General features: G+C 38.9%; 4 protein-coding genes across 8 annotated transcripts in view; 2 read left to right on the top strand and 2 right to left on the bottom strand.

Moving 5' to 3' along the window:
- Positions 1 to 13,399, top strand: part of LOC113983542 (serine-protein kinase ATM) — a gene marked incomplete at its 5' end in the record, with an annotated part of 59,516 nt that extends 46,117 nt beyond the window's left edge. The window contains 12 exons of the mRNA XM_039387217.1: positions 358 to 516; positions 1,657 to 1,795; positions 2,152 to 2,231; positions 3,393 to 3,533; positions 4,478 to 4,594; positions 5,987 to 6,136; positions 6,877 to 7,042; positions 8,272 to 8,358; positions 8,437 to 8,551; positions 10,142 to 10,205; positions 10,873 to 11,009; positions 11,140 to 13,399. Coding sequence (XP_039243151.1) covers positions 358 to 516; positions 1,657 to 1,795; positions 2,152 to 2,231; positions 3,393 to 3,533; positions 4,478 to 4,594; positions 5,987 to 6,136; positions 6,877 to 7,042; positions 8,272 to 8,358; positions 8,437 to 8,551; positions 10,142 to 10,205; positions 10,873 to 11,009; positions 11,140 to 11,323 — 1,539 coding nt within the window. The remainder of the gene's footprint in view (positions 1 to 357; positions 517 to 1,656; positions 1,796 to 2,151; positions 2,232 to 3,392; positions 3,534 to 4,477; positions 4,595 to 5,986; positions 6,137 to 6,876; positions 7,043 to 8,271; positions 8,359 to 8,436; positions 8,552 to 10,141; positions 10,206 to 10,872; positions 11,010 to 11,139) is intronic.
- Positions 13,400 to 25,855: 12,456 nt separating this feature from the next.
- POGLUT3 (protein O-glucosyltransferase 3) lies at positions 25,856 to 44,229 on the bottom strand. The gene is made up of 8 exons (XM_027712727.2): positions 44,022 to 44,229; positions 39,329 to 39,526; positions 38,639 to 38,925; positions 37,611 to 37,827; positions 36,050 to 36,246; positions 34,884 to 35,078; positions 33,946 to 34,050; positions 25,856 to 33,099 (listed from the first exon to the last, which is right to left on the bottom strand). The coding sequence occupies exons 1-8, from the start codon at positions 44,227 to 44,229 to the stop codon at positions 32,974 to 32,976; spliced, it is 1,533 nt and encodes a 510-aa protein (XP_027568528.2). The 3' UTR covers positions 25,856 to 32,973.
- A 5,158-nt stretch (positions 44,230 to 49,387) lies between these two features.
- Positions 49,388 to 90,369, bottom strand: EXPH5 (exophilin 5). Of its 5 annotated transcripts, none has more exons than XM_027712721.2 (6): positions 89,901 to 90,369; positions 72,941 to 73,098; positions 64,868 to 65,012; positions 60,273 to 60,348; positions 58,581 to 58,707; positions 49,388 to 56,752 (listed from the first exon to the last, which is right to left on the bottom strand). In XM_027712721.2, the coding sequence occupies exons 1-6, from the start codon at positions 90,017 to 90,019 to the stop codon at positions 51,486 to 51,488; spliced, it is 5,892 nt and encodes a 1,963-aa protein (XP_027568522.2). In that variant the 5' UTR covers positions 90,020 to 90,369; the 3' UTR covers positions 49,388 to 51,485. The 5 variants fall into 5 exon arrangements, with proteins under 5 accessions (XP_027568522.2, XP_027568523.2, XP_039243152.1 ...); XM_027712722.2 differs by having other exon boundaries at positions 60,273 to 60,321; positions 89,901 to 90,255; XM_039387218.1 differs by lacking the exons at positions 72,941 to 73,098; positions 89,901 to 90,369 and adding an exon at positions 65,113 to 65,184 and having other exon boundaries at positions 60,273 to 60,321.
- A 27,876-nt stretch (positions 90,370 to 118,245) lies between these two features.
- On the top strand, positions 118,246 to 288,005 carry DDX10 (DEAD-box helicase 10). Its single transcript, XM_027712757.2, has 18 exons — positions 118,246 to 118,437; positions 125,986 to 126,046; positions 126,297 to 126,427; positions 128,079 to 128,237; positions 128,683 to 128,803; positions 129,939 to 130,128; positions 132,241 to 132,367; positions 133,583 to 133,745; positions 135,205 to 135,289; positions 155,304 to 155,405; positions 159,682 to 159,769; positions 165,351 to 165,439; positions 173,395 to 173,860; positions 222,730 to 222,843; positions 225,076 to 225,237; positions 241,308 to 241,364; positions 275,200 to 275,333; positions 287,337 to 288,005. The coding sequence occupies exons 1-18, from the start codon at positions 118,255 to 118,257 to the stop codon at positions 287,521 to 287,523; spliced, it is 2,619 nt and encodes an 872-aa protein (XP_027568558.1). The 5' UTR covers positions 118,246 to 118,254; the 3' UTR covers positions 287,524 to 288,005.
- The last annotated feature ends 353 nt before the right edge of the window (positions 288,006 to 288,358 follow it).

Raw genomic sequence — 288,358 nt, 5'->3', positions numbered from 1 at the left:
CAATATCCATCTTCCTCTGTGCAGTTGTAGCTGAACAAGTTACATAGGTGATCAGGGTGTATTAAAAATAAGTGATGCAAAATTAGTATGGTGGGGAAAGAGGATTGGGGACTTTTTCCTTTCTACGTAATTGATTTTTCTTGTTGTATAAGAGTAGACTTACGCAGCTGTAGGAATGCACTTTGAATGTTTTTTTCAGTTGTGGAAATACCATCTAAGTATTACCATTTTATTTCTTCTTAGGAACCTTAGAAGTTCAAAAGAATTAATAATGTTAATTAATAATGTTAATTATTAATTTTTTTTTTTTCTTCTGTACAGTTTTCAATAATAGGATCTTTTTGTTTTTGTTGACAGCTAATGTCTAGAATTTCACTGGATCATCCTCATCATACTTTGTTTATAATATTAGCTTTGGCTAATGCTAACAAAGATGAACTCCTCACAAAACCAGATGCAATAAGAAGAAATAAGTTAATTAAAAATGCACCGAAAGAAATCTCCCAGCTTGATGTGGTGACTACAAAAATATTCTATTCTATTAATCACATTCAGTCCTTTAATTTTGTTAAAAAATGAAAAAAAAACCGTGTCATTTTAGTTCAGAGCTCATCAGCTGGCTTTTGTTAAGAAACAGTAGGAGGGAAAAAGTACTTTTAATAATAACCCCCCCCCTTTGTGCGTACATTAGTAATTATTATTAAAAGAAATAATTATGGGATTGAACAAAATATAGTTAACATTTCCTGCCACAAATAGCCCCGATTATTGCAAAGACTTTTGTGATAAAAATCCTTGATGTGTCATTCTGTAAAAAGCATTTTAGATGCAAGAAAGGCTTGAGTGGGTTTATTGTTAAAAGTACATCCTGAATTGAGTATTTTTTCTGCTTTGAGTGGTAACATCTGTTGCACCTAAGTATTTGGCCTTGTGCAGTATATCCTTTGTTCCTTTATATGTTAAAAGCCATGATGATAGGTAATACTGAACTGTAGTTTCATGTAATGTTGTTATTGCTTAATTTTTGTTGGAACCTGTCTTTGGAATCATCTCTCACCTAGATTAATGCCCATTCTTTCCCCCATTGTTGTAGGCCTGGCATGGTTGTCATTGCCTTCTTAGCCCCCATACTGATACATTTTTTCAGCACACTTTTATGTGGCTTTTTTCTACCTTTCTCTCAAATTTATAGGGGTTTTTGTGGTCCCACCCTTTGGAGTGGGATTATGTAAACTCAGGTGTCTCAGAGTCAGGCACAGAAGGAATGCATAGTCAGGTTTTTGCCTTTTGCATACAGGACTTTTCTTCAGTTGGGAGGACGTAACAGAAGCAGGCAGATGGTGGGAGAACATCCAAACCTACCTCTCCTCTTTTCTGAAGAATTTTTGCAGGTTTTTTGCACTTTGCCCAGACATTTGCTCCCTCTCCATTCCCAATAATATTTTACATTATTCATCATCTCAGATTAGACAGCACAGAATTTTTCTTCTGATTATTTTAGTTCATGTCACAAAGAGCTGTCCATTACTGCAGTTTGCTCTGTTTTCATAGGACATATCTCATTTGTACTTTATTGCCTGCATGTTATAATATATCTTTAATATTACAAGGTGTAATTTGCAAGATCTGATATTTGTATTCCTTTGGGTTTTTTAGGACAGAATGGAGGCTGCTAGCACTATAATCAATATCGTAAGAAAAAAGAGAGCTCATATGGTTAGAGACATCGGAGCACTTTGTGATGCTTACATCACATTAGCAAATGTAGATGCTACTCCATGGAAATCTCAAAGAAGTAAGTCTTGGAAAAATGTTTGTTTTAATAGTGAAGATAGTTTTTGTTTTCTCAGATTAAAAAGTGTATTTCTAAATATTGATATTTAGTTAAAAGAGATACGGCATTAGCACTGTGTCCTATTTTTGGTAGAACTTAGTCTGGATTAGAAGTCACAGTAATTATGTGCACTGTAAGGCTCAGACTCTGAATATCAAAGTCCAGAAATCACCATTTGCCCTGCGATCATCTTCATCAGCTTGACAAAAGTATACAATGAGGTTTTGGGTCCCAAAGACAATGTAAGCTGGTTTTTGTCAATTTTGATGTATGTTACTAGTTCTGAACTTAAAACTATTAATTCCTTTTAATTACAGAACAAATAAGTATTCCAGCTGACCAGCCAATTATTAAACTGAAGGACTTGGATGTTGTTGTTCCTACCATGGAAATTAAGGTGACTGAAGTTGCAATAAATACAGACTATAATATCAAATCATAGAATCAGCTTCAAGCTTTTGTAGTGGCAGTCAGGGCATATATCTCTTCATCTAATTCCCAGGTTCTTTATAGGTCAGCCTATGGGAGATACAGGCTGTTACCAATGACTAGTCTTTTATTATCAGAAGGGGTGATGAACTACTTAAATCACAGAGAGGGTTAGGGAGTCTGAATCTCCTGTTTTGTAAGTGCTAGCTCAGAGGCACTTAATGTCCTGAAGGTATGAGAATTAATAGATATGCCTTCTCCTGTTCCTAAATGGCCAGCTTGTATGTTTTTACCATTCAGTAATGGGGTGTGATCCATTCCTGTTAGCCTAAGTGGTTGATTGGATGGGTGCATAGGCACTCACTCTTCAATGCCACATGCTCTACCGAGGGAACTTACCAGTTTCAGGAGCGTAGAGTTGCTTTTTGGGCCAACACCTAAATTTAAATGTTACTAAGCTAGACTTCCTTGTGTTAAAGTCCCTCAGGCTGCGTCTATAAAGCTGAATAAGTCAAGGGACTGCTTTATGCAGTTTGACTTCAGAGGCCAGAAATTGCCACCCATGCTAAATAACATTTGTTTGTAGGGCTCCTATTGGCCCCAGGTGTTGCTCTTTTGTACAACTCGATTGTTCTTTTCTTTACCTTTCTTCTTCTCCAGTATAAACTGACTGAAATGGTTGCAGGTCTGGGATGTAAATTGCTGGAGCAGTATTTCATTACAGCTAACTGAGTAGGGTTGCTTTACGACACAAGGATGTGAAGAATGGCTGAAGATACAGATCCTACAAATTGCAGCAGGTTTAGGATTGTAGATTGGGCCCATTTGCAGCCTACTGTAAGCCTAATGCCCCCAGCTGTGTGTGAACGTTTTCTTGGGACAGTACTAGCTGGGACAGGCTAACATTGTCACAGCCTGTTTGTGAGGTGAACGAGGAGGAATCAGAAAAACTCCTTTGCTCAGCATATTTTTGTAGCTTTTGTGAGTATTATCCTTGTAAATGATGGAACACTTGTATTAATATTTAGCATATAGTCTGCTAATGAGGTTTGCAAACAACTCATTACCACTTGCTCTGAGTGAAATGGAGGTAATATTTATATTAATTTCAACTTATTTATAATTTCAGGTGGATCCCACAGGACAATATGAAAATTTGGTCACAATAAGATCTTTTAAGCGAGAATTTCTTTTAGCAGGAGGCATGAACCTGCCTAAAATAATAGACTGTGTAGGATCAGATGGTAAAGAAAGGAGGCAGCTGGTTAAGGTATGTTCTGTCAGTTGTAATTACATGTCAGAGACTTGGCATGCTAGAATTTTTTTTAAGTTCTGTCAGTTTTCTCATGTATCACTTCTGTACCATGAGCAGACTTTTCACATTTCAGTGTCAGTTGAAGAATACTTTAATAAAGGATATTGCAAAGGATATTATAAGTAATATAATAATAGTATAATATAAACAATAAGTATTAAATTTTTTGTAATTATTTTTCAGCAGTGCATGTTATATCCAGCAGCTTACCTGACAACTACCAGACCTGTGACTTGCCTGGTCATGTCTTAACTGGTGACCTGGATTATGCAGTAAATAAAAACCATCAAATTTTCTGTTAAATACCTCCTTTTTTCTTCCCCATAAAAAAAAAATTTACAATTGAGAGACAATCAAAAGCATACACATAGAAATACAAATCTCTAAAAAAATTCTCTTTAGACTCAACTGACTTCATTCTCTCTTTGAATGTAAACATGGAGCAGCTGCTGGGAAAATTCTGTTTTGCTGTTAAGTATGGGGTAGTTCCAAAAGTTTTAAAGAGAAGCATAAATCTGCATCCCATAATCAGAACTGCAGTGCCAACTGATGCTGCTTCAGCTGTGTGCTGGGTTGCTAAATAGGTTGAATGAAACATCTATGTTTAAAAACGGTGCTGTAAGGCATGTAGGTTGATTGAAACCTTAAATAATATTTGCCAGAAAAAAAAGAAAAAGGTAATGATTTAAGTTAATGATAGTTCTGTTTAAGCAGCTGAGCACTATTAGAAAACCAAATACAGAGAAAAAAATCAATTGTTAATTACATTTTATTGCATGTGATTATTGTGGAAAAGTAACTTGGGGGTTGTGCAATTTTTTTAAATAATTTTTTTAGTTGCTGAACAAGAAGTTGGATGCTGAAAAGTTTTTTAAATGCTTTTTCTGTTTTTGCTGAAGGGGCGTGATGACCTCAGGCAAGATGCTGTCATGCAACAAGTTTTCCAGATGTGCAATACATTGCTTCAGCAAAACACTGAAACACGAAAGAGAAAATTAAATATCCGAAGATACAAGGTAACCCTGACAAGCTGTGGCAGCAGAGAAATAAAGTGTGTTTCTCCATTGTCCACTTTTTTAACCCAAAGACAATATAAAAGGATATTTATTTATGTGTTATTAAGGTAATCACTGCTCCTTAAGGTATGGAATAAACAATACATTTTAATTATTACGATTTAATTTTTTCTAAATCCTTAAAATAAATTTCTGATGCCCAATATATATTTAAATACTCTTCAAAGCTTTCTTTATATGAACCTGTAATTGAAAAGAAATCAACTCGTGCACTGGCCTTGAATTGTAAGTTTCTAGTCCTTAGACTTGAGCATACAAGTTTGTTTATGAATTCTCATTAATTTGTCTTGTGATATTCCTTAATAATTAATTTTAGTCTTGCAATATCCCTTACAATTGAATCCAAAAGTCCCATCTAGGGTCTATTCATGCAGAATTTGAATTGCAGAACTTTTTTGTTGGAATTGGGAATACAGCAATACATTCTTATTGTGAATGCAGGAAATGTATTTGAAGAGGAACTTTCCCTTCCTCTGTCCTTTTATGTGCTTGGGATTATAATAATAGCTGTGAAGGTGACCTCTGAATAAGTATTCTTGAAGGATAAGCTCTTGTCTTTGACAAATGAGAAATATGCACTCTGGAATCTCTAAAGGTGCTTCTCTGAATTGCTGGTGTGGTTTTAAGAATTCTCAGGTGGAGTTAAAGTCACATTTTTGGATAATCTTCAATTAAAAATCAGGTTTTTATGTGTGCAAAAATGAATGACATCTGGGAAAAAGAGAATGGATGTCGCATTATGAGATCAAGACACTTTCATAAGAAAATGAAATCGAAGGAAAAAGGCAGTAACTGTTTTACTGAGGGCAAGCAAATGGTTCATTCTGGCCAGTGCTACAGGAATTGAGGTAACCATTACAACCAGTTATGCAGTGAGCAACTGTTCCCTGGGGTGGGAAGCAGACTGAGACAAGCCTAATATGTTCACACAGCTACCATGTGTTTGTGTGAGATTTTACTTCTTGTATGCAATTTGCACAATGCCTGTGTTATCTCATTCCAACAGTGACCTGCTGGCTGTCATAGGTCATCCAGAATGCCAAAATAAACATTCACATTGAGGAGAATTGTTAAGTTATACTGAAGTATGGTAGTGGAAGGGTCTCTGGGCTAGGAAAAAAATTGCAAATATTTGGTAGAAAAAATTTGAGTGGATTTGTATATATATATATATATATTTGTATTTAAAACATGTATTGTGATCAGTTGTATGGTTTGTCCTTTTTTGTCTTTATAAACAAACACAGATATGCACCCATGCTCTGCAGGATGCCTGTTCATAGTTTTGTGTGTATAACCCTTCCCCGTGCAGCCATGGTTTTACTTTTACAGGTGGTTCCCCTTTCACAGAGAAGTGGTGTTCTTGAGTGGTGTTCAGGAACAACTCCCATTGGGGAGTTTCTTGTGAATGTCGAAGAAGGAGCTCACAAGAGATACAGACCAGGAGATTACTCTGGTTATCAATGTCAAAAAATAATGATGGTGAGTCAAAATAACTTAAAAAAACACCAAAAAAAATAACTGGCTTATAATATTTAAAGGGAGTTGGGAGGTAGAGGGGAAATTTATGGAGAATTATATACTATACTATTAGTATATATAATAATGAATATGATCAGTGGCATGGAACGAATAGATATTCAGACTTTTAGTTTAGTTCCACAGACCACCTCACCGTAAGTTTAGAAAATTGCAGACAGGTTTACCTGTTACTTTATGTACCCATGACAGTGCAAGAAATTACTTCCTTTTAAATGTCTATAGCATTAACAGGATTAAAGTATATTTAATTTTGGCTCTGTGCACCTTTTGCATGGGAATGAGTGAGAGTAACTTTCTCACAGTGACATGAAGCCACCAGATAACCAGAGGTACCAGAAGAGAGTGCCAAGAATGGAAGTGTCTCCCAGCAAGATGCATTTACCTGTACATGCCTATAAAATACATACACCTGCTGAACCAAAGAAATAGGAGTGTGGTTTTTTCCACATTTTTTAGCCCATGAGTGTTGTATGAAAATGTAATTGTTTAGTAAAACAGGTAGATAGGTGCATTAGTAATTGCTTTAAAAGAGACAGTAATTCATAGCTCAGAGAAAGGAGTGAGAACAGCATTTGATGGAGGGGAGAGGGTAGAAAGTAGGAGTCTGTTCTTTCAAAGGAAGACATAATTTCCTTCCAAAGCAGTTAGTCATGGGTAAAACATTTCTTATGTGTTTAAAGGATGCACAAAAGAAACAACCTGAAGAGAAATACAGAATCTTCATGAAAGTCTGTGAGAATTTTCAACCTGTGTTTCGGTATTTCTGCATGGAAAAATTCCTGGATCCAGCTGTGTGGTTTGAAAAACGATTGGCATACACTCGTAGTGTGGCTACATCTTCTATAGGTATTACATTGTCTTAGTTATCTTGGCATTTTAGATTATGTAACCAAAAAGTTTATACCATTTCAGAAGCAGTGGCTGTTCTGCTTTTATCACATGCCACAAAAGGCATAGTAGAGGGCAAAAAATTCCAGCAAGAACACCAGCATTATTTTTGTAATTAAGATTTCTGATTTGTTCCTCCCCACCCCAATATCTGCTGCAGTAGAAAGACAGAATGAAATTCTGTATTTGTTTTATATAGTGGTTTGTATTTTTAGGTTCTGGTATTGTTTTTAAAGTTTCTACCTGGCTGTTTATTTCTTTTGTTTCCATTTAACATATATTCATTTCATGTGTAGCCTCAGATGTTTTAACTGAGTTGAAAAGCTCAATCTTTTACTTTCTTTGTACTGGCATCATCAGCCATGGCTGAAATTGTTATTTAGACTCTGGCATTTTTCCTTTGTCTTAATAAAGAAATATATGTATTTGGATTGTGGATCTTCTTTGGATGGCTCAGTTCTGTAATGAGTCTCTCAAAGACATTTGTTAGTAAATTGTATACATTGCAGTAGATCCCATTTTAGATGCTAACATGTTTATACACTCCCTTTTTTGCTGGAAAAAAAAGGAAGTAAATCTACGGTTTAGCAGAATTCACATGAAAGATTTTTGTAGGAAATACTGCTGCTGATCATCAGCTGATGAAAACAGTAATGGGTGTAAATTGCACCAAAGGCAATGTTGTTTGTAGGTTTTCTAATTTAAGGACAGTAAAGCACTGAAATAGGCTTTACATGAAAGATCTTATAATTTGGATCACTGGAGATTTTTAAAACTGACTTAGACAAAAGTCAGTTGTTGGTTTGTTGTTTTGTTTTGGATTTTTTTAAATAAAACAGTAACAGTAACAAAACCTAATTTTATTGTGCACTTCATTTTAATATTTTTTTTTAACGCTGCAATATTTGATAAACCTATCTACGAAGAGAAATGGCCAAGAAGTCTGTGGAGCAGATAAAACAATACACATCCGTATGAGAACAACCTTTTTGCATTTGCATTCAGTTAAACTTTTTTGGATTTGTGAAATGGCGTTTGCTCTTTCATGGGTAATATCTATATATAGGAGAAGAAATACTCTCACTAGTAATTTGTTTGTACCTGTTACAATGATTTTAATAATCTTAAGCTTTCTCTGGTTTTTATTACATGTAAATATGGTTTCAGCACTTACCTTTTTGTTTCAGTTGGCTACATTCTTGGACTTGGAGACAGACATGTTCAGAATATCTTGATAGATGAACAAACAGCAGAACTAGTGCATATAGATCTGGGTAAGTGGGACAGGCAAGAAAACATTAATTTTTCTTTACTTTAAGTTTTTATTAAACATTTATTATCCTTTCGTTTAGGGGTTGCTTTTGAGCAAGGTAAAATCCTTCCCACACCAGAGACTGTTCCATTTAGATTAACCAGGGACATTGTGGATGGAATGGGTATTACTGGCGTGGAAGGAGTCTTCAGAAGGTAAGTGCTCCCGTACTGCATAGGGATAAGGAGGCAGCAGAATACTTCCAGCATTATGGTTGTTGTTACATGTTAAATAGTTCTAATGCTAGAGGGGAGACTCAGATTTCTGCTGATAATATGAATAATGAAATACCTAAATGCTGACCTTTAACTTATGTGCTCATGTTTATATAACCCATTGCAAGTTCGTTAGTGTTGCTCAGTGTTTCATACTCTTCACTAGCTAATGGGTTATTGTCACCCACTTGTGGCATTTCAGAGAGGGCTCAGCATTTCCAAAGGCTCCACAGCTAACCACTGATTTAGAATGATGAATTTTTTTTTCCTTCAGAACTAAGCTGTTCTTTCAGACCTCTACTATATATTCAGAACTATTCAATGTCTTTGAACAAATTTTGTTTTAACTCTAATTTCTGTTTAGTTTTATGTAAGTAAATTGGAGTCTTTTCCCCTTTTGGATCATATATTTGATACCACTTTGCAAGTACAAAATATAAATCCTACAATAGATTTGAACTGTGAAACAGAAAAATCCCTAAAGAGTTGAGTTTCTGCCAACCTCCATCCTATATCCTGTGAATGACCCATGAGAGCCCTAAGAAGCAGGACATTTCTCTCATTCCAGTCTTTGATGATGTTCATGAACGTAATGCTTGCAAACCCCAAATTTAATGTCTTTAAAAAAGTATATAGTGCAAGCGTTGTCTTTCTAAGGCAGTAATTAATGTTAATAAGTAGTTCCTAGTACACCATTGTCCCGTGAAGAAACAGTCACTGCCACTTCTATTCTAAATTCACAGTTTTGTGTTACTTCTGAAACTTTTGCCCCATTATACAGAAAAACATGAATTGCTTGGCTCCAGCTGAAGTAAACTCAGCATAAAAGGCACTGGTGCAGGCACTGTTTCTGCCTCAGCCAGACTGACTTGTAATGAACAGTACTGGGGTAAATGCCATAAACAAGTCATTTCAGGATTGAATGTGAACATGATCAGTTAACTTTGGGGGGGGAGAGGTGTTCTCATCCTGAAGTAGACAGGAAGCCTAATCCCTTTCAGTGGAGTACCTGTCCCATAGGAAAGCTCTGCATTCCTTACACAAACTTAGTTTGCTTGGGAGTGAATGTAGGAGTGAATAACAACTTCTATATCTAAACTTACAGCAGAGATTTCAGAGATTGCTTAATGCCTGGTTATTGGATCTGTTCATATAAAGGAACCCTACCAAGGTGCTCCAACATGTTGCAGAGCACCGCTGGCACACGAGTTTTCTTTCACCCGAGCAATTCTGCCATCATGGCACACCTCAACAGGCAGTGTTAACTCAGTGGTTAATTCTGTGTATAGAAACATCTCAGACAGTGAAACAGGTCATCCCTTTGTCTTAGAGAATATAATCAGTGAACTACCCAGTCTCCTTCTGGTCTTACGTGTCTAAATTTCTTTTTTTTTTTTTTCCAAATGGCAGTACAAGAGGTTACTCTTATGTTAGAAATTCTAAGTAGAGTACAAATATCCAGTATTTAAATCATGAAAATGCCATTACATTTTACCAAAAAGAACCTAAAATACAGTAAAATGTTTTTAGATGCTGTGAGAAAACAATGGCTGTTATGAGAAATTCTCAAGAAGCTTTGCTGACTATTGTAGAGGTAAGCATTTTTCATTCTTTTGAACAGTAACCTGCCAGAATGTCTTCAGGTTTTTGTCTTTGTCTTCATATGTATTACTACACCAAATATTCATTTAAGGTGAAGATTTTGTACTGAATTTGAATGTGGTAGTGTTGGCCAGATTTGTTAATTCATGTATTCTTCAGTAAAATTATAAACAGTTAGCATTTTCTATGGAAACTGTTTCCTTCAGGCATTTTACTCTCTTCAATATCTAAATGTTTCTAGCCATAGTGCAAAATTTCCAGCAGGAGTAGTGCCATTTGAATTAAATCCTCTTTGCATAAGTCACAAAGAAGAGAATAAAACTCGTTCTTAAGAGCAGCTTATACTTTACATTAAACACTAGTGATTCTTTTTAGTGCCTAGCAGTGTATTAAAAAATTACCTATTCACTGCTGAGATGGGACTGAGTGGCAAAACTCAGTTGAAGTATAAACAACACAAATACCTGCAAATGATCAGATGCAGTTTTATTGTTGGGTTGTCTACTAAGCAATTTAGCCCAATTCTATTGGTTAAAAAAAACAAAACCAAACCAGAACACCTAAGCTCCTAATATTGTGGTTAGTGTGAGCTAGGGCTAGGGCACTGAAATAGCTGTAATTAACAGTTTAAATTAAAAAGAGGTTTATTTTCTGTGTAGGTGCTGCTCTATGATCCTCTTTTCGACTGGACCATGAACCCCCTGAAAGCTTTGTATCTGCAGCAGAGACCAGAGGATGAGGCTGACATGAGCTCTTCACTCAGTACTGATCCACAGGAACGTAAAAGAAAAGCCAGGTGCAAGATTTTTTTCTTACTGTCTTCTTGCTGCACTCTTGCCTTGCTTTATGGTTTTCTCCTTGAATGTTGCTCATGTTGTTCAGGATCCGTATCTAGAGCACCTGTTTTTCTTTTTTTATTCTGCCAGCAGTGACGACCAGAGCTTTAACAAAGTGGCTGAGCGTGTTCTGATGAGACTGCAGGAGAAGCTGAAAGGTGTTGAGGAGGGAACAGTGCTCAGTGTAGGAGGGCAAGTGAACCTCCTCATACAGCAGGCCATGGACCCTAAAAATCTGAGCCAGCTCTTTCCTGGATGGAAACCCTGGGTGTGACTTCAGAGGATCCAGCATGCTTAAAAAACTATTTCTATGCAGCAAGTGTCTTAACATTTCAAATTGGTATTTCATGATTAAAATTTATATCAGGAGCAACCATGAAGCCTTATGCATATTAGCATTCAGTAGATGGTTTGGATTTTTTTCAATAACCTGTTACTGAGAAAACATTTCTTGTCCACTTAGGTTCACCATACAGTATAAAACACCAAGCACTGCTTTGATGTTCCTTGTGACTCTCAAGGACTTTGCTTGGGCATACTGGTTGCATTGTATTCTTAAAGCCTGAGATTCATCACTTTGTGTGTATGTTAAATAGCTGGAGTCTTGTGTCTAGTAATTCTATGTGATAATGTGTAGAATGGGTGATCTAAAAGCCAGGAGTCATAAAATAACTAGCTAAAGTACATTTCTAAAGGGGAGTTATACTTTAAAATAATGCCTCATGTTTAATAAGCCAAGGGTTCTTGGGGTTGGGGTTTTTTAAGCTTAGTTAAATGGACACGTCTGTATATAGATGTAGACTTTAAGCCAAGTATAGTATAGCTGCTTTTTTTCCTGTTGTAAATTGAATTATATTGGTACTTTATTTTTATAGTAGTCTTAATAGTATAAAACAAAAAGATTTCGCTTCTGTAGCTCAGGCTTCCTTGATAAAATAGGTTGACTATACAATGAAACTTAGCACATCAGAAATGCCTCTAAAGTGAACAGTCATTCTGCATCTGGAATAAACACCTGTCAGAAACTTTGAAGTTGTATTTTGAGTACAAAAATCTGATTCTGATTGCATGTGCTTTTACAGAGGACATTGCTCTTTCTTAAAAAGAAAAAATCGGATAGTCTGTGAATATGGTTAATCAGAAAAACCATTCATATAACAGTCTTACTGGTATATTTACTAAATCTTCCCAAATCATCTTTATATTTAAAAATAGGAATGAAATTTGGTGTACCCTCACATTATCTTAGTTTAAAGTTTACAGCATTTTTACAGCAATGTTAATGAAGAATTCCCATTCTAATCAGCATTTCATGGATTTTTATTTGTACAGTGTTTCCACAATTTTTAGGCTTTATCTTTATTTCATAAGATAAGGTCAACATGGCAAAATTAGTCTTTTGTACTATGTTTTCATGAAGCTGACATAATTGTCTGTTGATCCTTGGAAGTGCATCTTGACTTATTTTGTGGGCAAGAACTGTGATCCAGGGGTACAGTGATTTATTGGTTCTCTCAAAATGAAACATAACTGAAAGAGCATACACTCTTTATGTGAATTTTAAATGACACTTAGGAAAGGGAGGAAAGTTCTACCAAGCAGTGGGGAGTAGGAAAGAACTAAACAAAACATCCTGAAAGTGTTTTTCTTTTTAAACACAGACTTAAAAAAAAATCCAGTAGTATTTCTGGAAATTTTTCTCATGCTTCTTGTAGAGGAAGTTCTTGTTTAGGCATTTTGGGGGTTATTTTGTACCAGAACTCCTAGCTATCATATAAAAGAATATTGCATAAAAACACCTGGCAGAGCCTTCCTTCATGACTTTTCAATATACCAGTTGAAAGGGAATATTTTGAAACAATACTAATATAGTTGTCCCAGGAAAGCCTAACTTCAAAGAAAATAATTATTTCTCTGCAATGCTGTTAACTTGGTGCTTAGTGCCTAGATTTTGAATGCCTGTACTTTTTCATTGTTCAAGCTGAATGAAACACAAACAAAAATGCATATACATATTGTAAATTTAATTGAAACCTGCTTACATTACTTACTGGAATACAGGTTAGCTGGCAAACATATGAAAAAGTTCAAACTATTAACAAACTAATGTCAAAATCAGTGTGACACAGTCCTGTTACTATTGGGTCCTAGTTTAACTAATCTGACATTCTTGAGATAATTGTCATCCCTGTAAAGTTTGAGGTAACCAAATCGGAGGCTGTGCTTTTTGGTCGAGTAATGCTTTAATTTTTAAAGTCAAAATTAAAAAGTGAATGTTTTGCAAAAATGTATCATCACAGATACTTGTATAAGAGTAGACAAATAAAACATGGATGGAAATGCTGTTTAACTCTGAATAGTGGTTTTGTCACAAACGCTACTACTGATGGTATGGTGGGTTAGTATTTGGAATATAAATATTTCAAATAATTCTATATTTACTCATATATTTTGTGTATTAATAAGACAGATGTGAGACAAGTCAAGTTGCCTCTTTATTAACTTTTTCTTGGAATACATCTTAGTAATTTTAAACATTTATGTTCAGAAAAGATAATTTCTAGGAAAAATGGGCCTGTGATTAGCATGATGGGCAAGAGCTTCTAAACAGCAGCATATTTATTTGAAATTAGCTTTTTTCAGGTGAAACGTCTGTTGGAGAAACATCTTCGGGAGTATGAACTGGAAAAAATTGAAGTGTTAGCAGGTAAACCAATTGGAATTGTATACCTTGACGGAACTTTTCCATTATCAGGAATTCTTTTCTGTGACTAGAAATGAGATTAGTTTGGCCAGCTCGTGAGGTACATCCAGTTTAAATAAAATAAGGATGTCAGTCTTCATGAGTGCTGTCTTCTGGAACCTGTGGATGGCCTGAAACAGCTCTCAGGGAGAGATTGCCTAATGCTAGCACTTACTGATGACACTTAAAAATTGCAGTTCAATAAAAGTGTTCATTTCTGCAGGTAGATTGAAGAGTGAATCCACAGGGAAGGCTGCAAAGTGTGCAAAGGAAGGTTTAGATTCTCTTCCCACCACATTTGAAAGTCTTCCCTGTATCTTGATTATGTGAGAAGACTGATGTGGTGTTCACATAACACATCACCGGTCCTGCATGTGAGCACACCTAAACTTAGAGCTTTCAGGGATGCACAGTGCATAATGTCAGGGTGCACACAGCTTCTCTCCCTGTTTCCCCATTCTTTCCTCACTTCTGTACATGTGTCCACAAAAAATATGGTGCAAAGGGACTACACCTTTGCCTGCCCCAGAGTTCCCACTGCAGCATCAGTTGCTCTTCCTCCCTCTCTGCATACCCGTTTTGCCAAACACATACCCTGCAGCAGATTGAAGCTTATTAGGTTGCCTCAGTTGCTGTATGCCCATATGGTGGATGCAAAGCAGAAAGGATTATAAGAAAATTCATCTGCCTATAGAAAATCCTCCTTTTGAAGGAACTTCTTGAAATGCGTTGTGAAGGAGTCCTCCACTTTTTAAAAAATTCCTCAGCCATGTTGCACTGAGTCCTCCCCACAGCTTCTAGGATGAAGCAGTGTGACAATGTATACTGTGCTGACTGACTCATTTCAAAGTTTGTGTTAACGAGCAAAATTCACCAAGTCACTGTTTTTCTTCACAAACAAGTTTTTTTTTCCCGATGCTGATTAAAATGCAACTGGAGCGGTGCTGGGTATGTTCCTCATGTGCTCTCACGTATCAAGAATGTTAGAATAAGAGAAGGAAGGGGTGGGGGTAAAGAGGGAGAAACTCTGCATGGTTTTCTAACTACTCCAAAATAAAGTTTTCAGTTCTCCAGTCACAAGGTGTAGGCTGTTTGACTGTGTCTCTGGATTATAACTATCACCCTTAATGCCAATTACTGCTAAGTCACCTCACTGCTCCCTGAGTACTGCTCTGCAAGTGCAGAAAAATCTCACCATAGACAACATGCATTTGACTTGCAGGAATTTTTTAGTATCTTGATCTCTTCACCCAGGACCCCTGTTTTGTTCCCACATACACCATGTAAAGCAGAGAAAATTGAGCTTATGGATCAGCAATTTTGTGTTGTTGAAAGTAAATAAGTGGTGTGGTAGAAGTGAAGCAATATCCTAAGGTGTAGTTCTGCTTCTACATCACAACGAGCACTGTTTTTATAGAAAGCTGGACAACCGTCACATAAAAAGTTCCTTAGTCTGTGGTGCTTTGTCAGCATCATGGAATAGTGTAATAATTTCTGCTGGGCAAAATTAATTTCTTAGTATCTGGGAAAATTCCTTTATGCTATGTGAGGTGTCAGCATCTAAAGTGGCAAAATGGCAGTTCCTTAAGCTGAGCGAAGTCCATACAGTTGTGATTTTGTGCATTATTTAACAATGGATGATTAAGTAGTGTTTCCACGTCCATTATATAAGCATATATATTACTGAAGTACCTACTTACAAAACTTCCATCTGAAAAAATTATGTAATTTCACAAAGTCTTTTCAGATTTCACCAGTGCCTCATATGAACACATAGCATTATGCTTCCCACTTATAAATGATTATGTATTTTTGTACAGTGTATCCTCAGTAAAGGGAGTGCAGATTCCTTCTTTTATGTGATTTTTTTTCAACCTAGATACAGATCTGTTAGATTCTCACCAAAGGGGTTAACACTTCCATGCAAAAACCAGCTTCGCCTCCACATGTACTTTCCCCAAACTACCCACATCTGTGGTAGAGAGTTCTTTAGATTTCCCATGGAGATAGATTTTTATTTCAAGAAGACCAAACATTTAGTTGTAGGTGTTTCTCAAGCCACTGCAGAGAGAATGATGGCTTTGGAAACTCTATCCAGAAGTGCTCCCTCCATACAGAGTTAAAACTAGATAAAGTAAACAACTAATAAGGTAGTTGTACTTGGTCTCTCATGACTCACCTCGAATCTCCAGACATCTTCTAGTCATTGTACCCCTGAGCTTACCTTTAACTAAACACTACTTTTGAATTTGGGCCCATCAAGCCAGAAGAAAATGTGAAATTATAAAACTGTATAATAGCTAAAGCTTGTGGTATACATGTTCCACAACATACCTTCCATCCCAACTGTCCTGTTCTTGAAGGGAATTTAACTTCAAAATCATTGTTCAATACAGAGTTCCAGTTTGTCCTCAAGTCTCCAGCACTGCTTCCAGCCTGCCTTCCTTGTGTGGAAGTCATGGATAACATTTGTCGACAGGAGAGGCTGTAGGAAATGCTAAAATGAGTACTTCCTACAGGTAGCTCCCAAACCAAATGTTTTCATGGAGGAGAGCCTCTTGGAGTGCACCTGACCCGTGTTCAAGTAGTTGGCAGGACTAGACCAGTACTCCTCAGTTAAGATTTGCATTCCATGAAGTTTGCCAAGATATCTGAAATAACTCTTACATTATGTAAATCTTTGAGAGTAACACCACCTTATTGAATTAAAATTTAAATCAGACATAAAAAAGTGAAGCAACGTCTAACCAACCTTGTTAGTATCTCTCACTCTGCCTGTCTTCATGTTGGTTTGCGTTTCCTTCTTCTACCAGACTGCCTGACTGTATCCACAGACCAAGTCCAAGGATGCATCCTTGTCTGGGCTCTTTGAGGTACCATGTACACTTACTGCCACAGGAGGAGATTTTTGGTCAGTTTCTGAAATACCTCTGTTGCAGACCAGTCTGAAGTTGTTGCTGTTTTAGAGTGATGCTGAATTCTGGATTACATGAATAGGGTGTAATATGAGGTTATCTTAGAGCAATCAGGATATAAACCCTGTTGAGCCAAGCAGTGCTATCCACTGTCCTTCTGGACCTTGTTCCTGGAATGAACTGTCTGACAAACTAAACCTGAGTATTGCTCAGAAAAAACCAACTGGTGCTGCCCAAAGCAGAGCCAATAAATTAGATGATTATTAAGCAGCATGGAGAATCAGAGATCCAGTTTGTTTGACCCATGGCCCTCAAGCATACTTTCCTAGCCCCTTTATTATTTAGCAGTGTAGGCAAAGACTTTAGTTAAGCAAAATCCAAGGCAAATTACATGGTTTCTTAGGCCTTAGAGCTAATGCTTCAGATAGGCAAAAGGTATTTAAGTAAATGTTAAAGGTGCAAAGGTTAAAGATTAAAATTCCTGATGATAAGCGCTAAAAATAAGGTATCAGTTTGTAACAACTTTTGGGACTTTTTAGTTTGTTTGTTTGTTTTTAACTTAGTAATTTCTGGTTAATATTGTTCTATTGTTTAAAAAAAATTATTTCTCATAAAATCAATTTGTTGGCCAATTTTTTTCCACGCAGCAGTGTAACTCCTAAATTACATCAAATAATTTAAATTATGTGAGTGTAAATGAGAGGACAGTCTGGTTCTTTATATGATTTTGTTTCAGTTTTTAGACTTGCCTCACTACCTTAATCAGTTGATAATGTATGTTAACACACCTATATGTTGCATAATATGCAAGTAGGTCATAGACACTAAAAGCCCTTGGCTATGTCAAAACAGAGAAACTGATGCCCTATCAGCACACAGTTGTCCTACTGGTATAATTAATACCAGTTTCAAATCAATTTAAGTCTGTAAAAATGACTGTGGGTGCAAACCTCCATGTGACACACACATCTCAGTATAATTACCTCTTATCTGTTCCCCTTAGTTCTGTCATTTACACACAAGGTCTTGTAAAGCAATGACAATAAATGAGGTATTGTGTATTAAGGTAGACATTATATACAGAAAGATAAACACAGACCTTTGAGCCTCTGGTTCTCCTGAGCATACACAATGATTACTTAAAGCTAAAGTGTTCTGTCATCATTCAGTTCCAAATTACCAGTTTTACTTTATGTAAAACATGGAAGTCAGCTTGTGGGCTCCCTGTTTGCACTGTTCCCACTGACCTTGTCAACCACTTTCCTTCTCACTCCCACACTATTTTTTGAGTCTTGGTTCTAATGGTTGTGAAGATTATATAGTAGCCCTTTTTTTGATTTCAAAAGCCCTTACTGAAATGCATCTTTCAGCCTATCCCTCCCACACTTCACTCACTGTTTCCTGACTTCATTACAGCATCTGCAATACAGATGTAGCTCAGGGGTCTTTTCATAGTTTGTTGCTGTGAAAGAACTACTCATTACTTAATTATAGGCATGCTTGAAGCTTTTAAAGTTAAATAATGCAATAAGAAATTGCACGTCTATAAAATCATTTTAGAAATTAATAAGATGGCATTAAAATTTTTTTTTACATTTCTATCCTATTGCATTTTTCAATTACTCTTTATTAGAAATATGAATGTTTTGGTAAGAAAGTGATCCAATTGACAGCAAGGACTTCAGTGGATTTCTTAGCTGACAGAGGAGGCTGTTACAACATGTTCTGTATATAAAATAAGTAATTTACTTTTATTGCTGGCTGTTACAATGCATTTAACATATTGAATTAATGAATAACTCATTATTTTGATATTGGTCTTCCAGGTCTCTCTATGAACTAATTAGAATTTATCGAAAATGCTTTGTCATTCACTAAGAAGAACATTAGGGCTTCCTTGTTGTAGAGAGCTCAATTTTTTATGATCCGAAAGGGATTTATCCCTGTGGATGAATACAAACCAACTGTTTTTCCTGAAAGATTCAGGAGATCACTCCCACATATTCACATGTGGCCTTTGTTGTGTACAAGAAGACACACATTTCCTAATACTGGAAGTGTTAAATAGAAAGAAAGTGCTGCAAAGAACTGCATTTGCATTAATGAGATTATCTGTTCATTTTCAAAAAGTACAGTCAGAACCAAAATAAACTTACTTCTAAAATACATTAAGTGCACATGCAGTTGTGTTACGATTTTGATTAACAAACCCATATGCCAAAATAAAAGACAATACAACCAGCTAATCCATAGAGTAATTCAAAAGTGTAGATGAAGTATGGAGAAATCTTGACTGCAACAGTTGTACATTTCAAACCAGGCTTTAAGGGACTGTTGAGGCTTTGGGATTCAGCTGATTAATTGCCTTGCTGCTATTGCTGTAGAGGAGGGTTCATGGCAATAATTGCCTATGACATTTCACTGTGGAAAGAGTGAAGCTTTCTTAGACAGTGTCAACCTATATGATAAGAGTGACTAATATTTACTTGCTTTCTTAAAGATGAACACCCCCTGTGTCTGGAGCAAAAACCACAAAACTTTATAAATAAATACTGAATCATGATTGGCAATGATGAGTCTGGCACAAAATATTTGCATTTCATAGTACTTTCATCTGGGGTTCTAACTTACTACACAGATTGTATGTGTATTTTTTTCTCTAGAAAGTTATGGAAGGGTTCTGTAATGCCTACCTACATACTCCTTCCTTACTTCATGCTAACTCTTACTGAAAGGATCATCTTGTGAAAAATAAATAACTTTTCCACCCTGGCCTCTACACTACAGCTTGAACAGAAGTCTAAGCAGTGCCTAATGTTTGGATATCCATATACATAATTTAATTGAGGCATACTAATGGTATTTTTTCATAGGGTAAAGTTGAATAAGGAGGAGGAGGAGTTTTGGAACAGACACCAAGTAATTATGGAAGAAAAGCAGAGATTTAGTAAAAATGCCAGACAGCTGGGCAACAATTTTGGCAATTTTAGCTTCCTTCCAGCAATTTCAGGTGTGGTAGCCATAATTTTTATTTAAATGCCTCAAAAGCATGAGACATTTATGTAGGACTATGATATTGCAAGTTATTTAAATATCAAAAAACAAGAGGCAAGCAATTTATGCCTAAATCGAAGCAGATGCATGTACGAAGACATTTCAAATAAAAGAATGTGTAATCATTTCATACCATTTTTCAAATTTCCCCATAGTATCTAATTCAGAAGTCTACGTGCCATAGGCTCACTGTGTAGCTACCAGAGCTAGAAAGGTACTTCCCAAGAGCAATTTTACAACAACTAAGATATCAATTGCCCTGCAAGGGTAACAATTTCTTCCTGTTGACTACATAGAGACCTTAAACAACTATGCTCCTTGCTGATGGAATAAACCCGGTCGCTGAAAGTCTGCCGTGAGAAACAGGTTTCGCTGAAAACAGAAAAACCAAGACTGAGTTTGAAAAAAAGCTGTGTCTTGATAGGAGCAGACCACTCCCAGATTTGTGAGTCAATAACACTGACTAGTGGTTAGCACTGTAGAGATTGTGAATTTAGGAATCTATTTTTATCCCCCTCGACTTGCTTTGCTGAATACATTTAAAGTATGAAAATACTCTTAATGCTTTCATACAGTGGTAATTTTGTGCATCTAGAATGAATACCACAGAGAATATCATGTACCATAAAATGATACTTGCAGTACCTAGCCTTTGATTAAAGCATCTGCTGCAACACCTAGCAACTCTGTCTGCAAGTAGAAAGGTAATAATCTGTAATGCTTGCATCCTACTGAGAAATTAAGTCAGAAAGTATATTATTGTGAATACTGTTTCAATTACTTGGCAGTACTTGCAGAAACAGGCTCTTGATCAGGTTTAGGTCCTTTATCAGAGAAATTAGAAAACACACAAAATATAATGAGGTTTCTAGCAGACAGACAAAGCTGCTTAAAGAACATATCATCTACAGTCTTCCAGGCATAAGCAAAAGAAGTCAACTTGACCCATAAATATTTCCATAATTATCAAACAGCTTTCAAGTGGCTTTTGAGAAATGAGTTCCAGTCCATTATAATTAATCCTAAAAGACAGTTGCCTTCTGTGTGCCTTGTTTCTTTTGTTCTTCCTTCCCTTTAGTTTTGTCTTTACTTTGATGTTCAGTTTTGTTTTCCCTTGGATCATAGTTTCCATTGTTTTCAGCCTCACAGTGCACCCGTAAATGTGGGACCCAGAAAACACTGGGGGCAATCAGAAGTAACTATTTGATTTACATTGCCATAATAAGCCTCATTTTACAACACCATCCCACAACTACAAAACAATGAGACAAGCCAGTAGTAGAACACAAGCCACTAGTAGAATGTAAGTATCTCGCTTTGCAATGTACTGTGTAACTTGTACAGCCCTCATCTCCTGAAGGTAAATACCCTTCACCAAGAAGAGGAAGATCTGTTCCTCTAAAACTTGTAAGTTCTTTATTGTAGCGAAATATATGTGCATCCTGTAGAGAAGTGCAAATACACACACACACAAAAAGGCATAGTTTTTGTAATTTACAGTTGTGGAAAAAAGCTGTGAATAGATTTTCCCATGCCCAACCTTAGAGAATTTAAGAATCACAGTCCTTGGAATGGTCCAATAAATCATATTCACATGGAAGAAATGCAACACATTGTTAGAAGAAATAGTTTATTTTTATATTAGAACAAGCTAATGGTGAAAGAGCTTTCAGAGAGAAATATATATTGGTATAAAGCACAGTGCTACATTCATTACTTAGAAAATATTTTGCAATACTGCATGTATATCCCTCAATTTATTTGTCCTGGAAATAATTACTGAGTAAAACTCAGCTCCTCTTCTCCAGCTTAGATTTAACAGAGCTACTTTGAAAAATAATGTTTTAATACTACCTAATTTTATTTTTTTTTTTAATAAAACCAGGTCATCATATCCTTCCTTGAATTTTTTTCTGGCCATTAGTAACTGCTTGTGGCTCTTAAAGAATACTATTCCTCCTTCTTTTAAGTAATAACAGATAATAAATGTATAATTGATGAATTACGGTCATCTGTTGGACAAGCAAACATGTAGGACAGGTCCTTACTTATGGAAGAATGACTTCTGTAGGTACATGGCCCTGAAGAAAAAAGAGGATTTACACAGAAGGGCACAGAAGGGAAAGAGCAGATATATCGAAAGGCAAAGAAAGAGGGAGCAGGTTTGTGAGTGGCCTCTCTCAAGAGCTGGTCCGAAAAACAGACGGGTATCATTAGGGAGCAGAAAGGAGATGAGAGATGGACCTGAGGCTGAACAGGATACCAGTGGGAGTTGAGAATAATTCTGGGATCATCCTTAGGGATGCCACACACCTAATTTCTTATCCAATGTTAATTCAAACTGTTTTATCTGGTATATAATGACATGGTCTTTAATTTCATATTACAGACCGTTTTTTTTTTAATTTCCACACAAACTCCTTGTGTCACACAAACTAATCAGAGGAGTGCATCTTTTCTGAAAAGCAGAAGAAAGGATTCAAACTGACACAAATACTTGCAAAATAAAAGCTTGATTTCCTGAAAAGATAAATGGGATACACATTTCTAAGTACAAGGAAGAAAAGAACTACTTAAGATAAACAAAAATTATTCCTGAAACTAGCAATAAACTAAGAAGTAAGAAAAAGGCTGCTTAAACTGAAAATCAAGAATAGTTCCTGGAAGATGTAAGCACTAGACTGGGAAAAGTATCTAGCAATGAACAAATCTGCATTATCAGTGGCAGAAAAGGCATGAGCTAAAGGGACTTAGAGATGTCTAAATACTATGATTCTCATCTTCATAAATCAGAACATAATTTCTATTATCTCTAGAGAAATACAAAAGATACAGCCTCTGACTAAAGGAACCGCTATCAATGTTTCTCCTTCAGCAGAATTAATCACAGGCAGTGGTTATTAAAGATCTTTCTCTTTTTGATACATAAACACAATTTCTATTACTACCAATGAGATTCTACATTTTCAGCCAGCGAAGAGCAGCCCTATCAGTGATGACACCTATACAAACCTCATTATTAGAGGGAGAAAAAGAGAACAAGGGTTTATGTGAAAAAAGATGCAAGATTTTCTACTATGTGTAAACATATCTGCAACAAAACATGAGAAAATTAAATGTAGAAAATGATCCAAAATACTAATGAGATGAGGTACATACTGAGGTAGTATTTCTTATTGCTAATTACTTAATCACAGACCTCCTGTCACTTTCCATCCGAGTGAGTACCAAGTGAGCCTCAGGAAATATTCCTAGCCAAAAAGAAATTGGTTTTTCATACAAATTTTTCTTCTTTCTTGATTGAAATGTGATTAGAACTCTACCACACACAAAAATAAAACCAGCTTATATATAAAACATCTTACTCTCCAAAAGATACTGGTTTAAGAAAGCTCCAAGGGGAAAACTGATGATTGAAGATCCATGGCTCCCAAAAACTCTTGTTTTGGTATGTAATTTTGAGCATACAAAAAGTCATGCTTCAAAAAATATTTGTACTGTATTAAAAGCTCAAAATTTATGGAAAAATCCCAGGGTTGTCCCCCCAACTCACCTTTGTTTATCAAACATAGTACTTCAACCCGGAGAAGAGGAGACTAAGGGGAGACCTCATTGCAGTCTACAGCTTCCTCAGAAGGGGAAGAGGAGGGGCCAGCACTGACCTCTTTCCTCTGGTGGTCAGTGACAGGACCGGAGGGAATGGTGTGAAGTTGTCTCAGGGGAGGTTTAGGTTGGCTATTAGGAAAAGGTTCTCCACCCTGAGGGTGGTTGGGGACTGGATTATGCTCCCCAGGGCAGTGGTCACAGCACCGAGCCTGACAGAGTTCAAGAAATGATTGGACACTGCTCTCAGGCACGTGGTGTGATTCTTGGGGCTGTCCTGTGTAGGGCCAGGCATTGGACTTTGATGATCCTTGCAGGTCCTTTCCAACTAACAGCTTTCATGAAGATCACAGAACGCAATCCCAGTGCCTGAATGATGAAACTACCCCCCATTTTACATTTCTGGGTCCATTTATCTTTCCACAGTGCTTGTTTCCCCCTCATCCTGAATGGCAGGTGCCTCCACAAGTTGAAACTCATGTCATGACATGAGAAATGTGCTTCCCACCAGCTGGGAATGAGCACAGAAACCCACCTTTTTCCTTGAGGAGAAAGCCAGGAGGAGGGGGTGACTCAGGGAGCTGGTGCCCCCCAGCAAGTCCAGCCTGCTGCAGGCCAGGGGTGTCAAATGGCTACTGGGGGGTGACTCGGCCATTTTTTTTAATTTTATATTTTTTTAGTATGATACTTCTATTACTGAATAGTTTAAGAGTTTAAATTAGAGTCAAATTCATGAGCATTCGGGAAGGAGAACATCGGTGATATCCTCCCTGTCAGAATATCTAATTTCTTAAAGAATAATATAAGAAGGAGGAAATAATACCCACTGATGACAAAGTTGATTTCAATGACAGTTGAAGAAACACAATTTAATCTCCCTATAAATCCATTTAAAATGGATATATATGTCCCTTTGTATTTTTATGTAATGTACTTCACTTTAGTAAGTAGGTAGAATCTGTTTCTTAAATCAGACATTATTAGATAACCTAATAAATCCCTTCATTTCTGGATAGCCTAACTGTGGCCAGTTAGATATTGTAGCAGCATGTGTATTACTTTGAGTTTCTTTGTCCATAATGTGAAGACTTGATAGATGACTTTCATATTCACACTATAGATCCAGACTGAGGGAGTGGGAAATTTTAAATACATCAAAGAAAGAAGAAACTTCAGTTTGATTTATTAACCCTTATTATCCTGTAATATTTACTTTATCATATGCATAAAAACAACCCAAAACAACAACTAAAGTATTTTTATTATTATTTTTTTATTTTAAAATAAACCTCTTAAATATGGCTAATGTTGTTAGATCAGATAGCTAGATAAAATCAGACAGATAAAACAGAAGAATTCCTCTACTGATTAAGCCAGGAGATACTGTTTCATAAAAGCTTTTGCCTTTTATGTAAGAAAGAGCTTCAAAATCCTTGAACCAAGAAGAGGATGTAAAGCACAACAAAAAACACACCCTAGATTTGATGATGATATTGCAACTTGATTTCAAAGACTTTGAAACAGTGATCAAAAAGCTGTGCAAGTAATATAAATTCTGTTTGAAAGCAGGCCCAGGTATGCTAACACACAAGACAGCTTTTGAAAGGTACTCAGGCCAGTTTTAAGAGCCAGCTCTTGCCAGAGGCCTTCGTCTTCATCAGTACTCCAAATTAAGATTTACTACAGAAAGCAATTACATGTAATTTAATATTAAATTAAAATGCAAAGCTAAATCCAGACAAGTATTAGTCTGACAATATGGGAAGAATACAAATGTATGTACACTATTATACAAATAGGTAGCTATAAATATAAATACACAACATTGTTCAATAGAAGAATGGAGAAGACTCTGTAATAAGTTCTAGTCTAACTGAAAATACAGGGGATAGTTTCCCTACTGTAAGTGAATTCTGCCTGATAACAGGGAAATGCCAGGAGAGGTGTCATGGCTCTCAGAACTTGAGATGCCAACCAAGGGAGTACCTGCCAGCTCCATGCCTGCAGCAAGTGTTCCTATGAAGTCAAAACACTAATTTTGTCACTCAGGATTTGTATTCTTTGATTGTGTTCTTTCCCAAGGGAAAATCTGTCTCAGCAATCAATGAACAACTGATTCTTCATGATCCGATGGTTCTTCAAGAAGTAAAAGAGGAGAAATTTTATAGGTTTTGATTCAATTCAAAACCTATAATTTTATAGGTTTTGATTCAATTCAAAACCTTTTTCACACAATATTTCTTGTGTGAAAAAGAGCCTTAGCTTAGTTTTATTCTTTATTCTTTTCAGGCAACAACTCTAAGTCTTTGGGAACTACCAGAATATATTTATTTAATCAGAAAAAAATTTATTTCCCATGCAATTGCTGAGTATGGAAAAGAGACTTTAACCATTTATTAACTTAGGACAATGTAGCATAGTGATCCACTTCAGGAAGTTCAAAATTAATAAGATGATTAATTAACACAGTTTTACCGTAAAAGCCAAACCATTTCAAGCAAGAAGACACAGAAAATGTCTGGATTTATTCTTACTTATTGCACTGGGTTACATAAGTGACCAGTATCATTAACAGTATCATTATTAGTATCATTATCAGTTTTCTCTTTTTCAATAGAACTGAGAATTCCTTTGGAACAAACCAGAAGCAATTAGGAGACTACAATTTGATATGATGTAATTTTCAAGGGCCAATTTTATGAGTTCAGTGGGAGTTGATGTTGCTTCTGTTGCCCTGAAAATCACAGTTTGTCAGCCACATTTATTAGACTCTTCATATCTGGGCATAAGTTGTTAAAATTGTGCTTGATAGTGTAACCACAAGAAATAGAGCGAACTGGTAAGAAATAAACATTTCTTCTCCATAACTCTTCCAGTTTTGCATAATTTCTTACTTGCTTTAGGTTTTTAGCTAGTCTTGACCAATGATGAAGGCATTCAAGAGAATTGATTTGGGGGACAAATTGTTAAGATATCAGGTTCCTAGAAATAGGAAACTGCTTAGCTAGCCTTAAATGTACTGTGCCTTAAACCCAAAGATATTCAAGCCAATTTTTCATTTGCCTATGAATAGTAGGTGCTTTTCCCTTATTTTTTTTCATTGGACCAGGTAATCTTCAAGACCTTATTTTTTGCTACAAATTTGAATGAACTCAGCAAAAAATCCAATGCCATTTACTCTAATGGGACCAGAGTTTGGCCTTTCTATGTAAATATAATTTGTATTCCCCATCAAAAGTGATTTTTAATGGCCTCCTTAACAAGATAATCCACCAAGGAACTGATGACAACTGCATCTAGTAACCTACTTAACAGATCCAGTTAGACAACTATTACACATTACTGCATGCCATCAAAGCAGGGTGTAACTTAATATTAAATTAATATAACAAACACATTTGATAGTGGACCATAGGTGCTTGAGAAGGTTGAAGGTGATAATTTATAAGCAGAAGAACTGTTTGTCTTTGGAGTAATACTGACTTGGGACTGGAATGGAGGAAACACCTACTGCATATGGAGGTAGTTCAATCATCAGATTCAAGTAAATACTTGAATTTCCTAGTGAATGGGATTCAGAGCTGTGTGTTCATGAAGGACTTCCTGAAGATTTCATTTGGTTCATAAACAACCATATGATGGTACCTGTCCCTAGAGGAGACCTCATTCCAACTGGCATCTTACAGTGCACAGATCGCCTGGTTTTGAGTTGATTGGCTCACGTTTTACAGGGAAAAGCCAATTTTCCTGTGTCTCTCAACTTGAAATAAAAGATCCCATTGCTAGTGTGTGTTTCTGTGACTGGAATGGAACTGTAATGAGGGAAATATATCATATTATCTTGCAAAAGAGTAAATAGCAATAGCCATAGTATTCATTCACTATACATATAGCATTATTAATAGTCAGGAAAAAGTCACAGTTTTTCTAGATCCTTGGGAATATTTTGATTTGAGACAACATTTTGTCACAGAAAACTTGCTTTCCTGCAGCTAATCAAAATTTGGAAACCATTCCACAAGAAATACTCAGAATTATTCTGCACCTTAAGTATGTAGTACTTGCATTTAAGTTTTGCCAAATATTTATGATTATTATGAAGTCATAATCTAAGTGATCTGTACCACCTTTAAATGTTTGGGGTTTTTAAAGAGTCAAAAGTTAATTTAGTACAAATCAGGTATTTAAAATTTACATCTACTTTTCACTTTCAGTTGCAGGAAGTTTGGGATCAGTGAGATGGTTGACTACCTTACAAACACAAGTGAATCTTTCAGGAAATAGAGGAAATACCAAAGTCTAAATACTATGGAATGGTTGTAGAGTGAAAAGACAGAGTTTGTCAGCAGGGGTTAGTCCACATTAAAGTACCTTTGTTCATAAGGCAGTAGAAAGCACAATTTATTGGCAGAAGTGCAGCTTCTATCAGCAACATACATTCCTGACATTTTTAAAATAACTCATCTTGCCAAACAGCGTAAGTAAACTATCTTAAGGACACTTGCCAGAATGAATTAAATCTCCTCTCTGTAGGATTTTGCTTGAGTGGTTATGTCAGAGGTATGATTTTTTTTGATTCTTCTGTATCTTATATTTTAGCAAATAAAACCTTACTCTACAGATCCTGACTGATTTTTTTTAGAGTTGGGAGTGGGATAGGAATATGTCATGATCACTCACCAGTGGCCTACAGAGCATGCTGATATTTATGTATAACTTATAAAGTACATTAATATTCCTACTGACTGCTTTAAATTAATAACTTTGATGGTTCGTAACTGTACTCAAAACATTTTGTAATTGTCTCATTCCTGTAAAGTGTATATTCAACTTCTTGAACAAGCAGATCTTGCACTTTCAATCCAGGCATATAATGCCAAATTAATGCATTCTATTTCTGTCAGATCTTCTGTGTATTGCACGACTATGATATATTGTGGTAATATATAATAATAATGTATAATATTAATATATAATTTCACAGCTTTATAATCCAACATTCAAATATTTGCAAAACTTTCTCAATATTATCAGAGGAGACATAAACATCAACAGAGTCAAAAGTGTCAGCACAGAAAGGCTACACTGCCTCTTGGAGACACTGAAGAGCTGCATGTTTTCATCCTTTTGCTATGTGACTACATAAATGCTTGTTGTATGACTGAAATGTAGTTCATAGAATAATGAGAATCTGGAGGTCATGTAGCCAAGCTTCATCTCCTTGGGGATATCAGTGTAAGATTTTTTTTCTCTTATCTTACTGGAATTTGCCACGTTGCAGCTTGTGCCTGTGGTTTGTAGGCTTTCTGCTGTGTACCTCTGAGAAGTCTGGCTTCATCTTTTCTACACCCTCCCTCTGGAGTTCAGCAGGGTAATCTTTCCTTTACCTTCTCTTTTTAAGGTTGACCTAACGCTGCTCACTGAGCTTCTCCTCATACACCATGTGTCCCAACCCCTTTATCACCTCGGTGGTCCATGGTCAACATGGACCATCAACGTATTTCTTGTACAGAGGAGTCCAAAATTGAATACAGTACTCCAGTTGCAGTCTCACAACTACCAAACAGAAGTGAAGAAACATCTGCCCTGATCTGCTGGCCACATTCCTGCTAATACACTTGTGGTTTATCACTGCTCACATGACGGGACTCGATAAAGGTAATTCCTACAGATGTCTAAAATTACTTCAAACAGACATGCACGTAGCCATTTTCCCCTTAATCTTACAGCAAAACACAAAATTAGGGCCACAGCTCTCTGCAGTAGAGATTTTCTTATTAACAACTCAAAACATAAGCACTGTACTCGAAACTCAAGCATCAGTACTCCTATAGCCTCTTTAAAATGCTGTAAAAATTTTCAGAGGCAAGAAGATTCTGGTGGTTAAATCCTGTGAACCTAAACAATAGTATATTCATAAAAAATCTTGCCCTTACAGACAAAACTTTTGAAAAGTAGTAAAGGAGTTACTGCAGTAGTAAAGGAGTTGATATCATAAGTTTATATAATGATTCTTTTCCTTATTACAGTTTCTTTGCAAGCTTCTCAAACGTGCTCAAACAGGTGATGTATGTTTTCCCCGTCAGCTCTCCTCCCTAACTAAATAATTTACTTTATAATGTAATAAATGTCGGGCGTATGCTTCCCAGGATGGACGCTTGAATCTAACATTCCATCAGACAAGCTTTGATTATAGGGTTTTTTTAATTATGAATCTACAAGGCGGGCCTGGCATAATACTGTTATGAAACTAGTATACTGGTTATCTTGAGGTAAATCTCAAGAAATACAGTCTAAAAATATATGAATTTTTATCTCCTTTATGTTCAACAGATCATGATTTACTAGTTCTCATTTCAAGATGAAACTGAGGTTGGATATTTCCAAATGCGGGTGCCTAAATATATTAGGACATATATGATGTAACATAAAAGCAGTGTTCACAGTAGGAAACTACTGTTTAGGTTAAAAGAATCTAAAAATAAAGAACTCTAAGCAAAGAGTTCTGCATGACCAACTGTCCAACCCCTTCTATGTAGATTCCAACGTTTGAAAACATTGGCCCTGGGCTTTAGGGAATACTATTTCAAACAAATAAACCTGTCTCTGTCATTACTGATAAACTCTTGATGAAAACAGGACAGATTTACTCCCTGTATTTAAAAGCTGAAATTACTATAGGAAAATTCAGTACTGTGGCCCGGTAACTGTTTTTTAAAATTACCACCAACAAGAGATTTTTATACCTTTGAACAGCTGCTGTTCTAGAACTACTTTAGTAGACTCTACTCTAAAAATACTATTTAATGTATGTATTACACTTTACTTGCACAAACAGGTTTTACTGAGTATTTAACAATTCCTGTAACACTCTAGGCCAATGGTTATCATCCTGTCATCAAACTCAGATAGGTCTGACATCCTTTCTGGCCCTGTGGGGCAATTGTTATGATTGCTCTTCATTTAAATTGCATGTAGTACCACCAATGGAAAGAAGAAAGGCTTTTATCTTTGGAAGATCTATAGTTATAAATTGAACCAAATTTTCTCAAAGTACTATGGACTTTTAGTAAAAGTTCCACTATGTCTACACTGTTTTTTTAATTTTGTCAGATGAACGTATTCATATTTTTCAGGATATTTCTTGCCTGTAAGCTATAAAAGCAACTGTAAGGCATTCTGTGACAAAACAGCTTTTGCTTTGAGGGGATGCTTATTATAAAAGCAAAGAGCTTTTTGGTAGAGAAGAATTTAGAATAGTTTCTTTCCTCTTTTTTATGAGGGAAGAAAGGAGGGATGAAATTTCACATTTATTTATATTCATAATTTACATTTAATCTGATTCTTCTTTTGGTTTGAAAGACTTCAAGCCAGGGAAGTTTTCCTACACAGATACTTCCAAAGAACTAGAAAGTATGCATCATGACTCCCCCTGTTCGCTCCCATTTTTAAAAATAAAAATGGATAATTTTTGGACTTTTGGTTTGAAATATGCAGAAAACTTTGTTGCTTCAACCATCTGGTATGCTTAATTGTCTTTGCTGAGCACACCACTTCCAAAAATATCGGCGAATATAAAATGCACATGGTATAATCGATATCAAAAATAGGATCATACCATACAGTAAAAATTACTGTACACATAAAAGGAAAGAAAAGCCCATACTCAGTTGTGTCAGCTTCAGCAATGGAACCCTCTTCCATAATTTTGATGTAGAAAATTTTATGTCAGACCAGTTGAACACATCTTTATAGTCTGAAGGTCTAGGACTGATTGTCATGCTAAATAAAAATACAACCACTATATATATTAGTGTTACAACCAAAACAAAGAGGATTATGGGTAGAGCAACACACTACAGAATTTTTTCTTAACTGGCATAATGTAATAAATGATGGATGGGTTAACCTCTTTAGAAACCCGAAGTTCTTTTCATATTTAGCATACAGAAAAATCTAGCCTTTCTTCCTGTTCTAATGCAGAAATTTTACACGAGTAACTTGCAGTGAAGAACTATGAATTAAGCCAGCATGAGGTTTAGAGCACTAAACTTTGTGCACCAAAGCAATGGTAGGGAGAATTTGGTATCCAGGAAAGGTATAATCTGAGTGTAGCTGAGTTGGAAGCTCCTCAGGCAGCTACATTAGCCACAGTGAAAATGCAAAGGACAGAAATGGGTGCGTGGGCGCTGGTCTTGGTATCGGTGTCTCCTTCCAGGACTGTTTATGCATTTTGAAGTAGACAAACTTGGGTAAAAATCAACAGACGTATTTGGAGCCACATCCAGGACTAGGATTTTAATTCTGTCCCACCCAAAGGCACACTTTATTGCAATGGTATTTCCAGCTCCTTCTGACCCTGTGAATTTTGCATTGTGAGTTTCATGGCTGCACAACTTAAGTGGAAGACCTGAAGACCTCTTGTCTAGTCTGGAGCTAAGGCATTCTCTTGAAAATTTGACTTAAATCAAACCAAGGAGGACAATTAGCTTCCCAATTGCTTAATGTGGACTCTAACCCCTACACTATTACATAGAAAGCGCAGCATAGGGTTTTTCATCATATGTGTGAACCAAACAATGAAGTCTGATCTACTCTCTGATTTCAGTATAAGGTTAGGCATGATCCAAATTCAGAAAATCAGTAAGATGCCCCAGGGGACTTAGGCACAGGAAGAAGTAGTCCTGAAGCCAAGTGAAAAAGATGGTGGCATTCCATAGCTCTACACAAAAGTTAAACCTAGGTAGTCTAAAACTCTGCTAACAAATTTCAGATTTCAAGTAGTCTAGAATACTGTAGATGGTATTGTTGAACTAAGACACCAGTACTTCGCCTGGCCTGAAATTCCCAAGTACTTTTGTGGATCTGTGTCTATATTCACAGATACAGTCACTGGCAGGGAACAAGTCTTCAGAGTTGGCACTAGAAACATTGTGATTGTGATAGTTACACAGTCTGCTTTAAAGTAGCATTTAATTCTGGTGATTCACAGCCATGACGCTTATAAACATATTATTCTAGTCTCTCCCCCTCCTCTCCATTTTCCTCTAAAATTGATGAGTATTATATCATGTTGTCTATTCTGTTACCTGTCATAGACCACAAAATAATCTCAAAGCAAGACCAGATCTGATACCTGTAAATATCAAATATTCCTTTTGTCTAGTTAGAAAATTGTTTTGTGTAAAAGAATCCATCTAAAATTGAGGTAAACTTTATGAAGAAATCATAACACTGTTTTAGTATGTTACAAATGCTCCTTTAGAATAACTCATGACAAGATCTTCTGTGGTGATAGGTTCCTCACAAAACTTTGGTAAATAGTTCCCTGCTGGAACACAAGTTGCACTGTGTTCTTCCTGATGATGCAGTACATCAAACAAATTCCCTAGATGCTCCCCATTACAGGCTCAGTATCTGTTTGGTGGTGGTCATGGAGCCAAACTTGTGGGAACCAACGTTGTAGATCAGAGCGAGTGTGAAAAAGGGTATGAAAATACAAGAAGAATACATAACTAAGAATGTTTGCTAGTGCATAAGTGTCTTAGATTTCACAGCTTAATTCTTATTCTTGCATTTTAAGTGGGTGATTTTCTCCATCCAGTACAGTTATAGATCTTCCCTTAAAGGCTTTTTCCTGTGGCAACTGCATACTGAGTCTCTGTCATCAGGCTGAGGTACAAGTTCCATTCCATCCCGTATTTCAGGTTTGCTGGCTTGACGTTTGGCATATTCCTGAAATATGTAAACAACATTTAAGAATGCTATAAGCACCAACATATAATTCATGAAACAAAATTCTCCTCCTCCCTTCCACTCAGAAGCTTACCTTTACCCAGTCTCCTTATGTCATTGTTTACAACTTCTGTACAAGGTGTCTTTATAACACACCTACTAATAGGCTACATTGCCTCTGAAAACACTCTTTAATGTTTTTGCCTATTATTAATGGTAACTTGAATATTGTCATTATTTGTGCCTCTAACCACTTTGTGCAGATAATGCTGTCATTTTTGTACACTGAACAGTTTCAAACTTTGTAACAACCTGTGGCTGCTGAAGCTGACATCTAACTGCAAAGTAGAACAGGAAAAAAAATTCGTACTTTCAGAGAAGAGAAACTTCTTTCACTAGAGATTTGCATCTCCTAGGGAAGCAATAACTATTGGGCCTGCTTCACCCCCTACCACTCCACTAGCCGTACTTCTGTAATTTCTTTTCCATGTATTCACTGTTTTGTAATACAACGGAGTATCTCATGATATGTGTGAGAAAGGAAGAAAACTGTACACAGATTATCTCTTACAGAGATCTATTAGAAACCACATACCAAGTGACACTGAAGACAGGGTTGACTGTGGGGATGGGGACAAAAAAAATAAAATTGCTGATTCTGTAAAACAACTATTATGTAAGGTTGCCTCTTTAATGATAAAGCAGGTTTTAGCAAAGCTCTTCACACTGATCTCCTGTGAATATGAACCATATCTGCTATTGATCTAAGTAAGGACTGAATGTGAAATTTGTAACATCAGCAGCAGTAGCAGCTGGAGGACAGTAGCAGTGATCTATTGTACTAACCTGGAGCACTTTATAATAGTAGCAGTAAAACCTGTGAGGCTGAAGTAATTCTCTTGCCATTAACTGTCCTTCTTTAGCAATTTTTCTTGCTTCTTCATCATTTTCCTGGAAAATTCGGATGGAACAAGTGAATAATACAGAAATAAGTGAGCTGCTCAAAGCCTGGCTGGCAATGGAAGTTTTATTAAATAGGCTATTCACATCTGCAACTTTATTGAAATTACTGGTAGACTGCAAAGGCATGCTTTAAATTGCAGATTTGTTTAAAAATACTGGATTGCTTTTATTGTCACAACTGGTACCTTAGGGCTATCAATAACACCTTTCAGGAATAACTGTACAATTTTGAAAACTCAAACTGATTACTGCTCTACTTTTTTGCCCAAGCCTTCAAAATCAGGTCTGACGTGTCCCAGACATACTTAGTTTTACAGAAGACAAACCCACAGATGTTGTATTCTCTTATGCAGTGGAATCTAATGTCTTCCTTTTAAAAATAACTCCGCTTGAATTCATGTACTTATTCTCAAGTTTTTTAGGTCTATATTTCAGCTTTTAGTATTCCCCTCTGATTCCTTATGAAGAACTACAGTACTCTCAGAACACTCAGGGCCTAAAAAAAGCTATAGCATTAATTATGTAGTATCTAGGATTCTGGTTGTTTCTTTGACAAGTACCTTAGTCAATATACTAAGGCTCTGACTCATGAACACTTCTGCACACACCTAAAATGAACTCCTGCGTACTGCCCTAAATAGAGATGGTTACTTCAATTAAGGCCTTCCCATCTAATACTAAGAACAAAATGTACTTTATCCCAGGATCTTGACAGACTCCATGCAAAATATGTAGGTAGAAATTCAAAAGAAGAAAATATTAAGATAAATTCTTGTTATGTTTGTTTATCACTTTGAACATGAATTTGTAATGGAACTTACCTTAGCCCATTTTATTTTCTCTAGCAAGTCCTCTAAGTTTCTTTTAACTGGAACATAATGTTTCCAAGGTTTTAATCCACTATAAAAGTGTTCATAGTATTGGGAATCTTGCTTCAATATTAGACTATCACCCAGCAAGAGGTATGGAAACCTGTAAGCTGCTACAGTGCCATCTACATTCACTTGATATTTGTACTACAAAATGAAGAGGGAAAAAAGCGAAACATTTTGTATCAGAATGGGAACACTGACTGTAAGAATGATTATTTTAACAAGCAAGAAGTAACCATGTTTATTAATTCTCATCTTCAAACCCATTTTAGTGCTAAGTAGGTGTAGTTTCATGGTGTTCTGGATAACATAATGGAAGAAGGATATGTCTTCAACCACAGACTGACAGTCAAGAACCTTTGTGTCACAGGTACTGCCTGATGGGTATTCTACTGAAGCGTCTTAGGATAGAGCAAGGGGTACAGTGGGGAAGGAAATAAACTAATCTATGCTTAAATTCAAAACCAGTAAATTTATTCTGACTTAAAATTCCATTGTTATGTAAAATAATCTGAAACATATATTTTTATATAAAATAGTCTGAAATATTATACTAAAAGTAACCATGACTGCACTGCTCTGGCAGATGTTCTCAGCATTTCTGATATACCAATGTCTGGAACAGAACTTCAACGGGTATGTATTATAATGGCTTTATATAGGACTCCGTCCTCTTTACTTTTTATATGTCTGAGGCAGTGTAATTTGTGTGCTAAAGTGCAACAAAGTTTAACTTGTTACTCCAAGGACTCTTCCTGACATCCATAATGTACTTGCAGTATATCCAAGTTGTGTCCATTCTTTTCATATCTACCCCAAATAAAAGCAACACGGATGGCGAGAAATCAAATTTTTCAATTCAATTGTTCAAATTCAGTTCAATTGTTCAAAAATAAAAATGAAAATAAGCCCAGATCTCTCTCTAAGGGTCTTTCTTGGCTTTCTTTACAAGTGTGTCACAGAAGACATTGATTACAGGCAGTTTACCTACCCCACATGGACTAGTATTCCCAGTGTAGCATAACTGTTTTATTTACTGAATAGAATCAACAAAAGTAAGTCTTATCTTTTCAGCTGGTAAGAACTTGACAGCAAAACTCTAATTTGCTTGCTACCTTAAAGAAGTCAAAGAAGCCCATCAGCTGAACCTTTCCCAGATCATTTTCTTTTTCTCTGAAGAAGAAATATCCTGTTATTCCAGCATCTAGTAGTTCTGGATTTTCCTTGGATAACTTGACAAGATGGAGACGTTCTTCCCGGCTGTCTCGACCTCTAAATAAAGCTCGCTCAGTTTTGTTCTCCCAGAATGGACCTATGACAATTGAGAGATATGGTAAAAGCAAACAGTAATGAAATGTCATTGTATGTTTAATGCAAATAAGAAACTTGGTATGACAGTGGCATTACACTCAGAGACATGGTAAAACAAGCATGGTTTCTCCCAGTGAATCCATAATCACTTATGAATCATAGGGTTAAACTCTCAGTTCTGGTTTGAATTTTGTGATGAGAAATTGAGATGCTTATACAAGGAAAATCAGAGAACTGCTTTTCCACTAGACAAGTTTTTATTTAAATAACTTCAGCTATCTTGAAAGCTACATAAGGGATTATAATAAAATATATCAGTAAAATACTAATAATTAAAGTAATTCTTCATCCATAAAGTCTGCCACAATAACCAAACTTCTTTAGCAAAACCCACTTCTGTTACCCAGCAATTTAATTAGGTCCCTGAGGAATCACTTAACGACACCTTGAAAAGGAAAATAAATAGCTATGTTGTGTCCTCTAGATACTTAGCAAGAGCCTGAAAGACTTCATCTCTGCTTACTGCCTGCTTTTAAAAACATTAAATATGTCCTTCCTTACCCTTCTGCTGAAAATTTCCTTGACGTGCCTACTAAGTGGAGTACTCTTTTATTGTCTCCTAATTGGAAATGCAGCTGTATTAAATCAGTAAACACAGAGTGCCTTGAATTGACAATTTAATTAAAATATTTAAAAACTAATAAAGAAAAGAGAATCTGAGAACTAATTAAATAAAAATAATTAACTTCTCACTCAAGTTTTACTCCTTAGGTACTGCAAATATGCCATGTGTCTGATCCCTAAGTATTCATTAATTTCTGGGGGACAGGAAGACACCTGTCAGTAAAACTGACTCTTTTTTCAAAGCTAGAAAAACAATTCAGAAGATCCCACTCTGAGGTATTTTTTATACAGACAATATTTTCTCATTTGAAAGAGCTGTGGCATAATAGCTTACTTCTTTCAGGATTCAAATTCATTTTTTGTAAACAGAACATTGGGCCCCAACACCGTCAGGCAAAGAATTACTATTTGATTAGAAGAAACATATTTGAGTCCTTCAGTGAGGAGAAAGGCTTTTTAATTATATTTTCTTTTGACAGGTCACACTAGGTATCTTCTGGGTACCTTTAAGTCAAAATTCACCATTATTTCAAACTGTACTTTTTTTGGTTCTAAATCCCTATTATACACCTCCTCAGTGGCAGTGTTGAAACTGTTACAATCTGTAAAGACTAACCTACTTGTATTAAGAGATCTCCTAGGGTACTCATAAACTGAAGACTTTAACACATTATTTGAATGCAACTTGCTTCTTTGATGGAAATCACAGTTCTTTCTCTAAATCCATGATCTCTAATTTACCTGTATTGCCTTGAATGGAAAGGAGATCGTTTGTGACTCCACGTAGGGTTTCAAGAGTTGAGTGGGTTACATCATACGTTGGAAGGACTATATCTCTTGAATCCACAGAGCCACACCATGAAATGACAGGTATAGGACCAGGTGTATCATTAGCTTTCCGATACTCAACTGGCCAGTCTCCAACATTAAGATAAAACTCCACATCAGGAAGACGAACCTAAATGTATACCCAAGAAAGGATAATAACATAAAGAGAGACGGTGTTTGTCAGTCTTAAATATATTCTTCAGTTCTCTTACGTCATGCAGATTCAATAAACCTAACGCATAGTTCATAGATTTAGCTGTGCTTAAACGTATGAATTTCAAGCTTCTGCCCTACAAGCGAGTATGAAAGGAGTACTCAGAAGCCATGGAGTATGAAAGGAGCCAGGAAATGGCTGGCAGTCGGGACTTTGCCCCGGCAGCTTCCCTAGCATTTTCATTACTGCAAAGGCCAGCCCCCACACATTACCCCTTAGATACACTGTTGTCTTGATGGAAAAAACAGAAGTAAAATCTTACTTCAGGAATTATAAATCTGAAGATACAACAACAGATGTGATGCTGCCATATTTAAATATGTTTAGCCTGCAGAAGAGATGACTGAGAGGGGATCTTACCAATGCCTACGAATAATCTTAAGGGTAGGTGTCAAGAGAGACACTCTTTCCAGTGGTGCCCAGAGATAGAACAAGGGAAAATAGGCACATGCTGAAACACGGGGAGTTCCATCTGAATATAAAGAAAAACTTCTTCCTGTGAGGGTGACAGAGCACTGGAACAGGCTGCCCAGAGAAGCCGTGGAGTCTTCTTGCCTGAAGATATTCAAAACCTGCCTAGAGGTGGTGATCCTGTGCAACCTGATCTGGGTGAACCTGCTTTGGCAAGGGAGTTGGATTAGATGATCTCCAGAGGTCCCTTCCCAGCCCAACCAGTCTGTGATTCTGTGATATTGCCTTAATTGTCTTACATGATCAAAACTGATACCTTTCTTGCCAGTGACAGGAACATTTCATCGGAGAACATTTTGAAGTCTGTATACTTCCCTAAAGAGCGACGGTAGATGTGATTATCTAGAATAGTGTAATGAACAATAGCACCTCTTGTTTGACTGAATTTTGCTGGGATTTCCTTAAGCATTCGCTGAAGGTCAATGGTGGGAAAAGAAATGAAGTCTTTTGTAATCTGAGGTTCTTGGGATGGACAAGACATAATGTTCTGCCAGCCCTCAGGGTCTTCTTCAGGACAGTCACAATATTCATGATAAACTGGTCCTGGGGAAAACAAAGCACTGAGAGTCTGTATTTGTGATTCTCCAACAATCATAATTCCCCAAACATGTAGGCATATATATGTAGACATTACAGAGGCTTGTCATTTTTTATTCTATGTTTTCTTAAGTTTTCCTGGGAAATCATCCTCCCTGTAATTTCTGGAATTTAGCAGTGTAACTGAGAAAACAGCAATATTCTTCTCTTTTCAGAAATACTAGATTTTGTGTTATCAAGGTGAAATTAATTTGCAAAATGAAGCTCCATTATTGTGAACCTGCCAAGCACATGGGGGATTCACAACAGTTCTAACTGTCCACAACGACCACAGCTCAGGTATTGCCGTGTCAATTACAGCCTAATTCAGAACTTCAATATGTTACATTAAATCAGAAAACACTCTTACCTTTCAAAATATAAGGAGATTGAGCTACATGCTGATCACCATAAAGTATCTCAATTTTTAAGCCTTTCATGACACTTCCATACATCCGATACCGCATAAGAAATGTACCATCATTTCTATCCAAAGGCAGAGGGGTGTAAATTCTGGTGACTTCATTTGGAGAAAGTCCTTTAATTACCACTTTAAACTGTGTTCTTCCTGAAAAGAGGAAAATAAAACCAGATAAAAGCACCTTGAGCTATTAGAATCACATCCACTAAACAAAGGTGAGAGCAAACTCTTCCAGATTAAGACCACGGAATTTTATTTAACTTTTCACTAGAATTTTATAGAATTATACCAAATTGGGAAGATTAATTTCCAGTGATGAAAGATCACCCTACCAACTTTTCTTGCCCATCACATACCTATAAATGGTAAACCTCTAAGTGGAGATAAAAAGTTAAATATTTGATTACAAGATAGAAGGAAAGCTTAACAGTATTTTGAAGCTAAGATTAGGTTTAATACTAAGTTTTCAAGTTAGTGTCCTGAGGAAAAATAATTTCCTCTAGAGTAAGAAAGACAGGAAACTAACTTAAAATAACAGGAGAAAAGAATACTTGCCAGCTTGTGGAAAGGCAGTTGCAGCATGCAGGAGTCAGATACAAATTGTTCAGCTTTGGGCTGCTGCTGACTGTCTTGCACATTTAAAGTCCCAGCTACTGAAAAGCAGGGATAAGAGAATGATAACAGATGTTCCCTGGACACCTGTCTGACCTGTGCTTAAAGACCACCAGCATTTCATCATTAATGCACTATAACTTTTAAACTGGGTATGGACGAGTACACATAAATGTAAGTCTGTTATATTCCCTTATTTCTGTCACAAGTGGTCAACAATAACTTTATTCTTAAAAAAAAAAAAAAAAGAGGGGGACAGATTATTCACAAAATGTTACAGTCTAAGCACTGTGAACTAAACAAATACAATGAATGTTACCACCAAGTAGTATACAGAAATAAATGAAACAAAAAAAATCCAGACAAAAATCAAGGTGTTACTAAAATTTGAATGTGTCCCAACAGCACTAAACGACTGAGATGTTACAGTTAATTCTACAGTTTGCATCCACAAATAAATGCACTGATGCGATAATGCAGGAGTCTTTCAATCATGTCTTCCATAGAGCACTGCATCCTGAAATTGTATTCAAGTCAACTACTGTGCAAAAGCCTCCAGATTAGACGACTCTCCTGAAGGAATGGACATGTCTGCCTCTAAATGTCACTGCTCGTCACAACCACCTTTTTCAACTTGCTTAAAAGTGGCTGACATTAACCAAGTATTCTCTCCCTATGACCATCACCTACCATTATTTGGATGAAAAAGCCTTAAAATCCAGAGCATGTCATGAGGTAGGATCACAGAGAAAATAAGCTTTCTAGTATCACATCTTTGTCTCTTTCTACCCATTTTATAAAACAGCATTTTCACTGGGTATAGAGATCTCCTACCAGAGAAAACAAAGTTTTCAGTTGTCATAAAAAATGAGTGAATATTGAGAAATCACAAGTCAACTACTATTGAATTTGATCTCCTTGTCCTCACCTACAGGAAATAACTATGTGGATCTTTTTCCCTGCTGATTATGTCCTCACCACTCTAGAGATATAAGGAGCTCCAGATCTACCCAAAGGATATGTTAGTTTTAGCTGGTGACACTTCAGCTACAGGAAGCATTTGATAAGGGAAGTGACCTGATAACAGAACTCCCCAGGAAAAAGCTAACCCCACTGAAAGCAGGGGGGAAGAAAGGGGAGACTGAATATTTAATGTAAGTACAAATCATTCACTGAAGGCAACAGGATTTCTGTTTATGATTTACAACATTCATTGTGTAGTGGGGTCAAGGCCTCTAAGTACTATTGAAGTATTTAATTATAGCAGGTTTTTGCCGATTTTTTTTTAATTGGACTAAGGTTACCATGGTACTTTCACCTATGTTTTTTTGTTTCTCTCTGTCCAAAGGAATGACCAAAAAAAAAAAATGTCTTTCTTGAATCATCACCATTAGTAGTCCTCTGTTACCCTGAAAACATGTCTGGGACAGCATTTTAAGTAAAAAATAATTTCCAAATACTGAAGAAAAATACAGACACAGTCAAAATAGGATATTTTAAGAAATCCTGATGGTGACACTTGCTTAATGCATTTTTTTCTCTTGGAGGAGAAGGAAGTCAAAGAAGAAGCATATGAATGAATAGCATATACTTTAACAGAGTCAGATGTGAGAACATATATCCAGGAGCAAAGAAATACAGGTCATGGTAGGAAGTCGTGTGTGACCCTCACAAAACCCCAAGCATCATGGTCAATCAGACCCGAGGGAGGTCCTGCAGTGCCCAGGGACAAAGATGAGTGTAAGACACTAACTGAAAGGCACTAACTCTGTTTAGCAACGAGCTGGAAGAAGTGTGCCACTGCTCTTTGAAAGTATTCGGTAAAACCTGCAAGAATACCTGTGAGGCCTTAAAAATATTTGTTAGCAAAGTATGTAGATCATCTGAAGAACAGTTAACTGCTAAGTTTATCATGGTCAATGGTACATAAACACATGGTTGTCAGCTGTTAAACCTAAGGGAAAATTTAGCAGAAAAGAAGGATGAGGCAATCCAAGTATTCAAAGAAAAAAAATCTATGCAGTTCATACTAAAACAAAGTACTATATTTTCAGCTGTGATTTTTTAATCTTTGGAACAAATTTTCTAGGGAAACAGTGAATTCTGCATCATTTGGCATCTTCCTACAAAGATGGGTCAAAGAGTTACAGCCTCTGGGTTGAAATCACAGTGCGATGTGCAGTGGTGTGTGTCAATTCTGCTGAATAGCCTTGACACTCAGAAAACTAATCCGGATTTAAAATCTGCTAATTCTACTATGCAAGTTTCATAATGAATTCCTGTACGTACTGACCTATTTGACTGAAATTCTCATACTCACAAAACACAATTTAATAAATCTGCACAAATTTTACGAATGGGAAGTCTTAACTGCAGCACTCCTGCTCTGATTGCAGTGCTCCTGTTTGTGCAATGGAGGTGACAATGCAGATTTATTTTTCTATCCTGACAGGGATATTTTGAGATGTATTTAATTTATATTGGAAAGCAGTGCGTGAATAAATATTATTCATTGCAATTCTTGCTGACATTTTACAGATAGAATTTGAATATTTAAAATAATTTGAGAATGGAAGTTTGTAGCCTGTTGTCCATATGAATACATTAAACAGTGCTCATACACTGGAATATGATCAATTGTACTTCTAAATCGTTAAAGGATCCTTGGCACTCTCCTAAATAATTCTTGGCATGGCTCAGCAGTCAGCACAGGCCGAGCCAATCGCTCTTCCCCGCCAGCAGCACGCATGCTTTGTCTTGGTTTGGAGGCTACAGCTGTATGAATGGAGATCACACCATGCCAGATGGCATTGGGACCTGGAAACTTTCCTGGGACATTGAATTTATTAACATAAATATTAACACACATGAACACACTGAGGTCAAAACTATGTTCTCAGGACCCACGTCCTACCAGTTTATCTTGAAGGCTTTAAACTAACATGAGAATCCAATTGAGCTTCACACTTTTTCACCTTTAGCAACCTGCTTGAACCCAAGGCTCCCCCTGTGCAGCTGAAATCAGCCTCCACTTCACTGGCAGTGAGTGTGCAGTCGCATTCTTGTGTGCAATTACAAAACTGTGCTGAAATCCAGCAACAAGCTGTAACAGCAGCTGGAGAAAGTCCAGACGTGAAGCATCTGTCAGACTGAAGACATAACTTGTATGTCTATTCTTCAGTTTCACAAGTGGCAGCCTTCAAACTGCAAGACACCAAGAGGTTGTGCATACTTGGTAGATACCCTCTCAGCACCATCTATACGAACAGCAAAGAGCAAAATAAGTGGCTTCTACCCTACTTAACAAATTAGCAACATGGGATTTCCACTGGGGCTATCTCAGGGTCATCTTCATTATGGAATCTGCGATGCAGAAGTAATTTTTATTCCAAATTTAAACTGTTCATATAGAGTGTGTGGAGTTAACTTGCAGCAGCAAGCAGCTGACTGACAGAATATGGCTGGCCTGCAAGAACAAACCCAATTCTAACCCTCAGGAGAAGTGTCATGGGATGGTGTGTGCTTGTGCTGAGTAAATAACAGATGAAAATTACTCCTTAATGGAGCAGCAGTAGGATAACGGAGCCCAGAGGGCCGTGCTGACCGAGACAGAAATTTTAAGCAACTGGTGTGCGTGCACCATTAAAGATAACTGCGTTATCACTTGCCAACAGGGTACTGTGATCTTACATCCACTAGCTCCAGGAGCACTGGTTTATTTGTAGCTTGCTGGTTCGTTGCTGTAAATCCCACACTGTGTACAGGAGACCAAGGGTGAGAGGCAGAGCTCCGCGGAGGAGGCACTGGGCTGCACCAGAAGAAGGAAGAGGTCTTGACCCGTACTGGGCGATGCGGGACCGGTCGCGGGGGGCAGCCCGGGCCCAGCGACCGCAGAGCGAGCGCTCGAAGTGGGTAAGGAAGGAAGAGGGGAAGGCGAAGGCAGCTCCGTCCAGCTCCTGCGGAGAAATCGCAGCCCCGGGCAGGGACTCCACCCTGCGCCCCTGCGCGCCCCCGAGCACACGTACGGTACCTGGCGGGGAGCGGGAGAAGTTGTGTCCGGCCGCGCTGACCGCCTGGATGTAGAAGTACCGCACGGGCAGGGTGAGCCCCGCGTCCAGCCCGGGGCCCCACGCCAGGCTCCGCTCGGCGCTCACGGGGTCCGCCGGCTCCGTCGCCCGCAGCAGCGGCCACGCGGCGCCCAGCAGCACCACCAGCAGCGGCGACCCGCGGGCCCCCATCGCCCTCGGCCGCCAAGCCCCGCCGCGCCGCCCTGGCCGCGTCCGCTCAGAATGAGGGGCCAGGGCCTCCTCCGGACCTGCGCGTCCCCGCTCCCGCTCCCCGCCCCGCGGGGCGGCCCGACGGGGCCGCGGCCGGGGCCGGGCAGAGCCGGCGGGAGGCGCGGGAAGGGCCGGGCTGTCCCCGGGCGCCTGAATCCGGCACCGCCTTTCCTCCTCCGCCTCCCCCACGCTGCCCGGGACGAGCTGCAGGACTCGTGTACGGGCCGTCCCGCGATGTAGCCCAGGGAGTTTGGGGGCCGAGAACTTCCCCCGACAGAACCCGTGTGCTGCGGGGCTCAGCCGGCCCGCACAGGGAACGGCCCGCGGGGCGGGGAGCAGGCGGCGGGAGCGCCGGGCCAGGTTCGGAGCCACGGAAAATACAGAAAAGGCGGTGTGAGAGCGAGGAGCGGGACTCGGACCCGCTAGTCTGCAGGCGGCTGCGCTGCGCCCAGCGCTTGCCTGTCCCGAGAGGTTTTCGTTCCCTGACTGTGGGCGCTGTGCAGGACACGCTGAAAGGCTGATGATTAGTACGTGTGTGTCATCTTCTCCTCAAACAACACATTGCCTGTGGTTAGGATGCAATTCAGCCGGCAATTGAACAGGTGGTCTGGAATTTAAAAAGGAAAGAAATCATCTCTCTCTAAAGCTTATTATTACTCCCCGTGCCAGCTTATTTACAGAGATTGCTGTCAAAGGACAACCACCCCCCCACCCCCCCACCCCCGACATAATTTAAAATTCCTCCTTGCTGTTTCTAGGGTTTCCCACAGTGACTGTATTTGAAGTGAAGGACAGAGCGGGGACCCTGTTGGGAAGCACTGGCATGTTGTTCCCTGCCCCTGGGCTCAGCTCCCTGTCCCGAGGAGGAGGCCGAGCTCATGCCTTGCCCCAGCACAGCTCAGGCATGCACCCACGCTCAAGTGCTTCCGAGGCCTGTGGAGGAGATGTTGCTGGTGGTCTCCCTAGCACAGTAATGTTTGGTGATGGGGAAGGAGAGATTACTGCATTATTCTCTAGAAAGTTTAGCAACAAAGTAATTTCATGGATTTAAAATGTTGGAATACAAGTACAGCGGGAAAAAACTCCAATGATTTGTCTCCTTAGGTTGTTTTATCATTTTTACTAGAAGCATTTGCTGCTACTAGAAAGTATTTCAGTGTGTCAGTAGATAGGAGGGCTTGTAAGGCTGTAGGAGAATTAAATCAAGCTTCTGGGCAAGCCTGGATTTTCACATGCAAAGCAATGAGAGCACAAATGAATGCTGCCTGTTTTTGAATAACACGAACTTCAAGTCTCTGTGCATACAGATCATGAAAAACAGGTTCTTGGAAAGGGGAATTATCAAGTCTGGTTTCCTCCTTGCTTTTGTCTTGAGTCTCCTCAATTCCCTCTGGATAGCCACAAATTTCCACTGTGTACCAAGTGTAATATTAATAAGAGGCAAGAGAAAACTTGTGTAGTGTTAAACTGGAGTTATGTACGTGCTTCTTGGCCAGGTAAGTACAGCACCGGCTGTGGCTGTCAGTGCAGGGATCAGCGAGGGCAGCTTTCCTCTCCTTCTGCACCAGCTGGGAGCACATTTGAGAAGGGACTGGGAGCAGTCAGTGTGGATTGACCAATGGCCAGTCATGCCTGGCAGACCTAATTGCCTTTGGCAATAAACTAGTTCTGCAAATGAACGGCTTGATGAAGGGCAGGGAATGAATTGAGAGCAGCCCTGTGGAGAAGGACTTGGAGGTATTGGTGGATGAGAGGCTGGACATGAGCTGGCAATGTGCATTTACAGCCCAGAAAGCCAATCACACCCTGGGCTGCATCAAAACCCTGGGGCCAGTAGGTCAAGGAGGGCTATTCTGCCCCTCTACTTCAGTCTGGTTAGACCCCAACTGGAGTGCTGCGTCCAGCTCTGGGGTCCTCAGCACAGGAAGGACGTGAATCTGTTAAAGCAGGTCCAGAGGAGGCCACAAAGATGATCAGAGGGCTGGAGCATCTCTCCTACAAAGACAGGCTCAGAGAGTTGGGGTTGTTCAGCCTGAAGAAGAGAAGGCTCCAGGGAGACCTTATAGCATATTCCAGTACCTAAGGGGGCCTACAGGAGCTGGAGAGGGACTTTCGACAAGGACATGTAGTGATAGGACAAGGGGGAATGGCTTCAAACTGAAAGAGAGTAGGTTTAGATTAGATGTTTTGAAGAAATTCTTCAATATGGGAGAGGTGAGGCACTGGCACAGGTTGCCCAGAGAAGTTGTGGATGACCCGACCCTGATTTCAAAGCCAGGTTGGATGGGGCTTTGAGCAACCTGGTCTAGTGAAAGATGTTCCTTGCCCATGGCAGAGGGGTTGGAACTAGATGATCTTGAAGGTTGCTTCCAACCCAAACTATTCTATGATTCTATGAGGAGAGAGCAGCGAATGTCATTTACCTTGGATTTAGCATAGCTGTCTGTCACTGGCTCCCACAATGCCCTTGTATCCAAGTTATAGTCTGGATGGGAAACAACCAGATGGGTAAAAAAACACCAGGATGGTTGCTTGGGCCTTGAGAAGGCTGGTTAATGTGTTGTCACTACCCAGCAGCTGGTGGCAATGGGAATACTGCAGGGACCTGACCTGGGATGAAGTGATGGAGAGCTCCATCACTGGGTTTGCAGACAATGCCAAACAGGGGGACTAGTCAGTTTGCTCAAGTGCAGGGCTGCCATCCTGAGGGACCTAGGGCAGAGTGAAGGAATGATACATGAAATTCAACAGGAGTCCTGCACTTGGGTGCCAATGAACACCAAGGACAGTCTGCTTCCTGGGAGTGAGAATGAGGAGCACAGCAGCATGGCTGCCAGCGGGACATCACCCTGCCCTGCTTGTGACAAATAGTATCTGGGGCAGCTGAGAGGCCACATCAGCCAGCAGGCTGTGTGGACGGGGCAGGGCTGAGGTCAGGCAGGGACATCAATCTGCAGATCAGGATCAGTCCCTGTGAGGGGAACTAGGGTCAGACACAGCTCTGGCATAGCTGCCTGGTCCTGGGGATGTCAGCCTGTGGGTGGGGCCAGGTTTGGTGGGGCCCATGGCTGGCCAGGCAGGCAGCGGAGAGATGGAGACCAATGACCTACAGCATCAGTGGGGCAGGGACTGATGGCTCCAAGCTGGGCTGAAATGGTATCCTGAGCCATGGGCAGGGCAGACAGAGCCTTAAGGAGTGGAGGAGTCAGGGCCTGTTGGTGTTTTTTGGCCCCTGTCCCTGGGAAGGAGCCACCCCTGTGCTGGTATGGGTTGGGACCAGTTGCTGGGAGCAGCTCTGAGGGAACGGCCCTGGGGGTCCCAGTGGGCAGTGAGAGGAACATCAGCCATCAGTGAGTCCTGGCAGCAACAACGGCCAACAGCAGCCTGGGCTGCATGAACAGGGGCAAAGACAGAGGTCAAGGGGAGTCATTATCCCCCTCCACTCAGTACTTGTTAGACCACATCTAGGTCCTGCATCCAGCTCTGGGCTCCTCAATACAAGACATCAGTAAACTGGATCAAATTCAGGGGAGGCCACTGAGATGGTGGGGCTGGACCACCTGCCCTGTGAGGAAGGGCTGGGAGATCTAGGCTTGTTAAGTCTGTTAAGAGATATCTTCGATGAGGGGATGGGCCTTACAGAAGCCCCCAGTGCTCCCAGGGAGATCATGAGATAGTGCAGGGCAAAAGGATGAGAGACAACTGGAATGAGTTGAAAGAAGAGATGGTCGGCCTATAACATGTCCATAACATGTCCTATAACAGCCAGACAGGCTGTCCAGTCTCCATCCTCAGAGATTTTCAAGCCTCAACTGGATGAAGACTTGGGCAGCCAGCCCTGACCTCAAAGACAATCTGCTGTGAGCAGGAGGTTGGACCAGAGACCTCTTGAGATCACTCCCACCCTGACTTACCCTTTGATGAAACCAAGAGATTTCTGTCCCTTCTCTCAAATGTCATTAAGATGGTAGAAAGCTCAAAGATCATCTGGGGACATGCATGACATAATAGGTGGACAGAGGTCTAGACAGAAACACCACCTTAGTTCATAAACCACATTTCCTTCTGAAACCAGGCTGAGGGACCTGTGTCACTGAGCTCATGTACCACATATACTGGCTGTAGTAATTAAACTTGAAAGACTGTAATGAGTCTCACACACCATCACACGGCACGTGGCAGCCAGGTTTCACCCAGACCTAATTGCAGCTGAAGGGATCTTCACGTGGAGCTTATCACCTTGTAAAACTACTCATCAAATACTACCCTTGGCCCCTACATGGGGTATTAGCTCCTGAAGGTAAGTTGTAGGCATATGGCTCTCTAAGGACTTAATATGTCTACTGTAAAGATTCTACCACTGATGGAAAACTATTTGCGTGCTGGAGATTCATCAGCTGGCAGAACAGGAGAAGGCAGCCCATTCTTCCTCTGCAGGAGGCAAGACTGAGCCATGCAGCTGATGTGACCATGGGCTACAGCTGCAAGATGGACGCCGACTGGCTGCTCCGTTCAAAAACCATGGTATTGCTGGCCATCAGCACCATGGCAACCATCCTAAGATACTGTCTAAATAGTCTATGGCGTTCACAGTAAATGAAAAACAAATACAGTGACAATATTTTTTCATTTGAATACAGAATTTATTCCAAACAAATAGTTTTAAATATGAAAATCCTATAAATTATGAATATTTATAGAAAATATTTTTGCCAAAGAAAAAGCTTGGAAGAGTGACAGTGTCAAAATCTGGCTCTGCTAAACTGAATGAAACTGATTGCTATTCAAAGGGTATTTCTCCCTATGTTTTCATGCAATTGACTGTTAAAACAGAATACTGTTATCCAGTGTAAATTCTAATTTGCAGATCCTCAACAGGCTGAAGTCTTCCACAACTGATTTGCAACCAAAAGCAGTTTTTACTAGCTTACATTAAATCAAGCCACTTGATTTCCTGTACATACACAACGTAGCAAATGAAAAAAATTTCATTTTTTGCCAGCAAGGTGAGAACTTAATCCAGCTACTGTTGAACAAGTAAAATATTTGTAAAATATTTACAAATAAAAATGTTCCAAACCATCCACCTCTAGTCAAGAAAAACTGTATGACCATTTACTTCTCTTGTAAACATTTCTTTTATTATTCTTTACCTTATGTAGGCATTTTGGATTAATGTATTTTGCAGAAATGTACAGCAGCAGAAATTCTGCAGAGATACTCATCTGGTTTTATTTTCGTACTCTACAGAATCCTGTACATAGAAAATAGAGCCATTTACAGAAAAACATAATTTCTCCTTAGAATACCACATTTTACAAAACTGCAATTATACAGTACCCATTTCCTTCCAGCATTACTTATGTCAGCATACTCTTGCTTCCTTCTGAAACAGGCATGTCATAGAGATAAATTATGACTATAAATACATAGTTTATATTATTGTCCTTCTATGTACAACAAAAGACAAATTACCCCAGCATAAAGTAATGCTACTTATATATCAGTACAGATTTGAACTATAGACCCACTTCTTTAACGAAGTTTACAATATAAAAAAATGATACCTGTTACCTACTATATATTTTCATCTTTTAGTTTCTTGTGGAGTAGTCAGTGATACAAGTATTGCTTGTTTTGTGTAAAATACATTATTTTAAAATACCAGTATACTGTCCTTCCAGTTACAAAAATATAATTATGTCTCTCCTATGGATATTTTATTGAATGAAAAAGTGTATAAAAATATGGATCATCATTTGAGACCCTATGTGAAATTAGAAATAAAGTAGAAGTAAATGTATAAGTATTTAAAAATACTATCTTCTGGTTTGATGAGACACTTCTGATTTTTCATAAAAATAGATCAAAGTTCAGTTAGAAATTTAATGGCCAGGGACAAGTTCTGGCTACTGAGTAATAGTACTACATTATTAGTGTGGCTTAAGAAGAGCCACTGGAAAATGTTTACATCCATTCAGTTTGGAGGATGAAGAGTACCATGGTCACAGCAGAAACAGTTGAAAAATACCAAAAAGGGACGGTAATTTAGCAAAAGGCAAAGAGCATTTCTTACTGGTTTCATTTACTTTGTAGGTAAAAGGCTACCAGTCTGTATGGCCCAGTTGCGCCCCAGCCAAGTGCTCTCTTGGGCTATGCCGGCTGGTGCTTCCCTGAAGGACCCCAGTGGCTGCAGGTGCCTCATCCCCAGACCAGCCAAGAAGAGGCAGCTGGAGAACCCTGGGACCTCACAAGTTGTTTTGGTTATGGTTGTCTTCCCATTACTAGGACAAATTAGGTTTCAACCCATGAGGTTAGTATAGGAAATAGACAGGGTAAATCTTTTTACATTTTGAATGGTTTGAAGTGTTGGACTATTAATCCAAATTAATCTAAGTCAAAGGCAGAAATCTGGTCAGTCATGTCAACTGTAACCAAAGCTGTGCCAGTTATGAATCTCCTGTGTCTGGAAAGCAGATTTTCATGCTCAGTTGTGTTTGTTAACATCCTCAGGAATTTCAGTGAGTTTTTCAGTGCTGTGCCCTGTGCTGAGCTGTTTCTCCTGCACTAGTAGCAGTTCTGCAACTCAAATTTCTCACTGCTCTTGTAATGCTAAAAAGTCCCAGTGTGGAATCAACCTCAACTGCACAGCAGAACAAATGACACGGGGGACATTGCTGCTATGCTTCCAGGATACACTGTAAAAATTTTAACAGGTTTTATTTTGCGAGAACGTTTGTTCAGTGGGATGGATTAGCATTATCCTGCTTGATCTGATAAAGGAGGAAAATCGGAGAAACAGCAATTTATCAGCAAAGCAACTTCCTGGTTTTAAGTTTTGTAAGAAAAAGTAGCTCAAACTAGAATTTATCCATTCCAGCACTGTGTAGCTGGCAGGAGCCTAACCACTGCTTGCTGACTCAGAGGAAAGCCATCTCTGGACTTATACTGCCCAAAGCCCCACAGCTGTTTACCTTCTATTATTCTGGGAAGGGATTTTTAAACATTCTTTTTCCCTGCTAGGAGAAACAGCAACAGTGAAGCCACATGTTTAATACAAAAGTCAAATGCTCAGGAAATGTAACATACTAACTTCTTTGAAACTAATGAAGTTGTACCAATTTAGAGCAGCACAAGAAAGGGCTCAAAGTATTTGACATGTTTTTGCCTGCCCAGAAACTACCGTGCTATTGTGCCGTCTTAGTACCATGATCCCTTCAGAGCTCTGATTCTTTATCTACCTCATCTAGGTAGTATTCATCATCGGTGGTGGTATCACTGTCTGAGTCCGAATAAGCAGCTGGGTCTTCCCCATAGACATCAGTCAGCTCTCGGGGCAATGAAGCAGCCGATGACATTTTGCTCCCAGCAGAACTTGAGCTCAAAAGCTCAGCCGTGTTTGTAGAAGAGGTCTCTCTATCTCTGAAAGCACCAGGGTTATTAAGAAGACAAGGTCTCCATAATCGCCCTTCTGTGAGTGACTTCTTGATGTTTTCCAGGAAAGCCAACTGTTGTTCTTTGCCAAATATACCAAATTCAACAGATGGATACATCAAATTTCTAGTGCTGTAATATTTTTCATTATCTGATGCCCAGTTTTCATTTTCGTCACACGACAACAGCTCTGAGTAAGATTTAAATCTCTTCCCATGTATGCCATCTTTTGGTAGAATATTGCTTCCTGAGGCAGAGATCTCAAGGGAATCTCGAGCACAAATACTCTCAGAAAGGTGACGCTCACGCTGACTTTTTGCATGACTTCTGTGCAACTGATAGCTATTGAGGTTAGCATTTCCTAAGCTAGCAGACTGAGAGGTATTTTGAAACTGACCAAGCGCTGTCTTGGAAGTCAGGTTTTGCTCTTGGCACGTGTCTGCCTGCAAGCAGATATTTGCAGGGGTGTTTGAGTTTGTGTCAGTTAAAACTGGTGAGGGCGGAGTGCAGGCACAACTGCTAGCTCTTCCTTTCTCATCATCCTGTGGGTCTGATGTAACAGCACTGGGACAGATGGGCTGGCTTTTGCTTTCTAACCTGAGATCAAGTGTTTGGGAGTTCTTATTTCTTGTGGTGACTGCTTTATCTGGAAATAGGCTTGTGAGTCTTGGCCTGTTTTCCACTTTCACAGTAGTTTTTTTGGGACTGATGGCTTCCTTCTGGGTGTATGAGCTTGTAAAAGACCTCTGACTGGTGTTATTAACAACCAAAGAAGGATCATTATGATTTTCAGTCTTATTCTCAGCTGTTCTTGGTCTTGGTGTATTCTTATCAGGGTCCAGACTGTGATTCTGATTTTCATTGTCCGACTGCAAGAATGGCTGATGGGAATCTGTTGAAATCGAGTCAAGGGACATGTTGACCTCCAAAGAAATGGCATTTCCATTGTTCTGTGAAAAAATGTTACTTATGTGTGGTTTGGGAGGTAAATTTTTACTTGAAAATTTTCGACTTGTTTTGTAAACAGCTGCCAGTTTATTTTTAATTGATGGTCTGTTTTTCCTTTTTTCTATATCTTTGACTTTGTCTCTTGTGAAATCAGAGAGAAGCTTGTTCTCATCTTCTGTACTCTGTGTTAACTTCTGATCTTGTGCAACCCTGAAGACTTTATCTTTAATGTTCAGGCGGCCTTCACTGTGCCTCTCTGATTCCTGCAAACCACTATAAACTTTATCCATCTGAATACTCTGTGAGTTTTGCCCTTTTTTAATTTTTGAATTCTTAGCCTCATCTGTATCTGTGGCAACTACTTTGTCTAGCTGAAGTAACGGATCAGCCCTGGAAGCTGTGCTTACCTCAGATGTTTTGCTCTGAGACTCTGAAAGCACTTTGCTACAAGAGTTTAAATAATTTGCATTTTTTCTTGAACTGTCAGCCCTTAATTGCAGTCCACTGCATTTATTATTATACAGAGGGGTGGTTTGGTGTAGGAAATTTACTCTCTGTTTGACTTGGGTACTATCCCTGTATATGTCTTCCACGGGAGCATGGTCTGTCTTACCACTCCTTCCAAGAGAACTCTTCTCTCCTGAGCGAAGGAGTAAACTGTTCAGATTTTTCTTGGTATTCACTTTAGGAGGCTGACAGCAGCTTTCAGAATTTCCCTTCTGTATAATATTTTTATTTGTTGAAGTAGAATACATAGGATTCTCTAAACATCTGCCTGGCTTGGGAGGGGTTGATAAAGTGGACATTAGTGGTGTGGCTCTTTGTAAAATTTTCTCCTTTTCTTTTAGACATATTTCTGCATTTTGGCTGCCTGAAGCATCAGAAATGGCCTTACTGGACTTAGCCACTATTGCAGTGGATTGTGGACCACTAAGAGAAATTTCTTTTGTCACCATGTCAGAAAGCACATTTTCTGCTAATAAAAGATCTGCTGAATTATCTTTCCTGCTATGTACCATACTCACTGACTTCTCGAAGCTAGGGGATAAGTGCGAATTCTCTTCTTCACTATCAACAGCAGTTCTTAAGTTCTGAGGTGTGACCAGAGCTGAAGATACTTGGTCTGAAGAATATGAAGGCTCTTCTTTTTCTGAAGTAGTGGGGAAAAAACCATTTGCTAAACTCACATGATCTTCATTTTTCTTGTTTTGTATTCTTGGTGACTGAGTATTTTCTTTGGGACAAGGTAAATCTGCATCCTCTGTATTATCTCTAAAGAGGCTACAAAATGTTCTTGAATGCCTCCGTGGTAATGTGTAATAAATTGAAACTAGTTCATGATACTTGACATGATCTTCATCAACACAAACTGTAAATGTGCTTGTGGTTTTATATTTCTGCAAAAAATTTCCCCCCTCCTTATAATCTGAAAACACGGAGGATTCTCTTCTGCTTAGATGTTTACATCTGTCTGTCAGATCAACTGATGTACTACTACTTACTGAATCAATACTTTTGGTTAAAGGACTGGGGCAATTTTTGTTACTTCTACCAGCATTTAATGATGCTGATGTTGAAAAAGAACGTTTTGAGTCTAAACAAGACACATCTCTTTGATTAGAATAAAAGGCGTCAGCTCTATGCGGAGTTTCAGATTTTAAACAATTGCATGTTGTTCTACTTTGCCTAGGTAAAGAGATGGGCATATCTGACATAATACTACCAGCAATGCTAGCTGATTTTCTAGGCAAGGTATAATAAATAACAAGAGGGTCAGGAGATTTGGAGCTGTTTCTACCAGGGGAGCCAGTAATACTGCAGCTACTGCTATGTCTCAGCAAGCTGTCTTTCTTGTAAAGCCTTTCAATACGAGGTGAATTACTCCTTATTTTTCCACTTCCTTTTTCAAGGCAAAAATAACTTAAACTATTTTCAGAGGTATTGGGATCTCCATCAAAGCTATGCATATAAATATTTTCAGAATTTCCATTTTGTGGAGAACTAGTAGTGAATTGTCCATTACAGTCCTTAGTACCTAAAGTGCTTGCATTTTGCAATGTTTTCTGTGAAATCCATTTGGTAACACCTATTCTGCTCATTTGAGCTGTATTTTCCCCTTCTGCTTGAAAGTCAGTAACTGTGCAATTTACTGAAGAGCTACTTGGTGCTTGTGGAGAGCTTTGTGAGCAGCTAGATGAGCATCCAGGAGGACAGGACAACCTGCCTTGACAGTTTGCTAACTTTTCAGTGGATGATGCGGAAGCAACATTCAGCACTGAGGACTGTCTCTTTGGAGTGGCTTGGTTAATGGCTTCTGCACTCCAATTATCCTGTTTGATGCTCTCTCTTTGTGCTGCATAATTCAGATTATGTTCCCATTCTTTCTGACTTGGAAGAAAAGGTTCCTTCCTGCTCTCATCAGCTAGCAAAATACAGGGAGGCTGACTGAACACACTGTTGGGTGGGCAATCATTTTCCTTCATTTGTACATTTCTTTTATCCCCATTTGATGTATAAATTTTTGCAGTATCTCCTCTAGCAGTGACTTGGGTTTGTCTCCTTGATGTCATTTTGTTAAATAGAGATACATCTCTTTGCCACATGGCAGAAGCAGGGCTGTTAGAGGAAAAACTCTGGGCGCTGATATAGCTTGTATCTGCTTGTTGAGGAACTGACTGTAATGGCATGTCTTCATCTGCCCCTTTCATATCTTCAGCCTTTTCTAGTTGTGTAAAGTCTGCCTTAGTACTCCTTTGGGTAACGACAGCTGAATTCCTGTTCAGTCCTGCAGGTTTTGTTTGGTCCTTTGAATTAGAAAAAACTGACTCATCAGTTCTGATACTAGATGAAGAAACTGAAGAGTTACAACTTAGCCAAGGCTGACAGCCCTCAGTGAATTCTGAGAAAGTTCTGTTTGCACTTCTTGTTCTCTGTTTGACACTTGTATTTTCTGGAGAGTACATGTGAAAATCGTTCTCCAGGCGCTGTGAACCAAACTTGGCATTCTTTGTATGTGCCCACTGCTGCTCATTTAAATTAGCCATAAACACTTCAAAGTTGGCCTCAGGGGAAAGAAATGTTTCATCACTGTAACACTGAGGAATATCAGCCCAGGAAGGATAGCTGTCTTTTTTTCCATAAGAATAACTTTTTTTGTTTGCATACAACTTGCCATGAGAAGAGGTATCTCTATAGTAGGATCTAGAGAGATTATTTTCTGATTTATATAAAGGATAATTTTCCCAGTTATCAAAGGGCAATGGCGAAGTAGCTTCGTCAGGACAGCTAAGTCTATTAAAGGAATTACTGCTTGAAATAGATCTTCTGTAGTGGTGTTTTGAGTGGTAACACGTGTATTTCTTTGTTTCTTGCAAAGAGCCGGGATATCTACCATGGTCTGTAGCATGAAACTCCATCAGTGACTGGGTTCTAAACATTTTTTCTGGAATTGATGCATGTCCAGGCGAGTCTGGTGTGTTGTTCCATACAATAGAAGACAGAGGAATTCTCTTTGGGTTCTGCCGACCAAACCTTGGCACAAAACCATTCTTGCTCTCCCTTGCCAATGGATGCTGTAAACTAGACGCTGATAGCTGGTCAGAAGATACTGATGATGAACATCTCCGAAGGGAACATACAGAGTAACTTCTGCCAGCTGTATCCCTGTTCATACAACTCTTGTGCCTAAATCCGCTGTTCTGTGTTACAGAAGGGGGATATAAGCTACCTTCTGAAGACCTTCCGAAAGAAACGGCAGACAGCCTTCTGTGGCGCAGATGAGAACTCCCATCGACTGGATCACCACATTTGCAATCTTCTTGAAAGGCTGTCTGGTGCCAATTTATATATGCACTGTGTAATTTCCTTGGTCTGATGAAAATCTTGTGTTCATCTTTGGCCCTTAGTGTTCTCAGTCCATCTGGGAAAAATGTGCTAGGCATGTCACTCCAGTCATTTCTCTGTTGCCCCCTACTAGCAATCTGTGTCTTTGAAGTAGGGAATGCACTGGATTGGACATTTGATGCACTGCTAGTAGAAACTGTCCTGTCCAATGGGTCCTGGACTTGTTCCTGGGCCAGCTGGTCATCCAGATCATTTAGAACTGCACAGGGAAAAAAAAGATACTTGGTTCTGTTTTCTTTAATAATCTTCTGACTATTTATGTTAAAAAGTTTCAGGTACTACATTAATTATCAGAACTGGTTTTAAAAGGAGTCAGCTTCTCAGCATTCAAAACCCTTCCCAAACCACACATTCTTCTTCCTTACGACCTTTCAGCAGTCACCCATTATGATTACAAGCAAAAAAATGCTCTCCTCTATGACTGATCTTAAAACTGCTCTTTATGTAATTGTTAGTCTTTATGCTACTTAAAAGAAAAACAAAACAATTTAAATTCTTACTCATGTGCTATATATATGTGTATGTGTGTGTATGTAAACTTTCCAAATCTAGTTTATAACCAAAAAAATCCCTGAAAAGAATTCACTAGGCAAACATGGACCTTTCTGTGTGCTCATAAACCCCAGTTATGATGTAACTGTAAGAAAACAAAGAACCCTGCAAAGCACCAAACAAGCATATTCAGTAGTCTGGCATGTCCACCGTTTGTTTCATTCATAAAAGTTCTCTACTGAATTGTAGTTTCTTAATTGAAAATGAGCACTGAAAATAGCATTTTCTGGATAAAAAAGGGTAATTAAATAGTTAGGAACCTGTGATTCAATCTAGCAACAAATATGTATTTACATACATAGACAGACAACCTCATGACCTAAAATTAAACACTATAGAGCTCAATTAACCAAAATATTCATTCAGAAGACTGACAGCAATATACTAAAGTATTTTTATTGTCAAAACCAATTATGCCTTTGCTAATTGTATTCATTTTGTATTTTGAAAATAACACACATATGACTATTTTGTTATAGAATTTCCTAATCCACTTAAATAAGCAAGACTGACTGATCGGTCATTACAGATCTGTGCTAATAGTACAGAATCATTAAGAAAGCATTGCTAGGTATGTATAGTTAGAATAAAAGGTGATCCCAAGGTACTAAAATTTTCCATTTTTCTAAGTTTTTCTTCAGCACACAAAAGAGATGGCTCCTGAGAAACTCAGCTTAGAACAAGACAAAAGGTGTGTTGTTTCTGAGTCTTCCATTTGGAGGACATCAGCCAAGCTATGACAGACACACCAAGAGGTGACAGGCTGAGTTTCAGAACTACTGTCCACCATGCAGTGCTCTCTTCTTCCAGCACTGCCGACTCACTCAATCTTCCCAATCACGCTTTCAATCTGTGATCTTTTGTAGTTTTGGGTGGTAGAAAGTAATATTCAAGGACATTTCTTTGTATAGATCTAAGAAAATCTGGAAAGTTTATGGAAAAACACCTCCGTACTCCAATAGGCTGGGTCTGATCTTGCCTCCCTTCCCAGTGTGAGATAAAAAACCACAAAAAAGAACCACTTGACTATAAGGATCCCAGAAAACTAACTGAATGCCACAATGCCTCTTGCTTCTGTGGTTTGAGCCTTCACAATTTATAAAACCAGGCCCAATAATTCACTATTATCAAAATTATGCATGCAGGAAACTGGGATGAAATTCTTCTCATATAATCATATGTCTGCCTCTAAAGGATGCAATATGGGCTCCTGAGAAACAGTAGAGTAGAACTGTACACTTTTACATGTGTTTCTTCTGAATCGTATCAGTATGAGATGAAATGCAGTTTAAGAACGATCGGTGACACATCTTGAAGTCAATGTCAGAGTAACCATTCTGCTGTCAAACAAAGACAGCAAAAGTAGCCACTCTGCTAGAAAGTAATGAGTTGTATCTTTAAAGCCTATGCTTTTGCAGAAAATTCTCTGAAACCAGTCACCACAGTATCAGAACAAAATAAGGACACACACTTACCACTGAAAAACTCCTTCTCTAGCTGATCATTCCATTCCTGTGTACTTTTCTCCATCATTTCAATTTGGTTTGTATCAAAAGAATGACCACTCATTTCAGTTGACATTGGGGATTTACACATTTCAGCCTGTTAAAAATGATAAGTTAACATGTTTTTAGTTCAACATGTGGGTTCAGATCACGTTTCATGTCACATGACAAATCGTGTCACAAGTCCCAGAGATCAGCAAACTCTTTGTGGATCTTTTAAATACTGTGTTATTAAAATACACAACTGAGGATTGTAAAGTTGCATGCATTTTAGAGACTTTCACACATGTAATAAGGAGAATTACTCATCTTGTCCTCATACTGTAGCTTATTTTGGATACATGAGTTATAATGGCCTTCTAATAAGGGCATAGTTTACTTATTTTATCCATATGCATCATTATTGCATTGTATCTTTTTAATGAATTGCATCTCTTAATTTAGTTTTTCTCAATCCATTCTTCCTTGACCAGCATATTTTGAAATTCACGCGCTGACCTCCTAACAGAGATTTAATAATTTAACACTACAGCCAATTTTCTTATTGCAAGACAGCACTTAGTATTAGAAGTGGGGAAAATGTCATCCTATTCCCCATCTGTGTTTAGTTTATGTGTTAAGCTGGAGAGGTTCTATCTCACCCATATTTCTCTCAGCTAAGGTTTCAGATGGTAGAAGTGCAGACAATTGCTGAACTGCTGATCTATTTCAGTTGAGACTCTTCCTCTTTTTTTTTAAAAAAAACACCTCGCTATGTTTTTGTTCTCAATATTCATAATATTTTACTTGTCTAGCTATAATATAGCTTTATATAATATGTTTATATAAGAGGTAGGATTATCTGATAAGATCTTTGTTCAGTCATATATTATTATAGATTATCCCTTTGTTTTTGAAATATGAGAGAAGGGAGGTGGCCAGTTTACCTCCTCTGTGCCTTTGATTATATACCATATACCTTCTTAGTCCTCTCTGCTGGTATACCACTCAAGTGAAAAGGAAGAAAGACATGTTAGTAATATAGGGTAATAAAGTAATTCAAATAGAAAACATTATCTTTGGAAGAAAATCTGTTATTTCAACAGCACGCACTTATATTACATCAGAAATAAATTTGTTGTTTCATCATTAAAATTATCTTGTGCTTACAAAATGGAACATTCATCCAAAAAGTAATTTCCTACTGTCAAAATTTACATTTACATGGCAACTCTGTGCATGGAGATGTTGCAGGAGAGGCTCTATCTTACTGCCCGCCCAAATCAGCTACTCTTTTTCAACCTTGTACAGTGATGTGAAGTAAGCACACTAGACTATTTATTCATTGCAAATTTTGTAGTTTGCTTACAGTTGTCAAGATATGTGAGGGTCTTTGCCTAGGAAATGATCCATGTAATTATTCTGTCATTATGAGAGAACTTAAATCTGGCAGAGCTAGACTCAGGGCTTACCTATGAAAGCTTCGGACTTGTAGAATTAATGGGCAAGCTCATTCTACTACATTCAACAACTTCACAACACAGACATTGTCCTCAGCATTTAAAACAAGAACTGCAAGAATACTATTTAAACATGTTATATCAACAGTGCAAACCAAGGGGACTGATTTTTGCAAAATCTGTAGTTAAAACATTGCTGAGAATAAACTGATAAGCTACTTACCGTTGCCATTTCTTCCACTTTCGAGGATGGGCTAGCAGAACTGTCATATCTGTAGGCAGGAGGATGTAAATGTTGGCTTTGAAAAGGAATGTGATGTAATTTTATCAGGTAGTAAATATCCAGCAGTTTCGCATTTTAACAACTACTGAGAAGCATCTGAAGAAAACCTCCTCTCTGAAGAATTCATCCTTCCCTCCCCTGCGTCCCCCCCAAAAAATCCTGCTTAAAAAAATACTAGGAAAATGTACTGTACATTTTGGCTTTGTCAGCTTGCAAAAATCATATCTGTGCAGCCAAAAATGAACTCAACCTACTGACATCTGAATGGCTGCAACAGCCATTAAGTAGTTGCTTCAATTCAGCATTATGATAAGATAGTATAATTTCTTTTTCCAAACAACAATAGTAGGTACTACTCATAGCCGAAGTTATGTACTTGTAAACCTGTAAGTGGTTTGCATCTGCAATTCTATTGTTTTTCTCTTCCATTTCACCCTGCTCACATGTAGAGCTGTGCACTGCCCCTGCAAAGGAGGAGAGACAGACAGCAGATTGTTTTTAGTGTGAACTTTGGAATTTGCTGCTACTCATCCAAAACAGCCTTTATTTACCAATTTCTAACACATGGTAGAAGGCTCGTCTGCTTTCCTAAGGTATATCAGACTGCAAGGGCTTGGCAGAGAACTGGCTAGAGTGTCTGTGAGTAATGCAGTGGTTAGAACAAGATGAGAAGTCCTGAACATAAAACGTACTCTGCTCTATGGGATGACTTGCAGATATACAAATACAAAATAACTAAAGAAACAAGAACAGGACTTGACTTCACTGAGTCTATTTGAGTCTGCAGAACTTTATTTTACAACTAAGCAAACCCAGTCCCTTCAAAAGCCCTGAAGGAAATGTTGCTCAGCCTGTGCTTATTGCCAGTTCTTCCTTGTCTCAGAACTCTTTTTTCCCAGGAAGTTAATTCTTGAGAGAAAGTGAAATAGGGAAAGATGGTTCTGCTCAGTCCTGTTTGTCTCAAACTTTTTTTGAATGACCTTGTTCTTAGGCTCTTAAAACCTTCTTGTGCTCAGGTAGACTACTTTATTGTGCTTCTACAGCAAGTATAAACCGGCTTGTTGGCAAGTTCTTTGTGGCCCAGCCTTTCCTCCTGAAGTGCTTTGTCATTTGTTTGCAATGTGCTTGCAGGCAGGGAAGAACAGTTGAAAGGTGCAATTTGTTTTTGCTTCTGTAATTGTGAACTGTAAAACCAGGATTCCTCTCTGACATGGGGTCCAACTGAAACCAAACAAGCCTGTTGACTTCAGTGGGCTTAGGATCTGGCCAGACAGTCTGAATCTGAAGTTCCTAATTTTTTCTTGTAGCACTGAATAAGAATGGCTATTAATTCACTGGGTAAACTCTCCCTGTGAATGAAGTTTACAGAACCAGAACTCAGAAATGTATGTAGCTCTTTTTTTAATCTTAAATAAAGTTGACTATGTTTTAATGCTTCTACAACAAATTAAGAATTGAAACTTAGGTTTCAGAGTTTTTGCAACGATTTCCTGCAAAAAAAGTTCAATGAAATCCTGTGGCTTAGCAAGTTACCTTGATTTTACTCATATGCATAACTAAAATGTAAAAGCTTTGTTAGAAGCTTTCTTCTTCAGCTTTACTGTGTAAAGCTGCTCTACAGCTCTCCTCACTCCCGACACTTGGTGTTGCCTTAATTGCTCCTTGCAATGAAGCTACATGAAGTAGACATGTTAGTTAGAAATGTCAGTTAGAAATGTCTTCTGATAGTCTAGGCAAAAATTAAATTTTCATTTGCACCTCTGGCACTATTCTAAATTCATGCCTGTCTTTGTTGTCGCTGTTCTTTCAGAAATAACTGGTCATTGCATCCTGCTTTATTTTTCTCCCTGCTAACTTACACAGACAAGGTTATTTTAATCTTTTCCCTGTGCCAATCCCTCCACTTCCCAAACTGCCTAATTATTTTTTCTGAAATGCTTTTTCAGCATTTCATAATTTAAGTTTTTCTTACTCCCAGAGAAATGTTGCTTAATTTTAGGAAAAAGTAATTCAGTTTCTTTTTTTAGTTGGGGATACTGGGCAATGTTTACATTATTTTGTACACACATGCATACACACATACTTGCAAATATTGTCTATTATTCATAAACAGAAGAAGTGAAATTAATGTTCAAGTTCAGAAATATTTACCATTAGAAAAATACTACTCACTATGGAAAACAAGAAATTGTAATTTATACTTTTCCACTTCTATACATATGTATATTTTTAATGACAACCAAATGTAGGATTATAAATAAAATGTAACTATCACTATGACAACAATAATAAAAATCCATTAATTCAAATCTGCTGCGAATTAGTATTTTCACTGAGGCACCTGTCTTCCCCAGGCTACCTCTAAGTTGTCTAATGTCAGTGTAATCCATTTTCTTCTATACTATTCTTATCAATACTATATAAGAAGACAACTAAACAACAAACACATAATTCACATATGCTGAAAACACAATTAAACAGCATTTCTTTTCCAGGATGAATCACACTTACATATTAGAAAATAATAAGGATTAATTCAAGAACACGGAACACCTTTGAACCAAAAGTGATCAAACATTTCGCTGCTTTCAGATTACAGCTACAAACCTTTTATTAGCATCTTCTGTGTCTCCATGTAAGCACACTCTTTCTTGCAGCATCCATAATTTATTCCCACCGTAAAGCACCACCGCAGCTGATGAAACTGTCTCTCCGGTACGAACAGGACCCTCTAACCAGCCATTAATACTTAGCCATTTAAAAGCTTCTGCCAGTTAGGCTTACTTACAGGATTTACAGTGCTGCGTCCTATTGTATTTCACTAGCACTCCAAAATAACTCTACCTGGTGAGAGGCAGATTATTTCAGTGCTTTGCCTATGCATAAAGCAAACCACATGCCACGGCAACACCTAGAAGAGGGTGGGGGAAGTTTTCGACAGAGAGGCGTGACTAGAAAATGTAGCAATCAGTGCAGTTACACGTCAGGATTGACTTGTTTATTTTTCAAGTTGTGCTCGGTCAGAAATCAAAGGCATTTGAGCCTGAGATATGACAGATTTTCTGTGGAAAAGCCAGATAAAAGCTGATGTAATGAGTAGGCACGCTTTGGGGTTTTTTGCCTTCTTAAATTAAGAAATCTTTCAGTGCTTAGATTCTATAGCACAGCTCAGACCTTCATGTGTGCATTGGCTACCTTACTGTGCACCAGGATAAAGCACCCTTGAAATCTGATTCTCAGTTACACAAATGCCCCTTTATTCTCCAGGGAGGGCTGTGGCCCAGTGTTGCTGTGTCCCAGCATGAGGGGCATTACTGTGTCATAGGGAGGAGGAAGGACCAAACGATGTGTATGGAGCAGTGTTAAAACTGCAATTTTTTTTTTGCTGTGCTGTGTTGTTATGTAAAAGAATTGTTACCAGTGAACATCCACAAAGCTAACCTCACAGCCTCTATGCAAACCTCTCCTTAAGTCTCCTGCTTTGATACAAACACTCCACAATAGCAAGCTGCTGTGTTACAAAACCTACACATCAGACTAACCATAATTTCTTTAGAGGCTTGCATTCCGTCATTGTTTATTACAGCCATTCATGCCACCTGGGAGCCCCAGGCATGGACCAGAATATCAGCCTGAGACTCACAAACAGTGAAAATCAGCTCTTTATACCAAAGATCTTGCACCTTCATGCTTAAGATTTCACAGCACTGCACAATGCACCTTTGCCTATGATTGCCAGTCCCAAGCATTACCTTAAGAGGCACACAAAAATAGTAAGGCTTCATTCAGATGTTGCAGTATACAGGATCACACAGGACAAAAGTTAGGGGAGAACAGTCAGCCTAACTAGCCTGACTATGGCTTACCTCAGACTGTGTTCTGTCTGAACAGCAGCTTTAACCCTGTGGATGGCAAAGGAGAAGGATGCTCTTCAAATAGCAGCTCCAGAGCTGCATATGAGACCATCTTTGGTCCAGATCCAGCTAAAACCAAAGCACTAATGAAGCACAGAAGACAAAAGCACTGAGAGCTGCTCTGTTAGCCTGGCTGGAGCTACAGCTGCAGGCCTGTCTCTAACTGCCTCTGGGCTAGAAATGGTGGGAACGGTGCAACAGAGCTGCCTGGGGCCGGTACTCTCTGCCGTGGCTTGGGAAAGCTATACTTTCCTATTGTATCACAGCCATAGGGCACCTGATCCCCATGTGCCTTACACCTTGTCCTCTTGAGAGGGAATTAAATAGGATGCAGCCACTGCTAAGTCTAGAGCCTTTCATATACTTTAAGTTGTTATGCAAAACCTGAGCAAAATAGATTTAGCCAAGAGACTTTACCTATTACTTGCTACTTAGTCCTCATTGTTCTGAAACAAACCAGATAATCTGTCATTACATGACCAAGTAAAATCCAAGTCATCCCAGTGAGGTGAAAGGCAAGAGACTGGAAAAATAATTTAATGAAGTTTTCTAAGCAAAACACAGAACAGTTCATAGACTTTTTTAAAGCTGGAAATAATGTATGTTCTGATTATAGCTCACCGTGGTTGCTTCTGAGTCTGGGTTTTCCTTGATTTTCTAAAGGAGGAAAGCCAAGCAAAAGGTGATCTGAATCCCAGAAAGGAAGCTGAAGTGTTCTTTTGTGCTTGGGGATTTGTGCGGAATGACATTTTTAATTCTTTATGATCTAAAAACATGATAAAAAGCAGATTTGTTTCTTACTAAATACAGTATTAAAAATATATATATAAATGTTATGTCTTCATAAACAATTTTCTTTTGCTTACCTTTTATGCCAGGGAAATCCAATTTAACTGACATTTTTGGAGAGACCATGTGACCTGCTGTTTTGTAATGACTAACTAGGAGACAGAGAAAGATAAACAGATCTAAAGTTTCAAAAAGTATTATCGGTTTTGGGGTGATGCATGTGAGATAAATGAGGCTGATTTTCAGAAAGTAATCAGCACTCAACCATTTGAAAACTGTTGTGGGTTAAAAAGGGTTTTCCCCTGGAGTTGGAAAGTGGTTAACCCCAGGGGGTGGTGTTCTTGGTGTAGAGCCAATCAGAAGCTACAGTTCGCCCCTGTGAAATGAACATACGACAACAGACCAGAAAAGGAGACTGCATTAGGTAGCTGGAAGAGAGGCAGCCGTGGTTTGAGACGCCACGTGTTTGAGTGGGGGCCAGTGAGCCTCGCTGGGGGGTCAAGGCCCCCAGCCCCCGGCTGGGGCTGTGGAAACCCAGAACAGTGTTAAAACTGGATTGGGTGCCATGGCCAAAGGCTGGGGGAGTTTCTCCACTGTGAATGGGCAGCAGAAGACGGAAAAGCGGTGGCAGAGGCAGCGCTGAGTGGAGAGCTGTGGCTGAAAGCCAAGAAGATAGCCTGCAACCAGCAACATGGCACATAGCCAGGCTGAGAGACACAGAGATGTTCCTGCAAGGAGGGAGAGCTGGCAACAGAGCAGAAAAAACTCAGCAGAGATTGTTTTGGGTAAGACTGGATTACCTTCCCAAAACCCAGAAACCTCCTGAAGAGGAGGGGTGGGGTTCCAAACTTTTAGGGAGTCCCAAAATGCAGCAGCAGCTAGAGAGAGAGAGAGAGAGAAGAGCTGAGAACTCGGAGACGTCCTGTGAGCTGGACCAGGATGGAATGCAGGGGAAGTGGCCTTGCCCCTCCCCCCTGCCATGTTGGCAGCTGAGACGGAGCAAAGGACCTCTGTTAGAATGCTTGGGGCAAAGAACTGAACTGAGAGCACTAAACTGTTCTGACTCGAGGGAACCTGACCCCTTGAGGAAGGGACTTTCATGGGATGCCTTGCACCCCATGATATGACCGTGGTAAGGCGAGTTTTGTCTCTGCTTTGCAGCCCATGGGAGAGACCTTTGGTTGGAGCCGAAGGGCCAAGAGAGGTGAAAACAAAACCCCTGTGTTGTAATGGAAAGAGAGAGAGATTTTCCAGCTACAACAAATCCAGCTGCTGCCTTGAAGAGGAGAGATGCTGCTGCCCTGAAAGTGGAAAAGACCTTTTCTTCTTTCCTTCTGAACTTTTATTGGAGGGAAAGGAGAGATTTGATCTATGTAAATATATTGCTTTACCATAGGAGAGATAGTTAGAATTGTTGTATATAAATGTATTGTAGTATTTATTGTGTTAGTAATAAATTTTGATATAATTTCACCATGTAAGTAGATGTGTTATGTCTGAAAACCCCTCTCACATTGAAGAAAATTGTGGGGAATTTGGAAATTGGATTTTGGGGGAGCTCAAACCATGACAAAAACCATAGCTGTTTCAAAATATAGGTAAATTAGACATTTGAAAATTGAGGTACCCACAATCATTAGCACTTTCTTTTCACATTTATAAGAAATATAAATGTGACCACCCAGAATATACAATGGCTTAATAGACTGTAATGTAACTACATAACAGTAATTCACACTAAGCTGTCTTCTGTATCACACAAGAAACAAGACTTCACTCAGGAATAAGGCACTACAGTTTTTTTACATTTAAAACAACACATGCCTGAGACAATACAACAGCTTGAAAATGGTTTATCTGATGCCTGTAGGAGAAAGCAAATCCAGAAATTAGAGCAAAGTGCTACTGATAACAACAGCAAGGGGCAGCATTTTGGACCTAGTCCAAAACGAAGCGAATAATTCATGTCATGTGATTTAAATCCTGTGTGTAATATATGGCTTTCACTTCAGAGACAATCACTGTGTATTTCCAAATACCACATTCTTTACTCCTTTCAGAGGCATTGACTTGACAATGCAGGTGACATCAGGAGAGTCCTAACAGCACTCTGCTATAGCCAGGATGGTCTAGGGATGTAGACAGACCAAGGCTTGCAGGTCGAAGCAGTACCTTTTATTTAGCCAACTTATACAGTTGGAAATATCAGACAAGCCTCTAGGCACACAACCTCTTCTTCAGATCTGAAATAGGAGCTTTCGAAGTTAAACACCAGAGAACAATTACACAGAGTTTAGTTAGCTAATGCATCAATTAGACTATCTCTGAAAGAGAAAACTCATAGATAGCTGTGGACTAGAGGGGATGCTGGGGAAAAAATGGTCAGAAAAGACAGATCTGTTCTGTGTAGGTTTCACTTTTCTTTTGAAATACATGACTCTGCTTCCAGTTGATATGAAGCACAAACCAGAAGAGCTCAATGAAAAACATGCAGAAATGTGAATGGATAAAAGCATATATTACACATGAAAACTATCTGGATGGAAGATGAAAGACAGTACAGAATACCATGCTTGCTATAGAGACATCATGTGTCCTGTGCATGTTCATTTTGGATGGTCATCAGAACCGGTGAAAGAGATCTCCAGAAGTTCCTTCCTGGTCAGGCCTTCCTGGTCAACTTCCCAGGTTTTGACACTCGCCCTGATAATCAGCATTGGCATGCCTAGTGTTACTAGGAAAAGTTTTCCACTGGTACATTCAAACCTCTCTCACTCAAACCCATCTACTTATTCCAAATATCATTTAGATGCTTTTAGATTTTTAAGAAAACTAGGTTAAAACTGAAATGTCTTTTTGGGCTGTTTTTGGCTGGGATAGTTAATGTTTTCCATAGTAGCTTGCATGGGGCTATGTTCTGGATTTGTGCTGAGAACAGTGTAGATAATTCAGGGATGTTTTCATTATTGCTGAGCAGGGCTTACACAGAGTCAAGGCCTTTTCTGCTTCTTGCACAACCCCACCAATGAGTAGGCTCAGGGTGCACAAGGAGTTGGGAGAGGACATAGCCAGGACAGCTGACTTCCACTGACCCAAGGGACATTCCAGATCATATGGCATCATGCTCAGAATATAAAGCTGAGGGGAGAAGAAGGAAGGGAGGACATTCAGAGTGATGGCATTTGTCTCCTCAAGTCACTGTTATATGTGATGGAGCCCTGCTTTCCTGGAGGTGGCTGAACAACTGCCTGACCATGGAGACTAGTGAATTAATTCCTTGTTTTGCTTTGCTTACAAGCATGGCTTTTGCATTACCTATTCAAAATTCACAAGTTCTCTCACTTTTAGCCTCTCGTCCATCCTGATGGGGAGCGGGTGAGTGAGCAGCTGGGTGGTGCTTAGTTGCTGGCTGGGGTTAAACCACGACAGTCCTATATGATGCCCAATGTTGGACTCAAAGGATTTGAGATAATGACAGATTTCAATGGAATGTGCTAGACTGAAGTTACAGCTGTTCTTGCTGTTTAGCTATTAATTGACAGGCTCCTGTGCTTGCCATGGGCTTGCTTGCCTGACTGTACATTAGAGCCTAGTGCTTGTTAGTGGAATGCTAATGCGCCATGGTTATGGTGTACCTCTGAAGGGATTGTGGCCCAAGAATAAGTCCATACTGGAAAAGGTACACCTCGAAGCATTTGTGGCTGTGCACGAGGTCATGCTGGAGAACCTTAGAGCGTGTGACCATGGGTAAGACCACGACAGAGCAGGTACTCCCCTGCAGGGACTGCAGCCATGGGTAAGATCATGTTGAAGGAGGTGTATCTTTGAAGGCATTGTGGCCTATGGAGGAGGCCTCACTGGAAACACGCACTTCAAATGGACTGTGGCTGCAGATACGTCCATGTCACACCAAGTATACACTGGGAGAAACTGTGGCTCCACATGGAGCACATACACCCCTGCAGTATGTGGGTAAGTCCAAGACAGAGCAGGGGCAAGGGGAAGAGTTCAGTGCAATGCTAAACCAGATGGTGAGGTTCAAAGGGACCAGGGGTGGAGATGGTAATGAAAATACGTTTAAATTGCTGTAAGCCAAGATGTGAGTTGCATGTTATGGGAATGTGACCATGAAATAATAGGTTTCAGTACTCAGGGATGCAAAGAGGGCCATCAATAAAACTTCTACCTTGGACTTCCAGAGAGCAGATTTCGGCCTACTCAGAAGACTGGTTCAGAGGGTACCTTGGAAAACAGCCCTTGAAAACAAAGGGGTCCAGGATGTTCAATGCTTCAAGAAGGAAGTCTTGAACACACAGGAGCAGGCTGTCACAGTGTGTGCTGAAAGGCAAGCTGTCGGGGAAGACGGCCAGCCTGGCTGAACAGGGAGATTTTGAAGGAAATAAGAGGAAAAAAGAGAGCTTACTGACTATGGAAAAAAGGGCTGGCTACTCATGAAGAGTTTAGGAATATAGTTAGGCCGTGTAGAAAGAAAATTAGAGAGACAAAGGCACAATTTGAACTCAATCTAGCCACTTCTGTTAGGGATAACAAGAAGTGCTTCTACAAATAAATCAATAGCAAAAGGAGGGCAAGGAAAACTTCCATTCTTTGTTGGACATGCCTGGGAACATAGTTACAAAAGATGAAGAAAACGCTGAGGTACTTAATGCCTTCTTTACCTCAGTTTTCAACAGTAAGACAGGTTGTCTCTCAGACAGAGATAAGCAGCTGAATAGCCCCCTGTAATCCAGGAGGAAACAGTTAGCAACCTGTTGAGCCACTTGAATCCTCACGAGTCTATGGGACCAGATGGGATCCATCCTAGGGTGATGAGGGAGCTGGCAGAAGAGCTCACCAGGCTGCTCTCCGTCATTTACCAACAATCCTGACTCACCGGGGACGTCCCAGATGATTGGAAGTTGGTGAATGTCACGCCAATCCACAAAAAAGGCTGCAAGGAGGACATGGGAAACTACAGACCTGTCAGCTCGACCTCAGTGCCTGGCAAGGTTATGGAACAGATCATCCTAAGTACAATCACACAACATCTACAGGATGGACAAGGGATCAGACCCAGCCAGCACGTGTTTAGGAAGGGCAGATCCTGTCTGACCATCCTGATTTCCTTTTATGATCAGATGACCTGTCTGGTGGATGAGGGGAGGGCTGTGGATATGTGTCCCTGGATGTCAGCAAAAGTTTTGACACTGTCTCCCACAGCATACTCCTGGAAAAGCTGGCAGCCCACGGCTTGGACAGGGGCCCTCTGTGCTGGGTTAGGAACTGGCTGGAGGGCCGGGCCCAGAGAGTGGTGGTGAACGGGGCTGCGTCCAGTTGGCGGCCGGTCACCAGTGGTGTTCCCCAGGGATCAGTGTTGGGCCCAGTCCTGTTTAATATCTTTATTGATCTAGATGAGGGGATCGAGTGTACCATTAGCAAATTTGCAGATGACACCAAGTTGGGGGGGAGTGTCGATCAGCTGGAAGGCAGAAATGCTCTTCAGAGGGACCTGGACAAGCTGGAGAGTTGGGCTGATTCCAACGGGATGAGGTTCAACAAGGCCAAGTGCTGGGTTCTCCACTTTGACCAGAACAACCCCATGCGGCGCTACAGGCTGGGCACAGAGTGGCTGGAGAGCAGCCAGGCAGAAAGGAACCTGGGAGTTTGGATTGATGGGAAGCTGAACAGGAGCCAGCAGTGTGCCCAGGTGGTCAAGAAGGCCAACGGCATCCTGGCCTGGATCAGGAACAGTGTGGCCAGCAGGACCAGGGAAGTGATTCTTCCCCTGGACTCAGCACTGCTGAGGCCACACCTGGAGTACTGTGTCCAGTTCTGGGCCCCTCAGTTCAGGAAGGATATTGAGGTGCTGGAGCAGGTCCAGGGAAGAGCAATGAGGCCGGTGAAGGGACTGGAGCACAAGTCCTGTGAGGAGAGTCTGAGGGAGCTGGGGTTGTTTAGCCTGGAGAAGAGGAGGCTCAGGGGAGACCTCATCACTCTCTACAACTACCTGAAAGGAGGTTGCAGCCAGATGGGTGTCGGTCTCTTCTCCCAGGCAACCAGCAGAAGGACAAGAGGGCATGGTCTTAAGCTGTGCCAGGGGAGGTTTAGGTTGGATATTAGGAAGAAATTCTTTACAGAGAAGGTAATCAGGCATTGGAATGGGCTGCCCAGGGAAGTGGGGGATTCTCTGCCCCTGGAGGTTCTTAAGATGAGACTGGATGTGGCACTTAGTGCCATGGTCTAGTAACCACGGTGGTTGTGGATCAAGGGTTGGACTTGATGATCTCAGAGGTCCTTTCCAACCCAGCTGATTCTATGATACAATAGGAGGAACCCCTTGTTGCTAGCCAGGCTGGGAGCAAGGGCAGAAGTTCATTGCAATGTTAAACCCTCATAATCTGGCCCAAAGGGACCAGGGGTGGGGACTGTAATGAAAATTCCTTTGAATTCTTGTAGTACATGATTTGAGTTGTATGTTATAGGAATTACTATAGCAGGAACCACCCAAGACAGTGCAGGATGAGCCTTGCAAGGAGCAGTGCCAAGTGCAGCAGTGGACAGCCTGAGCTGGCTTTGGTCCTCAGTAAGTCCATGCAACACACCACCTCTCCTGTCCTGAGCAACCACTATAATACATGGAGCCCAAAGTCATGAACTAAATTAACTCAGTGGACATTTTGTGGACATTAGTGGACATTTTACAGATGTTTTACAGGGGTGAACCATAGACTAAGGGAATGTCACCTGTATCAAATGATGGGAAGGCAGCAGGGTAGTTAATGAGGATGTATCGGATAGTGTGGGACCTGGAAGTGATGTAAATGGTATGGAATGTGGTTTTAGCTGGGATAGTTAATTTTTTCCATAGTAGCTTGCATGGGGCTATGTTTTGGATTTGTGCTGAGAATAGTGGTGATAATTCAGGGATGTTTTCATTACTGCTGAGCAGGGCTTACACAGAGTCAAGGCCTTTTCTGTCTCTCACCCCATCCCACCAGTGGATGGGCAGGGGGTGCACAAGGAGTTGGGAGGGGATACAGCCAGGACAGCTGAGCCCAGCTGACCCAAGGGACATTCCATACCATATGGCATCATGCTCAGCAGTAAAATCTAGAGGAAGAAGAAGGAAGTGGGTGACATTCAGAGTGACGGCATTTGTCTCCTCAAGTCACTGTTATGTGTGATGGAGATGGCTGAACACCTGCCTGACCATTCACAGTATTGAATGAATTCCTTGTTTTGCTTTGTTTACATACACAGCTTTTGCTTTACCTATTCAACTGTCTTAATCCACTTTCCTCCTTCCAGTTCTCTCCACCATCCCACTGTCGGGGAGCGCGTGAGCAGCTGTGTAATGCCTAGCTGCTGGCTGGGGTTAAACCACAACATTTTTGTACAAAGCAAACATCACTGCTTTGATTGGAAAACCACCAGTGTATTTACTATAATTACAGCAACTTCATCTTGATTATGAAAGAAAGTTTTAATTGTGAGGACAATTAATCACTGGAACAGCCTCACCATGGACGTGGTGGAGTCCCCATCACTGGAGGTTTACAAGATGTGACTGCAGAAAGTTCCAAATAATCTCATCTAGGCTCCCCTTCCAACAAAAGGTTGGACCTAATGACCTTCTGATGTCCTTCCAGCCTAGGCTGTATGGTATGGCATAACAGTATCAGGAATTTTCTGTTGTGACTCCCAGCTGTGATTTTAACAGAATCTGCTTAAAGAAACATAGCCATTTTGAAAATATATCTTTGGTAAAGATATGATATGAGAAGAAAGTCTGCAGTTTCAGAAATTCTATGACACTCTAAAATGCTGTAAGACATTGGTTTTTCAATTTATATTATAACATTGACTGTTAAAATATATGTAAGGAAATGGAAAAATGCAACTCACTGGTGTTTTTGCTCTTCCTTAGCTGATGCTCTAATGGTGGTTTTAACATTCTATTGACATCAGTGTAATTCTGAAATTTTTTTCTTTTTATTTCTTCAAACCATTCTCCAGTCACTCCTTGCAGCCCTTTTTCAGACTTTTTTCTCTTCAGAAGTTTGCTAGAAAGGGAAAAAAATATTTTAAGCCATTTTAGATATTACAGGCACATCATTAAGAACTCTCCCTGGTGTTGATTTAAATATTTACAGTATATCTCTACATGTAATGACTTTTTAAAAGATACAGTTGGACATGATACGTTCACAGCAATCACATAACATTTTTTAATGACAGGAAAATTCTCCAGCTTAACAAATGACACTATGCGACCAGGTTAAGTGGATGACTCATATGGTTGATTTATTCTCTGTCTTGAAGAAGTGCATTCCTTTTCCTTGCAAAAATAAGGTAATAATTCATAAGCACTCCAATTGAAAGTAACATTAAGTTCAGCCAAAAATCGAATCAGAATAAATAACACCCTAACAAAGCAATTTTTGAAATATTTATTCACTCATTTAAGTAGAAGCAATAACAAGATTATTTTTATTTTCAAGAGGAAGATCAACAACACCCTGACAGTGAGGTGTCCAGTATACATTTTCTATGCAAAGGAGAATAATAAATTGTGAATTCAGCTAACAGATATTCATGCAACATGTTCAACGAGTTTATCAGATTTTCCTCTTTCCTTGCTGCATAGGGATTCTGTCTGTGTTTAATATGTATGGAGGCAACTAATAATGAATATATGAATGTTCTGCCACACTAAGGTGAAGCCTCAGCACAAGCTACACACATGTGGTTGCAACTGAAGAAGTTATTTAGTAGTAAGTTCAGATTTTAGACTAAGAAGTCAGAGAAATTAATTGTTTAGCTGGACATAAAAGAACAAGGTACAGTCGCAAAGGAGTGGGAATAGTGCAATGGGCATGCAAAGTTACTTGTTTTCAAATGACATTACACAAGTGCCTAAAGTACAGATGTAAATGCAGCAAATCCACACCCCAACTGATTCTGATGGCAACAAAACAAGACTTCGTGCACAGCCTGGAGATGTAATACCAACATTTGAGCAAGGCTTTCATGTAAATCTGCCACCTTAATCAGTGGTAAAACCCATACCTAGGAATACAGATGTTCTCAGAGAACATAAGTTATTTCTGTTATCGATAAAAACTCATCTGAGACAACACTGCCTCTCAAAATACACTTAAAATTAAATATCTAGTCTGGAAATGGATATATTTTGATCTGGAATTTATACAGAGTACATTGTCCATACTAGCACCTACTGTTCATCTGGTGGCATCTGATGAACAGGAAGGCTGGAGGGAGACATTTTTGGAAAATGAGTACTTCCTTTGAAGACTACACAGCCACATGTACAAGTACTAGCCATTCCAAATAAACTTATTAGAAAGGCAAAAATGTTAATCATCACAGATATTACCACACCATGGGAGTGACTAAACACTGCATTCTGCAGCTTGGAACGCAGCCTGGCAGTGATGAGGAACAAGAGGGGATGAACAGCGTGCTCTCAAGAGCCAACGCCATGACCTCACTCCTGTGGCCTTACCAGTAAGAAGCAGTAAAAGCACACAGAGCCAGGCATGAGGTACTCGGGGAGTGGCTGCAGCCACAGCGCCCGCCCAGTAAACAAGGCTACGGCAGTTCTGCTGAAGTCCCCAAAGTGGAGACCATCTGTTACAATCCATTCCCTCCGGAAGGAGACGCTGGGATCGCCGTTCCCAGTGGGAGTCGGCTGGGCGGGGCCCTGGCGCCACCCAGCGGCGGCATCCAGGATCACAGCTTGTCCCTCTGCGTGTCCCGGGGCAGGGCTGCGACCCCGCTCCCGCGGCCGGGAAGCGCGCAGGATGGATACATAACCGTCTATTCGCTTCACGTTTACGCATTCCAGAGACAAAGGAAAATACAAAACCCCCCACTTGCTCTAACGTCGACCATATGAGGCATTGCATGAACATGCCTTGCAATGAAAAATGTACTGGAAGTCTTGCGCAAACACTGACTTTAGTGTTTAAACACGGTAAAATCTTTACGAGTACATGCTTGGCATTACCTGCAGTCATTATCTGTGAATGTACTGCTTTTGAATTGTGCTGTCATCCTCAACTCATCAAAGAAATCCTTTAAACTGCTTGTTCGTATTTGTATTTATATTTATGCGCACACACAGGCCCACATATGGAACTCTATATACATAGTTATTTGAGCAACGAATAATATTAATATGATACACAATCTGTAATTGCAATATTGCATGACTATTAAGCACTTCTCCTTCGTGATGACTCCCCCACCAAACCACATCATTTCCCTATATACCTGCTCTGTCAAGTTTATGTGCCCCCTCATGATACTAATGAATGACAGTTGTGAGCCAGAAGGAAAGCCAGTCTCAAGAAACAATTACAGCAGGAGATGGTATCTGCAGTGAGTATTGCAGTGAACTTGCCTCTGAGGCAGTGCTATTGTTACTCAGATTACCACTTATATATTGAGACACTGCTCTGTAGGAGTGTCAAAACACCTAGTGTCCTCTAAATCAAATGTACTAATCCTGCTTCCCTGTCTGCTCCATCCATCCTTCCTTCTTGTTTGTCTACAGCCATGTTTGGACACTTGAAGTCACTTCCTCTTGAGAGGAGACAACATCACTGTGATGGAAAAAGTACCTCTAAGCTGTTGTGGGATTAAAGGCAAGTCCATTCCCAGGATAACTCACAGGAGACTGCTCCACAAACCAGAGCTGGCAGCAATCCTAAATGACCTCACAGGCTACACCTTGTTACCTTTTCCCATCTATTACCCTACAGAGCATCTAAACTAATGAATCACTCAGGAGCAATTTCTTTGCATTGGTTTTAAAAACATCGCTTCCTTATTGGTACAAGGATGTCCCAGTATTTCTTATGGACATCTCCAGGGAAAAGTTAACCTAAATGTTTCTATGTACTTTTATGTGGGTTATCATAAATATTGTCAATAGATGTGTAGCCTCCCCTGCCACTTCCTATTAGGATAATAAGGAGCTTTAATTGCTACTGTAAGAGGAAAGGTATTTTCTTTACCATCGTCATCCTGAATATAAAGCAGAAGGCAGATGCGCAAGGTAGTAGAAACCGGGTTGCCAAATAGGACATCTGGGGACACGTCTGCTGTTTGCAGGGGACAGAGGACTCAATCCCACTTTTGCCAAAGCAGAAATTATGATTTCTATTGATTTCAGCAGAGCAGGATTTGGCCCTAAAGGACTCTTACCACACATCTCACAAGAGAACAGATACACAGCATAAGGAATTGCACCAGGTGAAGGATAAGCAGGTGCAATTTGCTCATTGGATCAAAGCTCTCAGTGTCTGAGAAGACAAGGCTGAAAGGATTGCAGATAAAAACAGTGTTGAAAACATTAGATAAAAAATACAGCAGGGCAGATAACTTGCAAAAAGTTACCTAAACCAAGCTTTTCTCTTTGTTTATATTCCTTACTTTTTTAGCAAGGAATGGCTAGAGATGTTAAAAAACAGTGCCTGAAGAATCTGTTCTTTCCTAATTTTTTTACTTCAACTTATGCCCTTCCCACTGCTTTATACATTATGCCACACTGGTGAACTGTGCAACTCCACCACTTCTGTAACTAGTTATTTTTCTAGAAAACTCTGGGTGTTGTCACAGTCACGAGTAGCTCTAAAATGCAATGTAGGAATGTTTTTTACTTAGAGTTCCTTTTAATGTTATGAAAATAAATTAAAGACATACTTTCAAGTTGTCATATTTGGAAAAAAAGGGGAAAAAAAGTATTACTGGCAATGGCAAAGACTACCACAGCTGAAGTAATTTGAAAAAAATTATATCTGCCGTTTCCTAGAGACATATAATAGCAATAACAACAACATTCTGGTTACCAAGGTGCCAGAGGTAGGTGCAATCCTACCAGGAAGAAAAACAACAATACAGAGTATACGTATTCTTTCTGAGCACCTCAGACACACAATAGGGCTGTTTTCTAAGGCAGTCTTTATTCTTAGTAGTTGGTATATTTTTACTCACATTAAAGCATCTTTTGTTTATTTTTCTTTCGTATGTTTGGCTAATGAACCAAGTCAGTCTCATATGTAAAACATTATGCACAAGTAGGTGAATCACAGAGGAAAAATTACTCCCATGTTTTGGTTGCACATACTACAAGGCAATGTAAAAAGACCTAACTGAAAATGCACTTATTTTTTTCCTTGATATTTCTAAAGTTAAGCATTTCTGCAGTAATTCTCTGAAAAATCAAGGTCTCCTCTATTTTGACGAACAAAATGTGTTGGAATAATGCTCCACTCTAACCTGCTAGGTCGTTGCCAATCAACCATTCCAATTTAATTTTTCCTTCCCCTGAAATACTAGTTTTTTAATCTAAGTCTTCATCCTTTTCATCCTTCTGTTGGTTTTGTTATTATGAATTCATTTTATAATGCCCATTAACCCACCAAGTTGCCTTCAGATGTATTTATCTGAGTAACTGAAGATGTGTGTGGGCAAAGAGGATGGGCCACAACAATGAAGAACAAAGAGTGTGTTGGTTCAGTTCTTGTTACTGACCCAAAGGCCAATTAATGTAATGGAAGGACTTTCACTATCCTGAGCAGGCATCTGGTCAGGGTGTGGGAGGGAGAGTCACCTACTGGTGATACCCCTGGATGGAAAGGGTAACTGGAAGTGCTAAGGAAGATTCACCTGAAGGACAGGGTAAACATTTCACAGCCCAGCACTGAACTGTATGGGATATGTTTTCAATCCCACTTTGATGGCTGCATTGAGTTGCCAGCTCACAATTATCCAAAAATATTTAGATTCTGGAAATGTGCAAAACCAAATGGAAGTCAGAAGAAAGTGAAAAGGGAATTAATCTTCTCTAGTTTTTCCTCCCAGACTGTACATTTAACAGGCAGAAGAACTTAAAACACACATATACCACTTCTGCAGGATATCCTTTCAAGTAGCAAGTAGGGCTACATAAACATAGCTGTAAACAGTAAATGTAATTTTGTCCTCAGAACACTTTCCTGACAATAGATATTGGAATCACACATTAAGTCCTGCTGTGTCTGTCAGGGACACAGTCAGGGAATACATGAGTTAAAGGCAGAACATCTTTTCTGCCCTTTCTGAAGATCCACCTTATCTGCTCATGGGGAAAACCCTTCCATTTCCATCTCTCTTCTTTTTCATTAAAAGGTGTGAAAAAAATCACAAATCTGACATTATTACACTAGTTCTATTGAGAAAATTTATTCTTTTAAATTGGGCTATGAGATAGCCCAACATAGTGGCACTGTGTACATTGATTACACACAACCCACACAGACAGCGAGACCATCAGCATACATGAAACATTCTCATCGGACTTCCACTGTGTGTTGAATACTTCTTCCTACTCTATAAATCACAATGTCTTTTGTGTCTATAATTCTTTAACTTAAGCACTCTCTGCACAGTGGCCAAAAGGTACCTCTTGTTTTTTCCCCCAAAGCATTAACTTCTCATATTAAATTATATGAAATAAATATACTGCAGATGACTTACACTAGCTGCTGTTTTCCTTAATCAAGTCTAACACTCCTTTCCTCTTGAAGCTTTTCTCTGCTTCCCTGAGTAAGAGCACAGAATGACACTTTCCTTTGAAAAATAAAATTAGGAAATGTTGTAAGGTCAAAGACAAGGTTAATTCTCATGCTGACCATACAACTCCTCTCCGCTCTGGCAGCTCAGGAATCAGTAGTTCTCAGTTAAAGCCCTGAAATTAGAAGCTCATTGACTGTCTTCATAAAGTTAAGTTTTCAGAGCACAGAGCATTGAAAACAGATCACAGGAGCTGAGGGTGATTAATCACCCTTCTCAAGCTGTAACAATGCCTTAAAACGTTACTGTATTACTATTTCTTTAGCAGCTACTCTGGGTTTTCAGTGAAAACATTGTTTCAGCCCTGCTGGAACAAGTAGAAAAGGTGCTAAGTACATATCCTTTAAAATGTGTACATACTTAGAATATGAAAGCTTTTAGTCCTTTGGGCAGCTGGTCAATGAAAGTGAATGAGGTGGAATACTCAGCATATTCTATGATTCCGTGAATACTGCCAGTAATGTCACCTTCCAGCTCAGCCATGACCCTGCCATTCCCTCTACAGTGTGTGCAAAACAGGGGAAAGCTCCACTCTGAGAATGTTTTACAGATGAGTTAAAATCTCTCTGTACAGGCTGTGAATGATAGGGGAAAAAAGAGTGTTACTTTATTATACTCTCAATACAAGCTGCCTACCAATGTTATAGAGCAATAACAAAACAAATCCATGATGCAATGGAAAGAAAGGCTACCTATCGTTTTAAAGTGTGTCATACAGCTTCTGAATGGTAGTAATTAATATCTCTAATGAGATTACTTCATTAATAGGTGTTTCCATTACCATTAATACATGCTAATAGAGGCAATGGATATAATTCTCCATGTAAAGATTCTGATTTGTTTGCAGGGATAGATGTAGTCTCAATCCAAAACCATTGAATGACAGGAGTAAGTTTTCAGCTCCTGAATTCCTGTCCTGGAAATCTTACATGGAAATGCATATGTATATCATGCGTGCCACAAGATGGGTTGAATGGCTGAGGATCAGGTCTCTCAGTAAACCTGAAGCTAATGATTAACAGCAGACATGTTTACTCTTCCAGGGCAGAGCTGCTAGTTGATTGTGAGACCTTTTATAAATATTGCTAGCATGCAAAGAGACAGTCATCTATGCAAGTATTTACAGCTTGGTCATGTATTATAAATTTAACTGCCTACAAAGACATACAATGCAGATGCTATTGCTCGTGTTGTTTTAAGACTTTCTTTATGCAAAACATTTCCCAGGAAACAATATAAGAGGAAAAACAAGGAACAAGACACAGGCCAGGTGAGAACTCTGAATGAGGGGAATTTGTTTCAAATTAAGACCAAGGTCTCACCTCTACAAGCAGGTTTGTGTATGACAGCCCTTGGGTCTGGACAGAGCCCTAAAACTGAGGGGTTCCAAACAGGCTTAGACATTAGTTTGCACAGAGCTAAGCTTGAAGCGTAGGGCTTTCAAAATATACCTTTGCAATCTCAGGTTAAGTGTGTAGAGTCTCACAACGAGCTGAGTTTACAATTCTGGACAACAGAAGTAAGACAGGTCTGAGTGTACCTGCAGACAGTTTATGTGTTACTGTATCACTACAAAAGCCTCATTTACATTGCTTTAAATTAAGGAAAGAGGTCACAAGAATTAATGTAAGCTTTAAATGTTGACACAGTGGATGTTTTTCATCTGGAAATGTAATGCTTACATACACGTATATAATAAATACTTGTGCAGATCCTCTGCTATAGTAGCTTAGAATCTGACAACTCTTCCCCTGGAAATAGAAATATTATAGTATAATAATACTTTAAAATATAATATTTAGATGTATATAATTTTATATATACATATAAATATATATTTAACAACATACAAGCCTATAATGCAGGAAGAAACAGACTGCAGAGCACCCCAGTCACACCACTGCAACTTTCCCTGACTGCAGCTTTCTGCACTCAGATCCCTACATCTAAAAATCCAAAGATACAGCAAGTAGAAGTACTGTGGTTCCTTGATTATACCAACCACAAAGTAAACTGTATGTAATTTATATGCAATAAAGTGTAAAAAGACTGCACTTTTCATCAATTACTCTTAGGTTTTGTTTTGTGGTTTTGATGTGTTTGGTCACAGTTAATATGGTACTAGTGCATTGACCTATTTATTTCAGAGGTAAGACTGAGGAAAAGAATATAGTTTCTGGTAGGAGTTTAAAACGCAGGCGTTTAAATAGTTTATTACATTGAACAGCATTAATACAATAATTTAGCTGCAAAGAATGATTAGAAGTACATTTCATTTGAACATTTAGATGCACAAATCCTCATGAAAAAGTTCCACTTTCCCCTACCTGCTTTAATGAATTTCTTGCATGAAATACATAAGTAGTGAAATTCTTCAGACTGTAAGCTCTGAGGAATTAAGTAATTTTTCATTATAAAACAAGTACAGAAAAAAACAAAATGAGGTCAGTCCATAGTTTATATAGTCCTGTTTTAAATTTGTGCAACAGAGAAGAAAAGGTCCTCTGTGCCCAAAGTTCAAAACTCCATTGTGCCATACTCCACTTGACTTAAAAACTGGATTCAGAGAGCAGAAAGATTTTAAAGGATAATTAAAGTCAGTATACGTAAACCACTGACAAAACCTAAATTTTAAAGAAGAAATGGAGGCAGACACATGCAACATTTTTCAAATGTCATCAAAACAGTATCCAATAGAAACCAATGAACATCAGCTGAAGTCTTGACATACAGTCCAACTAGCTTTGCTCTCAGCCATTAGCCAGGCATCGCCAACAGCCACAACTACAAGAGGTGCAAGTGCTGCATGACACAGATGGATATGAGAGTTGGATGTACCTTGGGGACCAAATTCAACAAAACTCCAGCCCCTTGGGCTTCACCACAGAAAGCATGTGCTGTAGTCTTTGACAGGACTACATGACACATATAACCTGAGCACAGCACTGGAGCACAGATGTGCCAGTACAGGTGGGGAGATATCCAGCCACTTTGAACACAAATCACACATGTTTCTGTGTCACACTTTTTTGACTTACTGGCATAACCAATTTATTATTTCTGAAATATGTGCAAGGACTTGAAGGTCTTGGGACACAGACAGCGAGTAGAAGCTGTCAGCATGAGAAACTGATATTCATTTCTTTCCTTACAGCAGTGACAAGCAGTAGATGTTACACTTCAGTGGTATTATCTTCCAGAGGCCCAGTGACCCTACACACATGCCACTGGCATTACAAACAACTTTTAATAGACATATATAAGAAAGTTGAGCTAAAGTGAGAGTTTCATCAACTTTGCTGATGTTTTCAGCATTTCAGACAGTTCTCCAGGCACCTCCATGACTCTGCTTGCTTCTTCTTCCACCTAATGGCTATTTCCAATATCCACTAATGTCAATTATTAATTTAACTTCTGCACTTGAATTGTGGAGGAGACAGACGGTGTTGAGAATGTAGAGGCATTACTACTGCAAAGATCAAACATGGGAAGTGTACAGATTTCCTACAAGGTGTACGATTCCTTAACTGGGTCACATCTCCATGGAAAACCTAACAAAATTGAACTATTCTGCATTAGTTATTCCAGAATAACTCCCCATATTGACTGTCTACTACATAACTACTGAGTTAATGCTTGCTTGTACTGCTGTGTCTGACCTATTTTTGAAGCCTGGTCAATTTATCCATATAGACAAAGTCCATTTAATTCTACTTTTACCATTAAGCTTGAATTTAGAAAATGTTTACTGGTGGGCTTAACAGTAAGCATTGGCTTAAATCTCATCAATTTCAACAGTGTCTTATTTTTATGAGCCCTAGTGAAATCAGAATTGAGCTAGATAACAATAACAATAATAATCTTTGTGATTTTCATTTTTACATTATCTTGTCACTTGAAAATGCAAACATTAGCCTCAATAGCCTGAAAACCCTGGCACAAGGCCTCTGTCTGAATGAGCATGGGTCAAAGTGTCCTATGTTCTTCTTGCTTTTGTGGGTTTGGCCACTAGGGCCCTGGACCAGCTTGGGAGGAGCAGAGCTGGTGGCCTTGGAGAACAGTGCCGTGGAGACAGCCACAGGTCTCAGCAATGGCAAGCCCTCCTTTCCCTGGGAGCTGCTTTTAAAGGGAGGCTGTCCCACTGGGTCTTGCCCCAGTTACAGCCCCAGATGCATCCCCAGCTCTGTCTGTGCACAGCCACTGCCTTGACTCCCAAGCTGACATCCCAATCTGGCTTCATCCTGGCCATCCCACCCGTGGCCTGCCCAGCCATCATGGGACCATGGCTGACCCTGGTCACTGTCACTAGACCCAACCCTGACATGACTACATGACTTGACCTTGTCCCTGTATCATCACCACGGCCCTGCCCCATTACCACTAGGCTGTGGTGGACCTGTGTGCCCTCATCAGGCCTGACCCCGACCCTGGTTCTGACTCAGTCCCCCAGCCTGGCCACGCCACCACAGTGACCAGCTGGGACTGCCTGTCTGTCTTGCTGGGGTAGTGGGAGGGTGGGACAGGCCCTGGGGGCAAGTCCCTGCCCTGCCAGCCCTGTGGGGAGCCACCATGGGGAACCACCATGGCCCCAGTAACCTGAAGAAAGAAGAAATACATTCAGTGCACTACAGACAAGCTCTTTGAAATGTAACACAACTCAAAAGGTGATTCTGGGTCTCCGTCTGCCATCACACACTATAGGAAGTCCCTTGCTCTCAAACACAAAGCTTTGGAGGAAAGGATTGACACTGGAATTAGTTCATTATGAAAGCACAAGACCAATGAGCTGGCAGCAATGCTGGTCCAGACCCTGCTCTGTAGATGTAAAACTGGAATTACACCACAGACTTTGGTCTAGTTAGCCCAGATGGACAGGGCTAAAAACTGACAGAGAAGAAGGCACATGCTGTGCCCACCTACCCCTGGCCATTTCTACCTGCTCTTCCTCATCCCATGTGAAGTCCCAGTTCCTCCAGGACTCACAAGATAGGACTATTGAAAAACCACAATGAGGAAAAAACTCGATATGCAACTTAACTAATTGCATTTACAGTACCTCCACTCAAACAAGGCAAGTCCCAAAATGGGATTATTTATGACAGTAATTGTTTACCAAAGTGTGTAAAGGTTTTTAGATCAGTCTTCCCTGCCATTTTTGCTTCTATTTGCACTTCTTTAGCATATTAGTGCTTCAAGGCTGCAAGGACCTGTTTTCCTAAGTGTTGACAAACCACTAAACATGCAGGTGGCACAGTATCAGTGGAAAGTAATAATAGTATCTCCTCCACAAACAAGACACAATAGAACACTTGCGCCCTGAGACATTCCCGGGTGGAGTATCTCTTATGAAAGAATTTCTTTATTAATGCTTTGTTCAGGGAGGAAGCTCCACTGAAACAACAATATTCCCAAGTAGTGCTCTCCTGGTATCCGGCCTGCTCTCCTCATGTATTTTGGAGTTCATTCTAAAAATTCTTTGTAATTTTGAGGAGTTGGGCCCCAAATCTAGATCTCTAACACCCAATAAATTACTCTTAGTCTCCAAGAGGGTAAAGAGGACTACTTCTGTGAATATGACAAAACAAAGGCTGCAATGGCATACCCCTCAAATCGTAAGCAAGACAATATAACTGAAGCACCTAGTATGAGTATGCTCAAATACATACAAAGCTGAGTATGTCTGCACTTCTGCAACAAATGCCTTCCCAAGGTTATGAGAATGGAAAAAGATGAAAAGATACATTTCCCATGCAGAGCTTTATTCCCACCTTCTATTGGCAGACCCATGAGAGCAAATGTTGACCAAGAAAATACAGTAAGGAATTACATGCAACAAATGAACTCAGTAGATGATCTGCGGTGAGGCAGTAAGAACAGTCGTGTTCCTGTAACAAATAAGTACATCCAAATGATTTATTGCAAAGACTGTTTAGAACAGTCTAAGGAAAGGATTCATCTTTCCCACAAGAATCATATGTTGTTAATGGGTCAGCAAGAGTGAAGGACTGAGTGCTGCTGACTGTACCTCCCAATTAATTTCATATGCTTTTCAACTTTTAATTTGAGGATAAATTAAAACAAACTTCTGCTTTGCTGCCACCTATTCTCGTTGTAATCTGTAAAATAAATCTACTAAATAAATTTTAAAAAAAAGGCAAAAAACAACTGGAAAAGAGCAAAAGAAATTAATGCAAATGGAATAAGTGCTCTTCTCTTCCAAAAGTTCCATTCCCCTTTCTTCTTTTTTTCAGTTCCTATTCATAGACAGTGGCTGGTGCCCAGAATATGCTCTAGAGCTGGTAATTAATTTTTTGCCATTCTTCCTATTGAAAAAGAGAAAGAAATCCTTACACAATACAGGCATAGTTAGTTTTTGAAACATGATCTAGAAGATACAACTGCTATTCAGGGAGGTAGGTTCATTTCCCCATTCAGTGGCTCAGTCCCTCAGTTATTTTCAATGTCCTGTTTGAAAGTGAAGATAAGAGTATTTCCCTTTTTCTCAAGGAATAATAAACAAAACCAGCACAAGGCTATTGTATGTGGCCATAATAGGAACATTATATGAAACAGACAAATCTCCTAAATAAAAGTTATTAAAGAATAGAGAGCTCTTGTGCGCTTTTAAATATATTTTCTATTTATCCTTAGCTCTTCTGCTATATCTCCCAACCATCCATTTCTTGGACAACCTGCAACTGTACCAGCTGTTCCCGCTGTTCCCACTGTTCCAATGCCACATCCCCCTACCTGCAGCCTCTTTTAAGTAGCTGGCTCCATGTTTTCTGGCTCCTCTCAGCTGCTTTCTGTGGGCCCTGGTGCTGCTCCAGCAGTGGAGGTGCATCTCAGCACCCAGTGCTCAGACACTATGAGGCATCAGAGCCCCAAAGCTGCCGGGGGAAGGCACCTGCTGGGGCACTGCCCGCCTCTCCACACTGCAGAGGGAGGAGCTTCCTTGGAGATGAAAGGCAGTAGCTCCACCTCTGTATCCCACAGCTTCATGCCCTACTGCTGCTAAGCCTTCCTACAGGGACTGTCAGTTCCTCTGCTACCTGCCAGGCTCTGAAATGCTGTCCTGAAGAGATGGGAAGCAGCCAGCCTCCCTTCACCCTACCCATTAGCTTCTTGGATAAAGGACAGAAAAGAGAAGCACCTACAGGTTTGTTAAGCCTTTGGGACCTGGGGCTCTCCATGCAAATATTAGCTGTCAATTCTTTTTTTATTTCTGTCTCCAGCAGCTGCAGAACAACACTGAGGAGGATGAACTGGGTGCACTCTGAAGTCTTGAAACCATAAGTCAAATAACATCTGGAGTGTTTTTATGTTGTGATTTTCAGGGCTATTTCATTACATATGGAAAGCTGACCTGTGGTGTTAGTAACTGTGCCTACAGCAGGCATTCATTGTGTTCTTACGGAAATTGAATTGCTAAGGAGCCATCTGAACATGCAGTCATACTGCACTTTGATCATGCTATATTCCTCCATATCTTCTCCTGGGCATCTAACTGATTGAAATATTTGTCAGAAGGAACCTCCTTCCACAAGCATCTGCAAAATCACAAGTTTCATTAACCAGGCTTACTAAACTAGCATTTCATAACTTGAGTTGGACTTCTGCCTTGACAGTGCAATTACTATTATGGAACAATGCATGTATATTGATATACAGACCCTAAAATCCATCTCTCTCCCACGCTAACACTTATGATAAATGAGGTTTTCTCTGAATTGGTATTATGAATGAGATGGACTGGATGAACAAAGAATACTGAAGCCAAGTGTTACCCAAGTCCAAAACTAACATTTTCTTTAAAATTAAATACGTGATTAATAAGTTTCTGAATTATTTTCAGTGCATATAGCAGTGAACAGCCATGTGAGGTATACCAAAGCTGACTGCTGCTGCTTCTCTGTTTCGAGGAAGAAGGTGTCAGATATGGCTGATTTGCTGTGGCTGTTCAAAGGTACTGCTGAGAGGAGCCACGAGAGGGCACTGGAAAGAAAACAAGACAAAAAATGTCCTGTCAGTCCCGGGAACCTGCAGCCCAGGACACATCAGGAGCTGGGCTCCCTGCCAGAGGCAAGAACAAATAAAGGTCCAACAGGACACACAGTTCATTTCTGCATAAAAGTGAAAGCAATACTGAGAGGTCTTCCAGGCTAGGCTTAGAGGTCTGAAGCCTGTCAAGGGAGCCAAGAAAAGGCCGACAGTACCCAGAGAATGTGCTGGGGCATCAGGAGGAACAGGGAGGGACAACACTAAGTGGGGCTGAGAATTACACAAAGGCACACAATTGACCACCTAACTCACACGTTCCCACTCCACACAAAGGCTACAGAGAGAAAGGGAGATGACAGGGGTTGTATAAAGCAACTAGCCTTATCCCAGAAAATATCCCCAATATGCATCTGATTTCACAAAGGTGTGGGCTGTCTGGGTGAAGAGAGAAACAATGGTTCTACCCAGTTTCCAGTGTACGTAAGCAATAAGAAAAGAAAAACTATATATATTTATCTGGAAACAATTACAAGCTCAATACATTTGAGGAGGAATTTGAGGAGGTCAGTATTTCATGTTGCACTGCAATACATTTGTGTTTATCTGAAAATCAACTCCCCTGAACTATAGTTGTCATGTGTTGAACACAATAAACCACACAGAATGCCAGGATTTATCCTCTGATCTTATTTCATATTTTGAAATTAACTAGTGTTAACATTTTTCTATATAACAAATGCAACTTGTAAAAAGAGAAAAGTTTGTTCCTGCTTTTTTGATTCCAGAGTTATATCTGGGAATGAATTTCAATTTTTCATTGATCTTTTAAGAGACTGGCAGACAGCTATGTGCTTGCTCGTATGACATCAAACAGCATGGACAAGATCAGTGCAGTCATTAGAACCTGACTTGTGATCTGCCAGCAAATGCTTCATTCCCTCTGTCAATCCCATCTAGATCATTCTATACAGGGACCTATACTGTAAATACAGATGGTCACTGAACAAACTTGACCAGTGAGCCTGATGTTTGTTATTGACTTGCTCTCTGGCTCTGCCCAGCTCCAACTAGCTCTTTACAAAACCATGCTCGAGAGCAGTTCAAAGGACAACTCACTTCAGTAACTCTGTGCAAACAAAAGCAGTATTGATGGCACTGCTCCCTCCATTCCACAGCCCTTCCTACATGCCTCATTTGATTGATGGCATAAATCAAATAGCTTCAAAATCACACTTTTAAAATATCCCAGGAGTGGGCTGCCACAGTGCTCAGGCATTATTTTAAAACTTTTAAACTGAAAAAAGTCTACAAAGTTAATTATCAAAATAATAGTAATAAGAATGACATGGAGGAAGGCATATGGGACAAAGAGGAACAAATGCAATTTTGTTTAGAGCCTCTGAAGCTCACTGTGGTCATATAGGAACTGCAGGATTTGGCCCTCCAGGGTGATCACTGTTATTACTTTGATTATAGTAGCACAGGGCAACACCACACAGACTGGAACCGGTCTGCTCTTGATGGGAGTCCCCTGGCCTGAAGAGCTTACAGTCTAAATAAGACCAGGTAGACAAGTGGAGTGAGAAAGAAAGTACTTTTATTAGGCCCAAGAGAGATTAAGAAACTAGCCCAAGGACACATACAAAGCCTTTGAGAGATCCAGAGTTTAACCTAGATTTTCAGTATGGCGCCTTGGTCATAAACACTTCGCCTATCTTCTGCTCAAGCTGTGAATGCCTCTTCAGCTGAGGTTTAAACAGACTACATCTCAGTAAAGCATCACCAGAAACATCCTGTTATACCATGTTTATTTTGACAGCTTTTGCATAGAGAACACTTTCTATTGACAAAGTCCTAAGCACACAGATGGTGAAACAAAATTTGGGGGCAGGTGAAAGCCTTGAGTTCAAGTGCATGCTATTGGTTCACAAGACTCTGTACATCATTGAAAGCCTCAATGCGTTTACTCCACCTTCAGTCTCAGCCAGGGTTTTAAACTATCCAGCTATGTAATTCCCCCTATCCAGCAAAATATTCCTCCTTTTTTGGGGGGTCATAATGGGACACATGGAACAGAAATTAATCAAAGAAAGAAAAGTAATACCAAATTATGGAAGAAAGAAATCACCAAACTTAACTCAGTCCGGGTTCATGTGCCGCAGAAAACTAAGATAAATTTAAGATGTAAGTCAGTGTTGACATACAATGTTTAAACATGCCCGTCATAAAATGCACTTAACTGAAATAAAAAATACACAGTACAAAAATCCACTTGACGGAAGTGTTACTCATTAACATTCCTTCTGCATCTTACACGAAAAAATTACTTGTGAAAAGTGCCCACTTGCGAATCTGAGAGGACACTGCCTTTCACTTCACAAGGTACCAAGTCTCACCTGGGGGAAGAAATGATAACCTTTAATGATAAACGGCTCATTTTTCCAGCATAATTTCTATTAATTCCTCGACGTTTGCTCTCACTATCCACACAAATAGTTTGGATGATTGCATACGGGAGATATAGACTAGAAGCAAGGTCGAGGTTGCCCTATATCTTCATACGGCACAGGACATTCAATTAAGTCACTTTCATGAGTCTTGTGAACAGCCTTTCAGTCAGGTGAGTGCCTGGCTTGGTTTCCAAAAGCTGCCCCGATCGGCTCCGGGATCTGCTCGAGAGCTGCAGAGCCGCCGCGTTTCCCCGCAAGGTCCGGTACAACTTCCCCGTCGCCGTGGTCTCCCGGGTACCGGTGTTTAGCCCACACCCCCAGCCAGCAGCACGGCGGAGAACAGAAGCGGCCTCCTCCTCCTCCCCGGGGAATGAGAGGTGCCAAGGGAAGCCGCAGCCGTGACTCAGAGCCGTCTCTGTCACAACACGCGTTTCCCAAACGCTTCAGAAGCCCGACTTCCAGATGCTTCAGAAGCCCGGCTCGGGCGGCCCCGCAGCCGCCGGCGCTGGCAGGAAGCACAGGCGCTCCCCGGTGTCCCGGCAGGATCGCCGCTTCCCACTGGGAGCGCAGCCCTCCCTGCCGCGCAGCACCGCTGCCCCCGCAGCGCCCTAACCGGCGCAGCCCCTTCGCGGCGGGGCTCCCTCCCTCCCGCTGCCCCTTTTCCCGCTCTTCCCGTCGGGGCTGGGGCCGCGCGTCCCGCAGACCCCGCTCTGCGCCTCCAGCTCCGCGCGGGCGCGTCGGGCACGGATGGGGCGGGAGCGGAACCCGGTTACCTGACTCTGTCCTTCTCTGCCCGCCGGAGCTCCGCGTCCCTCTGCAGCACCCGGAAAATCGCCCTGGCTTCCTCCTCGTTCAGAAAACTGAGATCTGGCCCCTGGGGCGCTGCGGTCATGGCTTTGCTTATCGGCGGGCGGGCGGGCGGAGGCGAGCGGGCAGCGGTGACCCCCGCGGAGCGCGGGGCCACACCAGCATGGCCGGACCCCGGCAGGACCGCGCACGCCTGCACCCGCGGGACGCGTTTCCCCCTGGACGGCGGGAGCTGCGGGCGCTCGGTACCGCCCCGCACCGCCCCGGCGCGGACGGGCAACACCCTCCGGAGCCACCGCAGCGCAGCCCGGTGGGGCGGGGCGGGGCGGGGCAGGGCAGGGCAGGGCAGGTAGGGGAGATGGTAGCGCTGTCGGGGCCGGAGCTGGACGTGGAAGGGGAGTTGGAGTCGCTGGTCGCCCCGTGTCTGTGTCGCACAGCGGGCGGCCCGCGTTGAGTCGGGTGTAGCTCTGTGCGGTCGGCGCGGTGTTTGCCTTGCCGCTGCCAGGGGAGCTCACGCCCGCCCGGCGTGCCCGCTGCAGGCCGGTGCGGTTCCCCCCGTGGCGATCGCGGCGCAGTTCCCGCCAGGCAGCCCAGCCACGCCTATTCCCAGCTCCTCGGGCACCGGAGAGCCGCCCCCCGGCCGCCCCTCCGCTCGCCGCGTCCCGCCGCTCCAGAAGGACGTGTCCATAGTCTTGCGGAGTGGATGCAGAGAGGCAGCTTTTCCCACGAGGGAAGAACGGGGCAGTGTTTCCGATTTACTCTCCTTTAAGGTTTTCCCGAAAAAATAGCAGAGAACATAACTTCTTGACCTGGGCGTTATAGTCACATCTGGGAAGTAATTTCATTCTGATTCCATTCTAAAGGCTCTAATGCAACTCAGCTTTGTGCTGGTGGAAGCACCACACACGCTGCAGTGTCTCCCCAGAGTATGTGTCTATCTAGTACGCTGCACTAGTTGAGTAGTTTGTAAAATGTCCTTTGAAACTTTTCCATTGAAGAAGGGCTTTATTCAGGACTAAACTGCAACAGAGAAAGAAAATTGTGGTGAAAGAAAACACAGGTTTTGTTATGGCAAAGCAAGTCAGTGGAAACCAGCAGGGCAGTGTGCAGTGAGAGTGGGGCTGAGGTGCATGCAGCCACCTTCCCACCCTTCAGCAGGCTGATGTGAGGCTTTGGGAGAATGTTTCCCCACTAGGAAGTTGAGTGGTGCAAGTGGAAATAAGGACCTTAGAGCACAGTGGGAATAACAGGTTGCAGGAAGCTCCTTGTTTTGGTGTAGCTTCTGGCATCACTAGTCTGGTCCAAAGAGGAATTTATGTGATTCCTGGTGACCAAATGACGAAAACAAGGCTATGAGACAATTGATGCAAACATAATGAAAACTATGAAGAATTATGATGTGGAGAGGAGGTGTCTCCCACAGAAAAAAGACAGTGAATTTTTAATAGTGTATAGGAGATGCTTCTGGGCAAAGCCCAAGCATGTTGTTTCTAAAGGTGCAAGAGCCATAGCTGTCCCAGGACCACTAAGAGAACTTCTCTCTAAGGGTAAACGTCCTGTCCTCCCCGTTCTGTTGTGGTGAGCATAACAGAGTGACTGTTTTACCAGCAGAAGCTGAGTGTATGTAGTTCTTCTGGGGACTCTCCGGGGCAGTTATTTAGACATCACTCTCCCTTCTGACCGCCACATGCAGGATATGGGAAGCAGTTGCATCATGCTGGATCTGCTCCCAGAGCTGAGGGGCAATGTGATAACAATTTTTCTGTACATCACTTGCAGTAAACCTCATCAGTGCCCACACTTTCCTTAAAAACATTTCATCTTATTGATGAAGTTGTGGGGTTTTTTAATTTCTTGTGCAAACATCTAAGATATCCCTGCTTGATGCAGTGGACTGGACTAGATGACCTTTAAAAGTCCCTTCCAAACCAAAAAAATTCTATGATTCTATGATAAAAAATATATACATACAGACAGAATATATAGGAAGGATGTGCATTTTCTTACGAGTTTGCAAAGGAAGTTATTTATTACAGTTCTTAAAAGTAAAGGGTGTAATTCACCCATAAGTTCGGTGAGTGTCTGTAATTGTATTTATCCTGCATGTAGGTCAAGAATGGAATTGTATTTCTAAGTTTCTGTCATCCTTTTCCTTAATTTCTAGCAATCTGATAATTGGAACTTTTTTTACCATCATCAAAATGTCTGTTATTTTTAGTGCAGAGTCTTTCAGGTATTAAGAAAGAAATCAGTTTTTCATTCTGTACAAAGCAACAGAATTGTATAGAAGAGTGACAAGTATGTACACTAGTGGCTTTAGAGAGATGCTGCAAGACATCATGGCGGTTATTATTTCAATGACTTTTATCCAGAATATTTAGGGATTTGGGCACAGCCATCTTGTATGGTAAGAAGACCTTTGTTTTACACAGCATCTTTGGTATGTCATATCAGCATTACAAAATGTGTGTTGGACCATGACTAGAAAGAGCTGCTATCTGTGGAGTCTTCTACCAGAAATTTATTTTGTGAAAAATAACTGCTTTTCCAAATGTCCCTTCATTACTCCATCTCACTTTAAAGTTTATGTGTTATATATGGATCATGATGGCAAGAAAACACTACCTGTACTGAGTCTCTAGTGCCTTATGTGCTTTAACTTCTGTTGCATAAACCTTAGATAAGATACATGCTCAAATTTTTTTTCCATGTTTTTTAGCTAACAGCTGTTCCAGAAAGATACAGAAGTGTTTTCTTGTAAATAAGTAGCATTTCTTGTGTTTAGGAACCAGAAACAGAGGTCCAAAATAGCATAGGAGAGGCTGCAGACATGAGATGTCATTAGTAATGTTAATTGCCAATGCCACTAAAGAGGATGCTGACACACATACCTTAATTATAGGGCAAATTCTTAAAAAATTGCATTTTACAAATACTGCTGTACTAAAGGGTGGTGTTAATTCCACTTACTCTCAGTGGAGGAATTCAAACTATAGGGCTCCAGAAAGCCAGAGGGACTGTTACTAAAAGTTGATCTGTAACTAGTGAATTGAGGGGAATGCGCAGGAGGGTTGCTTAAATCTTGTAGCAATTGGCCTTGAGGCTCATATCAGCCTTGAGGCTTGGAAGAACTGTAAGGTCTTGTCTGTTCCTGTTCAAGTAATTACTGTGTAAATTGTCACACAGATTAGTGAAGGCTAGTTTAATTAACTCCCTGCGTTAACTAAGAATGGCTTCATGACAAGGCAAAGAATATTTATGAAGCGTCTTTCATTTAAAATGTATTAAATCTGCTTATTGTGTTTGAAATAAATATTTCTAACACTATACTAGGTCGAAATAGTTGTATCACACTACTTGTAAAGACAAAAGCAGTGTCTCTTCTCTGTTTAACAGGCCCATTGTTTATATCTCAGTTTATTCTAATAGTCATGATTTATTTATGTGTATTAAGTTAACACCTGGAGATCCATCTGAGTTTCAGGGGATGTGGAGGCTTGCAGTATATGGTTCCCACTGCCACAGGTCAACATTTCCACTGAGCCATGAGTATCCTCCAGGACCTGTCACTGGGCCCTCAACCCCCACTTCAAAAGGACTTTGCTGCTTGTGTTTTTATAGCTGTTTGTGTGCTATGCAGTCTCCTAGGAGGCAAGGACAGAGCCAGGACCAGGCTGAGCAGGTTGCGGAGCATAGGCCACTGCTGTCCACCCCGTAAATGCCACAGGCAGCAGATCTGCTCCCACAGGGACAGCCAGTCTTCAAGGTACACTGCGTCCACAAGTCACATCTTGCAGCCTGCATGGCTGCAGATTGCTCCTTTTCACGATTTCCTCAAACACTTCCTCTTGCTGAGTCTCTCATTCACCACCTCCTCTTTTCCTTCCCATCCCTTGAGCTGCTTGGGCTGTTCCCTTCCCCCACTTTTAGACTGTCCTACTGACATGGCACATTTCCTCACCTTATGAGTACTGCTTGCTGCTGCTGCCTCTCAGCCTAGCGCCCTCCTACCCCATACATTGTCAATATGACTCCTTAATTTTTTCCTGTACAGGGTTGTTTTTATTGAAATAGACTTGCTGATCCCTTAGGATGGCAAAAGGGCATCATAGCAAAATACAACCTGGTTTTTGTCTACCAGAAGAAAGGTAAGAATGACATCCCAGAAACATATTAGCATTGCATAGCAGCAAGGAAAAGTGGTCATGAGAGAGATCTCTTGAAATGGTGGCTGCAGTCTGATCACACTTCGTGACACTCCTGTCTGTGTATTTGATGCTGCTTTGGACAACGAATCCATGATACTGCTTTGTTTTGTTTTTTCCTTATGACTGGCTGTCTGTCCTTATTACTCTCTTAGTTTTAGGATTCAGTTAATCACTTAATTTCATTTTTATACACATTGGGACCATGCTTTCTCTGGACTGGAGAGAAGAGTGTTGTGAGTAGGATCCCTCCCAGGGCAAGACAGATTGGGATTTTAGGGTGTTGCTGCAGATGGCTGTGGCCTGAAGAGGCATATGAAAAAGATAGTCACCTGTACATCTCTGGAGTACAAGAGCACTGCTTGGAATGGAAGGGGGAACGCACTTGGTTGAAATTATGCCAGATTTCTGCTTTATTATAGGTCTAATGTCCTGACTGTCAGAGCCACAGGTTGGCTAGTACTGTGTGTAACAACTGCTCTCTTGGCAGAAGCTAGGTAACCTTCTCTTCCTCCTTAACTAATATGTGCATAAACATAATCACCAGAGGCCAATACCTGGGACATGACAGAATTATGCATTTAATATATTAAAGTTATATGCCAGTGCCTGCAACCTATTAAGACAGGGTTGAGTAAAGGTACAAAGAACCATGCATGACTAAACAATAAGGAAGAGATGCCATTAGAAGCAAGAAGGCAACTTTCAAAACACTGAAGTCATATTCAAATGAAGAAAATAGAAAAAATCATAAATCCTGGCTGATAACATATAAAAATAAAATTAAGCAGACAAAAAAAAATAGAGCTGGGAGGAGCAACTTGCTGAAGATCTCTAAACCAGGACTAAACCCTTCTTCAACACATCTCATCAGAGAATCTGTAGGGCTGATCAATGATTGATGTATAAAAGAAACACTATGGAGAGTCAGTGTGGCTTCTAAAAATGGAAGTCCTGCTTTACAGTCCTCTTTTTGAAGGGTATCAGCAAGTATTTGGACAAAGACAGCCAAGTTGATCTAATCTGCTTGAACTTTTGAAGACTTTTCACAGGACCATTATCAACAACTTCTAAGGAGACTTAGTAGTCATGAGATTAAATAAAAGGTCATTTTATGTATAAATAACAGGTTAGAACTTGGGAAACAGAGGGTAAGAGGACAGGTTACTTATTACAGTGGAAGAAGGTCACTGGTAACAACTGGTCACAACTACCTGGTAACCACAGAGTTTCCCAGAGCTCTGTGCTGGGATTTGTGTTGTTCATTACACCTCTTAGGTGACCTGGAAAAGAAGAGAGCACTGAGGTGAGAAAGTTTGCTGGTGTGGTGGGAAGGTTTGTGATGTGAAGATACTCAGGGTAATAAGGACAAATAAGGACTGTGACGGACCACAAGAGGCTTTTGTAAGACAGAATGACTAGGAAATATGTGTGAAAAGAATCCTAGCTTAACATATAAGCAGTCTTCACATGTAAGCAACTACCATTTGGAAGCAAAGTCTTTGTGATATGCATAACTTGTGGAAAACATAAGAAAAGGAAACCAAATATTAGAAGTTATTAGGAAAGAAATCCATAGATTTCTTACAGTTTGTATATGAATATGGAATTCTGTATGGAATATAGCTTATATTACTTATTTATATACAATATGAACATAGACTTCTGACTATATATTCTGAAAATATTTTAATATATATTCTCCATACAGATGACAGAATTAGAATATGGAATTCTGTATATTCTATACTTTTATGTGGCATAGAAATGGTGGAAAGGAATTGACTTTGGCACTTCTTCAGGTACAAGAATGAGAGGCCATCCAATGGAGTTAGTAGAAGCTGATTTCAATGCAAACAAAAGGAGACGAACTTGTGTAACTCCTTACCAAAGGATTTGAAGCAAAAGGCTCCCAGGGAAGACTATAGAAGGAATTGAGAGATTCATTCAAGATTATTTATTAAAATTTATTATTATTTATTATTTAGAAAAAACCCTGAGCTGAGAATAGACACACTTTGAGAGAGCTTCATGTACACTTACCCTGTTCTAATGAACATATCTGAGAACATGTATGTGAAACCTGGGGAAATGGGCTCATAACAGGGTACTGTCATCTCTGGATGGGCTATGAATTGGAGTATCTGGGCATTCTTTGATAAAACTAATGCCTCAGTGTAAGAGATCTGCCTCTGGATCTCAATTATCACACAACTAGATCCATAAATGCACTCATGAATATGTGTTTTATATGGCTGCAGAGGGCTCCTTGTCTTAGATAAGACATTCCTGAGGATTTAGTTTCTTTTATGCCTTCTGGTCAGCTCTAATGTGATCATGACCATGATCACATGAAGGCTGCATAGGATCTTGTTGGAGTGGCTGTCCTCCAATAATTTCTGGATATTACAAGTACTACTAAAAGTGATATCCTTGGGAGCCAACAGATCCTGTGTTGACACCAGACATTCTTCACTGTCAAAGTCTTAAAAATTTTGCAGTTCATGAACAACAGCTAAAAGAGGGATGTCAGAGTTGAAGCAGAGTCAAAATATGAGGGCATAGAGAAGGATAGATGAGGCTGCTCTGTATGATGGGACAACTTTATAGGATTGGAGTAGACCTATTCAAATGACCAGTGAATTTTTGCATCCAAACTGCTTTTAGGATTAGGTTCAAACTCAAACCTCCTTTAGTTGTACCTTAATTCCTTATCAGGAAGCTTTCATGTTTATGGTAGACTTAGGTTTATGTGAATCAGCACATGAGGAACATAGGCACAGCATGCAAGGTCAGGTCCAAGCTAACATGAGTATAGACATAAGTATGGACAGGAGTATAGACATAGCTCAAGTGTCCCTGTACTTCCCTCTGCATGTGTTGTTATATAAAAGTTAGCCCAAATCTGACTGTTGCACCTGTCCTGGTTTGGACTGGGGTAGATAGTTAATTTTCTTCCTAGTAGCTGGTATAGTTTGGTAAGACACTGATGTTTTCAGTTGTTGCTTAGTAGTGTTTATAGTAAGTCAAGGCCTTTTCAGCTTCTCGTGCCCTGCCAGCAAGAAGGCTGGCATAAGAAATTGGGAGGGGATACAGCCGGGACAGCTGACCCCAGCTGACCAAATGGATATTCCATACCATACAACATCATGCTCAGTATGTAAGTTAGGGGAAAAGCTGGCCAGGGCCTGCTGCTTGGGAATTGGCTGGGCATTGGTCAGTGAGTGGTGAGCAGTTGCATTGTGCATCATTTGTTTTATATATCCTAATTCCTATTCTTATTATAATTACCATTATCATTATCATTATTTTTATTGTCTTCATTTTCTGTCCCATTAAACTGTCTTTATCTCAACCATGAGTTTTCTCACTTTCACTCTTCTGATTCTCTCCCCCATCCCTCTGGGAGTGAGTGACTATGTGGTGCTTAGTTGGTGGATGGGGTTAAACCATGACAGCGTCATAAAGCCAACTATAGTCTCTGGAATTGCTATAGTTGTATAGGATGATATATCTGTTTTTTCTTTACAAAAAACAACCCTAATACAATTTAAGAGCAGCCAGCATGGCTTTACAACAGATACCTGGTTGCCTTCAATGATGAGATGAATGCTTTAGGGATGAGAGGTAAGCAATGGTTATTGGTTAGTTTGACTTTAGGAAGACTATCAAGACCATGCTTAGTTGGATCCTTGTAACCACATTTGAGAGATATGGACAGAATGGGTGGACTATGAGGTTGATTAGAAAAAATGATTGGACCGTCAGGCTCAAAGAGTTCTGCTTAGTAGCTGAAAGTCTAACTGGCAGCCAGTCAGGAGTGGTATTCCTCTGAGTTAGATAGTGACGCTGGTAGTATTTAACTTCTTTACTAATGACTGGAATGATGAGATGGAATGCATCCCCACTAAATTAGCAGGTGACTTTAAATTGTGGGGGAAAATAGCATGCTGGAGGGAAAGGCAGTTATTCAGAGGGATTTCAAGAGGCCAGAGAAATAGCCTGACAGAAACGTCTGAAATTCAAAAGGACAATAATAAAAAAAAAAGGCAAGTAAAGCTCATCTAAAGCTCTATCTGGGCATGAAAAATACTATGCCACTGTACAATTTGACAGGCTAGAATGCAGTTTTTGGGAAAGGACATGGGATTTATGATGAACAATGCAAACTTAAGCCAAGGATGTGCCCTTACAGCAACAAAGCCTAACTACATATTGGGCTGCATTAGTACGAGTGTAGCCAGCAGGCCGGAGAAAGCAACTTCCCTGTGAACTCAAGAGGCTACATCTGGAATATTGTGTCCAGTTTTGGACTCCCAAATACAAGAAACATTAGCATACAGGGACAAGTCCAGAGGAGGGGATTTAATTGTTGTGTACAACTTTCTAGTGGGTGGTTACAGAGAGATAGATTTCCTTGGATGTCCAACACAAAAGGACAAGTGAAAACAGACATAAATTGCATGAGAAGTTCTTAATCACCATTATTAAAAAAAAACAGGATTGATTTGGGTTGAAAGGGACCTTTAAAGATCATCTGGTCCAACCCTCCCTGCCATGGGCAGGGACATCTTTTACTAGATCAAGTTGATAAAAGCCTTGCCCTGTCTGGCTTTGAACACTTCCAGTGATGGCATCATGGTTGATCCAACACTGTTACAGGTTGTCTGGGAAGGTGGCAGATATGCAAAACTTGACTGGGGAAGGCACTGAGCATCTAACATAGGAGTTAGTCCTGCTTTGAGAGGGGATTCATCCTCACAAACTCCCAGAGTCCATTTAGATTACTTTATGCTTCTGTGATTCCAAATGGTTTGTAGCATATATGTCACACTTAAATCTTTAAAACAAAAATTTGCAGACACATGATGCTTCTGTGTACTGACTGCAAGATGTAAATGTAACTCATTGTGAGGAGGTTTGTTTCATGGTGTATATCAGGTCACCTTTTACTAGAGACTAATAAACAGATTATCAGAAATAGTAATTAACAGCAACAGTGATTGGTGTCCTTAGATTCTTAAAATTTGTAAGGCAGAGTGGAGCAGAAAGGTAGTAAATCTTACAAAAATTATTGCTTCAATTTTTGTTGAATTAAGAAAATTTAAATAAATGAAACAATTAAAAAATCTCACACTCTTAATAAAATTGCATAACACAAAATCTTAATGCTATCTTTAGTTACATTGTTTCAGCTAAAATCATATCATACTTTGTTTACAATTATTAATGCCCCAGAGAAAACTCTGAGTTTATTTACATGCTCTGTTTTGGAGAACAAGGTACAGCAACTAGATAAATCAGAATGCCTCTGTGAATTTGCCAGGGGAAATTAATATACATCGTGGAGCAAAAATGCCTTGCATTCCAGATAAGTCTAGAACTTAATTATATCACAGAAAATTCTGTGATCATTTTTAGCACTTAACTCCAGGAGTGCTTTTATTGCAAGAGAATCACTAGCATAAGGCAGAATCCTTACTTTATTTGGTTTGCATTGATACCCCTAACAGTGGAAGGCAGAGCAGTAGCCAATTCACATCCTTCTTTTAAATATCAGCAGCTATTGATGTCAGCTATGAATATAGTATGTCAGAAGAATAAAGAGCATTTTTGACTAAAAATATTTTGCCCTTGCTTTGTTTATAGCAAGCAAATTTCACCTGGAAGATCAAGTGAAAGACACATTTGTGCTTCAGTTCAACTAGCTTATCCCCTTCTACATACAACGATGATGAGTCTAAATATCTTTATCTGCCAAAGAAAGTATTCATTTTACTAAATGTAAACCCCTGTAGTGCAGACAGTTCCCTTTAAATGAGTTTGCCTAATTACCTTTATTTTCAGTGAAGACCAAATGCTTATAGTGCACAATTTATCTCATTCTAAAGTAGACATCTAAAATAGGTCAGATGAATCATCCCTTAAAAGAAGCTCTTTCTCTCTATTGACTATAAAGGGAGTCTGGCATGACCAGCTCTGAATTGTACACTGTATATGTCTAAAGTTAGGTGAGAGGAATCCCATCCCACCTGTTTGTACACTTAATAAAAGAAGACTACCAATAGAGTATAAAATTGAACAAACTGTCCCCAGGCTTTGAAACAAGTTGTTTTAATCTTGAGCAATTCAGCTCTTAATTTAGGGTTTGATTTAGCTCTCATTGAAGTCAGTAGCTGTATGTTTTAAGGGGAATTTAATGAAGCTTGTCAATTATTTTTGTTTGCTCTCTCATCAAGGACACTTAATTAAATTCAATAAGAAATGAATGCCCAATGCTTAATAAGAAAGGATATTCTATAAATACAGGCTAATTTGAACAGGATTTTTTTTTGTAAATTAGTTTTTTTACCTTCCATCTTTTAAAAGAAATATGTGAGCAGTATAGATAATTCCTTAGTGATAAATATCTTTAATAATTCTAATTCAAGTAACACTAGGAAGTAGAGATGTTGTTTTCTTCCACAGGATTATTAACTCTTTAATTAATATGTGTAATATATTAAATAAAGTCCAGCAGGATGCTATTGCTCTGTTTAAGTATGACTCTCAAACTTGCTTTGAACTGTCAGTTTTGCAGAGCTCCTCAGTGCTGGACCCCAGATAACAACAGGCTTATTGAACTTTTTATACCGGAGTGTGATGGAGTTGTAGTTGGAAAGTCTGTTAAAAACTTTCAGGCCCTACTATAGGTGATGGAAATGAATGGCTATCCAAATAAAACCATTGAAAATTTACTATATAGCCTGGATGTAGTCTAGTCCTGATCTTAATGGGGGGAACTGAGGAAACAATGGGCACGCACTTACATGACTATGACCATGACACGTAACACAGGAGCCTTTGCTGGCACTAATGGGAGAGAGGAAGCCAGAAGATTTGTGCCCTCTTTCCTCTTTGCTGAATTCATTCTAAATATCTAACTGGCTTCACAGTTCATTGATTTGCATGTGCAACTGGTACAGAGGTCTTGAAGGAGGCGAGAGAGGGAACTCTGTGAAACTACCAAGTTAGCACCCGAGTGAGATTTACAAACTCTAGTTAAACTCTACACTTCTATTGTCTATTTCAGTTTCTATTTCTACCTGTAAATCTGCTTCAGAGTAACACACGTTTGAGATTCTGAAGCCAGAATATTACCAGGAGCTGCATGAGCAGTGTGAGAGAGAAGGCTGTTTTTCCTTGGCTCCGTGCTGAGAACTGTGTGTTACAGGTTTCCCAGACAACCTCTGTTTGACAGCCCTGGTGCAAAGGCAGAAGAGGTCAGCTTGGAAGGATTATTTTAAACATACTAAAAACTGAAGCAGCAACTCTGCGTATTAAAAACAGGATTAAATGAAAAGAACTCTATCAGTACAGAGTGGCTGAAGGCAAAGGACTCTCTCCAGTGCACCTGGTAGCAAAGGAAGAGGATTTCATTAGGTGGGGAAATAGAAGCAACTTCAAAATGTTAGAAAAAAACAATGATGCAAAACCGGATACTTTTATTCACCCTGCCCCATTCTTGTGGCATGAGATTTTCTGCAAACAAGCAACTCTCCTGTAAACTAGCTCTGCTGTGCCATTCTTAGCTTTCATCCACACAGCATCCTGGCTCCCTTTATTGTGGCACCAAATCCAGCCACTTATGAATAGTCGATCTGCGTCAGCATGTAAGGGAGAACTGTGTGCTCTGCAGAGCTCTTTATTGGGGAGTGCTGAAGATGATAGCATGTAATGTTAGTAGGGTAACTTCAGCCCCTTTGGTGCTCTCCTTCTGGGTTAATCTGTGCATGAATTGTTCTAATTGTGTCAACCTGTATTTAAAAACATTTGATGCAGACTAACTAAAACTCTGGGCCCTGAAGGGATGCAGAATTAAGAAGTTTTTCCTGTTATAATTGAATTAACTACATTAGTAGTTTTCCTGCAAATTATCACTTTGTTAATGAACCATGCAGACTTTATTTCATACTGAAAAGAACATGAAGTTTCTGCGCATTAAAAAACTGACTGTGCTATGTAATCCATTACTTTTTTTTTCTGCAATGAATAATGGAAAACTGAGAAATTGTATCAATAATCCACAGGAAAGGCATTAGAGGCTACACACACACATATATATATATAAGTATATATATCTCAATTAGAGTTATATCCAAGGATATAATCAAGAAATATTGATATAACTGCAGCATTTTCTGGTAGCTTTTGGCACAGTGACATGCTGAAGAATTTATATATGTTCTCATTTTCCTGTAATACCATCCATAAATTTTGCCTTATACAGGTCTATTTCATCAGACAAAGGAATCACACAAAAGTTTTATAACACTATAAAGACAGGATGAGTTTCACTTCTTTAATTACTAGCACAAGAGTGCTAGTAAAAGTATTTTTGCTGGCACAGGAGCTGTCAAAATAACTTAATCAGTTTTAACTTCTTGTTTTATTCACCAGCTCACATAAACTACATAAAAGCCTCCTTCTTAAGAGCAAAAGAAAAATACAGAACCAAGATGGCAAAGTCTTATTAATGGCTGGGCTTTAAAGGAGAAGGGATTTATGAGATGTGTATGTTCAGTAAACAATCACATTTATCTACTTGTCTGGATTTGATGGTGGAAATGTTGCCACAGGATCGGCATGGCAACAGCCATTACCAAATCAGTGAAATTGCACAATAATTATTTTGTGCTATATATAGAATGGAAATTCTATCTACTCTCGTGGGCTAATTTGCAAGGACTTGCCTACCCTGCAGGTCCTTTGATACCAGACCTATTGCAGTATAGAGATCCTTATATAGTGGTGCTGGTGTTGTGCACAAAATTGGATTTGTTACCCGGTGTGCAACAAGGCAGTAGTTATACACTTGAGAGAGACACTGATTATTTATTTCAGAGTTGTGCAAGCCTTGGTGCTTGGTGATATTTCACAAATTCAGGAGCACCAACTATAAAAACTTATTACTATTTATACATTTTAGCAAACAAAGGCGTTAATGTTCATTGGCTACAAGTTGCATAGTTCTCTTATTGATTAATATTCTATCTTCTGTTGGTTCATGACTGTCTTGCTACTCATGTTAATTAGTCTGTATGCTGAGTCTTTATCATCTCTTGAGTTGGTGGGCCCTGAATTGTGGTCGCAATCTCCCCCTGCCGGAATTACCTTTTGCCCAGTTGGATCTGATTCCTGCACAGTTGCTGAGTTGGCATTATTAGTTTCTTCCTTATCTTGGAAGTTCTGCCAAATATCCTTGTGGCCCATAAACTCTGCATTCCCTGTGCCCACTATCAGTGGTACATCCTTCTTCCCAAGCTTTGGTAACCTCGCCCTGGGTCTGAGATCATTGAAGCATATCAAGCCCTCAACCTTAACAATGCAGTTCTACCAACAAAAAATTTGTTTTTCTAACACCCAGACATCACTTACAGCTTGTTAGCTGCTATCTCTTTCATGGATTAAATCTCTTTTCCTGTTGATTAGGCTTGAAAGTACACAAAGATCAAACATTAAAGAATATCCTTTCTTAAGAAAATTTTATCAATTCCACATTTTGCAACACTGGGACACCTGACAGCCTGTTTTGGGGATCAGTTGCTATCCCAGGAAGTATCAAATGGCATTCGTAGAATTGACTACCTTAACCTGGCAGAATTGACTACCTACGTGTAATAGCACATCGAAAAGCAACATGTTGGGTGACACACTGTTACTCAACAACAACAGCAGCTGCCAGCAGCAGTGGAAGTAATTGTATGGCTCCCAGCGGGACAAATAATTAATCTGGAGGGAGTTAGGAGCTGCCTCTCACCCTTAACTTCTTCCCCTGTGTGGCAGCCTCTGGTGATGGTAGCTACTTTTTGTATGATCTTAAAAATCATGATCTTGTTAGGAGGTGGACATGCTGTCTGGGGAATTGGATGAGAAGAACAGTAATGAAAAAGCAGACAGTTTCTAAGGAGGTACGGAGTCCTGCTAAAAACTGATGGATTGAGATAAAGACAGTTTAAGAGGTGAAGAAAAGCTGCATATGCAAAGCTAAAAACTCATGGATTGAGATAAAGACAGTTTAATAGGTGAAGAAAAGCTGCATATGCAAGCGAAGCAAAGTAAGGAATTAATTCATTACTTCCCATTGGCAGCAGGTGTCCAGCCACTTCTTATAAAGCAGGACCTTAGCACACATTACAGTTGCTTCACACAACAAATGCTTTAACCACATAATCCCTTAGATTTCATAGCTGAGCACAATGTCATATGGCATGGAAAATCCCTTCAGTCAATCTGGGTTGTCTGTCCTGGTTGTATCCCCTCCCAGCTTCCTGTGCACCCCCAGACTATTTGCTGGTGTGGTAGGGTGGACTAAAGAAAAAAACAAGCAACCCTGAGGCTGTACAAACACTGCTCAGCAACATTCAACACACTGGTGTGTTGCTAACACAGTCTCAGTCACAAATGCAAAATGGAGTAGGCTATGAAGACAGTTAACTCCATCCCAGATAGACCCAATGCAAGGGCTGATCATGTTCTGCTGCTGCAAAAGCCACTGCAAGAGGAGACGAGCACCTGTGCTGGCAGACATACCTATAAAGGAGCCTGATGTGTCTGGTGATGGTATGTCACTATGTCAGCCTTACAAATCAGTTAAAAATGCATAACTAGTTAGATGTCTAATTGATGCTTATCTGGGGGAGAAACATACTGTTACAGCCCATGTTCTCTCTTTTCCTCAAGCAGAATAAATTATAATTGCATCTTTGTGTATGTTCTGTCTGCATTCAAAATTCAACCCATCAAGCACTACAGACTGATGGACTCAGGCTAGGTTCCACTGTTGGGAAAGCAGGCAGGGAAGCACAAGGACAAGGATGTGTGGAGGAGCCCAACTTGGGCCATGGCGTCCCAGGCAGGGCCGACACAGTGCTGCTGGGGCCAGGGCCAGGACCAGGAGTGGCTCCACGGCAGGGGTGTAGCAAGGGGTGTGGCCCCAGGCATGGCTCCAGAGTTTGGCATGAAGACAAGAGGTCCAGGGTGGAGTGGGAGAGCAGCATGTGAACTGGCAAAATGCCCAGGTCCTGGCTTGGCGCCCTGGAAATGACAAAAGAGGGAATCAGGAAAGGACCTACCAAATGACCTTCTTACCTGGGAAACCTAATTATGGCTCCAGCGTGGGCTGTGGTGATACCTTGCTGGTGCACAAGAGGGTGGAAGCAACAGCAAAGGCTGAGGGTGGAACAAAACATGCTAGGAGGAAGGCAAATGTGAGGAGACATTGAATAAAAGATTAGGAAAATACCAGCTAAGCATAGAGTCTGATGTTAAAGCAAAATTTTAAATTGGAACCTGCAGCCCAACAATCACCAGCATCAGTGACTAGGAGGGAGCGTAGGAGAAGCTGGTGAATAGGATGATGAGACAGCTGCAGATATCACTTGCACAGAAAGGCAGTGCCTAATGTGACAAAGCCTACCAGTGCGTAGTTGACCCAGCAACATATTTGCAATAACTTTGAACTGGGAAAATACTTTTTATTGGGTCATTGATTTGTGTCATCAAGGTAAAGTATTATTGACCTAGTTGTGAGAGGCTTCAGCTTCACTCTAGTGGATGATCAGACCAGAGTGACTGTTAGAATAGGGAGGGAGAATTGATTTGGTTGCATGCGAATCAGACAGCATGACTGTATGGGAGCAACCAGGAGATTAGAAAGAGCACTGGAGAGCTCTAGTACTGTGCTCTGATGGGGAACCCAAAAGAAGAAGCAAGCCTTAGTCACTGGCTTGCAGCCGTCTTCAAATCTTCTATTGTAATTTTTAATTCACATGATATATAATTCTCTATTATTGCTGTCTTAGAATTATATACTTCTCATTTAACAAAAAATACTATACATCAAAATTATTTTCATGCTTGTATTCCACTGTAAGAATAAACCAGTAAAATCTGGCACTTGTAATTCTATATGGATCAAAACCTCTGAACTCAGTAGTATCTGGAAAAAGAGCTTAGGCTTCTGAATGGGGAAGCTACTGCCCTGCAGTTGTGTATTGTTACTGTAGTTAGGAAACAGGATTTGGGGTAGATGATTTGCACAATCAGGATATGCAGAGGTAAAACAGGTGTTTTTGTTCCAGTGAAAATGATCCAACAAAATAATCCTGAATACTCTCTAACTGCTTGAGTTAAGGGTAAAAGCAGTCAATATATATGGAAGTACTTGCAAACCTGGCTGAGTAACTTGTTAAATGGAGATTCGCTTAACCATACACTTAATGTCAATAATTTGTTAGTAACTTTATGAAAGATCTTGTTCCAGTGCAAAGTGACTATAAATTGGAAGCATTGTTAATAACAATACTAGTGTATTTTGTTCATGTGGTGATAACCTAAACTATTCTTGGAGCCATTGAGGATTTTTCTTATCTTTTGTCTATTCTTCAGTCCCCTGTATATTACTGTTATTTTCCACCCACTCCTCCTAAGTTGTCTTCCTGATAAAAAGATAAACCCTGGATTTCCAGTGCAACTGCATATGATTTTACTGCAACATTTCTAGATGATTTGAATCTATTTGTTCAGTGTTTTTGAGTTAAACTGCCAGATAGTTTTTTTTCCCATAATATTTATGTGTATCTGTAGGAAGAGTTTGTTTCTCTCTCACAACTGAAGAGAGAAATGTAGAAGCCTTTGCAGAACACTAATGAAATCAATTCATCTCAAAAAATGGGATATCAATGCAGATATTCATTTAAACATTTGTGAATGATGACACTTCAACAGCTGCTCTAATTGGAAGCTTTTGGAAGACCAAAATGAGAAATTACTAAATAAGTCCATATATAATTGTAAAACTATTCTAAAACAAACCAGCATATGCTGCTGGGTTTGAAGGATCCATTTTCTAATAGAGCAAAGTTGATTTTATTTATTTTGAAACTCAGGAGAAGAGGGGATTGCATATGTCACCAGTTCTCATCTCCTTATACATCCCAAAATCAGACTTTGAGTCAGAAGATCGGTCTGAAAGGCATGCAGATGTATATGACATAAACAACTTTTATGTTTGTATTGTGCAGTGAAAAACTGTTCATGCTGAATTCTATATCAGAAACTACTTTTATACTGATATCTTGATGACTGTTGATAGAAACCATCTATCTTTTGGAGACTATCCAGCCTGTACTTTCCCAACTTACTTTTAAAGGCCTCATTATAATAGTAAAAGGAAAGCGTTAAATGCTTCTGGGTTTTGTTCCTCTAATGTCATAATGTGTTCTCCCTCTTTTTTTTTTTCCTAATCTCTGTATTTACATGCTGCAGAGGCAAAATGATGCAGCTTAGTGATCACGGTAATAAACTGTGAACTTATGTTCAGATAATGGTCGCCTGAAGAAAATCTTGATGTAAATCCAAGACATTTATTTTTAATGAAATCTGAACCATTATTGGAGCAAAATTTACATCTGGGTAATGTTGATCCTGGAACACAGAATGTGCAAGAAAATCAAGCTTCAAGGTTTCCAGGGCAGCTACCTCTAACAGGAAAAAGTCGACCCAACACAGGAATGTCAAATGACACTATTGAGATACTTCAGATGTAATACACTGTGAATGCTACTTGCACATTTAAGCTGCTAAAGACAACAGAAATGGTGATAAATTTACAGTGGAGACCCTTAAAAATCTGCAGCTCGCAGTAAACTTATGAGTTCACAAGAGTTTTAATGCTCTGAGTACAGCCACTTACTGGCAAGTAAGAACTGCAGAAGGGTCTCTGTGAATCACTGCTCCTCCACACTCCCGTACAACGTGGTGCCCAGCTGCTGAAGAGTCAGGGAAATGCACTGAGTGTAAGCATCCCATCACTGTGTGGGCAAGCAGGGTTTGAGGCCATTGACTGCAAGGAACTATTTGCCTGAACTCTTTGGATAAATGCTTTGCACAGTAGAGATGTGATTTCATAGTTCATAATATGGTTAACCTGTAATTCCTTTTAAAAATACAATTTACTATGTCTATCATAGGATTTGCAGAGGCTTTTCTGTCAGGCCTAGAAAGAGCATGTTTTTCAGCAGTTTGTTTTTCAGCAGTTTGTTTTTCATTACATTTTTTTGAAATTTTAATTGATGCTCATGTCCTTCATGAATTACAATGTATCTCCAAGGTCTTCATTTTGCAAAGCACATTTTTCCAATCCATACTGGCCAAGAACTGACACAGAATGTGTTCATCCTGTACAGGGATTTTGGGGGCCTAAGAAAATGCAGTTACCTATTTCAACCTGTAGCAGTTGCCTTGCCTGCCTCACAATCTTGAGGACTGTGAACAGCTTTTAAAAATCTATCTGTGACACTAATATGTGTTTCCTGCTGCATTTGTTGCCCATTGAACCCCTCCCTGGAGCCGCAGTAATTGGATTCATTGCAGAAAGGCATCCATGAACAGGAAGTTTCTCTTTAATATTACTGCAAGGAATGGGGTGGAGTGATTTGAATGAAGATGCAAAATAGCTGTTTTCAAGAGTGAGGATCAAAGAGAAGGTGATGAATGAGTGGTTTTGGTTGTTATTGCTTTTGAAAGATGACTGAAGGAAAAACAAAGCAAGACACACACACACAAAAATTGTTGTTAGTAAGCTAAAGCTAGTAGTCTGGATTCTTAGTCCACTCACACTGCACTGTTTAAAACAATTCTACATTATGGAAAATAAATATTTTTATTCTTGTTTGTGAGAACATAAATAACAATTCAAATGCCTTTTTCATTTTAAATAACTGAAATCTCTCATTGTGTATCCTGGGTTTTTTCCTCTGTTCTTTGGTTTCTTTTCAAGCATGTCTTTTTTGAGCAAGACTTGTCTCTTCTTATCTTTGTATCTCATTCAGCAGTATAGTATGCCATATTATGCTGATATATATTGTGCCATTTTTTGTGGCACAACAAAAAATAAGCACAGATTTGCAATTAAACAGAATAACGATAATAAATGGTAGGAAAAACAGAAGCTTTTTGTCAATCTAGATTTGAATCTGTATTGTTTTTCTCTTAACCTGTCAATACTATCCCAAGCACTGAGGTAATGCCAGATGAAAGGAGATGTTTTTGCCATGATGTGCTTCTGTGAATACTCAATGTGATTAAATGTTCTTCTTACAGTTTTATTCATTCCTAAAAGGAGCTACCTTCTTCTCATGTCTGGAGTACTGCAATCAGAGTAAAACCTAAGCCTCGTGGACACCTACAGCAAGTCTCCAATGAGGACTATATTTCAAGTTTTAGCAGTATTTGAGTTGCTGTGTTTAAAAGGAAGAAAGTGTTCTGGGGCTTCTTTTCAGAAAGGCTAAGCTACTCAGATATTCTCTTTATTTACCCTTTCTGTGCAGTGAAAGTGCTACTGTTTTCCTGACGTCACAAGGCTGTTGAGGGACTGGATGCTTTGGAAGCCCCAAACTAACTGATACAGATTGATGTGAATGAATGCATGCAGTTTGCTTCTGCGCCAGGTGAGGAAAGGCAGAGGACAGCATGTTTCCTTTGAACTTTACTGAATGACACAGCAATATAAATTCTTCACAGACTGTTTACAGTCTAGGGTAGAAAGCTGAGTACTGTTACCATTAAGCTCTGCATGTAGTCATCCAGCTGGATGACATGCACACATACAACAGAAGGGTATACAGCAATAGCACTGGGGCTTTTACTTTCAGTTGCTTCTCTTTGTGCCTCATGGGATAATTTCTAGCTACACAGACAGTGAATGCCTAAATAAGAATCTTATGATAGAAATAGTTTCTTCATAACCCCCAAACTTTATGGGTAGTAAAAAATCAACTCGGCGCCCATCATTGGTACATATAAAGTTGGAACAGCTTCCCTCATGTATAATTTCACCTTTATTTACATTGAATTTTAATTGCTGTTTTATTACCTAGTTATTTATTACATAGTTATTCTGCAGTCTTCACAGGAAATCCTTTGACACAATAGATAACATACTATTGTAAGGTGGGAGTGCAGAGAGACAGTGAGGCAGGCAAGGATAGTGTCCTCCTCACTGACAAGGCATGGTCGCACAGTGCCTGAACAGGGCAAGCAGAGCAGGTCCTGTGGTGGTTACCTAGCACAGCCACATGCCAGTGATTGCCAGACACACAAGTCTCTGATGATCTAAGGTCCAAGGCCAAGCCAGGGAGTCAACTCAGTACATCAGAGTTTGTGTCCAGATAAGCGAGGTGCGTGGCCAGGCACAGGCATACTCGCAATGTAGCTCAGACAAAGACCAGTGATAAGGCTCTGCCTCCTCCCTCCTAACTTCATTTTCAGATCACTTCCGAATATGCTGACAATCACGGGCCAGAAAAGACCCTACAAATTGCCAGTGGTGCTTTCCCTTTACTCTTCAAAATATTTATTTATGCAAGAGACTTATAAATATAGTTTAAATATTGCTGAGGCATATTTGATTTGTTCCTTTGTGAATAAAATAGAAGACTGCCAAGTAACATCTGCATAGATGAGTGCTGACAGTTGCATGGTTATCCACATGCCCCCTGGAAGCCATGAACCTGATCTCTGCTGTAGAAAATCTATGCTGCCAAGCTCTGCTGAGTGGCAGAGCCTGTTAGCTTAGACTGAGCAGCTGTGGCTGTCAAGGTCTTGAATTTGACAGGAACCAATCTTCTGTAGAGCTGTGTAAAGCTTTCACGGTTTTTTTGTTTGTTTGTTTTTATGAGTTGTTAAACCTGTCTAATTTAAATCTGAAACAGAGATGCTAATTTCATTACACAATACTGAACATTTAGTGAACTGGATCCAAAAAGTAGTCACTGGAAAATTTATTAGGTTTGTTTAGGGTTTAACTTTACCTGTGAATCAACTATATTTGCTGAAACAACCTGTTTTCTGAGTGTTAGTATTGATGGTAAAATGATTTAAAGGATTGCTAAATGAAGTGAAACGGGAACACTAATCTGCTGAGAGGCTCAGTGAAGTTTTTTAGGTCCATGTCTTCACATGCCTCTTATTGAGTCTTTAGACTGCTGAACATTAAACTCTTTGGGGAGGGATAGGGGACAGTCAGTTCCAGCTTGTAGGCTCTTAAATGTCCTGTCAACATGTCATGCTCCCGTTATAGGGAGTGGAAATCTGGTCAATACAGCTAATGGACTCTAGAGGGGGATTGAGATGATGAAACGAGATGTCTCTTTCAAAATGAGCCTAATAGCTCTACAGTTTCCAGTGGGATTAAACATAAGCATTCAGTGCTCTAGGGTATAGCAGCATCTGCACAAGACTGGCAGATATAAGGTGGGGCATATGGGAGATCTGTGCCCTTCAGGAGAAGCAGCTGAAGTCAGGCAGGATGCCTTACAGCATCTCAGATGGCAAGAATGCAGCTGAACCAAGCCCCTCCATTTGGATGCCTCTATGTATGTATACTATTGTCTGGAGCTGAGTCCTGCACCTGTGATTTGATTGCTAAAAGATTTAAAATCACTATCTTGTTTTGCCAAACAAAAGTAGCCAGAATTTCCCATGAAAAATGTTATTTTTCTTTACAATGTTTCCAGTGTTGCTTTTCCCCATGTTCTTACAACCGGCAGCAGTACTGAAATGTTATTGTTAGATTTAGAAATCCAGCTATTCAGGTACTTGGCTGTACTTCATCCATCATGAACTGACCTTCGGGAGGGAACTGTAGACAAATCTGCACAGCTTCACCACCATACTATTTCCCAGAAAGAAACTCTTCTACCCTTTCCTTGCATTAGTGAGCCCACATCTCTTCTCTTAAATTGGTCTCATGACCCATTACTATGAAATATCAGTCTAATAAGTCTAAACATTTGAAACAAATTTAATTTCTACAGCCAGAAACATGCAGACAGATAGGGCAGGCTCGGTGGCTCCCAGCCACAAAAAAGGTGTATTAAATCATTAGAACTAGGACAGAAATGTACACTTCAGAGTTGAGCAATACACCCAGTGAATAAACTAGAGAATCAAAATAATAAACTATGACTCTTTCTCCAAATGCAAGATTAATCAAGCATATAAACCCAAGGATAATAAGGCATAAGTGCCTGCTGCATAAAGGTGCCATTCCGTGTTTTATATATCTGAAAAACCAAATATATTTTACTGGGCTAATGGGCTGGGAAAAACAATACATTAACTGTCTCCCGAAATTACTCTGAAATACAGAAAGGCCAAGAACTGTGCTAAATGAAAATGCTTTTTTTTCCCTACAAAGTCCTTTTATAATTAAAGGACAGCATTTAAGTGTGTCATTCTTATATTAAGCTTCGGTAGCACCATGGTGTAAACCATTCTGTTTGGGAAATGGCGTTCTTCCAAAATGTGTGATCATCTGAAAGGTTAGCTCATCTTTTGTAATTTGATTTGTCAGCTCGGTCTCTGAGTCAGGAAATCAGCTCAGTTGTGAAAGAACTGTCAAGCATGTTCAAAATTAAATGCATATTTATGGAGTCCCCTGAACTGGAATAACAGCCTGTGCCCTGGGACTGTACACAGATCCCATCCATCACCAAAAAGTAGTCTTGATTATTTAATGGTTCTTTTTAGGGTGTATGTGTTATGATCACAGTTTGTTACTCATTTTTATTTCTCCAGGTCTGTCACGGCCCCTAGTGGCTCAGATACACCCAGAGAGCACCATAGCTCTGGCACCAACAGCCCTGAAAAGGGTGAAGTGCTGCAGGGCAAACTGTGGGAAGGGGTGAAGTGATGGGGCCTGCGAAACCTGGGTGTGTTTGACAGCTCTGTGAGGAAAAACAAGTTCTAGCAAATCCCATCATATATTTCTTGCAAGATTGGTCATGTTTATAATTTTCAATAAAAACATTTTTGTTGACTTGGAGGAAAAATGCTTTGATTTTGTATTTGTTAATTAACCTCCATCTCATGTCTTTATTAAAAGAAATCTACATTTTGAAGAGGCAGATGATTTAAAGACTGAAAGTATGACACGAAAGTAATTAATTTTTAAAATTACTTTCTGTTTTATAGATTGTTATCTTGCCTGACAATCTGAGTGAAAGCTTTTTTTCATGTCTATGGAATTGTTCTTGTTGGCCAGAGCTTACATTACAAGTTTCCCAATGTTCAGGTGGGCTTTCACTGGCCAAAGGTTCATTCTAAGAGCCCTGCAGATTAAATCGTGAATATTAGAATCACCACCAGCAGTCTTCTAGAACACAAGAAGTCCTCTGGCATTCCAGAAGAAATGTGTTTATGCGATCTTAGTTATGCCATCTTTAACATTGTTCCTAAAGCGTTCTGATATATCATATGGTACCACCCAGTGCTTCCTGACCAACAGCATTAATAATCTTTGGTGTTTCTAGAGATTTGACAAGCTGGCTTTGCTTCTGATTTTGAAGAAACTTGGTTAATTTTTCCCTGTTGTTGTTTTTCACATACATTGAGTGGTTTTGAAATATCATGGCACAAAGTTTAATTTTACTGTGTAAACTTAAACCTGTCCTTTGGAGGGTAGTTTTCATTTAAACATTTAATGAGTTGTTTGCTGCCATTCTGATCAATAACTGGCATCTAGTCAAATTCCTACTCCCTACTCCTACTCTACTACCCCACTTTTCCCAGTCTGTTTCACCCCAGGTTTTAAGAGGATAACAGGCTTACAATCTGCATCTCCTAAGAGAATCCCAATCTGGAAATTCTTGAAGGGTAATTTTAAGAATTTTAAATTTAAGAATTTAAAATTTGTTTCACAGCAGAGTGGTGGCTACTAAATTATCCATGGTCAGAGAGAATGAATGAAGGACTTGATTGAAGAGGACTGTATGTCTCTCCATGAAGACATCATTTGACCTCTAGTAGGCTCAGGCTGGAACAAGAAGCAGAGGCTTTCTAATATTATTTATATGTAATAGTAGGATTTTTCAAAATATAAACCAATTTACCAATGTGAAAGGAAAATACTTAATTCTAACATTTTCTGTGGTAGGAACATTTAAATCTAGACACTGGCAGGTAAACTTTCAGAATTAACTCTGTGTTGACTAAGTATGTCTGTATTGCTGAAGTCGCAACCAGTAGTTTGTTCCAAGAGTTTTTAAGCTGGACCATACATTCATGTTTAGAGTAATAGTGTGAATACTTTTTCTCCAGAGCAGAATACATTTTGGAGTGCCTACCTAAGATTGTGCACCATTGTCAACATTCAGGATGAAGCCAGAAAAAGTGATGAGCGCTTGACGAGGGCAGAGCAAGGGCTGACTACTCCGTGACAGCTGGGAGTCAAGCCTGGTAACATGGCCCCTGAGTGAGGGAGCAGGGTGTGTGCATGGGTGGCAGCTATGGTCAGCCAAGAGTCCAGTTCATCAGACAACATCTGTGGTGATGAGGCAGGTTGAAGGTCAAGCTGGAAAAATCATTTCCCTGGTCAGGATGAGGTCTGGTGGCTATAATCAGGGGCAGACACAGTTGCTGATGACTGGGCATGTCCTCCGTGACAAAGCAGGTCTGAGGTCAAGCTAGGAAGTCAGTTTGCAGCTCAGAGTCCCTGCTAGTGGGGTCTTTGGGCAAGGACAGGCATGGCTGTGGCTGAGCTGGGGACCAACATGACATATGACATAACTCAGGTATGGCCTGAAGGATGCAGAGTGGAGCTCTGCCAGGGTGTAGAAGGATGTCTAAGGTGAGGCTGGTCAGGGCCATTAAGGTCTATGAGTGCCCTCAGGGCCCCGACCTTGATAGTTGGTGCCCCTTGTCCTCCTCACCATAAATAACCCTTCCCAGACACATAGATGTTTGTGCTTAACAGTAGGAAAGACTGAGTATGCATGAGAGTGAAATCTATGGAGGATGACTGCTACTAAAACAGGTCTTTTTTAAAGTAAAAAATTGTTGCCTTCTTCTCTATAGCCTTAGGTAGCCTTGTTACTTTTGTTGTTATAGCATATTCCCTTTATTTCTCCAAACTGCAAGAAAACAACTGTGCTTGAATGATTTTTTTGTCATCTCTCTCTTTCTCTCTCTCTCTCTCTCTCTTTTTTTCTCAGAAGGATCTCTAATTTTGCCAGAGTATTAGGGATAGTACTATTACAAAACAACTGAAATATACTTACACATTATAAATAAATCTAATATCACATGGAAGAATTTGTTCCTGTATAAAAGGTAAACTTTTATAAATCCCTGTTTTTTTCTCAGGCAAGCCACTCAGGGTGAGAGGACAGCAGAGAAAATAGGAAGGCAGTTCCCGGGCCCTTGCAGGCTCCCAGACTTCCAGCATGGGGCCAAGAGGCTCTCCCTCTAGCATTTTACCTTCTACCGTGGGACACAGGACAGGGCAAACTAATTATTAAAAAGCATCAGAAACATATAAGCACAACCAGCAGTGGTTTTTATGACAGCAGCATAAAAAGTTTTTTAGAAACTGGGCAGCGATATATTATTTTCCATATAATTTTTTTCATTGAGGATTTATGTCTGTAGTGACTCACAGACCACTGCTGCTGTTCTGCTATGAGAGAGGTGAGCCCTGTAGGCAAAACATAGAACAGGCGAAGAAAGACAGCATGTTCAGACAGGACACTTTTACCTGTACATTTGCTTACAAAAAGATTAAACACTCCAGTGCTGCAAAAGCAGGAATTCTACACAGGAGGGTTTTTGCTTGTTTGTTTTTCTATTACAGGCAGACAGATAACATGCTTAAAGTGGCAGCTGAGCCCTGCGACAGTCTGACTTTGTTCTGTATGTCAAGTTAATGTGCTGTAACTGTGGGAAAGATGTGCCACCTCCCTGAAGCACATCCTTTGGGGTGGAACAGCATCTCCTGCAAACAGCTCTTTATCAGGTAGTCCTGGACAAAACCATTTTTATTTCAAGAAAAAATCCATCAGTATCTTTCCTTAATCATCTGAATAGCAATAAACCCTTAGAGAAAACCATTGCATTGAAAGCTGTACCTTGGAGGAGAGGTCTCACTGAAGCATGTTAAAGGGAGATTTTTCCAGCCCTTCTTGAAATTAGAAACTTAATGTATTTTAAAGGGAAAACAATCATTTCTATAATCATAGGTTTCCCTAATCTCAGGGAGGAGGGAAACCATCTTTCAGTGATACACTCAACATACGTATAGCAAAAGTGGAGCAAATTAAGAGACACTCCCTTTTCCCTTGGCTTTCTGGAATTCCAAACCCTCATCAGAGACCGTAATTATTTTGGGAGTCTTTCACTCTTCCCCTCATTAACATGTTTACTTCCTTCTTATACCATTGCATAAATACGTTTGTAATTTTCTCTTCCTGATGTGGCACAATAATTCCGCAGCCTGTTTTTGTTTTTAATTCTGTGTGCTGATGAAGTGCTAAAACTGACTCGGCGAATTGCAGAGCGATGCAGACCTTACTGTAGGGAGGGGTTAAGAATTAGTGCACATAAAGAAACGTAATATAAATTTGCAGGTTGATTAAATCTAGTTCCTTTGAGAGATATGTGGCCCTTATAAAGTCCAGCCTTACATCACACAGCATAAAACAACTCTGCCCAATTGCAGTTTTCCCTGCAATACTTTGCCAGCCCTTTTCATAGTTCAAGGCTCTGAGCCAAGGCCATTAAACTTGATTATAGCTGTATTGTGAAGGGTCAAGGCACACATCAGATCTTGAATCCAGCATCTTAAACACAAGGTTCACTGTATGTCTTCCAATTGTGTTTTGATTTTTGAAATGTGTCAGTTTTTCCCTGTAATGAATTAGAAAATAATGCATAAACAGACTTGCCACAGAACCCTTCCTCCCAATTCCAGCTCCAGAGTACTCCATCCAGCTCTGAGTTCCTCAGTACGTGAAAGACACGGACCTATTGCAATGAATTCAGAGCAGGCCATGAAGATGATCAGATAGAGCACCTCTCCTACGAAGACAGGCTGAGGGCTGGGTTTTTTGGCATGGAGAAGGCTCCAGGGAGACCTTTTAACAGCCTTCCTGTACCTTAAAGGGGGCTTATGACACCAAGTTGAGTGGTGTGGTTGACACTCTGGCATGCCATTCAGTGGGACCTGGACAAGCTTGAGAAATGGGTCCATGGGAATCTCATAGGGTTTAATGAGACCAAGTGCAAGGTGCTGCACCTGGGTCAGGGCAACCCACAGTATCACTACAGGCTGGAGGATGAACAGATGCAGAGCAGCCCTGCTGAGAAGGACTTGCAGTTGCTGATGGATCAGAGACTGGACATGAGCCAACAATGTGGCCTTGCAACCCAGAAAGCCAATGTATCCTGGGCTGCATCAGAAGCAGTGTAGCCAGCAGGTCAAGGGAGGGGATTCTGATCCTCTGCTTTACTCTAGTGAAATCCTACCTGCAGTGCTGCATCCAGCTCTGAGGTCCTCAGCACAGAAAGGACATCAACCTGGTGGAGCGAGTCCACAGGAGAGCCATCAAGATGTGATTAGAGGGATGGAGCATCTCTTCTATGAGGAAAGGTTGAGATAATTGGGATTGTTCAGCCTGGAAAAGAGAAAGCTGTGGGGTGACCTAATTGCAGCCTTCCAGTACCTGAAGGGAACCTACAAGAAAGACGGAGAGAGACTATTTACAAGGCCGTGTAGTGCCAGAACAAAGGGGAATGGTTTTAAACTGGAAAAGAGGAGGTGTAGATTAGGTATTAGGAAGAACCTTCACTGTGAGGATGGTGAGGCACCGGAACAGGTTGCCCAAAGAAGCTGTGGATGCCCCATCCCTGGAAGTGTTCAAGGCCAGGTTGGATGGGGCTTGGAGCAACCTGAGCTAGTGGACGGTGCCCCTGACCCTGCCAGGGGGGTTGGACTAGACGATCTTTAAGGTCCCTTCCAAGCCAAACCATTCTGATCTTTAAGGTCCCTTCCAAGCCAAACCATTCTATGATTCCATGACGTCTTATAAAAAAGAGCGAGAGCAACCAACAGCTCATTTTTGGGGTTGTATTACACGAACCGGAATTTTTCTTCCACTGTCGCGCGCCCCCCGCACCCACCCCCCCCCCCACGGCCGGGGAGCCCTTTGGCCCCGCCCCCGGCGGCGCGGCGCGGGTGACGCTCTGTGTCTGCGCCAGCCCCGCCCCGCTCCTCGCTAGTGCTGCGCGTGGCGGCAGCATGGGCCGGGCCGGCGGGAGCGGTGGGGCGGCGGCGATGGACGCGGTGCGCAGCTTCGAGCGCTGGAAGAAGAAATACACCCGGCGGACGAAGAGGCTGCGGCTGCAGCGCAAGGAGAGGAAGCGGCCCGAGTGGCAGGTAGAGCGGGAGAACATCGCCCGCCTGGTGCAGCGCTACCCCGAGGTACGTCCGGTCCGGTCCGGGGAGCGAGGGGCTCTGTGTGCGGGGCGGGGGCGGGCGGGCAGGCACGACGGTCCTGCGGAAAAGCGGCTCCCCTCCTCGTGTGACGCGTCTCGGGATAGGGCTGGGAGGAGGAGGGATGGTATCTGTGTGCGGGTCTTGGGCAGGCGTGGGGAAGCCCCAGTGGTTGGCTGGCTGGTCCTCTGGTTGTCGGCGGGGCCTGTAGGTGATACTGCTGTGTGGTAGACAGGATGGCTTTTTACCTCCACGAGGCAGGGATGATGGAAGGATGATTCTTTTCCTTTTTTCCCCCAGGCAGAGGAGGAGGGGGGAGTGGTTCTGGTGGAGGTGACTGGCTGTGGAGCCGGGCAGAGTGGGACCCTCGTGGGAGAGTGAGTGGTTGGGAGGCTGAAGCAGGTGGTGGAAACAGTTTGCGTGCAGTGGCATTTGGCCCTTCTAACCAGGCAGCGTGCCTGTCTCCGTGTTGGAGGTGGTTTGTCTCTAAAGAAGATGCCCGACAAGCAAACATCACACTAGAGTAGTGCGTTGCTTAACCTCAAGTCAGGAAGTAGGTTTTTGAATACCAGAGCTGAAGTCAGTGCTGTTGGTTTTGTTGCCCAGATTTCCTTGAATTCCTGTGGGAGATTGTCGGCTTTTGAATGGTACCGATATGTGGAAAGTACTGTAATTGTGGATAACGGTTTAGATGTGCTCTGCCTGTGATGCTGCTCTACCTCCTGCCAGACTTTTGCTGAGTTTGTAGCTGCTGCTGGGGAGGAGCAGGGCAGCTCTGCTTGGTTACACAGCGCTCGGCATAGGTGGTGGTAATCACTTTTTGGTGGTTGTAATTTGATCGAGCAGAAAGTAATGATGAGAGGCATAGAAGAAACGCATGTGTTAGTGTGAAGAGGTCACCTTAGCTCCTTTGGTTAAGATTCAGCAAGTTACTTAAGGTTAACTTGCTTTACTGTTTGAAAGCAAATGGTATGCTTCCAAAGATGGTCATATTACTGTTTTGAATTTCTCAAGGGGAAAAAAAAGGTCTTGTAATTCATCGGCTTTTCATTTTTTGATAAAAATTAAAGATTGTAACTAAGTAAATGATTAGTACATTCTGTTGTGCATAAATTTTGAGTTAACTTGTTTTGGCAATATCTTTCTATTCACTGTAGAAATAGTCAGCTTTCACAGTTACAGCTGGAATTGTTAGAAGCTTGTATTTTTCCGAGTGGGATGACCACTGGTAGGTGTGTGTGTCTTTATGGAATGAAAAACATCCTACATTACTACAGTACTGTTGGGCTGTTTCTATAACCTAGACTTGAGATGGTTGCCTCTGCATGGTCTCTGGAGGGTCCATGTCTGAGCAAGAGGGAGAAACTGAGTTATAGCAACGTGGCAAAGGCTGTTTATAGAGTTTGTAAACTCTCTACACAGCTCCCTGTGTAGACACCTATAGGCGGACCTCTTGTTTATATACCAAATTGCAGTATATATACAATAGGTTGCTTTGTATTTCTGTGTATTTGAATGCAGACAGGGAGTTGTGTAATGAAATTAATTTTGCGTGTTGTCAGACCCTGATAGTTTCTCCATTTAATAATAGTGTGCATTTACTAGATAATGCCATATGCAAAGTAGGCTGCTGTGTTCCGTTAGGGTACTATGGCAATATCTAGCCATTCTTTTTTCTCTATCTCTTGTTTTGGAGTCCCATCACTAGACTTAATACTCTGGGCAGTATTCTCATAGATAAAGTGATCAAATTTAGGGGTTGGCTTTTCCTCTAATGTAGTAGATACATGTGATCTGAAGCTTAAGCGGTATGTTGCTCCTGTGCACTGAAATTTTATGTATATGGTATGGACATATTGAGAGGTAGAAGGAGGATCACCACAATCATCGACTGCAGGAACTGCTGGCTATTAAGCTTTTTTTTTTTTTCCTATGAGACTGAATGGCTAAACATGACACCTATTAATAGAATCATGGAATTGTTTAGGTTGGAAAAGACCTCTAAGATCGAGTCCAACCGTTAACCTACCACCACCACTAAACTATGTCCCCAAGTACCACATTCACATATTTTTTGAACACTTCCAGGGTTGGCAATTCCATTTCTTCCCCAGGAGGTCTATTCCAATGCCTGACCCTGTCATGTGTCCTAATGACAGTGATGACAATAAAAAATCCTAATTGCTTAGAAGGAGGCAGCAAGAATGCATGAAGTAGAAAATTTATTTTGGGCATTCAGTCTCAGAGATGAAGTGACAGAAATATTTTCAAAAATATCTCTGGGAAACTGGCTCCCAGAAGCTGGCTGGGAAGCTCCTCCACTCGATGCTGCCTCTGCCACTTTGTTCTCCCTGTACCCAGCGTATTTGTTCTCCATATACAGTTTTGCCATATTTATGCTGTGTGTGTATTAAATCCCTACACACATCCCCATCTATTACCGTAGTTCTTATGGGGAAAAATTGCTTTGCTATCTGTTGTACCACTCTGCTTTGCAGGAAAGTGTCCCTGGCTGATAGTGGAGTATGACTGTGTTGCTCACAGGTGTATATTAGCAGCAGAGGAGTTCAGAAGAAACACACAAGCAATGAGGGGATGATAAGGAAATGATAGAGCCTCTTTTTTCCATAGTGAGGTCACTATTCCTTTCTTATCCTCAATAATTTTGCGGTGGTACATCTGGATTATGGTGGGTAGGTGTGCAATTCTCAGACTTTTTAATTTGGTTAGTCCCCATTGAGATTTTCTCCAGTAGTCTGTTCCTGTACTCTTAGCATTAACTATTTTGTGTAGTCACTTTTCCCTGAAGCACACCCTATACCTTTGACACTTGCATTCAATTTCCACTCATTCTACATAGATTTGACTTTATACTGGCTTTATGGTCACTGTCTGTCAGTTGCTTCCCTGGATACCTGCATTTATTTGCTATATATATGGCTATGTGAATGTGTAGAGATACTTTTGTGTCACTAATGTGACTGCACATGTGCCTGTTTCTGGGCGTGGCTAATAATTCTGTGTCTCTATGGACCTTGGGGCGGCATAGATAAGAATTGGGTAGTGGGAGGTTGTGTTTGTGTGTATTTTTAGAGGTTGAAGAAAAGAGGCTGGTAGTGGTCAGGCATATGTCCGCCAGAATTAAGACAAGGTAAATATATGTTAGTATTAGGATGGTGCTGGGGGCTCCTGGTGTCAATCCTTCTAGGGATCTGCTGTCCTCTAGCTCCAGGAGTCTCCTGCCTGTGAACATTCAGGTGGATGCCTGCTAAGCTTTTTATCTTCTGTCCTTCAGCTTTTCTTTTCTGATCCCTAGCATGGTTTTCCACTTTGTTTCCAGTGTTTCTTCTGTATTACCCTGGATTTGGTTAAAGTGGGAGTGGGGATTGTGAGGAAGCACCATGTGCTTGGATCTAAAGGGGTCTCCAGTGAGTTCTGTGTGAGGTAGATCCCTTCTTAGGGACAAGGGAGCTAGAAAGCTCTTTGGTAAGCTCCTCTCTGTGAAGTGCACTGGCTGGGGGCTCTGTCACGCAGGCTATGTGCTTTTCTCATGAATGTGGCGTGGAATTGGGGTAGCATGGCTGATGGATGCACGAAGATCCACCTTGCCCTCCTGTCTATAACTTCCTGTGTGAGAATGTCTGCAGTGGGTAAACAAGACAAAATTAATAATGAAGAGGTAACCGATATACTTTGTTACTGGATTTTTTTTAATTTGTTGATGTGATGGCAAATGTGTGGCAGCATAGATGCAAAATGTGAAATTAGTTCCGATGGGTCGAAATCATGGGACCATTTTCTGTGTTATGTGTTCGTAGGTGGTCTGTTGTCTGTTGATCCAGCGACTTCATTGCCTAATTGTCAGGCCATTGATGGACATGGTCCTTTCCATCCAGTTATGCTCATGAAAAGTATTGAGCACCTAACTGATGTGCTGGTGAGCTGTTTGTGAAAAATTCTTTCTAGTGTGCTTTATGTCAAATTAGTTGAGTTAGATCAGAATGGCATTTGCAATATTTGAAACGAACTGGCTCCTCTCACAAGTATAGATTCCCAGCAGATTAGCAGAAGTAGTAACCTCTAGCAGGGAAACAAGCTAAGTAGAAGTTGGTGGTGTTTTCCACTGGTGCATGTAGATATAAAATAGAGCTATCAGAAAATCTGCCTCTAACACTGGGTCTTCTTATGCCTGCCATTTGGACTTGACTTAAAAATAAGCCAGTATTTTTGGAGTTTAAGGGTACTACTGCATATCCTCCTTCTGCTTCTAGGAGTCTGTAGGGCAGAGAAATAATAGAGGAAGCTTTGTGACATGGCCTCTCCTAACATTCCTTGCTCTTTTAATAGTGTTCTCACTTCTTTTCCTTGGACATCTTTAAAAGAGCTAGGCTTATGCATGCAATGATTTTTAAATTGATTTAGAGAAGTTTAAGGTGGAGGAGCAGAACAATATTTGTCTTTTTTGATTAATATATCCGTTCTTACTGAGTCGTCTAGAGTTAAAAAGAAGTTGAGTACTGAAATACTTTGTGTCCTTAATTATTTAGAACAATTTCACATTGGTGTAATAGCCTGTTTGATATTTTACAAACCTTCTAAAATCTATCCCTTCAGTTGCACATAATCAATTGTGTGAATTCTTTTTTGATGTTGGTAAGATACTTTACCCTTCTGTAGGAATACTGTTTTCCTATTCACAATTTCTTGGTTGAAATTAAACCAAAGCTGAGTTTATACATAACTGAGTTGTGATTATTTAGCATGTGAGACTGGGAATTAGCCAAATATTTCATGTGATATATAGTGTCTTCAAAATTATCAATTGAATTTGGAAATACTTTTCAAAATTTCCAATTTGTACAAGTTAAAAAAAGACTTTTAAAATGGTGATTTCTGAGAAGAGTTTTCCCTCCTCCCAAATAACATTTCCAAAAGTTTAATTGTTCTACCAGGGTACAGTGAAAGCTTGAAATTTGTCTTGCAAGAACTATGTCTTGAAATATGTTGAAACTAGGTTTTCGTAAGGGTGTTATTACCTTTTATCTATTTTTATCTTTTATTATAGGGATTAAATTCACATATTAAATTACTTATCTTGATTTTATTAGAGAGAACTAGCCTGAAAAGAGTGGTGTCATGATTTAGATGCTTTAAACAGCTATAACCCCTCAGTTTTCTATAATAGGCAGAGCCTGTAGAAGGCTTGGTACTTCAAGTAGATATAAAGCGCATCTGACAGCTCGGTAGCCCTTCATCTGAGGCCTTCTTTGAAATTGTTATCACAAGATGTCAAGAAGATCTGAGGACCGTTTTGCTTGGTTCCTGTGTTGGGAGATTTCTGTTCAGCAGTCTGTTAGAATGAAATGATACTAGTTAAAAAAGCAGGAAGTGTGTAAGCTTTGACATTTGGAAATCTCAGTTTATGGATTCTAGTCAGTATGCATTCAAAGCTGTGTGGTCTACCTTCCTCTTTTTCAGCTCAGGCTTTATAGACTCAGTAGTCTATTTTTTTTTTCCTTGAGTTCTGTGTTTTTGTTCAGCCCTGCTACTATTAGTTGTGAACTTTGCCAGTCAAAGCTGTTCACATTTTTTAATTACCACCTAACTGCTAGAACAGTTGCAAATATTATGTTTTTCTCAAAATCTCTACTTGACATCTCAACATCTTTTTAAATCATTGAGGCAACTCATGGACTGAAACACATGCTATGTAATTACACGTGTGTGTGTAATTAACAGCTCTCAAGTATGGATGCATACAGAGAAGTAAATTAGCACAATGAACTACTTTTTTAGTATCTGGGGTTCTTTTTACCTTGTAGGACAGCTCTAAAAAGTAAGTACACCAAGTGCTAGAGATTGGTGAATCTGGTGAGCTTCAGGACACTGAAGCTTGTGCCTCTCCTGTCTCAGTCAGATTGATGCGATATTGCTGCAGTTCTGGGTGCCCATATCTGCCCTGCAGTGAGGGTGAGTGTATCTTCCTAGTAGGTGTGCCTGGGTACACACATGTCCAGCCACAGCTGAACACAGACAGAGCAGTGCCTTTATTGGCACACACACAGAGTGCTTGCTTGCACACAATAAATATGGGCGGCAGGTGCTGTTCCTCTCTGTCTGATGAGGATTAACATCCACTAGTGAAATATGTACTCACAACTGGCATTAGCTACCCAGCCCCAGAGCTACCTCAGGCCTCAGTTTTCCCAGGTGCTGGCACTGACACCCTCCAGCCTCTGAGGTTTGTGGTCCCATTCCGGTTACCGGCGCTGGGCTCAAGTGCTGCTGTCCACTCATCCCACTTGAAGGTTGCTGGTGGTCTCTCACGCGGGCTTAGAACAGACAGTGTGCCCACAAAGAAAGTCAATGGAGAGAATGTAAGAGTAATTATTTTTATTGTTATTACTGTTAATAAAATAAATGATATTATGTAAAAATATTTAGTAAGACTGTAGGGCAGGCTGTAGTGATGAGGTACAGGGCTCAGTCAGGGAAGTGTGTACTGACCAGCCAGCTGTCACCCAGACCAGCCCCTTTTTATCCCCTTTTGCTTCTGTTTTCTCATGTGGGTTCCTCCCCAGTCCACCTTCATTCCTTTCTTTTCCCTGTCTTTGATCCTTACCCTACACATCCCATAACAAGTCTTACATATTCTTACAGCCCCCTTAAAACACCCCCTACGAGGTTGTCCAGTGTCCTCAAATGCTTCCCCCCCCGCCCCGCTCCCTCTGAGGCTTGTGCACCTGCAGGCACTGATCCCTGCCATTCTGCAGGGCCTTCTGGCGAGGGGGCAGCCCCACTAGTGCCTTGGTGGAGTTCACCGAGGAACCCTGAGCTGACCCCTCTCCTCCAGTGGTCCCAGGGAACACCTGAGTCAGGGTGCTGTAACTCTGTATGCAGTGATAATGTCAGTGAGGCACCTTCCCATTACTGTTCCACTGGTTCTTACGAAGTCTTTGAGTTCACAGCTGTTAATCTTTAATCACATAACCTAATACTAAACATATGCAAAAGACGCTAGCACCGTAGAGTCAAAATGGAGAACTGGAGTGGTAGAGGTATCTTTCTTACCTGGAGCTATTTCCTGAAGTGTTTGTTTACCAGGCCTTTACCCTGCAGGACACTTACCTGCTTTAGTGATGTCCGGTCTCATACAGCAACTGGAATACACTTCATCCTCATTGCTTCTAGAGATCTGAAAATATACATGCGAAAAGGACAGCTAAGCTCTAATAAGGTGGAGATGAGAGACCTCCTGAGGTTCTCTTCGCTCTAAATTGTTCTGTGATTTCATGATGATCTGAGCTTTAAATTGTGCTATTAACCTGTGTTTTTCAAGTATATCTTATTACTTGCTGAACAGCTTTTGGGAGAACAGTGGTTTGGCTTAGGTCAAACTAGTATAGATTGCCTGACTTGGATCAGGTCATACTGAACTACTACATATTTACTACGTAAACACCAACTTAAAGGATGCTATTTAATTTCTCTGTTATGGTTAGATTGTAAGCACTGATCAAAATTATTTTTTTTCAGATAAATGCAAGTGAAATCCAAAGATTTTCGGATTTTCCATTGTCAAAAAAAACCCTAAAAGGTGAGTATGGAAGTTTTCTTTAGAAAATAATGTAAGTAAAAAAGAAAGTATTATTTATCTGCATCTGAATGTTTTTTTTTTGCTTTAAATTAAGTTTTAGATAAGTGTTGCTATGTACAGCATTTTCTAAACAGAGGAATAGAGTCTTGGGCCATACAAAACTAAATGAAGTTTTTTTCTTTCTTTTTTTTTTTTTTATTCCTCTTCCCCTCCCACACTCTCTCTTCTCTTCCCACACTGCACATACTAGGACTGCAGGAAGCTCAGTATCGTGTGGTAACAGAGATACAGAGGCAAACCATAGGTTTGGCTTTACAAGGTAAAGATGTACTTGGAGCTGCAAAGACTGGATCAGGCAAAACCTTGGCTTTTATTGTTCCAGTAAGTAATTTATATCCTTCCATTTGTACTCAAACCAAGTTATCCATGAAGTATTGACGTCAGACAGCTTAGATTAATAGATCCTGAGAGAAAAGTTACAATTCAGCTGATCTAAGTGTTCTAAGAAAACCAAGATACCAATTTAATAAAGCTACTTGAGGTTCTGAAAGAAGCGTGTTTTTGGCAATAGGAATATTCTGAGACTTAGAAGTTTCATTTTAGTCCTTACATGAGTAGACCCTGTGTGATTTAGCAAGTGCTTTGTTTTTCTCTCAGGAATGTTTCCTGATGCAACTCTAGTTGTTCAATTCTGAAAAGTAAGTATATGAAGTAGAATGGTGAATTTTCTTCAGTTCCTTAGAATTTTTTTTAGATGAGTGGTTTTCACTCCTTTAAAATGTAAGAATTTGGACCTTATATAGCAAACTTAACCTTAGTGATTGTGGACTTCCATTTCCTTGTCTTTTGTGAACTTTGAAATTGCTTCTGGGAAAAACTGGATGAAAACCCTTGTCATGGATATATGTGTTTGACAGTTTTACTCAATACATCATGAAATGCATTTCATTTCTTTGTGCTGAAAATATAATTGAGACGTGTGCTAAAAGTGCACATATAAGTGGATACAAATCCCATCATACTATTTTATATGAAGGGAAAAATAAATGTTTTGATTATGGAGTTACTTTGTTTTAAACGTTACTTGCATTTTTCTAAGCATAAATTTCTTTGGAGCCTAACTAACTGAGAACAGTAGAAAATTCTTTGAATACTTGCTGTAGTTGAGAAGATTTATGCTTTATGCTGTTTTTTAAAAAAGTATTTTTTACTAGTGAAGAATAAAAAAATGTAGGAGGGTTCAAAAGATAGTCCTGTGAATTTGAGAAACAGAAGTGAGATTGCTCAGTTACTTAATCTAAGAGTAGAAGTACTTTGTTTTACAAACCTTATTCTAAAACAATTTTAGAGAAGAAGAGTGCTAAGAGAGGAGCTGAAGAGATGAAAAATGAAAAAAAAATTAACTGTACAAGGATGTGTAATAGCTTTCAGTATTCCAGAAGGCTTCAGATATTCATACTTGTAAAGTCTTTGTGTTAGGATTAGCTGACTAAGACAGTGTTTCTGCAGTATGAATTCCTAAGAGAAGGAATAATCCTTGTCTGAGCTGCAACGTTAATTGGAGTGCTTTTAATGTAACATGGATAGTACTGCTTCAAACCTATAGCCAGAATTAAAACTTCAATAACTAATGTTCTTGCAGTTGCTCATTCTGTTTCTGGTTCCCACAAAACCTTACGAGCAGGGAAATTTCTCATGTTTTTCCACACTAATTTCAATCATCATGTAAATGATTAAGGCCTAATTTCCACAATTTAGCAGGGTAGGATTAATTGTGCAGTATTTATGATTTACCACCCATTACTGTCTGTCATAGGTTGGTACTGGGGAACTTTGCTACTGCAAGTATCATTACCATTAGTTAAAATTTATATAAAATCAACCTATGTGAAGTGGACACTGATGTTTCTTCATGTCATTACTTTAGTTAACGTGGCTTTGTCTTTTTTTAATGACACTTTTTGTTACAAACTTGTTGTTACATATTTTCCTTCTGAGATTTTTATAGTGTTAATATGTTAATTGTTTTCAGGCTTTGGAACTCCTGTATCGCCAACAGTGGACTTCTGCTGATGGACTGGGAGTTCTGATAATATCGCCGACCCGGGAACTGGCATATCAGACCTTTAAGGTTCTGCGTAAAGTGGGAAAGAATCATGAGTTCTCAGCTGGTCTTGTCATTGGAGGAAAGGTGTGTCCTCTCTTGGAGTTTGCTGTATGGAAGCATAATTGCGTAGTATATTAAGTACTAGTTTAGGAAGGAAACCCTGGGATCAAAAACTCCGGGAAGAGAGCAGTTAATGGGAATATATCAGCGACCCACTTGTTTTCCTGTGTGTACTCTGTCTGTTGAAGCTTTTGAATATTTACAATCTTCCCAGGTTCCATGACTGAATGGACCTTCCTGCCAAGCCTTCCAGGACTGTCTTTTTAATTTCGATTATTCTGAAATAACGTTTTGCTTAGGCCGCAAGTGTGAACATGCTGAAGAAATGGCAATGTATCTGTGGAAAGGAGAGGCTGCTCCTTAACTATTCTTTCTAAAAATTATCAGTAGGTTAAGCTGACTCGACCATGTCTGGTACTGGGCTTCTAGTTTGAACAACTAGAGCTAAGCTGGTTTAACTCCTTTTCAGGATCTGAAAGAAGAGTCTGAAAGAATACACCACATAAATATGCTAATTTGCACTCCAGGACGGCTTCTACAACACATGGATGAAACTTCATATTTCTATGCATCTGATCTGCAAATGTTGAGTAAGTTTTTCAAGTACTTGCAAGTATTTGGGAATATTTTGTAACAGTTCATAACTGTATGGAGCACTTTCTTGGGTAAAAAGTTTATCCTTGTCATGGTATATAGATGAAATGGCTTTTAAGCTCACACATGTCCAAATTAAATTAGAAAACAGCAAAGCCACTTTCTTCTTTGTACTTTCTCTGAAGCTGTTGCTGAGCATGCTTTCCTTAGGGTGATAAGGACAAGTAGGTGAGTTAGTAAGGAACTCAAGCACAAATGTAGTGTCTCATATAATCCTTTATATCTTTATATCCTTTATATAGCCAGACTTTCCTTTCTGGCTATAGCTCTTGTGTTTTTCCTGACATGATCGTTAACTATCTATAATGAATATTCATTGCAGTGTGTGTATTTTAGACCAGTTCTAGAAAACATTTTTCTTTGTATTTTAAGACAGATTTCTGCTCCTTTTAATATTCTGTTAGCATTGTTAACACTGTTCATTTACATCCTTCCAACCTGAACAAAAATTTTCAGTGTAATGAAAAAGCTTGCCTGCCAGTAAGAACTGCATAATCATTAGCATAGCTTCAGGAATGTAGAAGCAATTAAGAAGCTAATGAAGCTGATAAAATGTGAAATTATGCTTGCTACACTTAGTACAATTCATGGCAGACAAAAATTGCATTAAATGTAGGCTCTTTTCTTAAGGCTTTGTCTCTGTGCTACTCGGTTTATATCCTGTATTTCAATGGTAACTTTAACTTAGGTAAAGGAGAGGTTGTTTTGCTCTGTCATGAATAGTACAGCACTGTTTTATGTTCTGCACTTTTATTTCAGCCATAGGAAAGGGAGTCTGTTTACCAATTGCTGAGCTGTTTACTTGAAATGCTAAACTTTTTGCTTCAGTGTGTGAAACAGGGCTGTAGTGCATAGATTATGGAAAATGCTATGATTTCTATTGCAGGTTGTTTTAAAAACATTTTATGAAATACATGAACATCTAAAGAGAATCCTGTTATATACAGGAATTAAGTTAATCTCTGCAGTTTAAGTACAGATGGAATTTTGTACTATATAGATTTAATGTAGGGGTTTTTTTTAATAATTAAATCTAAAACCAGATTTTTTCAACTTTATCCCTCAATCAAGTTCTTGATGAAGCTGATAGAATTCTAGACATGGGATTTGCTGATACAATGAATGCAATCATAGAAAATCTACCTAAGAAACGCCAGACCTTGCTTTTTTCTGCAACACAAACAAAATCAGTGAAGGATCTTGCACGTCTGAGTCTGAAAGATCCAGAATATGTTTGGGTTCATGAGAAGGCCAAATTCAGGTATGTTGGGCTACTTTTTTTTTTTTCTGAGAGGTTAAAGAGATAGTGGTTCTACTTAACTGCTTCTCTGACTGTCAGTTTCCTGAATCAAAAGTTTTTTTTTTTTTTTTTTGCATCCTCCTTCTTTCTGCAGTGTCTGCTGTGTGTTTCTCTGAAAGCAAGAAGTTTCCAGATAAGAGGGGACTAGTTCTGACTGAATCATTACAGGGAGGCTGAACCTGTGCTTGTCTCGTTTCTCCTCAGGCAGCTTCTCAAACTGGACATTTTTTTCCTTGCAAGGAAGCGCCAGAGTGGATTATAGCGTGAATGGAGTAGTGTCCTAGCAGCACTCAGTTCTGAATTGCTCCTTTTTTGTTGTTTGGCTTCCATGCCTCCTGCATGTGCATACGTGCTATGCAGAACCACCACGTCTGTTGCACAAACACAGTTTGTCTGTGTGCTGTTCATAAATCCGGCTTTCCAAGGAAATGCAGTGCTAGTGGGAAAATGCAGAATGGCAGCAGTCCTGTTTGTGTGTTCAGTATTAGGTGCCCAGAAGAAAGCATGTGGTGGTAGTGCATGTACAGTAAGTCTTGTGGCTTCCTGACGTACTGCATGTTCTGTGCATGTGTAAGACTCTGCCCTTTGCATGCAGAATAAATTTGTCATGCCTTACAGTTTGGAGCAGGATGGGAGGCCGTTGCTAGGAATGAAGTATGTGATCTGCCAGGCTAAAAGAATTTAATGTATCACTAAATGAAAAAATATGCACGTTGCTTTTTGGCACGTTATTTTCTTTTGAAATTGAAATGAAGCATGTTATTTATTTTGCATTTCTGTGGGCTCGATCATCTGGGTGTCAGATTGCTTATGAACATGGATGATTATTTTTCTGCTCTTCTATGAAATATGCATATATTTCCATATATAAAATACAGGGGAAAGGTGAAGCATTGTGATAAAAATGGCTTTTCCAAGAGCAAACAAGAAATCATCAGGAAAATGCACAGCAGAACCACATTGAATCTTGAGGGAGTTTTAACTATTTGATTTGATTATCTCTGTATTGTACTGCAAATACCTTCAGCAGTACTGTCAAAGGCATCTGAAATAATCATGATTGCCAGAAAAAAGCCTGTGATTAATATCTTCTTAGCAGAAGAGGATATATAAGCCTAATGCGTATTCTTCATTTTGAGGGCTGACTCTACATCTGTTTCACAGATCTCACATATTTTGTGAAGTCTGTTTTTAAGTACATTTAATTTTTTTAAATATTTGGGAGAATGCACTTAGGTAACAAACTGAAACCGAAAAAAGGAAAGTATTAATGTGTTTTAGAATTTACTGCCTTAGTAGTAAAAGGTTACTGCCTTATGAAAGCAATTTCCTGTGAAAGACTTAAAAAGTGAAAAGTGCTATGGCATAATTGAACTTGAATAGCAGAATAAAAACTGGAGGAGTCTCTTGTAATTTCATCCTCCCAAGTGACCACCTTTAGAAAAGTAATTTTGAATACCTTTGGTGTGTTTAGAGTGAAGCAGAGGGACTGTAAGAGATGAGCATTTAGATGTGTTTCAAGGGCAAATTTGCCAAAGAAGTTTTTGTTGTTTTATTAAGAGCAGAAATGTGAGATAAGGTGACAATTCAGAGCTTTAGAAAGTTACCTTGTGTGTCAGGGTAATCAGTAGAAGTACATCAATGCTCTTTTTTCATGCATGATTAGACTCTGCTTTGACATTGCTTTAAGCACAAATGATGCTTTAATAGGACTAATAGAAAAAATTGCATGTAAGTCAAGGCAATTTGAATGTCGCTGCTTAGACATGGAAAGAGTTTGCCTTGCTAGTAGTAAATGAATTTAGAAGTAATGTCAAAAGTCATCTGTGCCTCCTCACTGGCTTTTAGTAAGGAAATTGGTTCATCTTTCAAGAGTTGTTTTCAAGTGGAGCTGCTAAGACTTGTTCCTCAAAGTGGGGGAACTTTCCAGGCTGACTCCTTTTCTTTTCTCCTCTTTTCTGAGTATCTGTAAGACACTCTTGACTTAAAAGAAAGGTCAAGCATCTCCGTAGATGTATCTAAATATACTTTTTTGGTATGGTTTTGCTTTGGTTTTGTTTTTCTTTTTTTTAGTACCCCAGCAACTTTGGATCAGAATTACGTTGTCTGTGAGCTTCAGCAAAAAGTAAACATGTTATACTCTTTCCTGAGAACTCATTTGAAAAAGAAGAGCATTGTGTTTTTTGCAAGCTGTAAAGAGGTATGGCTTTTTCTTCCCCCTCCCCCCATAGCACTTTAAAGTGAATAAAATGAAGATATTAATGTAGATTTCAAAGCACCAGAGAGGTGAGATTCTGGACTAGTTTGCAATAGGAAATTGGAGGAACAAAACAACACCTACTCCTGCAGACATGTCTTGCAGGGCCTGGCTTCTGGATATTTGGTGACCCAGACTCAATGGGAAAAAGGTTCTGGAGACAGCCATTTTTATGCTCTGCTGTTAAAAACTAATGCTAAAATTATTGTCAGTTGGTTTTGTCTCATGACACATTTTGTAGTTAGCTTACACAGTATTTCAGGAGGTGTACCTGGTTTCTTTACAAGCTTTTAAGCCTGCCTATTTGAGAAATTATGATTGTGAAATAGTACAGCAATAGGTTTTTCTTACACAGGAAGTAATCCTTCAAATCCTTGTATAAATATCCCGGGACCATTCTGTTGAAGATACTTGTGTGTGTTTATGTGGCGCAGGTATTTGTAACTACTGCATGTATCAAGCATTTTACAACATACAATAGTATAGTAAATATTCATTGCCGTTCTTCCACTTGTGTAAGAGGTTACAATATTTTTGTTGTTCTACAGTTGACTGGTGAGTAGAGTGAAGCAGTAGGCTTAGTTGTACGGAATTTCTCTGAGCTGCAGCTGTTCCTGCAATAGACACCGTTTCTGTAACTATTTTCTTAAAATAATATTACATAACGACCTGCTCTAAAAAGGTGTTGCATCATAGGTACTGTATGTAAGAGTAAACAGGCTGATTTTGTAAGAGAAGCTGTTGAAGCTTGAAATAGTAAACTGAGACTGTGGACTGCTTTGAGTTGCAGTATAGAACACAACACCCCTCCAGTATTGCCTCAAAGCAGTGCTTCTGGTGGACTTCTGGTGCTTTGGTCCCTTGCATACAGCCCAACTAGTCACGTCCCAAGTCATTCTTGCTGTTAGCTACTCTGGTTTCTTTTAGGAAATGTCATCAAAAGGCATGCCAATGCATGCCTTCCACAGCTGGTTTCTTCTTTTATCTTCTTTAGTACCTGAGTATGTTGACAAAGTCTCAAAATAGTATCTCTTGTCAATGATGTGGAGAAAAGTTTATTTATTTTGGTGTACTAAGTCAGTTGCTGTATACTGTATATGATCTTTACAAGTTTAACATTGCACGGTAATTTCCCCCCTCTCCCGATTTGTTGGGTAGGTCCAATATCTGTTCAGAGTTTTCTGTAAGCTTCAACCTGGTCTTCCTGTACTGGCACTCCATGGCAAGCAGCAGCAGATGAAGAGAATGGAAGTCTACACTTGCTTTGTTCGGAAAAAGGCAGCGGTTCTTTTCGCTACAGATATTGCAGCTCGTGGTCTGGGTATGTACCCACAGAAGCAGTTATTCACAAAGTGATCACCTAACCCTGTTGAGTCTTTATCAGACTTTATACTCTGAAGACCAACTTGATTTGTGAAAAATGAAGCTGTAGTCTGATTAGGAGCTCACTAGGGTAACTCAAAAAAGAGAGATGCTTCTTAGAGTTTTGCTGTTTCTTTACTGAAGAGGCCCACTTATCTGTGCTTAATTTTTCTTTTTGTCCCAGAAAAACTTTTGTTGTATGAAAATGGTGTTGTATTTGCTTACTGCATACCATAAGGCGAGATTTTAGCAGTTTTAAATATTACTGATATGCCTATATCCTGTGGGTTATTCCAAAGGATATGAAAAATTACTAACCTACCGGTATGTGGAAAGAACTTTTAATGTCTCAAGTATGAATGGTTTTATATAGGACTGTGTTGTGTTAAAGAGATAAAAAAATAGATGGGGATAAAAGCAAGTATATTTATAGGATCTGTTTTGAGCCAAGAGTTTCTTACGTCTGGGCATTACTTGTTGAATTATGATTTACTACTTTGGACTTCTTTTTTCTTTTCTTTTTTTTTTTTTCCTTAGTACTTGGAGACATTTAGGTATGACACAAGACCTTTCAAGAGTTCACCTATTGTTTCAGATAGCAAACTCTGTTGTCCAGAAATGTGAGGTTTTGTCATTATGCTACAAAAGGAAGGAAGGCGCTCTAAAAGATGAAGGCAGAAATGAAAACTTTATCAAAACTTCTATACTGCTGAAATGTCACCAGTGAGGATCTAATTTGCGTGTGGTTGGTTGGTTTTAGAGCGTGGGTATAAATGTGGAATACAGCATAGCTACAGACTTGGTCAGGAAGTAACTCAAACTTAGTCCCGGGCAAAGCATGCTGCTGCTTCGTGAAGTACAGCAGTTAGAAAATGCTTATTAATAATATCATTCACAGTCAGTGTTGATTTCTTTGTCAGTCTTGGTCACACCCCTGCCTTGCCCCCCTGCATCTTTGAGAGGGACTGTGGTATTTCTGTACGTGACAACTGGAAGTGCTTTCTCACCACAGCTGACTTCAAATCCCAGTGGTGTAGGATATTAATAGTGTGAGTGAAAAGTGGGTCAGATATTGTTATTTAGTTATTACATATAGTGGTGTTTTATCATCTGTGTGACCCAAAGCATGTCTGTTCTTGTCAAGTGTGAAATGGCGTTCCATTCATTGCACTGTCATAATTTAGGAAATGAAGACACAATTAATTTTAACTTTTTTTGTTGAAGAGAATGATTGTTTATGTATGCTAATACATGCAATTAATTTTATTTTTATTTCAGAGGTTGAACCCAATGACTGTAAATGAGTCCAAATGATGGTTCTTATAGGAATTAATGCTTCAAAATAATATGTTGCTCTTGAATAGGAGATTTTTCAGTACACTGAGCTTAAATATTGACATATTTTTTTCTTTACACAGATTTTCCAGCAGTGAACTGGGTCATTCAGTTTGATTGTCCAGAAGATGCAAACACATACATCCACAGAGTGGGAAGAACAGCCAGGTTTGTTTTCACTTTTCATTAGTATTTTAATGTTTAAAGCTAGATCACTGTAGGGAGAGATAATTGGCTGAAGATTCACTTGAAAAAAATCAAGATATAAATTGGAAACAAAGAAAAAGGCTGTTATCACTAAAAGCCCCATTTGATTAGTTAAGAGCAATGATTTAACTTAATGATTTCTTAGCTTCAGAGATTTGCTACAGCAGACAAAAAACGTCCCTGTTTGTTTCATCTGACCAGGGAAGATTAATAGTGAGGAAACGGAAAACCTTTTGTACTTGGCAGGATTACCTCAAAGGCTGAGTTGAGCATATTTGTGAGTGGAAAAGCTTGTTTTGCCACTGACATTTATAGTTAAATAAGGTTTTAGACTGTGGATCTAATTCCTTAGTGTCATTGAAGACTCTTTAAAAGAATGGAAATATTTCTTCCTTATTTTAATTTGGGGAGCAAGGAATCAAATAATGTTAATTACAGGGTAAATTTTTAATTTTCTAAGTCTTTTGTAGAATTACATTCTTAGGCATAGCTTTAGTTTAAATATTTGTGACTAAGTCTTTATGATGGGAGTTACCCAGCTACACTGTCGAAAACCAGGTCCTTGATCTCTGAAGTAGATTTTTAACAGAAACAAGAGCTGTCACTGCATATAATTCAGTAAATAAAAAACTTTAAGCAATTGTCCGAAAGATGAAATGCAAGACCTGGCATTATATCTTGTTTATTATTTAATTTGTTTGTAGTAGGGTTTGCAATATTGGTGGTTGTCAAACCTAATGACAGAGCAGTTGCTTAGAGTAGGACTTCAACATTATAGAAATTTGAGATCTGTGTTCATGGATCAGAAGGCTATAAATTTTGGTGACCATACCAGCTCTCTTTCAAAATGTGGAAGTTCTGTGTTTTATTGTACTTGGTAACATTTCTGCCCCATTTTGTCATGTACTTTCCATTTTCTGATCTACCTGCTATAGTAGAAGGGAATGATAAGTTTTTTCAAATGCTTTTGAAAAAAAACCTATCAATGAACAAAACCAGTGAATGTTACATATAATTAGATAAACCACCTACCTATTTTGCTAAACTAAAATTTAGATGTAATCTTATGCACACCAATTGAGAGAAAAGCATATAGCCTTAGTTAAAATTCTGTGGTGTTTTTTATTTCTTCTTCTTTTTTTTTTTTCTTTAATCCCACGTGGTTTCCGCAGAAGGCTTGTAATTTTGTCTTTATGGCATATTGTCATCATATGAAAGAAAACAATATATTTGGCACTGTTTAATTGCCAGCTTCTAGGAGATTTGTTGAGCTCTTCCTGAGCCGTGTCGCTGAGTTAAAACACCTCTCGAGTTGTAATCCTCAGACCTTTTCCCAATTCTCATTAGGAGCTGAGAAGAGTGATTGTAAGTGGTTTAGTGCAGGGGAACAGCTCTGAAGAGCTACAAAGACAACTGTCTCCCCTTTTTCATAACGCTTTTATTCAAGTGTCACTCTTGAGGAGGATGTTAGCATGGCAACCTTAAGGGCCTGTCTTCAGTGGCCTCTTAAATACAATCCTCTATGATTCCTCAAGGAACAGATTTAGACAGAAAATTGGGGCAAAGATTCTGTCTCATGGGCCGGGGGCTGTGCTGGATGCCTCACCGGGCTGTAGTTTTACATTTCCTTTTACGTGAATTTTTCAGTAGGCAGACCTTACAGAAATTGGGAGTGCATCAAAGCAAGTTGTTTGAGCTGGCAGGATGGTGACTGATAGTGAAACAAATTCCTTTCGTAGGAAGAACTTCATGGGTGTTTTCTGTTTCTTAATCTGATACAAACATCAAGGCAGGTTCTACCTATACTGGGTATTAATTTTGAAGAAACATACAGACTTTCTCCATCTTTAAGGTAAAGCAGTCCTGGGAAGAGGAAAGAAATTCATTCAGGAAACTTTAATGACATGAAATAAATCTTCGAAAATAAAACAAGGCAGATGTCTAATAATTTTGAGTGAATACTGTACACTAAGTAAATATGCTAATGCAGTTTTAGATGTGGATAATTGAGAATGTACTTCTCAGTGAAATCTGAGTGTTGAGTAGGAAGCTTCACTTGTTTTCAATAGCTGCAGTTAGTATGAGAAGCTTGTGTTTCTTCTAGAAACTTGATAAAAATGAACTGAACTGCAATTTAGTAGTCCGTGTTAATGAGGTTAGAGATCATTGCAGTTTTTTGTGGGTTATGACAGTGTATAATTGCATGGAATGAAAGCTAAATTAAATATCTCAGCTAAATTAGAGGCTGTGTTAAACTGTAATTAAAACTAAGATGCCACATACTGTTTACTTTTGAAATAAAATTATTTTGTGATACAAAGGTAAATATGAAAGTCAGGAGAGAAACTGTGTTGGGGATGGGACTGAAAAACCTGTGACTAACAATCATGGATATGTTTCCAGATCTGTTTTACAGTTTTGCAAAGCTTGATCTAAGATGAAAGATAATGGTTTATTTTTAAGTGGATCGGACCACTGTGTTCCATAAGTAGCATTTCACTTGTATTTTGTCCTGTTGAAGAACATAAATTGCAACTCCTGCATTTTTGATTTATCGTAAAGTAAGATCAGGAAAATCTGGGTGTTGTCCAGTAATGCTTTTACTTTGTAGTAGAGTTGACATATATTGAGTGATGTTTGGTTGTTTGGTTTTTTTTCCTGTAAAGTTGAAATGTATGCTAGAATTGGAGTGGTTGGAAGCTGTTTCTTCCAACTGCTTTTAAAGTATTTATTTAAAATCTTTACTGGTTCAGTAAGATTCTAAAATACTGACAATATCATTGGCAGTGCCATAAATATTTCTGACTATATTTTTACCATGCATTCTCTTTGAAAAGTCTGTGATTTAAAATGCTAGATCAAAATGTTTTCCTGTTGGTTTTAGTTTCAGAAATTCTAAACAAAAGCTGCTTGTAGCAATAACCTGCAAAACTAATTTCTTCCATTTCTTAATTTCTATTAATGCTTTCTATTCTGTAACCTATGAAGCCTATAGTTGAAGGTATTCTTTGGTCAATTTTGTGAAACAAAGTTACAGTGCCACTAGGGGACAGCAGAAGATAATAATTTTTGAAGCACATTGATGCTCACTTTTTTCCCCAACTGTTTTTTCAATCATAATTCTGTGGCATGAGGAAAACATAGGGATATATTTCTTTCAGACATGATTGCACTGATGAGACAAGATACCAAAAAGTCTATTTTGTCTTTTTATTCATGTGTATATACCTTCTACTTTGGATGTACCTAATCCTGGCACAAATCAGTAATTAATTTCTTTTTTTCGTAGCATTGTGTTCCTCCCTCCACTTAATTTTTAATTTTTTTTTTCCTTCAGAGGAGAGTATTAAAAACTGTTACTTGAGTTGAGTGATTTTTCTGTCAGGAATCTTTTTTAAATACACTGACAGTGGAATGTTAAACAGAATAAATCTCTTTGCTCTGTAGTTTTTATCTGTAGTGTGTCCAGAGCTATATATAAGATTTAGGTCTGACTGGCTCAGACTTCTGATGGAATTTAATCCAGGCTAGTTGGTTAGGTTTCTTAGGTGCTTAAACTGATTTAGGAAAGTAATTGTAGTTTTATTGTTGTCGTTAAACATAGTGTGCATACGGGCATGCACGTTCTGTCTAGCTCTGCTATGCTTTTTTTCCTTTTAGTAAATTATGCTCTGAAAACAAATGGAATAATAGAAGTCCATCTTCCCAAAGCAGTATACTCTGTTACCTGCTGTGCTGGTTTAAGAGTTAACCAGCAGGGGAAATGAACTCAACTCAAAGGAGAGATTATAAGTCAGAATAACAATTTACTAAAATAATACAGTAAGTACAATCATACAAACAAACAATTGGTCATAACCCACAAAACCCAAATGTATAACCCAGTACCCTGGGGCATGAACAACGTGGTGTTCCTTGGGCCCCGCTTGAGTCCAAAGTAAAGGGAGAGGGGAAGAACCTGCTGGTGGGAGAGCTGTTGCAGTCTAGTCAAAAGTGGTGATTGCAGTGAGATGCTGGGGGGAGAGCTGTTGCAGTCTGGTCAAAGTGGTGATTGGAGTCCAGTATAGGGTGGTGATCCAAGTCTGTTTGAGAGCGATGAGCCGCAGTCCTTCTCTGGATCCCACAGAGTGGTTAAAAATGTTCCAAGACTCCAAGATTATATATCCTGCAGTTCAGGCAGGAATGCTCAGCACTTCCCTCAGGGCGGGGAGTTCCACAAAGGGTGTGAGGACAGGAGCATCCTCCTATCTCACAGGCCTCTTAACACCTAGTTTATAGCCTGAGGAGTCAGGCTCTATGGGCAGATGGTGTAAATGGTTCATTGATAACAGTTTCTGGGAAATGGCATGGAAGGCTATAGAATACACAGTTTTGGGTTACACCCATACCCTGATGAACTGGTCTCAGTTGTCCTAACTAGGACATTATCCACCCCTTATTCTATGCCATCCATGTCATGCCCAAATTAACCCCCTTTAAAAAACTATATCCCTTTAAAACTATATACATCTATCTATATATATATATATATACAATGAAACATTACAGACCATTCTCACTCAAAATTAGGTTCCCTTGTGGTACACAACGTGTCTCCCCATCTTTTTGCATTACCCACCAGGTGGAACCAGGTCCTTGAGCAAACCCTCGGATGGGTTTGCCTTTGCTTGAGGTGGGACTAATCCATACAGTCTTCCCTAACATTCCTCTCATATGTACCACGGGGACTTTATCTCCATCTACAGTATGCAAAAGTTCTGATTGGGCAGGGCCAGCTCGATTGATGGAACCTCGGGTGTTGACCAACCAGGTGGCCTTTGCTAAATGCAGCTCCCAGTGTTTGAGAGTCTCCCCACACAGTGCCTTCAGGGTGGTTTTCAGCAGTCCGTTGCACCGCTCAACTTTTCCAGCAGCTGGTGCATGGTAGGGGATATGATACACCCACTCAATGCCGTGCTCTTTGGCCCAGGTGTCTACGAGGCCATTCTTGAAATGGGTCCCATTATCAGACTCAATTCTCTCCGGGGTGCCGTGTCGCCACAGGACTTGTTTTTCAAGGCCCAGGATGGTATTCCGGGCAGTGGCATGAGGCACGGGGTATGTCTCCAACCATCCAGTACTCCCTTCTACCATGGTCAGTACGTAGTGCTTGCCTTGGCGGGTTTTGGGGAGCGTGATGTAGTCAACTTGCCAGGCTTCCCCATACCTGTACTTTGACCACCGTCCACCATACCATAGAGGCTTCACCCGCTTGGCCTGCTTGATGGCAGCACACGTCTCGCAGTCATGGATGACCTGTGAGACAATGTCCTTGGTTAAGTCCACCCCTCGGTCACGAGCCCATCTGTATGTTGCATCTCTCCCCTGGTGACCAGAGGCGTCATGGGCCCATCGAGCCAGAAATAATTCTCCTTTGTGCTGCCAATCCAGATCTACCTGAGAGACTTTAATCCTGGCAGCTCGGTCCGCCTGCTCGTTGTTACGATGCTCCTCATTAGCCCGTTTCTTGCCTACATGAGCGTCTACGTGACGGACCTTCACACTCAGCTTCTCTACCCGGCCAGCGATGTCCTGCCACATCTCCGCCGCCCAGATGGGTTTCCCTTGGCGCTGCCAGTTGGCCTTTTTCCATCGCTCCAGCCATCCCCACAGAGCATTGGCCACCATCCATGAGTCAGTGTAGAGATAGAGTCTTGGCCACTTCTCTCGTTCAGCTATATCCAAAGCCAACTGAACGGCTTTAAGCTCTGCAAACTGACTTGACCCACCTTGTCCTTCGGTCGCTTCTGCAACTCGCCGTGTGGGACTCCATACAGCTGCCTTCCATTTTCGGTTTGTCCCTACAATGCGGCAGGAGCCATCCGTGAAGAGCACATATCGCCTTTCATCTGCTGGTAGCTTGTCATATGGTGGGGCCTCCTCAGCCCGTGTCACCTTCTCCTCCTCTTCTTCAGAGGATAGTCCGAAACTCTCACCTTCGGGCCAATTGGTGATAATTTCCAGAATCCCAGGGCGATTAGGGTTCCCTATCCGGGTTCGCTGCGTGATCAGAGCGATCCACTTACTCCACGTGGCATCGGTGGCGTGATGTGTGGAAGGAACTCTTCCCTTGAACATCCAGCCCAGCACTGGTAGTCGGGGTGCCAGGAGGAGCTGCGCTTCGGTGCCGATTACTTCTGAGGCAGCTCGAACTCCTTCATAGGCAGCCAGGATCTCTTTCTCAGTTGGTGTATAGCTGGCTTCAGATCCTTTGTATCCCCGACTCCAGAATCCCAGCGGTCGTCCTCGGGTCTCCCCAGGCACTTTCTGCCAGAGGCTCCAAGAAGGGCCATTCTCCCCGGCTGCGGTGTAGAGCACGTTCTTCACGTCCTGTCCTGTCCTTACTGGCCCAAGGGCTACCGCATGGGCAATCTCCTGTTTAATTTGTTCAAAGGCTTGTTGTTGTTCGGGGCCCCACTGGAAATCATTTTTCTTCCGTGTCACAAGGTAGAGAGGGCTTACAATCTGACTATACTCGGGGATATGCATCCTCCAAAAGCCCACAGCGCCTAGGAAAGCCTGTGTTTCCTTCTTGCTGGTTGGTGGGGACATGGCTGCTATTTTGTTAATCACCTCCATGGGAATTAGGCGGCGTCCATCTTGCCACTTCACTCCTAGGAACTGAATTTCCTGAGCAGGTCCCTTGACCTTACTCCGTTTAATGGCAAAACCGGCTCTTAGGAGAATCTGGATTATCTTCTCTCCTTTCTCGAAGACTTCGCCCGCCGTGTTCCCCCATACAATGATGTCGTCAATGTACTGTAGGTGCTCTGGAGCCTCACCCTTTTCCAGTGCAGTCTGGATCAGTCCATGGCAAATGCTGGGACTGTGTTTCCACCCCTGAGGCAGTCGATTCCAGGTGTACTGCACACCTCTCCAAGTGAAAGCAAATTGTGGCCTGCACTCCGCTGCCAAAGGAATGGAGAAAAAGGCATTGGCAATGTCAATGGTGGCATACCACTTGGATTCCTTGGACTCCAGCTCGTACTGGAGCTCCAGCATGTCCGGCACAGCAGCACTCAGGGGTGGTGTGACTTCATTGAGTCCACGGTAATCCACCGTCAGCCTCCACTCTCCGCTGGACTTACGCACTGGCCATATAGGGCTATTAAAGGGTGAGCGAGTCTTGCTGACCACCCCCTGGGTCTCCAGTTCACGGATCATCTTATGTATAGGGGTCACAGAGTCTCGGTCGGTGCGGTATTGCCGACGGTGCACTGTTGCTGTGGCTATCGGTACCAATTGTTCTTCAACCTTCAGCAGTCCCACAGCAGAGGGGTCCTCTGAGAGACCAGGCAAGGTGTTCAACTGTCTAATTTCCTCCGTCTCCACAGCAGCTATGCCAAAAGCCCAACGAAGTCCTTTTGGGTCTTTGAAATACCCACTCCTCAGGTAATCTATGCCAAGGATGCACGGGGCCTCTGGGCCAGTCACGATGGGGTGTCTGTGCCATTCCTTCCCAGTCAGGCTCACTTCAGCTTCCAGTACAGTCAGCTGTTGGGATCCCCCTGTCACCCCAGAAATGGAGATGGATTCTGCCCCTACGTATCTTGATGGCATTAAAGTACATTGTGCGCCGGTGTCCACTAAGGCCTTATACCTTTGTGGCTCTGATGTGCCAGGCCACCGAATCCACACTGTCCAATAGACTCGATTGTCCCTCTCCTCTACCTGGCTAGAGGCAGGGCACCCCTAGTCCTGGTCATGGTACTCATTGTGCTCTTCTTGTGGGTATGACCTGGAGGTCCCTTCAAGAGGATCAGACGTATCGTCATTCCTGTACCGTCTGGAGTCTTGCCCACGAGAGACTGGAGCAACGTTTACCCTTGAAGAGTTCCTTGTGGTACTTGTTCCTCTTTTCAGTTCACGTACCCGGGCTGCTAAGGAAGGGGTGGGTTTCCCATCCCACTTCCTCATATCTTCTCCGTGCTCACGGAGGTAAAACCATAGATCGCCACGTGGAGTGTACCTTCTCTCCTTAGCTGGGGGACGCTGGCTCCTAATAGCAGAGACTCTTGTTTGTCCTGGTGAGATATGGAAGATCCCTTCCTTAATTTCCTCTCTTAGCTTCTGGTGTCCCTCTTCAATTTTCTCTTCCAGGCTTCGGACGTGTTCAGCCAGTTTGGTTTCCACAGATGAGACGTGGGCTCGTAATGGGGCGGTGACAGTGTCTTCATACATCCTGAGTTTACTAACCAATGCTCCCACCTTGTCCTCTCCCTCCCTCCATTGCAGCGTTGCTAAGTAGCGGGAATACATTTCTGGCCCGAGTCGTGCAAACTTTAACCACATCTGGGAGGTGCACTGTACGCCATCTGGACTTTTAGGGAATCTTTCATCGTCTGAAAAGATTATCTCCAGTACAGCTAACTCCCTTAAGCACCGGATACCTTGTTCCACTGTCCTTGCTGTACGTGGAGGTCCTCCTTGCAAAGGTATCTCTCCCTCACACTGCACAACAGTCGCCGCCAGAGGCTGAGAGTTTCCTGCCTCCTTCCAATCCCCTGATCAATGACTACATCTCGAGACAGGGACCCCAGCTGTCTGGCTTTACTCCCATCTAGGATTGTATCGTTAGCTGCGGCATCCCAGATTCGGAGCAGCCAGGTCAGAATGGACTCGTTCGCCTGTCGTGTGAACTCTCTCCGGAGCTCGCGTAGCTCACCCAGGGATAGGGACCGAGTGATTATTTCTGGCTCTGTCTCCTCCAGTGGATGTGAAGGTCCTGCCTCTCCGTCATCATTTGCTATACGGACTGATTTAGTCTTTGATTTCCTTTTCTGGACAGGGGCGACTGCTATTGGTTTTGGTTGTTCTTCTGGCTCCTCGATGGTTTGTGTGGACACGGTGATGGTTGGTTTATTTCTTTCTCCCTCTGACTCAGCTGTGGTTTGGGTGGACGTGGTGCCTGCGGATTTGGTCCTTCTCTCCTCCCCCTGACAGTGCTGTACCATGTCAAGTAGTGTCCGGTAGGCAGTGGCCAGGGCCCAGCAGGTTGCTGTGAGCTGGCCATCTCTGGAGCTGCCAGAGCATTTTTCCTTCACCAGTCTTATCATGCTAACAGGATCCTGCAGTTGTTCAGGGGTGAATTTCCAGATCATTGGAGGAGAAAACTTCTCCAAATACTGGCTGATGTCCTCCCACTTCCCGTGCCACTCAGCATTATCTGCTCCCAGGGCAGGTGTCCAGACAACCTCCCTAGAAGGCCCTGTTCTGACCCTAAACATGGTGTACACAGTACAGAGCAGACAGAGCAACACTAACAATAACATTATACTGTCCTTAACATCAAAAGGGAACTCAATATTTTCAAAAACTGTTGTAGCAGGTCTGAAGGGGAAGAAGGAGGTGAGAGGCTGGAAACAACCATCCCCCCCTGTTCCCCCAAAGGGCTGGGTACGATTTTTAATGAAGCCCCAGAGGTAGCAACCCAAACCAGGACAGGCAAACAGGACTGAATACACATTTACAATGAAACTCATTGCTTCTGATGTTAGAATGACATAAACATAATATACTAATAAAGCAATTTGGATCCCTCTCCCTGGTCTTAAAGAGAGCATCAAAACAGGCAAATAATGCCCCATCTGTGGAAATATGAACAGGCTCAAATACAACATCCATGTGAATGCATCAAACAACATGGTGATCAGGGAGTTTCTATATCCAAATAGACAAATGCTTAAAGTGAAATTGTGATTCTGACTTCTCTCTCTCTGCCCCACGTTGGGCGGCCAAAAATGTGCTGGTTTAAGAGTTAACCAGCAGGGGAAATGAACTCAACTCAAAGGAGAGATTATAAGTCAGAATAACAATTTACTAAAATAATACAGTAAGTACAATCATACAAACAAACAATTGGTCTTAACCCACAAAACCCAAATGTATAACCCAGTACCCTGGGGCATGAACAACGTGGTGTTCCTTGGGCCCCGCTTGAGTCCAAAGTAAAGGGAGAGGGGAAGAACCTGCTGGTGGGAGAGCTGTTGCAGTCTGGTCAAAAGTGGTGATTGCAGTGAGATGCTGGGGGGAGAGCTGTTGCAGTCTGGTCAAAGTGGTGATTGGAGTCCAGTATAGGGTGGTGATCCAAGTCTGTTTGAGAGCGATGAGCCGCAGTCCTTCTCTGGATCCCACAGAGTGGTTAAAAATGTTCCAAGACTCCAAGATTATATATCCTGCAGTTCAGGCAGGAATGCTCAGCACTTCCCTCAGGGCGGGGAGTTCCACAAAGGGTGTGAGGACAGGAGCATCCTCCTATCTCACAGGCCTCTTAACACCTAGTTTATAGCCTGAGGAGTCAGGCTCTATGGGCAGATGGTGTAAATGGTTCATTGATAACAGTTTCTGGGAAATGGCATGGAAGGCTATAGAATACACAGTTTTGGGTTACACCCATACCCTGATGAACTGGTCTCAGTTGTCCTAACTAGGACACCTGCCATCTTTGTACTGGCTGGTATGATGATTAGAGCCAAAGAGGTATGAATAAAGGCTTATAAGATCTATGGGTTTTTTGATGCCTTGGGAGTACTACACGCACATGTCAAATTATGGAAAGGTTAAAGGAGCAGGTCATAGAATGATCATATTCTGTCATGAAGTATAATGCTTTGAAGCTCATTAGTGCTCATTGGGGCTCTACTTAAGTAATTGCACATTATATGTGTGGAAGTGAGACTAATAAGCCTTTAGAGTAATGTGTCAATAAAGCATTTAAAAGTGCGAGTGACTTAATAATACCTTTTTCAATGGTGGAAGCTTGATTTTTTTTTTTTTTTTAATTTGGGAAAAATATCCCAGGGATATGTGTCTGGGGTCCTGAATAAACAGCACAGCCAAGATGACAGCTCTTTATTTGACTGTATTTCTTTTTTAATTTTAAGACCCACCGAAGCACTTTTACCGTTGCTTCTTTAAAAATAAATGCAGTATTAAGCATCTCATATTATACTGCAGTCAAGTCATCATCCTAACTCAAGTTAAGTAAAAATAGCTGGTAGTGGAGGTCACAAGAAATTGTCGACACCACATTTAACTTGCAGTTCACATTATTAAATTCTCTAAAATTAAACACTGTATCCTAGCTACATTCTTTACAGTGGCCTGTGACGCTGCAGTTACACTGACTGGCACTGTGTTATCTGTTAGAATTCTTTTAATAGTGGGAATAGTATGAATGTTCCTTTACACTGAACAATTAAGTGGCTAAAGTTATTACCTGCTGACATGAAACTGCAATACCGTAAGCTGTGATAAAAAATTAATAAGCACATGTATTTTAACTCAGTAGAGTGGAGACAGCTGCAGTGGAAAACAGATTGCTTCCAGTCTAGGCTGGAGGATCCAACAACCTCCCAAGACCTTTTTGAATTCAATTTATTCTAAGACTAGCATGACAAGATTGGTGAGCAACTGCCATTATTTCTTGTGACTAGCAAACAGGGACACAGTATGACTGAATGAAGGGGATGGTCGTTTTGTGGTACAAATAAAACCCAGTTGGTTCTTGGAACTTGGCAATACGTATAAGTGGGCTACTGTCTGGACAGCAGAAGGAAAAGGATATTAAGTGATCAGAGGAGAAGAAAAAACAAACTATGAAGCAATCTCTGACTTAATAGCAGTATTTACTGATAATTTTTTGGGGATACTGAACTAAGGTTTACGCAATGGAGAAACAGAAGTTAACAAACCATTAGAAGTGACCTAAAGCAAAACCAGAAACCGAAGCCAATTCGTGTTTTGTTGTTTGTTTTAAATACTCTGTGGGATGTCAGACTGTCCACACCCCATGGGAAAGAGCTCTTCTCCCTCGCTGAATCAAGGACCCAGCAGTGAATGTGGGCTGTCAGCTGTGTTTGCTCAGCTGTGAACAGCAAACACACTTTCTGGTCTCTTTGTTGGTCTGCTTTGGTAGGACTTGCTGTAGATGGTACAGCACTGTTTCAGTTCACAGTGCACACAGATATCTTGTTAAAGGTTAGTTGTTTTAAAAAAAATATCTATTACAAAAAGAGGTAATTGATCCTGTAGATGGAATAGAAATTCCAATATGCACTTATTTTTTGTGCTCATTTTTAATTTAAAAAATAGAATAACACATTACTATAATATGAAAGAAACATGGCAGTGTAGAAGGTATGATAAACGGTAGATAAAACTTTTCTTGCTCCTTGGCTTGGAAAAATAATGTTTTCTTGGTTTGAAGCTTAGATTTCACCAGTCCTTCTCATGTCAGAAGGCCCAGAAGGTAATATAATTGGAAACAAAGTTTTGTCTGAATTGAGCCTGCTATGGGAGACCTAAAATGTGTTTTTTTTAAGAAATATGTTTAGAAATGGTAGCTTACCTAGTCAGATTTAATAGTTGAATTTTAAAACAAAAGATGAATTATTGTATTTCTGTGGAAGGCCTCAGAGGTAGATATGGATGTTAGTTTCTCTTTGTTGAAGGAGAGTGTGTGGGTGAACAAATTTATTTGTATGTATATGAGATTGAAATAGATCTACTCAGAATAAAACTGTCCATTTTGATATGTTTTGGATATATTTTTATAGATTTTTTATATTGTTCCTTTACATTAAGGGAATACAATACAAATGCCTGCATCAATGAAATGTTTCCTTCACTACTGTAGTTACTTTATTAAAAAATGAAATTAATTAAAAAATTAAATATAAATTACATGCTAAAAATAATAGACTTGACTCAAACTTTTTTTTCTAATCCATCATATATTAGACATGATTGCTAGGTTATTAGGTAGCAATTCACTGCCATGTTTTTTCAGTCTTTGCAGGGGTAAATTTTTGCTCTAGAAGCCAGAATCTTTGCTGCTTTTTGTATTTGTGCTGGTTTAAAGGTAAACCAGCAGGGGAAATGGACTCAACTCAAAAGAGAGATTATAAGTCAGAATAACAATTTAATAAAATAATACAATAAGTACAATTATACAGACAAACAATTGGTTTTAACCCAGAAAACCCAAATATATAACCCAGCACCCTGGGGCATGAACAGAGTGGTGTTCTTTGGGCCCCCTGAGTCCAAAGGAAAAGGAGAGGGGAAAACCCATTGGTGAGAGTGCTGTTGCAGTCTGGTCAAGAGTGGTGATTGCAGTCTGGTTGAAAAGTGGTGGTTGCAGTCTGATAGAGAGTGGTGGTCTGCAGTTTGGTTGAGAGCGGTGGTCTGCAGTCTTCCTCTGGATCCCACGAGTGGTAAAAAAAGTTCCAGGACTCCAAGATTATATATTCTCCAGTTCAGGCAGGAATGCTCAGTACTTTCCTCAGGGTGGGGAGTTTCACAAAGGGTGTGAGGAACAGGGAAGCACCCTTCTATCTCACAGGCCTCTTAACACCTACTTTGTAGCCTGAGGAGTCAGGCTCTATGGGCAGAGGGTGTAAATAGTCTATTGAAAAGAGTTTCTGGGAAATGGCATGGAAGGCTATAGAATACACAGTTTTGGGTTACACCCATCCAGTGATGAACTGGTCTCAGCTGTCCGAACTAGGACAGTATTTTGCTCGTCAGTTTTTCCACATGATAGAATTGTCTTATTCTGGATTCTTTATGGAAACTAAAACGATATGCAAAGTCTGAAAGAACATTATTGTTGCAAAATCAAGTGGTCCAGAATATTTCTGTTTGGAGAAGAGTATGAATGGTGTGTAGTTGGTGTGTAGTGAACAAATGATCGTGTTTTATGGTGAATAACTTGGCTTTACAGTTGACGTAACTATTAAATAGTTTGATATTAATTGCTTGGCAACCATGTATGATGAACAAAGGGTCCATTGGAAGAAGAGAGAAAATACATAATTAGAGTGTATTACAATGCACATTGGTTTTCATGCTATTCCAAATGCTTAACTTACTGACCTTAATGTTTTAAGGATAGCAGTCTTTTGCTTGCTTTGATAAATCTCCAGTTTTGATTTGGGTGAGAAAGAGACAATTGAGAAGTTGATCTGGCTTCCTTGGTGCCCAATTTCCTTTCTCCAAAGGGGTCTACTGTGGCGAGTTTCTGCAATGCTAAAGTATCTGAAGGTAGCTCGTTGGCTTGGAATGCAAGACTTTTTGGGAATGAGCTTTGATTTGAGCTTACAAGTTTTGCAGGGATACCTTACTTCCTTCTGTGTCTTTTGACAGATGAGATGACAGCATATGTTGATGCTATCCATACTGTCCCAGTTAGGCTAAAATTAGATCTTTAATCAAGTCAATTTAGTAAAGTCCCATTTAAGTTATAGAGTAAAAAACCCCCCAAAATACGTTTTTTTTTTTTTGAGTATAGTGGTAGATGTGTGACCTTTAAAGTAATAAAAATTTTATAGTTACGGTTTCCTGCATGTTTGTGTGTGGTAAATATCTTCAGAAACATTATCACTTCATTTATATTGTGTTTCTTGTAATGGGAAGTATTCCAATTCAGGAAACTGTTATGTAAGTACCTTTATCTTTGCAACCCTCCTCCCCCAAATTTTATGATTATCTCATCATCTTACTTTTCTCCTTTGCCAGTTTTTAAAATAGATTATTTTTTCTTGCCAAACAAAGCAGAAATACTGCCTTTAACTCTCTTGAAATTTGGCATCAATTTATGTCTTGTGAAATACAGATGTTAGGGAAACATGTTGTAATACATCTGTTCAAGACAACCTGTATAACATTTCCTGTAAGGTCTGTATACCTCTGCAGGTTATCCTTACGGTTCCCCCTCCATGCCTTTTTTCTTACTGGATGTCTGCCTTAGAGCAGAACACTGGTGCCTGATGACCATCAATCAGTTGGTTCCCATTCCTATTTTATTCTGGTATCACTGCAACTTGTATGTCACTGACAGCTAAAATGTGGTGCATTTGACTGATCTGTACATTACAATGGTCATGGCAAGGATGTACAATTACTCTGAACGTAGCTAGAACAAGCTCAACTGTAGCTGCATGGCAAGGGGAAATTGATTAATAACCACAGTACATTTTTATCTATTATTTATCTATTTTATTTATTTCCTTTGGGATAATGGTAATATTGTTTGCTTTAATAGTATTGCAGGGGTATATGCAGCTGTTGACTGGATCTGATCAAGGGTGGATTAAGATAGGTTAGATTAGGCAACAGTTGAGTGTCTATTTGGCTTGTATGAAAAACATTTTTTTCTCATCCTGTCTTGGCTGGATTGTTGCCATGATACTTCTTCATGCTTGATACCAGCTGTCGGCTCACTGGTTTTTAGCAGAAGTTAAAGATAGATTCTGTCATGGTGAGTAAACTGTCCTCTTGATTTTAGTGCTTTATTTGATTTTTTTTGATATGAAACGAAACTATTTGGCAACACTTTCTGTTTCTTTGCTATGGAAATGATGTTCTCAACATTTTTAAACTGTTTTTCTCTACTTCTAATTAGCCAGTACTACATTGTCCTAAATAGTTTATCCCACTTCCTTCGTGTCCTGCCTTTGGTGCTTGCCCTTGATTGTAAGCATCTTTCTTTTTCTCATCTGCAGTCAGTGTAAATATAACATTCCTACCCTTTACTTTATAGTGCTGAGCTTCCTCGCTTGTAAATAAAGACTGAGTTGCAGAAAAGTTACTTACCTTTTTCGTAAGTACTGAAGCCAGAAGATGCTAGAAAATAAGACAGATATGAACTAGAAGTATGTGAATTTTTTTTCCCCCAAAGACTTTCTTCAAGTAAGATGCAATTTTCCACAGAACTGGAATGAATTGTGTCATGTATCCTAGAGACTGTTAAAATCACAATGCAAAGATGAGTCCCTGCTCTAGTTTCTTGGTCACCTTGGGGAGATGACAAGATAAGTTATATTATCAATTACTAAACAGTCCAAGAAAGTTTGATTACTTTGAGGTTTTTAATTTGCTTTTCTTCAACAGAGTCGAAGTGCATACTTAGTGAATAATAAATCACCAGAGTGAATTAGCATTTTAGGACAGATGTTTGGTTTTGGTCATGATGGTGATAATTTTAGCTTGAAGGATGCAGTTGGCAAGAATGGAGGGAACTTCTCCTAATTTCTACTCATCTGCAGAAGGAGTAGTCCTGCTGAAAAATTACAGTAGCTGAGATTAATTTTTCACTGCTTTATTATCTATAAAGGTTTAAAGGTTTTATCTCTGCTGAAAATAATTACGGAAATGTTTTTTTGTTTGCTTTAGTGGAGAATTTTATTCCTGTAGGATATTGAGGAATGTTCTTTTCTTTTATGTTTTAGACATTGTGATGAAAAGAAATTTTGAGCAGATCTAAGTTTTCGTCATTGTTTATGCCAGTTTTTAGTAGCTTGTGCTTTCCTAAGCTTGCCAAAATAGAAGCTCGGAGTATGAAAGACACTGAGAGAGCATTTTCGAAAACTTAAATTTTCCACCACAGCCTCCCTTTTCAAAATTATCTTTAACACCATAATTTTCTGATTAGCACATTACGAGGTTGTTCTTTTCTTTTTTGAGAAATAAGATAATACTCTGCTGAACTACAGCTGCTTTTTTATAGACTGCATTTTGCTTTCCTTACCTAAATGTCCACTGGGGATAATGAACAGATACAAACCTTCCCAGATGGTACTTAAGTTTGTTTTGCTTTTAGCTTTACTAATTCTGTAATGTATTAATTTTCATTTTTAGCTCTGAAGAACAGTGTTATTATTAAACTGTCTGTTTTAAATCACACACTTAGGATAAAAATGGGCAAAGACTGTTCCTTCAAATACATTAAACTATTGGCATTTAAAAGAGAATGTTTCCAAAATATCTAAGGAAAAGGATTTCACAGCATCAATAGTTACCAGATGTCTTTCAGTCCCTTGGAATTTCTGAAGGCATAGCTCTGAGAAATTTTTCTATGTTGGTTTGGTTTGTTTTTTTCTTTCTTTCTTAGTAGGTGTTTGAAAACCTCTGTCATGTTTTTGTCTGTTTTCATGTGATTATTTCTTTACTTAGCTACCTTACTATTTTGTCTGTGTAAAGGCTTTGCAAGTTTTAATGTAACCATCGGAATAGTTGTTGTCCATAGATACCAGATATAATGCTTGTTTTCTTTTTGCGAATTATCTATGAGATGTGCCTTTAGGATTTGTACTTTCTGAAAAGACAACTGACTTAGCATATAATGAGTTTAGCACTAATAACACAAGACCACCTTTTAAGGTTCAGAATGAAGGTTTATGTGATCCAGAGTGGATACTGCAGGAAAGCTATAAAAGCAAAAGAAATGTAGAATGATATTTCCTGTATGTATCATTCCAGAGTTCGGGTCTGTGGCTTGTAGAGAGGATATCTGTGCACTCTGACCCTTGATGAATATTTCTTCTGTGATTTGTATGACACTGGCCCTTCACAGTGTGTTCCACACTGAATCGAAGAGATATGATAACAAAACAATTTAAGAATGCCAAGTCAGAAACTCCAGGATAAGAAATGCCACAAGCAACAAAACTACACAAATCACTTCATGTGTTTGGCTAACTTCAAGGAATCTGAACAAATCATCCTTTGTAGAGGTTTATATAGTACAGTCTAGACTTTTCTTCTTGACAAATGGTGAAGATTGTTGAGAGACTAAACAGACATTCTTTCCAGATATCAGATCGTTCACAAAGCTTTTGGTGGAATCCTTTCCTTTCGTATCATCTGCTTTGAGGAGAAGAGCAGAACTGTGTGTTATTCTGTACTCTAAAGTAATGAGGCTGGTATTGGCTGTAGTATTATCTCTATGTTCCTGTCTTGTAGATAAAAGAGAATATTTTCATCCTTCTTTCTAACAGTACTTTGAGAGCTAAGATTCTTTAGATGAATAATTAGCTCTCTTAGTATTATGATCATCAGTTTTTACAATGAAATGCAAAGTTGTCTAAGGTTCAGTGGCTTTCCAGGATTTCATTTCTTGTTCTGGTAGTGGCTGTGTCTGACAGGCACCCACCTTGTGGATATATCATATGAAATTTGGTTGGTTTGAAATATATAGAGCTTTCTTAAGAGGTGTACTTGGTCTGTGTAAGCAAGTCATTCCCAACCAACCAACATACTATTATATAAAGAGCTTAAACATTCACAGGTTATTTGGTCAGCAGTGACTTACATCCTCTTGTACTGTTGGAAAAGATAATGGATTGCCTTAAACCAAGCATATGTGCTGCTTTAGAACCCTTTTTTTAGAAAGATTTTATGCGCTGATATTCCTGCATTAGGAACATTTTAGGTCTGCTGATGAAATGGATCAAGTCAGTACAGTTTCTGTATGGTACCAAAGTACTGTTACCAATCCATGTATAACCAGCAAATTTACATGATGTTGGTATGTGACAGAGACTCTCCTCTGGTATCAGTTTTATTTCCTTGTAAAATTGCAAAATCTAGAATGTAAGGGTTAAAATTCTGTGATGAAAACATCTACTAAACATTTGTAAATTATCTTTAAAAGTCAGTTTCCAAACCCATCATGTACAGAGAGAACACTGGGGGGAAAAAATCCCAGGCATCCAAGAGCATTTTGTTGTGATTTTTCAAATTCATCAAATGAAAGCAGAAAGCTGTAATAAAAGCTGTCAGACTGTTTTAACTGCAGATTTTGTTGCTGCTTGCATTGCTTACTGTGCTGTGACAGATAGTGTTTATAGTTTTCAAACAATTCTGCGGTACTCTTTTTGCCAACTGTTTATGCTTGGAGAAATGCGAGCTCCCTATATTCCACCTGAAATGATTTTTGTCAGTTAATGGTATGATTCTTGTTTGATGCACCTGAGAACATCCTTCTGTGCTCTCAGGCCTCTTTAGAAAAGGGAGTTTAAAGCTACTCTATGTGGTAACTTACCAATCTTGTTTTACTTTGTCCTACATATTGCTCTCATCTGTCAGATTCTGTCCAATTTTGGCATATTTCTGAAATTTAGTTGGATTTTTTTTTTCTTAATGAAGGACTTTGTGTAATGTTGTCCTATCAATCTGTACTCTTATAATAAATGAAGGAACATAAATATGTAAATATAAATGAAGAAACAGTGTATGTGTTACAGTAGATATAGACTTTGATAATGCATGCAAGCTCATCATTACTGCTTCTTCAGTAGAACTTATAACTGTTGTGTTGTTTGTTTACTAATGCTATTGGGTATTTTATTCTACATGAGCATCCTTAAGTCGCTAAATTTTCCAAAAGAAGGAACTGAAATTTTCTTACACAAGAAGAAAGTGAACAAGAAGATGCTTTGAGAATAAAGTAGCAGAATTTTTATTTCTTTGCGAACCATGTATCTTGAGTAATTACCAGCTCATTTACATTTGATACAGCTGTTAAGTGCACTGAAGAATGAATTCTAGATACATTCTTGTTCTTATCTGATCAGTCTGATTGTATCTTTTCTTTTGCACCTGGAAACTGCTTCTGTAAATGAAAGAGCTCCTGTTCATGTGCTTTTCTTTCAGTGATGCCTCTGTGACCTGTTAAAAGAGTAACTTTTATTGAACATGCAAGGAGGAGTTGTTCTTTTCCCTTCTTTGACTTGCAGTATATGAAAAGGAGAATCAGTTTTTATCAATGTTAAACCTTGCCTGTTAGTAAAGGGTGGATGCAAGTAGCTGGATCTTCTAGTGCAGTAAGCTTTGATAAAGTTCCATTTGGTTGCCACTAATATTTCAAATTGAGGGAAGAAAAGATCACTGATCTGAATCCATGTCGTAGCCCCAGATGTTTAGGACTCTAGGAGTAGTTTTGAAATCAGCTCAAGTGGAGATAGTGGCAAGTCCCATAACTGATTTGCATCTTCTTTTCCTTTTGTTAAGTGAGGATTTTTGTCTGTTCTTTGGGCTGCTTGTAAGAAAGCAAATGTAAATTCTCACTGGTTATTGAAAACATCAAGAAAAAAATGTAACTTTTGCACGTTTGCTTGAGTTCTCTTTTCCCCCCCCCCCCCGTTCTGATCAGATACAAAGAAGGTGGTGAAGCTTTGTTAGTATTGCTGCCCTCAGAAGAAAAAGGCATGGTGGAACAGCTGGCACAGAGGAAAGTACCTATCAGTGAAATCAAGTAAGTAACTAGTGACCTGTCTGTTATTCAGCCTTCTTTCTACAAGAATAATGTGTGATGAGTCTATGACAATTTTGATAAAGTACTTGAATTGCCTGGAGCTGGACAAACCAGGGAAATCAGTTAGTTTTGGTAGTGTTGTTGGAGAAAAAGACCTTGAGAGGTTTCCTGTTCCATTGCCGTTCCCAAAGGCAGGATGAGCGGCACAAATCATTCTTATCAGATGCCAATTAATATATTCACAATTTCCCAAAGAGATCTTCTCTATACTCAACAGTTCCTACCACTAACATTTTTTCTTCTGGTGTCTGATAAGCTTTGTAAATATATTAAGTGAAGTATTTCTTTTGTCCTGTGCCAAGAATATATGAAAAATGATGAATTCTCTTACTCTATGCTGCTGCTTTTTATGTAATTGAACATTATCATGCTCTCTCTCTTCTTTTCCAGATTAAACAATTATGTCTTTAATCTGTCCCTCTATGTTTTTTATACTTGCTATCATTTTTGTATCTTTGTCTGTCTTTTGTTTAATTCTAGACTATTTCTCCAATTTGTCATGACCTTTCTAAATCAGCTGGTCGAAGGACAGGAAATAAAATACGTGGCTAAATGGTCATCTTACGTGCTAGAGAGAGCATTCTAATGAAAAACTGTAATGATCTATGCTCTCTGTACAAATAGAACTGACTTTGAAGGAGTTGCAGAAGCATATAACGATACCATGTAAAAATAAAAAAGCATATTTCCATTTTATATTAAATGCAGAGAAATGGACATGTATGAAAGACAAAATCTCTAACTAAAAATTTTAGAAAAAAAGACAACCACTGAAAGAATCAATGGTAGTTTCTTATTTAGCAGCTGTAAGGTTCGAAGGAGTTCATTGTTATTTAAGCCTGTCAGTCTAATGTTAAATTGAAAGAGAAAAGATAATGTGAAGAAAACATGGAAGAAGAGTTGAAAACAAGCCAGAAAATGGGGTATGAGCCTGACTCCATTTTGAATACTTACCTAGTTCAGGTCACACTGTGCCAAAAATCGTAGAGTAGAGATAGAAGAAATCAGAGAAGGACGATGAGGTAGAAAGGTAAGTTTCTGTACAAAAGGGTATGAGCAAAACTAGGACTGTTTTACTTCGAAAAGCTGTGGTTTTAATGTGAAGATACAGATATCTAAGCAAAGAAGATAATTAAGAAAGTGTCTGTAGAACAATTGTATTTGAGAAGAATTCAAATTAGGGTGAAACTTTAGGTGGTTATTTCACCTCATTTCTTAAATCTTCAGATCTGCTAAAAATTAGCGAGTTAACATTTCTGCAGAGAATAGAAACAATGCATATAGCACTTGCCAGATTTAAGGTTTAGTTTTATTTTTTTAAAGCATTTTTGATGTATAGGATGTGCCATTTCAGAGGCACTTCTAAACTGCACTTGTGGATACTGTTTCTATGTAACAAACTGAGAACACAGCAACCAGTGAAGCAAACGCACCTTTTCCGGTCAAACGCACGTATTGAATCCATGTAGAACATGCGTAAACTTCAAAAATAAGACAACTTTTGCTAAGACAGCAGAATAAGGACTAGAATGCAATTAAACAACTACCAAAAGTCTAAGTGTACTTAAAGCTTTCGTTTACATTGGTGTTGAAAAAAATCCCTACCATACAGCAACAACAAAACCAAACCAAACCCCACCAACTGAATGCGGAAAATATCAGTAAAGAAACTGAAGTCTGATATTTTCTTTTCCCTTAAGCATAATAGTGTTTTAAAAGGATCTGTTGTATAACCACTGCAGCAAATTGGCTCTTTTTCCAAACTTCATCTTTTTCCTTGTTAAAATGATAGTTATTAAAATAATTTATCTTATTTTTATATTCAGTAAATGAATGTCTGATCTTATGCATAGTATAAAGATTTCCCTTTTCTTTGTCAGCTAAGCTTTTAACTTCTCAAGTAATGCTGTTAATTGTTTGAATAGCTTATCATAGGAAAAGCTAAAAAAGCCTCTTTAGCCTGTATTTAGCCATGTAAATAGAAATAGGTATTTTTGTACCAGGATAATAATCCAATTTTAATAGGGCAAATATTTCCCTCTCCTTTAAATGCGTATTCTATTTATAATTCAAGTTAGATGTCTCTCTGGAGAGACATTTGTGGCTGCATCTCTTAACATATTCTTGCTAATCTGATGTGACTTCAGTGGAAAACACTCTGCTTTTTTTTTTAACACCACCCCAAAAATTCATTCTTGTACCAAACCACAAGGGCATATGTATAATAAATACATTTAAGCAACATTCTTAATTGGAACATAGTTATTAGAAAAGTCAGGGTTTTTGATTGATAATATATATTACAACCCCCTCCAAGATACAGTTTTTCAATCTGCAAAACAAACCTTAATAGTACTTGTAACATCATAATGAAGGGAAATGCTTTTACATGGAATTGTCTGCCTAGTGCGGTTAAGATTTAAAAGGTTTAGCATCATACTTGGAAGAGGCTAACTAAAATCCTTAAAAAATATAAGTGTAATTGCTTGTGGATTGCAAACCAGTTTAATTCCAAAGTTTTTAACTACAGATTTTTTCAGGTCGTTCACTTCTAGCCAGTTTTGCAGTTAAAATAACTCTGGTGTGTTTTGTCAGTTTATAAATTGTTGAAGAAGTTGCATCAACCCTTGGATCACGGTCCAGGTCTTCTGTTGAAGTCTTCTGATGTTGTTTGTACTCATTCATTTAATTATAGATTCTCAAGAATTCTGATTTGGGAGTTAGAAGATAATGAGCATTGCTTACTGCCAACAGAGTTTAACTCTTCAAGTTTCTGAAATTCACTCTAAAAGCTTTTTTCTGAAAAGCTTGTTTCTAAAACATCCTTGTCAATTGAAGTGTTTGTTTTGCTGTTCTTGTTAAGCTCTTGTCTGGTGTTCACAATAATTTTTTTTTGTTGTTAGTAATGCCATCCTTTCTTTACTTTTTGTATCATTATATTTCAAAGATTTGTTGGTCAGTTTGTCCCCCACTCAATTTTTCATGCCTCTTCTTTTCTTCTGTCTTTACGTTTTTAGAGCCAATTACAGGCTGGCTGGAAACTGGAACTCAGTTTTTTGATCTTTCTTTAAAACTGTAGCTAAATAGAGCTTGTGTACACTGCAGTTTTCCCTTGGATGTATCTGAACAGAGTTAAGAAATTAAAATCACGAGGGAATCAAGTTTGATATCGATGCTTTTCATATTTAGTAAGAATAATAGACGATCATAATCATGTTATAAAAAGACTATAAAATGTTCCTTGCATGTTATTTTCATCAGTCATATTTTTAAGACCAACCTACTGCTATGTGAAGAGGTATGATTTTGTTTTTGTTTTTGTTTTTTTTTCCTGTGACCTCTTTCAGCAGAGGCTATACTTTGGTGTACAGCATGGCATGACATGGCACACAGCAGCCAGAGTCAGATTAAGAAATGTGGTAGTTGTGCATCTTTGACCTGTATTTAAAGTAGAGGTAGAGGGGCAACCTCCTACCATGTTTGGTAGGTCATATGATACACTTGCATGGCACTAGCAGATCAAAACCAGAAGTAGATGAGATCTGGGCAAATAAAACTGCAATAATGAAGGTATCACTGGAATAAGTGTAAAAATCTAGAATCTAGGAGAAGACCTGCATATCTTTTTACTAGGTTTAATGGCATTTTCTGTTGTACGGTCACTGTTCTTTATTTACTTGATTAAAATCTTGAGAAACTCTTAAATCTGTTTAATCTCAATGTTCTTTATTATTGCTCACCTGGCTGTTCTTTCTAAGAATACTTAAATTAAGTATTTTCAGCACAGTAGATCTTACTTAAGCTTTTAAAAATGCTGACAATTTCCTTATGAAGATTTTGATACAGGTTTTAAAGTAGTACTATAATTCATTATGCTGCTTCTGTATTTTTTCAGTATTTTTATAAAATCAGCAAGTTCTTTTCTGTTGATTTCTGCTCTGCTTTGGAAGAAGATTCACCATCTTCGATGAAAACTGTGTCTGAATAAAAAGTCTGAGCTGCCGTTTGTCTTTTCTGTATTATCTGTTTGATGAGTGTATGCTTCATCTTTAATATGGTTCCATTCTCTGCTGTTTCAGAGTGGTAATAACTTCTTGCATTTTAAAGCAATGCAAAAAATATGAAGATACTCCTGAGAACTTGATAGGTGCTTATTTTGGCATGTTCTAATAATTAAAGCTAACTTTTTATTCTTTCTTTTTTAAAAAACAATTAGAATTAATCCTGAAAAACTTACAGACATCCAAAAGAGGATGCAAGCTTTCTTAGCTCAAGATCAGGAGTTAAAAGACAAAGCTCAAAGGGTAAGTCATCTACTGTGCTCTAGTTCTTGTAGCATGCTAGTTGAATTGAACCGTTTGAATAACTGACCAGCTCATATATGCCCTAGAAGCAGTGTTTGGAACTGCTGCATTATTCTGATTGTTAAGCTTTATAACACGTCAGTAGAAACAGTAATCATGTGTTAGGAGTTGGTGGAAAGTATGCCTGGATAGACTGTGTGAGTTGAGATGGGGTCAGTGTGGGCTCATGATGGTAACATGTGAAGAGCCACATGACCTATTGCTGTGCACAAATTTGCAATGGGCACAAATTTTTTTTACAAAAAGCTCCATTTAAACCCAGGGGAAAACCATTTGTTGAGATTGGTCGAATACTAGAACAGGTTGCACAGCGAGACTGCAGTCTCCAAATGTTGGATATCAAAAGCTGGATTCCTTTTTGAGCAGCCTCCTGTAGCTAACCTTGGTTTGAGCAGAGGTTTGGACTAGATACTCTCCAGAGGTTCCTCTCGACTTACAACTACTCCAAGAGGACTTCTCTCTGGGAGCTGGTATAGAACATTTCAAAATAATAATAAAGGTTACTGAAAAGTAGGAGATCTCATTACTTGACTCCAAAGTTAAAAGCACAAATCCATATAGGTCTCACACACCCACCTTCTTTATCAGTTTTTACTGAATATGTATGACAATTTGTTCTTTCTCAGTGGTAAAATCCAATGCATTGAATAAAGCATTTTAACTTTAAGATTTAGATGAGAAGCAAAATAGCTTAGAATAGCTCTTCCAGGTAAGATGGAGAAGTGTGTGAATGGGACTTTGAATGGGATTTCTTTGCTCTGCTAATTAATGTTGGGAGACTCCATGGACAATATGTGAATGTCACCAAGATGTTTATCAGGTTTCGGAAAGGTAGGAAAACTTCAAATGACTAAGTAGGCTTCTGGACTAGAATGAGCTGGTTGTAAAAGACATTTTCCCCAGAAGATGGCCTATGAAACATTTCTGGACATTTTGCTGCCTCTTGCTAAATGTGTTTGCTGATCTATCCCTGGTTTTATAACATTTTTAAGCCACGAACTTTTTGGGAAAGAGCTTACTACTTGTTTTATTAAAGCACTGCAACATGTTGGTTTTCTGAGCTTGGTTGGTTTATTGCTTGCTTTTTTTGAAATGTGTATATGTTGACCCTATGAATTCTGTAGTTGTACTAAGTCTCTTCCAAACGATACAAAACCAGAAGTTCAAATTGAGATTTGGGGAAACATGATTGGAAGAATAATAGAAAAACCTTTCATGACATTTTTTTATATATGTAGGTCAAACTGAAAGAGCAGTACCAAAGGCCTGGTGGTGAGAAATCCAGAAATGCCAAAGCCTGAGAAATACAAGATTGCAGAGATTTGGGATTAGTGTTAATAACTTTTTTATTTGTATCAGCTAGTGTGGGGACTGATGACACCTGAAGGTAATCTGGTAAAGCTGAGTGGTAGGGTAAAATGAAAAGTGGATCTTGAATGCTTAAAGAGAAAGTAAATGTTTTAACTTTTCTGTTGAACTGGGTTGTCAAATGAGTCAAGTCGAAATATTTAAAACTCTTGAGATTCATTTTGCCTAGCTTTAGATGTCCTCTGTAGGTTAGTCTACCTGAGCATTCATTTATAGCTGGTAGAGAGGAATAAGCACTTCTATGATGCCTCCTGACACAGATGCCTTAAAAACCCTTTGGGGTGGATGAATGATGGTTTCTTTGCACTGCAGAGGTAGCCTGTGTGATGTGACCTGGCTTGGACACCTGCAGTAGGGACACTTAATGGGACAGAGGAATGTCATTCTTACTTTCCTAAACAAGGAATTTTAAATCAAAGTGCCTGAGGAAGTCACTTGGGAGCTCTGTGAATAAAATGTTCAATGTTCAAGGGACTCTTTTAAAAACTGTTTTTGATGTTTAGGTATCCCAGGTTTTTGTAGTGCACAAAGAATTACGTGTAGCAATGTGGAATGTTGGCGTAAGCCTCATCTGAGCACTGCATAAACCAGAGATACTGGTGACTTATCATGATTATGTTCAACTGCCACGGGAAGTTGCAGTTACACTAGTTTGTATCGGAAGTGACAGAGCAGCTGCATGGGGGAGGATGAGGGTAGGAGGAAGCTAGCATCATCTTACTTGGAAGGAAAACAGTGACAAACCTCTGTTTCTGGCTTTGACTTTTTTAAGATCTCTTAAAAGACAGAGAAAGATCATTCTGAATTGAGCAAAAGCAAATAACGATGAAGTTTCAAAATAGCACAAGAATAAAATCAAACACAGACTGTTAGTATTACAAATAAAAAAATTAATTAAAAAAATTTTAATTGCCATATAATTACCCTTTCAGGTCATTTTTGTTGAGGTTTTAATTTATGGATAGCAGAGTAGCGTCATTCTTGCAGAGAAACTGTATATACATTGTTTTTTTTTTTTAAAGCTTGAAATATGGACAAGTGGTTTATCACGGAAGTGTCCCTCCTTAATAAAGTTTAAGTATGAATGTTCAGACATACTATGCAAATGTGCCCCAGTAGTCTGACATATGAATGCGAAAAACCCAATAAAATTAATGCAAATGAAATCCTGGCCTTGGATCCTTATCTGGAATGCTGGATTTCTCAGAGGCGTGGGTCATGTGCTGTCTAACCTGTCTATTGCAAGCTGCCAAATTCTTGACATTTGTAATGTAAGAAATAAATGTCCTACTGGAATGGATCTGATAGCAGTGAAACAGCACAGCTATGCACAGAAGTTCAGATAGGATATAGTCTACTGTGTGGAGGGCATCAGGTCTAAGTCGTCGTGTCCTCTAAGCTTACTGATTTACTTCAAGGTGCTTTTACTTTTTAAAAAAAAAAAGAGGAAAAAACAAAATTCGTGATTGCTAATTGCTTCAACAAACTTCATGTTTCATGTGGTAGGACATGGTTCCTCTGCTCTTGCTTGGGAAGACAGCATGAATCACATTAGGGCTTTTTTGAAACCTTTGCAGTTATTCTCATGGACTGATGCTGCCTTTTGGCATTTCTTGTAATTTTAGTATTTAATATGTAAGTTCAGTCAGTTTTGAAAAACAGTTTAAAAAGAGAATCTGTTTTTCTTGCTAGTTTGAGTGTTATTGTGGCACTGAAGAGATATCTGTCCATTAAATTCTTCATCACACCCAGAGGGACATGCAGGGTGTTACAGCCTGAGATTCCAGTCACACCTTGTTACTTCTGAATTTTGTCAAAATAGCACATCAGTTAAATTGTGTACATTTTAATACTTATCCAAGAAACAGATCAATAAATCAAAATTTAAATGTGGTAAATTTATAGAGCATTGTACTTTTTGCTTACATATTTCTAGTACTTGTACAATAATCTCTGGTGGTTTTGGGGACCTGTAGCTCCTATTCTAATGAAGCTGTAATGTGTTTCTGATGCCCAACTGTAACATTTTCCATAATAGTATAAGTTAATGCATGTAATATTTTTGCAATGTTCAGTTATTTAAAAAAATCCTTAAAAGTGATATCAAAAGAGCAAATATAGCGGGGGACAACAGCAATTGATAAAAGAGCAGGAAACTAGTTCAGACTGACTGAACTTGTTCTCCTTTAGCTCCAGTGTGTGTGCACAGACTGACCAAGTCTTAGGAGAACTGAATAAAATCCAAATGAGATGACAGTATTTTAGACAGAGATTGAAGTGAACATACTGAAATCAAACAAAAAAAAATCAAAGAAAATAATTTCTCGTCTTGTAAAGTAGGACAACTCTTCTATGCATTTGTTTGGTAGTTCATTCTCAGTTATAGAACTTGATACATGTGCAAAAGTTGTGTTCTTTCTGCCCTTTATCACTGGTTAATTTCTAGACCATGTATACCAAATATATACTAGTAAAGTAAGTGGATGGCTTTATGGGTTATCTAACAGACGATGAGATTTCAACCCTCATGAAAGTAGTGGTAAGTAGTGACTCATGTAGTTAGGTCTTCAGATCTGCAAATCTCAGATTCACAGGAAGGATACTTCTTGTTTAATCTGCTCTTTTCCATCTGTCACTGCAGAGAAAAAAGAGGCTTTCATTGATTTTTGTCACTTGCTAGACAACAAAAGATAAATGAGATCTGTCAAATTGGAAGCCTTTTTCTAAACATTCTAGTTATCTTTGTAAAAATGATTAATAATTTAATGTGAGCAAAGAAAAAAGTGCTTTATTCCACACTTCAGTCTTGGTAGTGGTGTAATGGATTGAGCTCACACTTTCCGTAGCTAAAATTAATTGAAAGACATAATCAGGAAGGAAACTTTACCCAGAAAACTTAACACTTGGAAAAATAAACAAATGAAAATTTAGTTCTGTATTGCAGTATTGGGCAGCTTGAAAAGTACATCTTAGCTCTACATATCTTAAAATTAGTAGTTTTTATTTCAGTTTACTGAGGAGAAAATAATGAATTTATTACATTGCTTAATTTACTGACTCATATTTTCACCTTTGGAAGTGTTTTTTTCTCTTAGAACCATTTAGAGAGTCCCCATAAGAAATCAATGCTCCTGACTGTTGGGTCTTTCCTCCTCTACCTGAGATGAGCAAGAAATAGATTTTTTTTTTTAAATTCTACATGAATTATTAATACATTAATTTTCTCTAACAGGTGCCTGTACATAGCAGAACAAAGATGTGATTATAGTATGCGTTAATACAACCTTCTGAGCTTAACTTGTTATTATGAATGTTTGATGGTTTAAGCATCATGGTAGGAGTTTTGGCATGTGTTAGAAATTAGGTTAAGAACAAGAGAAATCCAAGAACATTTTCTGATACTTAAAATATTACAGAATTTATGCTGCTGCTGATAGGTAGAAATAGACTGTGTAAAAGAAACATGAGAAGAATAAGAATCTTTCCTTTTGGGAAGGATGGAGGGGGAAATGCAATACAAGACTAAGTTATTCTGGTATGCAGCGCTTCCAGTTTTCTTGGTGAAAGTCTGGGATTAATTGAAACTTCAACCTTGGACTGGTCTTAGTAAATGTTGTATAGTGAATTTATGTTGGTCAGCTGAGTTGCATTAATTGACTGTGTGCATGTGATGAATTGATGGTAAATGCAAGGTAATATGAATCATCTTAGGCCACAGTGAAAGGCAGTTATATTGAGTTGAATCAGTTTCTTTCTGAGATTAAGTCAGGACACTTCAGATTGATAGCAACACAGTCTATTCTTTCTCCCAGAAGAGCTGGGAGAAAAAAATAAAATTGAATCAGTGATATTTCCTTCTGACTAATTTGTTGTATTTTCTTTCTAAGGATAGATAACATGACATACTTCTGGGAAATTCAGCCAATTAATGTGCATATAATGAAATTTGAGTATTTGAAGTTGCATCACTTCTGCAGTAGTGATAGATTTTGGCTGATGGGTATTGTGTAAAAGAATTTTGGTCTGAAATCGATGTTAGACCACCTAATGGTGAAATTCCATTTTATGTTTAGAGCAACAGTATAATGTTTGTTTCTTGTGTTGGTAATTGAATGGTTTCTTTTTTTGTTGAATAATTTTATTTTTCTTTCAGTGTTTTGTATCCTACTTGCGTTCAGTTTATTTAATGAAGAACAAGGAAGTATTTGATGTTTTCAAATTGCCTCTAGCAGAATATGCCCTGTAAGTATGGCCAACTTGGAATATGAAAAATATATAGTGAAAAGTTTTGCAGTATATGATAGCTTTAAATACCTGTTTTGACTATGTCAGCACACAGAATTGGACAGTCTTGTGATATATTTTGTTTCACATTTATGCCATCCTTTCAAAGGACATTCTAAATAGATTTTATGTGTAAAAACAGTATATCGCTATAGAGAGAAATAATGGTCCTGTTTCTAGCCAGGACAGGGTTAATTTTTTTTAGTAGCCTGGAGAGGACATGGCCAGGACAGGGAGGTTTTCCAGTACCACCTCAGGTCGTTGCTGGGGGTGGGGTGAAGGGCCTCTATTGCGTGGAGAAGGGATTCATTCTGAGTGTGTGTGGGGGGAGCTGTCCAGTTTTATAACTTATTGCTGGCTCCACAGTGAGCATTTCTGCATGTCAGTTACTCTCTCTTTTGTACACTTCTGTTATTAATGTTGTTGCTGTTTCTGTTCGTTTTCTTGTCTCGTTGCTGTTTCCAGTAAATTGGTTTTACCTCAACCCGTGATCTTTACCTTTTGTGCCTCCAATTCTCCTCTCCAGCCGCTCACAGGAGGGAGGGGTGAAAAGGAGAGAGGAGTACTTTTGAAGGACAAGATAGAGAACCATGTTTTGTTTTTTTCCGCTGAGATTTGCCCTTCAGCCTCATAGCTAAATGCCAACCTGTAAACTGTATTATTTAAAAAGAAATTGGAGTATCCGAAGATATATTGCAGTCTCATTTTGGTTGTGATTGAGACATTGCTCGTTGGCCATAAATTACTTTTCAGAAGATTCAGCGTGTTTAGTAAAGATTAAACATCTGCACTAGACTGAATAGCATCTATTTTGCTATGTCTATTTTTGTACATTCCACATTTTGTATGGGAGGGAAATTAGTCTTGACAGGTTGACTTTCCAAATGACAGCCACCTGAAATTGTTTTAAGATGCAAAGTTTTTGAAATCTCATGGGACATAGGACAGTCATAAGGGAGCAGTAAGGTGTTCAAAGGTACATGGTAAATTAATTTGATGTCTGTGGAATTTCATACAGAGAAGGCTAAAGTTTTCAAACTTGTCAGTACATGGCATAATGAACTAAAATGTGACAAATTGCTAGACTGAGGAACACCTGGTCTTCCTGTGCTGTGCTGCCATTAACATGATTATGTTTTTTAAGATACATAAGCCTATTATAAAAGATGCTTTTTAACTTTACAGGCTGAGAAATTTTGAAAAAGAACTAGCATAAACTTGAAAGATTTCACTATGCATTGCCTGCCCTTCTTCACTTGTGTCATTTGTCAGCATCTTTAAAATCTTCCTATAGGTCTTACTGTGCTGAATGTAAGGGATAGTGGTAGAAGATTAGGGCTAAGGGGGATGACCACACAAATTTAACCAGTGTAAGAAACCATCTGGCAGATGGTAGTAATGCTGAATTTTCAGAATCTCAGCGCATCCTTTTGGATTTCAGCATGGTGTGGCATCTAGTATCTGATACTGATGTAGACAGAGTAGTCTACAGTTCTGTTCTTCTGGGGTCTCTGTGCCAGGATTTGGTCCTTCATCAAAATGGTTTCTAGTCCCAGCTTTGCAAAGCTACTAATAAGTCATTCCTATATTAAAATGCAGGAAACCAGTTAGCTGTTTGGAGAGAGTAGGAGAGGTTTAGACAAGGTTATGAAATATGGAAGTGTAATCAAAAGGTCAGAAGATAAATCTGGGAGGTAATTCTGAGATTCTGTTTTAGTTTCTTGACACTTTTCTTCCCTTCTCTCCAGACTGTTAGTCAGCCTAAATACACCCTGCAGTTCCCTGGCTTTCAATTCAGTGCACATCCACTGATATATAGATCAGTCAGCTTAATTTATATGAAAGTCCCTCAAAGTCTGGTATGTTTGAATTCTGCATTTAGAAGCAATCTTGTTTTACATTCTGCAAAACAAACTTATGGCAAAACCTGGAATGGTAATCCTTTCTTCCTTTTTCGTTCCTTGTGGATTTTCCAAAAAGTATTTCATCCTTTCTGTCTAGATTTACTGCTAGCTTGATACGTGTTACTCCACTAAAAATTCTGCAGAGAAAATAGGCTGCTTAATGCCCCTGTCAGGTTTGCATTTCAGGCTGTTTTCTGCTTTCCCCATTGCTCTCTTGCCTGGCTTGTCTGTGCACTAAGATTCTCTTAAGCTCTGTTGATTAAATCTGCAGAAAAGCAGTAGTCTTTTTCACTTTTATATGTTTTACATATATATATATATATAAACCAATTTGAATAAAAAACAAAATGTGTGCATGTCTGTATGTATATAGACATATACAGACATATGCGTACTAGTGATCAAGCACCTTTAAGCTATGCTACATTATTATTCTCTCCAGTATCCTCTCATTAGAAATTACTATAAAGAATAATTTGCTGCAGGAAGACTTGCACAGGCCTTGTGTTAACATAAGCAGCCTTTAAGTTTGGTGAAGGAGAAACTCTAAAAACTCATAAAAGAGAAATTTGTCTTTTTTACTTCAAAGCACACCTTTGAAAACATAAGAAAATGTAAACAAACAACAAGGCGAAGAGGAGTAATTACTTAGTCTGGCCTCCTGGATAGGAGACAAGGTAAAGAGGAGGCAGTGTTGTGAAATATTTTACTTCTCAGGCACTTTATTTTATTAAGTGCTAACGTATATACACACCATTCTCCATGGGCAAATCTTAAGTGTGCTGGATGGACGGGTTAGTCACAGCTCTAAGGGGTTGCCAAGGAAGGTAATTTCCTCTGTGAATTTCATCATATCTTCCAGAAGGAATGCAGCATATTTTTCTCTTTTTATCCCTGTATTGGTACATAGAGAATAAATAAAGCAGGTTGAAGCCAAGTTACTGGGAAAAATACCTGATATACCCAACTTGGTACCCAGATAGTTTTGCAAGTGTTGCTTGCAGATCAGTGTTACAAAGCTGCACTGAAATGGGTGATATCAGAACACGTGATCCGTCTTTACTTCTTATGCTGTTACCTACTTAATCTCAGCCTCATATAGTGTTACTCATACGGACTGCAGCATTCCCTGCAGTCATTTGTAGAGTTTGGGCATTTCTCACTCAACTCCCTCTCAACCACCTGGAGATCTAGCTGTCCCTTCCTGAGCTTCTGTAACTACTTCTGTAAGCTTCTGCCATACAGCTCTCTGAACAAGCTGCAGTCTTCTCTTTCAAAGTCCAGGGTCGTTATTCTCTTAGTCATCTTCCTAATTTCTTCTAGGATCTTGAGCTACCTTTTCTCAATCTGCAGCCAAGCTTGCTATTAAGCTTCACTCACCTTAGAAGTAAATGTATTTGCATATGCATAAGAAGCAGTTCCGGTAGAGTGCCTCTCAGAGTTGACCAAGCCAGCTAACTTGGAGAAAGGATTTTTAATGTACTCCAGAAAGCCTTGTTACTTGTGCTGTGCTGTTTTGTCCTTTGAGCAGGTGTCAGGGTGGCTCAGGTACCAAAAACACCGTGGCTTGCAACTGCAGTGTTGAGATTCCTTTTGCTTCTGTAAGGAAGACTTCATCTTGGTCTTTTGAGTGATTAGATTGAAACCATAACATCCTCTTTGTTCATCTTCTCTTTGGGCCTGACCCATAAGCTCTTGAATAGGCATTAGAGCTCCTTAATGTAGAGGAATAAAGCTGGCTGGTAAGTAAATAGCACAGCAAAGGCAATTTCTCTGTTCATTTTGGTTATTAATCAGACCATCTGGAAAGCCTGTTAGTTCACATTTGTGTCACTTCAGTTGATGCAATTTCTCCTGTTTTCAAATGGTTGCTCATCCTGTCTTCTGAAAACATTTTAAATGTTAAACATAGATGTAGCATATATTGCAAGGCAAGTAATACATACTTCTTCTGTTGAAATAGCTTCTGGGAGTATTTAACCTTTTTCAAGCTATTTTAAATCTTTGTCTGAACCTGTTCTACAGTAAAAGTAATCACTGGGCTGTGTTTTTATGTGTTCAAATAATTCTGAAGAAGTTCACTGATGGAATATGTCTTATATTTAGTAAATGTAGTAGCTTAATATTAGGGTGAATCACTAACTTGTCTAAAACTGTTGTGCAGCAGTTCAGCAGAAGTGACCTCAGATTCTTTACAGCTGGCTCATATTTCAAAAAGGACTAGCAATCTTCTAGGTGCAGATTAGGAACATTTGTGACACTTAAATCTTTAAAGATTGGACTGGTCTTACATTTCTGGTTTAATTTGTTTTGTGCAAGGACAGATTTTGCTTTGATTGTCTTAAGATTCAATCTTTAAGGAGTTAAGAGAGATGGCCAGCTTTTCTCTCATCCAAATAGAGACACAGTGAACTTACCATGTTAATGTAAACACACTCAAGGTCTTTGATAAGCACAATTAACAAAACATAGAAAAGGCAGTATTTTAAGTGTGTTACACTGTTTATTTAAATTAATTTAAAAAAATGTTTATTAATGTTTGATCCTCCTTATTCAATAGAAACAAAAGTAGTATTCTCCTTAAAGCCATACAGGGTTATTTCTTTGCAATTTTACTCTTTTAACATATTTCCTGAAATCCCTGTGAACTTACTTACTTACTTGAGTACTTAACAGAGGTACTTGAGCATTGTATGCCATTTGTTTAGTTACGTCTATTCATTCCCTAATTAACGTTAGAGAATGCTGATGTCTGGCCACCTCAGTTTCACTTGATGAGTAGAAATGTGATTTATAGTAGCAAAATAATCCATTGGTTTCAGTATTGCTTTTAGAAGCTGATTTAATATATCTTTCTGGAAGAGCTTGCTCTCAAGAAGTCATTGCATTTCACACCACAATATGAAACAGGATTGTCACTTGGTTTGTCAGCTGAATTTGTGTTGCCATTTAAAGGCTGCCATAGTCTGAGGACTACATTGTTGTGTTAGTATGTTTTTAGTGTTGTCTGTTAGAATTTATGAAATCTCACTAAACAACCTACCCGGTTTTTGTCTATATTTATCAGAAAACCATGCACCCTTCTTATTCCAGATGAGTGTGTGAAACGCTAGCGCTAAAATAAAAAAATAGCTGTAACTTCAGTTAGAGTAGTATTGTAGTCTGAGTGGCATCTAATGAATTATTGTAAACTAATATTGCCCTTTCTAGTTTATGAAAAGCTGGTTCATGTATTGAGTTTTTTTAGTATGAATGAGCTATAGATTTGGCAAGTGATTAAGAACTAATTTCTAAAGAAACCATCAAATCTTACAAAAAGCTTCTGAGGAAGCTTTTAGCAGTAGTAGAATGTGTTTGTCCCAGGTTGTTCTCCACTTGGAAGATACTGTGAAAAAGAGGCAGTAATGAGCCTAAATGCTGACATTTCTTTGAGAAGCTATGTAATTAGAAGTATTTGAGGATTATTGCATGCACTTTGTCTAAGCTTATCTACTATTACTTTCGTACCAAATAAAATTGACCTTAATGCCTTCTGTCTCCCCTATGTCTGAGGTCTATGTTGTTTTGGTTCAGAAGTAATTTGAATTCTGATTGCACTGGTCTTTTTTGGTAGGGTTGCTAAGCAGCGTAGAAAAATTTACCAACACTAACTGATAATTAATTTTATTTAGTTATTAAGTAAGACATCAGTGCAGTACAGCAGTATGGCAAATGGAATTTCATGTTTGAGTGAAAAAAAAACCTATGGTGAAGTCTCGTCCACATCATGGGCTGCTCTTCCTGTCTGTTTTGTAACTTTTGCTGTGGAGAGAATGGTTTCTTCACCTTGCCAAACCCTGATCTTTGATGCAGCTCTGGAGGCGTAGAAGAAAAGCTCTGAGAGAATTGGAGTTTTCAACAGTGTGTACATTGTGCCTGTCTGCAGGAGAAAGAGAAGTGAACACTGCTTGCGAAATCTGGAAGAGCAAAAAAGCGTTTCTCTTGCAAAGGATTTGCCTCTTGCAACTTCGATCCCCTTGCTGAAGAGATTGAATGCAGCAATCTCTTGATGTGTGTTTTACTGTGCCTAGTGTTAAGGCCCGCTTCCATGTTTGAACGGCCTCCAGCTGCTGCACTGAAGCATTGCATCTGCTTTGTTTGGTTATTTCCATTACACTTAGTCAATAGACCAAACTTTAACACATCCTTTCATTGGAAAGGTAGGTAGTGTTTGCTGTCAAACACTAAAACAAGTTGAAGATTGTTTCTCCAATTTCAGTTCCCAAAGCTCTTAGCAGTGCACTGTCAGTAAATGTGCAAAATACACTGCATAAAAATTTCCTTTGTTTTTTTTTCATAAAACTGTTTTCTTTGTTACTGCTGTTAATTGCATGTGGAATAAGAGTGCTGAATTATCAGAAATACTAAACCAAAATTTTTACATTAAAAATAAACTTTATTGTTGAAAGAATTATCAGAAATACTAAACCAAAATTTTTACATTAAAAATAAACTTTATTTGTTGAAAGACTTTTTCATTATCCTTAACAGTGTGGGTTGCTTTTTGTGTGCATGCCCACTTTTCAGTGTTTTAACCTGTGGTTGGTACCAAAAGTGCACTGTTTAACCACAGCCGTGGTTACATTTGGGTTTTTTTTTGTTTGTTACTTAAGCAGGGTGCCCCTCTGTTTGACTACTCTGTCCCATTGGCCATCTTTAACAGTTCAAGGCTCTCCAGGGCCTACAGTCCACTCTTGCTGCTCTGCAGTACCTTTTTGATGCTTCATGGACTGGTTATAATGACTCTTCTGCCAGGGAGTATAGATTTGATTTTTCTCCTATGCTATAACTCAGGTTTCTTTATTCAGAGCTGTGTGGTGAAAAGAAGAAATAATGGTATCTAGTTGAAGCAAGCAGCATTGTGAGGAGAGGTGGTGTATAGCTGTGTGTATTCTGAATTGAAAGAGGCTAGTCTTTTATATGTGTGTGTGCATGTGTATATATGTAGCCAATGTAGCTGGTTAAATCCTTTATTCCTTTGTTAAGTGTATGTACAAGCCCCAGGTAATACTAATGCTATCTGTTCTGTATGATGTGTTTTTAAATGTAGCTGTGGTCTCTGTGTGTTCCTTGTACACTACCAGTGTCCCCTCACATTTTTTTATTCATCTAATATGACAACTCATGAATTCTGAAAGAGACTTTAAATATTACTTTTTCTCAATTTAGATTTGATGGAGTCAGGTGTAATAATAGTGGGCAATTACAAAGTTTACTGAAGTCAAACGAGCTGTTGGAGACAGGGAATCTGTTCCCATGCAATGCTCTCCAATATGGTTGATAGACAGGATTTCTGTTTTTTGCCCAATTTTTGTCCCTTCATCTAATGAGTATTTGTGTAACTTTGAATTGTCATAACCAGCTGGATAAAAGAATAGTTTTGTTGGCACTACTAGTTACATATGCCATGAAGGTAAGACCTTGCAGTAGAGTGGTGCAAGCAGGTGAAATTGCCTTTAAGGGAGAAATGTCTCTCCCTCAACTTTTTCTGCCGTTAGTCTTTTATCCATACTGTGTTTGTTCTTCTAATCTCTCAGTCACTGTGAGATGGTGGGGATAATGTTCTGAGTGCACTACCTGCAGTGAAGCACACTGACAGGTCAGTGCTAGCTCAGTCCTTGGTATGGTATCCGTGTACCTTCAATACCAAATTACATTGGTGTTTCTTCCACCACATTTTACTGTGAATCATAGATAATTGGGTCATATCTACAACTTTGCAGCTTCTTAGTTTGCTTTTCTTCCTGGGAGGTTTTAAACTCTTCTTGATAGTTCTCAGTTACTTCATATTCCTTCCTCTCCCAATATTCACTTGTATTTTTCAAGCTGGATTTTTATAAATGTGTTGATCAAAATGAATTATCGTAGTTGAAATTTAATTACTTGAGCCACCAATGACAGATTCTAATTTAGTAAAATTTTGTGTATCTACCTTTTAAATTAATTTATTTGTTTAATTTCATGCTTTAGGTCACTTGGTCTTGCAATGGCACCTCGTGTGAGGTTTCTTCAAAGAGTTCGGAAACAGCTATGTGCAAATGAGGCAGCCAATGGGACAGATCACTCAGATGAGACAGAACAAAATGAAAATATCCTCTCCTCAATAAAAGGAGTGGAGAAACGTGGAACTAATTTCAGTGGAAAAACATCTGTTGACAAAACAAAGGAAAATGAGAGAAGGAAAGAAATAGAGGAATGTTCTTCCAGTGAAGATGCTGAGGAGAGTGGTGAGTCTGAGGATGAGTTGAAAGAACTATCTGAGGAGGAAGAGGCAGAAAAAGAAGGTCCTATACCAAGCAGGGTACCAAACTCAGACTCTGCACAGTTCTTTGAAGATGATGATGACGATGACGATGATGATACTAAAGGTCTTGATTTGCTGACAGTGAAACAACGGGATGTTTTTGGTGTTGAAAGTAAAGATAATCCAGCACCGGTAAGTGCACTTTGCAGTAAGGCTCATGGATCATAATGATTTTACATAGGGCATGCTCCAAGGAAGGAGGAGAAAGAGAAAATTCTGCCCTTAGTAGAATACTCACTTGAAGTCAGATGTGTTGTGTATGTGTATCAGGGGTCATAAATACTCCCAAAAAGATAAGTGTTGTGACTTAAGCTTTTATCATTTTATGCAGTTAGTTAGCATAAAGTAATTTTATTTGCTATACTGAATATCCTTGTACTTGCTTTAGTTTATGAATAATAGGAGTTGAATACCTGGGAAATTTTGACAGTTTTAATTCTTATCTCTTACTAAGTCTCTTGTACCTCTCTAAATAGCTGCCACTTTCAGTCATAATTTCGATGCTGAACTGCAGTTTATAGCACTGGGAACAGAATTGCAATACATAATGAGCCATTTCTCGATAGAAATCATAACAAAATGATCTTTAAAAAAATGTAACTTTCAAACATTTTTACTTTCTAAAGGACTTTTGCAATTAAGAATTGAGCCAGTATCAGAGAGAGTGCAAAGCATGGTTATAAAGGCTTATTGAAAGTATTCATGTAAATCTTTCATTTCCCTGGAGAGTAGCTTTATAGTTCGGATATTTCTGTCCTTGGTGTTCTGAGAAATGTTGCATTCATTTAATCTTTAAATACAGTGTTAGAGTAAGGGTGGTTTTGTGTGGTTTTTTTTTTTTATTATTATTTCTGTAGAGCACATTTGGTATTTGCATATTGTGGTTTTTTTTCTTTTGGTGTATCCTTTGCTATCTCACAGCTATATTTCTGTAGAAAAAAGATACAAGTGAAATAGTCATCCGGTTCATCAAGATGTTTTTCTGAACTTATATGCATGCAAGGGGAACCTCCCGTTAAGCAAAGTATTTATTTTTCCAACTGGTATTTTAAATCTTTTTTTTTTTTTTTTTATGCTATTACTTAACAGCACAGGGCACTTGTCATGACCTTAATGCTAATCAACCCACTAGCTGCATTTATAACCAGCATCTTTCCTTTAGTATGTAGCAAAGTTTATGAACTAGTTTTATCAGCTGTCTTTGTGAAAGATGAGCAGTTGTGCAGTAATCTGACCACTGCCTGCACTCTCTTCTCTGCTGTGAGGAGACTGCTGCAGGTTGCCATCTTGTCTGAGAACTCTGGAAACAGGGATGGTCCTGGAATGAACTTTCTGTTCCTGTTATTCTAGGCCAGAGTGGTTCTGCCCAGGCACAATCACTGCCAGGCAGTAGCTTATATTTATTAATAAATTTCAGTTTCATGTAGAAAAGAAATTGCTATTTTGAAAACAAAGTGAAGTAAAAGATTTCTGCCTTATTTAAAGAATGGTGTTCCCACAGCTTTCTTATTGCTTCTACAATTTTGCATGCTGGTTTTGTATATTGCAAAGTTTTGTTCAGGAAATGGTAAAAGGTGAAACTTTGAGGTAAAAGAATAAACAAAAGAAATTGTATGAAAAATACAAGTGATTTAGAAAGTAATTTGTAACCTCACTGGATAACCTTTCAACAGTTTTCCAGCATTAAACATTTATAGGTTAGTTTATTTCAGGCAAGTCAGACATTATTTTTTGTGATTCACTGTTTATAAACTGCAGTGAGTGTTAGTGGTTTGTACTTGGTGTGCAAGTGTGGAAGACCTGAAGCATCCTGTACTTGGGGGCATAATAATGAAATATTTAGTTACTCTTCTAAGCAGCTCTGACCAAAAAACCGAAAAGTTTCAAGATCTGTATCATTAAGAACTTAAATTATATTTAAATCATTTCCTGCAGAAATGCTTATGGTAGTGAAATATGTAATTTTTAGAAAGTAGAAATGCAGAGCATGCTCTGCATAACTGTGGGAGAGAGTCTTGATCAATGCATACAGTAGTGTGGGGTTTATTACCATAGTTACTGTGAAAATTGTTGATAAATTGTGGAATGCTTTAAATGTAAGGATTCTATTTTTAGTAAGAATAAGAGAACGTAGGTTTCTATCAGTAGCCATACTAACTTTTAATGTTTTGTTATACAAATGCACATAGTAGAAATTACATAGAAAAACTCAGACATTTTGCATTTTTTATTTCACATGTATATCTAAACACCTTATTTTGTGGATCTTGAAACCAAATTGGTAATGTGCAACAGTTTTTATATTTTTTTTCCCATTTGTATATTTTTCTGGATAGAAGTTTTTAAATATGAACATACAGTGTATATTCTGCTACATTGGTTACAGGGGTTTTTTGAAAAATTTATTCTGTGTGTTAAGTAAGGTGAGAGTCCTGTGCAAACATTGGTATGTGGTCATCTAACTGGAGGATTATGAGTATGCCCATAAAGATTGAATTCAGTTTGCCTTTATACTTTTAATATGTGTGATTGATTTTGCAATTTCACTATTCTTGTGTTAGGCTTCTTTTGGCAGCAAAATAGTCCCACTTGCTGTGATCACTGCGCTTCAGGATATGTTTTGTAAATGGAAACATTATGTTCAGTTTTAATTTTTGAGTAGCTGTTGTTAAAGATGCCATTGGTTTCTCATCCTTGTGTCTACCCTAGTCCCTCCAATGGAAGAAGGAGCAAGAGGAGGTGTTAGGCTGGCTCCGAATATTCTGTGTGGTGTTGTAGTGCCCGGACCTTTGATTACAAGGTGGAGTTGGCTCATCCATCTTTGTAACAAGGGAAAGGAACTAGTCAGAAGGAGCAGGGTTTATTTAAACTGATGATGGAGTGGAAGGGGATTTGTGGGATTTTCATAAAACATTTTTTTTGTTATTGTTTTATGTACGTGATACCCAAACTAACAGTGAAAGGTAGATCATAATGTGAAGTGGGACACATCCAGTATTAATCCTTCTAACAGTGTTAATCCTTCTAATGGCTCAATTCCACTGTTTCCCGTTCTTATTGTGGCCCTTGGCCACATGTGTACTCTGTCTCCATCATTTTGTGACAACAGATAAAAAAGAAAAGTTTGTTCTCTGCATTGCTGTATAAAAGGAGAAGCCTTGGATAAGGTGAAAGACCTTGGCAGATGTTGCAATTTTGTTATGAGCTTCTGAGCTCATTTTTTAAGAGGTACTCACCGGCTGCTCAATTTATGAATTTTACTTAGATATATCAGGATTTTTAGCTGGTGATATAACTCATGGGACTTATTTAGAAGTATAATGCCCTTATGCATAAAAAGAAGGTCAGCTATATGCATAGAGCCATTAGCAGATAGGCAGTATTTAGCTGTTGTGTTAACATTATGGAAATTATTCTTTTAAAGTGCATTTAACACTGTTTAGCAGTATTGATGTTGCAAAGTCTGTAAGTACTCCCTGGTTACAAACGTTGTTTCCAATGCTAATTGTATGAAATTAGTTGTTGCATTTGGCAATTCAAGGGCTATACTTGTTAAATTTTAAGCATTATTTATTTTGAGAACTAAGATTAAACCTATAATATTTTTTCTTGGTTTCGTTTATACTTTGAGTCAACTTGTCAAACATATCGCATACTGTCAGACTTGTCTTCTGCTCTTGAATCTCTGTTTCAGCCTGAAAAAATGCTAAACTGCTAAGTTCTTAAGATTGCTCTGACTTCCTCTCTGTGCCCCCATTCCTTGTTTTATGGACCCCTAAAACTTTTCAGTTGTGTTTGCTGACTGCTTGGAACACTGTAACAAGCAAAAGCATACAGGGGACTGCTTTAAGTAGCACTCACAGATTCCTTAGAGTTAATCTGGACTCTTGAAGAGCCTGCTGTTTGAATACTATGGTGGGAAATTATTTTATGTGCCATGATTCTGTCTCAGCTACCTGGCTTGCCCTGCAATCCAATAATATTACATAGAGTGAAATTTTCTTACACTTCTCAAACACATAAACACTATAAACTGACATATTATGACCTGGATACGTACATGTTTATAAAAGGAGGAAAGAAGAAACAAAGGTAAATCTCCCTAATTAGAGATTATGAGTCAGTCTATACCAAGAAGCAGAGGGTGATAGCTCTTTGTTATGTGGACTTTGCACAGTAAATGGATCAAGGAAACATAATGTAATATGCACCAAAGTGAGGACATAATCCCCTACGGGATAGCAGGATAGAAAATACCCAAAGGAGGGAAGGAAGCCGCAAGGGAGCAAGCTGGCTGACTCTGGTAACAGTGTTTCCCTTAGGGGTAGCCTTCTTTGCTCCTGCTGCAGCAGTGTTTTCTGTCCAAGAGAAGAAAGCTGCTCCCGGCAGCCTGCTAGCTCTAAAGAGAGCATTTTTCCTTGGAGACATGTTGCAAAGCTGGCATTCTGGCAGAGAAAATAGAGAAGTTATTTATTTTGAAGTTAAATAAAAGTCAATACTTTCTTTTTTAGTTATTGAAACTGTGGGTTAAAAAAATCCTTAATTCTATGTGCTACCCGAAGCACCTCACAGTTGTCTTCACTCTGCTGAATCTGCTGACATACCACATCATTTGCTGTCCTAATGAGAGGAAGCTATTTTGTAGTGTTTCTGTGGCTAACTTCACTGAAGTACTTTGAAATTTGTTTTAAACAGTCTAAAAGTTTTGAACCTGTTCATTAGTGGAGATCTTTCTAGGGGATTGATGGTTCATACTGTGCAGAGTGCTGTGAGCAGGCTCGACTATGACTTACATGCTCAGGTTTCAGTGTCTGGTATAAATTTAGGTTGCAGTGACGTGTGTGCTTTGTCTTGCAATTAAATAGACCTGAAATGACTGAGAGGGATGTGTGGTCTTGCATCTCAAGAAATATTAGAGTGCTGTATGATTTAAAATGATTCACTAAAATCCTATTCATTAAATACTTCCAGTAGGTTACTCAAGCCTGAACTAACACTCTCGGTTTTAATTGTTCTTTATCACTGATTTATAACCTTATTTAATATATTGCAGCAGTTTCATAGATGAGGGTGAATGAACCAAATATTTGGCATTAAATCTGCCTAGTTGTAATAAATATTCTCTGAATCCATAGGATTTGTAAATTCTAAAATGCCACAGTTTCCTTTAAAATCATTAGTGTCTGAGTGCTTGCTGAGTGAAGGCGTTGGAAGTATGTATAACTATGATATAGTTTTGGATAAGTGGTGTTCTTGAAGTGGAGTGCTAAAATTGTGAAATGCTACTAGAAATTATACAGCACTAATTTTTAAAGGAAGTGGTGCTTCGTGAAATAGTAATAATGCAGACCAACTAGCAAATATGTATCTGGAGTCTTCCAATTACCTGTCAGCACAGTATATAGTTAAAATTATGAGAATTATTCTTTGCTGTATAGTGAATGTCTTCTCTGATACAGATATCTGCTACTGTAAGCATTGCCTAACAAACTACCTCTGCACATTTTAAACAATATTTTGGGGCAGATTTCTAAATTTGTGTCAGAACTGTGTAATTTTTGGCTGAAATACTTTGATAATTATGGAAATAAAATTTGTGGGTTTGATAATGATCCATCAGCTATTAGCCAAAGTGAGTCCCTGGGTAATTCATTACAGTATTACTAACAAGCTACAGATTGTAATTTAGTGATTATTTTAAAAAGGAAAAATGTGTTTAGTATGGTGTTTCTGAATATCAGCCTGCTGACTGACCAGGAGCTAGGCCAGTGATCACAGGAAGTCTGCTTGGTTGCATGGAGCTGATGCTCCTTGTTTCCATGAGACTTTGGTTTGTCCCCAGCTATGAAGAATTGTAGTGTTGGCAGGGCCAGCTGGGATGGAGTCTCTTACCTTCTGCAGGCTGGTCTCTCTGCTCTCCATCTTGGAGAAAGCAACAGCTGTTTCCTCTAGGGATAAAAATCTCTGAAAGAAGCTTTGCTTTGGATGAGTGAAAGGAAATAAAAACAACTAAGACTACAGCCTCTGGCTTTATTTCAGTAAAAAATAAATGAAGAATAAATGTCTTTGGGCCAGCCTGGCTGGGAAGTCTTCGAGGTGTTCTTATCCTTTACCACCCTGTTCCTGTGGTAGCTTTCCACTTATTTCAGTGTGGAGTGGTTTCTCTCCTTAGCCTGAGCTACATGTGTGTTTGTTCCTCTTGCAAGAAATGTTCAGCTAGCTGATGCTCATTGGACCAAGATACACTGCTTTGCCTGCTCCTTATGGCCCATATGCTCTGTGTGGATCTCTGTGAAGCAACATGGTTGTGCTTGAGAAGTGAGATGTCTGGCAAACATGCCTGAAGAAAATGGGGTGCATTAGTAAATCACTCAGGAAAGCATACAGATGGGTGTCCTTGAGTGGGAAAACGAAATGACACGGGTAACTTTTTGAGGAGCTAAATGACAGTATATTTTTTCTCAGATTTGTCCCCTGTGTGATCAAGACCACAAAGCATTCTTTAAAACTGTCTTTCATGTTATTTTTCTGTGGTAATAGTGACTGTGCTTCTTGCAGAGAGACTGCATAGGTAGGCAGCTGGAGAAGAAAAGCCAATGTCATTATTACTGTGGTTTTTAAAATTAGTTTTATCTGCTAGCAGAGTGGAAGAGGAGTGTGTCTGAGGTACTTGTGCAATGCAGATTTTGCTATGAGTATTCTGGGAAGGGAACACAAACCAATATCTATCTGAAATAATAGTTAGTACTGACATTGTTATTTTAAGCTAGAGTTGCTGAAAGTACCTTTCTTGTTTCCATAATCTCCACATTGAGCAAAATTAATATTAGTTGATGTTTTGTTGCATTATCTCTGAGTCAGTGGCAGAGTGGCAAAACACCAACTCTGCAGTGGCAACTTTCCACCAGGTTCACAAGAGAGAGACCAGGTCTTGCAGAGCATAAAACGACAGCATGTATTTCTGTCTTCATAAATCTTTTGTAATGCATATCCCTCTTAGTTTTGGGGAAATACTATTTTTCAGTCACCACTCTTCCCCTGTATATACATACAGTTCTAGTCTGGGTTCTGTTGGTGCTTACTTATAGGTAATATTCTTGTGTTTGGCTACTTTAGATCTCATTAATGCAGAGCATGAAGTCCCTTCGGTGAGGTCACAAATCCCAATGTTAGTCCCAAGTTGTGTTTTTTTTTGTTTGTTTGTTTGTTTGGTTGTTTTTTTTTGTTTTGTTTTGTTTTTTAATGGAAGGCAATAGAAGAGCAAACTGATAATATAAAATGCAGATAAACAGCTGCATTGAGCCTTTCCATCTGAGACTTGTTTACATTAAGATACACCTACCCAAATGTACTTTGGCTATCACTGTTTACAGGCTTGTAATGCAGTAGGCACATGTTCCGCTGGATTCTATTGTATTACAACCACTGGAACTCACTGATGCGGGTTTGCAGAGATGAGTAAATCCTCAGTTTGCTTGTGTATTTTGAGAATAGCATGCTGACCTAGACTTACATAATCTCTGCTAAAGAATAAGTCTCTGTGAACTGTAGCTATTATTTCCTGTGATGTCTAGTTGGTGTGAGATTGAGCATGGGAAGGGGGCAACTTCGAAAGAGTTCTATGAAAATTTGTGTCCTGACTCATGGATGGGTACTGTATTTGCAAGACAGGTTTTCACTGTGTTTTCTTATGTCCTGTTTCTTGAGGTTTTCCCTTCAGGTTGAAATTTGAGACTCACTTGAATTGTAGATGGAAAGTATATTTGCAGAATAAATTTAAAATTGTGAGTCTTTGCTTTCATGGTGTTTTACTTGGCATTTGTGGAACAGTGTTACAATCTCAGATAAAATACTAGGTGTTTTTATTTTTTATTTAACAGCTGTGGGTTATAGTAGTTTGTTACTTTCTTTAGCTGTTGTGCCAATAGTTTACTGAACAATGTTGTCTGAGAAGTATAAATAACTTCTTGTTTGTCAATTCATTTTTATGGTGGTCACAAAAAGATGAAGCTTTTTAAAAATAAGTATACCATCTGGAATATATTTATGTGTATGCTATATGCCAGAATGATGTGGTAGCAAGAAAATAATGATCAGTAGCAGAAATCAATGCTATCAATGAGAAAAATCTGGTAGGTCAGTGATTGTTAATACAAAAGTATATTTTGATCAGTGGCTGAAAAGAAATATTCATCTTATCTCCAACTTTGGGACACAAATTTTAAATGGGAGTTTCTAGTACATATAGCTCTTAGACCAGTTTAGAAGCAGTGTTTGAAGAAGGGAGCACATTGTAAAGTAAAGCTTTGTAAGTAGCTGTGACAGAAGCTATTTGGTCTGGTGTCAAGAGAGGATTGAAGGGAGAAAGGAGAATACGGTAGATATATCTCAGATATCAGATACTAGAGCTGATAGGTGGTAGTTTTGTATGGGTGTGACAAAACCATGAGACATCTTTAGAACCTGATCTTTGGGGAGCCCACAGGATACTGTCCACAAGTTCCTGTCTGTCTTAACATCATGTTTCATGAAAACTTATACCACCTCTTTTGCATTTATTTTTGAATAAGTGTTAGTGTGTTGCTCACTAACATTTTTGATTATTGACTACTCAATAATATGTGGTTTCCTTTCCTACAGCTCTTTAGGACTACAGTAGTTGCATTTTATAGATGTAAGGGGAAGTGGTCATCTGGTCTGACTTCCTTGGACATTATAAGTTATTTTACTCTATCACTCCTGTTTTGACTGCAAAAAATGAATTTTGCATAATTGCATCTTTCAAAAGGCATTCTTTCTGGATCTGGAGAGATGAAGAGATTCAAAATCCACCACTACCAATTACTTTTTCCAGTGATTTAGCTCATTTCATAGAATCATCATAGAATCATAGAATCAGCTGGGTTGGAAAGGACCTCTGAGATCATCAAGTCCAACCCTTGATCCACAACCACCGTGGTTACTAGACCATGGCACTAAGTGCCACATCCAGTCTCATCTTAAGAACCTCCAGGGGCAGAGAATCCCCCACTTCCCTGGGCAGCCCATTCCAATGCCTGATTACCTTCTCTGTAAAGAATTTCTTCCTAATATCCAACCTAAACCTCCCCTGGCACAGCTTAAGACCATGCCCTCTTGTCCTTCTGCTGGTTGCCTGGGAGAAGAGACCGACACCCATCTGGCTGCAACCTCCTTTCAGGTAGTTGTAGAGAGTGATGAGGTCTCCCCTGAGCCTCCTCTTCTCCAGGCTAAACAACCCCAGCTCCCTCAGCCTCTCCTCACAGGACTTGTGCTCCAGTCCCTTCACCGGCCTCATTGCTCTTCCCTGGACCTGCTCCAGCACCTCAATATCCTTCCTGAACTGAGGGGCCCAGAACTGGACACAGTACTCCAGGTGTGGCCTCACCAGTGCTGAGTCCAGGGGAAGAATCACTTCCCTGGTCCTGCTGGCCTCACTGTTCCTGATCCAGGCCAGGATGCCGTTGGCCTTCTTGACCACCTGGGCACACTGCTGGCTCCTGTTCAGCTTCCCATCAATCCAAACTCCCAGGTCCATTTCTACCTGGCTGCTCTCCAGCCACTCTGTGCCCAGCCTAAAGCACTGCATGGGGTTGTTGTGACCGAAGTGGAGGACCCGACACTTGGCCTTGTTGAACCTCATCCTGTTGGAATCAGCCCAACTCTCCAGTCTGTCCAGGTCCCTCTGCAGAGCCCTCCTGCCTTCCAGCAGATTGACACTCCCCCGCAGCTTGGAGTCATCTGCAAATTTGCTAATTTGTTCATGTTGTATTGAAGAGATGGGAATGAGATTGAAGAATAAAGACAACGGGGGCATAATAAGAGGACAGCAGCAGAGAATAAAGATACTCCAGCAGATATTCCTTTGGCCTGCCAGAGGGACTTATTTTAGCACACAGAAGAATGTGAGAAGAAAATGTGATACTGTTACAGAGGAAGTGAATGACATGATATAAATTGAAAATGCAATGTGCAAATGCAAATTAACGCAGCTTCTAGCTTATGGACAGTTTGTAACTGAATGTTAGCAAGAGTTGGAAGTAATTTGGAAGGCATCCCATAGTTCCTTAGGTATGGGAAGGATAGTGTGGGAGTTGAAGGTTGTATATTTTGACTGAGTGAACTTGAGTCAAATTTCTGCACCTTGCTGGTTCAAGTGTTATAATTATCTTTATATAAGGCAAGCCTTAAAAGAAAGAGAAAAGTTCTTTATACCGCATCTGCAGGTGATCTTTCTCTCTTTGGTTGGAAGATCAGCATGTACTGTAAGCCAAGGAGATGCTATGTTTTCAAAAGCCAGTTTTGTTCTTGTGGCTCTACTGTCACAGTCCTTTTTACATGGGAAATTTAATACATAAATTACTTTAACTTCTCTACATTTTCAAAAAGTATTTTATTCTTTTTAGTATAGATGAATTTTTCAGTGAGTCATTGAAGATAATCAATCTTGAAATTTCTCGATTACTGCTAATCTTCTTTTATGCTTGGAAAAATAACATTCATATTTTATTTTTCCTTTGGACACTTTTTAAGCACTTATGAGCAATAAGAGTCTTCTAAAACATTTCATGATGTAATGTAGAACAGCTGCTAGTGATTAAAACAAAGACAGTTATAATGGAATATTTATTGGGTAAGTCGAAAAGAGACTAACCAGTAAATAGTGTTATGAGAAACATTAAGTTCTTCCAGTGGAAAAACATTGGAGAATTGAAATGTAATTTTAGATTGAGTCTTTTATCAAGTGTGAGCATCTTATTGAAACATAGCTGTTGACATGTTGTTTTCAATTTTTTCTTTAGTTACTGGAATAATAGTTAAAAAGAATTTCAAATGATGCTGTTGTTACATACCCACCTGAATGTAGCGTAAATGCTGTGGTCTCTGAAAATTGGTAGAGCTGTCCAGGCATTCACACTGTGCTGGTGTTGGGGTAGGTGGTAACTGATGTAGTTGAAAACTGATCTTGCTTGTCATGCTTCTGTGGGTCTTTAGCCAGATGAATTTCTTGCCTATGTGTTGGTACAGGCATTTCTCATTTGTAGTACTGGAACTTCTGGACTGAGCCAGACAATTCTTTAGATATTTTCCTGAAAAAAAGATGTGAAGTAAACTGGAGCAGATCTCATTTACATCATGATTTTTCTCCTGTCTGAACCTTAGGAGGGAATCTAGAAAAGGGTACGTTCTCTGCTGGTGTGAGATGTTGGCTGCCAAGTTGGTAGAGCAACTGATACGTCAGTGAGATAAAAAGAATCTGTAAGAAGATGGTATCCCCTCATAGTTAGGGAGAAGGGACTGAGGGAGAAAGCTCTTCAGGGTGCTTGAGTTTTGCTGGGGTGAGTCAGGTGACAGGTAGGAAATAGTTTTTTTCCAGTTTCTTTGTTTTTTCCTGGATGAGGCTGTGGCTGTGTCCCAGTGAGCGGATGGGCTGTGCTGTTATGGCTACAGGAGGCTGCTGCAGTGAGAGCTCCTGCAGGCAGGGCAGGGGGCATTGTCCAGCAAATCACAGCTGCTTCCTCAGGGCCTGGCATGTAAGGGCCCAAACTGGCACTTGACCTCTGCCGTGAAAGGAGTTGAGCTACCCTGACAGTAGATGTCTGTGCTTCCTTGTGTCTCACCTCTTTCTGCTGCTTTAGCTTTTTCAGGACCAGAACGCTACAGCATTCTGTGATTCCTGATGGGTTAATTGGTAACTCTGAAGGTACTCACCCAGTTAGATAAAGGGGCATTAATGGCAAGGAGTTTAGCATTTGAACTGGAGGAATAGGTATTTCTACTGCTGCATTCTGTCTCTCAAGTCTGAAGGTAGTGGGGAAGGTAGGTGAAATAATTAGCTAGAGCAATTTTTATGCATGTATCTGTGTCTAAAGATTTTACAACTAAAGAATTATTAGCTGCTCTTCTCAGTTATTCATCTGAACAGTGCAGTGCTACTAAAAGACATATTTCAAACGAAATTTGTTCTCATTTTTGCTGCAGGAAAGCTCAGATTGACATTATTTTTATCAAAGGAAGATTAAATATAAATTAATATGGCAGTTCTGTACATATTCAGGAGGTTAATGTTTATATTAAATATTCAAACTTTTAATTCTGGGTTGTTGATTTTAATTCTGGGTTGTTGATTTTCGTGGTTTAACCCCAACTGGTAACTCAGCACCATGTACCTGCTTGCTCACTCCACCCCAGTGGGACAGGGGAGAGAATCAGAAGAGTAAAAGTGGAAAAACTCCTGATTTGAGTTGAAAACAGTTTAATAGGTAAAGCAAAAGCTGCGCACGCAAACAAAGCAAACCAAGGAATTCATTAACCACTTCCCATGGACAGGCAGGTGTTCAACCATCCCTGGGAAAACCGAGTTTTCCATAATGCGTAACAGTAAATTGGAAAGATTAACACCATCACTCCAAACATCCCCTCTTCCTTCTTCTCCCCTCAATTTATATACTGAGCATGATTCCATATGGTCTGGAATGTGCCTTGGGTCATTTGGGATCAGCTGTCTTGGCTGTGTCCCTTCCCCAACACCTTGCACACACCCAGCCCACTGGCTGGTAGGGTGAGGTGAGAGGCAGAAAAGGCCTTGGATCTGTGTAAGCCCTGCTTAGCAGTAGCAAAAACATCCCTGTGTTATCAAGACTGTTTCCGGCACAAATCCAAAAAATAACCCCATACTAGCTACAGGGGATAAAATTAATGCTACCCTTGTCAAAACCAGAACACTAGGCTAATACTGTTGCCACAAAATCAGTGAAATAGTGAGTATTTAATTTCTAAATACCTCAACTACTAAATTTGTTTCAGGAGTGAACCCAAACTTCATATTCTTAATTCTCTTTGGCACTTTTCATCAATTCCTGTAGAATTTCATCCTGCTTGAAATGTGGGCATTTGTGATTCACAGGAAAAGTGCCATATGTTGGTTAAAGCCATAAATATATTTACAAAGAGGTGCTGAGCTCTCAAAGCTCAATACTGTCTTTACAGATGTCAGTGATCAGGGTTTACCTTGGGAATGTTTAATGAGGTGGCTCAACATAATAACAAGCCAGTTGTTTATCTGTGGGTGACATGAAGTTTTTCACAAGTATAACTGTGTTTGAGCATGATGACATTAATATATGGTGACTCAGGTTCTTCAGTCATGAGAGATTATATAGCAGTTAAGGAAATTTAAGATGATGGGAGAAAACCAGGTTATATCGAACTATGTACCTGTTACTTATTTGTTTTCCTCAGTTTGGTTTGTTTACTCTGAGCAAATACTATGAGCTCAATTTTAATGCTATGTAAAAATCATATTCTTTTGTTTACACATAAGTTACTTAAAATTCATTGAGCAGTTCTGTGTACTTCAATGTCTGATGTTTGTGAGCTGGGTTTTTGCATTTGCAAAATGATGGAGAACTGTTGAAGGTGAAAGTTTAGGTCTCATGATAAACTACAATGTGAATTTGAGCAGTGCATTCAGGCTTTTTCAACTTACCTTTCCTTTTTTATATTTTTGTATATCTTAAAAAGGAAAAGCTCTAGCTGTTATCTTTGGAGTTCTCTGAAAGCACACATTCTATCCTACCTACATCAGTGAACTATAACTGAGTTTCACTGTCTTGAGACAGACTTCTGCTGTTCTCTTATGTTCAGAAGAGAGGCTGAAATCTATCAACGAGCAGTTTAGGACTATCTATCATCTGCCTTTTCCATCTGTCCTTCATAGGATCCTGCTGGAATGTATAGCTACTGCCTAAAAGGACTTGGTACAAAATAGAAAGTCAGTGTTTGTGCAGTGGTACCTGGGGCATCTGAATGTCAAACTCTGTCTGATGAAATTGCATTCTTCTCCTATTTTAATAGGATCTCAAGGATAATATACTTGAATTTTATAGTAGTCATAAGGATAAGGTCAGCAAGCAGATCAGAGATGAATTGGAATTGACCCTGTTTTCTTTTCACTTGAGTAAATTTACTGATTTACTATGCTACCAACCACTCGGGATTCAGTGTATGATTAAGTTGTGTGACAGGCTGGGGTTGTCTTAAACTTTTCTTTAAAAAAAGATATGTATCTTATGTACATAAAGTATTTAATCCTCATATGTTTCATATATACAAAGTGTATATGTATATAATGTATAAAAGTACATTATATTCTATAAAATAAAAATTTATATGTTTTGTTTCATATATGGGTAATTCATGTGTATGTGTGTCTATATATATGAAAAAGATACTACCCAAATATTTCTGCCTTTAGCATCTTTCCTAAGAAATTTTACTGTTGAATCCCTGAACTCAGAACATTTTATATAGGGTTGATTTTGCTGATGTAAGTGGCAAGAGTCTGATGATGATCTTTAAGGTCCCTTCCAGCCCAAGTCATTCTGTGATTCAATGAAAACCTCATGCTTGACTTGCAGAATAGTATTATGGTTAGAAATTAAGTACTAGAAGTATGGAATTAAATATGTAAAATGTATAGTAGTACAGAAGGCCAATGGCATCCTGGCCTGTAGCAGCAATAGTGTGGCCAGCAGGACCATGACAGTGACCATCCCCCCTGTACTTGGCGCTGGTGAGGCTGCACCTCAAATCCTGTGTTCAGTTTGGGCCCCTCAGTGCAAGAAAGACATGGAGGTGCTGGAGCGTGTCCAGAGAAGAGCAGTGAAGCTGGTAAAGGGTCTGGAGTGTGAGTCTGATGAGGAGCAGCTGAGGGAGCTGGGGTTGTTTAGCCTGGAGGAAAGGAGCCTCAGGGGGGACCTTATCATTCTCTACTGTTCTTCTACAACTGCCTGAAAGGAGGTTGTAGCCAGGTGGGAGTTGGTCTCTTCTCCCAGGTAACAAGCGATGAGACAAGAGGAAACAACCTAAAGTTGCACCAGGGTAGGTTTAGATTGGATATTAGGAAAAATTTCTTCTCAGAAGGGGTTGTCAAACACTGAAGTGGACTGCCCAGGGAAGTGATGGAGTCACTATCCCTGGAGGTATTTAAAAGACATGTAGATGTGGCACTGAGGGACATGGTTTAGTGAAGCTAGAAGTACTGGGTTAATGGTTGGACTTAATGATCTTAAAGGTCTTTCTTTTCCAACCTAAATGATTTTATGGTTCTGTGGTTCTATAAATCAGCTCAGTGACGCAGGCTGTAGTATTGCAGCTTACTTGGCAAATGAAAATAATACCTTGATCTTGGCAACTAGAATATTCATGAATTGGAAAACAAATCTGACCTTACATGTATGCTTAAGTGGTGAGGTTGACAGACTGCTGTTATGTGCGTTGACTTTTGCTAGCATCCCTAGTACTCAAGCAAGGTATGCTCATGTGTGGGGTAGTTTGGAAATCTGAAAGCTCCACTCTCTAAACAGCATCAGCTCACCCAAAAACAGAACTCAGAAAGTGTTTATTCTTTTTGCATGGACTTGCATCTTAATCTCATTCAGCTTATCTGACCTGTGCCCCATGCTTTTGAAGTAGAGTCGATACTTGCATCTGAAACAGGAAAGTTTAAAGGTTATATATAAAATACATTTGTATAACCAAACGTGTGATGATTCTCATCTCAGAAATGCTTTTCAATGGCCATGACAGCAGCCAGCTTGCAGTACCTATTGGTGCATTTCCTTGTATTCACTTGGGTGTGAAGATGTACTTCAAATAACCCTAAAGTTTTAAAACACTTTGCTTGTCCAGATTTTTAGCAAATAATTGAGTTTGTAATTTTGTACTTTATGAAGACTCCATGACTATACTTGCCTTGGCAATATGTCCCAAGAGATCCTTTATTATTTCTTGAATGACAATCTAAGTGCTGCGCTCAACCACCCTAATGAGTGAGCTGAGCATGTGACTGGGAACGGAGCTGTTACTGACAACCTGTTCCCTTTAGATTTGGTTAGGGCAGTAAATAAAAGGTACATAATTTGCATAAACCTATTAAGTGGTATTCTCAAGGGGAATATCAATAATATCCAATGCCATTTTCAGTGCTGACAGTTGATCCATTTACAAATTAGATATTGGAAAGTGTTCCAGTGGAAGGATAAGGTAGAGTGGCTTGTGGCTATGACACAGGAGTGTCAGGAAAATGCAGAAGGTGTGAGTCCTGTGAGCAGTGAGTACCCAGTCTCATGTATTGGTGGAGTGAATGGAAAAACAAGCTATTGTACTGTTGTTTAAAGAGTACTGTTGTTTAAAGAGTAAGGTCATTTCAAATATTTCAATACAGATGAAAAGAGATTAATGAGCACAGTATAAGTTACATGTGAATATCTGTTTTAACTTGAGTGTATACAGATACTTGTTTTTCTGCATAAAACAAGCCCAAATCATTCACAGTGAAATTGAACATATGTTATTTACACTGGCTTGTTTAAAGTCTGTTTCACAACAAACATGAACAACTCAAATTTGTGTTGGGAAGAAATGCTTTTGTGCTTTATGGTGTTTCTTTGAGTGGCAGATTGAAAAAGTTCAGTACATCATCCTTGTAAAATAGAAAGCTTCTCTATTCTGTCTATTTAAAAAGGGAGTCGTAGGGTAACTTAATTTGGTAAAGGTCTATGAAAAGGCAAAAGTAAACGTTCCTTTAAATCTTTATAGCATTATTTTTGATTTCTCATTTAGGTGTCCCCTATACAAGGCCTCACATTGTGTTACCTTACTGTTCAAGAGGGTGACACAGTGGTAAGGTAGGCCAAAGTTTGTGCATGACTGTGTCTCTCAAAAATAAAAATAATTTGTTAATAAGCACAGTTATGAAATACCTATATCAAAATCCTCCTTTTTTATTCTGAGATGGAAAATTAGTGTGGCCTGGATCATGGTGATGCTGATATATGCTCCAAGTACACCTTTAACACTTGTCTAGGATGTCTCAGAAGCAAATGTTTGGTCTTTGTTGTCTTTTACCACAAATGTGTAAAAGGGTTTTTGGTAGTTTTTAAAAATGTTGACTGGTGTAGAAAAATGAGGTCCAGAGACACAAAGAGAAAAGATTTTTACTGTATTAAATCCCTTCATTATTCTAAAAAAAAATATTTGTCATAGCTTAAAAAACAGATTTTAATTTGCAGAATAGTAAAAATATTATTCCAAGTCAACATTGGATTGTGTTCCTAGGGTTTGAAATTATTATTTTATTAATGCTGTGTAATTAAAATGACAAATGGAAAATTAGGACTTGGCATTTGGGAATAGTTTTATTGATATAATCCATGATGTATTTTGCATGCTTATTCAGCCTGCAAGTGTGCATAACTTCTCAGACTTTTGGCCATTTGTTGAAACTTAAATTAATGAAAGCTTTGTCAAAAGATGCTATGGAAGAGGTAGTAGTAGGTATTGACTTTGTGGTAATGATTCAAACTATAATTATCTCTTATATTTTCACACATTGTGAAATATTTGCATAGAGGTCACAGAAATATTTTACCAAGTACAATGTATATTTGTTGAATACTTTCTGATTTGAAAATGTGGTGCTTTTATGCCCAGAATTAATGTCAGGTTATTGTTGCAGCAGTTTTTAGTTCTGTGCCAGTGAAATTGGCAGCTTTGATTGAGTATTGCAGTGCAGTCAACAGGATTGTAGTTTGTCTGTGGGACTGTCTTGGTTTCAGCATGGAAATTCTTGCAGCAGGAGGAGCTCTAGGCTCTGCCAGTGTGCCAGGCTAGCTAAGGTTTTGCCTGCTGTTCTGTGTCTTAAATGGCAGGATTGTTAGGATAAAGGCTGTCATTCATTAAAGCACTTGCTTGATTTCTATTGGAATTCTCAGACTTGCACAGTATCAAGGTAAAATATTTTTAAAAGTGAGTATTTTGAGAACAATCAATTTGGCGAACAATCAATCACTGGAGCAATGTTCCCCGCTGCTGAATGTTTTCAAGAGATGTCTGGACAGCATGCTAGATAATCTCATGTCAACTCCCTTTCCTGTGAGAAGTTGGATCAGATGGTGTTTTGCGGTCCTTCCTGATTCTATTTTGATATGGTTATGTGGCAGATTGGTAATACACCTGATGGACAGGTATGTACACTAAGGAGTATCAGGAGCATCCCAAAGCATAGTCAGGGCTCCCAGGCGTCAGCTATTCAGCGCAGTGACTTCACCTTGCAGCACAGCCACCACTGCTGGATGCCCCACATGTTCAGCAGTCAGCTCCTGATTTCTGGTGTGGCACTTCAGGCTGAAGCAGTATGCTTTGATAAGACAGAAACCTTATGGTTGTACTCTGCAAAAATTCTAGAGCTGATGATTGAACAGCTTTATACATTAATGTGGCATGAACATGACGGGCAGCACAGCCAACCTCAAGTTGTCCTAAGCTGAGACACCGCTGTCCCCAGTCATTAGGGGTCTGATAAGAAAAAGTGAGTAAGCCTGACACACTGGCTTGCTCTAGAGTTGCTTAATCCTTTATCTCCTCTATTGCAGTGATGCAGGCAAAAAGCAAATATTACTGCTGATTTCAGAAGAATTCTGGGAGGGATTTCAGGATTCCTGAGTTGCTCTTTTTTTTCCTCACTTTGTGTCCAGCTTCAAGTAGAAATTGAAACCGGTGCAGACAACTGTGCATATTGGTTTAGATGCAGATGCAAATGATTGAATTGAGATTGTAGACTTAAAAGTTAGGTAAAAGGGACCAGAGTTTTGCTTCTTCAGGTTGTCATTTTTCCTACATGGCTTGATACTGTGCTGTCTTCAGGAGATTGGGGATGGTGGTGAATATATTTAAAAAGGGAAAAAAAAATCTTGCAAAACCCCTCAAAATTACTGGACTACCTCTAAAGTAGAAAATGTTTTATTTTTTTAATGCTTTTTATTATGAAAACAGCAAAAGAACTTATTTCTTTTCTTTCGAAGAGGTTAAGGAATTACAGGAATAGTTAAATTTCAAAATTGTTGTTAAGCTGGTTAAGTAAAAGGATCTTTAAGGTACCTTATCACTTTAAAAAAGAGAGTCTTCATCCCTGTACATGCTTTACTCTTTTTGAGTATGATGCTTTGAAATATTTGTGTGCAAATGAGTTTAAAACAAAAGGGATTTTCTTTGGATTTCCTGAGATTGTATGTATTTCAGCACCAAGATGGAATGATTTGCATGTTCTTTACAGCACATACACTTGCTAGAGACACACATGACTCTGTAGAAGGGTGTTTGGGAAAACCTGAAGTACTCATGATCAAGCCTGTGAAGCTAATTTTGCTGACTCATTTACTTGAAGGAATGATGTGTCATTAAAACATGGAACAGATGACGTGGTGAATCTTCCCCTTGTTGGTCTTAAACAGTGTAACTTACTCTGCCACAATTTTGTTTGTTCCATAGAACAATTAGAACAAATTTTCCTCAGTCATGGTGTGCTGACTCAGTAGAAGACTTAGCTGTCCCTGTGTTGAGTCAACAAACTAAGAACCAAGTCGAGAACCTTATACTGTGCTTACCTTTGAAGGCAAATTATGCTTTATAAGTGCTGCTGTACTTGTTCTGAGGAGTTTTTCAAGTGGTACTTCAGTGTTTTAAAGGGCACTTAGAACTACTACGTAGAACCACACAGGTTTGATTGTATTTTCAGAGCATTTAGTGAAGTCTCTATTCCTTTAAACAATGCCTTTATTTTAATAGAAATTAAATGATAGAACCAGGGTGGATCCTTAGAGAAATTCCCTGACCCTCAAGTTCATTGTAGGCCAGGAACTAGTCTTAAAACGCTATTCTCATTTTTAAACTTTCTCCTATCCCCAGTGATGAACCTAGAGACATGAATTAGACTGTTTATTTAAATTGCCTTTAGCTCTATCTATTTAAGAAGCAGCAGAATAACCTTTTGTGTAAACGAAAGCAAGTACTAGTTTGCATCCCCTAAACCTGTGTCATTGCAAGCAAGTTACTGCCTGCATGGCGTAATACATGTTTAATTTGGGACCTTTTCCACTCATAAATATTGAAAATGTAGGTGATATTAAATTAAACGGAAGTTTAACTGTACAAAACAAAACTAAAAACTAGGTATGATGTTTTCTTAATTAAATGAAAACGTGATTCCATTATGAGAAAATTGTTTTTAATAGAAGTTATTGATATTTAAGATTATAAGATGAAAGAAAAACTGCGGATCTTCTGGTATAGATTCTTGGTTTTCCCTCTTCATCCTGGAGCTTTTAATGACTTTAATAGAAAAATAAGTTCTTTATCTTGTTCTTGCTGTTAATTTTGTCAAGAGGAGATAATTTGTAGTGAAATAAATATATATATATACACATTATAAAAGCTAAGGGATCTTTTTGTTGGTCAAGACCTGATGTGTAGCTCAAGTGTTTTATTCAGTTTGCAGGTTGGCTGCATAGTTTGTGTTTTGCTTTCTTAGAAGTAACATGAGAAAACCTACCGTTCTTAGTCTGAATCCTTACATTGATCATTTGATGATTGTCCTCTCAGTTTAAAAAGGTAAGCAAGCTTTGGCTTCAGTATTAAGGTGTCCAAGTTGCCCATGTCCTGCATGTGGAATGAGACAACCTGACTGATTTCCATCTCACATTTCTCTGCAGTTAAAGCTTGTGTGTCTTCTGCAAGGGGGCCACTGTGGGCTTCATAGGTCCCCCATCACGTGTGCAAGCCAAGTCCCTTGAGATGGTGTGGGACAGGGGAGGGAGAATGTGATGTGACCCCACTGCGCTGTGGGAGCTGGTGGAGAGCCAACTCAGCCCTCTCACCAAGTGCTCTGGCCTCTTGGGTGTCCCTTGTGCAAGAAGCATCAGTAGTTGTATATTTTTGTTGGCCTTGTTTGTTGGGAAAGAAGTCTGCTGAGAGATCTGAACTAGTGCCTTCTGTTTGAAATAGGAACAAGCATTTTCACTGATAGGGGCATAGCAAGGTTGTAAAGTACTGTCATATGTTTCATGAATATATGACTTGAAGTATGCTTATTGTATAGGATGGAGAGATATTGATAGTATAAGTAGATTCTAAAGGCCAGTGCTTGCTTGACTGTTTACCATTACAGGATGCTCATGTGTAATCAGATTAAGCTTCAAAATATGCAATTTGAATTATTTTTTCCTGACTATATGAAATGTTTTATATAGACAAAATATAAATGAGAGAGTAGAAGTCTGACAAAGCATCCTCTGCCCATAGAAAACACACCAAGAGTTTTAGTAATCTGAAATGCTTTTCTCTCTTTGCATTAGGAAAAATGATAGCTTTAAGCTTCCAGTCCTTAAGAACATTTTTAAGCATTCATACTCACTCTCTACCTATTCCAGGATTGCTTTGTTTTCTTGGGAATTATCTACCATGTCAGGATTCTGCTTAATTGAGATCTAATAAGGGCATGTCCTAACATAGTTTGCTTAATTCCAGATATATCACTATCAACCTTTCTGGCAGGGCACACTGGTAACACAAATGTGTCTCATTCATGTATGAATAAATTCCATCTCTAGTGTATTGCCTTTGTTTCTTCAAAATCCTCAGATCCTATTTTATTTAGTGTCTACTGTTGGATACTTCATCAGACCTAATTCATGTACATAAGGGTGAATTTTGTGATGAGCCAAGTGATTATGGATTAGTTTCATGGGAACTAATGTTGCAGTTGGAAGAATAATCTTTGTCAGCAGGTTGCAAGGCTTTTTTTGATGTGTGCATGAATTTGGCTAGGAAATACTGCGTGATGCTGTCAGTGGTCTCCAGCCCTTAAATGATTGTTTCCACTAAAATATAGATCACTATGTTAACACTTTCTCCCATATGTGACAGCACGTAGGCAGGCTGTGTTCTGCAAAATACTGTATACCAAGCTGGCACTGTGAGGGGACAAGTGGGGACATATGAACTGGCAAGACACTTAAAATCTGTGAAATCTGTTGTCTCCCTTCTTCCTGATAGAGTGAAAGAACAGAATAATCTGTGGCTGTGGCTGCAGAGGGAAGTAGTGTAGTGCAGTAGGAGTGGATCTGTAGGGAAAACACCATGTCTACACTACCCAGGTGTGGGGTTTGACATTGGGCTGATCCTGTCTATTATGATGGACCAACTGCCCATAGGCAGTCAGATCTTGTAAGGTGCACTCCTAGGGCATCTGAAAGTCTTGTTTCATCCAATAGGAATCCATTTTGTGTGCTCTGAGATTGCTCTGGTGTGCCCACCAAAACGTGATAGGTAGGAATGATCAGATACACTCTGTAATGCTGATGGTCTGTTTTGTGGCTTAGTTTAAATGATACCTTTATAGCACATATTTTTTGTTGAGTAATTTTCCTTTCTGCTTTTTACTGATTAACACTGATGTTTATTCAGCACAAAAGCCCGTGATCCACCGTATCAATTTACTTTCATTCTTAGAAGAGTATAAATTAGATGAGTATGTGTATATGCATACCTAAAAATGTGTATGCACATACTTATGGTGAACAGTCTGTATGTCAGTAGTTTGTTACAGTTGGTTTCCTCTGACCCAGTAGAATCCTGATAGTGATTAAGGAAGGCATCCAGGATGGAGGGATGTCCCAGTATTAATGATTAACAACATATGCTTGGTAATGTCTTTCTTGCCCTCAAATGGGCTGTGACTGTTGTCTTCTTCAGCTCGATGCTGCATTCTTCAGGGCCAGGTTCTCTTCCTTTCCCTGCAAACAAGAAGGAGTGCATTGTGCTTAGACAGGCTCTTGGGGGAATGTCTTCATGACTTACTACTCTAATTATTCCTTGCCTTATGAGATTACTTCAAACAGTGGGATACAGTGTCTTCTAAATGTACTGTTCTCTCTTACAAGGTCGGTGTCTTTTCACTGCATGTTTATGCAGTTAGTAATGCAAGTCTCATTTCTGATATTAAGATGTTACTGTAATGTGACTTCTACTTTAAAGGAGACAAGAATTTATAATTGTTTGCTCTAATTTACTTATGAATCTTCAAATGTAAAATTTGAATACCCGAAGCTCCTGTTAGATATTCAGTTGAAATTCTGTTCTTCAAAGCTCTTAAAACAAAAGACTGGGATCAAAATGAAAAATGGTTTCACAGCATGCTCGGCGCCACTCAGTGCATCCAGAAGTGGGGCTTACAAAGTACAGTTAACCTTGAACAGTCCACACCAGTGTACTTCATGGAATTTAGGCATCCACGGCAATATGAAACCATGCTACTTCTCCAGCTGCGTGAGTGACTTTCCAAGACTGAAGATGACACTGCCTGGTGGTATCAGCCAAATGGGGATCATCTGCAAAGTTGAAAAGTAATGGGATTCTGGAGCTAAACAGTTGAATTTCAGTATTTTACTTGAGGATTTGTTAGGATCAAGTAAAACTATCAAGTCAGGTCAAGCATTTGATCTTTTACTCAGGAATGTTTGTCAGTGCTGGCGATAGGGAAAAAAACAGAGAAAGTTTCTGCAGCCGATACCTCCAGATGGCACAGGAATTGCAGTAATAAGAATTCCGAGACTTCCTTAAGGTCTCCTTTAGCACTAAAATCTGCCACAGGTTTTACAGGGGAGATAGAGCAGATGATGTCACTTATCTAGTCCTTGAAATATAGGTACATCACTGGAGGCAAGGGAGAAATTAAGTCTCTAGTTCTGGACGGTGACACAAAATTTTAAATGTTATTAGCTATCTGATGCAGTTTAGAAAATAGCGTAGTTTGAATTGAATAGTTCTACAAATTAAATTTATTGTACAAAAAGGTATGTTTCTAGAATAAAGCTAGAAGGCAAGAAGATTCTAGTATCAGATCTGTGTTGAAACAATATTGGGTTTGTCAAGTCTTCTTATCTCTCTTCCTGAATGTAACTTATTTCTGCTCTGCAAGGTCACGCTGAATCTTCTATGCAACCAGGATATTTGTCACTATACAGTCCTTCAGAGTTTTTTCCTTCATCTCTCTTCTTTTAAACCCTTCCTGTATTTGGTTGAAGTTCAAGGATTTGCAGCATATTTGTTATGAACTGTTGAAATCTAAGAGTTTTAGCATGGAAACTTTTTTTAGTAATACAGTCTTGGAATGGACTCGGATCTCAGGATTCAGATTTCTGTGATTGCATGTAGAAGCAACATTATCTCTTTTTTTCTTTTTCTGTTTTTTTTTTCTCTCTTTCCCCCCTCCCCCCTCTTTTTCTCACAGTTTCATCTTGGGACAGGCTTAGGCTTCTTGCCTGAACTGTTGTTTGGGAAGCCATACTTTTATTTCTCTAATGATTAAAAAAGTCTTATGCTTTACAACTTACTGATTTTTATTTGATATTTAATTTATATCTACCTGTTCCTCTGCAGGCTTAATTTTAAAATCTAAGTAACTTAAATATCTGATTTACTCTTGATATTTTAGGGGCATATTGTTTGATTCTATGTCATGTGAAGAAGAGTTTTTTAGAGGGTTTATTATATTACACACCCTCATCCCTGTGGTATGTTTAACATGTGGGATTTGTTTATGGTTGCTCTGTACTGAAGTTACTCCATGCTCCTGATTATCTGTCTTGCTTTGTTCTATATCTCTTGTAAAGTGTCCGTGTCCCTGAGGCAAGATGATCAGAGCAGATATAGCTATCAGAATCAGTGTATCATGAATAAAGATACTGTTTAGTTTTCTGTTTTTTCTTGATTTATTTCCTTTTTTATTGCATTTATGTGATTAGCTCATGTTTGAAAAATTATGCACAGTAATTTGAGGTCTGTAAGTGGGTGATATAGGTAGTGTAAAATTCATGAGTGTGTGGATAGTGTTGTATAATCATTTTTCTGCATTATTTTGTGTTTTCTGTAACTCAGTACATTATTCTATTATCTAGTTGTTCAGTATCACTGTGATTCTTCTCAGCAAGTTTGTTGTTGATAGATTTTTCTAGCCTCCCTTATTCACCCTTGTTTCAAAATTTTTTGGGAATGTGTGGAGTGGTATAAGTCATAGCTGAAATTCTTGGAAGTTTCTGTTAACAACCTTCCCATTTTGTGAAAAATGGCCTTCACTCTTACATAAATTAACACTTTATCAATGTATAAGGGGGTCTGCCCTCTTATCCTGCAGTTTTTCATCCCTTTTTGTTTTTTCCAGATCTTTCCAGGCTGTGACTTCCTCCCTGATATTTTTCCTCATCAAATATGATTATAACCTAGTCTTTGTGCAAAGGCAAGTGATTTGAATTCTGAAGTGCCAAGACTGATATTTCAGTTGCCAGAATGATAAATGTGGGTAGTGGGCAGCTGAGAAACAAGCCAGTGGGATGCAGACTCTGACTCCTCTTAGGGAAGCAGCTGCAGGAGGGATGTGTGGCTGTGCCAGGAAGAGCTGGGCTGGACTGAGCCTCTTGGTAAGAGTTCGTTGAGCAGGACTGGAGGCAAATAATCATTGCTGGAGGCAGATAATCCTGAGAGCAGCTGAGGGCCTGGAGATGGGTGGCAACCAGTGGGGCAGGTTTAGCTTCTTTAGATGTGTTTGAAGTTCCTTTCCTCACCTTGTACAATTTTCACTTTTTTGCTCTTTTCTGCTACAGAGAAGCTGGTAGGACTTCAGTTTGTCAGCAGTTCCTCCTCCCTCCAACTGTTCAGATTACCATGGACGATTTTTGGCTTTTTCTTTTCTCTCTTCTGTTATGCTTAGGGAGTCTCAAATTGCACAGTGGCAGCTGCTGGTGTTATTTTGGGAGGTTCATTCATAGGCTACTTATTCTGTCGGTTGCTTGTGCCGCCTACAGGCCTTTTTAGGCTGTGCTTAAGGGATGTGTAATCTCCTCAGCAGTCCCGCTCTTAAGCTTGCAGTAACACCTCCATGCTATGTTCAGTACAGCTAGGTGACTGGTAGCCAAATTACACTAGTGCCTCTTCTTCAACTGAATAGTGAACTTCCATGTGGCACCGTATCGAAAGCTTTATTGAACAACAGGTTTTTCTGCACTTCTGTTCTTAAAACAATTTCTTTGATGACTTCAAAAATAGGTTTGACCTGGCATCTTTGGTCAACCCCTGCTGAATCTTGTCCTCTTTTATATTTTTATGTCCTTTGTTACTGTTTACACCAAGTGTTGTTCCAGATCATTTCCATCCCACTGAGTCACCTGGTGGTAGTTGCTCTATTTTCCTTGGGCTCCATTTGTTACTATGCTGTATTGTTCTGAAAACACATTCAGATATTCTGTAATCCTTTATTCTTCCTGCATAACAACTCCACTACTGTTGTTTATATGCAGTCCTAGGAATCAGTTTGATTTTAGTCCCATTAGCCAACTTGTATGATGACTTTTTCTCACTTGGGTCTCTGTTTCAGTTCCTTGTAGAGTTCCCAGTAAGTTGCCTTCTAATGGTTGTTTATTCAGGAAACTATATCCTACAGGTTTGGTTTTGCTTAGATATATATTCTTAAGCATTTCACATTTGTTGGTAAATGATCTTTTCTAATGAAGGTGATCTGTCCTCCAGCTGGTCTCCAGTTGCTTACTTTCTCAACCTGCCCTTTCGAGACTTTAATTTTTCATGCTCAGAGCATCCAAGGCAGTAGATGCCAGAGCTTATGGCACTAATACTCCACATCTGGGAAGTATAGGTCCAGAAGGACACGTTCATGGAGAAAATGAAATGCCATCTTCAGGGACCTCAGACTAAAATTGAAACTCGTCTGCTGCTACTCTGAGTGGGTAGTATTTGCAGTTCCCAAAAAACCTACTTTCCTAAAATACAAACCGATAGTTTTTTACTTCTGTTTTTACTTGGGTCTTATTTCTTTAGCATGTTACAACAGGAGTATGCTTTACTTTTCCTATCAGCTTTCTGTAGCGCCTGGGGGACAGAAAATGAGATTTCTTCCTGTGTGTTTCAGATCAGACATTATTGACCATTAATGGCCAAGGATGGCAATAAAAAACCCCAAACCATGAGAAAACATTCAGTAGGAACATTACAATCTGTTAGTTTTCATAATAAAGGAGTAAACCTTTATTTCACATAGGCACCAAATAGCTTAATATACTTAATCACAAACTCTGTAGGAATTTTGGGCTGTTTATTACTTACTTATTGAAAAGTTTATTCAATGTCATACCCCAGTTTTCTGTCCTTGAATTTTACTTTGCTCTCCTGAAAATTGGGTGGGGGTGTTTTTTGGTAGTTTGATAATGGCACACTGTGTTTTGTTAAAAATCATACTAAATGATCCCCTTTTATTTTTTTTACCTTCTTTTTTTAATTATTTTTGTATTACATCTGAGTGACAATGGTAGTTATATTAAAATGGTCCAAAATTGGGAGCTTTTCTCAGACTGTCCAAATAAATCCACAAGAAAGCGATCATTGTAGTTGCTATAAACAAGCAAGCATCTTTGTCATTGGCTGTACACACAAACATTGAAATCTGCTTTTAGCAGATCATGAATCTCTGTGTTGCAAATGAATGTAGAAATTTTTAACTTTCTGTTTATCTCTGCTGGTGTGTCTCATTATACTCCATGTATTCCTGTCTCAACTGATATGCCTTTAACCTTTTGCGTGCCTTTAACCTTTTGCGTACCTCTCGCATTTGTTTGCTCATATGTTTGCTCATTTGTTTGCCTCCAACCTACCATTTTTTTTATAACCATCCTGTGTATAAAACAGGGAAGTCTTTCAGTAAACACTTCTTTACAGTTTAGCTCTGTACTACTCTGTTGCTTTTGAAAAAAGGTGTTCTTTGTCTTCTTTTTCTCCTCTTCTTGCCACATTTCCTACCTATGGAAGTTGATTTGGTCTTTTCTGAGCTAATGCTGTGATTCAAAACACAGCTCTACTGCTCTGTGGTGCTACATGTTAATTTTGTTCCCTTTCTGATTGGACCTTATTATTAAATCTTTTTTATTTCCTTTTTGTTTTTCATTTCTCCTTTCAGTTTGCACTTTTTCCCAGTTTCACTAGGGTAAACTCTAGTTTAAAAGAATTTTAAAAAAGTCATGATTCTAAGAAACAATAACACTATAGTATATATAGAAGTAGTAAACAAGCAAATGCATGGAATGTTTTGGGGTAAATTGATATTTAGAGAATGAAAAGGAATTTCAGAAGATGCCTGTTTGGATTAATGCTTTTTGTTTGTTTGTTTGTTTGTTTTAGATGCCTTTTATTGTCAGAGCTTGCTATTTGTCTGCTGAGCTTTTTATTTACTGTGTTATGTAACCCCCATTTGTTAAAATTTGCATCTCTGCCTTCATGAATATGTTATTTTTCAGAAACATTTTGGGTCAATGAAAAGCTTTATTAAAATTTCTATTTATTTAGGAAATACATTGCTGGAGGCTCCAAAAGAAACAAAACCCTACAGTTTTTGAGCTTTGGCATTTCCGAAGTATTTATTTCTTTAACAAATATTTGTAGAGAAGTGGAATAATAGGATATTAAATGTACAGTCCGAATAAAAGTTGCTTTACGGATATAATTTGAAAGGAATCTAAGATATTAGAGTAATAGCTCCACTATCACACCCTTCATTAAATGATTCACAGGCAAGGACAGTAATAGATTTTTAATCATAGAGCTTGGCTCAGTTAGAGGTTAGCAGTTTGCATTTGAAAAAACAGGCTGATATAAAGGCTTAACACATGCAGTTTCCTTTTTAACTGCTTATTAAAACAACTAATACAATGTTTTCTATGACATCTATGGCTTGCTTTCATCTGTCTACATCACTAATGTAGAGTGATATTTTAGCAGAGTGATTTGGTAATGTCTAGCAATAAGGTGGTGTCTGATCTGGAAATAAAGGTTGTGCATTTGATGTTCTGTTTTCTTACATAGCGCAGCACCCAGGACACAACTAATGAGGACTTGTGAAATGTATAGAAGGTTGGGACACAAAGGAGATGTGCTGCTTCACAGCGGTGCTCGCCCAGTGGCACAGTAAATGAGTATTTTCTTTGCAGACTGCAGCTGCTGCCAAGTAACACCAGAGAAACTGTAGGCGATGAGCACTTACTGTAATTGCAACAATGACAACGAGGAAGCAACAGGATAAAAATAAACACCTCATATTTCACTGTAGCAATGGAGATTTTAGTGTCGTACGAGCAATGGGAATCTTCTGTCCGCACATATTTTGGGCTGAGTCCAGTAGAATCTAGTGAAGCATTTCAGCTCCAAAATACGTTTAAGTTGCTGGTTTCTGAGTTTTGTTCTGTGGACCAACACTAATCTGTGAGGTTTATGGAATGAGGCAAACTGAAGACTAAGTAGTGTTGGAGGAAGTGGAGAGGCAAGATAATGAAAAGGATAGTGTGTCCATCTTGAATTTTTTATATAAGCAGTTCTTCTTCTTCAATGTGATGTGAAAGTCTTGCAGTTGAAGGCAAGGGAGCACTAAAAATCTCTTTCCTTTAATAACTAAATCAAGAAAACATAGCATGATTTGTGGATGTTAATAACACACATTTTAAAATAGTCTATGCACAGTCCTGATTAAATGTGATTTATATTTTGTTTAGCATAGATTATAAAATCTCTGCGTAAAGGCTGGGACTTCATTGCACTTAACATACTACATATATGTTGTAGCAGATCTGCCAGTTTAAAGTGAGAAAACAGGTGGACACAAAAGACAGATGGGGAAATAAAAGGTGATGGAGACAATTATGAGTGTTGTAATAAGCTGCAGTTGCTGTTTACCATCTGTCCAGGTACAGAGAGAAGTTTTGTAATATCATTTTCTGTTGTATTGCACTATTTTCTCACTCTGCCTTAAGGATGTAGCAGTGCATGTCTGTATATAATTAAATACCTGAGTGGTGTTGGTTGGTAAAGTTTATTATGGTGACAGAGAATTGTTCCTCAGCTCTCATCTGTGTTCAGCACCCATATTTGTGAGTGCCTGGGACTTTACTGGAATTACAGTTGGTAAGGGGATATCAGTCAATGTTGATCTTTAATAATAATAATAATAATAATCCAGAAATAAATTGTTTCAGTCTTGGAATGAAGTCTATTCTTGCTGCATTACTGTTTAGACTGATAGTTTTTATGGTTTTTTTTACTCTGACTACTAAGCTGACAGTATTTCATACAGAGCAAAAGTACTAAGTACATAAATGAGACCACTTCTGTCTTATATGTGGCGTTCCCAAGTTTTACCTCAATTGGAGTATTCACGTGAATTTGTTTTAAATTTGTCCTGTGTTTGGTTTTCTTTGCCCAAATCATCCTTTAAGTTCTGATAGGCCAACTGAACTCAATTCACATAAGGAAAACGTTTAATTCCCCAGCCTCAGAGAGTCCAGGAAAGTTAAATAATGGGACTGTTATATCACTGTTTCCTAAAAAAATCTTTCCCCCTCAGATTCGGAAACATGCTGACCAGTTTCATATTATATTTAGGGTCAAGCTGAACTGTGGTGACTAATGCAACTGGATATATAGCGGGATGCTGAAAATGCATTTTAAAGAGAAAGATGGGTGACGGAACTACTGTTAACATGTAATTTGGGAAGGCTGGTGAAGCTTTTTTACCTAGTGATTTCCTTAACTTTTTTGGACCTTGTAGTAATAGGATTCACATCTGAGAGGCTTTAACAGGGTTTAACGTAAAAGTTTTACCATGTCTGGAGCACTGCCGGGGCTTCTGACTAGTGTCCTGTCCTGGATAATCTGGTGGTTGCAGAGCAGAGACCACATTGGATAAATAATTCATAATATTACATCTATAAATACATCCACTCCCTGCTAGCTTATCTGTCATCTGCACCTGTAATGTAGAAAGTTAGATAGGGTAGATAATAAATACTGGTGTTGGTTTCTTGCAACTTAGTCTAACTTCTGTCTTTGAAGATTTCTTAAGTCAAAATGTCATATGAATGTTTTATGTGGGAAACTTTAAGCTGAAACAAAGTTTCTCATCAAGAATTGAATGGAAGTACATTAATGAGGTACATCTCCTTATGAAGGCAAGCTTAGTGTGGGGAGAGTCTGAAAGGTGGAAAAATAGCAAGGATTTAAGATGCTTGTGTGGAAAGACTGATGCTGGTAAGTTGTGCCATTTGAAATACAACTGGTATTGTGGTACAGTACCACAACACCTTTTTGTGGTGGGGATGCACTAGCAGAGGGCATGTAGTTTCTAGGGAATAGAGAGGAACCTGGTGCATTTTGGGGGAGTTCAAAAATTGAAAGAGCACATCTTGAAGGGTGGGGAAGACTGACCTTAAGGATCATCTCAAATTTCTCTTGAGTAGGCCAGTCATCCAAGCTTACTCCAGTAGTGGAGGAGAGAGGTAATGCTTTAGATTAGATATAAAGAAGAGGGTTACAGTGAATGTGGTAAAACACTGAGATGGGTTGCCCAGAGAGCTGGTAGATGAACCATTCTTGGAAGCTTTCAAGGTCAGGTTGGATGGGGCTCTGAGCAACCTGATGTAGTGGAAAGTGTCCCTGCTCATTGCAGGTGGCCTTTTAAGGTAGGTCCCTTCCAACCCAAACTATTCTAGGATTCTGTGATTTCAGGAGTTGATTCAAAGCCCCTGATATTTACCCCCTGCTCAAAATCACCTCTTTATTTGCAAAGGTAGTAAGGAGAGAATAGTTTTCCTTTGCTTCCTTGTGTGCTTCACTGCTCTTCCTGTTTGCTTCGTGCCTGCTTTGTTTGACAGTTTCTCATATTCTGCACTTCAGGTAAGAAAAGTGCTAATTATAAGATACAGTCCTGCTCTCTGCAGAATTCCTGCTACTTGCTCCATAGAATGTTTGGAAGGAAAAAATAAATCTGTATGATTTATTTACCCAGTGCACAGTTGATATTTGTACTGTGTTACAAATTGTGCCTGTGTCTTCTAAGTAAAAATGGGTCCTTTGCAGTTGAAGACATGGAACAGTGACTGCCTGCTGGGTTATTTAGAGTGAATGGGCCAAACCACTAACGAAGCAGTTTGTTGTGTAGTTGTTAAACCTCTGCTACAGAAAAGCTTTAGCAAAAATGATTGGTGAGTCATTGTCCCTTTGGATGTGGAAGTGACATGATTGCAGTTTTTTATGGGATCTGATCTGAAATCTCGTGGTAGTGTTTTGGACTGATATGACTTTGTAATAATCCAGATGGCAGAATTCGCAACTGTCGTGTGGGTACCTGTGGGGGTCAGTAAGCTGCTCACCACTATGGTTTTGTCTTGGGTTCCGTCAGTAGGAATTCTTTGTGGCTGGAGGTGCAGTGTGCCCTGAAGCTGGAATGTAGTAATGATGAAAATTGTTTTGTGTTGGGTATCTTAAAATTCTAAGAAGGTTTTTTTTTTTCAAGTTGACCTTTTGAAAGAAAAATATCACTTTTACATTCATTTTATTTTCCTCTATTTCCTATCTTTCTAGAAATGTAGTAGTTTTCCAGATAAGACTTTTGGAAGGTTCAAAAGGAGTCTCATGTCTGATTCCCTTTAAAATTATTTCTCAAACCATCCAAGCAGTTGAGAAGCATACTAACTTTCCAGAATTTTGACATCCTTATGATGACTTTTGTAAATCACACAAACTCATGGTGGCTCCTTTGAAAAACCAAATCTTACAGTTTTGCAAGTGAAGGACTTAATAGCCCCAAATTTCAAAAAGATAAAAAAACTGAGTCTGTCTGAACCACAGTCCTTGCAAGTGGGCAATCCATAAAACTATGAACAAGTAAAACCTGACTAAGCAAATGTTCATGGAAAAGCAATTTTTTTGTGCTGTGGGAAGTGTGCTTGTATTTTCAATTTGAATATTCGAAGTCAAGATTTTTTTAGTGGGAAATACCTGCTGCCACTTTAATTATTTTTTTTTTCCCTAGAGGAAGAGAACTACTTCCCTTTCTTTTTTTAAATTTGGTCTACTGGGTGATTTTTAAAAAAAAAAAAAAAGACTTATTCATTGCATATATTTTATTTTAAGCAGTGAGAGTGGAACTTATCAAAAGACAAACTTTATTAAAGCAGTGTAAATAAGTGAGCAGATGGATTCTGATGTTAATAATCTGTTTTTTGTAAGCTTGTATTAAATGTAGCTATAAAATTTATTAAGAAAAAATACTTGCTGTTGGACTGGCTCTGTGTAATCTGTAGTTTTGATTACTGAACATTCCAGTTTTATCCTAGCTAAAATATCGATCTCTTTGCACTGATGGGCCATAGCTGACTCATTAGTTTTCCCATAGCTATACTAAATACTGGAACCTACTGATGTTCTAAACAGCAAAGTAGATAAATAAGATAATAAATTATGGAAGTTACCTTCTGCCAACTGCTAAAGGGATAGAAAAAGTATTATGGTTATGTCCTTGGAAAAAGGTGGCTGGTTCAATGTAGTGTGAACTTCTTATCATGCTTCTTGTCTTCTCCTGATTATTGGCTACTGAATACCCTGAGCAGCTTTTTTCATTTATAAACAAATCAGTCAAATATCCTTAGTTTCGAGGAAAGTTTCATGTTAGACAACGCATAAAAGAGAGTTCCACACTATACTGAAATGGAAGACATTTTATCCATAAGATCTCTTAAACTCTGCCTGTCTGCGTTAGCCTATATTTGGATATGCCTTTTTTATGTTTTTCCTCAGAGCAGTTGAAAATGAGAGATAAAAAGAATCTTACCCACATTTCTGTAAATGGCTACAGGAATAAAATCTATTGAATGCATGATAAAAAGTTACTGCACCATAAAAAACTGTATTGTTCAAGCATGGAAGCACTGTAAAAAATGCTCATGAAAGCATTTCAGACTTTTTTCCTCTACCAGAGTATGAGTAAGTCGTAGTATCTTCTCTCTTCTAGGAAAAATCAAAGCAATACCTGTGCAGCAATAGAGTGGGATAAGCTCAGTTTCTGTAGATCCAGTAGGAAATTACTTCAATGAGTTTTCTTCCAATTATATATGAACTTTCATCATCTTGGAAATACATCTATGCATGAATGCTGTAAGCATGATCTCAAAATAATACACTTTTTGATCTTAAATTGTGTGGCTTGTGCAGAAGGTAAATTTGCCTGTTTTTACAAACAAGTCTGTTTGCAACAACCATATTCTGTTGCATTATCACAGTTACAGAACCTGACAAAATACTTACTCTGGAGAAGAGGGATCTAAATTACTTTTATTTCTTTATTTGGTTCCATATTGGATTACTGTTTTGAATAGAAAAAGATCACTAGCAATGTAGAGAACATGGGTGTCTTCCTACTCAGGAGAGTTTGTTATGTAGAATCTTTTTTGCTACTGAAAAGTTTTAAGAAGAGGTTCTTGTTCAGTCTAGAACGAGATGTGTCAATGTGGATGCACATGTTTAAAAACCAGTTTCCACATTGGCAGTCGATCTGCTCTTGTCCTTGATTTTCTTGCTTTTCCTAACTTTTGCTATGCTGTTAAAACTCTTTCCAGCTGCATTGGCATTCTGGAATCGTGCACTTCTTGGGTAAGAGAAGTGATATTTGGGTGTCTTCCAGCTGTGATCAATGGCACAACGTGAAAACAGTCTCAATCTAAATGGGAAATATTTCTCACCATCCTAGAAATCTTGACTTTCAGAGACATTATTCTTAAGTGAACATTCTCTGAAACCACTTCAGAAACTATTGTTTTTTGAAAGAGATGAGTGTTTCCCTTATTTCTTAAGCTATCTATCTAGATTTATTTTTAATGGAGACCTGTCAGCAAAACCGCCCTTTTTTTAATTAGTGATGACAGATTCATAGTCCTAAACCTATTTTTTTCTTCCTTTCTCTCATCCATTTCAATTTACTTTTTAAACTCTTGATTCTTCTCTATACCAGTTTGCTTGAAGTAGTGTGTGTGAAGTTGCTGCAGCTGAGCAAGGTGTGTTTTTCCATCTTGCTGGAGTGAGAATGAGCATGGGGCAGATTGGGGTGGTTGTATTTCAGTGACCCAGTTGTGCTAGCATAAGTTGCTGTGTCCACACTGTATTACCAGCTTCAGGCTGGTTTTTTTGGTGTGCCTGGTGGCTCCAGCTTTCTTCTTCACTTAAGGCAATGTAGCAATTTGCGTGCGTGCCCAGGAGCTTAGACAAGGCTCAAATGGAATAATTCTTTGGTGGTAGAGAAGTGAAGTCCAGCCAAGAGGTGTCTGTCAACAGAGGATTTCTTAATGTAGGGAAATTTCTTGGGAGACTGTGTCCTGTGAATTACGAGGATGAGAATGAGCCTGAAAATGAGCAACTTGCAGCTTATTTGTCAGTGCTCATAAAAACGCTTCAGGAATGGGAATGTGTTGTCTAGTTTGTATTACTTAAAATGGATTGGTCCAGCTATTGACCTATGTAAGCGGTGTGCCCTATGACAGATTTCCCTACAATTCACTGCACTCCCAGTGGGAAGACTAGAGACATCTCTTTGGATGGCGAAGTATCTTCCATCACCAGTTGTCGAACTTTTTCTTGCGAATGGTCTGACACTTAGAGCTCAAACCATAATGCCACTCATCTCCTTGCTTGTGCCTTCATGCGACTTGGCTCCAGTGTTAGCCTTGGTGTTATGATGGGAGAGAGATGGGGATGACTGATCAGTGCCACATGTCTTTTGTGAATTCAGAGCATTCTTTGCTAAAATCAGTGATGCATTCCCTTCAGCTCGTTTGTGAAAGTTCATTATTAAAATTTTAAGGATTTTCAGTAAGCACAAGAGAGGTCCAGGTGTAAGATGTATGTTTTTGTGAACAGCTATCAAGACATTTATTCACATGTTATCTAGACTTACTTTTCTGTCTGTGCAGAATATAAAATCCACGTTTATTCAAAACTAGTACGGTTAAATTTAAAGGGAGTAGAAGAGTGTATAATATTATACAAAGTTACTTCATGATGATAAAATAACTATAACAAGTAAATTATGTTAATTTCTTAATGTCTCTAAATCCAGTGTGTTCCTCTACAAATAATTACTAATTTGATTTCAGCTTGACTTTCTTCCAAAGATCATCTTTAAAATATGAGTATTGTGGCTTAAATATGATATCCAGAACATAAGTTTTCCAAAAAGTTGGTATCAAAGTTGTAAATGCAGCTCAGGAGGAGATCAGTGTTGGAGTGCAATTAATTGCCTGCCATATACTTTAAGACATTGTGTATTGTGAATGACAGATGTTTGTTCCACTTTCAAAACAACAGTCATAAATAAACTCACCTTGACTTGGCCTGAAAAACTAGGGGTGCACCAGGGTACCGTGCAAGATCACACCACTGCCTTCTTTAGTTGCATTAATCTTTGATGACTTTCACTGGCAATGGCTTTTCAAAGAGATCTTTGGGTGTGTATTTCTGTCTTCTATGGCAGTGTGAGCAGTGGGGTTCACAGTCATCCTGTGACAGAAAGTGCCCAGTTCCTTTCCTTGTTTTTGCTTCAGTTTGAGCTGTTGTTTTAAATTTTAAATTCTGAATAGCTCTTGCACTTTCTGCTCTTCAATTTCATCTTAATTTAGTGTGTCTTGCTTGTTTTCAAGGCAGTCTCATTCTTTTGAGTAATCCTTTGCTCATTCTCTTGAGTTGGGGACAACTCCCATCTTTGTGCCATTTGAACATTTCTGCCAGAGCAGGGAAGAATCAGTGGTGCCCCAGTAATTTGTCTTCCAGTGCAGATCATTGTAGTCACCATTTGTAGTTGTCCTACTCCTTGACCTCTCTTAATTCTCCTTGACCTTTTTTTTGACTTCAACTACTTTTTAGTGTGCACTACATTAAATGCTCCACTGAAATTTGAATTAATTAGTCCTGTTTTATTGGCTTTGTCTAAAGAGTAAAGAAAACATTTTTATTGCAAGTGTGCTGTTGGCATTCTTGTGCTATAAGGTATTTCTTATTCCAATTTCCATTCTGCTTTGCATCCTGTGGAGTTCAGTCTGAGGGCCTGTCATGATCTAGAGTAGCCTGGGTCATTTGCCCTTCGCTGTTTTTTGTAAATATTGCTGTATTCACTTCTAAATCATCTGTTACTTCCAGTAAGAAAGATTTATTAGGAAAAAAAAAAGTAAAATCACACAGCCGATAGAAGATTTTATGTGTTAATATTTTCAGAATTCCTTGATGGGTATTACCTGATCATTTAGAATTGGAGAGGAGGGGAAACTTTTTTTTTTTTTTTTTTTTTGCTTCCAAGTGATTGGACAGTTTTCATGTCCTGTTGACTGGAAGCTGAGTTGCTTTTACCTGTCTAGTCTTAGTACAAGCTTTCTGCCAGTTTTAAATCCTCAAAGCAGCAGCTTTTAGTCTGTATTGAATACATGGAGAAAGCAATCAAAATACTCAACTTTTTTTAAAGAAGAAGAAAAATAGGCATGAAATATTTTTTATGGTTAATATTATTGTGGCTTCTGCATAAGCCTTTGGTTGTGAAGAACTGTCTTTCCAGATTATCCTTGATGGACATTTGCTTGGGAGAAACTGGCTATGGTGTTCTTGGGTCTCTTGCCAGCCACGAGCAACTCCCTCAGTTGACCTCCCCTTTTTTCCTCCTGTTCTGGGGTGTGTTTTACTCACATATATAGTGCCGCTGCCTTTACCCCAGCTGGGCCTCCTGTTTTTTGGGTGTGTGGGATGGTGGAGAAGACCCTGGTGCAGGTGGGAGCTAGTTTAGTATGGGAGCTAAATTCAAGCGAGGCTCATCTCGAAGATAAAGCCTCTCAGACTGCCAACTAGCGTTACCTCCTATTTCTCTCTGAAGTAGTGCTGTGCCCAGGCAGAGGCAGATGAATAGCTTCACTTGTGTTGGCTCCTGTGCACGGAGAGAAGCTTCACTTTCAGAGGCCTCTGAAGGGGGAAGAGAGAAGAATGTGCCATCTGTGTTAATCTGAAGAGGAGATAAAACTCTTTTAAAGACGGTGACGGCTATCACACTAACCTACTGCTGAAAAACCTACACTACTCAAATGAACAAAAATCATCTGCAGTTTTTGCTTTTTCTGGTCACAACCTGTGGAGAATATTGATGTGGGGTGGTAATTAAATGGGCATAGGTTGTGATTTTAGCTTGTGCAAAAGGAGGGGGGGGAGAGAGAGTTGAGATATATTTCTCTTTGCAAAGTAATGGTTTTGTTACTTTCTGATGGCAGATCAGGAGAATATAGAGAACAAAATATTTTGAGATGCTTCAGCCTTGGCTACTGTTGTGTTTCTGGGACCTGGCCTCTGGCTTTTGAAGGAGAAAGGGAAGGTCACACTGCTCACACATGGTAAAATATATTCAACCTTAAAGAAAAACAGCATGGAAATTTGGTCTTGTCATCTCACCTTTTGATCTAAGATTCTTCTGCAGAGTATTTTTAAGCCATAATTTTAACAATATTATGACATTCATTTAAGCTTTGACTACCTTAATAATTATGCAGAAAATTCTTTTTTTCCCCTTAGAATAACTGTGTCCTAACTCTTAGAAAATACAGTCACATTAAACACAATGATCTTTATTTGACTAAAAAAGGCCAAATTAATCAGTTCATTAAATGTCAGCTCAGCATTGACTGTATAACCCAGTGATTAACGTTTCTCTGAATATTTCGGTTTTACTGTCTCACAGTAAGATATTAAGTGCAGCCTGTGAGCAGAGGAGCAATTCTGCTGGTTCCGGAAACTGAAAAATTATAAGGTCCAGAAGACAGCATGTTCTCAGCACACCTGAAGGACTTAAGGGTTCCTTTCATCTTTAAGGGAAGGGCAACCCTTCCTTCCCCTCCACTTCCTACCTGTCTCCCCTCACTCCCATTGTGAGTGTGGGCCTTATTTCATGTGAAATATTAGTGGGGGATGAATAAGCAGAATCTTTCACCTGTTAAAAATAAAGAAAAGATCTCAACATTGTCATTGTTGGAGATCCATAATAGAAGAAAAGATGCAAAGCAGGTGCAAGTTTTCCTAGCTCCTCACCCACACCTTGATGTGTTATGCGGTTTGGGTTTGGTTTGATTTTGGGGGTTTTTTTTGGAAGTAACAAACAAAAGGGGGCTATGTTTTAAGTAATATCAAAGACATGTTCATGATCTTCTAATTTGCCAAGTTTTGCTGGAAATAGCATCTTCATAGTAGCCTTTTCGTTCTCACAAAAATGGAAGCTCTGGAATAGGGGGGATAAATAGCAGTCAACAAAATCATGGTGTTTGCTTGTTAATTGATGTTGTATGAAGAACACTTGTTCATTTATTAAGATATAATCCTCAATTTAGGATAACAACAAGCAGTTCATCAAATTCTCTTGGCTGTAGAAATGCTGGGGAATTTGTTGGTTACTGTGCATTTCTGTTGGATTTTATCAAAGGAAGATTGTGTTGTAATGGTACATACCTTGTAATGGCAGGCAGGAGTAGAATGAAAGTATCTCATGTCTTGATCTGGCTCTGCAGTTACTAGTGCTGTTAATTATCATTGTCTACTTTTATATTTACAGTCTGAGGCAGTCTGAGTTTTTAGGATATATTGACTTGTGTTTCTTTTGGAAAATGTTTTTCTACCAACCCTGGCCCCAAGAATAAACAAAAGCTATGTTAATCTGTTTGGTTTTGAATTACAGTATTCTGGAATGAAAATAAAAAACATTTAGTCAGGCATACTCGATTATAACTTAATTTTGCTTTTATCCTAGAAATATATGAATATTTCCTGTAGCAAATGTGGATAAAGCCTTCCCAAATCTTCGTTCGCGAAGCCTAGCCATGAAAATGAAAATGAAATATGAATATTTCACTATTCTCTACTACACCTTTCATTTAAATAAACTGCATGAGAAGTCATAGTTGGTTTCTTCATATTAGATCTTACAATAATAAATGTAGGGTTTGGGTTTTTTGGTGTGGTTTGTTTAGTCTTGTTTGTTTGTTTGTTGGTCTTATTTCTTATACTTAAAGATTTGGAAAATGAGCTACAGTGGTTTTGCAGATGAATGACAAAAACCGTTTGTTGGTGTATACAAATAGAGTTGTCTGTACAATTAGGTAATTTATAGTCTGTGAATCAAATGTTTGTTTTGTGGGCTGGGGGAGCTCAGCCCTTTAACAAAGCATTATTTAAAATCTTCCTATTCTGTGGAGGAGTAGGAAATATATAATATAAAAATTAAAAAAAAAAAAAAAAGGAAAGCAGAGGGAGAGGGAAAGATAGGGAAGTAAATAGCATGAAAAATTGATTGTGCAGTGCTGTCATTCATGGTTCCTTCTCGTGTTCTGGGATTTTATATTAGGATAAAACATTAACATTCTATTATTCAGTAAAGAAAATGAAAGCATGAAAGTTTTCTCATGGATGTATGAATAAAAACACATTTAAAAAAATATTTTCAGGATTGGGTTTAAATTTGTAGCTATTAAATGCTGTTGTGAGGATACAAGAATAGTATTTCAGGAGTAGGAATGGTACCCGAGCATTTCTAAAGTGCCTGTAAAGAAACAAGAGGAAATAGTTAAAGCAGAAATAAACATCTTAAAATGAGTGGGGAGATATGGGGGTGTGTGGAATGAAAGAAATCCTTTCTCTCACCTAAATTCATAGTTGGAAGTGCACAGCTACTGATGGAATCCCCAATGTCCAATGCAAAGATAGTTTGTGTTGAAAATGCTGATGTCTGTACCATTGTCTAAACGGTTATGGTTTTTAAGTTGTAATTGACAGAGTAAGTTCAGTAATTTACAGTAAATGTTGCTATATCAACATATTTTTCTTAATATTTGCCTTTTTTGTTTGTTTGTTTTTTTACTGACTTGCTAGAGAAACTTCATCTATCTCCTTTTACCCTTTGCCAAAACTTCTGTTTTTAAGTCTTGGTATCAGCTACTGAAACGAACAGTCAGGTATCACATGGAACATGCATTCATTCATAGAAAAAGCATAATAATTCAGTAGAAAATCATTTTAGTTGTTTTCAGTGTTTTAGATGCATTCTAGAGAAGTACTGCTGTGTGGCATCAGTTAGAAATGGGAGTAACATTTATCACTGAAGAACTGTTTAATGAAGGTTTCTGTATGTAAGCTTGGGTCTTGTCTGTGGTTAGAGATAAATACTGAACAGGGACGCATCTACTGGTGACTCTCTCCTTTTTTTAATCTGCTATCATACTCTATATACAAGTAAAAATGATCTCCTGAATAAATACATGTTTTAAAATACAAGCTCATAATGTAAATATATTGCAGAAAATTCCTGCTGTTTTAGAATTTGGCAAGTTTTTTTAATCCTACCTTCTGCTGAAATTTTAATCTTAAATTTAGTTCTTTTCAACTTTCATGGCTTAATTTAATCTGTTTTATGGAAAATAATAGTGTAATGTTTAAGACATCTCCTCTAACCAAACTCTTGCACCCAAACACAAAACGCTAATGAAACTCAGATTCAGATGTAATCTTCTGTTCTAATAGTAATCAAAACCATCCTCTAAGCATGTGGTTGCCATAGTGCAAGTCTGTCTTGGCTATAGTTTCTTGTATCCATGGCTCTTTCTTTGATCTGAAAGGCAGTTTAAACTGGAATGATAGTGTGATGAGCTGCTGGTCTTGTGATCTTTGTCCAAAACATGGAATGCTGATTTTGGCTGGGGTGGATTTAATGTTCTTCATAGTACTGAGTATGGGGCTATATGTTGGATTTGTGCTGGAAACTGCTGATAACACAGGGAGTCCCTGCTGAGCAGGGCTTACACAGAGCCAAGGCCTTTTCTGCCTCTCACCCCACTCCACGAGCGAGGAGACTGGGGGTGCACAAGGTGTTGGGAGGGGACACAGCCAGGACAGCTGACCCTAACTGACCCAGGGTACATTCCAGACCATAAAGTGTCATGCTCAGCATATAAAGATGGGGGAAGGAAAAGGAAGGGGTTGAGATGTTCAAAGTGATGGTGTTTGCCTCCCCATGTCATTGTTACATGTGGTGGAGTCTGACTTTCCTGGAGAAGGCTACCTTCCCACGGGAGGTGGTGAATGAATTCCTTGGTTTGCTTTTCTTGCATGTGGGGCTTTTGCTTTAGCTATTCAGCTGTCTTTATCTCAATCCACAAGTTTTCTCACTTTTATGCTTCTTGATTCTCTCCCCCATCCTGACATGGAGGGAGTGCGCGAGCAGCTGGGGTTGCTGGCTGGGGTTAAATCACAACATATGATCAGCAATGTTGAATAGTGGTTATTAGAAGGTTTTATTATTTACTTTTTTTCCCTGTTGCTGTGATTTTGAAAGGATTCATATCTATGCTCTTTTTTTTCCTTCTCTTCACAACTGTTACTGTTGTGAAGCTGTATTCAGTTCTCTCTCTGGGTTGTTCTACCCTAGAAAATGGTCTCCTTTAAAATCAACGTTATTTCCATAGGTTTAGAAAGGAAATAATAGATGTAGTAAGTAATTTAACTGTCTAGAATTTCCCTGTTCAAACTGTAATGTTATGTAAAGAATTACCAACCAATAATTTCAACTTCATGGATTTTCAGTATCTTGCTTGAAATCTTGCACATTACTAGCTGAAAAAAATCAAGATAACACAAACACCCACACCCTGAAGAAAAAAACACACCAAAACAACAAGAACATCCCCCCCATCAATACACCCTTTTAGTTTAAGGCACCGCTTGAAAAACTGAAGATTGTGTTATCTTGATAATTGACTAATGTGCTTTAAAAGTTCATAGAGAAACAAACAGAACAACATATAGGGAGTGTTGATTTTGTCTTTTGAGTACCAACCTCCCTATTTCTGTATCGTCACAACTATCATGGTAAAAACTGTCCTCAGTGAGGTATACAGATGCTATGCAAGTTGAAGGGATAGCGTCTATGAATTTAAGCTTCCTAATTCTTAACATTTAATTAAAAAGTAAAAACTTAGAATACTTCACCGAAGTAAAATTAGCCCCACTTGTATTATGTGAAAAGTAAAACACCACCACATGCTAAGAAAAGAAGCTTGTTTTCCTCTGAAAGCTCAGGAGAGTTCTTTAGTGAAAGCAGCTTTGCCCTGCTGCTGCTCCATGGCTTTGGCTTGTTCTGATGTTCACGACAATGCAAAACAGCCCATGACTCACGAGCAGTCAGCAGAAATGAGGAAGGACAGAAATAGCTGCCATTGCAGAGAAGCAGACTGGAAGTTAAAATAAAGACCACCTAGTTATCACAGATCATAGAAAAGCAGCATCCATGCATCTCCTTGTGGTCATGCCTCATCCTAGGATTTTTGCCTCTCTGTTCCTTTTATACTCAACAGGAATACAGATGGCTACTGGAGTCAAATTGTATTTTCAAGAGGAAACTTGTTGGTGTTTAGAGTTGTGTAGGTGCTTGAAGTAATATGGACAGGACTTCAAAGTCTGGCTGTTGTACCTCTCCTGATGCTTTCAGCCTTGTCTTTAATCGTTATGTGTAAGGGATGAAGTTTGTAACTCACTGCTTCTTCTCTGGTTAGATATTTGTGAGGAAGAGTGAACACTTCTCTCTCCTCTAAATAAATCTCCGTGGTAGGTGATCAAAGTGTTGTAGTCTGAGTTTGGGAAGTCTATGGGGTTGAGAGGTAATGCTTTATGGGTAGGCTGCTTAAGATTAATGGTTGGAAGATACTTAGTATTTTGAAAGTTCCTACGACCTTTATTCTGAAAGGTGCCTACCAGATGGAAACCATCTCTGTCTTTATGCTTTCTGTGGCATGAAGAGGAAGACAGCTCTTCTCCTTGTCTAAGGTTTGGTAGCTTCAATCTGCGAGCCTATGTCTTCTGTGGGGAATGACATCTGAGTCTGAACTCTGTAGCTTGACAGGGGATCAGTGTGCTTGGTGGTGGTGCAAATGTGATAATACCTGCTTCTGTTGTGGGCAGTTTCTTGAGGAAATACAAAACAAGTTTGTGAAATTGAGTCCCACATCGATTTTTGTTTCTCAGAGGCAGTTGCTGTTGAATTCTTGGTAAAGTAATGTAATAACGTTGGGAGAGACTGGAAAATACATCCAGGTATGGCACCATTCTTCCTAGGAATTGCAGGATATAAGCAGGAGGGACAAAACAAACCCACAAAACTGCTAGAAATGCAGTAATGCTTGTTTTAGCTAACAGGACTGGAAAATTGATTCTAACTTTTTTTCTACTGATATTTTACCCTGCCACAATAATGTAGTGCTGTCTTCAGGCAACTTTTGTAGTGAATATACTGTGCTTGCTTTCAAGGGTGTGTTGAGTTGAAATAAAAAGCAAACTATAGTCAGAAACAAAGTAACTTTACACTAATGATTTGTAACCTCGAAAGGTCAAATCAAATGTGTTTTGTCTTAGTTGTGGTAAAAGACTGTAAGTGCTTTGATCCTGAGTTACCGAGGATTACATATTCAAGTCTATCTATTGACTTTAAAATTGTATTAATAAGAAAATTATTCCATATTAGAATAGCAGAATTTACTGACATTCATGTTTCTAGTACCATCTTTTCAGAAAAATATTATAATTGAAAAATAGTAAATCTTATGTCTTAAACTTGTCAGTATCTTCATTTAGAAAACCTTTGTCATTGATTCAGCTTAAGAATATCAGCTGTTTTAAGCCAGAAAACAAAAGCCTGCCTCTTCTTGAGAAAAATAGAAAAGAACTTGCATATTAGCTGTATTCTTACCGATTCTGTATCAAAATGTTTGAATTTTCTTTGCTTCTGAGAGCTAGTTTTTATTGTTACTCAGTAAATAATCCAACAAACCATCTGGCATGTACAAAAGGAAAAAGAAATTTAGGCTTTTGATTAGTAACAGTAGAAAATCCCCAAACCCTGCAGCTGAGCCTATGTTTTATGCAATTTTTATAAACTTTAGTGACTCTAAACTTCCAATGCTTAACTGTTATATACCATTTTAAAGAGTTTGATTATTGCTCTCATCTTGTTTGATCAGTTTAACTATTACCACATCTGTATAGAAGAAAAGATGGGCCTGTTGTATTGGGCAAAATGTATGCACTGGTGAGCAGCAGGTTACTGACAGGGAGGTGTGTGTGCACCAGTTGGTGCTTGAACTGGTGTTACCAACTGGAGTTCAAATGCAGAATCCCTTTGATATTTTTACAACAACATGAAAACCTATGCCTAGATCATGCATGCTATTTTATTTGGATCGATGGCTTATTTGATGGAATAATTCATCTTTAGAAATGGATTTACTGTAGTACATAGTAGTTGAGCAGGATTTGGAATGAGCCACTCAATGTAGATAGATGCTGTGCCCTCTCGCCTCACTTTAAAATGCCCAGGCCTGTGGCTTGCTCTGGCATTAGGGGGAATATCTGACTCTCAGCAGAAATGCTCCATTGACTTGTAGCTGCTTATATCATAGTACTTTGGCCTGCAAAGCCTGTGACCCCAGATTCCAGCTGTTTACTGAGCAGAGAGGAGTCACTGCTCCTGACACAGTTGTATTCTTTGAAGTACTTGAGGCAAACAGATGGAGGGAATCTTTTGGCAACCTCCAGCAGCTGGTGATGCCTGCTGCTGTGGTGAGCTCATTGTGAAGAAAAGAGATAAAGCCGTGGAGAATGTCAACCTGCTGCTTGTCAATTGTCAGGTATCTCTTATTACAAAAGATGAAAATGGGAAACTAGTAAGCAGAATGGCTTGAAAACACAGGGAACCAGGGATTGGCACTGAAGATTAGGGAAGCCTGAGTTCTGATATCCAGTGGTGTTGCACTTCTTAAAATGGATGAATCAGACTCCTGGTAGATGGGAAATTAATGTTTCAATGTAGCTGTTCAAATGTGGGGTCAAAGCAAAGACAGGCAGTGGTGTTAGAAATTTGGGTGAGGACATTAGGTGTTTGGGTGAGGGCATCACAGGGGTGCCATTGATAATGGAGGACATATGGAGGGAGAAAGGTGACAGAAGAGAGAGACATTAGGATTATATAGGGATGCTGGAAAAATGTGAGGGAGGTCCCCAGGAGAGAACCAAATCAGCATTTATGAGACCCTGTGGTAGCCCCAGGACCCTGTACACTCTGTGTCTGATCTGCCCAACTCCTATCCTAGACAGTGTAGCCTCCCTCTTGGAACAGGGAAACCATGTCAGGAAACACTGCCCTAATACACCGAAGGTCCCTTCTAGGCTGCACCACTTCTACCGCTGAACACTGAAGCCATGTAGTCTGGACAAGTCGTGCCTACATCTGTGATGAAAATGTTTAGATATATGAACCCATCTGTGGCAGTCAGTCAGGAGACAGTATCTGAAACTGAAGGAGCCTTCAAAGTTGTCTTTGAAGTGTGCTCAGTTTAGTAAAGCAATGAAAGTGTCCTAATAGAAAACACAGTTTAATTATCTAGGGAGTGTGTAATGTTTTATACTCGTGCTCTTTTCTGTAGGTTTTTTAAAATTCTAATTCCTTACCTTTCTTTAATGCTGCATATTATAAATCTGCCAAATTCACATGCTGATCTCACACTGCTTTTTAGGTGTATAGTGAGGGAGTTTAGTTTCCCATTTGTTTCTTCTCCACCTCTTGTTTCTCTTCTTTGTCCTATCCCATTTTTTCCCATGCAACTTTGCAGCATCAAATTCAGAGGAGGGAGGGGAAACAAGATACAATTGGAAATGTTGCCTGTGTGTGCATGCAAAGACAACTCATTGGACATTTGAGCTCCTTAACTAGAAAAACCTTTTTTAAAAGAAGAAATATAAACAGCTGAAATTCACAGTTAAATATAACTTTGCAAAATATGGATGTATTAATTTGAAACTTAAAGTCATTTTTTTTTACATTAGGATGTTATGCTGGTACCAATAATACCGGCAGTGCAGAAATTAAAGATTGTTAAAAAAACAAAAAACCAAAATCAAGTGGTGGAAGAACATGCTGTGGTAGTGAATAGTATTGTACTACCATTGTGAAGTACACCTCTCTTTAAATTCTTCCTTTGGACAATTCCTGTTGTTCTACTAAGTATTCCATATTTTGAGGTGAGGGTTTTAAGCTTATGCAGATTCTCAAACAATTTGTGTTTGTAGGATATGCAGCAGTCATTAAGGAGTAGCACAGCTTTCTGAGCTGTTATAGATGTACCTAACTAGTAGTAGCTGCACAGTGCAACAAAAATTTTGACTGTACTGAGGACAAAAGTGCTGCTGCAGTTGCTATTTTCTATAATAGATATGGTTATTGCTTGATCACACAGCGCAGTAGCTGTCACAAACCATTTTTCCTGTTAGGAGAACTGTAATTTTTCTCTTTTATAGTTTGTATTTCAGTGCATTAGTGTGCTGACCATGGTGACAGTGACTTTCTGAGTTATTTTTTTTGCTTTCTTTTATAGTAGATTTGGTATAGAACATGAAAGTGATTAAAATGGCCAAAATAAAAAAATGAAAGTGAGAACAAGTTCAGTTTTTCTTTTTTCCCTCTGGTTGCTTTGACTGCTTTCTGTTATTTATTAGAAGTTTAGACAGCTTAGTGACTGTTTCTCAGGCACTTTTTCCTGAGTAGTGGAGAGATTGCAGCCTTTGTGGGACGATGAATGAGTTGTGAGTCTTCCCCTGGGGAGTATCCACATATTCATGTGGACTACCTTTTGCTATAAAGAACTTTATGCAATGGCAGTTATTGCTGAAAACATCCTCTGTGTTGTGTCCTGAACACATACGGCCTTTGTTCTTGAAAGGAGAGTTCTCTGAAGAAGAGCTGGGGGTTGGAAATCTCCACGTTGTTAGTTCCATGATGTTGCGACCAGATGGTTGCCTCGGTAAAACCTGCGTTGGCCATATGTGGATTCCACATCTTTGTGGACTTCCTCATTAATTTCTCTGGTGTGTTGACCACTTTGTTTCACTACAACTTTTTTCTGTACTGCTTATAACTTTTGTGATTTTTAAATGTTATTTAATGCTAAATTTGGCAGACATCTCTTGGCGCTGATGTTCTGCAACCTGATGGGTCTGTAAGGGACGAAAGTTATGAAATAGGAATGTTCTTGCGTGGCCGCCTGTGGCCTTCATTGACACAGAAGTAACTAAAGCTGGTGTACTGTGCTGCCTGGGGAGAACGTGATGCCGAGTGAGATGAAAGTGGTGTCTGATCTGTTGTAGCAAATGGCTTCAAGTCAATTATAAGGTATTTCTTGTCTGATGAGGCTTGCTAGTAGCATAAGCTGGTGAATCTAGTGTCCTTGTCCCAAAAAGTTTAGTGAGATTTGAATGAGTCGGTGTGCTGGTTTAAGAGTTAACCAGCAGGGGAAATGAACTCAACTCAAAGGAGAGATTATAAGTCAGAATAACAATTTACTAAAATAATACAGTAAGTACAATCATACAAACAAACAATTGGTCTTAACCCACAAAACCCAAATGTATAACCCAGTACCCTGGGGCATGAACAACGTGGTGTTCCTTGGGCCCCGCTTGAGTCCAAAGTAAAGGGAGAGGGGAAGAACCTGCTGGTGGGAGAGCTGTTGCAGTCTGGTCAAAGTGGTGATTGGAGTCCAGTATAGGGTGGTGATCCAAGTCTGTTTGAGAGCGATGAGCCGCAGTCCTTCTCTGGATCCCACAGAGTGGTTAAAAATGTTCCAAGACTCCAAGATTATATATCCTGCAGTTCAGGCAGGAATGCTCAGCACTTCCCTCAGGGCGGGGAGTTCCACAAAGGGTGTGAGGACAGGAGCATCCTCCTATCTCACAGGCCTCTTAACACCTAGTTTATAGCCTGAGGAGTCAGGCTCTATGGGCAGATGGTGTAAATGGTTCATTGATAACAGTTTCTGGGAAATGGCATGGAAGGCTATAGAATACACAGTTTTGGGTTACACCCATACCCTGATGAACTGGTCTCAGTTGTCCTAACTAGGACAGTTGGGTGTCCTGGTGCTGGCAGGATTTAAGTTATGCTGAATTTTTATCAGAGTAAATGAGTTTTTGATGATATGACCTGCTTAAAACACTTTTTATGAAAAGGTCTGCAAGCTAATTTTTACTGGATATTAATCTTACTGATGTGTTTTAGGAATTACATTTTAATACATCTAATTACTTTTAAGGAAGTTCGAAGCATATACCCTGTGACGAGGAAAAACCTGTAAGAAATCTCATTTTCTTTTATACAGAGTGCATCAAAATCAAAGGTGAAGAAGAAAACAACTAAAACCCAAGAAGCCAAAAAAATTTTGAAGAAGAAGTTTAAAGTTAACACAAAAATAGTCTTTACTGAAGATGGAGAGGTAAGATCAATTAAAAATAACTGTATTTTGGTGGGAACTGAATTTGTAGTTTCTAGAAAGTAAAAAATATACTTTGTATGTATAAAAAGATAAGCTTTTCAAAAATATGGTTTTTTGTAATTGGCTTAAATTTTGCAGAAGTTTTCAGCTTCCATTTAGAATTCAGTTTCTTTGGGAAAAAGAGGAATGTTGAGCACTGACCTCTTTTCCTCTTTGTATGTGTCAGATACTTGTATGAGAGCTGTAAGTGATGGTACAGAACCGTATCTCTTTTCTGCCTATTATCTTCAATTTCAGGTGGAACTGAGAGCTGTTTTTTCCCTTACAGAAATGTAAAACAATTTTCCTGTAGCTATTTGCTAAAACACCCCCAGGTCTTGATTTAATGTACTGGAATTAAAAGAAGTCTCTGCGTTTTTTTCCAGCATTCAGTATTTCTAGATTAAAAGTTTTGTTAGGAAGGCTAAGGAAGTACCAAATTTGGCCTACTAGTGCTGATGTAGCAGTGCCTGGAAATTTGCCAGTTATTTAATTGGATCTTTTAATAGACCCTGGAAAAATGTATTGATTTTATACTGAAAGGAACTATTGTGGATGCTACTCCCTCTAGGGTTTCCCTGTGTCGATAACCTCACTAGAAGTATCCATGCTCCATAAACTTTTCTAACATTTGATTTCAAAGCTTCAGATGCTGTGTATGTTGTTTTTCCATTTCCAGCATTAAGATAAAAAATAAGTTCTCTTTTTTTTTTATTCTACTTTAGAATAATTTCAGTAAGCCATAACCTGAAAGAGAGGTCATCTTCACAAGTATATAATTTGCTTTTGTGGCTAAATAAAATTTAGTCACAAATAAATAAAATTTTATATTGCAGGTGAAGGGAGTGTAGCCATATAGATAATTACTGACATTAGATAGAATTTAAAAGGTTTTAGAGGTTGTCCCATTGACTGGAAATTAAAATTTCAGATATTTTTAGATATTCAGAAGCTGTTGTCTCATCTGAAAATTCATATGCAAATGTTTTATGTATCTATGCAACGAAGCAAAAAGGAGTAGGGATGGAGGAAGAAAAATTATCACAAAGATTATAGTTTGAAAATCAGCACAATAGAAAAGGGGTGACTTATTTAAGGAAACAAAAGGTTGGCATCTATGGATGATGTTCTAGCTTTTTTTTTTTTTTCTGAGCTGTGCTTTGAAATTTTACTGTTCTATTCCACATACTTCTCTTCCATAAAATAAAAGTGCTTTAAGAAATGTATCTTTCTAGAAAATATAACTACACAAACTCAATTTTGTGGAAGAAAGTGGAAGTTGGGTTTGTCAGTACCTGGTGAATAACACCCTGTGTGCATTAGGGAGTCCTAAACGTGTTTGGTTTTGCATTTGTACTGAAAGGCATTCTATATTTTCTGCCACATAGTTTCTTTTAAAGAGTTATTACCCTAACAATCCATAAGCAAGAATGATTTTGCAAAGACTGTCCCTTGAAAATGTGTGCTCCAGGTATAAACTATTAGGTCACAAGATAGATGGGGGTATTTTGCTGAATGTGTAGTCTTTGTCTTAACTTCAGAGTTTCAGATATTTAAGGGAAGCTGGATGTGTTCAGTATGTCATCCATCAAACATTTCATCAGCATGAATCATCAAACATTTCCAATATAGTTTTCATACAAAAAAAAAAAAACCCTCCATGCCTGTTCTCTTTGCTTTCCGCAAAACATGAACCTGCAGTCTTGTTTTTTTTTGTGTACTGTGATAAAGGCTTACTTCATCTTTGTCTCAGTTAATATGTTGGAATATTGGTTGTTTACATGAAAGGTACTGTTTAGATTTAATCCTGTTCTTTTCTGTTGATGTATTTTGGAGAATCGTTTCTTGAAAGAAAATACATTTTTTCTCCCAAAACAACTAACAGGATTTGAAATTATTTGTTCCATTCAGCAAAGAGAGAAAATTAGGGGAAGAAGTTAAAGTGAATCCCTTAAACAGTAACGTGATATAGCAGAGACACTATTTTCAGATACTAATTTTGGACTGAATGTGATGTTAAATAAGGTATCTGAGATTCTGTTGTCCTGAAGTTTTGTTAATCTGTTTCTTTTGCAAATGGCCTTTTTATTTAGTCTAGAAAAATAATGTATTGGAATATTTAGGGCGTCAAAAGTGTGATGTGGAAAAAAATTATTTTAACCATTATTTTTCTTGTTGGCATGTCTAATTCAGTTAGTGCAGCAGTGGCCACCTGTGCAAAAATCCAGTTTGGCGAAAGCAGATGAGGAAGACGACGCCACCGGTATTAACTTAGATAAAGCGAAAGAGATACTGCGTGAAGAAGACAAATTTGACAAAGAAGAATACAGGAAGAAAGTAAAGGAAAAACATAGGGTAAGTTGATTTCTACCTCAGTTACTGAAGTGTGGAAATACTGTGCTGTGGATTGCTCACTGTGGAAAAATACTTAAATGCATTGTAAAATAAGTGTAGTACAAGTTCATTTAAATTCATCAGGTTTTTTCAGGACTACATTGCACATAGGAAGACTGTTTTGATGTCAGTAGCTGGATAGCACAAAGCCTTATTCAATACTAGTTGTTGGCTACAGTGGGGTTTTATTTAAAAACTTTAAAATCTGTTAAAAGTTTAGTGGGAGTGTCTTTTTATTTAAACAGTGTTCAGTGAAAGGGTTTGTTTCACAAAAAGAAAGTATTGTTTGGCATATGTGGTCTAACAATGCTGAAAGTGAAAGAGTGTCTCTGAGATGTCTTCAGACTACCACTTGCTCAACATTCAGTATAACATTTCAGCTAGGCAAAAATGCTGACTTTTTTTTATTGGTTTTATTAGGGCTGTCAGAATTTATTTAGTGAATTACTCAAATAATGTCATATAATTTTAACTGTAACTTAAAAGCATCATTATTTGCAGTCTGGCTTCTCTTTGGCATTTAAAAACCTTTAAGTTGCAGACCATAAGTTTTCAAAATTGCTTCTGTATTATTTGTTATGGACCGAAGCAGAGTTTTCTGACCTTGCTGTGTAACTGTCATATGGAATACAGCTGCATGTCTTTGAGTTCAGGGATCGTTCCCTTAGTCCTTGTGAGATGGATATGGAATTCTTCAGATAACAGACAAATGTGAGATCCCAGGACTATATTTTCTGCCACATAGTTAAAGGCCTGATTTATGCTTAAAGCTTCGAATTTTCAAAGCATGGAAAAGCATTGTTTTATTGCCCTGCTCTGCAGATGCTGGTTTTATCCAGTTTGAATTTTTCCACTGATTACTAGTAGTTAGTGATAAATCTCCTAGTGTTTGTAAAGGTTTGTATTTGAAGAAAATAATTTGGAAGGGCTTTCTGAAGGCTTCAAGTTGCCTTTTGGCACGTATTCCAGCTAAAGTCAAAGCATACTTAACGCATTTAATTTGAAAGTCTACTCCTGTAGTCCTGTTACACTCCTTTGACAAACAGAAAAAATCTCACCTCTTCTTTAGCAACGTATTGCATTTGAAAGTAGGTGCAAAGAAATCATGTTTTCTGTCCTAGAAGTGAAATCATAGTCAAGTTTACAGAAAGCAATGCTATCAGATTTCAAGAATGCAACTTAATAAACAAGGAAGGAGAGAGTGATTCTATGACTTTGCAGTCAACCTGTTATTCACTAGCAAATTCATAAACTTTGAGTGACACCGTATGTTTGACATCAGATTTCAATGATAAAATACTTCATCACTTGGTCTGTTAAGACACCTTCATTGTTACAACGCCAAGGAGAACAAATGACGTTAACCAGATATTTACTTGCATCCAAAAAAAATATTTCATCTGTGGAAATAGTATAAAAAGAGAATGCCTCTGTTCAAAACTGAGGCAAAATGAACAGGACTGGCCACAATGTCACGGGGTTTTTTTGTAATTATGGAAAACGTTATGTATCAAGTTTCTTGTAGCCTACCTTACTGCAAGAGTGTTTTTCACATTATACCTAAATATTATTCTTTATGAAATTAAATAAAAGAAATGAATGGTAGTATGTAAAAAAAGAAGGAAATATTAAAATTAAAAAGACTTCTGATTGAGGTCCTTTGAAACTATTGTCTGTTATTTAGGGCTACCAGTCAGTTATTGCATGCACAGTCAGATTTCCCATAAGAGGCTTTACGATTTGAGGTGAGGAATACTCCATATGGTAGTCATCCATTATGTCTGGGATTCTTGACAGTCAGCTGTTGCTGCTTAGGAAATAGCTGTAATAGTAATTATTGGGAAAATAATACTGTCTCATCCATGCAGAGACAAGTACTACCTCCTTTCTTTTGGGTCGTGTTAAGCTGGTCCAGTGATTAGATCCCTTCTTCCAGTGATCCATCAAGAAGCTACATTGCTACTAGGTGGAACAGATACTATTCTATTTTTTTCTTAATAGAAAATGTGTAATTAGTAAAATTCACACTATAGGGAGAAGTTCTGTGGCATAATATAGAAGTCATAGAAATTTTTTTAGCCATTTCAGCCACTGTTTTTTCACTGGTATGTTTTTAGAATTTATTGAATTATTAATGGGACAAGTCATCAGTCCTTCATTAACAAAAGAATGCTGGGGGAAAATTTGAACTGCCTCAGAGCAAAAGGGAGTCGTGTGGCCACTTTCATAGTGACTTCCCAGTGGTATTTAAAAATTCTCTCACCTCATAAGGCTTCCCCTCCCGAAAGATAAGAAACACTCAGCAGCAGATACTAGTTGAGTTTGAATCTTTGACTTGATCTCAGTGATGTGAAGAACTGCCACAGTCTATCATGACTGTACTGCAGAAGCCTGATCAGATGCCTGATCATTTTCTGAATTTGCTAGTAAAAGTTTGATTGTATAAGTAAGCCTGAGAGGCAAGTGGTGTAAATTATTTCTTACCTTCATTTGGAGGGAGAGGGTGAAACGTAGAAGACAAATATTCAAGTGTGTTACCAACTAAGGATATGAGAGCAACAAAAATACTAGGAGACTTTATTTTCATGACTTCCGATTTTCTGTAAGTGTGGATGTCTTAGTGCCCTTCTTGTGTGATTGAAAGAGGAGCTTTTCAAAGTCACAAACATCTTATGCATCCCCTCACTGGCAGTCAGCAGTACCTGTTATATGAAGTCTCAAATCACTTGTGACTGTCACTGCTTCTTTTAAAATCCTCTGTGCTACACCATGAGCCAAAATACGTCATGGCATAGAACAAACTCTGTTGTCTGACTTGTCCTTTCTGCACTAATGTTAATTATTTCATTCCCATCTTTCTTTAAATTTTCTTCCTGCAAGCAGATGTCAAATGGACAAAGATCTACAGCATTATGTTCTAACAGCAGGTGTGACAACTCTCTGTTACTTGGTTTTCCACCTCGGTTGCTGAATTCTCCTACAACTCTTCTTCCTAGCTTTTTGAAAAAGCCATGGCTAAATTTTTCCTCTCTGCTTTTCCTTCAGATTTGTTCAAGGTCTTTGTTTAACATTTTCATCAATTTAACTTTCTTCTGTTCCTTCACTTCCATCAGGTTTCAAATGTGTCTTAATTAATATTTCTTCCTCTTATTCCTTTTCTTCCTACTGCAGCTGATGTTGGTGTAGTTTCCTGGTGTGTATATTTGGCAGTTGTTTTCTTTTTTCTTTAAATCGATTTTTGAAACATGCTAAATTTATTAAAGTTATTACATAAATAGATTAGGAGACCATTAGAGAGAAATGTGTTTTTGTTCTGTGTAAACCAAATGTAGAAGTCTGGTACATGGTTAGGTACATCAGGAATTGAAAAGTCCCCTGAAGCTGGAAGTGTGCGCTAATACCTGAAGTCTCTACCTTGGCTTTAAAGTACTGTCTTAGCTATAAAAGTAGATGTTATTTCGTCCAGCTTCTTTATGTCTTGCACATGGGTTCAGGTTGCAATTTAGATTGTGATTGGATGTAGAAAAAGCAGTGTTTTTATAAAGCTTGTAATTTTACAGGTAATTTTCAATTGAGAATCCCTCTCTTATGGTTTCTTCCGTATAATCTTGAAGATTAGAAGTCTCTGGGGGAAAAAAGGGAACTTCTTAAAATTGAAACTTGCACAAAATAGCTTTTTTGTTTTGGTGAACGTGGCCTGTAAGCTCAATGTGAACTTTCGTTGTGAAATGGTTTCTGATAAAGAACAAAACTATTCAGAAAGTATGCACAGGCCATTGCTTTTAAATCCATTTGTGAATGTCATTTAAATGATCACAGTTTTCCGTATGATCAGAAGAATGTTTTGATGCATTCATGAGATGCTTGGATGAGCTGTGTGTTGCAGTGCCTTAGGGCTTGTGGCAACTTGCAAAGAATCTACACTATAATTAGGTTTCCTTCATGAGTGTCACGTTTTGTTACCCTCTCCTTCCTCTGCAAATGTGGAAAAATTGAAAATCAGATGGATAAAAATAAATAAAAATCTGAGGTATAATTGTGGTGTAATTAATGCTCATTGAATTTTTGGAAACAAAGTACATTTTGGTAGTTGAGCACAAGTGACACCGATCAATATGGTGTGAAAAGAAGTCTGCATTAATGGCTATTTAATGACAGCCCAGTGAGAGGTACAGATTTAAGATCCTTTGAAATGTGAAAAATGTTATAAACAACAATAAAGGGAGAAGTGTTTTTGCACTCCATTTTTTGAGTTTTCAACTGAAAATGCACTGTTGTTAAGAGGAAAAAAGTGGCAGAGAGGGATTCATCTCACTTCTTAATAACGTCTTTCTCTATACTAACTCAAGTTCAGACACATGCCCATTGGTGCTGAAGGAAAAATGAATAGGAGCCTTATTTCTTACCTCTCTTTCCCACAAGATATGCTGTGAATGTTGGATAGTCAGTATGATAAGATGACTAGAAGTGGTTTTGTTTAAATTTTATTTTATTTGGGTGGTATTAGTAGCAAACAAGCTGAGACTGTCTTCATGGGCCTGATACTGCAAGATGCAGTAGTTCTGTAACTTCCTGGGAGACATTAAACAAGTGTGTTTATAGAGGTATGACTCAGACTTTAGATGATAGGAGGGGCCATTCAGAATATCCTGCACTGTAAGTGTTGTACCAGAAGTCTGTATTTTAAATGTAATGTATACTTTGCATTTTTGAGACTCCTTGCAGAATCTTGCAGTGATATTGATGTTGGGGGGTGGAACCTGGAGATATTTCGTGGCCCCTTGTGTAATGGTCCTAATTTGTACTGCCTGAAGTTTGCAATTATGTGCTCTCGTAGTTTTGCTTGTGCTGTTCTTAATTCAGTAGAAAATAAAGAACTATTTTAGAAACTCTGTTGAAACAGAATACTTCTGTTTGGGTTGTCTCCTGTGCCCTGACCGCATTTGTTAGCGGCAGAGTGGATGGTTTTAATGAGGAGGATACACTGTGAGGCTTCACCCTTTGTGTTTTGCTCTCCCAAATATTATTACTTAACTGTTTCCAAGGCCAAAAGAGGAAATTCTTGATACCGGACTTTATGTAAAGACTATTATAAAATAAGTAATTTTCAGTTTCAGGAAGAGTGTGCTTACCCCATTGAATTTATTCAATAACTTTCTGATTAAAATTCATTCTTGAAAATGGAAGATTGCAGACTGGTAAGGGAAACCAAAGCCCTTCACTTTCAACTCAGGAGATTTCTTCCACAGGCCTGTTTAATGAAGCGTGCTGCTGTTCCAGGCTGCAAGACTGAGTCTGGCAAGGCTGTGTGTATATTGCATGGATGGGACTCACAATACACATGTGGATACCCACAGAGTCAAGAGAGGCAGAAAAGAGAAACACAGGCAGCACTCACATAAACATGAACAGTGCAGGCAGCACAAGCTTAGTTCTTCTTGTTGGCTGATCAGGGCTCATGTTTACTGGCAAAACTATCAAGATCCTCACTCCTTTGATAACCGCACTCACTAATTCCTTAAATAGTGGAGTGGGCCCTAAATATGTCTAATTTCATGCTCACGTCACAGGGCCCTTACGCAGTTGCTGACCTTGACCTTGGGTTTTTCCATGTGCTGCTCTTTCTGCATGGTCTCCTAGTGCCTTTCAAATATTCCATTTTAAGTTTGCATTTTTCCATGAGGCTGATAAACACAGATAACCTGATTTCTCTTTTTCTTATCAATTACAAAGTTCTGTGTGGACCTTCTCAAGGTTGTGCTTATGTGGTTCCTTTAGTGTTCATCTGTCAGTGACTTATGACTTCTCATCTCTTGTTACTGTCTCCCTTACTGCTCATTAGGATTGGGGATTTTGTATTCATTTTATTACTTTTTTTCCTTCTTGTTTTTATCTCGCTCTTAACAGGATATCATTACAAACCACATTTTTACATTCGAAGTATCCCTACCACCCTGGCAGAATTAAACATGGAGTTCAAAAGAAGCATTTTCTGATTATTTTTACATCAGTATATAGGGGGTAGAGTAGGAGAGAGATTATAACTTTATTATATATTAGTTCACATACAGTTCTTTAGAATCTGGAAAAGATCCTCCAGGAAAGAATGATGAAGTTACAATACTAGGGATGACATAACAGCCTCAGTACAAAGTTTAGAGCTGATATTTAAAAAGCATGAATATCCGGGAACATTAAGGAAAAGAAGAGGTACTATACAGGTATACAAGATATCAGGCATTCTTGAAGAGGGTACTTGGAGAACTCTGGTTACCTCATCATGACATAAGAGCTGTATGAATTCAGTCGTTTCAAGGAAAGGTGCACTTGATGTAGGAATTTGAAAAAAGAGGCATAAGTTTACTTATCAAGGAAGACTTCCTTTGCAACCTGCAGTTGGCCAAAGGTTATAGTCAAACTTTACTTTTAAAAGCAGTAATGCTGGTAATTTTAACTAGCAGGAGAAGAACACTGTGACCGAATCAGTAAAGATGTCAGCTGATATTTATAGTGGATTATTTTTCCTTTATGTATCTTGTGCCACACTGCACTCCTTGGGGTTTACTTCCTGGTGTAATGCTGTAGCCTTTATCTCTGTCTAACCTCTGGCTCCTGCCACAATCCTCACCCTATGCCTTGACTGAGCAACCCTGTGGTTGGCTGAACCATGGCCCAGATGGGAAAGCTCTCGGAGAAGAGCAGCCTGTGACTTAAGCCTTCCTGGCAGCCCACTTGAGCTCTAGGCTCTGCCTCACTCCCAATCCTGCTTTTGCAAGTGATTTCTGTTGATGACAGGGTAGTTATGATTTAAACATTTTTGGTTTATAGTTTTATAAAATCATACCAAAAGTACTTGTAGTGTGTTTTAATAAATCATTGAATACCATATACCATGTACAAGAAACAGAAAAGACCCCAGGGGTTTTCTTTATTTTATGAAATCATTACTTGTGATTTAAAAAAAAACAAACAAAACCAAAGTAATAAAAAGAAAAATAAATACTTTATAATACAAACCATTCAGTATGCTGGAAGATAAATGCTCCAATGCAAAACAGTGTTTGTAGTTTGAAATCAATCATTAGATTAATTCTGAACAGAGATTGCATCATATTTCAAAGGAAATAATCTGAAGAGGGAAAAAATCCAGTGCTGTGTTATGCTCTTTATTAAGTAAAGCACTTGAATAGTCCTGCACTTTGAGGTGGAATTTGTGAGATTTCAGGGTAATTGTACAGTTGGCTTAATGTGGTGCTATGTGAGGACAATAAAATTCTCTCACATAAAGAGCGTACCAGTGTTGGAGCAAAATATAAAGGGAAGGAGGTTGCTGCTGAGAGGAGCATTTAGCTGAACGACAAAGAAAAGTACAGATGGTGAGATGCGTAAAATAAATCAAGAGAGTATTAGTTACTTTGTTAGAAAGCCTATCTGAGCCCTTTCATAGCTTTTGTGTGCAGGCAATGCTGTTGTTATGCTCCACATGCAGAGCTATTAAGATATGGGCATGGACACTGAAAAGTGCATTGACAGGCGTTCCATTCCAGCCTTAGGAGCAACATCCATCTGATCTCGCTGTGCTGCTCGTGGAGGCAAGGTTTTGCTTGTTGTTTGCTGTCTTTAACTCAACAGCTGGATGAGCTACACTTACAGTTTGAAGTGCCCTTGAATGTTTGCTAAGAGTTTTGAAGTGAAATCAGAGTTCTTGGCCTGATCTTGTTGATGTGAAAAATAAGAAAATGAGATAACTCTTGAGTACGTTGTTTGTGTACAGCCTAATCAGATGAACACCAGGAAAATGCAGCTGTGGGTGGAGACTGAAGTAGTGCAGACTTAACCTTAAAGTAAGCCTTTACCAGCCTTAGTGCTGTAATGGAGCTTCCATACCAGGCTGATTGTCCTGGCAGAGGATGTAATGGAACAACTGTCCAAAATGCTGACCTCTACGTGTCAGGGCTCTTAGAGACAATCTTGGTTTGCTTGCTGAGGACGTGGGTACTGCTGGGTACCTGTATCTGCATGAGCAGGCACAGAGGTAGGTGCAGGGTTTGGCTGCCTGCTTTCAGACCTGTAGTATGAGAGCTGCATGTTCCCTTACTGGTGGCTGCATAAAGACAGATCAGGACCTGTGTAGATAATGAATTTTCCACTGTTAAATGGTATCATCCCTTCGAAACCAAAACGCACTCTAACAGATCCTCGTCCTTCCTGTCCTGGGGGCCCCAGATCTGGACACAACACTTCAGGTGGGAGTCTCGTAAGGGCAGAGTAGTGGGTCAGAATCCCCTCCCTCGACCTGCTGGGCACGCTGCTTTTGATGCAGCCCAGGATACAATTGGCTTTCTAGGCCACGAGCACACACTGCTGCCTCATGTACAGCCTCTCGTCCACATATATATGTTAAAATCAAATGGACTACTTATCAACTTTTCAAAAATAATTCTATCCTTAAAGCACAGTAAGTGTGTTCACATCTAAATGAGAAAGGAATAATTACCAGTTTTGTCCACTTGTTTCCTGTTTTGGTTTTGTTTTAACTATGTCCTTTTAAGGGTCAGTTGCTGCTAGCTTCTGTTTTCCTCATTTAAATGAGAATTACTTTTTTTTCCAGCTGCCTTTAAGACTTTTTCCAGTGCTTGTTAAATGTTCAAGATTGTCCCTGTGCTGTTTTTCACATTCTTTTGATGACACACTCTTCCTCTGTTGTCTTAAATAGGTCAATACTAGACCCTCGTGTTTCAGTTTCTCTGCCTATTAAGTAAACATCAACTCTACAGATTAGGTTTACATTGTTATGTTTATATAGTTTGTTGCTTGGAGAGATTATTTTCTATATTTCTAAAACCAAATGTTAAGAGATTTAAAAAAAAAACACACGACAAAACAAACACAACATAATCAAAAAGCTTTGCCTTTTTTTCCTGAAGGTATTAAGATTTGTTTATTTAGTAGTAACTAATTTTGTACTTACTTTCTAGATTTTTTAAAAATAATATTCAAAGAAATGTTAATAAGTTGATTCAATTTTATCTTTTGGTTGGGAATGTTGGTAAATTTTGGTGGTTGGAGCAGTGCTTGCATGTAGGTGACTTGGTAAGCTCTGTAACAAGAGAAACATTAAACTCCATAGCAATATAAATGTAGTAATAGTCATGAGCATGTAAACAGCACAAACTTGGTGTGAAATCTGAGAGGAGACAAAAGTGGGAAACCACAGTAATATCTATTAGGTCAATTTTCAAAGCACATTTGTGCTTTAAAATTTGGGTGTAAACCAGCTCTTGGCTACGGCACTGCCAATATACGAGAGCTGGTATGAGCTTTTGAACAGCTCTTTGTGTATTTTCTGCAGCACAACTATGTCTGTGTAAAAGAACAAGAGAGAGTGGAATACCAAGAAATGGTATCAGGTACCGATATCAACCAAGATGTGTTTGCAAGTGACAGCCAGATTTTTCCAGGAAATAGAACAATTTGTTCCAGACCTTAACCACCACTAAAGATCTGTTGTGTGGCAGACCATTACCTCAGCTGTTAAATAGAAAAGGTTGGTAGCTCCAAATTATATCATCAGTATGTAAAGGAACAGTTATTAAAAACCTAGTGTTAAAATGTTTGATCCAAATCTGCAGGAGTTATTGAGTATTTAAATAAAAAGTGTTCAGAAGACTCAGATGAGAATGAAATATGGGAAATACAGGCAATAGATTTGCCACAGGCTTTTTTAATGCTTTTTGGGCTAAATATGCTATAAGATGCATTAGTTGTGTTGAGTGAAACTATTATTTGCCTTTAGGTAAACAAATAGAAGAGGTCAGTGAAATTTTAGTGTGGAAAACCAGGAGCATGTCACCAAGTAAAAAATTTATTTAATGTAAAATCTGGACAGTTATGACCTGTGCACAAATTAATTAAAAGAAAGGGACTTTAATTGTATGAATTGTTTACAAATTAAAAAGCTAAAAGAAAAATTACTGTATGAAACAAAGGTGTTCATAATACATGGAAATAAGCTCTAAATTTTTTACCCTCTGAACAAAGTAAAATGAACTCTTAATCAACTGTAGAAAAAAGAGAGTCAAAGGAAGAGGGTATTTCCTTTGGGAGGAAAGAACTTTCACCTTTCAAAATTGCTGTACTTTATTTTTTATAACTAAAAACTTGGCTTTTAAACTGTCTATTTATGCTTCTTTCACATATTCAGATAGAGCTCAGTACGTGAGCCCTATGAGCTACAGAGAGCTGCCATGCTACTACTCATTATTTTTTTGTCTCAAGTTGAGAACGTGGAATGTAAATGTTAGATTAAGTGTGTTGGAGTCTTTGGAGTCCTAAGGAGAATAAAAGGGGTATGAGTTTTTGCTTTAAAACCCAACAAGTGAAAGGAGGAGGAAATTGAGCGTGAAAAGAAGCCAGTGGCACGCTTCTTAACTTCACAGTTAAGAAGAGCAAGTAGTTTTTCCATATATTAAACATTGCTTTATTCATGGCTTTGACTCCTGTTAGGCAGAGCTAGTTCTGTTGTCAGTTCTAGTGAAGGCAAGGTACAAGGTTTCAATAACTGTAACTCTTTAAAGCCAAATGATTTAGCCACATTACATAATGATTACTAAAAATTTTCATCCCTTTGGTTACTGAGGTTATAACCATCCTTGTTAAGCAGGTGTATAAGGCAGGAGAAAAAAGATCATTTGCAGTAAATTTTAAAAGCTGATCAAGAAGGTCTCTGAGCTGTGTAATACCATTAATGAAAAACTACATGGCAGGAATATAATACTAACCAGTGTGGGTTTGTGGAAATTAGTTATGTAGTGAATTGTGTTTGTTTATGTATTTTTATCAGAGCAGAATCTGACTTGGAAACACAGCTGTGGAATACATTGAAATTTCTACAAGGCTTTTCACTTAAGGGTTTTGATTAATAAATTAACATGGCAAAAATTAAATGGACCAAAACCTCAGTAACTGGAACATCCCACGCTAGTGGCTTCTCGTTAAGTAGATGTTTCTTTTGGGCCCATTGGGAAGTGTATTATTTCAAGATTTTTTTAGTGACGTGAAAGAAAGCTTTCATGTTAAGTTAGGCTCAGACAAACAAAGCTGTGTTGTAAGATAGGCAGAAATGCAAATTTCTAGGAAGAAGAAATTTAGAATAGAATTTTAGGGCTGAGACCTCTTTCCTTAGAGATATAGCCTTGAAAGAGAATTGGGTGATGTGATAGTTGATCAAGTCAACATGAATTATTGCAGTGGGATTTTTCTGACAGGATCGAAGGGGCTGACAGAATTATTGAATATACAAACAGAAGTGACAAGTAGGGTTGGGGGGATGGTGAGATTTTGGATATGTCTGTTCCTGAAATATTTAGGAAAACAGACCTATATGTTGAGAGACATCTGGAGTTGATTTTCTTCCCCTTGTGAGAGAGAAAGGCATGATGAGCATATGTCTACATAAGGACCTAAACTTTGATAGCAGGGGTTCCTTTAAACTGGTTGAGAGACCAGTTAAACAGTTTAGATGTGGTCTAAAAGTCGAAGATAAGTAGGCTCAGACTACTAACAGCAGCACATTTGGAAAGATTATGGTGCACTGTTCTTCAGTGAAATGTTTTAAAATCTAGACATAATGCTCTTCTAAAACAGGATATGACCACTGTAGTAGATTGATTCAGTTATTCAGTCCTATAGCCTGTGTTGTGCTACTCAGGCACATTGATCCTATCACCTCTCCTGTTTCATAAATTCATGAACCTGTGGTTCTATCCAAACTGTTCCTTAAATGACATCTAGATAATATGCATTTAGCCACTGTTCAAAATTTGCATACAGCATGTTGCTGACCTAATATGATAAATGAATGTTCTGGCTACTGCCTTTAAGTTAGTGAGATCACTTGTTTTTTGTCTAAAGGGGCTGGAAGCATTTTCTTAGGAGTTAAGCTACAACAAATTATTGCACTGATTTTTAAACTTATTTCTCATCCTCAGTATTGATAGCCTCTAAAGGATACAACTAGATCTTTCATCTGTGAAGAAGGTGCAAAGGAGAGCTATTCAGTACAAATGCAAAGATTGATGCTTGACTTCACTGCTGTAGATAAAAACTGTTTAATCAGATTGTGTTTTAGAGCTCTAGCTGACAGCCTCATCATCCTGGTTATGAAGTTATGCTATAGCAGTGTGTCAGTCAGTAACATTCATAATTAAGTATCCATATCTTGAAACATAGTCTTTTGTTTTCCTGCCCTAGTAAATTGAAATATATGAAAAATCTATTTCATCTTTAATGCAAGTAATGATTTATAGCTTGATAGAATAGTGATAAAATCTGACACTTAACTGTGTTACACTTAAGATATTCCAAGAAAATCCAGACTTTTCTGTTATTTTTCCCATGTGTGAAAACTAATATTGGACAGTTTATTAATTACATGTAGTTATGCATAGATGAACAGATCCTGTTCATGTGAAATAAATCAATATCAATCATTTGACTGGTTCAACTTTGCCTCATTGATTATTTTTTAAATCTATCTTACCGTATGTTGCCCACATGTGTTCTACACGTTCTCATGTTTCTTCCTGGTAGTAGCAGTATGAGAATGAAGGTCATTGTAGTCAAAATACTCACCTGAGTCTTTGGAGATCTGTTTCTGGCTGTGCTCTAGCAATTCTTTGTAACCTAAAGCAAGGCAGTTAATTTATGGGTTTTATGTAGTCATATAAAAGGGTGTCTTTATTATTTGGGGGTATTACCTTGGCACAGTAGAATATACAGTTGTCCTATGGGTAACAGGAAATAAGATCCTGGCTGGGGAAAAATATTTAAGCATTTGCTCAGCACACTGTGTGTACTTACCTGTATGCTTGAAGCTCTGCATAAATTTAAGAGGTGCTTTAATGGGATTGTTTTCCTGAATTGAAGCCCAAGTTAAAGCCTGATGGCTATTCCTACACTTGTAAGTGAAGTAGCCCAGTAAGAGCAGAACTGCAGAGAAAGATAAGCTGGTGTTAAGAACCAGGTTGCATGCTGTGTGGTGGGTGGTGGGGTTGCACTGTATTAGCTCATATCTGATGCTTTGCACTAAATCACTTTGAGGGAAGTCATTCCTCGGTATTTATGGCATCCTGCACACCACCACTACCCTCAGTACAGGAGGGTGTTAACAAACTGAAGTGAGATTATCTGAGGTCACCGAGAGGATGGTTCTGTGAGGAGAGGCTGGAGGAGCTGGGATTGTTCAGTCTGGAGCAGAGATGGCTTTGGGGTGACCTGACAGCACCCCCCAGTGCCTGTGGAGAGGTCATGAGAATACACAGATGGAGCAGGTCTGTTCACAGCAGTGCAGAGCAAGAGGGCAAGAGGCAATGGCTGTAAGTGAAAATGAGATTCATCATGGATGTAAGGGGAACTTCTTCTGTGTGAGTTCAGTCAGGTTGTGGCACAGGCTGACCAGAGATGATATGCAGGCTCCATCCTTGGGATTTTGATGTTGCTGGATGAGAGACCCTGTGCAGCCTGACCTCACCTCAGAGCTGACCCAGCTGTGAGCAGGAGGCTGGACCAGAGACCCCCTGATGTTCTTCCTAGTCAGAATGATCCTGTGATTCTGTGAATGCCCAGTGTTGTTTGGAGTGTATTAGTGCAAAACAGCAGAAGCAGACCTGATTAGGACATTCTGAAATACACTCCTAACTCCAACTCAGTGCCAACATACAGGCACTCTCTGCAAAATCTGCTTTTCTTTTTCATTGACAAGGAATGAAATCCTCTCTCTCCCTCTTTGGGGGAAAAAAAGAAAGAGAAAAAAAGGTCTTGACAGCATCTCCTGCTGATTGCTTTCCTGTCTTGTTTTTCTCTTGTGCTCCTGATTTCAGTTTCTGCACCTATTAACTTTAGAATCTTTTTATGTCTTTACTATTCTTTAGGGACTAAAGTATATTGTGCTGTCTGACATACTTTCCTGTGTCCTTATGTCAATCTTCTGCTTTCATAGCTGTCTTCTCAGTGCTGTGTTTTATAAATCCCTTGAGCAGGAACTTTGACTACTGCTGTATTTGCTTAAGCATGTAGCTGTGGTTAAGACACGACTTTTCATACACCACAGAATTTTCTATTAAAAATTTTCTGGACTGTCCAAGTCAAAAGCTGCTTTATCCTGCTTTGTAACAGCTGACATGTTAATTTTTAGCTCTGTTCTCCTTCAGTTTTTCAGTGGTTATGGTTTTAGCAGAAAAATGAAAGAACTCCGATAGTAACCCCAAAGAGTGGAGAATGTGCAACTAAAACATTTTAAGTCAAAAACTTAAGTAAAAAATTAGAAAAGCATAAGTAAAAATGATCAGAAATTAATCCAAATTTGACTTGGAAGAGCAGAAATCAAAAAATGGATGACCATCTTATGACCGTGATGCATAGGTCTAATTTGTTTGAGAAACTTCCTGTGGACCAGACAGTACTTGCTCCATATGATGCCCTTGTGGCCTTAAATGTAATTATTATTTTTTATTGCTTTTTCATACTTCAGCAAATCTGAAGTAATAAGATAGCTGTGTTGTATCTGTCTACAGTGGCAGGGTTTTTGTTTTGTTTCATAGCATGCATTGAAGACCCTGCCAGGTAGCTGTGAGTGTATTGAGATGTTTGTACCAGGTAGCTTTGCACACAGCATTGGGGGACTGTTTGTTTTGATTTGGAGAGAAGAGATTGACTTACTTAGAAAGGGACTTTGAAAATAAGCTAACACTTCTGTAGTTTGAGCAACTGGGAGAATAGAAAATGACATGTACCCAATAAATATCTCAAACCCCCCTGAATTTAGACAGCAATTTAGAAAATCTTGGTGGCTTTTCCCAGGTCTGCACTCAGACACTGCTTTTCCAAACAGCTTCATGGGGTACCTACCAATGTGTTTTGGCAGCATCACTGTGATGAAATGACACTAGGACTGCTGAAGCTGTAGCTTTCTCATTACTCCCACAAGTGAGCTGAAATGTGACTGGTCTTCAGCCTTCTCTGTGCTGAGATGTTGCCCCTGGACTGATATTAATGTGTTCTATTATATAGACTTGACTCTAAATGTGCTGATGCTAGGAATGGCCTATATTGCTCAAAGAAACTTAGTTATATTCCAGAAACATTTTTGTCCTAGCATTAGAAAGTTTCAATACCCATGTCATCAGCATCACTAAGACAAAAAAAAAAGAGGGAGCAGGGTGCTTTTCCAGAAGACATGTGCTCTCCCCTGATCTCTGTGCTTTTTTCGTGAAATAAACAATTTAAAGGATGTTCAATTGGAAGGACCTGACATAGTCTAAATTAGAGATAATACTTCAGTTAGTTTAAAGATAAACGAAAGAAGCCACAAGAAATGTAATTTGAATTAAATATCTTAGCCACTTCTGTATGTCACAGATTTGGCAGGCAGCTTTGAATGAGTTTTATCATTGTGTTTAACTCATTTTCCCGTAGCAGAATCTCTTTGGTGGAGGGAACTTTGGTATGGTTTCTGAATCGATGCAATTACTAAGCAAATGCTTTTGTAGAGTGTTTGTTAGTAATGGAGGTGTTTTAGCTTTCACTCCCCAGTTGCTTTAGCCATTCTGAAGTTAGAAATTTTTTTTGTTTTCTTTGTTACGTGGATTTGATTTCATATTATACCACTGAGAAATAAGAGAAGTTGGATCTCTTGGTGCCATTTTAACTACCTTATTTTACAGACAAATACGAACTTTATTAAATTAACTTAGCTGCATTATTCCTTTAAGAGTAACAAGTCTTGGTAAAGATAAAATATGAGTTTGAGTCATTCTTGTTGTTTAATTATTTCCTTTAAAAGCAAGAAGAATGAATAATATCTCAATCAGATCTTTTATTTATTGTTTTTCATCAGTAACATGTAGGTGAATACCAGCAGTTTAACATGTAAACATTAAAAATATCTAGATGGCTCAACTTTAATCTTAAAAGATTAAAAGAAAAACAAATACAGAAGTTTGCTTTAAAACTGTGCACCTTGTTTGTTTTAGGAGAAGAGGCTGAAAGAAAAAGCAGCAAGGAGAGAAGCCAGGAATAAGAACACACAGGTAAGGATTTTTGTTGTTTTGATCAAGCTACTGGTTGTGGGTTTGAAATGATTTTTAAATTATTTGATTCCTTTCTGTAATAAGCAGTGTTGTGATTAATGACTCTTTAAAGTCATTGCTTGTCTTTTTTTACTCCCTTGCTCTGATGTGGTTGTAATAACTTGCTGTGGAGGGATACTAAGAAAGCATGGATGTGTGTGTTTTGTATGGAAACCTTTTGGAATTTTAACCTCTTTATTCTTTGTATCAGGTGAGTTGCATTTTCAGCTGTAGTGTTGATGCCATTATTTTCTCAGAATATTTGGGTCATGTTTATAAATTGCAGACAGTGACATTAAATTTTTTGTGTGTCAAATCTTTCTTAAACCTTTTTCTACCGAACCTTATATTTAAACAGCAAATATTTACATTGAAGTTTGTTCCTTCCTTTTGTTACCACAAATAAAACCTTTTCTGTCCTTTTCTTCATACGTGTGTTGCTAAATTACTAAAGGCTGTTCTAGTATTTCATATTGTTTGGTTTGCAATAAACTGAGATTTCGTTCAGCTGCAGTGATTTTCTGGAATGTGGACAGAGTGACGTGTAATTTCTCACATGCATCTCCTTTTACTACACATGAATACTTACAGTTTGTTCTTGGCAGTTAGCAAATATCGTACTCCCTTGAGAAAATCGATGTTCTTTGTCCAATTTTTGCACACTGGCTGTGCTCTGGGGTGCTTAAGTATAGGAAGATGTTTCATTGTGTAGCTCTGAGGCAGAAAGTAATTACAGTTTAAGATGAAATGCCTAGTTATACTAAGTTTGAAGTATGATTCTGTCTTCAAAGATGGCAAGCTATGAGTGCTGTTGGCATCATGACTCCCCAGTCAAGCAATAGAAATTTTCTACCTGTAATTGAATGTATAGAGATACATACTTTTTAATACATTGAGCAAGCATTTTAGGAAAATTATGGAATGAATAATTAACAAACATCTTAATAAAGAGAGAAAACATTGATCAAATCAGGCTGTGTCACATTTGTAAATGCTGCTTGTTAATTTTTCCTCTTTTTAAGGAATAAAAACCCCCCAATGTCATGTTATTCAGCAGCTGGAAAAAGAAATGCATTTCTTTCAAAAGGATCTGCTTGCTGATGTACATCTCCTGTCCTGTTCTTGGCCAAGCAAATTAATCTCTCTGTCCTATCAGAAGGTGAATGAAATTGATCCCTATTAAGGAATGGTCTGTCTTTGTGGGGCATTGTGTGTCCATGGGTACAGTATGAGTTAAATGTGGAACCTCAGCCCCAAAGGTACATAAGATAAACCCACAATTTTATGCACCTTTGCATCTCTTCTGTGCAATACTTGCACTTGAAAGGCTGATTTACGAGTCCTGGTCTGCTGTGAGATTGGCATATGCTTTCTGTGAGGGTACCAGCTGTGCAAACCTGCTATTGCTTTGACTTCATTTTACTGTTGAAGTGTTTAGCTCACTCTCTGCAAGAAGGTGCAAGCCTCAGGACCTGACACATCTCCTTGATTAAAAACTGTTGGGCTTTTTCTCTTGTTTAGAGGCAATTTTTGCCAGAATTGTGTGCTGCCGAGTCCTGTCATTTTCAGTGGGGCTCATTTCAGGGAAAATGCTTCTGCTGGGAAAAGCTGCCAGCTTGGACCTGGGGCCTTTCACGCCTGGAAGTGGAAGGGAGCAGTAGACAGTAGATAAAGGTGCTAGTTTCTGTCTGCTGGGTGTCTGAGGAATTAATTAAGAACACTCCCTGCTTCACAGAATCTTAGAGATGAAGCTATAGTAGCTGAAACTCTCTATAGTCTATGTGTGATATGACTCAAGCAACTCCTATGAGATACTCAGGGGAAAAAAAAAAAGAAGGAAACAGTAAAACACAGGAACGAACTATTGGAGCTGAAACTAGCTTAGAAAATATATGCTCCCAAAATCAGGAGTTCAAAATTGTTAAGATTTTCACTAGTCCTTTCATAATATGGCTTGTGACCCACTTACTCTGCTACACACAACTCCTTTGGCAATAAGGAGAACCAAAAAAAGCAGGAAAGGTATTTTTAGCCATATTAATGCAGTTTAGCAGCTGGAAAAAAAGGCTGGATCAACAATTTTGTGCAACCCGTCACTTCAAAGCAACTGTGGTCATAATTTGTTGTTCCACATCTATCTGTTTTATTTCCCTTGTTCATTTTATTAACTGTCTGTCTCTGGTTACAAACTCTTTGGGGTTACAAAGTATTGCTTACTATCTTTCACTAACACACAGACCACTGGGTCTGACATGACCAAACCAGCAATTTATTTTTCCATTCTTAATATTAAATAATAATTCTTTAGTTACAACTTTTGCATCTCTGCTTTAGTATAGTCCTTGTTGTTCTGGTTTTGGTTGTGCCCTGTTGCTGACTGGACAGGCCTGGTATGTTATTCTGAGTGTATGCTGTTTTTTTTTCCAAAATGAAAAGGGAATTTATTTGAAACTAAAATTTTATGTTTTACAGTTTGTTTATTTTCACAATTTAAACCATACATTTGTGGGATTTAATCTTAGTCTTAATTTAATCTTAGATTCTTGGATTGTGATACTTTTAGTTTTAGGATGTCTCTGTGCTGTACACATTCATGTATTTCCTGTGCCAGGAGTGTTGACTTCTTGACATTTTTCATTTACTCTTCCTGTAATTCTTTAATTTATGAGCTGTGTACCAACAAAAAAGAAAAAATCATAGGGGAAAGGGACCTTCTGCATTTTCTTCTGGTGCTGCAGGAGTAATTGCGGAGAAGGTTTTGCTCAACCTTTGCTGCGCTGGGACGGGGCAGGCTTGCTGCAACTGGAATTGAATAACCAAATTCTGGCATGCTCTGCTGAATGTGCTTGAGCTGGAGATTAGATGAGTAGGTAGCTGCAGTGTTATTGACTCCACCTTGGATAAATCTCCGTGAAATAAATAAACTGGGTAAGAAGTGAAGGCTCTTAAAGGATGCTTTGGAGAAAGTATTTCTTGGAATTTATGACCATTAATTACATTTTAGTGCAGAAGGCTGTGAAAACAAATAAAAGAAGTTTTTTTCTTAGTATTCCTATTGAAGAAAAACTGGAAATATAAGGGAGGGGGTTGGGATTTTTTTATTATAAGATATTTAATTGTCTTCCATTTTAGGAGAATTTGATGAGATATTTACAATTGCAGTATTTTAAGATGAAATAAGAACATATTTTGTCTTCACTCAGTAGTAATAAAATTTCAGTCCTCAGACCCTCAAAAAAAATTTGATGCTGTTTACTTGGAGATAGTCTAGAGAAAATTAGGCAACTGTGTTGTCTTTTGACCAAGAAATAAAGCATTGAGCAGAAGCAGCAGCAATGTGGACAGCTGCTCTGAGGAAGGAACTGGGTGTTACTCGGTGAAGCCAGCCCCTGGCCCCAGGCAGGACATCCCTGCATCGTGCAATGCTGCGCTCCTGGCTTGGCATTTCTTCTTCTAGAATCTATGACATACTAGTTTCTTAGTCTACATAAAAGACTTCTAGGTTTCAACCAGCATTTAAAGGTCTTTGCCCTGCAAGCAATTGTTGACTGGAATGAAGCTGAACAGGGCTGTATTTCTCCTTTGGTGAGTTTAGTGTTTTGCTGTCCTGATGCCCTAGAGCACAACTGATATGTTAAGAAGTATGAAGTAAGGAAGGTTTTGGTTTCTTTTAAAGATAAATGTTTCTGTAGGAAAGGAATTTTCCAGGAGCAGCTAAACAGTGTTTAAGGTAGGGAAGCAGAGTAGGAGTCAGGAGAAGATGCTGTTCCCTGCCCCAGCACTGACGTGCTTTGTAATCCTCAGCTATCAGCTCCCAGCATCATGCAAGCAATGATAACTAGCCTCTGAAAGAAGGCATTGGTATCTGCTAGAAATAGTTTGTACGCCATCTGTAAACAGTGCCTGGAGGTAAAACTTGCTCAGTTTGGTGCACTGACTCAGTCATTGGCAATCCTGTAGCAGTTATATCACACTGGCGTCCAAAGCAAAACAGAAAAACCTGAAAAGGGGCTGACTAGCAGAGCAGAGGCCGTTTATCCAAGGTCCATAAGAAAAATGTAGCCTGCTGAAAACTTAGGGAAATCCAGCTTGAACACATACGCCTTACTGAGAGGGTTTTTTCTGTTTTCATTGGACAAAGTTGAGGATGGGGATTTTTATCAATCTGAAAAACTGACTTCTGGAAGAAATCCAAGTGCTCAGTTGTCAGGGGCACTTTTTCATGGGAAATGCTGAATAATTGTAGAGCATTAAAAGATCGACAGCAACAGCAGGATAATAAATATGCTTTAGCTTCTCTCATGTCCTCCCTTTCTCTTCTGTTCTCTCCCTGATGTATTTTTCTATTCCCACAGGAATTAATACTTGTGTATGAGATTTTACAAAATATATACTTTATATATATATAATTTAAGATTTTCGGAGTCATAATGAAGTTAGGAATCTTTCTACTGTTATGAAAGGATTTATGTGACCATGTCTACAAAATACACGTGGGTGAGCAGGAGGCATATACTTAAAGATATGGCAGATTCAGGCATTGATATCTGCCTTTATCACATCACTATAGCATTGTGTTTTCTGCACTTTGTGCCAGCTCTCTGTTGAGATTGTAACCACCATTAAAACCACCATTTTATTTTAATCTCTCACATCCTCCAATGGATTTGAGATACCCATGCCAATTGTAACTCAAGAAATCTTTGCACTGTGTGGGAAAATTTGAAGAAGAAAGCGGCAGTCAGATACCTTGGTAGCTGTGGCTAATAATCCACTGGGAGAAATACACACTTTAAAATATGATGAAAACTCTGCATCCACTGTGTATCATTCCTGTAGTTACTGGGTTTGTATTACCTGACAGCTCTGCTTCTGCCTTGAATTTCCTTTTTCTTGAGATCTAGCCCATGGCCTGGTGTTTTGGCTGGAGATGCTAGATTCAGTGTGGGTGTGAACAGTAATTTCAGTGTGGAAAAGCGATTTATAGGAGTGAAGGAGGAATTTGGTCTGCACCTCCCGTGAATACAGGTTCCCAAATCCCCTTGATCAGGGTTCATGAAATCTTCTTGGGGAAAGTCTCATGGGATGCCCTGAATACTGATGGTTAATGGTGAAGGTGCATTGGTTCTGGATCACTCTCATAACCCTCCCATGGATGGTGTTGAGGAGCCATTGCTTTAGCTCTCTGTGATTTCTGGAGCAGGGTTTCAGGGCTAGATACTTCTGATGGTCTGGAGGATGTAGAGATTCTGGTGTTTCTGTTTTTCATAGAAGACCTGAGGAGAGGATCATGTTGTCCTGATACAGCCTCGGGTCAGGCTACATCTTGTCACTGCTGTTTGATAATTGCAAAGGCCTAAAAATTGTTCTTCATTAGTAATTATTCTTGATTCTGAAAATCACAACAAACAGCAAAAAATGAGGCAATGATACTTCTGTTCACCTGCAAAATCTTCCAGTATCTCTAGTGTGGGAAGCTTACAGCTGAAATTACCACGCAAATTTGATCTCTTTAAGTAAGTCAAATTTCTTGCTTAAAACAATTTCACTAACCTTGGTTTAGAAGTAGTTCTGGTCTGTTAACTGTTGCGTCCTGTATGCATATCCAAATGCTGTGAGTAGCTTTATTTATTCAGTGCAAGTTTGTGTTTGTAAATTTTCTTAAAAAGCTCTGTGAACAAACAGAGTAATTTGGGCTATCAACATTTTAGCCTATTAATTTAGTAATTTTAAACAGGTTTCTCCAGGCAGAATCATGATTTCAAGGTCAAGTTGTTAAATGAATGGAAAATGAATTGCTGATTCTGAACTACTTGTACTTTGAATCAATATATTCTACAATATTTAAGTTAGTATTTGAAAATGGGTATTATGCACCTGTATGGAAATGTTACTTGTGCTTTGCTTTTTGAAAATATTATGTTGATGATTCCAGTTAATATAACAATTAAATTGCTTTTTAAAGCTGTTATAAGTCCTGCCTTTTCTGCAATTAAGAATTTATATGATTAAACCAGTATTTCTGTGTCGTGACTCCAAACAAGTAGCAAAGAAGTATTCTGATGGATTGATTTGCCAATTATGCATGCTTTTATGAACCTTTTCATTGCAGTCACCAGCACACTGAGGATTTTAAATACATTTATCAGATTGACCATTTAAACTAATTGGCCACTGCTATAGCAATTGAATTTTTTGAGTGTAATATTCACAACGGTTAATTTTAATCATACGTGGTATGTGATGACAGTTTGCTGCTCTACACACCAAAAACTGCTGTGATCAGTCACTGAAGTGATTTCTCCATAGGCCTTTCAGAAGCATAGTAGTGGGGCCGTGGACCTTGCACATACTCTTTTTCCCTGGCAGTCTGCTGGGATGAGGTGGATGCACCAGTGGATCAATACAAGTGCACCTTCATTACAGTTTCTGATATACCTATATCCTGTACTTTGTTTTGTGTTTGGTTTCACGTTTGTGGTAAAGAGAGGAAATTTCTTTTTTCTTCGAACTTCTGGTTTTTTTTTTTCTTATTTCGGTGGGTTGCACTTCTAGGGGAACTTTTAATGCAAAACATAATAAGGATTTGTAAGAACAGAATAACAGTATTTTTGGTATGGCAGGGAGCACAAAGGTTATTGTCTTTCTTGATTGCAAATGATTTTGTTAAATTTCTAGGGCAACATTGATGAAATTTCTCCAATAGACTCACTCTGGAAGACTACACTGTTTAATTCGTTATTCTTTAGGAAACTTTTTGTTTCTAGGATGTCCTTGTAAGTTTGATACCATTGGAACTGAAGCTTTGGAGCCATCTTAGGTTTCAACTGCTGAGCTCCAGAGCTTTGAGCATGTTAAAGACCACACAATTTTGTTTATTTCAGAATTAATAATATTTTGACATTTTGAGGGGGGAAAAAATGCCCTCAGTTGTTTTTTTTATTAATACCTTAGGCTATGAAAATTGCAAGATTGCAAATTGAGATAAGTATGCATTTCACTTGAATTATGTGGTTTCTTCTGCTTGAATTTTGTGGGTTTGTAATCTTTTTTTTGTATCATATAGTTACAAATAAGCCTTTATAGTTGTAGAATTGAGGAGTGCTTTGGCACCATTACCCCCATGCTCTCGAACGGGGCTCAGCAGATAACTGAGAGGCTACTTCAGTTGCTGCTTCAGCTCTGTCTCTCCTTTGAACAAGAGAGGTAGGTATTACTCTGCTTCATTTTTCCTCTTTGCCTGTCTCTGTGGATATTAGGAGCAGGATCCCACCGTCAGGTTCTTCCCTGCATATGACAGTGTAGTAGAGCGCAGGGAAAGCAATTCAAGTCCTCCATTAGTCTTGCAGAGGTGCCTTTCTGAGGTGAACGATTAAGCCCCAGTTGATAAGGTTATTCTGTTTGAATACACACTTCATCTATTCAGGCAACATATTCTGATTCAATACATGTATCTAGAAAAGCAATAGGTATGCAAGAAACCAGACAAGAACTCTCTGTGCATTGCAAAGTACAAGCACATATATTCAAGGGCAGAGACCTTTCCACCTGAGCTTCAGATTTCCATTTCAGCATTGATGGAATGTTTTCATCCTAACTGTGTATCACCATGTTCTGTAAACTTAAATAGGGGAAGAAGAGAGCACTGGGACTTAGCTTTGTGATCACTGTCCATCAATATGTAAGCATTTAATTTTTAAATATGGTCTCTTGTAAATATGGCAAGTGTACAGTTTAAACATAACTAGCCACTACAGTTTGGTTTTAAATGTATATGTAAATTAGCAGCATAATTTCTTCTTGGCTTCCAACATTTCTTGTTCAGTTTCTTCACTGATTTAACAATCCCCTCAACAGTCCCTGTGTGAGCAAAACATGAATGGTTCCTTTGCTCCTGCCTGAATCCGGCCAAGAAATGAGGCAACAGCCACTGTTGAAGCAGCACTTGCGCCAGTATGAATAAAAGAAAAAAAAATAAAAAAGCTGTTCTAAAGTGTTACAAACCTTTCTTTAGGCATTTTCATCTTAGCAAACAGGCCACTATATAAAGTTAATTGTAATGATACTTCACTTGTTTATCTGCGCTATGCTACTAGTCAGTAGTGTCTATTTAATAATCAGTATTTGGAATTTCTCTCCCTCTAAATGACAAAATTTAAAGCTCTTACTACAAGCTTATTTGCTATGTTCCATACATGTTTAAAGCAACAAGCTGTTTTTTGTAAGTGTGGTGTTATTTTTCTTTTTGCCTCACCATAGTCTTTTGATGCCATAATCAACACTGTACAGAAGAATTCCCTTCTGGAGATCTTCACCCTCTTTTCTGCCTCTGCCCATAATCCTGAAGAAGTGGGAAATCCCAAACAATCCAGACATAATGATCTAAGGCTTGCAGCAGCTTGCACACAAAGCTTTTATTTAGGAAGTGGAAATTCTCTATGGATTTGTAGATCTTTTTCTGATGTGTTGTGAAAAGCAGGTGTAATCACATGCCTCAACTTTGTATTAATATTATACAGATGATTCCATTGCACAAGTAAGCTGTATCAGACTGTTCAAACTTGTTTATTTTGCACCTTAGTTTGTTCTGGTATTATTCTGAATCACTTCACAGCTTTCCTTATGTGTTTGAAACTTTCTTAGGTTATAGGCTTCAGATGCAGGAACTCTATTTTGCTCCATATCTCAGGTCTTACCTTCTTAAGGATGAGTTAATTGGCTGATGAGCAGGGGTAATCTTTCAGATGTGTTTTGATGGCTGACATCCCTATGCAGTAAGTAACAGTATTTAGTATTAAATTATAAGCAGTTCTGTTTTCTCAGCATGCCCCCCTGTTTTTATTCCTGGGATGTGTTGCTTGCAGTATTGTACATAGTCTGCTATAGCTACTCTCAGCAGCTGTAATTGCTACTAGTGATGAAAATTGATCTGTGCAATCAGAAAACCATTATCTGCATTCTGACTGATAATGCTGAAGTTGCCAGCATTTTAAAATTCTTCTCAAGGCTGTTTTTTTCAGAGTACTCTGGGATCATGCAGTCACCAAGATTCCACTGGCTGAATCTTATGTGAGCATTAAAAGAGAACGAGAAAACTCTTAATGACTCTCTCAAATAAATTTTTTTCCAGAGAGTTTTTAAGGATTTAGTGTTTTGTCAATCCTCCTTTGCCAAATATACTAGATCAAGAGTAATGCAGTAGCCCTTGTTTTACCACAGTGAGCAGAGATAATAAGTTTTCTGTGCTTTCACACTATTGACTGCATTGTTAAACCAAGGAGTTCATTAATAGGAAATGCCAAACTAGTAATAACACGTGGTTATTCAACAGACTGCATGGGGAATCTGGCAAGCCCATAATTCCCCCCAAATGAAGCACCACTTTCTGTCTGGAGTCCATTAGGACCTGGGTTTTTCTGTGTTGGCTCCCGCAACATTTCTTTTCCTTAAGGCCTAATGTTTCCTTTCACTCTTGTTTTTTTTTTCCTCTGGTCTTCTATGAAACTTTTTATAGATTTCTAAGGTTCTTATCTCGTGCTGTTTCCTTAACCCCTTTTTTGTTTCTTCTGAAGGAGTTAAATTCAAACTGCTACTGCTTCTGTTTCTGCTGTGTGGCAACTAAGAGTAGAAACAATGGGGAACAGCAGGAAGAAAGGTAATAGCATCATCTAGGAGCAAAGCCTTGGGAAATGTGCTTAGTATTTTTAGGGAAAAGTTTTGTGTCTGACTTTTTGTTTGTTTTGTTCTCTTCTTTCTGTAAGGTCTCATTTTTCTGACATTTCTTCAAATAAATATATATTGGTAATATTTTGCTGGGCTGAGCATTCTAGTACTGCTGAATAAATGTTTATTTTTCCAGTCGCACCATTCCTCCATTGCTGGGAGAGCTGAAAGAGTTTCAGTCTCTAATTACTCCTTGCACACGTTTATCTTCTCACAAGAAACCTTTTAATAAAAGAACATCAGTAAGGGTTCAAAGCTAATTACTTGTAAGTTAAGAAAAGCCAGAATTAAAGTTGTCAGTGCTTGTCCCTTGCTGTATAAATACAGCGATGCAGGTGGTTGAGAAATTACTCCTGTCTGCTTGCCTGCACTTTGAGCTGAGCCAGGTACTCAACTCAGCGTTTGCTTATTGTGTAGTAAGGAATGAAGGAGACTGTACATTTCCCAGCTATTCAGTGTTTTCATTTCCTTACTCTTTGATGTGAGTGCCATCTGTAAAATAAATGGATAAAAAATCCTTTGACAAACAATAGCTACCATAACTGGGAGCCGGACTGTTACTAACATCCTTATTTATAACATTTACTGATTTATTTTTTCATTTTCTCTGTCACACTTTCCCCCTGCCCCCCACCAACTTCTTTGTCTTTTGACAATATACTTCAGAATACTTTAGTTTTATTCTTTGCTTGCGTTTATTCTGTGAATAGGAGTGGGATCTAGGAAACTCGAGTTCTTTTCTAAACTAGAAATTGTTATATGTAGACTGTCTTTTAAGCTGTGCTAGAACTAGTATGGACTCACGTGATGCCTGGTTGGTTTGTTGTAGGGTTTTTGTGGTGTGGGGTTGTTTTTTTATTTGCTTTTTAAGTTTTTTCTGGGAGACGTAAATTCAGGGGGCTCAGTGTACTTATGAACTATGTGCTGTTCTAGTCACCCTCAACTTAGAAAGGATGCAGTAGAAAGAAGTCAGAAAACATGAGGAAAAGCTCAGAAAAGCATGATGTAAATAGAGAAAGAAGACAAGTGAGGGGAGATACCAAGACATTTCCTAACCAGCTGAATAAGAAAGTACAGCTCTTTATTCTTCACAGGGACAAGTGCTCTAAGTAAAATCATTCTGAAATAAAGCTTATGCTGTACTTCATAACACAATGGGATTTTGGCCCAACAAAGGGATTGAGCCAAGTTTCTTCTTCTCCCCCCCGCCCCCTGCAGATGAGCACCCATCTGCTCTGGCCTGGGGTCCTCCATGGGCTGCTGGTGGATCTCTGCATCCCTGTGGACCTCCATGGGCTACAGGGGAATCTCTGCTCCAGCACCTGGAGCATGTCCTTCCCCTCCTTCTTCACTGACCTTGATGTCTGCAGGGCTTTTTCTCTCACATTTTGTCACTTCTCTGTTCAGCTGCAGTTGCACAGTTTTTCTTCCTTCTGTTTAACCATGTTATCCAAAAGGCACTACCACTGGTGCTGATGGGCTCATCCTTGGCCAGTGGTGGGTCTGTCTTGGAGCCGGCTGGCATGAGCTCTGTCCCACAGGGGGGAAGCTTCTAGTGGCTTTTACAGAAGCCCCTGCTGTAACTCTCCCTGCTATCAAAGCCTTGCCACACAAACCCAGTACAAGGTCCCAGTTGACAGATGTAAAGCAAAGAAAGAGCTATAATTAGAAGAGGTAAAAATAGAGATTGGGAAGCTGTCTGAATGATCTTACAAGGAACAAATTTTTGCTGAATTCTGTCAGTTATTTGCTGTATTTGTTAAATCAGACTGTGTATCAGACAGGTCATAGAAAAACAAAAGGTGTCATACTGAAAACCATGCATTTAAAAATTTTTTGAAGTCTGTCAAAAGTCACCATGTCTTTAAAATTGGTTAATATGGCTAGGATGTTTGGATTTGTCCCTTAGCAGAATGGCCAGATCCACTGTTACAGCCTCAAGACAGGAAGACGAATTATTTTTGAACTTTGAAGATAATTTACTTAGAAACTGATCAGAAATGTTCAACTGTATGAGGCACTGAATAGTTGGTGAAAGTACTTTTGATGTCATAGTATTTCATCACCAAAAAAAATTTTCTAGTGAATGTTTTTGTGGGGAAATTCCATCCAGTTCCCTCTGTTGCTAAGGAATGGTGAAAAAGACAGGTTTCTGTATTTGATTTCTCTCTTACAGAGTTACCATATGGACATAGGTCAGGAATGAACTGGAGGTCATACTTTGCAAGGTGCTGGCTTCCCTGTATGAACATGGTTGTTCTTAAAGGCTAGATAGCCATTCTTCAGAGAGTGGTCTGCTTTGATTGCCATGAGTTGGAAGAACTTTATGGGTAGTCAGTGAGGGATCATTGCAAGTTCATGCTGTCGTTCACCCTGTACTGTTTACAATGTTTGCATTCTCATAATTGGTCATTACAGTGATATTGAAAACGTGCAGAAAACACCTAAACATAGAGCAAGAGATTTGTGCAGATAACATTAGTGACTTCTGATCCACCAACTAAAAGATGGATTCTGTTTATTAGCTCTGCTTGAAAAGGAGTTGACATATTGTAATTCATTATTACAAATCCATGAGATGAGTTTTCCAGGTGCTGAAGAAAATCTGCTCTATTGTTTGTTCTGAAAGGCATTTGAAAGTCTGTTCCCTGTATAATGCGTTGCATTATTATAAGGCATTGCATTTCAAACCCAGTTGTCACCTGAAATTGTTTTCAGATTTTTTTACAGGTGTTATAATAAAAAAGGAGAGTATTTTTTAATTATGTCTGCTGTTGGACAAAGACAATTTGGCCATGGTGAAAGGTTTATGTTGTGAATAAATTGACCGGCGGTTTTATAATTTCTTTTAGTGTATATCATCTAGACCTCCAAGCAAACTGCAGCTATTTTCAATGTGACAGGTGTGTGGTGTTATATCCAAAATATGCAGAAGAGAATAGTTTCAAACACACAGCAAGAAGTTGAAATTTTCGAGTTTAGCTTTGTTTGTTTGATCTGCTGTCTTTGTGGTGATTTTGAGTAGCAGCTTTACCTTGTCCCTCTGCGTATTGATCTCTGAAATGACCTTTGGAAGTAAGACTCCTAGCATCTTTGAAGTTATCTTTATATAGTACCGTCCTTAGAAAGGCACTTTTAGCTCAGCATTTTTTCAGATATTTGAGTCACAAGCATAAAACTAGAGTGAAATAGTGTTATAAACAGTATTAAAAAGAATGAGCTACTTGTCCTAATATGTTTCATTATCAAACAAAATCAGATAGCATCTTTTCAGAACAGTTTACTCTCTTGCTGGCTCTTAATTATTGGCAGCTTCAAACATCAGTTAGATCTATAGCTGCTAGAGCTATTCATCTGTAACCCTCGTCATTCAGTAGAAACATTTTCAGTCAGTTTTTACTTTTAGACAGCTGTAAAATGCTGAAGATGTCAGCACAGAAGTCTTTGCCCATCAACCATGACGGCTGTGATTTTTCTGTTATGATACATGCATTTTAAGTGTGATATTTGTAAGCAAAGATAACAAGTTGCCTATTGGAAAATTGTGTCAAAGGCTGATGATAAACTACTGTATTGCAGTAGCAACAACCATCTAACTTTTCATTGAAGGAGCAGGAAATATCCTCTGAAAGGCTATTCCATGCATGCTACCTTGACAAGCTAATAAATTTTGACTATCTAAATTTTGCAGACCTTGTGACTGTAGTACTGAGTGCTGTGTGATCTTTTAGTGTGTTTTTCGTTGCCGCAATCTGATCAGGATTTAGTTCTACTGACATGTGCAGGCAAGAGAAGAGGGACATACCCAGTGAATTCCTTAGACTTTGTTTCTGACTTTGGGCTGGAGCGGAGATTTGAGCCAGTGTCCCCAAATGTCTGAAAGGCTTTTAAAAAGAGAAAAAATGTAAAGATGGGATTACAAAGAAATTGCAATTCATATGTGATGTGATGGTGGTACAAGCATTTATTCCAGTAACTGTAGGCCAGGCCAGGTTACCACTGCTCTCTGGATCTGTTGCTGGTAATATCATCTACCTTTTGAGAGGTATTTCCAAAGGTATTTTCCAGGCCATGTTGTTACATAGAGAGGATGAGAATTTCAACAACTTTCTCAATTATTTGCAATAAACCATACTAACTTTCAAAAGTGTGTAGATTACAATTAAAAATGCAGATATGGATTATGATGGCTTCTTGAAAACAAGAAATATTTTTGTAAATGTGTGAAATCCTTTCCAGGTATAATACTGTATAGCCTTCTTAGCTTTTCATTAATTGACTGCCAGTGTTTTTATGGCACTAATTTCTGAATTATGGCAGTAAAGTTTGTGCATCACAGTGTCAGTCCTAGAAAAAAAATGGTCAAAAAACCCCATCAATAATAGTCTAATTTGGAGAGTTGAATTGCAAACGTGTAGAAAATGTTACTGCGATGCTTGAAACAAATAGTCTCAAGTGCTCTGGATACAGTGCTCTGGATATCCAGTGCTCTGGATACACAGGGGCAACTTCTGTAGTACACATGAAGGAGAGGATAGAGGGCTGTAACTTCTGCTTTACTGTTTTGCCTGAAACATTCTGAACTCTTCCTGTGGAAGAGGATTCTTCAGGGAAGTCATACTTTTTGAAATTGTGGTGCTTTCTTATTGTTTGCAAAGCATGCTCATGGGTTATCTTTTCTAGGAATGGTTTTTAAAAGGCAGTGGGACATCTTATGTAGGAATATTCTTTAATCATCAGGCAATACCTAGTAGTTTGAGGAACAGCTGGAAATTTTTTTTATTTTTGGCCATTCTGTATCGATTTTGTAAGTTTATTCATTTATTGATTATACTGTCTTATAGCTTTGAAAGTTACTTAAAATGAAAAATTCTATCTTAACACACGACTGGAGCTAAGACCTTGACTTTATGGAAGCTCTTTAAATGCATTTTTAAAAGGAAAACTTGAATATAGTTTTCCATTTTTTCTCTATCTGATGACAACCTTCAGTTTTACGGAACTCAATACTAAATACTAGTTTGGACAGTAGCAGGCTACTTTTTTTCCATAATAGAGCCTTTATGTATTATACCTTCTTGTACAAAAAATATTTTAGAGTAACTTAATACTAATCATACAGCTGTCACTGAATAAAAATGTTTTCAAGTGGTTAGAGAAGCTATAAAAAACTGTATCAGTAAATTACATTTAAAAGAATCATGATGACATACATTTGTTTGACTTCCATGATTGGGTCATTAAGTTAGGACTCAAATTAAAAGCAAGCTCTTTGTTTGTCTTTTACATTAATATTGTAATGGGACATTTCAGTGTTAAGTTTGTTTGTGAGTGACTTTCAGCTTTCTCTGGAAGCAGACATTGGAATATATGGCTGAGGAGGACTTCATCTGTTAGAGATACCTCATGGGTACATTTTGCTCTCGGGCTCAGGTTTCAACCAGTCACCAGATTTTTTTATTTGTTTCTTTCCCTCTGAATTATTAGGGTTGAGGGTTTCTTTTTGTTTTGCTCTGTAATTAGAGGTACAGCGTCCTCTGAAAATGTCCCTCTACAAATTTCTAGCTTTCATGAGAACTAGGAAAAATCTTCCTGAGGTGTTTTATAGTTGTAGTTTTTGGTACTTGTGCGGGTTTCTCTTGTAAAGTTTTGCTAAGTGTTTTAGTGTATGGCAGCAAGGTTTTTATGGAGTGGTTGCCTGCCCCTTCCATTCCTGTCTTAGTTGAATTTTTGATGCTATCTGGGTTTTGTTTTCAAACAATTTAATTGTTTCTACATAGTAAAAGATAAAGATGCTATCATGTAGTGGCACTTCTGACATGGTAGTGCTTGTAGATATTCGTACTCTGGATGTGATACTCACCGTTTAGGTGGTATCAGAGTTTAAATAAAAATAATAACCAGTTGCCTCAGATCATCTGTACTCTAATCTCAGTTACTTGGAACCATACTCAGAGCAGATGTTTTAACCTCTATTCCCATTATATATATTATCAGACAAGAAAAAAAGTGAAATGGTTAATCCCTAGATTAATTTTTTGTGTATTGGTAGGTGATTTCTTGTTGATGTTAAAAACCTGAGCACTCTGAAATTATTTGTTTCTTTTGTTGTTGTGACTTTGCTGGTTTAAATTCGTCTTCATTTGAAAAGAATGCAAAACCATCAGGTCTACAGAGTAGCTACTTTGTGGAAAAAAGAGAAAATGTAATTGTAAAGCAAGTGGCTTGATGCAAATGTATTTAGTTGAAGGTGTTGCTTTAGCCTCCAGTCATCCAAATGTTACCCTGAATATTTTTTAGTAAATTAGACTTTTTTTTGCATATGTCCTTTTGGCAGCTACATTAATCATAACTGCACTAAACCAGTTGCATGCTAGCAACAGTTTTTAATTTATTTTTCTTAAATGGGGCGTTCATAAAAAACCTCTACTCTGTAGCATATTTCTTAGAATATTGCAGTATTATAAATGAAATGATACATCAACTGATTCTTGTAGCTTCCTTTTCAGTGAGATTCAGTGGACTTTCTAGCATAGAAGCTTGTATCTGCCACCATCTGAGCAGTGAATTAACTAGGTCATGTAGTGGCTGACTAAAGATTAACATTTCTTAAGATGAAGTAGAATACCCTTCTATTTTAAATATATTTTTCAAGTCTTAAATCATAGGCCATTTAATAGGGATGGCTTAGAATGTAGACAGAAACATTCGAACAATGAAAGGGAGCAAGTCTCCTGTGTATAGGGTGCTTTCAAAGAAAGAATTGTTGACAGCACAACCTATCTCAGATATTCCAGATGTGTTTTGTAATTCAAATTTATTGTTTTCTTCTTATCTCTCAGCAAGGACACTAAAAGAAAAAGTGACCTTGTGATTTTTTTTTTCTTCTTCAACACATTCGCAAGTAGCCTACCATTTGTCAGATTGTACATTGATTTCTAGGAATATAGCTAACTGTTTTATCAACAAGTCAATGTAAATATTGTTTCCATTAAAGTGGCACCTTTATTTTATGCAACTGGCCTATGTGTGTTTAGGAAAAATGTGCTAAACTTAAACAGCTTGTGACAAAGTCATGAGAAATTTTTTGATCCTAAAGATGCCTGCTAGTCTTTTTTAAGTAACTGTGAATAAGTGCACACTCTGCTATTTAACATTTATAGTTAGGATTTATTTTAAAAGCCTGTACTTATTCAGGTAATTAGCTAAGAACAGTTGAGCCTAATCTTCTTTCATGAAAGCCAGGATTAAAGGTAGGGCACTATAGATAACTATTTTTTTTTAATTTTACATGCAAAACCAACACTACTTGAACAGTCAGAGAGCACAAGGAATTCAATTCTAAGCTTTTCTGTGAGCTGTAACTTTGTATCCTCAAATACAAGTGCTTTGTCTTGACTAGACTTTAGAAGTTGTTTAAATTGTAAAAGTTATCAGCTGTGTGTTATATCTAATAGTTCATATGCCCATTTTAGCACTTAAAAACATCTTCTTTGACATCCTGAAATTCTGCGAGAAGCTACTGTTGTAACAAGCTAATAACATTTGGATTTAGGATGCAGTCTGGATTAGCTTCATCCAGGAAGACAATGGGCACATGACTGTCATGTTTTGGAACACATGACTGCGTTTTATGATGCTTTCATTTAGAGCAGATTAAAGCAAATATGCCTGTTTCCCCTGGGCCAATCCTAGCTGGAAATTGTCTGCTTTCTGCTCATAACTTACCTTGTGAATGTTGATTACTGATGGAGAGATGTCAGGTCTTTTAATTTAGAATGGGTTGGTAGATATTGAGCTAATCTTGTGACATAAAATTGCTGCTGACCATCTCCATGGGACTGCTGGGCTGTGCAGTAGTGTCAAGAAAGCTCACTAGTTCCTGAAGGTAACTGAAGCAGTTGCATGTTCTTCTGCATTGGGCCATAGGGGATCCCATCTTACTGTGGTTCTGGGAAGCTTCAGATAGGGTAAAACTTTCTATGAAAAGATATTTTGTTTGTTGAAAATTGTTTATCTCTGGTTGAGAGTACTCCTGTAGAAATAAGAACGCTGATTTAAATTAGAATGGATAATAAACATAGTTTTGTTTCTTACGTATGAGTTCATTGACATAATAAGTCTTTCAGCCCTTCCAGTGTACCCTATTGGATTTTCTTTTGTATACTTTCATTATGTATTATAACTACTTGACTGTAGAAAAACACTGAATTGGTGTAGCTATGCAAATGTTCTCTAAAGAGCTGATATATTGTGTAGTAATTCATTGCTCTTATTAACAGACTAAACAGCAAATAGTTGAATTAAAAAGAATAATAGAACAGGTAATTAAAAGCAATAAAGAAATCTTGAAAATGTCATATGCCAATGTTAAATCATGTTAAATATTATTTAACACGACACTGTTACTTCTGCTAAATGGGCAAACAAATTCGTAATGATGATTTTGGAGAGCTCAGTGAAACACCCGTAAAACTAAGAAAGCATGAAAGGGCTTAGTATATGTGCAGCTCACTTTTTCTTAGCCAGTTATTTTTCATTAACATCAGGAAAATTGGTCAATGTGCAGAGGGGATGTCAGGCTTCCGTATGGCATCTGTGAGGGACTAGTATGCTGTTAATAGGCTGTCATTTTGAAACATTGTGAACTTCTCTTGACCATCTCTATCTAATACTTGATATTATTCTAACAATCCCAGCCTGTGTATGCATATCTTCATTGAGCAATTACATTTAATTCTCTGTTTTTGAAAGTCAGAAAAACAATTAACATTCTTCGTCTCACAAAAGTGAATGACCTGCTGAAAAATCATATCATAGAATCATGGAATGGCTTGGGTTGGATAAGCCCTTCAAGATCATCCAGTTCCAACCGCCCTACCATGGACAGGAACACCTTTCACTAGATCAGGTTGCTCAGAGCCCCATCCAGCCTGGCTTTCTGGGCTGCGAGTGCACATTGTGAAAGAACGCAAATGCATATATAATATTCTTCTCTATGAATTGTGTATATATATGTGTGTGTGTATATATATATATTTATATTTGAGTCACAATATCAATAAGGTACAGGGAGTTGAACATTTACACAGGATGACACTATTGCAGTATTCAAATCACCATTCAGCTTAAAAAAAAAAATTAGCATCGTCTCAGTTTGGAAGGGTTCCAGAATTAACTGCTGTCAACTACATTTTGTACAAGTGTGCCATGATGATTCTTATATTACTTCTCTAAAATGCCAGTTTTACCCAGCTGTACACTTAGTCTGTTTAGGCCATTCATTTAACTCTTCTAGACCTTTGAAGAAACAGGGATTTAAGACTGATCAGCTGAAACCTCTTCAGACTTATTACAACGTATGCAACACATTGATGCTTGCCATTCTACCTATATTGGAAAGAAAATAAAGTTCATAAATAAGGTACCTGCGTGTGGGGCACTTTGGAAAACCTCTATTCCAGTTTTGTCTTTATTCTGCCTCAGCTTAATGAGCCACATTTGTTCAAATTCAGAGGTGTCGGTGCAGCAGCAGCAAGAATGTTTTGGTGCAGTAGTTCTTGTATGTCTTGTAGTCACTGACTGTACTTAGCATGCAGGGGGTTTATTGTTTTTCACTTTTCATTCTTTCCAAAAGCTACGGAATATAATTTGGTGCATCTTCATTTCCAAATTAGTGTTCTTTAACACAGTGAAAGTGACTGCAGCAGGCATTATGTGAACCATATCTAAAGCATTGAATAGATGGAAAAGGTGAGGAGAAATAGGAAAATAACAAATTTGACAAACTACTTGTCCAAAATTCTCTCCAGGAAAATTCTAGATTGAAATTCCAACTATTTCATATTTACAAAATAAACCTAATTGATCTTGAAAATACAGTACAGTGCATGTCTGTGATGAAATGGATTTAAAATTTTAGTAATGAAGCACAAACAGCAAACTAGAACCAAAATAGCTTTCCAATATTTGCGTTTCTTCTTATGTTAATTATTTTATGGTCGTTCTCAATTTATCAGTACACATCCTTAAAGCATTTTACCTCCTTTTATTTGTGCTGTTTATTTATATCCAGCATTTCATCAGGATGTGCTCACAATCTCTTTGTTATAGGAAATATGCAGTCAAGAAATACTATGAAAAGACTCATCTTTCAAGTTATTTTCTACACAAAATCTTGGCTTCTTGGAAACTTGTAATAAATACTGTATATTTTGTTTGTGACTGTCATCTGTTCTAGAGGCTTGTTTGTACAACTCAATACACACAAAAGATTTTGGAATTTCCTTGTGGCAGTACATGCCCGTGCCCATGATGCTGGTACAGATAAGAGATACAGATACTGGTCTGAAAAGCAAATGGTGTTTATGTGTGTTGAAAAGCATGTGTAAAATCGGAATTTTCTTCGAGTACGGATTGCTTCAGAGAAATAAAAGTTTAAAGCACAATTTGTGCTGAATTAATACTGAAATTTTAACAGATGCTGCGTTCTACCTATCCGATTGTCACGAAATGGAGTGAAATTGCTCAGATAAATCTGAAATTCTTAGTTTCTTCTCTTGCATAACTAAGTAGGTTTCTCTGCAGCAGGGAAATAGTTTTCTGCTCTTCCATTAGAGCTGTTTTTCCAAGAGACAGTTACTTTCAGCTTCTACTTAATAGTAGTTAGCCAGTAAATCTATGTTTGTGCATTTGTTTGATATCAAAGAGGAAGTGATGTAGAATTTGTAAATATGAATGTAAATATGAATATGATTCCAAGGAATCTTGGTTTGGACTGTTCTGAAAAGGTATTTATTCAAAATGTGAATGGTAGAGTATTAGGCTCTATTAATAAAAACTATTTTTTGGAAATGTAGAAAGAGTAACCTTTGAAGAAAAGTATTAATATGGTAATAACCCCCCCCAAACAACAAACCAACCACAAAACCACCCCTCTTCTGTGCCACAGTGTCAGTACATCATTCTCATGGGTTTTCTGAAGCTCAGAATACTAAATCCTTTAAGCTGGGCTTTCCTTGTTTGGTTTTGGTAATTTGGTGTGATAGTTAATTCTAGTTTCATTTATTGCTTGAGACTAACTTGAATCCAAGTGTTAGTCTGATGTATCAGAGGTATCCAAGAATCTCTTTGGGTTTATTTTTTGATAATTTATTTCCTGGTAAAAAAAAAAAATCCGTTCCCTGTATCACCCATTGATCTCATTTATCAGCTTTTTGTCACTGGAAGTAGTATTTGGGGTGCTGAAATGGATTGCCAGTGAGGTGTCTGAATTTCTCAAAGACGTTGATCGTGTTCGGCAGTTGTGCCTCTTCATCACAACTGTGAAAAGAAGTTATGGAACAGTGACTTGAATGATGAAGTCCCTTTAAAAAAAGGCATCTACAAATAACTTTTTAATCTTTTTTTTTTCTTATGCATGATGTATAAAGCAGGATTCTGTACTTACTTAAAAAAAATAGACTTAATACAAAAGCAAGTTTAATTAAAACTCATAACTGGAGATGTCAGAATGCTGATCACAGGTCTGAATATACTTATTACTAAATTTATATATTCTGAATTTTATGATGGATATTATGTACTCAGTGCTTTGGGAAGTCATGCATAATGTAACAAGGATATTCACTTAACAGTACCTCTAGCAAATGTTCTCTGTGCTAATGTTGTATGCCGAGTAGAATGTGATATAACAAATGATTTATTTATTTTCAATAGATCATTAAATTTTATCCTCAAAATTTTGTGAGACTGCAAGAACTTAAAAAGGAAGTGTAAGCCATTTAAGTTATATGCGTGAGGAGATAGCTTTGTGGGTGCAATCAAATCACAACTGGATTTTATAATCAGGTCACTCTACTGAGGCAGAAATAATATTAGTGACTCTATAAAGCCGAAATCCTAAGCTTATCAGTGGCAAAGAGTTGTAGTCCTGAAGAAAGCAAAAATATTGTTGTAAAGATAAAATGTTCCCCTTGCAAAGATATGTGACTGTGTAAAGGGGACCAGCCACTTAAGGCCCACATTTCTCAAACAGAGGAATACTCCTATGACTCTGAAATTATAATAATGTGTAACATTGTTTCAAAGTCACAGTTCTTTTTTTTGATCTGTTTAACGTAACAGATGAAAAAGGTTTCTAAGAAAAAAAAAAGACTTGGTTTTCATCTGTTGTGCTATCTATTAGGCCAAGAATTGAAGAATTATGCAAATCTAAATCATTGTATGACAGGTAGTGGAGAAAGTAGCAATTGAATATAATTTTTATGTATGGAGTGTGTTATGGCTGCTGCCTTCAGATTTTTGTCAAGATTGAAATGCTAAAGACTAGTGACTGCTAGACCCCTTGAGGATGGGTCTCTAGGAGGTACTAATGTTGCCACATCTTTCCCTCAGCAGTTGAGAAAATATGTTTAAACATTTCTGCCAGTGGTAAAACACCACGATATGGCAATATGTGCTGGTATGTCTACACTCAAGCCAATAGATCCTGTTTTCAGTTTGCTATTTCTGTTTCCAGTATTTAAGAATGTACAGCAAATGATAATTGCAAGCCGATTGTGTAACAACACCAGAAAGTCAGTAGAGCGATTGAGCTGTTTGCACCAGAGTTCATAATGAGCAGTAAAGTTAGGCTAAAATTACTTTTCCTGACAGCTTTCTGAGCATGCTATGATTTATTTTTAAATCAATGAGATTAATATTTATCCTTCTTGTTCTCCCTTTCTTTCACATTTTCTATGTATGTTGCAAGTATTTGGGGAATGGGAGAGCAGAGGGGGAAACCATCTTATTAATAACACGATAGGTATATATATCAGCAACTCAATAAAAATAACAAAAAAGTTATTAAAATACATATTTTAATTTGTTAGATACCTTATTTTATTTTTGGGGACTTAAAAACAGTGGATAAAATGAAGGTATTAAGGAATGAGCTATGAAAAAAAATAAGTAGAAAAATGTAAAAATAAATTATTCAAGAAATAAAGTTGCTGATTAAGTTTCAGATAGGGATGTGATTTAGAGAACAATCATTAATAGGGAAAATGAACTGTTTTTTGTTAACAAGTTGTATCCTTTTCTGGTTCTGAAATGCTTTATTCATTTGATATATTTGATAAGTTAAATTCAAGGTGCAGTTAAAGGTTTAAAAATATGTTAGGATTTGAGGAACTGGTTGTCTTTGTTTACTCTAACCATCCTCTTTCAGCCTGTGAATATAAATTAGATTGGAAGCTGTTAGCCGTACCAAAAAGAAGATAGGGTTCTCAGAAGTAGTAAATTTTGTTAGCAATGCAGAATGTATACATAAATGCTAAATTTACAATACAGCACCTGCTTGGAAAACTTAATTTTTTTTCCATGCGTCTACTGTATTTTAAGATGGAATAAGAGTCAGGCTTGACACTAACCATGATGAAAAAATTATTAGCAAACACTTGGCAACTACATGACGGCTCTTTTATCATTTGCTAATGGAAAAGGAAAAGCTGGGACTTACAATAATTAGCATAAAGTAGTACCACATTTTGTGTAAAGTCCAGTGTAAAACAATTGTACCTCAGAATACTGAAATAAAAACGAAAGTAGCAGTGATTTCTTGTGTAAAACACTGTGGGAATTAAATGTTTCCTGACTTTAATGAGGTTTATAATTACTGATTCAAATCACTGATTTAAATTGATCCACCCTGATGTTGCTATCTCTGATTCCTTGAGAAACAGAAGTAAAATAGCATTGCTTTGGTACAGTATGAAGAGTGCAAGTTTGTACCTGCCTGTGTAATGTTAATGACATTATGTCTAGCCATACCCAAGTCTGATCATTCAGACAGTTTTACTAAAATGTAATTTTCAGGGAGTTTGATAGAGCCATGTTTCACAAAAGCTGTTCCCACAGGAGCTAAATGCCAAGATAATCAATCATACAGTGTACTGTATCCTGTTGTTATGGATATAATACATTATTTATGCAGTATAACGATTTTTTAGATATTGTTGAAATTAACAGGCAAGCAAATGAATGACTATTAAGTTATAATATGTCATTAGCTGAAAATTGCAATTTTCTAGGTTAAAATTTGTAAAGATGCCTTCAATGCTTGCGGAATGTTTGAGACTGATTTGCTGCAAGTATGGACTTTAAGGGAGCAGCAAGAAGTCAGTTAAAAATCAATAATATGCTAATTACATCTACAGATGAGTATTTGTATACCACTTGTATTTCAGTTGCTAAATCTGAAAGTTGTTGCTCAGTCGCTGGAAATAGGGGAAAACATTTTGGCAGCAGTACAGAACCCAAAGACTCTTTCAGATAGCACAGTTTAGGTTCTTCAGCAAGCTATTGCATATGATATAATTAGGCACAGATTTAGGCTTTTGATGGCAAATTGTCTCAACTTTCAATTTTCCTCTCACTGCATTGTTTCAAATATTTTGGTTTTGTGCTGAGAATGAGATGATAGTTGTCTTCACTAGATTCATTTAATAAACGGTGATGTTTTCATGAGAAGACCTGAAAGACTGATAGAAAACAGAACAGCAATGGGAAAAAAAATTACTTCTGTGAAATGAGGGTGACCTTCCCTTCTCCCTGTCAGATCTTTTGGTTGGTTTGCAGAAAAATTTGCAGTATGGTTTTCAAACTGTGACTGTTTCAAACAGTCCCTGGCTGAAGAGTTCTGGAGTTACGGGACTGTCAGGGGCACAGGAACAGCACTGTTATTACTTACCACGCTTTGGTAATATTTTATTACTATTACCTACCTACTTTTTGAGCCCATGTAAACTAATGTAGACTGTGGCAAAACATGCACGGTTTTTCCGCTTGCCATGTGAAGAGGTGCCTTCAGATGTTCTGCCATGTGTTCCCTAGTTCTGTTTGCTGTTGATTAAATTCCTCTATACCCATGACTAGCTGTTCTACCTCTTTGCTGTTTTTTCTGTGTCCTTCACGATCAGCTTCAGTGCCATTCTCATGCCTCCTTACTCTTCCCCTTTCCTACTCTTTCCCATTTTTAAAATAGCTGACAGTTCTTCTCTCCTTGCTGGTTGCCTTTGTCATCCCTCTCAGCTCCATCAGATCTTCTCTTGGTAGTCTTCCTCTCTGAGTCCTTCTCACTTCTGCCTTATTGTTCTTCCCTGTTTGTCTTTGATTCTTGCTTCTACACTGGCCTTTCATACTTTTCAAGCTGCCACATTTCTTCATGCCCTTCTGTTCATTAGCAACGTAGACATGTTTCACTTCTCCTCCATAGACATCATCCATCGTGTTCTTTAGCAACTGCTCTCTGGTTTCCCTCTTAGGCTCCCTCTGGGAGCCCTGACATTATTCAGCCTTCCTCTCACTCGTTGGTCAGTCACTTGGCCTCTCCATATCCACTCAGTTTTTCAGAGGTTTGCAAATGTGACTACCCTCTGTTCTGATGTCTCTCTTCTCTACTAGCTCCTCCTTCATAATTTCAGGAATCTTATAGTCTTCAGGCTCCTTCTGTGACAATGTTTTGCACAGCCTTTTGCATTTTTTCTCCTCTTATCTGTGGAGAAAAATAGAAATTCATATCTGTACTGATGAGTCTTATTTCAGTCTCTTTACTTCAGCTCTACCTTTCCATCCAAATTAAAATCTTAGCTGACGTTTCATGGATTAGGCAATTCTCAAGAAAAAAAGTTCAACCTTCTTTGCCACTGTCTTTAACAGTCAGTGTGGGTATCGCTGCTCTCTCACTTTAGCATACGCTTTGGTAGTGCCATGAGCACTGTCTGGTGCTTATCTAAATCCTTCTTAATTCTCCATTTGTCCTTTCATTTACCACAGATGACAAATGTTCTCTCTCTTTCCTGAAGAGAACTCTCCTGTAACACTGACTCTCAGCAATTATCCTTTATTTTGGTGGTTTGATTTTTTGGTTGTTGTTTTTTTTTTTTTTTTTTTTTTTTTTTTTTTGTTTTTTTTTTTCTTTTTTTGTTTTAAGTTGCTGTACGTTACTTTAGACCTGAAAATTTGTGCTTCTTTCACTTAGTTGACCTAGTAGATCTTGCCTCATAAATCTTTTGTGTTCTTCCCACTTGTCATTTCTAAGACATGCCTGTCATATTTGTTCATGTAGATAAAACTGTTATCAGGGGATGTTATAATTTTCTATTAGCTAGTGGATGGCTGCCATCCACTAGTCTACCTCAGAAGCTTTTTCAGTTTCTTCATTCAGGTTCCCCTTTGCAGCAATGCCTGTGGAAATACAAGGGGGCATGTCTGTAAGTCTTAATTCATCTGTTCTGTTGTGTCTTCTACTTAACTCTTATGCTTTTTGTGCCAGGAGTTGTCTTCTGCAACATTTTGTAGAAAGATATTCATGGCTTAAGAATGTGAATTCAACAATAATTAAAAAATAAAATAAATGACTCTGCAACTGTGCAGCATCAGCCAGGTGCTTTCTGATTTACCTTCTGGTTGCTTGTTTGAAAATTTGAAGAAATATGAAACTATTGCTGCTGCTACATAGATCTGGTATGAAGGCAGACAAGGTATTGTTCTCACAGCAAGTAATTGAGTCAGTGCTATGAGCAGCAATGCCTCTTCTTGGTTTCTTTTTCTCAGTTCATGTAGAAGCAAGAGTAGCAGTTAAAATAACTTTTGCTGCCTGGAATTAGTTTGATTCATATTTTTCTCCCTGCAAATATGCTATTTTACATGCGTATTTTGTACAAGCATTTAGGGGATGTGACTTAGCACAGTAAAAACATGGAAATCTTGTCGTAGGACAAGCACTTAAAGCCACTGTTACTCTTTGTTGTGTACTGAATACAAATCAGTTGTTCTAAAAAAAGAACAGAACTAAGTAGTTTACAGAATTACGTGACTTATGAGGTTTCCCTCCTGATTATTTCATGTCAGTACTGCTTTTCATCTGTTCCTTCCTGAAAAATACACATCACTAAGCAAAGAGTGATCTCTGGTCCCAGTCCCTGCTGTGAGTAGTGGTGGTGGGGTGCTGCTGTGTCACGGCAGGGAATGCAGTTCCCTCAGGCTTGTTCAAAAATGCCGGAAAGCGATCCAGAGAAAATTCTCTTGTGTGGGCACTCTCTCTGTGGACATATGCTGAGGTTCCTTGGAGAAGACTGATATGTTGAAATGTTTGAACACAGAGACTACTTGGGAGAATTACTCTCTATTTGAGCTGACAGCCATGACTGCTGTGAACCTAAAAGTGGAGAGAAAGGAGGAGTGTAAAGAGACAGTCCAAGGATTATGTGTTGAGAATATAAGTTTAAAACCAGCATTCTACACTGTGGTTTTCTGGCTGGTGTGTTGTTGTTGTTGTTTTGTGGGGTTTTTGTGGGTTTTTTGTGTTGTTTTTTTTTTTTTTTCTTTGGTTTTTTTTGTTTGGTTTTTTTGTGGTTTTTTTTTTTTTTTTTTTGAGAGGGCCTTATTATTTTGGACAATTATGTTGGCAGGTTTAATTCTACCAGACTTTTTTACTCATTTCCTGAGTCACAGCAAATAAGCCTCTTTTATTCCCTGTACTACTAGCTCACTTGCAAGCAAAATACCTGACAATCTGGCATTAGAAAGGTTTAAAAATAAAAATTGTGTAGACTTTTCTGGTCTGAAGCCTTTGCATTGTTAAATGCTTTAAATCAATTCTCTTTCAGATGGGATTTACTGTGAATGGTAGCATCTCTGTCTGCCTATTAGCATGACACATGTGGGAACCTTTTTACTATATAACCTATATATACTATATAAAACATGTATACACTATAACCTGTATATACTATATAACCTATATGTATATACATCATCATCATGGCCAGGCTTCATGAATGAAGATTTGGGAAGGGCTCTACCCACGTTTGTTGCAAGTGCGTTGGTGGCTAAAAAGGCCAATACAAGACAGGCATGTCTGGTTGCAAAAGGCACAGCAGAAAGACTCCTTAGGTGGTAAATTCTGCAGGGCACGATTCTTTCTGCGTTGTCTTTTCTCCTCAAGGGTGACCCTGCATGCGTTCTCAAAGGAAGCAGGAGCGTTATAGATGGTGTGTCTCCAGGCCTCCTGGTTGGAGGCCAGAGTAGACCAGTTATTGTTGATCAATATGGCCAAGGCTGAGATGTTGTTTCAGGGAGTCCTTGTATCTTCTCTTCGGGGCTCCTCTCTTGCAGCAGCCGGTGGCAAGTTCACCATAAAGCAGGATCTTAGGGAGGTGGTGCTCCTTCATCCTGGAGACGTGCCCTGCCCAACGCAGCTGTGTTCTCAGCTGGGACTGCAGTGCCGTGAAGCACACGTTCCGGGGCATATGTATATACACACACACACAAAATACGTATATAATCTATATATATGCACTAGAGATGAAGGTTAACCCAAATGCCAGAGACTTTGTTTATGGTACTGAAGATCCTAAGGTGGATCTGTTATGGCAAATAAACCCACTGTGGGCTCATGCCCGTATTTCATTATGCTGGAACTATTAGCACTCCTATGAAATCTGTGTGCAAGCAGTCTCCAAAGTCAAGATTATGTGCAGTAGGTTAAACCCTTCTGCTTGCCAGAATTTTTTGTATTTCAGTGTGTATTTTGCTTCTGGTGCTATGCACCTAGTAACTTAGTTTCTTTTAAGTTGTATTTTCATGACTGTTAACATGAATTACATGTAAGGTAATAGGATAGTTGTTTTATCCTGATATTAACCTGCCCTTATTGTTAAAATCATGTTGTTAATTGTGGCTAGTAACAACTGAAAGAAGATTGTCTTTACAATAAGTATTCTGCATGGGTTTTATAGGAACAAATTAAAAAAGGAGAAGCATAAGGTCTAGTTCTGACACATATCCATTATAATTCAAATGCAGATAAGAGCAAATATAATATGAAAAAAAGGCTTTGAGTATATTTAGAACTTCTCAGCATTTTGTTTTGAGGTAGATGAGTTGTAATTGTAAATTTACCAAATTATATTATCTTTTCTCTACATGGATTCATTGTGTTGCTATTAACTCTAATATGGACTCTTAAGTACTTTATAAAGATCAAATTTTACAGATAAAGTATATTCTTACAGCTATGAAAATGACAGAAGCTTTACTAATATTAAAAAGCCAGAAGCAAATGTGTGGAAATTTCTACAAGTTTTGTGTTTTCAATGATGATGAACTTAGCTTGTGGCAGGAGCCATTTCCAGCACAAATTGCTTTGCTATAGTTACACAGAGATTTGAATGTCAGAATATATACATCAATGTCTGCTGGTTTGGAACACAGGCTTACCCATTCATTGACCATAAAATGTGGGCATTTAGGAATGCCAAGAAAGAAAATTAAGTATTCTCATGTGCATTATGTGAGACCACTGGTAAAAGTAAGGTTCTGCTGGCTAAACTAGGCTTACTGTATTATTTGAGGTGTCAGATTGCTTGAAAAGAAATAAAGAATGCCTGCATGAAGTTGAACCTTGGTGTTACTGCAAGTGATTGGGAAGGGTGAATTATTTGAAGATGAAGCTAAGAGTTATCTGTCCCTTCCACTGAAAACCAAGTGGTGTGAAAACCAGAAACTGTGACTGACCCCTTCGAGAGCCCAAAGATTAGTGAGATCATCTTAGTGCAAAGACTGTGTCTGTCTCACTAACCTGGAACCTTGGTTTCTCCAGTTTTTGGCTATCAGCCTTTCTGGCCAGGCCATGGAACACTGATTTGCCTTAGATGGTAATGGAGTGTGGTTGTCCAGTTTTTGCATGGCTTAGGCAGCTCCTTGTATGTCAGATCAGCACTTGGTTTGCTCCACTGCCTCACAGTCAGTTTTCAGTATCGTCTAAGGCTTTGGTGTTGAGCTTCAAAGCAACTGTTGGATCAAACAGCCCAGCAACATCAAAGGTTGTATTTCATTTGTGAACTGCCAGAATAATAGTATTCCTTTGGGCAATGTAGGTGCTATCAGAGCAAACATGCATCAGCTGGGAACAGTGTTGTGGGTTGGGGGTACAGGCTATGAAAAAAACCCACAAACCTGCGAGGTGATCAGGGGAATCCAGAGTAAGATGTTTTAAAGAAAATGCTACAAACCCTCTCTGTTTATAAATATGTTCCATCATAAACGTGATGCAGAAACAACTTCTGTTTTCATCTGAAAAATAATTGTCAAAGAAAAGAAAATTAAGAAAACATGGAGTACTGTCAGATCTTACAAAATACTATATTTTAAAATATCCTTTTATATGAACCATAATAGGATAAACTTCTAAAAGGTGTGTACTTATGGTAGGGTAACCTCCTAGCAGTATTTAAATCTTACCTTTTCTTAGCTTTATAATCACAAGTACCACGCAAAAATTGAAGGGTGACACAACTCAAAAAGGAATGTTTTATGAGTGTAATTTTGGTGGACTCAAGTCTGATCAAATTCTAAACAAACCTTGAAAGTTTTGTTTTCATCTAATCAGAAATATTCTCCCAGTATGCTTTGTAAAGTACTATGCACAGAACTGATAGTGCCTAAGCATTTATTTCTCCTCCCTCAACCTTGTTTGGAGAAACTGATAAATTGCTTAAAGTGTTGAACATAAAAATTGCAACCCTAGACAATTTAATTGGAGGAAAAAAACCCTATTAAATTAGATTAAATTAAATACAATAATAAATATGTATTCTGTAAATTAAATCTTGGCAAATACAACTTTTTTTTTATGTACGTACAGGTTTTGATGGTGGTTTTTTTTAGTTCTCCCTTTTTTTCTGGTGATAGTAGATAATTGCCACCTGAGAACCTAATGCCTGGTAGAAATAAGACATCATTTTGTTCTTTTGGACATTTGAGTCCCTTGAGTGTCTGAGGTACATCAATTTCTTCATTTTCAGTATCTCGCAGCCTGCCTAACACATTTACCTGAGCTCCACCATCCATTCAGTCTTCTTTAGGAGGACAGAAAGTTGTCATTACATCTTGTAACAAGTACAAGTAGAGTTGAATTGGAGGTATTCTGTTGAGAAACGCAGCAAAAGCTCTAGAGGAACCTGCCCTGTTTGCCTCATTGGGTGTATGTTTCCAAAATGACTACAGTAAGGTCAAGTATGATCATTGTTGACTTGGTACAATGGGGAAGGTTGAAGGTAAGAAGGTTTCCAAAACCTCTAGTGCAGAAATTTTGCTGAATTTTTCTAAAATGTTGAGTTTGCATAACAAGAATCTCTTTAGGCCTCAAAGGGAGACTACGTGAATGCAAAAATGTTTTCATCTCAATGTTATGTTCAAACTGGAAGTCTTTGTGCAAAGTTTCTGTGGAACTGGATTACAAAATACGTGGGCTGGTGTCGTCTGAAGATAGAGCGAGCTTGTCACCCTTGAGCAGAATGAAAATAGCAAGATGATTGCTAGCAAATCCAGTTCTCCTGGCCAGTCTGATTTGATGTCTGAACAGGTTTCCTTCCACAGTTGAAGTCGGTAATAAATACACACTCCAAAGTCTGTGTTACATTGTCGCTAGCCTTAGACATGAAGTACAGGCAGCTGAAATCTGTTCTTTGGTTAATCTCTTTTTTGATAGCAATTGCCTTTGGAAGGGTCGCATCCTGAGTCTGTAAATTGCATCCTATTTGTATCTGAGGAAGTTTTATATGTGTAATTTTGAACTATGATTTTACTTCTTTTCTCCAGCTCTTGTAGTGAGTAATGTGAAGTCACAAGATTTCTTCTTCCTGACTGGCTGATATAAATTTGAAACAAGAGAGGAAAAATAATGAGTTTCTGTTTTTCAGCTGTGGATGATAAATGTTCCTGTTGGAGTTCTTAACAATTTCAAGGTCTTACGAATATTGTAATGAATATGTAACCGGTGATACTTATAAGATAAACAGCTTCATGGTTCCTGATGAATGAAAGAGGCATCTTTGCCATTATTTCTTTTGCTATAGCAAGCCTTATGTTTAACACTTCTCTGCATATTTTCTTTTGGAAAAAATTAATATGAATTTTTAATGGAAGTGAAGGTTTGATCTGCATGTGTGTAATTATCTTTTACGTGTGCATATATAAATGACAAAACTTAGGAAACAATGCAGTCTCAACACCTCACTGACATAACTGAGAATGTGAATGAACAGCCCAAGATGATGGGCTGCCATTTAGACTGCCAATAAATGTTAGTATTACAGAACTCTGTTGCATGATGTTGCACATACACATTAAAAAATACTTCATTCCATACAACAGCTTTGAATGCTACTTCTCTTTTTCAATTCTTTTTAAATGTAAGATTGGTATGCACCAGTTATATTGAAAGAATGGATGCAATGGGAAGGATAAGCAAAGAGCAAATATTTAATGTTTAAAGAACTTGAAATAAGCTATAATTTAATGCAGAATGCTTTTCAGTTATGGAAATTAATTAGCATAAAGGTGACCTTCAGAATAGTTTTCCATGGAGTTAGTAGTGCTCTATAGTATTGTACTAAAAGATGAGCTTGGAGATTTTTTTGGTTAAAAAAAATACTTTGTTGTGAAGTAGAACCTGAAGTTCCTGATAATCAATGTGCTTTTTGATAGGTGGTTTTACCTTAGGAAGCTTACAGTGTTGCAGAGTCTGATGATACTTTTAGTGTTTTTATGCACCCAGCTATATAATTACCTTTATTAGTGTTTCAGAGTGGTAAAGAACAAAATGTGTGTTTAGTATGTTTTTCCTCTACCTTCTGATTGCAGATATGGCTTTTAGCCATATCTTCTGCTTGCTTTCGGTGCACTGCAGAAGTGTCACTGGTCAAGCAAGAATAGACTCTTGCAGAGGTGACTAATCTTACCTCTCACCAGCTCATTGCCTTTCACTCATTCTATATGCAGATATAAAAGGGACCATTGGTACAGTTTCTCTTTGGCTTTTTGTGATTTTTTAAAATTATTATTTCTATTTTTTTATTGTGGGAAAGTAGGTGCACATAAACACTGTTCTTTTAAAACTGACTGACAGAAATGGTGAAAGATCAGAACAAAAATTAATTTTAAATATATAATGATGTTAAGGTATTCATAGAACGAAAGATCATTTAAATGGGTACTGTTTTGGAAACTCAGCTATGTGCACGTTGATTAGATATATAAACAAAAGGTAGCAATGTGTTTAATTATAGTTTCTTTGCATTTGTTTGTGCTTTTTGTCATAAATATGCATGGATCTAGGGTTCACACTGCTTAGAAATGCCTGTGAGCTTTCTGTTTGCATTTCTGTGTACATATACAATTACATATGCCCTCCAGTCTGTCTGGTTTTTTTGGTACCTATTAGCAAAAACTTAGAAAAGTGGTGCCATCAGTTCAGGACCGAGTGGAGCAGAACTTATATCTGCAAAATCAGTCAGCTTTTTTTATATTATCCAATACTTTTATGGAGCAGCACCTTCTGTGCTCTCTTTGTTGAAGAATTGGTGAGGCGGTACCGTACCTTGGGGAAACTTGCCAACACCAGCTGCCCATCCTAAGACATGCTTTGAGGACAGAGGGAAGCTGGGCCGCAAGGAGGGATCTGGGAGAAAACCTGAAGAACATGCATCTCATGTGGAGGATGGTTGAAACTCCCTTAGAGCAGTTAATTCAGTTTAGGCAGCATTTTGGTTTTTAACTGCAAGGACACCCTGATGTGTTTTAAATCAGAGTATTTAATGAAATTCACCTTACAGCAGTGATTAATGTGTCCATAAGTGAGTATCTCTTTGCCAGTGTGTTTCTGAGAGACAGTAAAGCTGCATATTACTTAGACACTTGCTCTCAGATGGCTGTTGATTAGTTGCTGCGCAAATCTCTCCTAGATTTGGTAGATTTAACATGACAATACTGAAGGGTAGAATTTGAATGTAAATTCTTGTCCTTCCTTTTTTAATGATGTTTCTTCAACCTTTAGCAAAAAGCCTTGGAGGAGAGCACTGATGATGGCAGAAATTATTCTATTTTCTGCCTATAATAGTGGTGGTCTTTGGCTGCGGCTGAGCCTAGTGGTTTTTGTTACAACCTCCCTGTTTATTGATGGGGTTGTGGCAAGTAACATGGACTTGCTTGCTCGTCTTGTAACTTTCCATTTGTCACCTGACAGGCTGAAGAGGAAACAGTGGCCTTTCTTGCTCACAGTGGAAGTGAAGAAGAGTTTGATCCAAGTACTCTTCCAGATCCTGATAAATACAAAGATTCTAATGAAGAGCAAGATTCAGAAAGTGAAGACAGCTATAGGTATGTACCATCTAACATGATCATTTTGAAATGTTCATGTTTTTATACACTGTTTTGTTTAGATATTAGGAACCCTGAGATTAGCTCAGTTAGTTAGAGTGTGGTACTAACAACACCAAGGTTGTGGGTTCAGTCCCTGTATGAACCATTCACTTAGGAGTTGGACTCAGTGATCCTTATGGGTCCCTTCCAACTCAGAATATCCTGTGATTCTGTGAACTCATCTTAAAATCATCCTCTTTCGCTTTTAGTATTTAAGTTTTAGTTTGTGTGTTAGGTACAGAACAGAAATCTGAGCCAAAGGGTGTTATTCTCTTTTATGAAGCTATATGAGAAAGATTTTTGAGTCAGTGTCGAAGGGATCTCAGTGAGACTGTTTCACCTGCAAAAATCTTGACTAATTCCCTGGAGGTTTTGTAAATTTCTGTGGTGGGTTGACCCTGTCTGGACACCTGGTATCCACCTAAGCTGCTCTGTCACTGCCCTCCTCAGCTGGACAGAACTGAGAAAGTATAATGAAAGGCTCATGGGTTGAGATAACACCAGAGAGAGACCTCTCACTGTTTAATGTCATGGATGAAACAGACTTGCCTTGGGGAAAAAATGAATTTAATTTTTTACCAATCACATCACGGTAGGGTAGTGAGAAATAAAACCAAATCTTAAAACACCTTCCCCCCACCCCTTGCTTCTTGCCAGGATTACCTTTACTCCAGGTTTTCTCATATGTCCTCATCTCCAGTGGCGCAGGGGGAGGGGGAATGGGGGTCGCAGTCAGTTCATCATATGTTGTTTCTGCCACTCCTTCCTCCTCAGGGGAGGACTCCTTCCCCTGCTCCAGTGCGGGGATGCCTCCCACAGGGGACATGGCTCCACCAGTTTCTCCAGCTCCTCCCTTTGGGCTGCAGTTCTTTACAAGCTATTCCAGCATGGGTCCCTTCCTTGGGGTGCAGTCCTTCAGGAACAGGCTGCTCCAGCATGAACTCACAAATTCTGCCAGCAAACCTGCTGACCTGCTCCAGTGTGGGCTTCTCTCTTCACAAGGCCAGAGGTCCTACCAGGAGTCTGCTCCAGCGCAGGCTTCCTACAGGGTCACAGCGTCTTTCAGGCATCCATCTGCTCTGGCCTGGGGTCCTCCACTTTGGGCTTCAGGTGCTCGGCTACATTGTGGACCTCCATGGGCTGCAGGGGCACAGCTGCCTCACCAGAGTCTTCGCCTCAGACTGCAGGGGAATATCTGCTCTGGTGCCTAGAGCATGTCCTTCCCCTCCTTCTTCACTGATCTTGATGTCTGCAGGGCTTTTTCTCTCACATTTTCTCACTTCTCTCTCTGTCTGCAGTTGCTGTTGTGCAGTTTTTTTCTCCTCTTCTTAACTGTGTTATCTCAGAGGCACTGCCTCCATCACTGGTGGGCTTGGCCCTGGCCAGTGGCATGTCTGTCCTGGAGCTTGCTGGCATTGACTGTGTTGGACATAGGGGAAGCTTCTGGCAGCTTCTCACAGAAGCCAACCCTGTAGCCCCCCACTACCAAAACCTTGCCATACAAAGCCAATACAGTTTCAGAAATGCATTTTTCTACTCTCACATTAGAGGCTCTATGTGAAAGGAAAAACATTGAAGTAATTTGAGGATTTCAATGAGTCCTTTGCACCTGTCCTTATTAAATAAATTTGTGCATGGTGAAACTTGATAAGTTCTATGATTCAGTGTTGCTCAGACTCTTCAACATTCACATGAAGTGGAATCTGAGTTAGTAGTAAATATATAATAAAATTAACAATGTTAAACTTTTCTTCTTAATTTAAAACTGTTTTTAATTATATAAATCAGAAGATTTTTTTCTTGTAGTTTAACAGAAAAACACAGGGTGGGGATGAGGTTCTGTAATTGATGGCAACATACTGCAGTTCTGGAGCATATACTGCAGGAAGATGGAGGGATACCACATGAAGTTCTGTGTGGTTTTTGTCATTGGCTTCAATGTAACAAGAAATCCGTTTGTGTGTTTCTGACAAACAGCTTATTGTGTAAGAGATTCAAAAAGGTGATCTTGAAACTTAAATGGGAGTATAGAGTTTTATTTTGCTCTATTCTAGATGCCTAAATTCATAAAGCTCTTGCTTTTCACATCTGAATTGGCTAAGTCCTAGTGGCTAGATTGTCCCTATCCATCTGTCACTTAATGTTTTGGAGGCAGTGTGCAGAACTGGGTGTGGGCATGGATTTAAGGACTGGATAGCCCTAAGTTAACAGGCTGGTGACCATGTCCTCTGGAGCCCATTCAGTGGACCCACCAGTGTGGGTCAAGAGAATGACAAGGATAGGGAAATGCATTGGTTTTTCTGAGCAGCAGTAAATTGCTCCTTCTTGGTGCAAGGGGGAGTATGCATTCATACATCATGTTCGGTATTGATTCCTTCCTCAGAACATCAGCTAGACTCAAGATGAGCTAAGCTTTAAGAAGAAAAGTTGACAGAGATGGACAGATTTCTGGCAGTGGTAATAAATGCAGATTTTTTTTGAATCAGTGGCTGATTTGGTCAAGATTTGACCAACGTGTCTCAAGAACTGGCATCATCTGAAGCTTCATAACCAACTGTTGTCAACTTCAGGACACAGTACTGGTCTCAGTTGTTTGCCCTGACTTATGGTTGACTTTTTAATAACGGGAAAGGTCCTTTACTGCCTCCAAGGAAGGTTTTAGAGAGTTTTTTCAATTTCTCCATCTTTATACACTCGGACTGAACACTTTCCTGCTTTTCAGTTTTGTCTGTGTTTGCTGGAGGACTGGGGCAATGAAGAATAGGTGTTTTTAGCATTTTAAAGAAGGCAAGAGGACAGAAATTTAGAAAGTGAGTCAAATTGCTTCAAGTTCTTCAGCATTTAAGCTGAACAGGAGTTAACAAGGACCCAAAGAGCAGTTGCAGACAGCCTTGCTAGCCCTGAAATCCAGAGCTTTCTGTTATAACCAGGGACAGACTGGGACTGGATTTGTCAGTCATTGCTAAGAATAGTAATTAAGTTGAAGTGAGTGGTGAGAACAGCCAGGGCAAGTATGCAAAAGAAGAGAGGGAAAAACTGTGGGATGCTCATTAGGGCAGGAACAGTGCACAACAACATGCAGATAGATAGATTTGGAAAAAGTCAGGGTCCAGGATCAAATTACATTTCTGGGAGTGCCTGAATGGAGTGTGTTGGAATTCAGAGCCATTGATGGCTCCGATGTGCAGTGCAGCTTAATCCTGTTCTGGCTACGGCCTGCCCAGGGAACATCAGTCATGTTGTTACAGGCTAAATGGATTTGGCCAGGGTACAGGCATAACTATTGGCATGTGATTGTCCACAACTGCTGTGACTTTGGGTGGTGCCAACTAAGGCTCTTCTGGGCAATGTATTTTGGTGTGGTAGGAAAGGCCAAGAACTGTTTTCAGTCAGCAGTGTTGATGAAGCCACATTTCTTCAGAGCATGTAGTGGTCTTGCTCTGAAGTCAGCTTTGATGCTTAGTGTAGGTATGTCTGGAGACTTGTGAGGTGCTCTGAGCACCCCTTAGAAGGCTTTTGAGAAAGCAGAGGTGCAGCTGGAAGAGGAAGATACAATGAAGGAGATTAATTTAGGTCTGGAAAAAAAGATGGAAATCAAGAAAACCAAGGGAATTTGAATAACCAGTGAACTTATAGATAAAGGAAAGTGGTAGCCGAAGAGACTGGTGGTGAACATAAGGCCATAGAGAAATGTTATTTGATTTTGTATAGGGAAGGAACGAGACGGAAGGGATGTATACAGGGAAGGAGGAGGGAGGGTAATGGATCAAGAAGAATGAGTAAGGGAGCAGGCAAGAAATCTTGCTGCCAGTGGGAAGGAGGGAATTTTGTTAAAACAACATTCATGCCTCATACACCTTTCTTAGAACTGCCACTGAATTGTATGATGAGTTGCTCTTGAGGCTGGGAAATATTGACCTACTGATTTTAACAAAACTAGTTCAACCAAGAGTAGCAGACAGTGAAATTAAGCTTTCATATTAGAAAATACAACTCTATTTTATATTTCCAAAATCCAGAGCTTTTGCTCAAAGAGTTGGATTAAAATTAGAAATATGTTGGGCTACACTAGCTGTTACTTGCTTTAAGGAGAAAAAAAAAGGAGATAATTCAGAGTAAGTATATGAGACCTAGGGTGTCTTCCTTCAAGAGTCTTTAAAAATAAACCATGTTTCCATGGTTTAAAAAGTCAAAGACATTGTTAATCTCTTCTCCCTCCTCCCCCAGCATTTTTTTTAACTGGGGGAGCTATACAAATAATGGGTTAAATTTGCCTTTGAGTAAAATTCCCTTCCAGCCATACCTCTAAGAGCAGAGTAATTAATTACTACTAGCATGTAATATGAGATTAATTTTTGTATATCTAGCAACATTCATCATATTTGGTTTAAGGCTATCAATATAAATTATTAATGAGGTGAAAAATTTAAGAATATAGAACAGGGTGAAAGAAAAGCAGCTGGATTCCTTAAATATTCATTTTGCAATTGAATTGAGTTTCTGGTATTTCTAATTCCTCAACCTCTTTAAATAAAAATGAAGAACAAAGTTCCGACTGGCCCTCATCATTACCTTTAAATCTTTAATAGGTGTAACTGATCACATTAACTCTTAGACCAGCATGGAAAAGATCTTGGACATGAGGCGAAAGGAACAATGTCTTGGTTCTTGTACTGGTTTGTTTGTGAGTTTATGGACAGTCACCAGCTGACAGGTGTGCAAGCTAGTATTCAGTGCTGCTTGGTTGTGCGCCTGCCGTTATTTATGGTAAACTGCAGTTTCTTGTGCCTTTTTATACCAGGATGCTGATGTTGACCTACTAAGTTTTACATGATTCTTAATGAGGTTGCCATTATATTGTCTTTTGAGATGATTCATCTGCAAATATATGGTGTTCCTTCTAACATGGATTATTCAGTTCATAGCAGTTACTTTATGAAGGTCAGAACTTCATAGAATCACCATAGAATCAACTGGGTTGGAAGGGACCTCTGAGATCATAGAGTCCAACCCTTTAAGACAGTTGCCTGGGAGAAGAGACCAACTCCCACCTGGCTACAACCTCCTTTCAGGTAGTTATAGAGAGTGATGAGGTCTCTCCTGAGCCACCTCTTCTCCAGGCTAAACAACCCCAGCTCCCTCAGCCTCTCCTCATAGGACCTGTGCTCAAGTCCCTTCACCAGCCTTGTTGCTCTTCTCTGGACCTGCTCCAGCACCTCAATATCCTTCCTGAACTGAGGGGCCCAGAACTGGACACAGTACTCCAGGTGTAGCCTCACCAGTGCTGAGTCCAGGGGAAGAATCACTTCCCTGGTCCTGCTGGCCACGCTGTTCCTGATCCAGGCCAGGATGCCGTTGGCCTTCTTGGCCACCTGGGCACACTGCTGGCTCATGTTCAGCTTCCTGTCAATCCAGACTCCCAGGTCCCTTTTTGCCTGGCTGCTCTCCAGCCACTCTGTGCTCAGCCTGTAGCGCTGCAGGGGTTTGTTGTGACCGAAGTGGAGAACCCAGCACTTGGCCTTGTTGAACCTCATCTTGTTAGAATCAACCCAACTCTCCAGCTTGCCCAGATCCCTCTGCAGAGCCCTTCTGCCTTCCAGCAGATTGACACTCCCCCCCAACTCGGTGTCATCTGCAAATTTGCTAATGGTGCACTCGATCCCCTCATCTAAACCATCAATAAAGATATTAAACAGAACTGGACCCAACACTGATCCCTTTGGGGCACCACTAGTGACCGGCCGCCAACTGGATGCAGCCCCGTTCACCACCACTCTCTGGGCCCAGTCCTCTAGCCAGTTCCTAACCCAGCACAGAGGGCCCCTGTCCAAGCCATGGGCTGCCAGATTTTTCAGGAGAATGCTGTGGGAGACGGTGTCAAAGCCTCTGCTGAAGTCCAGGTAGACACATCCACAGCCTTCCCCTCATCCACCAGGCAGGTCACCTGATCATAAAAGGAGATCAGGTTGTGATTCTTCTTGTGATGGCCAGAAAAGCACCGTAGGACAGATGTTATAAAAGGACTCTGTTTAAGGTCTTGATCCTTCTGGTTAGCTGCAAAATTGGACATTGTGATACTGAATTGCTCCTGATAGAGATGGGATATTCTTATGCCCTGAAAGTCTTTATAAAAGTTTTTATCATAGTTACACTCTAGCTGACTATATGAAATGGACTCAGTGGTAGAATTTCTTAGTGAAATTTGGTAATCTATGCTCTGCAGGCCAGACTGTATCCTTCCTTTGTTCCTGTAAACTTGTCAGGTACAGAAATTACCTTTAAAAATAATAAAAAAAAATTAAAAAATGTAGTATGTCATCAGCAAGTGTCTACATGAATGAAGGAGAAATGGAATGAGTAAGTACTGAAACTCTGCAGTTCAGAAATTAGCTGTCAACAATTGGAGGATGATAGCGGTCCCACAAAAAAAAAGGTGAACAGATTTGAAGAATGTCAGTGCCCTGTTCCTCAGTTGAAGCTGAGGAGGAGTGAACAGGTGCAAGAGTTAGATAGGTGGTTAGCAGCATCTCCAAAGGCAGCAGCACATTTCAGAGAAGGTTAAGCCTCTGACAGAGATGCACAACAAATCAAAGTGGTTTCATTAAAACCACGGTCATCCCCAGTTGGAAGACTTTCAACTCAGAAACAGTGATATTTGATCCATATGATGATCAAGATCCATATGAGAACCATATAAGGCAGGTTGGATGGGGCTTTGAGCAACCTAGTCTGATGGAAGGTGTTCCTGCCTGTGGCAGGAGAGTTGGAACATGATGATCTTTAAGGTCTGTTTCAACCAAAACATTCTATGATTCTATGATCAACCCCAGAATAATTTTAATTTTCACACTGTTGTATCAAGATAAGCTAAAATTGCTTAGCCCAAATACATTGAATAGAAACTTCAGTGTTCCAGAACTGACTCAGGTACTGCTGCTTTATGGCCAGCAATGTCTGTGATGGAAACAGAGAAGAAAAGTGCTGTTACAACTTCAGAGATCTGATTCGAGTCCACCACCACTAGAGCTTTAGAACAGAAGTGAGATGTTGATGGTTGAGCTGAGTGCCTTTTGCCATCAAATCTTATGTGTACTTCCCGTAGAATAATACGAAACACTAAGCATACTCTCTTGCTGGTCTGGTTTCCATTTAATTTTTTGTCCCCTCTTACAGGTTATTCTTCTTCCAGTCCTTCAGCTCCAAGACAGATTTGTCTTTTGCTTTTAGTTGTATTGCAGTGGTATTTCATTACAAGTAGATTATTCATCCCTTTTACTGCAATGATTCTTTATATATTTAATTTTAGGGGTGTTTTGCTTTATATCAGTGGAATGGCAAGTAAAAGAATCATAGAATGATTTAAGTTGGAAAAGACCTTTAAGATCATCGAGTCCAACTGTTAACCTAGCACTTTCAAGTCCACCACTAAACCGTGTCCCTGAATGCCACATCTACACGTCTTTTCAATATCTCTAGGGATGGGGACTCCACCACCTCCCTGGACAGCCTGTTCCGGTGCTTGACAACAAGCCTTTCAATCAAGAAATATTTCCTAATATCCAATCTAAATCTTCCCTGGTGCAACTTGAGGCCACTTCTTCTTGTTCTGTTGCTTCATACCTGGGAGACCAACCCCCAGGTGGTTACAACCTCCTTTCAGGCAGTTGTAGAGAGTGATAAGGTTCCCCTTGAGCCTCCTTTCCTTCAGGTGAAACAACCCCTGCTCCCTCAGCTGCTCCTCATAAAACTTGTGCTCCAGACCCTTCACCAGCTTTGCTGCCCTTCTCTGGACATACTTCAGCACCTCAATGTCTTTCTTGTAGTGAAGGGCTCAAAACTGAACACAGGATTCAAGGTGTGGCCTCACCAGTGCTGAGTACAGGGGGATGATCACTGCCGTGGTCCTGCTGGTCACACTATTGCTGATACAGACCAGGATACCATTGGCCTTCTTGGCCACCTGGGCACACTGACGGCTCATGTTCAGCAGCTGTTGACCGGCACCCCCAGCTCCTTTTCCTCTGGGCAGCTTTCCAGACTGTCTTCCCCCACCTGTAGCACTACCTAGGGTTGTTGTGACCCAAGTGCAGGACCCAACACTTGGCCTTGTTGAACCTTATACAAGTGGCCTCAGCCCATCAATCCAACCTGTCCAGATCCAGAAAATAACACAGCACAGTACATTTTCATTACTGTTTCTATGGGCTGTAGCATTCTGACAGCAAGTGAGAAAGAAGCTGCACTGGGCTTTATGGAAGGGACTGCAGTAATTAATCTTCATTAGGATTGCTGCCATGGTTGTGTGAATTAAAATTTATTATGTGGAAAAAGTTTTGGGCACAGCATGTTTGATTAGCAAAATGCCAATATTTATGGGATAAATTATTCCTAACTTTTACTGAACTGTATTTTATTAGCAGATTCATTCATTATTCCTGTACATTTCTTTGGGAAAGAGCTTGTGTGCTTTATTGCAGCCTGGAAACTTGACTCATGGCTTGTAATTCAGTGGCAAGGGCAGTTTGTTTCCAGAGCAGTGCTGGTAAAACTAGGCTCCAAAGCATTCTCTGATAAATAGTAAGTGAGGCAGAGCCTGTCTAGGCATCTCACATTACCATTGTTTAAACAACAGCAACTTGGCTCTGTGGCTGCACATTTCAAATGGCTGGTTCTTAAGCACTTAAAATCTAAACTTTACAGCTTGCCAAGACATAGCTTGAAGCCCAGAAGCGAGTTAAATACTAACAATTAAAAGCTTTCTATTTTTTCCTGGTATTACCTAAAACACACTTGTGAAATTATTTTTTGGTAGTTAAATTAAGACTTTCTTGGTGTATAGCTATCAGGGTCGTAGTTAGATTCCCTGTTTCCCAGAAAACCATTCATATATGCTGGCACTGGTTTAAGGGACAGGATTCATAAACCATGCTTTAGTGTTTGAGTAATAAACATTACCTATCGAATGATAGCATCTTACTTTGTTGATACAGCTGTGCAAATGGTGACCACAGAAATTACCGTGCCTGTTGGTAAGTCGATTGTTGGTACCTCCTCACCTGTGTAAACAGAAAGTAAATCCTTCCATCAGGCAGCCTCAGATGGATCGTTCATGTGGCTGAAAAGCTAAATTGCACCAGATGGTAAAAGGAAGGAATTGTAAACCAGCTGCACATACCATTTTTAAAGTGTTATAAGTAGAAGACAAAAAGATGCACTGGCTTTGGTTTGAATCTGAATTGTGGGTTTGATTTCTAACTGAGTTGTTCTGCTAGAAAATAGTTCACCTTAAAATAACTTTATTTTATTTTGGCTATTTGTGGATACCAGCTGGTAGTGCATCAGTTTGTGTGTTTGTGAGGAACAAGGGGCCATTTATGTCCATAGGAAGTGACCAACAATAAAAAGATTGGCTCTGCAGAGTGGGCTGAGAGGCCTTCAGTTAATGGAGACTGAGGAAGAATCCATTTGACAGTAAGTGCAGAACTCATCCCTGTATAGCTGCCTTTGTACACTTTCACATGTGGACCTGAGGGTTACGCCTGTTACATCTCCTTCAAAGAGTTTCTGTCAAAACAGCTAAGGAGAAGCACACCAATGGAGTGCAGGATGTCCCTGAGCATCACAATGACACATGTTTTCCATCTTCCTTTTAAAATTGCCACTTTCACCTTTTGTAAAACCTAGATCTCTGACTGCTCCTCCAGAGTAGTACAACCCCTCTCCATGCCACTGCTGGTAAAAATCCATCCTGCAGGAACAGGACATGGGGTTGGACTTGCTGATCTTCAAAGGTCCCTTTCAATGGAAATCATTCTATGGACAGACAGTCTGTCTTCCTTCTGCGTCTCAAAATTAGGAGCATCTTATTCACGTGTTTCATGTGATTCTCATTACCTTCCTAAGTCACCTTTATTAAATACTGTTTTACTTCTAATTTATGAGCATCATGAAAACACAAGTCTTTAGCCCTCTTCATCGCTTGGTAGCTCTGCTGCTGCTGCTTCCTGTGTTAAATATTCCTCTTTATTCACCACTCCAGCTCACAACCCAGTAGGGGTCAAATTAGTGTGAAAATACTCCTGCTAACATGTAGATACATCTTTAGTTTATACTACAAATCGAGCACTGCAATCCCTCAGTAATAGTAAGAAGCGACTTGACTCAGCATAATTATCCCACAAAATTTACGATGAAAATTGGTCATAATTGTGTTGATATGCTTTTGTCTGTGGAAAAAATGAGAAAACTCACAGTTAAGTTCTTTCTAAATGTGTTTTATATTTAAACATTATACCTTACAGATGTCTAGGCCTTGGGCCTCTGAAACTCCAAAAGTGATTATAATTTTTGGTTATTAAACTCTGCTGTTTCATAGCTTGTGAGGTTTCTGCATTGTTTTAATTGCTCAGATGTTTTGCACTAATGTCCTAGATGAAGCATTAGTCAATTATGAATGCAAACTGGGCTTCTGAGTCCCTTCAAAGGCTGGAAGTAATTGGCTCTTTTGCAAACAAGATAAAATGCTCTTATTTAATGAGGCCTTCCTTATGCTTTTAAAGTGAACCCCTATAGTCTGTCCTGATCAAAGGGAACACCATGAAACTCTAGCCCAGACCCATACTGTCCACTTGGAAAAGTGAGAATTGTTAGTGCTTTAGTGTATTTTCATATACTGTCAGTATAGCTTCAGCATTTATGGAATATCTTAAGCACTACAGAAAAAATATGAGAGTCCTTTCCCCAGAAAAGGAATAAAATGTTGGTAGCAAGCCCTGAAAAGCTACCCCCATGCAAATGACAGCTCAAAGTCAGCAAAGCACTGCATTTTACACTTAAGCAATTGTAAAAGTTATGGACATTAAGAAAATCCTTGTTGAAACTTTTTTTTTCAAGTAAACTGAATTTTCTGGCTAGAAATTAACCAAATTTTAGTTGAAAATCTGAATTTACCCAACTATTTTAGAAAAACCTAAACTCACTCTTTGAAGTTCCATTTATTACTTTTGGTATATTTGAAAAAATACAAATGTGAAAAAATGAGATTACCACTTTGTTTTGGTTACCTTGTTTGGAGGGAATGGTTTGGGGTATGAGGGGTTGCATTTTGCTTTTTTTGGGTATGAATACCCTACAGCATAGGACAACCAGCTCTCTATAACTTGGTACACAGATATTATACCTTAGAATAGATTTTATTAGGTTAGGTTGCTTTAATCTTAGATGATTTATAGCAGTTTTTCTATGTTTTGGACAAAAACCCCATGGAGATACATGAAAGCTCAGTCTTCCTTCCCATTGTTGTTACATGGCCATGTGGTAGAATCCAGGGTATTAAAACTGTTTTGTCCAGATCAAAGGCTGCAAAAGGCAATTCATTCAAGTCTTAAGAAAAGCAACAGAAGAAATAGGAATTCACCAGGGAAAATTACTGTGTTTGGGCTTTTCCTCTTCCTCTAATGACAGAGTGGTGGTTAATAGCTTCCAAGGAAAACTTCTGAAAGGAGGGGAAAGAGTGGTTGAATTAGATGGTCCCAAATCAAAACTGTATTAAATGTAGGATCTGCCAATGAAGTGACAGTTCTCATATTTTTATTTTTGTCGCATATTTATTTTAGACAAGATCTTGAATGCATGTCAAGGTCCACTGACACATCGCTAAATCAGTTTTGTCAAGTTGTCTGTTCCTGTATTAGGCAGCAAATATTAGATAACAGTGATAGTGATATCTTGATACACTGTAATCAATTAAGACAGCAAAACATCCACCGCCACCTCGTCCTGAGAGCAGTTCCAGTTTAGACATTCAGAGTTCATCAGCTTCCGTTGCTTCACCCTTCAGAACTGTAATTTCGTTTGCTCTTATCTTGACATAAATTTGCCTTGTTTAAAAGGAATTGTTAGATTACATGATGATATTGATTACCACAGTTGTTAAAAAGACTAATTGATTTGTTTCTGCAGTGAACTTGAGGAGAAGGGTAGAAGAAAGAAGAGAAGCTATAGCAACAGTACCACAGAAGAAATGCCACTGAAAAGAAAGAAGGTAAAATTCAGCCAAGAGGAGGACCCTTATTTGCCATTAGATACTGGACTTTCTCTGGCAGAGGATGAAGAGCTTGTTCTGCATCTGCTCAGCAGTCACAGCTAATTATTTTTCTGCACACTTTCTTCCCTGGGACATCTCTACAATTTTGTCAGTAGTTTATGCAAAATGAATTTGGCATCTGGGCAGCTGGGTACCAGTGGATGTAGATAAATGAGTTCCACATGCAATGGGATTGCCTTAGATTGACTCACAGATTACAGACAATATTTAGTTTGATTTATAAGGCTTTCTAAATGAACTTTTTAACCTAAGTCCCCAGATGTCATTTTGCAGTAACACATTCATAATTTAAAATCTCCAAGTTTTGAAGCAATTATCTTCTTTTTTTTAATGTTGCTTTAAATGAAAACAGGATGTTCCTTTCTTAACTGTGTCAGGTTTGTTGTTATTTTGGAAGATATATGTGTATTAATATTATTAAAGAAAAATTCTGTTGGCAGCTCAAGTCATTAAATACTTCTTCAATGTATCATGCACATATTTAAAAAATATTTTAATAAAAATTTCTGGAGCCTTGATGTAAACTTACAGTGTCTCTTTCAGCTTTGTTATGAAGCATATATTTATCCTCCAGTTATCATTTCTGTTGTGATTCTGTCACCGGTGTTAGGCAATTCAGAAAAACACTTTTAGAAGCTAAAACTGAGTCTTGCATTTGAATCCCATATGAATGAGAACACAGTGATGCCACAAAATGGTGGAGCATAACACTGCCTGATGAAATGGTTGCAAAGTAGATTTTATGGTAGACTTACGATTGGAAGTGAGCTACGTTTTGTTTGTTATGACCAAATATAGTGAAGAAAAAAGATTTGTAGTTCAGCATATTTTTAAGTCTCTCCAGTCAAACTCTGATTGGTTGCTGCAGACTTTGTAC

This window comes from Pipra filicauda, unplaced genomic scaffold (genome assembly GCF_003945595.2).
Source record: "Pipra filicauda isolate LSUMZ 115617 unplaced genomic scaffold, ASM394559v2 scaffold540_size334518_pilon, whole genome shotgun sequence".
Classification (NCBI taxonomy): Eukaryota; Metazoa; Chordata; class Aves; order Passeriformes; family Pipridae; genus Pipra; species Pipra filicauda.
Note: the sequence above shows the minus strand (reverse complement) of the source record. Positions and strands in the feature narration are given on the sequence as shown.

Coding starts and splice junctions, on each gene's coding strand:
- POGLUT3 (XM_027712727.2), bottom strand. CDS start 44,229: ATGGGGGCCCGCGGGTCGCCGCTGCTGGTGGTGCTGCTGGGCGCCGCG. Junction 39,527..44,021: donor CTTCTCCCGCTCCCCGCCAG/GTACCGTACGTG, acceptor TCCTCTTTTCAG/GAAGAACACAGTTTAAAGTG. Junction 33,100..33,945: donor ACTATTATAAAGTGCTCCAG/GTTAGTACAATA, acceptor TACATATTTCAG/GAATATGCCAAACGTCAAGC.
- EXPH5 (XM_027712721.2), bottom strand. CDS start 90,019: ATGACCGCAGCGCCCCAGGGGCCAGATCTCAGTTTTCTGAACGAGGAG. Junction 65,013..72,940: donor AAGGAAGAGCAAAAACACCA/GTGAGTTGCATT, acceptor TCATGTTTTTAG/ATCATAAAGAATTAAAAATG. Junction 58,708..60,272: donor AAGTGGAAGAAATGGCAACG/GTAAGTAGCTTA, acceptor CATTTTTAACAG/GCTGAAATGTGTAAATCCCC.
- DDX10 (XM_027712757.2), top strand. CDS start 118,255: ATGGGCCGGGCCGGCGGGAGCGGTGGGGCGGCGGCGATGGACGCGGTG. Junction 132,368..133,582: donor TTTTTGCAAGCTGTAAAGAG/GTATGGCTTTTT, acceptor TTTGTTGGGTAG/GTCCAATATCTGTTCAGAGT. Junction 165,440..173,394: donor CCTCTAGCAGAATATGCCCT/GTAAGTATGGCC, acceptor TTCATGCTTTAG/GTCACTTGGTCTTGCAATGG.